General features: G+C 47.4%; 9 protein-coding genes across 16 annotated transcripts; 4 read left to right on the top strand and 5 right to left on the bottom strand.

Annotated features, from left to right (window-relative positions):
- The first annotated feature begins 154 nt into the window (after positions 1–154).
- On the top strand, positions 155–4,926 carry LOC122370901. Of its 3 annotated transcripts, XM_043346851.1 has the most exons (3): positions 155–4,275; positions 4,554–4,644; positions 4,846–4,926. In XM_043346851.1, exon 1 carries the CDS (start codon positions 169–171, stop codon positions 3,220–3,222), a length of 3,054 nt encoding a protein of 1,017 aa, XP_043202786.1. In that variant the 5' UTR covers positions 155–168; the 3' UTR covers positions 3,223–4,275; positions 4,554–4,644; positions 4,846–4,926. The 3 variants fall into 3 exon arrangements, with proteins under 3 accessions (XP_043202786.1, XP_043202785.1, XP_043202784.1); XM_043346850.1 differs by having other exon boundaries at positions 4,554–4,926; XM_043346849.1 differs by having other exon boundaries at positions 155–4,644.
- Positions 4,927–34,772: 29,846 nt separating this feature from the next.
- On the top strand, positions 34,773–135,866 carry LOC122370895. The gene is made up of 3 exons (XM_043346844.1): positions 34,773–36,277; positions 79,695–79,897; positions 135,817–135,866. The coding sequence occupies exons 1-3, from the start codon at positions 35,326–35,328 to the stop codon at positions 135,835–135,837; spliced, it is 1,176 nt and encodes a 391-aa protein (XP_043202779.1). The 5' UTR covers positions 34,773–35,325; the 3' UTR covers positions 135,838–135,866.
- On the bottom strand, positions 55,876–96,692 carry LOC122370894 (facilitated trehalose transporter Tret1-like). Of its 3 annotated transcripts, XR_006254636.1 has the most exons (4): positions 96,396–96,692; positions 92,213–92,322; positions 79,103–79,855; positions 74,745–76,468 (listed from the first exon to the last, which is right to left on the bottom strand). XR_006254636.1 is itself a non-coding variant. In XM_043346843.1 (3 exons), exons 2-3 carry the CDS (start codon positions 92,213–92,215, stop codon positions 56,037–56,039), a joined length of 1,374 nt encoding a protein of 457 aa, XP_043202778.1. In that variant the 5' UTR covers positions 92,216–92,322; positions 96,396–96,603; the 3' UTR covers positions 55,876–56,036. The 3 variants fall into 3 exon arrangements, 2 of the variants coding, with proteins under 2 accessions (XP_043202778.1, XP_043202777.1); XM_043346843.1 differs by lacking the exons at positions 74,745–76,468; positions 79,103–79,855 and adding an exon at positions 55,876–57,407 and having other exon boundaries at positions 96,396–96,603; XM_043346842.1 differs by lacking the exons at positions 74,745–76,468; positions 79,103–79,855; positions 92,213–92,322; positions 96,396–96,692 and adding exons at positions 55,877–57,407; positions 67,456–67,657.
- LOC122370897 lies at positions 98,639–100,459 on the top strand. Its single transcript, XM_043346845.1, has 2 exons — positions 98,639–98,786; positions 99,950–100,459. The coding sequence occupies exons 1-2, from the start codon at positions 98,729–98,731 to the stop codon at positions 100,240–100,242; spliced, it is 351 nt and encodes a 116-aa protein (XP_043202780.1). The 5' UTR covers positions 98,639–98,728; the 3' UTR covers positions 100,243–100,459.
- LOC122370892 lies at positions 110,581–126,887 on the bottom strand. 3 transcript variants are annotated; one of them, XM_043346838.1, is made up of 10 exons: positions 126,689–126,752; positions 120,392–122,760; positions 119,246–119,434; positions 117,932–118,048; positions 117,528–117,671; positions 116,369–116,459; positions 114,450–114,635; positions 112,366–112,479; positions 111,727–111,844; positions 110,581–111,220 (listed from the first exon to the last, which is right to left on the bottom strand). In XM_043346838.1, the coding sequence occupies exons 3-10, from the start codon at positions 119,296–119,298 to the stop codon at positions 110,916–110,918; spliced, it is 1,128 nt and encodes a 375-aa protein (XP_043202773.1). In that variant the 5' UTR covers positions 119,299–119,434; positions 120,392–122,760; positions 126,689–126,752; the 3' UTR covers positions 110,581–110,915. The 3 variants fall into 3 exon arrangements, with proteins under 3 accessions (XP_043202773.1, XP_043202774.1, XP_043202772.1); XM_043346839.1 differs by lacking the exon at positions 120,392–122,760 and having other exon boundaries at positions 126,689–126,783; XM_043346837.1 differs by lacking the exons at positions 110,581–111,220; positions 111,727–111,844; positions 112,366–112,479; ... (2 more) ...; positions 117,528–117,671; positions 117,932–118,048 and having other exon boundaries at positions 119,309–119,434; positions 126,689–126,887.
- On the bottom strand, positions 132,540–134,537 carry LOC122370893 (basic salivary proline-rich protein 1-like). Its single transcript, XM_043346841.1, has 2 exons — positions 134,423–134,537; positions 132,540–134,107 (listed from the first exon to the last, which is right to left on the bottom strand). Exons 1-2 carry the CDS (start codon positions 134,502–134,504, stop codon positions 132,579–132,581), a joined length of 1,611 nt encoding a protein of 536 aa, XP_043202776.1. The 5' UTR covers positions 134,505–134,537; the 3' UTR covers positions 132,540–132,578.
- A 2,772-nt stretch (positions 135,867–138,638) lies between the features above and the next one.
- LOC122370891 lies at positions 138,639–139,830 on the bottom strand. The gene is made up of 2 exons (XM_043346836.1): positions 139,668–139,830; positions 138,639–139,197 (listed from the first exon to the last, which is right to left on the bottom strand). The coding sequence occupies exons 1-2, from the start codon at positions 139,741–139,743 to the stop codon at positions 138,905–138,907; spliced, it is 369 nt and encodes a 122-aa protein (XP_043202771.1). The 5' UTR covers positions 139,744–139,830; the 3' UTR covers positions 138,639–138,904.
- Positions 139,831–174,704: 34,874 nt separating this feature from the next.
- LOC122370899 (serine protease 56-like) lies at positions 174,705–181,462 on the bottom strand. 2 transcript variants are annotated; one of them, XM_043346848.1, is made up of 9 exons: positions 181,249–181,462; positions 180,842–180,950; positions 179,056–179,243; positions 178,077–178,431; positions 177,562–177,698; positions 176,788–176,914; positions 176,067–176,161; positions 175,818–175,821; positions 174,705–174,886 (listed from the first exon to the last, which is right to left on the bottom strand). In XM_043346848.1, exons 1-7 carry the CDS (start codon positions 181,444–181,446, stop codon positions 176,106–176,108), a joined length of 1,170 nt encoding a protein of 389 aa, XP_043202783.1. In that variant the 5' UTR covers positions 181,447–181,462; the 3' UTR covers positions 174,705–174,886; positions 175,818–175,821; positions 176,067–176,105. The 2 variants fall into 2 exon arrangements, with proteins under 2 accessions (XP_043202783.1, XP_043202782.1); XM_043346847.1 differs by lacking the exon at positions 175,818–175,821 and having other exon boundaries at positions 174,705–174,889.
- A 24,666-nt stretch (positions 181,463–206,128) lies between these two features.
- LOC122370898 lies at positions 206,129–209,313 on the top strand. Its single transcript, XM_043346846.1, has 2 exons — positions 206,129–208,971; positions 209,268–209,313. Exons 1-2 carry the CDS (start codon positions 206,129–206,131, stop codon positions 209,311–209,313), a joined length of 2,889 nt encoding a protein of 962 aa, XP_043202781.1.
- The last annotated feature ends 11,923 nt before the right edge of the window (positions 209,314–221,236 follow it).

Raw genomic sequence — 221,236 nt, 5'->3', positions numbered from 1 at the left:
AGTAAGAAACATGTCTGCTCTCAAGAACGAACGTGCCATGAAGAAGGGTGCGCTGACACGAACAAGAAGAAGAGCGTTTGTACTGATCGACACTCGTGGTAGCAAAGAGAGCTGCATGCAGTGTTGAAGGAGCTGGACAATGCTCTACAAGATGTTCTCGAGAAGAACATGGAATACAAGATGACCTCTGAAGATGATGATCACCAGAAGAAGTGTGATGAATACGAGCAAGAGGCCACTGAGGAGCACAGGATTGCCCAGGAACGAGTGGCAAGTCACCTGCAAGAACGAGCGGGAGAAACTCCATCAGCAACAACTGACAGGTCATCTGCTGCTTCAAAGGCTCGGGTGCAGCATACCACCAGAATGGCAGAAGTTGAGGATAAGGTACGTGAGCTGGAGTTACAGCAGCTGCAACGTCGCCTCGAGAGAGAGGAGGAAGAACAGAAGATGCAGCGAGCAAGACAACTGCAAGAGAAACAAGATGCCCTGCAGGCTGCTCGTCTTAAGACAGAGTTAACCAAGGCAGCTGAAAGTGAGCTGACATGGGACAGGAAAGAAGACTTCAATGAAGAGAATGAGAGACGTCCAGAAGGAAACCAGAAGAGAGATGAAGAACACAGAACAGACCTTCCTTTACCTAATCCCAACCCTGATCCTGCCAGCCAACTGTTCCGACAGAGCCTGCCTCGTCTCAGGCTTCCCACTTTCAGCGGAGCAGTGGAGGAGTTTCCAAGATGGTACTCGATCTTCTCAACACTGGTGGAGCAGCAGAATCTGAGTGCCAATGAGAAGATGGCACATCTGCAGAATGCAGTCACTGGAGCAGCAAGAGCCATCATCGGAGGGATGGTGTGTGATGGAAGCTCCTTTGAAGATGCTCTCCAAGCACTCAAAGAAAGGTATGGCAGAGACATTGATGTAGTTCAGATGACCCTCAAGACTGTGTTTTCGTGTCCAGCTCCCAAGCCGTTCGATGCCAGATCTCTGGAGAGATATTATGGAGCAGTTCATGGTGCTACAACTACATTGAAGAGACTGGGATATGAGGGTGACCTGCAGTCTTGTGAGAACCTGCGTCGTCTCCTGAGCAAACTGCCAGTTGATATGCGGAAAGCGTGGGCTGAACACTCCCTGGGACTGGTGCGACCTACCCTGCTGGAGTTCGACCAGTGGCTCCGTCTGCAGCTGCGCATCCAGCTGAGCTGTGAGGCAGCTGCGCCTGCACCCAGTCAGCAGAAGAGGACAGCTGGGATGTTCCTCACCACGAAGACGGCAAGCACCTCAGGTGAGAAGAGATGTGTCCTCTGTGGTGAAAGTCATGGGCTGTGGGCTTGCGAGCAGTTCAAGGCACTGACTGCTGATGAGCGTGCGCGAGTTGTGGCTGAGCACCGACTGTGTTTCAGCTGCCTGCGGCCGGGCCATCGGAGCAGAGATTGCAGAACAGCTCGAGCCTGCGGCATCGATGGTTGCGTGCTTCGACACAGCCGGTATCTGCATGGGAGCAGGAGGATCAGGAGGCTGCAGCCTGGTTCGCCGCCCCCCTCAGGAACGGAGACGACGACCGGCGAGATCACCATAGCGTCGGTCCGACGGGAGGAACAAGATGCGTGTCATGTCCTGTTGCAGGTCGTACCTGTACGTGTCCATGGTCCCGCTGGGCGGTACAAGGACACACTGGCGCTTCTCGACCCTGGGGCACAGACGTCGCTCTGCAATGCGTCTGTCCTAGACGAGCTTCAAGTTGAAGGCGAGGTTCAGCCGGTTCGACTGAGCAACGTAGAAGCTGCGGGCCGTGAGAGGCTGTCCAGGCGGACGACTCTTGAACTGTCACCGCTGGCAAGCACTGAAGATCCGTCGAAGAGGATTCTAGTGCCAGAGATCTTCTCCGTGGACAGGGTCAACGTAAGAACTCCCACGATCCGAGGCAAGAACGTGTCGAAGTTCAAGCACCTGGAAGGACTGAAGATTCCAGACATCTCCAGTGGCACGGTCGAGGTGCTACTGGGAGCCAACGTGCTCGAAGCGGTACTCCAGCGCGAGGCGCGTGTCGGTGCACCAGGAGAGCCTGTGGCCATCCGAACGGCTTTTGGATGGTCCTTGACTGGTTCACTGACTGGTGTAGTGCCTGAGCATGTTCGGGAGGCTATGTTTGTGTCCACGCTTCGTGGTCAAGAACAGCATGACCTGTCGGACTGGTGGACTACAGAATCCTTCGGGACACGTGCCACCGAGCCCGCGCTGACACCCGATGAGAAGAGGGCGATGGACATCCTGGAGAAGACTACTCAACACCGAGGAGACAAGTATGAAGTTGGTCTGCTATGGCGAGACGAAGAGGCCGAGCTCCCGGACAACTACACGATGGCGCACAGCAGGCTCAGGTCTCTGGAGCGCAACCTGGCGAAGAACCCAGAGAGAGCGCAAGCGTACAGAGAAGTGCTTGAGGGCTACGTCCAACAAGGGTACGCGCGGAAGCTGACAGCTGAAGAGAGTCGAGTGAAGAAGAAAAAACGTTGGATTCTGCCTCACCACGCCGTGACACACCCAGAGAAGGTGAAGCCGCGCGTCGTGTTTGACGCGGCCGCCCAGTTTCAGGGTACCTCCCTGAACAGCGAGCTGTTGAAAGGTCCTGACCTCTTACAGAACCTGCATGGGGTCCTCTTGCGTTTCAGGCAGGAGCGGTACGCACTGGTGGCAGACGTCTTCCAGATGTTCCACCAGATTCAAGTGCGGACGACGGACCAGCCAGCTCTGTCGTTTCTTTGGCGTGAGATGCAGACGTCAAGGCCACCGGACATCTACCAGATGTTAGTGGTGATCTTCGGCGCGAAGTGTAGTCCGTGCATCGCCAACTACATCCTGCGTCGAACGCTCGTTGAGGACAAAGAAGCAGAGAGTCAGGGAGGTCATCCGACGCTGCTCGCCAACTTCTACGTCGACGACTTTCTCCGAGCGGAGGAAACCCCGGAAGCAGCTCTGGCAACGATGGAGAAAGTGACAGCGCTGATGTCTCGCGGAGGATTCCGACTAACGAAGTGGAGATCGAGTCACCCCGAACTTCTGGAGAGCATACCGGAAGATGATCGAGACGCATCACAGAAGCAGCTGGTGTCATGTGAAGGCGGAACACGGAAGGCGCTGGTGCGTACTGCCTCAGGATCATACAAGCGCCCATGTACCAAGATATGTCTCCTGGAGGGAGAGGCGCCTCTGAGCTGAAGGCCAAGAAGAGAACGGCAGTCGCCGATGTCCAGCAGATGAACGCTTTGCTGGAGAATGATGTTTATTCTGTTAATGTACTCGCCATGTTTTTATTTCATTTATTTGTGTTGATTTATTTTGTCCGTTTTTTCCTATTCTTAACCCTATGATCGTCTCTCCTCTGGTTGTCCTAGTGTCCTAACGTCGCAGCCATCGACGAGCGGCGGTGGCACCCCGAGGATGGACGACGACACGCCGCTGGGGGTACAGCGGCGTTCCGAGGGACGACACGCCGGTGGGGACAGCAGCGCTCTGATGACGACACGCCGCTGGGAGTACAGCGGCGCTCTGATGACGAGTCGTCGCTGGCAGTGCAGCGATTCCAGCGCGTGGACGCAAGATGCCGGCGGCGAGAGGCCCGCCGCTGCTGGTCGCGGCGGACTCAGCGCGCTGGCGGGGACTGACTCGCCGGTGGTCGCGACACACGAGCGCGGCTAGCCAGCAGCGAGAGCGGCGGGCGGCGCGCGCCTGAGGCATGCGGCCTCGGAGCGGTGCGCCGCGAGCGACTGCTCCTGGTCCGGCCGTTATTTGGAGCGGCCCGCGCCGTGCTGAGCGGCGTCTGGCAGCCCTGATAGTGATTCGTGTTGTGCGCGGTCCGCGTTGTTCGGCCCGCTCCGGACACTGAGTGTGGTCCGAGGTGACATAAAGACAACGTGCTCGGCTGTGAAGGTGATATTTTGGTTGCGCCGTGATTGTGAGGCGTTCTAAGCGATAGTTACTGCCATCGGTACGCGGGTTTGCTGCGCTGTTCGTACAGTTCGTACGGTGGATGATAGATACTGGTCTCCAGTGATACGTGCCTCAGGAAGTTCAGGGAGTTTTCCTCCGAAAACTGGGGGGAGGATGTTGTGACTTGTTTTGATTTAGTTGCGGCGATCGGACGAGTATCTCACAAAAATAGGCGTTTGCGGCGAACCCCGATGCGGTGATTGTATCAGCGACATTTTGCCACGAGGGAGTTGCCGAGAATGAGCCGGCACTGATCTATTTGTGTGAAATGGAAGGTGAAAGGTCAGTATTTTTGATAATTGTGCCACTGACAATGATGAGCAGTTGGCCGTGCATATTAAACTGATAAACTGTGGCTAGAAAACTGATATATCGTAGACATTATGTTCGTTGCGGCAATAGTGGCGCGAGTTCCACGTGCCATTGGGGCTGATATTGCTAATTTATATTATTTACTTTGTATTTGAGCCTTAGATCTAGCATATTGTAAAAACTGGTACATTTTCTCGTGCATTTGGGCAGTGGCAGGTGTGATAGGTTGTACTGTTGTGTGTCACCAGCTGAGCGTGATCCAGCTGAGGCACCAGACGGGAGCCAGTCGAGTGTGAGCCGACTGGCCACTTGTCTCACCGCTGCGCCAAAACACATCTGGTCAGTAATTACTATCTTTATTTGTAACAGAACAAATGCCAGTTGTACCTTGTCATTTCTGCTGATTGAATTTATTTGCATTCATTCTGGCAGATGTGCATTTGTATCCGCATTTCATACAATGTGTGAACTGTCCGCATCAATGTCCGCATTTGATCCTTGGTTATGTTGTATGTGTGATTATTGGTTGTTCTTTTGCAGAAAACCACTCTTTGGACTCTTTCTGCACACATATGCTCTGGCTTGCTATCATGTTCCACAATACCATGTCTTTCCTATGTACCTTTTTGTTTCTTTTATTTAGTTGTGCAGGCAAGAGTGCGTTGACAGAGTTTTGGCACGGCAGAGGTGGGCACAGGTGGTTTTAATCAATACGATTTCATCTTTTAAGTGTTTGGGTAAGAAGCATGCCAAATTCATTATATTTTAATTGCCCAAGCTTCTTTGGAATAAACAAACGATAAGACATATTCTCCTTGCTTCAATAACTCGGATCTGGATGTGAATTTTTATACGATTTCATCAATACTTAACAAGTTATTAACCTAAATGCCAAACAAAATTATTCCTTGTTCATTCTATTTAATCGAGCTGTGAAGCAGTAAATAAATCATGGTACAGGTATGAGGTACATGCCTTTATCTTTCAAAGCTGGTAAGTAATTGATGTGACGGAGCTCACTTAACTTGTTGATAAAATCAAAACCATGTTTAAAGTTTGCCCTCACTCATTTGCAATCCTGCTTCAAAGTCCCCATTTTTGTGCATAGCTAGGAAAAGTGCCACATGCTTTTCTAATGCAGTGTTAAAAGTTGCATACTATAGGTACCTAGGCTTTATTTAGACTTCATCCATTTGATGCACACATGACTTCGTCTTCCATCTTCATTCTGGCAGTGTCTATCTAACTTGTTTTTGAAATTATTTGTTTATTTTGGCCAATATTGCTTCCTCTGGTAACAGTCAATAATTTTTATATAAATTTAGTCCGAATGCTTTGAATGGTTGGATTTCTCTCATCTAAAACTAGTGATGGAAGCTAAAATAATTTCTGTCAGCTAAAATTCACTGTACAGTGTACTGTCAGCTAAAAAATATTAAAGTAGAAGCCTCAGCCTCTTTTTGCCGCTTTCAAAGACATATCCTTGCTTATAGAATCTTGCTTTGTCACAAAGAACTGATATGGCTGAATATTTAGCTTTCTAGTTATCAACTTGTTAGTGTTGATCATATGACATATCCACCTGCCTTGTCAGTGATGCACATATCCAACTGTTTCATTCACCCGTCGTATTACATGTCCTGTGTTCAAAAGGTCCTGAAAAGCACAATTCCACCCTTAAAAGGCCGAATTTGACATTATGCTATGACACATTGGGTGTGCTGCTTAACTGTGCTTCTTTAATAGTTTTTTTTTTTTTAGAAATTTTGTCCGAATGGATGAATGGGTGGCTATGGGCCCGGGTGCCCCGCTAAGCAGTGCTTGTTGCGAATGACACCACGGACCCACCACCCCACCTTGCCCGCGCCCGGTTCACCGGTGATAATGTCTATTACATTTTGCTTCATTGGCAAACGCACAATTGTTATGCTAAACACCAGTCCCTGTTTATTGAGTTTATCCCTGTTTACTGGGGCCGGCGCGCGGCCCGGCAGCGCCGCTGGGGCCCGTGCTCGGTCCGGCGCGCGCCGCTGGGGCCACGCCACTGGGGCCAGCGCGCGGCCTGGTAGCGCCGGCAGGGCCGGTGCTCGGTCCGGCACCCATCCCGTGGACCTCATCGCCGGAGCCCGAACGCGGAGACACCGACGCTCGGCGCTGATCGTTGTCCATGAGCAGGTCCTCTTCGGTGTCGCTGAGAGCATGCGATTCCTCGGCCACGCGACTGGGACCATCACGCGGCGCTTCTGCAACGCCGCTCCGGCCAGCGCGCGCTCTGAACGTCTCGCCGGGACCGGTAGCACCACTGGGGCGGGGGGGCGGCGCCCCGACAGCACCGCCTGGGCTTGGGCGCTGCGACACATCTAGTTCCCAGGAAAACTCCGTTTCCTCATCGCTGCCACTGGGGCTGGCGCGCGGCCCGGCAGCGCCACTACCACGGTGACTATAAATAGCCACTACGTATCCAGCCCGGACGATCTTGCACGCAAACTATCGCAGCCCAAGGCCAAACACCGCAACACGTGGACAGTATTGGGAAGAGATGAAAATTGAGAACACGATATGCTTGCCAATTTAACTAACCTGAAGGTATGAGGCACAATTTGCGATAAATTAATATAATTCACAAATATGTACACATCAAATAGCTGGAGCACCACTCAAGACACTGGTTTTAACACAGAATAAATAAAAGAAGACATCGAATTGCACCTCATCACAGCCACTACTGCCTTCCCGCAGCCTATTTGGGATATTTTATAGTAGACAATTTGGTACAACTGGATGAATACATTATTTAAGTTATTTTGGATTATTGACTTACAGCATGCTTCAACAACAATTTCCATTAAGTAATAGTGCATAATATTATGTATTTACCGCAAAACTGCCCTATAATTTCCAATATTTCGAATTATTATAGTTGAAACTAGACGCCTCCTCGTGTCTACTATACGCTCTCCTACCAAAGGTGGCTTAGTTAGCTACCTAGGTAGCTTATTAAGCTGCGTGCCTTAAGTGTCGTTGCGAACGCGGCTATTGCGGGCATTTCCCAGCGTCGGAAATCAACGTGTTTTTTTATTTGTTAACCCACGCCTCACTGGGGTATGTGCTCTAACGCGCCCCACAGCACGTTACAGCACGTTACAGTGGGGGGGGGGGGGGGGCTCCTAACTCCGAAACTACTGGGCCGATTGTCAAAATTCAAACGGCCCCTGGTAGCCCTGGAAATATTGTTGAGCGAAGCCTAATGTCATTGACCTCGAGGTCATCGATGACGTCACAGGTCAGGTCAAAGTAAAAATATCAGCGTCTTGGCACTCTGGGCGCCGGCCAACAAATCAGATCAGGCTCATTTTTTGTTTGCACACTCGTGAATATATGCGTAACATAACCTGAGGGTACCGAACTTGTACTTCGAATTTTTCAGGTCAAGGCCATCTCATCCCAGGTCACGAAAGCTTTATATCGTGCATCGGTGACGTGAGACATGTTTTATGGTTCATGTAGGCCATATATATCGAAATCAGTGTTGTATGTGTCAGTTTAGGCCATTTTAGCTGAATATAGCTGAGGTCAGGTCAGGTCACTTTAGGTCAAAAATGGTCAAATTTTGAAGTTGACATTTTTCAACAAAAAAGGTGTTTGTCAGATGAAGTTCACATATATTCAACGCATATGTGTTCAAACACATATAGACCCCGTTTCCATGGGCATCACTGATCCGGATCAGCAAACTTAAATCGTATTATATTTCTCGAACTCTTCGTTACATGATATAATTCCAAGTGGATTAGGCTTATATAATCAGTTAATCCCTTATTTTCATTTTCATATATTGTCTAACTATACTGGATTAGCTAATCCATTTTTACTGATCCGGATCAGTGATGCCCATGGAAACGTGGTCATATTCTGCTTTTTTTCATTCAGAAACGTATATGTAAAAAAATAAAAAATACAATTTCTGAGTTTTTATATTTATAATTTTCAAAATATTCAACATTTCGAAAGTCCGAAATCAGTTTGGTAGCCCTGTAGAGTCCACCCATGCAAAAAAAAGGATCTAGCTTAACCCTCAAGGCGGTGGGGGGGGGCATTTTTTGCATCCATCTTTAGTTTTTTTTTTCGATATATCTCCAGAACCGCTGCGCCGATCTTCACCAAACTTTCAGTACCCTTTTGCACATTGTGACCAAATTTTTTTCCCAAAGGCTATGATAAGTTGGCCGCTACGTCGGAGTGACGTCATTTCTGCCATTGTCGACCAAAAAAAAAGCTTCGCGGGAAGAGCTGTCAGGTCTATAAATTTGATTATGCATAAAAATGTTCAAGACATGAAATGTGTAGAATTACCAGGGCTACTATACTGTTCTCTCGATTTTGTTTTTGAAGTTGACCCCAAAAATAAAAAGAAATAGATATAATAGCCAAAAAATCCCAAAAGTTTTTCGATTTTCGAAACAAACGGAATATATGTAATAGCCACTATGGACTTCTATTCACATTCCAAGTATTAGATCGATAACTCCTTTTTGCCAAGTTATAACAAAAAAAAAACTGTTCAAAATTAATGACGTCAAATTTTCAAACTCGATTTTGGCAATTCTAGACCACAAAGCGCAAAACAAAGACCACCATTAGACTCGCCGTGACGAGTGGCATCGAATCAATACCAATTTTATGCGAAACTATCAACTTTGACCTGAAATTTGACCTTTTTGACCTGACATTGACCTGACCTCCACCAGAAAGTGACCAAAAAACCGTCCCTGATGGTCTTATAACCAACACCATTGAGGCGAATATGAAAAATTGGCCATAAAACATGCATCGCACAACCCTACTTAGTAAAGATAGGTTCATGTGCTGACCCTTGGTGATCGGACCTGGTATTATCAGTGACCTCCAATAGCAACATATGCTCGTATAATAGGCAACTCACGCCCTATCGCTGATTTTTGACAAAATGCCCTTTACTCGATGTTGCAGCGCATTCCTTAAAGGAAATAGTTCACTTTTAACATGGGGTTTGGAACTGGAATAGCAGTTTTGTTGCTTGCGCTGAGACTAGCACAAATCAGAAGCTTTAACGGCCCAACGATCACCCTAGACGAAGATATTCCATTTTTCGTTCCGAAAAGAGTGCCTTGCAGAGGAATGCGTGCCTTGCTGAGGAATGCAGTCACGTCATCGTCAGCCAATCAGAACGCTGCTTACAGCCGATGGGTTTGTCCTACGCAATATGATTGGTCAACGCGTAATAAGCTTCCGCGTCAAACATTATTTTATATAGAATATAGTTCTTCTTATACTAAAATATAGCAAATAATCCTTTTTACAAAAACGTTTTGTTTTATTTTCTGATCATTTTGAGCATAAAAAAACATGAATCCATAGCAAAATACTAATTTCAGGAAAGTGAACTATTTCCTTTAAAAGACCCGTGAACGGTGAAACATTTTATCTTTGACTTGGCCTGTGATGTCATCGGTGACCCCGAGGTCAATGAAATTGAAGTTCCCTCGACAAATTTAACAAGGCTATCGAACGCCATTTAAATTTTACCGATCCGTCATAGTAGCTTCGGAGATTCGGGGGGGGGGGTCAAAAATCCCCCCCCCCCTCCCACCGCGCGGAAGGTAGCCGGGAGGCCCACCGCTTGCCGGGTTAAAACTCAGATCTTGAGAGCGATTACCGTTGTTCAATGCTTTGCATCAAAATCGGCCGAACATGATGTCACTCTGGCGTCATTTCCGGCCGATCTATAGTAGCTACGAAAATTTTATTAGTGCACAAGGTGTCAAATAAATTGATGCAGCCGAAGGTCCTAAAAGCTTTGTTTTGATACGTCCAGCGGTTTTAAAGATATTGCGTAAACACGAGAGGGGCTATGAATAGCCCTCCCCACAGTAGGGTGGGGGTTAACCCTCGCCCGTATTGGTGTTTTTCCAGCCACGAACGTTTAAGGGGGGGGTCCGTTGAACCCCCTCCTTGCCGTTTCGCCCCTGATTGAGCTAGAGCTTCGCGGAAAAAAACGAGCGTGCTGCCCGTGACGAGAGAAAGCCGATGGTACCCAATTTTATCCTAGGTCGTCGGTCCTAGGTCATCGGTTGACCTTCCAGGTCAGGTCAATGACCCAAAAGTGGGGAAAACTGGGACCTGTTAGAACGTCGTAAAACGTGGCTGCTATTGGGTTTTTTAGGGAACTGATCACGAATATCATGTTAGCTATGATCATAGATGATGTCTTCATGCATTTAGGCCAGGTCGGGTCAGGTCAGGTCAGGTCAACCAGTAAGGGTTTTGCCGGGTATTCGTAGTAGGTGCACTAGGTGGCAACCGCCTCTGACAGCTTCGTAACATGTTACGAAGGCACCAAAACTACTTCGTAAATGTTCATATATGGTTGTTAAATTCGAAATCAGCTAAAAAAAACTAGCCTAGAAAGATGCTGATAAAACTCGAAAAAGTAAACCGAGGTCATCAAAGGTCAATGAACTGACCTGACCTTCTGGTGACCTTGACATCCACCCTAATGCATGGGAGCAGCATCATATCCCATGTTTGAACGCTTGAAACCACGAAAGGACTGCAAACGCGCGGCAAATGCGAGCCGACATACGCCGAATCGCGATTCCGGCCAAACATGGTCTCGAAAAGTAGGTCACAGGTCAAAGGTCATTAGTCAGGGCCATTACATTTTTTAGGGTAGGTGTAAAATTGATTATAACTCGAGGGTACTGAAAGCTTCGTTGCGGTCGGCCGCTTTTTACGCGAGGTATTCGCGAAAAACCGAGGGGGAGTCCGTTCGACCCCCCCCCCCCTATACGGGGGAGGGTTAACAAGCCAAAACGTTGCTAATTTTTATTTTGATCTGACCTGTGACGTCAACGGTGATCTCGAGGTCAATAAAATTAGGTTTTGCTCGACAGTTTTTCCAGGGCTATCAGACGCCGTTTCAGTTTTGACAATCGGCCCAGTAGTTTCGGAGTTGGAGCGGGGGGGGGGGGTTCTATAAATAGCCCCCGCCTCCCCCAGTGGAGTGCGTTACAGAACATACCCCAGTGGGGCGCTGGTTAAGAGTAGAATTTTTGAATTATTGCCAACACTCAACACTGCACCTCATGGCAATTAATTCATTATAGGGCATTTTACCTGAACCAGCCTCTGGCCTAATGTCCCAAATTTGCTAAATTCCTCACCCTACAAATCCCCTGTTCTATTAGATGCTGCCATTTTTTTAAAACAACTTATCTTAAATCCTTGTTTCATCAAACTGGGAGCTAGGTCACGGGACACTGCGAGTCAAGGTGGGAGGGGTAGGAGATAGAGTGTCACTGCAGCACACACAATCAATCTTTCCATTGGTTTATCTTATATCAATGCCTGCTCTTTTCCAGAGCTGGCTTTCGAAGTTCGAACCTTCGGTATATGGCTACCAATGCCCTTGGAGAAGGTGTTGCGTGATAAATCGCTGGAAGGGCGACATTCAACGATTGTGTGAAAAGAGACCGATTGCATTGTGATGATAAAGTGAACTGTAATAATTGTTGTTCATGCGCGTTGTTTGGTTATGTGCAGACGTAACTTTGTTTGTGGCCAAATGCTTTTTATGTGTGAAATATTTCATGTAGGTTACTAGGTAGATGCTTTGGAAAAGTGAAGAGCTGCTTTGTCGATTGCTAGGTAGATACTGTCATGCATGCTGTTGTGCATCAGTAAGTGGCTGTCGTAATGATAAACAAATTTGGCATGGATAGGCTAAAGCACAGCATATGAAGCATGCTGGTTGATGACTAGTAAGATCCTGTTAACCGACTGGTAATATCACAATAAATGTCACATAGTAAACTATTGTTTTACGATGGTTGGCCAGCAAAGCAAAGCTGGTATCCAGATGACAAAAGGATGGTTTTACCATGATAAGTCATTAGTAAGCATTACCAGGGAGTAGCTAACGATAGTAAAGTCCTAGTTTCGTGCTAGTATCACGTGGGTTTTTGGGCATGGTATGACGACATATAGTTACCGTGTTAATACCATGGTAATTTTTACTGGCATTGGTATTCACATGGTTTTACATTCATATTAGGCCTAGTATTTGGGTCGTAAGTTAGTTTACCATAGGTAAGAGGCTGTTCAAAATATGACCACCACTCGAAAACTAACTAGGGTGGTATTTTTCTTAGTAGGCGGTACCAGGATAATACTAGCGTTAGTAGAGCTTTGGTTTCTTATTAGTTATGCTTTAGTTTCAAGGTAGTATGATGAAAAAATATTACCGTACTAAGACCATGGTATTTTGATGAGCATTGGTAGTTGCATAGTATTCCTTTGATATTGGGCCTAGTATTTGGATCGTAAACTGGTTTACCATAAGTAAAAGGCTGTTCAAAATATGACCACCACCCAAAAACTAACTAGGGTGGTATTTTTTTCTTTCAGTGTAGGCGGAGGAACGAGGGGGCACCGGGGCACCGTACCCCCTTTAATTTTGGCATTTTAACATTAGTCCTTTGACCGTTGAATTGAATGGAATTGTTCCATTCAATAAAATTAATTAAATTCATTGAAATGTGTTCCACCGCCACTGGCAGGGGGAGGGGGCGGAGCGGGGAGCCGGGGGCGACCAGAGGTTTTGCACTGAGTACAGTGAGTATTACGTTAGTGAGTATTGACAACTCAGTTTACCTGAGTACTTTTTTCTTTCAGTGTATAAAACGTGCACTTATACGATCATTATATGAGCAGACTGGAAAGAAATTGTGATGACTCTTTAGGGAGATATAGCCAAAAAATGTGTTTTTGGAGTGATTTTTATGTTTTGTTGTCAGATTATGCATCATGGCGTTCTTTTATCGTCCTTATCACGTTAACGGTAGGTACTCTTATGTATTTTGAACAACTATTGTCTAACGCTTTTAATGCCGGGTTGGTTTGGTTCGAGTTAAATTATGTCTTCCTGGAGTGCAAGGCGTTGTTCTCTGACCGAACTACGTGATGGAGTAAAACGCCCCAGTAGGTCGCGGGGCAAAAAGCCCCATGGGGCGTTTTACCTCATGTGTTGTTCGGACTACCCACTTCCTAATGTTCGGTAGCTGGCGAACGGTATGTTTCTATGCATTTATACAGGGTGTCCGGAAAGTCCTGGCGCTTTCCAACATTTTTGAAAACAAATGCCTCTGGTTGATAGATACTCAACAAAAGATCAAAACAATTAGGTATCAGGGACACCAAACCATATACTTCTGCTAAGTGCTCATTCAATATCCTTCGCCCCAGTGGGGGGGGGGGGGGGGCATATGTTACCACCCTGTCGCGTTTTTCGCGTGTGAATAAAAAACCGCGGCGCGTAGCGCCGCGCCGCTTGGGGTAGCTTTTGGTACATCAATTTTGGACAATGTGTGAAATTTTTGACCCCATGTCATGTCAGGTCAGGTCACCAGGTCAAGTTAACTGACCAAGCCTTAAAAAAAGTTTGCAATCATGTCCAGCCTGCAGTGTTTGTCAGAAAGGTTTTAAACTTGGTGGATTGCATGCTGTTATGGGAGCCTACAATTTGTATATCTCAGATTTTTTATATCCGTGACCTAAGGTCAGGTCAGTGGCATGACCTTTCCATTACAAGTCAATGGAGAAAAATGAAAATGCCTCTAGATCCGTGTGTACGCATAGGAACAGTCCAAATATTTCAGAATCACAATGATTTAGTCCACTCGTGATGACCAAGGTGTCATTTTTGCTGATAGCCTCTAGAAAGGTCATCCGAGGTCATTTGAGGCTACAAATAGTTTTTTGCCAATAACTCGCGATTGGAAAGAGATAGAACGCTGGGGATGGTCTCATTGTGTTTGTCTTGTTGAGACGCATCGACTGATATGCAACATGACCTTTTCCGGTCAGGTCATGACCTTGACCTGAGGTCAAATTTTCAAGTTGACCTTTCAAGGTCAAAATATAGTTCATTCGACGCGTCTCGGTGAGGGAAACACGATTCTGGCAATAGAAATGTCGTGGCTTTTTGTAGTCGAAAGTTATTGTCGAAAAACACTTTTCGTAAAAACAGCTATTTTTGGAGTTTTTGCCCTCTGGAGGCTAAACCGTTGACCTGAGGACAATATTGATAATGATCTTTTCAAAAGAAGAGTTCAAAAGCTATCGATTGCTTTTCCATGCGTTTTTCTAGCTACCATAGTTCCTGAGATAGCGGCATGTTTTCTGAAAAACATAATGACAATTGGCAAATTTTGACCTTTGATGACCTCTGGTGACCCCAATATTGCTCTAAGGTGAAAAATGACCGAAATACTTTCAAACGTACGTATTAAGAGCTATCGACTGCTTTTTACCGCGTCTTTCTAGCCCTCTTAGTTTTTGAGTTAGAGGTGGGTGGTAACATATGCCCCCCCTCACTAGGGCGAAGTTGGCCGAGACCGCCACTGGGGCGCGGGATATAACCATCGTCGGCACCGACGACAGCCTCGACGCAAGGGCGGAAGCACCTGCGTGTTTTGACGATGTAGGACATTTCCAAGTCCTCCCATGCTGCCATGTAGCGAGTATTCAGCGACTCCAGGTTGGGATGACAGGTGGCCCAGAGCTTATTCTACAAAACGCGTAGCACGCCTTAGTCAAGCGGGTTAAGGTTAGGCGAATGAGGCGGCCTAATCTCATTTCGCCAAAGTGATCTGGCCCGCCGAGCTCCTCCGTCAGTAGGTATGGCTTGGGCGATAGCGGCATTGTTGGAGGGCGCTTCGTGCTGTCGAAAAGTGAAATGCGAAGTAACCCTTAGGGCAAGTCATCTTGACCCTCGGGCTGATATGCCTGTTCAGGATTTCCTCGTGGACCAGCCTGCGTTTTAATTTATCTAAAATTGACGAAGATATGGAACATTTTTGTCCATCACACCTCTGGATTTTCTTCGATTACCGCGGAAATGCCGCTAAATTCTCGGCACTTTTGACATAGCGCGGCCGTACCGGTCTGGGGGATATTTCTAAAGGAATTCCCGAGTCGGAATAAGCCTTCACCTGCTCAACCATGCGCCAAAAACCGCCGCATCGCGCTGTAACTCGCATATCGTTCAAGCCGCACCCGGCCGCCGCGCGCAGGCATTCCGCGACAAGGCGCATCTTCGCCCATCCACCCGTCACTAAAAACGATTTCAAGGCCATGTTAACCCTCGCATGTGTGCGGCGTTTTCCAGCTTCTAATGTGTAGGGGGGGGGGGGTCGGTTGGACCCCCCCCTTGCCGTTTGGCCCCTGATCGAGCTAGAGCTTCGCGGAAAAAACGAGCGTGTTGCCCGTGACGAGAGGAAGCCGATGATACCCAATTTTAAGGTCCTAGGTCATTGGTTGACCTTCCAGGTCAGGTCAATGACCCAAAGTCGGGAAAATCGGGACCTGTTAGAAAGTCGTAAAGTGTGGCTGCTAAGGGGTTTTTCGGGGTGCTGATCACGAATATCGTGTTAGTTTTGATCACAGATGATGTCTTGAAGCATTTAGACCAGGTCGGGTCAGGTCAGGTCAGGTCAACCAGTAGGTGTCGTGACGGGTATTCGTAGTACGTGTCAACCGCCTCTGACAGCTTCGTAACATGTTACGAAGTCACCAAAACTACTTCGTAAATGTTCAAATGGTTGCTAAATTCGAATTCAGCTCCAAAAACTAGCCTAGAAACATGTAAAACTCGAAAAAGTGACCCGAGGTCACCCGAGGTCACCAAAGGTCAATGACCTGACCTGACCTTCAGGTGACCTTGACACACACGGGAGTAACATCAAATCACATGTTTGAACGTTTGAAACCACGAAAAGCTTGCAAACACGCGGCTAGTGCGAGCCGACATACGCGAAATCGCGATTCCGGCCAAACATGGTCTCGGAAAAGAGGTCACAGGTCAAAGGTCATTTGGGTCAGGGTCATGAAATTTTCAGGGTAGGTGTAAAATTGATCAATGCGAGGGTACTGAAAGTTTCGTCGCGATCGGTCGCTTTTTACGCGAGTTATTCGCGAAAAACCATGGGGGGGGGTCCATCCGACCCCCCCCCTACACATGCGAGGGTTAACACGACCCCTGGCTAAGTGGCCAACAAGGGGTCATGTCTGTGGTGATTAGTTGAATGTTCAATAATCACAGCACGCGTTAGACGGCGTCCAATAGAAGCGCCGGGACTTTCCGGACACCCTGTATGTACTTTTCTCAGCAACTGGATGGCAAAGGAAGATTATGTTAACATTTGCATTGCAATAATTTATTATTTGGCCTTATGATGCAGGTGAAAAACCTGCTCATACAATAGTGTCGTAGCTGAACACCTGATAGGATGGAAGGTGCTAGCTTCTGCAGTACCGTGCCTCCCAAGGTCTAACGGACCTCTCATATAAGATTTAGTCACCTATAGCATGTTTCATCTTTAATCTAGAGTATGGGCCTTCTTGCCCTAGGCCGTGGGGCGTTTTGCCCTGGGGTTGGGGCAAAACGCCCTATTTGCAGTTGCTTCACAAACCACTTCCTAGCTGCGAGTCCGATCATAAGCGAATGAATTTGAGGGATGGAATTTGAAGTAAAATATCCAAAGAACGCATTGACCACAAATTTGGCCTTCCAGGAGATGTGGGACAAAAGTTATGTAGCAAAATAAATTATCTGGGGCGTCTTGCCCCAGGCTACCCTACTCGTAGGTACTTAGTACTTACCTATTACTGTGGTATCAAAACACAAACATGATAGAATGACGACACGAAGTGGATATCTCTAGTATTTTACGAATTGGAATGATTTGAACATTTTCCCGTAGGTATGCTTAACCCGCGCATAACTGGGGTATTTTCCATAACGCGAGTGACTGAGGGGAGCCCCCCCCCCTCCTATCTCCGAAACCACTGGGTCGATCGTCAAAATTCAAATGGCGTCTGATAGCCCTGGAAAAACTGTCGAACGAAACCTATTTTCATTGACCTCGATGACCGATGTCACCGATGACGTCACAGGTCAGGTCAAAGTAAAAATTATCGACATTTTTTATTGTTCACAATTTAGGCTCTGCCCGCCGGCTGATAAGTCCGAGCATGCTCATTTTTGGTTTACGCACTCCTTGATAGATGTCTTAGATACCCTGAGGGTACCGAACTTTGACTTCGAATTTTTCACACTTTCTCCGAGACTGCCTTGGTCGCATGCAGGGTATAGGTATAGAACAACGGGTACACCAACGACGCGGAAAGCGCCCATTTTACCTGGATGAGTTGCATGGTAGGTGATATATTTTTTGAATATGGAAAAAATAGAGTATTCTATTCTGACGAGTAAAGCCAAATTCATAAACAGTTATTTTTAAATTATATGTACCAGAAATAACATACTGACCATAGTTTAAAACTTAGTCTAAAGCTAGTTGAAAAGCGTATAGTTGATACTAAGATGGCAGGAATCACTGGAAGGCGGAAATGGCGCAGCTGTTTCATTCTTAAAATGTGTTCGCAAGCAGGATTTACGTGATGCTAGCGACATCTATTAACGTAATCGGGGACGCTGATTGGCTGACCGAGTCCGTGAGCAGTATCACTAATTTACGCTAGTACAGGATTGAGGCAATGTGCGCATGCGCAGGAACTTGTGCTCTCATGGAGGGGCTTTTGGTACCTCGGGCAGCGCCCAATGCTTTTTGGACCTGTTATGGCCTCCGCATCGAAAAACGCTAGATAAAAAGGTTGTAGAGGAAGCTTGAAGCTACCTTTCCCCACAATAATATTGGCACTTTATCTTTTACGTTACGTGTGAGGCTCGCTTGAAAAATGTCGATTTAACATGGAAACCCTATGGGGTAGTAGTTTTTGAGCGCCCATTTGGCCTAATGCTACCAACTGTTACTGGCTACCCCTGAGAACAACGGTCGCATGTGCCATCAACCCTGGGTCAGCTGCCCGCGCAGCAGAAAAACGCAAGATCCAGCGATACTCATCAATCTCTGAGCAGTACCTCTTCGTACCACTGGCAGTTCAAGTTGAGACGTCTGGAGTAGTCTGCCCAGCTGCTTGTCGATTTTTCAAGGAGCTTGGCAGACGTATGTCACAGTCAACTGGTGACCGAAGGGAAACAACTTGGTTGTGGCAACGAATATCGATGGCCATCATACGTGGAAACGCGGCGGCAATCATAGGATCGGCAACACACTTCTCCATAAGTTCCGACACCGTCCCACATCACGTACAACCACGAACCCCAGGATTACGACAAACACAAAAACAACAGACTCTCAATGACACATACAACAGTCATGCCGCCTCACATACCACCCATTTGCCAACACATTCAGCCAATAACGCCATCACTGACACAACACCACCATCCTTGGCACCCAACATGCATTCTGAGACTGACACATCACCATCACCCACCACTGTCATTAGCCATACTAATGACCATTATCCTCACCATTATCTCCAGCAGTCGACAATCCTATCATATCCGCTCGTCTAGAATTCTACCGTGAGCTGTTTACACAAATAAACACGGGCGTAGGAACGTCATGAAAAGTGGGTGGGCCACCCTGTCAAGGGGCCTCCTTTTCCAGGGGCCTCCTATTTTCAGGGGCCTCCAACTTTTGCCTCGTCCTGCTGGCTGCTTTCAAGTATGACATCCAAATCTAGCTTCTCAGATCGGGCAGATGTACCCAGGGGCGTAACCGCTTAAGCGAACAGTGCGGAAAGTCCGCACCATTTTTTAAAACCTATTCCCCCTCCGATTTTTTTTTTAGAATCTATTTGCCGCAAACGGCGCATGACCCCTGAAAACCCTTACACAAATGTCTTCCTCGTTTCCCAGGTGCCCCCAGTAGCTTCATAGGCGCCCTCTTTGGCATATAAGCGCCCTATGTATAGTCATCAGAGACATCCCTATATGTGCCACAGTCTCCCCGTTGTCGCATACAATGTGCGCTTATCATAGGCGTCTCTCTTTTATGGACACTTGAAGGCACCTCTCTTTGACATGCCGGCGCCCCTGTTTCTTATGAATGCACCCCCATGGCATTGATCAATTGCAGTCTGCAGACCTCTATTGCATGTGGACGCCCATATATGTAGGCCTCAGAGGCGCCCCTCTTTCGCATTGAGGCGCCCCTATGGGCTTCATAGGCGCCCCTCTATTGCACGTAGGTGCCCTACTGTCTCAGAACCGCTCCCCTTTGGCATGCAGACGCCCATCTTTCGTACGGAGGAGCCGCTGTGGTTCTTAAAGACGGCATGGTGCTCCCAGACGCAGATGGGGCTCTCGGAGTCGACAGTGTGGGACCTTCAGTCGCTGATGGGTGCCCGCCGGATGTGGACCCTTGGAGACGCCGGTATGGGGCCCTCAGAGATGCCGGTATGTGGCCCTTAGAGACACCGGTGTGGAACCCTCAGATACTTCAGTGTGAAGCCCTTACAATTACTGGTGTAGAGCTATGAATGCGCTGGCTTAACCCTCGCCGGCCGAGGGGGGGGGGGGGCGGGTGCCGCCCCCCCCCATAGGGTTTTTTCGCGATAGCTCCGAACACGCTGGCGATAGAGAGCTGAAACTTGGCATACCTGACCTTTGATCCAAGCCGGATCTTTTGACACCAACTGCATTTTTGGGTCAGGTCAGGTCACTGACCTATGACGTCATAAGTGAACCTCTGCACGGTCTTCAGATGTCGCAACTTCGCAACGCCCTCACTGCCAGAGGAGATGTCACAGGGAAATGAAACTTGCAGGATCTAGTATCCATTATGAGTCCCACAACTTGTATATCTCGGATTTTTCCTAAAGGTCATATGAGGTCAGGTCATTTTCGTGACCTCACCATTATAAGTCAATGGGGAAAAATGAAAACTGCTATTCTGGCGCCGGGAACGATCTCCAACTATCTCAAGCACACAGAATCGTGATTTGATGCATTCCTTGCAAGGTTAGATGCGTCACTTTTGCAATGTTGACCTTGCGTGACGTCATTTATGACGTCATCAAGGTCATATTAGTTTTTCGTCAATAACTCTTGATCAAATTGAGCTAGCGAGTCGGGAAAGCCACCAATGGACTCAGGAAGACCTGCCGAATCGAATGATATGCGACATGACCTCTTTCGACCAACTTCGTGACCTGGGGGTGCTGACCTGACCTTGACCTGAGGTCAACATCCCAAGTTGACCTGACCCGGACAAAAAGTATATCATTCGACGCGCCTGAGCGAGACGAACACGATGCTGCCAAAATCGGCGCTCTGCGGCCGTTTTTTGCGAAGTTATTCACCAAAAACTGAACCGTACCTTGGGGCACTTGACCTGACCTCAGAGGTCACCGGTTGACCTAGGACCTTAAAATCGGGTACCAATCTCTGCGTCTCGTAACGGCGCACACGCTCGTTTTTTCCGCGACGCGCTAGCTCCACCAGGGGCGAAACGGCGAGGGGGGGTCGTACCCGCCCCCCCCCCTCGGCCGGCGCGTATGTAGAAAACCAATAGGTCCGGCGAGGGTTAAATCCCTCAGAGGCCGGTACATGGACATTAGAGCTCAGTGAGAGCTTGTGTGGTGCCTTCAGTGGCCTTGTGGAGCCGTTAGACATCAACATGGTGCTCTCAGGAGCCGGTGAGTCCTCAGTCACCGGTGTGGGGCCTTCAGAGCTCCGAGATACTGGTGTGGGGCCCTCAGAGGTGTCGGTGTGGGTCCTTCAGATGTACCTATAGAGCCTTGAGATGCACAGGTGTGGTGGCCCACAGAGGCGCCGGGTGGGGTCCCCAGAGCCACCGATATAGGGCCCTAAGAGACACTAGTATGACCCTCAAAGGCGCCGCTGTGTGGCGCTCATAAACACTGGTGTGGAGCCATCACAGGCGGGTGGAGCCGTTAGAGGACGGAAAGGGCCCTTAGATGCCTACAAGGAGCCTTCAGAAGCCGGTGTGGCACCCTTATGGGGATAAGCGTGTCTACTTAGGAGCCCTTGAGGTGCTCTCATGAGCTCTGTGGGGCCCTACCGAGCCGAAATATGGCCACGGCCAGTTGCCGCGCATGGTTCTTCGGACTATCATTCTCAGGGGCCTCATCTGCCTAGTTTGAATAGAAGGGCCTCTCAGAGACCATCAGTCTCATGGGCCTCCTCTGGCTAGTATAAATAGAAGGGCCTGTTAGACCATCAATCCTAGGGGCCTCCTCTAGTTAGTATAAATAGAAAAGCCTCTCAGACCATTAATCTCAGGGGCTCCTGTGGACAGTATAAATAAAAGGGCCTCTCAGACCATCAGTCTCGGGGGCCTCCCTAGAAAAGTGTAAATGTGGATAGAGGGCCCCCCCCTCAGATTCATTAGGAATGGACCTCTCTGACTATCAGTCTCAGGGGCCTCTTGTGGCCAGTATGAATATAAGAGCCTCTCAGACCATCGGTCTCAGGGGCCTCCCTAGAAAAGTGTAAATGTGGATAGAGGCCCCCCCCTCTGATTCATTAGGAGTGGACCTCTCTGGCTATCAGTCTCAGGGGCCTCTTGTGGCCAGTATGAATATAAGAGCCTCTCAGATCATCGGTCTCAGGGGCCTCTTCTGACTAGTGACTAGTGTGTATAGAGGGCCCTCCCAGACCACCGGTTTCAGGGGCCTCCAGTGGCCAGTTATATGAACAGAAGGGCCTCACAGCCATCAGCCTCGGGGGCCTCTTCTGACTGGTGTGAATATGAGGGCCTCTCATACCATCAGTCGCAGGGGCCTCCCAGTCTCAGGGGACTCTTCTGACTGGTGCCGGATTGAGGAACCTCCCAGACCGAAAGTTTTGGGGGTCTCCTGTGGCCAGTATGAATAGAAGGGCCTCTCAGTCCATCAGTCTCATGGGCCTCTTCTGCCTGGTGTGATGATAAGGGCCTCTCAGGTCATCAGTCTCAGGGGCCTCCTCTGACTACAGTGTAGATGGATAGGCCTCCCAGACCATCAGTCTCAGGGGCCTCTTCTGACTATTGAGGATAGAGGGGCCTCCTCTGACTAGTGAGGGTAGGGGGCCTCGGCTAGACCGCCAGTGTCAGGGGCTTATTCTGACTAGTGTGGATGGAGGGGCCTCCCAGACCACCAGTCTCAGACCTCTGACTATAGTGTGGATAGAGGGGCCTCCCAGGCCGCCAGTGTCAGGGGCCTCCCCAGACCAGTATGGATATTGGGGCCTCCTCAGATCCACTAGGGCCTCTCAGGCCATCATTCTCAGGGGCTTCGACTGACAAGTATGAACAGAGGGCCAGTCCTTGGATCCATCACGGCCCCTTGGAGTCCGTGCGTGGGGATTCGTGGAACTTATTTTTACCGAGTTTGTTTATTCTGCAAGGCGACGACGTCCTCTCAAATCGAGACGAGGGGCCTCGCGTAAAAAGTGGGTGGGCCAAAACCAGGGATGCGGAGCCGTGGAAATTTCAGACGGCTCCGGCTCCGGCTCCGGCTCCGGAGAAAAAATCGGCTCCGGCTCCGGCTCCGGCTCCGGGTGAAATGTTGTGGCGGCTCCGGCTCCGGCTCCGGCTCCGAGTAAAATGGTCCGGCTCCGGCGGCTCCGGCTCCGGCGGCTCCGGCTCCGACTCAGTACATCCTCTATGCAATCAATTAAATACGGGTGGAAGAAAAATTGGATTGGTTATACGCGTTACTCTTTGCCATGACCGGCTCACCGCGTCCTCGCGCAAACGCACCTCGGAGAGAACTGGCAGAACAAAGGACTAGGAAGCGATGGCATTGGAAACGCAGTCGCCGCGAATTGGAGTTCACTGAACCATCGTAAGCTGACATCCGTCTCGGCTGCATTGGGGGGTGGGAGTGGGGGGGGGGGGGGGAGGGGAAGAGACGGTGCTGGGAGTCGCAGTCCACTGCACTGGCTTGAAAACAATGGCCGTCACCTGATGACCGGTCCTCATGTTCTGGGGATGCAGTAGACGTGGGGGGGGGGGGAGAGGAGCAGACAAGAAGTTGATTGCGTGCTGTGGGATACTGGGGATATTCGGCTTTTTTCATTCACTTGATGGCCCATGACGTAAGTAAAGTACCATATGTTTTACTGCCTTGTACTGTCAAACCGAACTAGGTCAATTATTTTTTTTCCTCTTCAAAAAATAAAAAGGAGCCGGAGTCGCCCCCTTTTTTGGCGGCTCCGGCTCCGGCTCCGGCTCCGGGCTATATTGTTTCACGGCTCCGGCTCCGGCTCCGGCTCCGGGCAAAATATGCCGGCTACGGCGGCTCCGGCTCCGACTCCGGCTCCGGCTCCGCATCCCTGGCCAAAACACATGGTTGGCCCCCCCACCTCGAAAAGTGGGTGGGCACTTGCCCACCTGGCCCCCCCTGTTCCTACGCCTATGCAAATAAAATCTGAATTCACGGCGCAAGGACTTGAGGTCGAGCCTAGCCGCGACATCATGGCCGATCCAGAGCTGGCTTATTACTTAACCCGCGACCTGGTGGGGGGCTATTTTTTGCCCCCCCCCCCTCCAGACTTTTCGATATATCTCCAGAACCGCTCAGCCGATCATCACCAAACTTTCAGTACCCTCCCGGACATCAATTTTACACATTGTGACCAAAAATTTTTCCAAAGGCTCTGATAGGTTGGCCGGAAATGACGTCAGAGTGACGTCATGTTCTGCCGTTTTCGACCCAAAAAAGGGTTTCGCGGGAAGAGCTGTCAGGCCTATAGCTTTGCGAATACAGAAAAATGATAAACCATAAAAGCTGTAGATTAGACAGGGCTACAAAACTGCTATCTCGGATTTGTGAAATTTTTGGATTTTGACCCCCAAAAATCAAAAACATAGATTTTTTGAATATAATAATCGAACAATCCAAAAAGTTTTTTTGAATTTCGCAAAAACCGGAATATATGTGATAGTCCTTACCGCCTTCCATCCATCTACCAAATTTGAGATTGATACCTCTTTTTTTGGCGAAGTTATAGCGAAAAAACTGTTCAAAATTGATGACGTCAAATTTTCAAACTCAATTTTTAGCAATGCTAGACCCCGTAGTGCAAAACAAAGACCACCATTAGACTCCCCGTGACCAGCTGCATCGAATCAATACCCATTTTATGCAAAACTATCAACTTTAACATTTGACCTTTTTTGGCCTGACCTTGACCTGACCTTGACCTGAACTTCACCAGAAAGTGACCTAAGCCGTACCTGATAGTCTTATAACCAACACCATTGAGTTGGAAATGAAAAATTGGCCATAAAACATGCATCACACAACCTTAGTAAAGTTGGGCTCATGTGACCTGATCTGTGACCCTTGGTGACCTGACCTGTGACCTGACCTGGTATTGCTAGTGACCTCTAATAGCAACATATCTACTAGGTAACTGACGCCCTACCGCTGATTCTCGACAAAATGCGTTTTCCTCGGTGTTATAGCGCATTCCCTAGAAGACCCGTGAACGGTGAAACATTTCATCTTTGACCTGACCTGTGACGTCATCGGTGACCCCGAGGTCAATGAAATTTTGTTTCCCTCGACAAATTTGACAGGCCTTTTGAACGCCGCTTAAATTTTGCGGATCCGTCCAGTAGTTTCGGAGATACGAGGGGGGGGGGCAAAAAATAGCCCCCCCCCCACCAGGTCGCGTTATAAACAGACCCCACCAGGGCGCGGGTTAACCCTCGCCGGACCTATTGGTTTTCTACATACGCGCCGGCCGAGGGGGGGGGGCGGGTACGACCCCCCCCCCCTCGCCGTTTCGCCCCTGGTGGAGCTAGCGCGTCGCGGAAAAAACGAGCGTGTGCGCCGTTACGAGACGCAGAGATTGGTACCCGATTTTAAGGTCCTAGGTCAACCGGTGACCTCTGAGGTCAGGTCAAGTGCCCCAAGGTACGGTTCAGTTTTTGGTGAATAACTTCGCAAAAAACGGCCGCAGAGCGCCGATTTTGGCAGCATCGTGTTCGTCTCGCTCAGGCGCGTCGAATGATATACTTTTTGTCCGGGTCAGGTCAACTTGGGGTGTTGACCTCAGGTCAAGGTCAGGTCAGCACCCCCAGGTCACGAAGTTGGTCGAAAGAGGTCATGTCGCATATCATTCGATTCGGCAGGTCTTCCTGAGTCCATTGGTGGCTTTCCCGACTCGCTAGCTCAATTTGATCAAGAGTTATTGACGAAAAACTAATATGACCTTGATGACGTCATAAATGACGTCACGCAAGGTCAACATTGCAAAAGTGACGCATCTAACCTTGCAAGGAGTGCATAAAATCACGATTCTGTGTGCTTGAGATAGTTGGAGATCGTTCCCGGCGCCAGAATAGCAGTTTTCATTTTTCCCCATTGACTTATAATGGTGAGGTCACGAAAATGACCTGACCTCATATGACCTTTAGGAAAAATCCGAGATATACAAGTTGTGGGACTCATAATGGATACTAGATCCTGCAAGTTTCATTTCCCTGTGACATCTCCTCTGGCAGTGAGGGCGTTGCGAAGTTGCGACATCTGAAGACCGTGCAGAGGTTCACTTATGACGTCATAGGTCAGTGACCTGACCTGACCCAAAAATGCGGTTGGTGTCAAAAGATGCGGCTTGGATCAAAGGTCAGGTATGCCAAGTTTCAGCTCGCTATCGCCAGCGTGTTCGGAGCTATCGCGAAAAAACCCTATGGGGGGGGCGGCACCCGCCCCCCCCCCCTCGGCCGGCGAGGGTTAACACGCAAGGCACACTGATCCTCCAACGTGCCTGCGCGCTGTATTAACCCTATTAGTGGCAGGCTCCTGGCTACCCCTATTAGTGGCAGGGGGGGGGCTGTTTACGACCCCCCCCCCCCTTGATATCTCGAGATCTAACGGGCCGATTTTCAAAATTCAAACGGCATTCGATTTCGCTGAACGTGATCTACATTTCTAAAACATAGAAATTAAAAAATCTCAATAGGGGGGGTAGAGGGGGTAAAAACGGGCAAATTGCAGATGCATTTTAGACTGTTTATCACGGCCAGGTTTCTGAACCAATCTTAACGCAACTTTTGCCGATCGATAGAGAATGAACCAGGAATTCACATGGATCCTAAAAATATGCATTTTCAAAAATCATAGGCGGATACAGATAATTGAGATTGGGGGTACACAAAAAGTACAGTAAATAAGGTTTTTGTTGGTACTGTTTCTAAAAAGGGTGGCAATGGTCTTGTTATGTTACAATTTTCTTATGAGAGAACGACTACAATTGTATTGGTCAATGGTCATGCATAGGCGGTGTCAGGGCACCTATGTTGGGAGGTAAAACATAACCCCCCTTTTTGGACGCCTGGATCCGCCTATTATAGCAAAAACGTGTCAAAAGAGGATGCACAATAACTTTGTATATGTTATCACATGATACCTTTCATTCACTGTTCGTAAAACTGGTGCAGCATCGTGATCTTCGCTCAAATGACTCGCTTCACGAATAGGACCCCCAATTCCCAGTGCTCTGGAGCCGCCCCTGGTAAAGTTATGAACTTGAAATTTTCAGGGAATGTGCCCAATTTCGTTTTAGGAAAAGTCAGAAAATTTCAGCATCGTAGCTTCAGCGGTTTCGGAGATATTCCCGAAAAACCTGAGGGGTGGATGAAAACAACCCCCCCCCCCCTGCCACTAATAGGGTTAACCCGTCAGTGTCTGTGCTTATTTAACCACATGTTTGTGTCCGATATCTTGTTGGTAACATAAGAGCTGTACCTATATACAGAAATCACGCATTGCTTTCAGCAGGGCACTTCGGCTGCAAACTTGAAACGGAACAGAGTATAGAACAGTTTATCAGTGTGTGTTCTATCACATATATGTATTTCGGTTTTTGCGACACATCAAAAACTTTTTGAAGAAAAAAAATCAAAAAAAAATTGCCACTCTGACGTCATTTCCGGCCAAACTGTGGTAGCTAGAAAGTTTAAATTGTATCACAAGGTGTCAAATAGGGTTGGGACCTATCTGCATGCTCTGTATGTTTTGGTAAAATAAAAAAGCTCAGAATTTTTAATGATTTAATTTAAAATCACTTTGTTAAAAAAATGCCTAGTTAGTTCAGAAATTAATTATTTGTGGTTGAAAACGACTTGCTTCTGATTGGTCGGGCTAATCATGACGTCACATGTAGGTATATAACTGTCTGTATATTTGGCGCAGTTGAGACATACATTTTCTATGTATTTTCCTATGGTAAATCGGAGTGATTGGTCGTGTTTTCAGTGTCTCTTTATTTTGCGCTGGTATTGCGTGGCTAAGAAGTTTTATCAAGAATGGCATATACTAAAATGTTCCTTTAATAATGGAGCTTCAATATCTGTGAGTTTTATTGGCAAGCAAAACTGATTTCGCTGTTATTTTATCTGGAAATTACTCATTTTTTTAGGTCAATATTCAAAATATTTTACGGGAACAAGTTGGCACTTTTCTTGATTTTTGCACTCAAATCGCGTGCGATTCAACTGTATTGGAACTTGCAAAGAAGCTTGGTGATTAATTAACTGTGTTGTTATGGCACTGTTTGCAAAGCATGGATAATGAAACTCTGCCAAAGACTTAGCTACATAGCAATGCCTCAAGTAATACGCAGGAGGGACAGAATTCAGAGTCCGATCGAGAAGAATCGGTGCAAATGCTACGAAGACCAGGCAGCTCTGATACAATAGCTATAGTCGTCTCACTACTCTCACTCCATTAGACCAGCTGATTCCTGACAGCACCGACTCGGATGCAAAGATGGAGCTCATCTTCCAAGCCAGAAACCAGTTCTTTGATGGAAGATGTGATGCCGCCTCTGTCTCTGCTTTGTTGGCCACTTTGGACGGGGCGGAGCTCCGCTCCTTGCGTGAGCGGTTATTCGCCTGTCATCCAGAAATAGTTCCTTCGTTTGCTGGCCGTTCCCTGATTAGGTGCAATACGGGGAGCTGTAATCAGGGAAGTAACTTTCCATATGAAAGGGGTGCAGGTGCACCCCCGTCCCCCATCCACTAGAAGTGCACCCCCATAGGCTAAGCGGCGCCCCACACGCCGCCCCACACGATTAGCTCTAGAGCAGATGGCGAGGGTGATTTCTCGGCTACATTCCATCTCGGCGTCGTGATGCTTGTGAGCTTGGAAAGCGTCCAGTCGTATGTAGGGTAGTGTAGGGGTAGGGTTGAGTTCAATAAGGTCCTTACATTTGAAAGGTTTGAACAACCCGCAATCAGCACAACATACCACAAGTTAAATAAAAAACTACCAAACTCCGCCCAACTAATATTAATAAACATTGCAGCCAAACTAATGGCCTAAATAAAAATATATCTCAAATCCTAACAGTTATCGCGGGTGATGGCGCCATGAGTTGCTATTATCCAAAACAGATGCAAATAAACATGTTTGTATGTCCTATGTATGTTTGTTTTAAAAACGTTGCAGCGGCGCTGGGAACTGCAGTCTTAGATCTGGGTATGTTTGGCATCTGCAACTCTTCATATACACATTAACCCTATTTGGGACGGGGAGACCTTTCAGGATTTCCTTGTACAATTGCCAAACGCCGCGAGACATTCAGCTCATATTTGGTGACTTTTCCTAAATGCTCATTGCGCACATCTCAGAAAAAAAATGCCGGGTCAGGTCAGGTCAGGTAACCAGAGCGGGTTTGTTGACCCCACCTCAGAAAAGTTTGCAAACACGTCAGAGCTTGAGTTTTTCACGAAGTTATTTCCTCTCATCAAGTCTTCAAAACAGTACCTGCAGTATGTGTCGTTTGTATATCTCAGAATTTTTGATCTGTGACCTGAGGTTAGGTCAGAGTCGTGACCTTTACATTGCAAGCCTATGGAAAAGTATTGAAATGCGACCTGCACCTCGAGTAAACGAGTCAAAACCACCCAATTCTTTAAGAATTATGACAAATTATCTTATCTGTAATGATCCAGGTGCCATTTACTGACAGGGACACCGGAGAGGGTTATCTGAGCCGAGATCATGTGAGGTGATATCTACCATACATCAATGCTCACAATACTTACAATATTGACAATGCTTTTGCTTACAACACTTACAATACTTACGATGAGACCAGCAAGCACTCTGCCGTTACAGTTCTAACTTCTGTTTCGAAAAACGACGTTACACACATTCGCTGCCAGCATAACATGTATTGTTTGACAGTAACAAAATACAATTGCCATCTGAACCCCAAACGGACCGCCATCCACTCAAATTTTATAAACCTGACCGGTCAGGGGGCGAATGGAGGTCATTTCCTGGGCATTACACTCAGCCCTTGCACAAAATATCTCACCTCACAGTGATCATTACAACAATAGCACCGACTTGATAGTGGATTTCAAAGTACTTGCATCAGCTCTTCCTGCTATTGCAGACGATCATCTCCTCAGGGTAATGTTGTTCGGGACATGAACGAAGATCGTTTTCGGAGTTTCATAAGTGCTACTGCAACAGCCTGGCACAAAACAGGACTTGTACGCTCTTCTCTGCACTTTGCCCTTCAGTATATCACAAAAGAATTGTTTAGAATCCATCTTACGCTTCTTTCACAGTCTCCCTTGCCACCGTAGGGCGTAGATAGATTGCTGTTGCTGGTAAGTTAAGGCACGGTAGATAGAAATTACCTCGGTTCTCAACGCCTTAAGTTATTTTCATAAAAAAGAACAAATAAATGATCAATAAGATGACAGGAATGTAAACATTTTAATCGTAAAGTAGTCCAAATATTGGAATGAGCTTTTGCTTTTCAGCATCCTCCGATTCATCATCTTTATCATTTGAAAATTCGAGGTACATAAAATGTTGTACCTCGAATTTACCTATAGTTGTACCTCGAAAACGCGCTCATGTTAAGTGGGAATATAGTACACGGCAGACACATCAATTTTTGACACTGAACATTTCATCCGTAAATGTTTTAACATAATTTAAAGTTAAAAACAGCGCGAATGGCAGAGTGAAGCAAACAACATCTTTCACCCATTGATATAACATGTAATCTGTGGTGCGCCAGATGCGCCATTATTTGTCAACCGCAGAAGGTGACATGTGACGTAACAGCATCAAGAGCATCTTTTTTCAAGAACTTTTCAAAACAAGTTTCCTATCTTTCTTCCCCCATTTCTCTCAGCTTATTGATTTTATGAGGCAATGGTATGCACCATAAATTCTGTGAAAATAGTTTGATCATTTTCATGCATTCTTAAAAAATCGAGTTCCCAACCCCATTGATGTCTCTGAAGGTACCGCAAGTTTCGTGTTGATCCGTCAAATAGTTTAGAAGATATTACCGTACATTTGAACAGCTTATCGGAATGCCATTGTCCGGTAAGGCATGCATAAAAGCAAACCGTCAACGTTTCGAAGCTCATAACGTTGGCCACGTTCGGTGGCCATATTGAGATAAATAGAAACGAACCTCGAATAGTTGTTTCCGGCTTAGCGGCCGGGTTCGTGGAGCTCCGCGGAGACGGGTGGCACGCCGCGGGCGCCTCTCCGCAACCGGTCAACATCCGGCTCAGTCGTCCTGGTGGCGCGCGCTGCGCAGCGAACCGGGGAGCGCAGTGGGTAGAGACAAATAGAGACGAGCATGGACGTCTGTACCCGGGAGGATATGGATGGCGGTGGCAGGGCCTGCAGTAACGCCGGTGCTGGCCTTGTGTAGTGTGCATTGAAATACATGTGACACGCAAAACGTTGCAATATGTGTGATGCAAATTTTTCTTTTTCAGCTTTAAATGTACATACAGGCAGTTGCTTCTGTACACGAACCCCAACTCTAGCCGTCTGTCCTGTCCAGTAACAACCGATAACATTGATATCGACTGCCGGTCCCTGTACAAGAGCAGCTGAGGTTTTCTGTGCGTGCCCTCTGACAGCTTATCGTTGTTCCCTGTGAGGGTGCTGGGACAATTTACTCAGGGTCGCTGTACAGTAGCAACTGCGGGTCCCCGTACCATAATGATCAGAGCAAGACGAGAAATGCATTTAGCTCTTTTCTTCGGATTAACATAATGCTGATTTCATGTCATTGTATCGGTTAGAACTCGAAAGCTTATCAATATATCAATATCAATATATATATATATATATATATATATATATATATATATATATATATATATATATATATATATATATATATATATATATATATATATATATATATATATATATATATATATATATATATATATATATATATATATATATGTTACAGGGAGTATGCGATTTCAGTTAGTTTGCAACGACCCTAGGGTGGTTGTAACCTCCCTGAACGAGCAGTTTGTTTGCAACGACCCTAGGGACGTTACAAAATAACTGCTCGTTCCGGGACGTTGTAACGAAACTAGGGTCGTTGCAACCTCCCTAGTTAGTATGCAACGAACCTAGGGTTGTTACAAAATAACTAGGGAGTTTAAGAAATCATCGAGTCTGGTTTCACAGGGGGCACATGGGGGGGGGGGGGTGGTTGCCACTCCCTCAGGTAGTCTTTCTGCTCTGCACTCAACATTTTTAGAGCTAGAAGCCTGATTTTTGGTATAACTGCTCCTCTATCCTTTCTTGATGTTCACTAAAAATTTCAAGTTTTTGTGGTTTGTGGTTTCGGAGATATGACCTTGTTTTTCAGGTCATGTCATGACCCAAATGGCCAATTCTCAACTTCTTGCGTTGGCTATGGGCCTTGTGAGCTTTTGACACCTTGATTTCGGCCTTTTTTTGCCAGTCTTACCTCCCACCTATCATGGAACATGTTTTTCGACGATGTACAGATGTCAAGGTCAGGGTCAAGGTCAACCTAGGTCATCTAAAATAATTGCGTTTTAGGCAAGCTGAATTTACTTTTCGTGAAGTGTTTTGACTGCATTCTTGGTGAAAGCTTCTCAGATCATGATTTCATGTAATATGGACATTGGACACATAAACAACCGGTACACACATCAGTATACACACAGACACACACAGACATACAAACACATATCATTGACCTTGACCTAACTTGACCTGAAATGACCTCAGCAGCAAAAATCTGGTCGGGTAGTGTGACAAAGAGCGCACTTATACAACGGTGACCCAAAACAGCAACATTTTTTAGCTTGAACTGACCTGGAAGGTCAATAACTGACCTGAAAAGGTAAAACTGGGTATCATTGGATTCGTTTCTTCCAAAAAATCTTTTTGGTCTTTACCGCGAAGCTCTATCTCCAACAGGAACGAAATGGCGCGGGGGGGGTAGCAACCCCCCATGTGCGTTCTAGGATGGGAAAATGGCATGTGCGGGCGAGGGTTAACCCGCGCGGGGCTGGGGGGGTAAATTTTACCCACCCTCGCGAATTTTTGCAATAACTCAAAAACGGCGGCGCCCAGCGCCGCCAAACTTTCAGGACCTTTTCTTACATCAATCAATTTGACACGTTCCCTGAAAATTTGAGCGAAATCCGTCGGAAATTTTTTGAGAAATTGACGTTTTAGTGACGTCATGTTCGCCATTTTCGCCTCAAAAACGGCAAAATTTCAAACGCCGTTAACATCTTCATTTTTAAAGGAACCAAGACTTAATAAAAAAAGGTTATACGTAATTCTACTTTGTCTATCAAATGGCTATCTCGGTTTTTTGAAAATTTTGGATTTTGGCTAAACTTTTTTCAAAAAACTTACTTTTTTGGAAAAATAATTATAAAATCCAAAATTTTAAGTATATCGAAAAAAAACGGAATATATGTCAGAGATGTGGTCTATGTGCGCCTACATACCAATTTTTAGAAGAATCGGCTCAAAAATGTGGGAGTTATTAAAAATTTCATGACGTCTAGACACACAAAAATTTTGAAAAGTGCATTTTTGGGACGTTCTAGACCTCGTACGGAAACAACAATAGCACCATTCGATTCGCCGTGAAAAACTGCATCAGATACACCTTTTTAGGCCTTAACAACCAACTTCAAAATTTGACCTGACCTTGACCTGACCTCGACCTGCAATTCATCCAGATGTGGTCCATATCACCTATTGAGTGTGCCTATTGAATTCTATGAATAAAATGACCCATAAAACATGTGTCGCACATGCCCTTTTCTATATTTTGTTTTTGGTGACCTGACCTGACCTGACCTGACCTTGACTTCTGAATGATATTGTATGCAGCGAATATTGTCTTGGTAGCCTAAGAACACGTTTTGGGCAATCAGTCTCAGTCCATTCTTCGGCAACTACGGTGCAAGGCCGATACTGTAGAAACTTGCAATTTGTACCCTTGACCTGACCTTGACCTTGACCTCAAGGCTCAAACTTTAAATTAAGTACATGTTTTTAGTTGTGCGGGATGAGATCTTTCGATTGGCGTTTGAATTTTCCAAATCGGACCATTAGTTCGGGAGATAACGGGGGGGGGGGGGGTAAAATTTACCCAACCCCAGCCCCGCGCGTTCGGCTGGAGACCCCAGCTCCGCGCGGGTTAACTCTCGCCCTTATTGGTGTTTTGCTAGCTGCAAACGCACATGGCGGGGCTAGGTTATTGGTTGACTTTCCAGGTCAGGTCAGTGACTCAGAAGTCGGGAAAATCGGGACCTGTTAAAACTTTGGAGTGTTAGCTTGTTACGAGGTTTTTCGGTGCGCTGATCACGAATTTCATGTTAGCTTTGATCACCGATGATGTCTTGATGTTTTTGGGTCAGGTCGGGTCAGGTCAGGTCAACCAGTAGGCGTCTTGCTAGCTGTCCATAATAGGTGTCAACCACCACTGACAGCCTCGTGACATGGTACAAAGGCGCCAGAATTACTTCTTAAATGTTCAAATGGGTGCTAAATTCGAAATCAGCTCCAAAAACTAGCCTAAAGAATATATGAACCCAGAAGAAGTGAACTAAGATCATCAAAGGTCAATGACCTTGACCTGACCTTCACGTGACCTTGACACCCACTATAATGCATGGGACCATCATCATTTCACATGTTTGAACGTTAACAATCACAAAAAGACTGGAAACGAGCGGATAATAACCGTTTTTACGAAGGGCTTCCTGGCAAATGCCCATCTAATTTGAACAAATCTGCACCAAATGTGCACCTAATCTGCACAAAATGTGTACTAGATGGCCGTCGTGAAATACTCCTGAGCTGAATGTTCAAATTGTGTTCTCCTTTTCTTTTTAAATGAACTATATTGAACAAGATTTTCAATGGACAAGATTGCTGACGGCCCTCATGTGAAACGAGACTCGATGAATTCTTAAACTCCCTAGTTATTTTGTAACAACCCTAGGTTCGTGGCATACTAACTAGGGAGGTTGCAACGACCCTAGTTTCGTTACAACGTCCCGGAACGAGCAGTTATTTTGTAACGTCCCTAGGGTCGTTGCAAACAAACTGCTCGTTCAGGGAGGTTACAACCACCCTAGGGTCGTTGCAAACTAACTGAAATCGCATACTCCCTGTAACATATATATATATATATATATATATATATATATATATATATATATATATATATATTGTCTCTGAGCAGACGTCTCACAATGCACCTGCAGGACGGAGCCCCCAAGAAACACTACACAGAACATCACAACACCGCACTCACACGTGACGATCTCGTGACCAACACATCCATCCTAGCACACTGTCAGGATCGTAGACGGCTCGTCACACTTGAAACAGTGTACATTCGCGACAAAAAGCCAATCATCAACATTCAGACAAAGCAGAACACATCTCTATCACTGTACGACAAAGTACTCGCGGCGGGTTGACTGATTTATCTGTCATATGCGCGTACGTATCTCGCTATGGTGTTTTTGATGTGACCTTCCTTCGCGGAGGATGAACGAATGTGTTTAGGGTTATAGCTCATGTACGAAAACAAAAGTGTGTTATTTTGTTTTGAATGCTGTGACTCATCGACTGAATAGTTTTAGTATCATATCCGTAATATTTGTTCCAAAAATGTAATTGAACCCATTTATCTCAAAGTATGACTTCTAAAACTGTGTGACTGTAATTTTCTTGAAAATGATCTCTGATAGATCGAAACGTCGAACAACAATATAGCTATGATATTTTGTATTTATGACATCTTTTGGTAATATTTTACATTCTCACGAACCCGAACCTCGACAGTGCATTCGCCGCCTCGAAAGTCTTAATAAGAAGAAGATAAGTGCCCATTATGCTGTTGTGTTTAACAAAACTTGCATAAAAGAGAACCTGCTTCCGAACTATTCGAATCTACGATTACACGATCGAGCAGTACAGCAGGAGGACTTTGTCTATAAGTTTAGACAGAGCTTGACGGGTGAACAGCTTAAAGCCAAAGAAGATCTTATTAATGACCTTGAGGTAAAGATCGAGGAAGAGAAGAAAAGATATGACACGTTCGTAATAAGCCAGGACTTACGAAAGAAGACAGATGAACTTTTGGACAACATCTTGATTGAATATGAACAAGTAGTGAAAACACGCATCCTTAAGAAGCTATCTCATCTCTACAAAGGCCCTATCGCTCTACCTGGTAACCCTGCGGGCTTCATCAATCTTTCCAGCGTCCAACTGACTTCTGATCAAGAAAAGTTCCTGAACCTAGGGTTGAATTGCCATTTTTACCCAAAGTTTGACCCCCACAAGAAGAAGACTGAAATAGCTCTACTCTTCGATGACCTCTGCAAACTGCATGATAAAGGTCAGATCACTCTTAAACCAGAAATTCAACCTCAACTCCAAGCCGAAGCGGCCAAGAGACGGATTAAGCCACAACACAGTGTTCTGACTCCAAATCTAAGAAAAGCCGCACAAGAGCTGCGCAATAATGATGACATTGTGATTAGACGTGCTGATAAGAGTTCGATCTTTGTGATTCTCGATAAGGAGGACTACTACAGCAAAGTGCGCTCTGTGCTACAAGACACTGCTAAGTTTAAGCGCATCACTAGAGACACTACCGCCGCGCTAAAGACACGGGTTAACAAACTGGTCGATGCTGCCAACGCTGTGGTTGATGGGGTTCACTTGCAAAAAGTCACAGGTGAGTGTAGCCCCGGTTACTTGTATGGGAATGTAAAGACGCACAAGCCAGGCCAGCCTATTCGCCCTATCATATCCCAGATCCCGACTCCCACTTACCAGATAGCTAAACAGCTGAATGCGATTATCTCGCCGTATATTCCGTCTGAGCACTCTGTTCAATCGACCGATGAATTTGTCGACATTCTTAGGTCCCAGAAACCAAAAGGTTCTCTAGCCTCTCTAGATGTGGAGAGTCTGTTCACTAATGTACCTGTTCAGCAGACTATTGAGATCATTCTTGAGTATGTCTACAATCATGAGACCCTTCCACCACCGAGACTACCCAAACGCATCCTGGAGCAGTTGCTGCTATCGTGCACAACGGAGGCGCCGTTCAGGTGCCCTGAAGGCAAACTCTATGTACAGGTGGACGGGGTCGCAATGGGATCCCCACTAGGCGTTCTGTTTGCCCAAGCCTACATGTCCTATGTCGAAAGGAAAGTGCTGCTCTGTGATGATGTCAAACCGTTCATGTACTATCGTTATGTAGATGACATTTTTGTTGACGTCGAAAATGCTGAAAAGTTAGACCTGCTGCGCATGAAACTAGACCAGGAATCAGTTTTAAATTTCACAGTTGACCATAGCGTAGGACAGAAGCTGCCATTTTTGGACGTCATGATTGATTGCAGCAGTGGTGAATTCGTCACAGATGTGTATCGGAAGCCAACTGACCTCGGCAGGTGCATGAATGGGGAGGGTGACATCACTGACTCGTACAAATCAGGTGTCATAAGGGCGTACATTAGACGGGCCATGAAACACTGCTCGACTTGGGATCTACTTCACACTGAACTTGAGAGGGTTCGTAAGATCCTAGTAGATAATGGGTACAGCAATTCCATGTTTGACGACGCTGTAAAAAACATGCTTGAGAACCATGTGACAAACAAGGAGCCAAAGACAAAGAAAAACGAGCTAAAAGTGTACTACCGCAGCACGATGTCTCCAACATGGAAGACGGATGAGCAGGTGATCCGCGGTATTGTTCGCCGTAACTGCCAACCTACGGATGGGGAACAGCGACTGGTAGTTCAGGTCTACTACACTAGCCCCAAGACATCCTCACTGGTGATGCAAAACAATCCCACACGCAGCACGGCAACACTCAAGCAGACCAATGTAGTATACCAGTTTAAATGTACAGCCGGGGACTGCGCGACCCGCGAAGTATACTACATTGGTCACACCACAACGTCTCTGAGCAGACGTCTCACAATGCACCTGCAGGACGGAGCCCCCAACACTGAGAAAACAGTGTCCCGATTTTCGGGCTCAGAGACCAGTTTTCGGGCTAATGTACCATATTCAAAACAGACAGCACATTTCGAGAATACTTTCTGAGCTAGCGCCACATGGGCTCATACGATCCCTTAAATCGGTATCATTGATCGCAGAAACAGAGCTCAGTCAGTACCCATTATCGGTGTCAAGCTCTAAAACTAGTCTCACTATGATACCAGTTTTCAGTCTGATCCCCATTTTCGAGCTCACCTGATTCCAGTTTGAGGGCTCAAATTGTGTGGTGAAGCCAATATTAGGGCTCACGTCATCGCTTTTCGGGGCTTTGGTAAAAGCTGGATTGCGTCAGCTGGCTGGCCAGCTGGCGACGCACGAAAGGTATTTAATTTTAGATATACCTAAGCGCGGTAGTAGGATGGACATAAATATTTCAAATGGCTTTAAATGAAAAATTGATTGGTAAATATTCATTCTTTTATATCTAGCATTGATATGTAAGAAGCTCTGCTAGCGCCACCATACGGCGCCAGCTGGCAAAAAATCCAGTTAATACCAGAGCCCGCTTTTCGTCCGATGCAGCCCCTCCTCCCCCCTCCCCCGTGTCCAGCAGCTGCGAATAAGACGAAGCCGCGGACAAACTTTTTTTTTTGCTCGGCCAGCCTAGCGCCAGTCTCGAGCGCTGGGACAGTTAACCGGCAATTTTGGCCGGGATGCAAAAGTTACGTTAAACCGGTTTATGTTAACCCGGGAGCAAATAACAACGTGGGAGCCTATCTTAGGTGTGGCAAAGCTAACGGATTACTTACTTGTTGCCGAGGTGCCCAAAGAAGGTACTGGAACCGAAAACACAACATTGGTTCATGTATTTATTAACATTCATACACACAGTCATACTTGTGCAAGGTGTCAGTGTTCGGTTGTGGGGTGTAATAGCCAGGGAAAAAGTTCTATGAACTGAAAAACCCGGCGCCTATTACTTCGCAACATGGTTGTGTATTCAACATGAACTGCAAGGAGTGCAGACGACATTGCCTGTGCTAACTTAACGTCTCACGGGCAGCGCCGCGCTCTGACACCTTGGTCCCAGAAGCGGCGGCGTTTCTGACCGCAAATCGCCGGAGAGCCGGTCGACGCCGTTGAGGGGACTGAGCAGGCCGCTGCCAGCTCCACCTTCACGTCCGCGCGGCGCAGCTCGGTGTGCGGCGGCGGCTCATCGCGCGGGCCGCACCCGTCCGTCCGCTGCACGAGCCGCTTTTCGATCCGACAGCGCAACACCGGCACGCCATTATGCTGGCTGAGCGGCGGCAGCGGCACGTAGGCAACAAAACAGTAGAAATCGATGGGCCTGGATCGGCGTTGCCAGCAACGCCGGCAGCGGCGCGGTGGGAGGCGCCAGTGCCGCCGTCGGGGACGTGTGCCCTTCGCTGCGCTCATTCGAGTTGGCCGGCCGGCCGCGCGGCGTAGTCCTTTTGACACGGTGCGAGAAGAGCCGGATGAAGGTGGACTTTTTATTGGCGTTGCTGGTGCTCACGCCGCCGGCGTCCAGTTTGGGCGGCAAGTCCGAGTACCAGGAGTCGGACAAGTCCCGCGCGAACGCCGCCAGCCGGTCGTCGTCACTGCTGGCGGCGGCCCGCCGACGGCGCTGCCTCAGAATCGGACGAGTCGGTGGTACTGAGCACCTCGCGGGACGGGTAGCTGGGAGTGGGCCGGCCGCGGCCCCTGCCAGGCCGCGCCACCTTCACCGGCGCAGCCGCCTTCAAACTGCCCTTGCTGGGCGGCGGGTTGGTCGGCGGAGGCGGCAGCGGTGCCTCGACGTCAGTCCGAGTCGCTGTCACTGGGCGGCCGCCGCGGAGACGGCTTCTGTTTGACCCGCAGCCGGCCTGGGCCGGCTCGGCGCCCTCGGCCGGCGGCGCGCGCCGTTTCGAGCGTTTCACCTTTTCACTGTTACTCTCGCCTGGTCCTCAGCGTCGAGCGGCTCGGCGCTGTTCGGTTTCATGTGGCCCATGCTGCTGGGAAACTCGGGTGGGGACAGCTTTCTGACTGGAGTGCCGTCGAAGATGGAGGAGACGGGGGTGCTCGCAGAGTCCTTGCCCAATGCCCATGATAGAGCCGAGGCTCCACTGGACGCCCAGCTTAATCGGGCTATCGCCGCCCTCCTTCTATGGTGGATTCTTCGGCCCCCTACAGCCACTAGGGCCATCATATACTCCCAGATGGCGGCACCTAGGGGATGAGGGTGGGGTGTCTGGGCCACTTGTCCACCTTGTGGCGTCGCCAGCGACGCCTGCGAGTCGGAGCAAATGATTATGGGGTCTTCCTCGAAGGACGGGTGCTTCAGGAGATGTTGCTTTGCCGTTTTGGGCGCCACCATCTCAGATCGGTAAATGGAGCAAATCCTCCCCGCCGCCTCCCGCAGTACCAATGTTGTACTGTCTGGGTGCTCGGTGAGGACCCCAGCGCCGCCTTCCTATTACTCCCCCGGTCGCAGACCCGTCGACCCAGGCCCACGTCGCACGCTGGGGGAGCGCTCCCAGTCACGCCTCCGCAGCACTCCTCCTCGCTGTCGCGGACGCCACACCGCTCCCCCGCGCTCTCTCCAGCCGGTCACTGACTTCAGTCACGGTTGGGGGGGGGGGGGCTTCCGCCACGACGCGGCGGGTCCTCCGACGGGAGGGAGAGCGCCTTCGGCAGTAGGCGCGATGCCAGCGCATCCCTCCTCATCTCTCCATCGGCACGACGCCCGCCTCGGCCCTCACGGCGAGTCTTGGAGCATGGAAATCGGGCAGCCAGTGATGACTCATGCCACCATCAGCATCTCCGCCTCCAGGACGCCAAGATGTGTGGCCGCAGCCGCAGGCAGCCACGCCGACCCCGCTGCCCGCATGCCCAAGTAGTCTCGAATCGCTGACACCTCTCCTGAAACAAGAGTGGTGTCGTAAACTTAAACCCCTTGCTGGAGCCCGCCAGCCGCGACAACACCGCCACACCAATTTTTGTGACCCCGGAACTTCCGTCCCGAGCCTTATTTCACGGCACGATGCTACAGTGCGCTACACGTATTGTGGTATTCAGCTTCCATGGAAACATCAACTACTTAATTTGGACGCTCAAACATGGGAGTCAGGAGTGGTTAAGGCCCAGAGCGTTCTGTCTGGTTTATAAAACCTTGGCCAGCAGATGTAAACGTGCTTTTTGTATGAGTGGCTTAATTTTGACGCAAAAGGGCACTAACCTTCGGCGCAAATAATGCAGAAATTTCAGCGCAAATTGCAAAATAGCTTGCGCCGAACTTCGGCGCATGACGGCTTCACGGGCGTCCGGCGTACCATATGGATGTTTTCCAGTTTGGGCTGCAGGTTTTAGCTCTAGGTTTTAGACTGTAGGTTTTGGGCTGGGTTGGGCTGGGCTGGGCTGGGCTGGGCTGGGCTGGGTTGGGCTGGGCTGGGCTGGTTGGGGTGGTTGGGTTGGGTTGGATTAGGTTAGGTAAGTTTAGGTTAGTTTAGTTTAGGATAGATATGAATACCTATTTTTTGTAAGTTGAATTATTTTTTTTCATTTTGTAGCATCATATGCCTTCCATCTTTGAACTGCCATATTCAAGCACCAGAATAAGTATGGACTTGAACCTTTTCCAGTCTGGATGCCTGTATGGAAGTTGTGCAAAATCATGCAGTTGAAGGTATTGTAACCACAAATAAGAGCTCATGACTCAAGTCTCAACTTGTCCATAATTGGTAATCTTGATGTATACTTGTAGACCCTTCCTCTTACTTGGCACACAGGCATGGTGTCACAGTGTTCTAAAATTGGATTTCAATTGGGTGTCCCAATAAAAAAAATCTGAAGACAAAATGAGATAGATTTAGTCTTTCCGCAAAACTGCATAATGCCATTTTTACCTCAGATTTTGTCAGAACCTTCACAGGATTTGAAATGAAATGATGTAGAGTAGATGCATCAACTGTCAAGTCATGCGTAACCTGGCAGCTGGCTGTTGAATCAAACTTTTGACATATTTTTTTTTAGCAAAGATGAAATAAAGCCACTTGTCATATTTTTAGGATGAAAACATTTTCCCCATCATGTGTGGTTATTCACCTAAAATTCTGAAACATGGAACACTGTCATACCAGCATTCCATCATGTCAACCAGCATTCCGCAGCATGTTAGCAGAAGCAGCAGCATGTTATAAGTATATGAAAGATCCAAATAGGTTGTAGGTTGGTAGGTATTGGTACTAAGTTTAACTTAATAGGTTAGTAGGCAAGGTTAGGATTAATTTTAGTTGAGCATCAAGATAACCATTACGAACAAGTAACAAAATCCTTACCTACCCTTGAAAGCATTGCTTCAATCACATCATCACGAAGAACCAGACAAAATGTTTGCACATTCTTACACTATTTGACATCCTGAATCCAGATATGATGCTTTCATGTGGCGCAAATACAAGAAAAACGAATAATCAAACCCGTGCGTATTCGTATCAACGGCGCCACAATTGTAGATCAGACCTTTTCTGAACAAATGCCACCACAATTTTAATTGATAAGGGATTAAAATGGCATGAGCATCAACATCTTGATTTTTTCTAAAAGATAGCGATAACTGATAACTAATAACTTACCATTCATTTTGAAATCACGGCGGTAGGTACACCAACACATGGCACTGAAAACAGCAAAAGACGGAATGGCGGAATGTCGTATGGAGCCCTAAAACGCAGCTCGAATTGAGCCCGAAAAGGAAGACGAACTGATGCCGCTTTCGGGGCTAATGTACTTTGAGCCCGAAAAGGGCGCCTAACTGATCCCGATTTTAAAATCATACAGATTTGAGCCCTGTTTTGGCACTCATATGAGCCCTTATTCAAAAATGTTCTCAAAGTGTTTTCTGAGTGAAGAAACACTACACAGAACATCACAACACCGCACTCACACGTGACGATCTCGTGACCAACACATCCATCCTAGCACACTGTCAGGATCGTAGACGGCTCGTCACACTTGAAACAGTGTACATTCGCGACAAAAAGCCAATCATCAACATTCAGACAAAGCAGAACACATCTCTATCACTGCACGACAAAGTACTCGCGGCGGGTTGACTGATTTATCTGTCATATGCGCGTACGTATCTCGCTATGGTGTTTTTGATGTGACCTTCCTTCGCGGAGGATGAACGAATGTGTTTAGGGTTATAGCTCATGTACGAAAACAAAAGTGTGTTATTTTGTTTTGAATGCTGTGACTCATCGACTGAATAGTTTTAGTATCATATCCGTAATATTTGTTCCAAAAATGTAATTGAACCCATTTATCTCAAAGTATGACTTCTAAAACTGTGTGACTGTAATTTTCTTGAAAATGATCTCTGATAGATCGAAACGTCGAACAACAATATAGCTATGATATTTTGTATTTATGACATCTTTTGGTAATATTTTACATTCTCACGAACCCGAACCTCGACAGTGCATTCGCCGCCTCGAAAGTCTTAATAAGAAGAAGATAAGTGCCCATTATGCTGTTGTGTTTAACAAAACTTGCATAAAAGAGAACCTGCTTCCGAACTATTCGAATATATATATATATATATATATATATATATATATATATATATATATATATATATATATATATATATATATATATATATATATATATATATGCGTTATGCGAACGGACAAAATATTGCTTGCATAAATGCAAGCGTTAATATGCCAAATGCCCATTGCTTCACAGGTCACACATTGAGCTCAGTCAGAGCCCTGAGGTGAAAGCAATGCACATACAGAGCCATAAAAAACAAATGATCCAGCCTTTTCTAACGGTTCCCTTCCCCAGTTCTCACCCATTGCCATGAAAACCTGTCTGCACGGTGCTTTCAGCCGGTTAATGATGGTATAATTAAACCATGCCAATGCAGCGTACATACGCTAAAACGACCAAGACCGCTTTACTGATAGCTTGCACACTTCCATGAAGTGCCATGTGGGTATGAATTTAATTTCTTTGCTGCAGTGTTCAAGCGCCAATAACAGTAAAGGCTGAAATAGACTCGTTCCGCAGTCAGGAAATCGCATGGCATGCGATTTCCTGACTGCGGAAAGAGTCTGTTTCAGCCTTAGCCTTCGCCGGCAAAGGCCATTTTGCGTCCTTCGACGGCACAAGGGGCGGGGGTACGACCCCCCTCGCGTTTGGCTCTGATCGAGCTAGAGTTTCGCGGAAAAACGAGTGTGTTGCCCGTCACGAGAGGAAGCCGATGATACCCAATTTTAAGGTCCTAGGTCATCGGTTGACCTTCCAGGTCAGGTCAATAACCCAAAATTTGGGAAAATCATGACCTGTTAGAACGTCGTGAAGTGTGGCTGCTAAGGTTTTTTTTTTCAAGGTGCTGATCACGAAGTATCATGTTAGTTTTTATCAAAAATGATGCCTTTATGCATTTAGGCCAGGTCGGGTCAGGTCAGGTCAGATCAACCAGTAGGGGTCGTGACGGGCAATCGTAGTGCGTGTCAACCACCTCTGACAGCTTCGTAACATCTTACGAAGGCACCGAAACTACTTCATAAATGTTCAAATGGTTGCTAAACTCGAATTCAACAAGAAACTAGCCTAAACGCAGATGATCGGTCATTGATGGTCGGTTTCGCTTCAAATATGTGTAAAGATTCTAAAATTCGTAAATTGAAGTTTGAGCGTTTTTGATCAATGATTTTGAAATCGTCTATACTGAAGGGGGTGTCACATGCCAAAGAATGATCCCGTACAGACGATGCTACTGGACTGGATAAGAGTTCGCCCGTTCTGTGTGACCTACCCTTGTGTTGACAAACTCTGCTGTGGAGCCTAACATAGGTAGAACCTATGTAAGATCCTTCACACGAAGGACAACTGAACTTATAAACTACAGCAGATCGACACATTTTAGGGATAGAGTCCTTGAACTTGAACAGAGATCCAATAGTAAAGTTGTTTCTGAGAATGAATCGCGGGCTTAGATATGGGTAGTACTTTTGTAGGAGAGCGCTTATTTGATTTTTGAGCTTAATTGAGCGTTTTCCGAAAAACGGCAAAGTGAAAAAGCTTTCGAGTTTTCCAACCTGTGGTTGATTTGTGATAGTAATGAACCTTCTGTTAAGAAACTTGGCAATGGCGGCATCTACCAACGACCTTGGGTAACCGTTATCCAAGAAAAAACCTTTCAGGGATCTTAGCTCTAGATCGAAGAGCTTGTAGCTCGAGCATAAACGGTAGGCGCGATAAATAAATGACTGGATGACTGCCCACTTGATGGAAAATGGGACGAAACTAAAGAAGCTCAATCCTAGTCCGGTAAAGGTAGGCTTGTGGAAAATGGAAGTCTCAATAGAAGAGCCAATACGTTTTATCTTGACATCCAAAAAGGGTAGCGTTTGGTTGGACTCTACTTCTTTGGTGAACTTAATCTTTGGATGCTGCTCGTTAAGGAAGGATAAAAACTTTTCTACATGAGTGACGTGTCGAAAGACCAGAAAACAATCATCAACATACCTCCTATACAGGACAGGACGAAATTCAGAAGGGCAGGTAGTAAGCCAATTCTTCTCATGAAAGCATAAGAAAATGTTGGCAAAGGTAGGGCCAAGTGGTAGGCCCATCCCTACGCCGTCAAGTTGTTGGTACAACTGTCCGTTGAAAAGGAAAAACGAGTTGGTTACTGACAAATCTAACATTGAGCGGAATAATTTCCGAGGGATGCCACTGACGCTGTCAGTCTGGCTGAAGAGAGAGTTGATTGCTATGTCAACCGTTTCACCTACAGGTATGTTAGTAAACAAACTTTCAATATCAAAACTGGCCATAACCATATCTTCGGAAAATGTGAAAGTTTTTAAATCCGTGACAAACTCGTAGCTGTTTTTAACGGTAAATTCATTCTCAGTAAGGGGAGCAAGAATTGGAACTAAGAACTTCGCGAGGGCGTAAGTAGCAGTGCCACAAGCCCTGAAAATGGGACGAAGAGGTAAGTTCGGTTTGTGGATCTTAGGTAGACCATATAGGATACCTGGCGAGGACCCAGACGCATACAGTTCGTTGTACGTATGTTCGGTAATAGCACATGCTTTTTTCAACTTGCTGAGCAGCCTATTAACTTTATCTTCTACACGTAATAACAGTTTGTGAAGTGGCTCATTCACAAGACAAAACTTAGTGCGATCTGACAGTATCTTTGTAATCTTTGCTAGATATTGAGCTTTATCTAAAATCACGACCCCCCTCCCCTTGTCAGGTCTAGTTACCACAATAGAAGAGTCAGATGCAAAATCCTTCAAAGTCTTGACATCATTTTTGGAAAATATTGGTGAAAACACTCTCGACGGACGAAACGTGTTGAAAAACTTGTAACTCACGGTACGAATCTGCTGCTTGACATCTTGAAAATCAAATCTTGAAGGGAGTGACAAAGACGATAACTTCTGGACGAGTGTCTCGAAATGAAGGAAATATCCATGAAAGCTGATCTTCCACACAGGTAGCTTGAATTCTAAGCCAAATGCAAGTAGGGTCTTGAGCCGAGTTGGTATAGGCTTCGATGAAAAGTTGAAAATGACTCTTTCGGGATCGCAAGGCCGTAGACTGTTGTCAATTCCGATTCTGTGTAGTTTCCGATGATGAACAGCCTCATGATTCTTCCGAAATGTAGCTACAATGTTTCGGGTAATGTTCAGAAGCCAGTAATACTTAAAGAGAGAAAGAGTCTTCCTGAGATCTCCACGCTGAGCATCACAGTCATGCTTCAACTTCTCAGCGCGTTTCCTTTTGAACTGTATTTCTTGGTCGAGTAATTTGTTTTGCCATGATTTGTAAAACGCTGAAGATTGTAGGGACTTCTTGTACAGTTTAAAGCGCAGAAACTTTGGGAAAATCTCGTACGTCTTACAGGTAAGTAGAAAATCTAGATCCAGGTCACACTTTTCTTTCTTCTTAAGAGTACTTGTGTGTAGAAAGACACGCTTGAGTACCGGTCTTCCATAGTCACGTTTGATGATATCGTACAAATGTTCTCGTGATGGTTTCAGGATCAATAGAAATCTGATAATATGACATAAAATTGCTTTATCCATTTTCAAACGTTTCGACTTTATTCAAAGTCATCTTCAGTGTTAAGATAGACAAGTTACTAACAAGTTACAACAAATTACTCGACCAAGAAATACAGTTCAAAAGGAAACGCGCTGAGAAGTTGAAGCATGACTGTGATGCTCAGCGTGGAGATCTCAGGAAGACTCTTTCTCTCTTTAAGTATTACTGGCTTCTGAACATTACCCGAAACATTGTAGCTACATTTCGGAAGAATCATGAGGCTGTTCATCATCGGAAACTACACAGAATCGGAATTGACAACAGTCTACGGCCTTGCGATCCCGAAAGAGTCATTTTCAACTTTTCATCGAAGCCTATACCAACTCGGCTCAAGACCCTACTTGCATTTGGCTTAGAATTCAAGCTACCTGTGTGGAAGATCAGCTTTCATGGATATTTCCTTCATTTCGAGACACTCGTCCAGAAGTTATCGTCTTTGTCACTCCCTTCAAGATTTGATTTTCAAGATGTCAAGCAGCAGATTCGTACCGTGAGTTACAAGTTTTTCAACACGTTTCGTCCGTCGAGAGTGTTTTCACCAATATTTTCCAAAAATGATGTCAAGACTTTGAAGGATTTTGCATCTGACTCTTCTATTGTGGTAACTAGACCTGACAAGGGGAGGGGGGTCGTGATTTTAGATAAAGCTCAATATCTAGCAAAGATTACAAAGATACTGTCAGATCGCACTAAGTTTTGTCTTGTGAATGAGCCACTTCACAAACTGTTATTACGTGTAGAAGATAAAGTTAATAGGCTGCTCAGCAAGTTGAAAAAAGCATGTGCTATTACCGAACATACGTACAACGAACTGTATGCGTCTGGGTCCTCGCCAGGTATCCTATATGGTCTACCTAAGATCCACAAACCGAACTTACCTCTTCGTCCCATTTTCAGGGCTTGTGGCACTGCTACTTACGCCCTCGCGAAGTTCTTAGTTCCAATTCTTGCACCCCTTACTGAGAATGAATTTACCGTTAAAAACAGCTACGAGTTTGTCACGGATTTAAAAACTTTCACATTTTCCGAAGATATGGTTATGGCCAGTTTTGATATTGAAAGTTTGTTTACTAACATACCTGTAGGTGAAACGGTTGACATAGCAATCAACTCTCTCTTCAGCCAGACTGACAGCGTCAGTGGCATCCCTCGGAAATTATTCCGCTCAATGTTAGATTTGTCAGTAACCAACTCGTTTTTCCTTTTCAACGGACAGTTGTACCAACAACTTGACGGCGTAGGGATGGGCCTACCACTTGGCCCTACCTTTGCCAACATTTTCTTATGCTTTCATGAGAAGAATTGGCTTACTACCTGCCCTTCTGAATTTCGTCCTGTCCTGTATAGGAGGTATGTTGATGATTGTTTTCTGGTCTTTCGACACGTCACTCATGTAGAAAAGTTTTTATCCTTCCTTAACGAGCAGCATCCAAAGATTAAGTTCACCAAAGAAGTAGAGTCCAACCAAACGCTACCCTTTTTGGATGTCAAGATAAAACGTATTGGCTCTTCTATTGAGACTTCCATTTTCCACAAGCCTACCTTTACCGGACTAGGATTGAGCTTCTTTAGTTTCGTCCCATTTTCCATCAAGTGGGCAGTCATCCAGTCATTTATTTATCGCGCCTACCGTTTATGCTCGAGCTACAAGCTCTTCGATCTAGAGCTAAGATCCCTGAAAGGTTTTTTCTTGGATAACGGTTACCCAAGGTCGTTGGTAGATGCCGCCATTGCCAAGTTTCTTAACAGAAGGTTCATTACTATCACAAATCAACCACAGGTTGGAAAACTCGAAAGCTTTTTCACTTTGCCGTTTTTCGGAAAACGCTCAATTAAGCTCAAAAATCAAATAAGCGCTCTCCTACAAAAGTACTACCCATATCTAAGCCCGCGATTCATTCTCAGAAACAACTTTACTATTGGATCTCTGTTCAAGTTCAAGGACTCTATCCCTAAAATGTGTCGATCTGCTGTAGTTTATAAGTTCAGTTGTCCTTCGTGTGAAGGATCTTACATAGGTTCTACCTATGTTAGGCTCCACAGCAGAGTTTGTCAACACAAGGGTAGGTCACACAGAACGGGCGAACTCTTATCCAGTCCAGTAGCATCGTCTGTACGGGATCATTCTTTGGCATGTGACACCCCCTTCAGTATAGACGATTTCAAAATCATTGATCAAAAACGCTCAAACTTCAATTTACGAATTTTAGAATCTTTACACATATTTGAAGCGAAACCGACCATCAATGACCGATCATCTGCGTTTAAACTAAGTATCGTTCTGTAGGAAGACGACCGAAACTAGCCTAGAAACGTGTAAAACTCGAAAAGTGGACCGAGTTAATCAAAGGTCAATGACCTGACCTGACCTTAAGGTGACCTTGACATCCACCCTAATGGATGGGAGCAACATCAAATCACATGTTTGAACGCTTGGAACCACGAAAAGACTGCAAACGCGCAAGGGCGGATCCAGGGGGGGGGGCCAACGGGGCCATGCCCCCCAAGACGGTCAAAGGGGGGGCCATACTATCTTTTGCCCCCCCCCCCCCAAGACATAAGTCAAGAAAACTAAAAAATAAACATTCTCAAAGTTCCTATGCTGAAAAACTGAAATATTGCTTTGATGATTGAGTGACCTTGGGGCAAACGTGAAAAACTCTGCCAACCAGAGTCAAAATGGCCTGTGCCGGCGAGGGTTAACATAACATAGGAGAAATCGACATGATAGGTATCACATTTTTATTCGCATTCATAGGCACGTGTTCTGTATTGTGTATTGGTTAGTTTTAATTGCAAATTTGTTGGAAAATAAGATTGTCATTATGGCACTTTTTTAAAGAAAAACGTATTTTTAACGTTTGCCATGGCCAAATGTGTGATTCTTGTCAGAAAACTGAGGAATGATCATAACAACACTGAGTATAATCAACTTCAGCTTGAGAGATTTCAGAAGCTTCTTAATAGCTGAAGCTTCTTCATAGGTCATTAGACTCATTAACACTATTGACCAGGAGCTTTCTTGTCTCATGCCTGAATGTATATGGATTTAAACCCCGCCCGTATTGGCGTTTTGTCAGCCGCGAACGTATGGGGGGGGGGGGGGTCCGTTGCCCCCATTGCCGTTTGGCCGCTGATCGAGCTAGAGCTTCGCGAAAAAAAAACGAGCGTGCTGCCCGTGACGAGAGGAAGACGATGATACCCAATTTAAGGTCCTAGGTCATCGGTTGACCTTCCAGGTCAGGTCCATGACCCAAAAATCGGGAATATCGGGACCTGTTAGAAAGTCGTAAAGCGTGGCTACTAAGGGATTTTCCGGTCCCGTAGCTCAGTTGGTTAGAGCGTTGGACTCCGCGTGGTGAGAGCACGCGTTCCCGGTTATAACAGTCCGGGTTCGAAGCGCGACGGGCGCTCGACATTTATGGGCATCCTGACAGGTATGGTTGCGGTTGGTGGCAGGCCGTAGCCAGGCGAATTCAGCGAGGGGACCGGCCGTGCACGGCTTTGTGCGCACGTTAAACTTTGGACTCTAAATTCTGCCATAGAATCGGAATTGCGCAATAGGAGGGTAGAGGGCAGGGTCATCGCAACAAGCTTCGCTTAGCGGTGGCTCTGTCCTTGTGAATCCTTCCCATTAAAAGGTTCGGACAAAATTTATTAAAAAAAAATTGGTTCATGGTTGACCTTCCAGGTCAGGTCAATGACCCAAAAGTCGGGAAAATTGGGACCTGTTAGAGCGTCGTAAGTGTGGCTGAGCTTTTTCGGGGTGCTGATCACGAATATCGTGTTAGTGTTGATCCCAGAAGATGTCTTCATGCATTTAGGCCAGGTCGGGTCAGGTCAACCAGTAGTGGTCCTGCCGGGTATTCGTAGTACGTGTCAACCGCCTCTGACAGCTTCGTAACATGTTACGAAGGTACCAAAAGTAGTTTGTAAATGTTCAAATGGTTGCTGAATTCGAGTTCAGCTCCAAAAACTAGCCTAGAAACATGTAAAACTCGAAAAAGTGAACTGAGGTCATCAAAGGTCAATGACCTGACCTGACCTTCAGGTGACCTTCACACCCATCCAAATGCATGGGTGTGAAACCACGAAAAGACTGCAAACGCGCGGCTAATGCGAGCCAACATACGCCGAATCGCGATCCCGGCCAAACATGGTCTCGAGAAATAGGTCACAGGTCAAAGCTCACTTGGGTCAGGGTAATTAAAGTTTTAGGGTAGATGCAAAATTGATTAACTCGAGGGTACTGAAAGTTTTGTCACGATTAGCCGTTTTTACGCGAGTTATTCGCGAATAACCGAGGGGGGTGGGGTCTGCTCGACCCCTCCCCCCTATACGATCGAGGGTTAACAGAGGAAGACACAATTTCCCCTTACCTATACTTGTTTTTGAAGTGTTTCAAGCGTCATTTTGAGAAGGTGCTTTATTCAGTTAGGGGGTGCATGTGCACCCCTAAAACCCCTAATGCTCCACCATATGTCTAACTAAACCCACTATTTGAAGTTATACTTAACCCTCGCCGGACCTATTGGTTTTCTACATACGCGCCGGCCGAGGGGGGGGGGGGCGGGTACGACCCCCCCCCCTCGCCGTTTCGCCCCTGGTGGAGCTAGCGCGTCGCGGAAAAAACGAGCGTGTGCGCCGTTACGAGACGCAGAGATTGGTACCCGATTTTAAGGTCCTAGGTCAACCGGTGACCTCTGAGGTCAGGTCAAGTGCCCCAAGGTACGGTTCAGTTTTTGGTGAATAACTTCGCAAAAAACGGCCGCAGAGCGCCGATTTTGGCAGCATCGTGTTCGCCTCGCTCAGGCGCGTCGAATGATATATTTTTGTCCGGGTCAGGTCAACTTGGGGTGTTGACCTCAGGTCAAGGTCAGGTCAGCACCCCCAGGTCACGAAGTTGGTCGGAAGAGGTCATGTCGCATATCATTCGATTCGGCAGGCCTTCCTGAGTCCATTGGTGACTTTCCCGACTCGCTAGCTCAATTTGATCAAGAGTTATTGACAAAAAACTAATATGACCTTGATGACGTCATAAATGACGTCACGCAAGTTCAACATTGCAAAAGTGACGCATCTAACCCTGCAAGGAGTGCACCAAATCACGATTCTGTGTGCTTGAGATAGTTAGAGATCGTTCCCGGCGCCAGAATAGCAGTTTTCATTTTCCCCATTGACTTATAATGGTGAGGTCACGAAAATGACCTGACCTCATATGACCTTTAGGAAAAATCTGAGATATACAAGTTGTGGGACTCATAATGGATACTAGATCCTGCAAGTTTCATTTCCTTGTGACATCTCCTCTGGCAGTGAGGGCGTTGCGAAGTTGCGACATCTGAAGACCGTGCAGAGGTTCACTTATGACGTCATAGGTCAGTGACCTGACCTGACCCAAAAATGCGGTTGGTGTCAAAAGATGCGGCTTTGATCAAAGGTCAGGTATGCCAAGTTTCAGCTCTCTATGGCCAGCGTGTTCGGAGCTATCGCGAAAAAACCCTATGGGGGGGGGGCGGCACCCGCCCCCCCCCCCTCGGCCGGCGAGGGTTAGGATATGTAAAATTATGTTTCGAACATATTTTGCTGCCAAACGCATGCTTATAAAACAGCTCTACGCCCGTTTCAAATGACCCCGATGCGAGGGTCAATTGAACCAGCCCATGGGGTCAATTGCACCTATCCTTAACAATGGGATGTTTTCCTCTTTAAGGCCACTTTCTTAAGGAGATATTTTGTCCGGTTTACTTTTCCAAATGCTACATTCAATAGGTCGTTGGAAAGCTAAAAGTGCAAAGTTCCTCGTAATAGGTGACATAAAGTACATAGACTATGGTAAAATGGGCGGATGAGGAAAATGAGAAATATCTCAGGCTATAGTGTGCTTTCAAGCAAAAGGCTGGAGAAAAGGGGTCAAAAATTGAGCTCTAATAAACTACTATTTCAGTTTAAAAGCTCATTTCAAAGGTGGACTATTTCCTTTAATGTTTACAGCCCCTGAACAATAACCATTGCAAAGGTCACCGGGGTCCATTGAAACGGCCTGTGGCCCTGTTTCAACTGACCCTCAGAGAAGCGTTTCAATTGACCCCATCCGCTCCCGCCATCTCGCACGCGCCGTAAAGCACATGTCAAACGAGCTGGAGGGACGGCATCATGCTGAATGAAGGGCCAAATAAGGTGTTATTCCGGAGCCAGGAGTTCTTCTTTCAGCAAACAAAGGTATATGAGATATCACAAAATATTCATAAAAACGATTTCTCCCAAACGCCCCTAAAAAACACAAAAACAAGTGTCAATCAAAATTACCATCCGTTTGCCGCCCAAACGCCGTTGACAAAGGAAGTGGTCGAGCGCGGATGCGCAGTGGTGTCGGCAACGCCATATGTTGCATACTGTTGAAAATAAAGCCATGTTTCATCTGACCCCGTGTTTCAACTGGCCCCGCTCTCCCCTAATGGTGAGGTCACGAAAATGACCTGACCTCATATGACCTTTAGGAAAAATCTGAGATATACAAGTTGTGGGACTCATAATGGATACTAGATCCTGCAAGTTTCATTTCCCTGTGCCATCTCCTCTGGCAGTGAGGGCGTTGCGAAGTTGCGACATCTGAAGACCGTGCAGAGGTTCACTTATGACGTCATAGGTCAGTGACCTGACCTGACCCAAAAATGCGGTTGGTGTCAAAAGATCCGGCTTGGATCAAAGGTCAGGTATGCCAAGTTTCAGCTCTCTATCGCCAGCGTGTTCGGAGCTATCGCGAAAAAACCCTATGGGGGGCGGCACCCGCCCCCCCCCCCTCGGCCGGCGAGGGTTAATGACACATGGGTAGTTTTCACTCAACATAGCATTAAATTAAACAATTAAGCATTAAATGCAAAATTAGAGCTTGAGATTGTCCGGCATTTAGTCCAACAGGATACCTCTTCAATCGTCCTAGCTGAACCCAGCATAAGCTCAGCTTGTCTGAACTCGGACACACCATCAACATTGCCGAGTCTGAATTTGGGCTCGACGCCGGGCCATGGGCCTGAACTTTGTGGTCATGGGCGCGGGAGCTGGGGGTCAGTGGGGGCAGCCTGCCCCCACAACTCTGGGGCCGTGGGGGCGCTGCCCCACAACTTCTCATAGGGCTAGGAACCGTCGGGGCAGCTTGCCCTCCCTGAATTAGCGGTTGTGGGTCACAAAGGAAAACTGAAGGGAAGAAAACATTTAAAAGAAAAAAATCCCCCTCTTTACCTGGCTTGACAGCTCATGTGGAAGATTTAAGCCTTTATTCTACGTTACCAAAAAGGTAGTTCCTTGACTCAGCTGAGACAAAATATCTCACGTTTTGCAAATGTTTTAGTTTCGTTTTTTTTTTTTCGATGAAAAGGCGAAGGGTGAAAAATAAGTGGCCTAAAACCGGTGAGAAAACTAGATTTGAGGGTACCCTAGGTTTGGCTAGTCCCAACCGGTTGCCCCCCCCCCCCCCAAGACGGCCGGCTGGATCCGCCCTTGCAAACGCGTGGCTAATGCGAGCCGCAATACGCAGAATCGCGATTTCGTCCAAACATGGTCTCAAAAAGTAGGTCACAGGTCAAAGGTCATTTGGGTCAGGGTCATGAAATTTGCAGGGTAGGTGTAAAATTGATAAACGCCAGGGTACTGAAAGTGTCGCCGCGATCGGTAGCTTTTTACGCAAGCTATTCTCGACTCCTTCCCTAAGCTATTTTAGGGAGGCTGCATCCACCCCCTTCGGTGCCGGCGAGGGTTAACCCGCGCCCTGGGGGTCTGTTTATAACGCGACCTGGTGGGGGAGTGCTATTCTTTGCCCCCTCCCCCTCGTATATCCGAAACTACTTGACGGAGCCGCAAAATTCAAACGGCGTTCGAAATCCCTGTCAAATTTCTCGAGGAAAATTCAATTTCATTGGCCTCGGGGTCACCGATGACGTCATAGGTCAGGTCAAAGATAAAATGCTTTGCCGTTCACGCGTCCTCTAGGGAATGCGCTAACATCGAGTAAAAAATTTAATCGAAAATCAGCGATAGAGCGTCAGTTGCCCAGTGCATAAATTGCTATTAATGTCACTGATAAAACCAGGTCAGGTCACAGGTCAGGTCACCAAGGATCAGCACATTAACCCAATTCTACTAGGGCTATGCGATGCGTGTTTTATGGCCAATTCTTAATTTCCAACTCAATTGTGTTGGTTATAAGACCAGGGACGGTTTAGGTCAGTTCCTGATGGAGGTCAGGTCAATGTCAGGTCAAAAATGTCAACTTTCAATGTTGATATTTTTGCATAAAATGGGTTCGATGCAACTCGTCACGAGTCTAATAGTTGTCTTTGTTTTGCGCTACGTGGTCCAGAATTGCTACAAATTGAGTTTAAAATTTGACGTCATCAACTTTTTAACAATCTTTTTTCGCTATAACGTGGCCAAAAAAGAGTTATCGATCTAAAATTTGGTATGTGAATAGAAGTCGGTATTATCTTTGACATGTATTCCGTTATTTCGAAAATCGGAAAACTTTTTGGATTTTTTGGCTTTTATATTCAAAAATATTTTGGGGGGATCAAAAATAAAATATTTCGAAATTTTGAGATAGCAGTTTTGTAGCCCTGGTGATTCTACATCTTTTGTGCTTCGAGGTTTTTCTGTATCTTCATAGCTATAGGCCTGACAGCTCTTCCGGTGAATTTCTTTAGGTCGAAAACGGCAGAACATGACGTCACTCTGACGTCACTTGCGGCCAGTCTATCATAGCCTTTGGAAAAATTTAGTCACAATGTGTAAAATTAATGCCCGGGAAGGTACTGAAAGTTTGGTGACGATCGGCGCAAGGGTTCTGGAGTTATAATGAAAAGTCGGGGGGGGGGGGATAGCCCGCCACCAGGGCGCGGGTTAATCGCAATAGCCCTTTACACAACGACTGGGCACCTTTTTGATACCTACGCAATGAATTTCAAAAGCAAAGAAGCACAGTAAGCGCATTTCATTCGAAATTTACTTTCATAGGGCCGAAAATAAACATTCTAGTAAACAACTGCTTAGATTTCGCAGATTATAGGTACCTACACAACTAATCAAAAAATGAATCAAATAGGTGTAGGCGCCAAATTTCCGTCGTGACAAGGGATAATATGATTTATCAATCTGTAGCAGTTTTACGTGCGGATTTATGTCAAAACAAAAATGTTTTTGTATTCTTTATTTCCGTATATGTACTTGTTCAAAAAAGACGTCTAAAATAAAGTAAAAGTCTCAAAAGCTGCGCTCCTTTTTAACGGCATATAATCCTTTTCATGTCATGCAGTAAGGTCCAGAGTTTAATTACGGTTTCACATAGTCTGACATTAATGTTCCACTGTCTTTGCACCGTCAGTCTCACCAGTACCAGTCTCAAACATACGCTGGATCTCCTCTATCGATTTGCCTTTTGATTCAGGCACGCAAAGTTTGGCAAAACAGAACATGAGAACATGTACGGCCGAGAAAAACCAAAACAGGCCGGCCATACCGAGACTGGAGGCAGTCAGGGGAAACAGATAGGCCACGACGAACTGCGTCAGGCCATTGTACAGCAGGCACAGTCCGCCCAGCTCGGCGCGCACCGCGTTCGGGACCAGCTCCGAGAGCAGCACGATGCCCATCGGCGCCACGCCCACACTCATACTGCACACCACACAGAGCACGGCCACCAGCGAGACCCACTCGAGCCCGGCCAGCTCGGCGCCGTAGTGGAAGAACGCGCCGGCCACCAGACAGGCGCCGGCGCCGGCCGCGCCGTTCAGCATCAGCAGGGTGCCGCGCTGCAACCTCTCCACTATCAGGCTGGAGATGACGGCGAACACCAGACGGACCACGCTCAGCAGGATGGAGCCGACGTACGGACTGTGGAAGCCCCCGACCTCAGTGAAGACCACAGGCGCATAGGAAGATATCACGAGACCGCCAGAGAAGGACAGGAAGGTGTACACTCCAAGAACTATCAAAATCGGCACTCGATACACTCTCAGCTTCAAAAGGCTTAGCACTTCAAGAAGAGAGGCATCGTTCTTGTGCTTTTCGCCAAGCGATTGACGAATTTCGTCAAGCTCCTTGGTAACATCGTGGCTTTGCCCGTGGTAAAAACGCAGCGATCTCTCAGCTTCTTGCGCTGGGTATCCTTTTGAAATAAGCCATTTGGCCGAACGAGGCATCATCGACATCACCACAAACAGCAGCACCATGGGGACGATTCCAACAACCAGACACGCTTTTCTCCAGCCTAGCAGCCACCCAGACAAGTACATACACAACATTCCTAGACACCCATTCACTAACATCAGCGTGGACAGCAGACCGCGTATCTCGATTGCGGCGATCTCTCCCAGGTGGATGATTGCCGGCCCGAAGGCGAGTCCGATGCCCAGCCCGTTCAGCGCCCTGCCGCAGACCAGACTCCAGAAGGTGTCGCCGAGCGCCAGCGCCAGCCAGCCGCCGGCCACCAGCGGCGCACACAACTGCATCACCCTCACGGCTCCCAGCCGGGGGTTCAGCAGGCTGGAGAGCACGTTGCCCACCAGGTTGCCGATGAAGAGGACGGCGATGACCCAGGCGATCTGCGACTGCGTCAGGGACTGGCGGCTGCCCACGGAAGACACCTGCTCGATGAAGACGCCTCCGAACGCCGCCGACCCGAGGATGTTGAACTGAATCATCGCCAGGGCCTCGGCTGTGATCACCTGTTGGCGCAGAAACGGCGAGGAAGCTAATGTGGGAAATGGTTATCCTCTATGTTATACAATAATTAATCTACGTTCAGTTTTAGCAATAGGTTATAAGAGGTCCATCGAGTGCTATTAAGCAAATGCAACTTATTCGACTGATGATGATTTTTCAACCAGACTTACCTGCAATCTCATGGCATAGGTGGGTGCTTATATTAGTGCGCAATGCTTTTTATCCGTTATTAGCATACATATATTAATTGACATATCAACATCAGTTCGCTATCAGAGCGGCTTAATATCTGCGATTCTAAATAGGTTAACCCTCGCCCGTATTGGCCTTTATACAGCGTCCAACGTAGACCTAAGCGAGTGGGGGTGTTTGAACACCCCCCCCCCCCCCGTCTAACTCGGCTCCTGGGTCATGTAGCGACACGCGGTAAGCAGCATTCAAAAGAGCGTAAAAAATAATAAAGAAAACAATTTCGTCAATGTTTAGGTCAGGTCAAAGGTCAGGTCGCCAGAGGTCAACAAAGGTCAAATTTGCCTATTTCAACAACTTTCGAAAACCCGGCGCATATCTTGGCAATATGTAGAGCTACAGCGCCACGGAATAGCGCATTCGATAGCTCTTTTAACGCTCTTTCGTCAATTTGCCCTCATATTTGATCCCAGGTCAACGGTTTAGCCTCCAGAGGGCAAAAACTCCATAACTAGCAGTTTTCTAAACGTTTTTTTTTTTGCAATAGCTTTTGACCTAAAAAAGTGACGACATTTATGTTGCCAGCATCGTGTTCAGCTTGTCGAGACGCGTCGAATGAACTATTATTTGACCTTGAAAGATCATTTGGAAAATTTGACCTCAGGTCAAGGTACCTGACCGGAAATGGTCGTGTTGCATATCAGTCGATCTGTATCGTCGAGCTGAACACAACTGAGGTGTTTTCATCGCTCTAGCATGTCTCTATCAAAATTCAAAACTTATTGTCCAAGAACTGCTTGGGACCTTTCATGAACTGATATGACCTTAGGAACGTAAGGAGAGGTCACGGGTGCCATTTTTTTATTCAGCTTGTCAAGTTTACCAGTAACCCGATGCTTGAGTGTTTGGAATGACGTTCGTCCAAAAGAGGCGATTTTAATTTTCTCCCATTGACTTATAATGGAGAGGTCGCAAAATTTACTTGACCTTAGGGCACCGATATCCAGGGGTAGCCAGTAACAGTTGGTAGCATTAGGCCAAATGGGCGCTCAAAAACTACTACCCCATAGGGTTTCCATGTTAAATCGACCTTTTTCAAGCGAGCCCCATACGTAAGCTAATAGATAAAGTGCCGATATTATTGTGGGGAAAGGTAGCCTCAACCTTCCTCTACAACCTTTCTATCTAGCGTTTTTCGATGCGGAGGCCATAACAGGTCCAAAAAGCATTGGGCGCTGCCCGAGGTACCAAAAGCCCCTCCATGAGAGCACAAGTTTCTGCGCATGCGCACAATGCCTCAACCCTGTACTAGCGTAAATTAGTCATACTGCTCACGGACTCGCTCAGCCAATCAGCATCCACGATTACATTCATAGATGTCGCTAGCATCACGTAAATCCTGCTTGCGAACACACTTCAAGAATGAAACAGCTGCGCCATTTCTGCCTTCCATTGATTCCTTCCATCTTAGTATCAACTATACGCTTTTCAACTAACTTTAGACTAAGTTTTAAACTATGGTTAGTATGTTATTTCTGGTACATATAATTTAAAAATAACTGCTTTATGAATTTGGCTTTACTCTTCAGAATGGAATACTCTATTTTTTCGATATGCAAAAAATATATCACCTACCCTGTTACTTGTCCAGGTAAAATGGGCGCTTTCCGCGTCGTTGGTGTACCCGTTGTTCTATATACCCTGCCGATATCAAAATTCCGAGATCATGGCATCTTGTATATATTGTTACTCTTATCAATTGCTGAGAGTTTCAAGAGTTTCAAGTCGGTGTAGGATTCTAACTTTTCTGAGGTGAGGTCAGATCACTTGACGTGACTGGTGCCTGGTGAGCTGACCTTGAGAGACCTTGGGGACCTGATTTTTTTATAACATGTGCGGAAAAGACCCTGAACAGGATCTGAACAAAAACATGCGGCCAAACATGATGTGCCAAAAACGGCGGCGGGGAGTGCCGCCGTTTTTGAAGTATCTGCGAAAAACCGCAAGGGGAGGGGTGTTCAAACACCCCCGACCCGGCGCAAGCTTAGTAACTATTAGCCTTTTCACGACGGCCATTTGGTGCACATTTGGTCAGATTTGGTGCAGATTTGGTCAAATCAGGTTCAGTGTGTTTCTTCGTAGCTATTGGCGCTAAAGGCGCTTATTGCTTACGTGCCTTCTGACAGATAACAGTATATACGTAACATATATAACCTATCAAAGAACACAAAAAACGTCATGTTTCGGCTATTTAACTTCAGCCGCTATTTCATTTCCAGCATAATCTTTTAGCTGCGTTTTTGAGCTAGCTTTACATGCATGCGATATTCTAAAAAGTCGACGTGTTTAGGCCACATGATCCCAAAGGGCACTTCATGTCACCTCATGTTGAAAAGTCATGGAGTTTCGTCAGCTTTTTTAAACATGTTGGACAGGTAGAAAAGCACTTAAAACACAGAGCTCTGATGACTCACGCGCGCCATATATGGTAAACATCGCTGCGCCACGTAAGTGCATGACGCAGTTTAGAGTTGAGCTGAGCACGGCCCGTCGTGAGCCTCGAAGCCCACTGTACGGAACGGAACTATAGGATTACGAGTAGGTCACGGAAGAATATTGCTCAGCAGTCAGTTTTAATGAAAAATTGTCATTATAAATCCATACTATACAACATATGTCCTTATTGTGACATTATGAATGAATACTGCTTCCGAACGTAAGTCTCATCACTTCTGCACCCGCTATACTGTCCAGCCGAACGCGCCCTGCTTGGTCGGTAAGGGGGGGGAGTGAGGGAGGGGGAGTTGGAGGCAGGCAGATTTTACCCCGTGCCCAACTTCCGAATGGGTGGTCGCAGCAAGACGGAGAAAACGGCAAGCAAAAGCTCTAAACAATACGGATCTTTTTAGCACAGTTTGCCAAAGACGGTCGTCAAGTTAGATGTAAGTGAATCCTAATCTATAATATAAGATTCGGAATCAGGTGAGCCCCTACGATTTGGACCAAACTTGGTCAGTGGATAGTACGTAATGTCCTGATTACGATGCACCCAAAATCTAAGCTCGGCCCGCCATATTTACGAAGTTACGGATGTTTCAATTTCAAGGTCATTCGGGAGAGCCCCTACGATTTCCGTCAAAATTTGTGTACGGACACTCTAGGTGCTCCTCATTACGAATATCACAAAAGTTCAGCTCGGCCCGCCATATTTACGAAGTTACGGATGTTTCAATTTCAAGGTCATTCGGGAGAGCCCCTACGATTTCCGTCAAAATTTGTGTACGGACACTCTAGGTGCTCCTCATTACGAATATCACCTAAGTTAAGCTCGGCCCGCCATATTTTTCAAGTTACGGAGTCACAAAGTTACGGAATTTCAAGGTCATTCGGAGAGCCCCTCCGATTTTCGTCAAAATTTGTATGCGGACACATTACATGCTCCTCATTACGAATATCGTAAAAGCTAAGCTCGGCCCGCACTATTTCAAAAGTTACTGAGGTTTGAAACCCACTGAAATTCAAACATCTGTAACTTTTGAAATAGTGCGGGCCGAGCTTAGCTTTTACGATATTCGTAATAAGGAGCATGTAATGTGTCCGCATACAAATTTTGACGACAATCGGAGGGGCTCTCCGAATGACCTTGAAATTCCGTAACTTCGTGACTCCGTAACTTGAAAAATATGGCGGGCCGAGCTTAACTTTTGTGATATTCGTAATGAGGAGCACCTAGAGTGTCCGTACACAAATTTTGACGGAAATCGTAGGGGCTCTCCTGAATGACCTTGAAATTGAAACATCCGTAACTTCGTAAATATGGCGGGCCGAGCTTAAATTTTGTGATATTCGTAATCAGGAGCATCTATAGTGTCCGCACACCAATTTTGACGGAAATCGCAGGGGCTCTCCCAAATGACCTTGAAATTCATACATCCGTAACTTCGTAAATATGGCGGGCCGAGCTTAGATTTTGGGTGCATCGTAATCAGGACGTTACGTACTATCAACTGACCAAGTTTGGTCCAAATCGTAGGGGCTCACCTGATTCCGAAACTTAGATTATAGATTAGGATTCACTTACATCTAACTTGACGACCGTTTGCCAAAGTAGGCCTCAGGTCAGATCATGTTCAGGTCAAGTGCAATGCTGCAAATCGTACATCACTGGCTGAGCCCATCAGGCGAAGTATGGATTGATATTGATAATCCAGAACGCGTTCGTAGGCTACCAAGACAAGATTCAGTACATCGGATGCTATATGAAGTTCAAGGTCAAGGTCAGGTCACCGATGGACATCATAAAACGATATGTTTAACCCGCGACCGGCTGGGGGTCCTGGATTTCCACGCCCTGCTGGGGGGGGGGGGTGTTTGAACACCCCCCCCCCCCCTTGTAACTCGGCTCCTAGGCCACGTAGCGATACGCGGAAGGCGGCGTTCGAAAGAGCGTCAAAAATGATGACGAAATCACTTCGGTCAATTTTTTGGTCAGGTCAAAGGTCAGGTCACCAGAGGTCATTGAAGGCAAAATTTCGCCGATTTCCAGGTCGAATATCGAAAATTTCCAAGAAGCCAACGCATAACTCGGGAACCAATAGAGCTACAGCGCCGCGGAAAAGCGCATTCGATAGCCCTATTAACGCCCTTTCTGAATAATTCTCTCAGATTTGACCTAACGTCAACGGTTTTGCCTGCAGGGGGCAAAAACTGCAAAAATAACCGATTTTTTCGGAAACAGTTTTTCGGCAATAACTTTTGACCCAAGCCTTGTACGAGCTTACTTTTACCGGCATCGTGTTCCTCTCGTCAAGACGCATCGAATGAACTATAACTTGACCTTGAAAGGTCAACTTGAAAATTTGACCTCAGGTCAAGGTCATGACCTGACCGGAAAGGGTCATGTTGCATATCAGTCGATCCGTATCGTCGAGCTGAACACATCCAAGGCGTTTTCATCGCTCTAGCATGCCTCTATCAAAAAATATTTGCGAAAAACTGTTAGATACAATTCGTGACCTAAGATGACCTCAGGGCATAAACAAGGGTCACGGACACCATTTTCATGTTCAGTGTGTCTAAACCACTTGTAATTCAGTGTTTGGGAGTGTTTATAATGTCTTTCGTCCAAAAGAGGCGCATTTCAATTTTCTCCCATTGACTTATAATGGGGAGGTCGCAAAATTGACCTGACCTTAGGTCACCGATATCAAAATTCCGAGATATACATTTTATAGATACTGTTACTCTTATCAATCGCTGAAAGTTTCAAAGCGATCGGTCACTCGGTGTAGCTATGACAGACATTGAAACTTTTTATGAGGTGAGGTCACTTCAAGTGACCTGGTGACCTGACCTTGAATGACCTTGGTCTGAAATTTTCACAACATGTGTAGAATTGATGTATGATAAGGTATACCAAAAACGGCGGCGCTCCGCGCCGCCGTTTTTGAGATATTCGCGAAAAACCACAAGGGGGGGGGGGTGTTCAAACACCCCCCCCAGCAGGGCGCGGGTTAATAGGATATATGTGCGACATATGTTTAATGAGACATTTTATGCTTCGATTCTTCTAAAACTGGCATGCAGATGCACAGGCCGTTCTTTTCTAGCATGTATTGTTCATTTCATAAACTAGAAATTTTTGATATAAAAATACCTAAAAACCTGTTGTTTTTTAAAATATTTGGATGAATCTCCAAAAATTTCAAACAACCGTAATAGCAGTTCAAATAACAACACATACATTTGAATGTCTTTCATTAGGTCTTGACTTCCTTAAAACTGAAAATGATAGAAGCATCTAATCTTGAATTTTTTTTAGCAAAAATGGCGCGAGATATCACCAAAACACACTTTTCTCAAACAGCTTTCGATGGATTTTATTCAAATTTTCAAGGAACACGTCGAATTGGGATACAATACGGTACCGTAAACTTGTGACGTATTTGGCGTTATGCATTTAGAAGCTATTTGTACTAAAAAAAAAAAACTGGAACGGGGCAGAATGTTAAAAATCAATTAGTGGTGTTTTTGAATAACATCGAATTCTTGCCACTAACATTACCTATCTTCTTACAGATGAAAGAACTGGGAGTGCATTATAGGATCATCATGCAACAAACTATCCACCTTCATGTGCAAAATGAGATAATCCTTGGGCTGAGCATTAGGCATTTGGCATGCCGTACATGTTATGTTATAGAGTACCTAATTGGGATGGGCGGGATGAGTCCTTTGAAGTCCAATTTGTAAATTGATCGGACGCGTGCCTCGTTTCATAAAAGGAATTACTTACGGCGTTCCGTCAATTATGCCAGATTTGGCGTATTTGATGCCAATTCGGTTTCATAAAGCCGGAGACCGGAGTAATTCACGCCATCGAAAGTACGGAGCTTCATTTACGGCAAATGCTCGATTCCGGACCAATTGATGCCAATTGGGTTTCATAAAAAAACGACGTAATTAACGCCAAATATTTTATCAAGCTCTTGATATCAGTGGTGTAAACTACGCACAAAAATGTTGCGTGATTTTGAATTAATGTGAAGATTCGAAGCTAATTTTTAATATATTTTATAATGTTGAGCCCGGTGAGGAAGAAAGAACAGCCAAAATGAGAAAAAGAAACTGCAAATCTTCTGTACCAGTCGCTTTTTGTGGCCACTGTCGGAATTTTGTTTATTCGCCGCGCCGCACCACTTTCGTAGTTAGGCACTTCTGCTTAGCTGGCTTTCTGCTGTTTTTAATATATTGTTTTAATAAAAGATGGTCATCAATATCAATTTTGTTTTTTCATAAATAATTTTTAAGATTTAAATTCAACATAATTGTTTTATAATTTCTCGTAAAAAAATAAGTGTTGCCATAAAATTGTAATTTGTAGGACGCTTGATAAATTACGGTAACTACGCAAATGTGCTTAGTTACGGAGGTGTAAACAATTCCAGTCGTGGCTTTGTGAAACGGCTTCATTTGCGCTCCGTAGTTTGAAAGGGTGTGAATTACGGAAAGGTGTAAGTTACGGCAGAGCTTTATGAAACGAGGGAGGCTGCGCCTGCATCTATTCATATTCAGAACGGCTGGGCTGATTGTGCTCAAATTTGGTACAACGTTAGGGGCCGGCTAGAAAATTGTCCCACGTAAGCCAGCTGGGGTTTGACTTATCACGTGCGCACGTGCACGTTGCCGCTTCTTAACCCTCGCGGGCCCGGGGGGGGCGTTTTCGCCCCCCCTGGCGAATATTTGCGATAGCTCCCGAACGCTTAGGGATAGAAAAGCGGAACTTTCAGTTTCTTTTCTTCCATCAAATTGACATCCGCTGAAGTAAAAAAATTGGACCTAGCCCCCTTGATGACGTCACAAGATCCATTTTTCTACACCCCTGCACGGCAAACTTCGGCGTCACAGACGCAAATTTCAAATAGCTGCTAAACAATAGAGTTATAGAGATAAAGACAAATTACGAGCACGGTTGTGTAGCGTTTGACCTAGAGAAAAATAGAAAAATAGTTTTGGTGACCTGAGGTCAGAGGTCAGGTCAACGACCCCGAAATGTGGTTTTAGTTTTTCGCAAATAACTTCGACAAAAATGGTCCTAGAGCTACGGCATGGGTACCATCGCATTGGTCTTGTCAAGCCGCGTCGAATGATATATATCTTGTTCGGAAAAGGTCAAGTTTTATGTTGACCTCATTTGACCTCGAATGACCTCTGGTTGACCTTGACACATGAAAGGTCGTTTATGATGGATTTGTAGCCGCTGATCACGAATCTGGCATCTATTTTCCTCTACGCCTTCATTTAGAGCTTCCGGATGGAAACATTGTCTTATTTATTATTACTAACTTGAATCAGTGAAATAGCCTCTAGCAGGGATACTCTTCTGTGACCTTGACCTTTGAGCAGCCTTGTATCGTAAGATGAACCGCAAATAGGGAACTGATAAGCCTCAAAACATTTCAAACATCTTGGAAGTTAGCACGCAAGATGTGTGAAAAAGTGCCAAGTTTGAGGTCAACTTTGAGCGTGACCTTGACCTTGACCTTTAATTTTGAGCACATTTTCGGAATTCTTAGATTCTCTTCTTTCGTTTGACACCCAATTTTGCCGGTTTGATGCAGCCTGCCGTCCTCTACAAGGCTTACTTTGAGATCACTACACCTGTGCCGGTTTTTGCCTTTGACCTTGACCTCTGACCTTGAAAATTGACCTGAGGTCAAAAATTTTAGGTGCTTTAGAATCGTCTCGTAAGGACCTTTCGTTTGGTATCGCTTTTGTTTCCGTAGCTCCCTTATTTACGGAGTTAGACAGGGGGGCGAAAAACGCCCCCCCCCCGGGCTGCGGTGGTTAGGATTACCCCCCGGGCCCGGCCGGGTTAAAAAATGGCCACCGGTTGTGCTCCACTTTGGTAGACACACCGTTAGGTTAAAGAAGTTTAAAATAGCTTAGCTTAAAATAGAATCATAGCCCAGGTAATTATTGGAGCCTCGCTTTACACAATGTTTATCGCTAAGTTTTGTTTTTAGCGCACGAGAAAAAAGATTAAACATCGGAGCACTCAAACACGTTAACCCGCGCATGACTGGGGTATTTTCCATAACGCGAGTGACTGAGTTGGGCTCTCCAGAAGCCCCCCTCCTATTTCCGAAACTACTGGACCGATCGTCAAAATTCAAACAAGAGTCTGATAGCCCTGGAAAAACTGTCGAGCGAAACCTATTTTCATTGACCTCAAGATCACCGATGACGTCAAAGGTAAGGCAAAAAAGAATTATCAGCATTTTTGTTTGTTCACAATTTAGGCTCTGGCCACCGGCTGACAAGTCCGATCAGGCTCATTTTTGGTTTATGCACTCCTTGATATATGCCTTAGATACCCTGAGGGTATCGAAATTTTACTTCACTTTTTCAGGTCAAGGCCAGGCCAGGTCGGTCACGTGACGCATGTTTTATGGTCTATTTTACTCGCAGGTTTCGAAAACAATGTCGCTATTTTGTTAGGTTATTTTTTATTATTTATTTTATTTTTATTATTTTATTTAGGTTATCTGAGGTCATTTTTGGCTGAATTTACCGGAGGTCAGGTCACTTTCAGGTCTGAAAAAGTCAAGTTTAGAAAAGGATTTTTTTTCAACAAAAAAGGTGCCTGTCAGATGCATGAACACGATGGTGCCAAATTTATATTTCTGTACGATGTCAAAAACGTACTGAAAAATGGTTTTGAAAAAATATAGAATTGTAAAATTTTGACAATAATGCAAATGAATTGGCTATATTTTTGAAGATATTGGGCTCAAACTTGCTAGAGTATTTTATCAGTAATTGTTCTATCACATATATTCCTTTTTATGCGAAAAAATAAAAACTTTTTGCAAAAATAAAAAATACATTTTCTGTAATTGTAAATCCATATTTTCAAAATTTTCAAAATTTCGAAAATTCGAGATGACAGTTTGATAGCTACGTGTATAGCTACGTGTCCACTCATGCAAAGAAATTGGCTCTCGCTTTAAAACTGAGCTCTTGAGAGCGCTTGCCATAATTCAATATTTTACATCAAAATCGGCCGACATGACGTCATTCTGACGTCATTTCCGGCCAAACTATGGCAGCTAGAAAGTCGAAATTTTAACACGATGTGCCAAATTTATGCCGCTGAAAGTGCTGCAATTTATGTATTGATCCGTCAAACGCTTTAGAAGATATTACCGAAAAAAGAGAGGGGGCTCCCTCCCCCAGTCATGCGCGGGTTAATAAATAAAGCATGCACAATTTGAAATAATTATTCGTTAATTCAGCGACATAAAAGGACAACACATGTAAATGGAAAAACTATTGCAACGCTTTTTTTCCTTAGTTTACCTGCATCAAAATATGCCTTTTACTCAAACATATTGCTCTGCAAAACCGCAACATCTTCGTCTTGCCCAGCTCTCTGTTTCACTCTCCAGGTCTCCCCGATACACACAGTAACGGCCCGTGGTCGGGCCTAGCGAATAATCACACACCACTGTGCAACTCCAGACAACACAGCCATTCCCGAGGATCCACAAAACCTGCCGCTGGCGCCACCTGGAGCAAACACAGCTGTAGGACATCGGTATAGATAGCAGAACCAAGGTCATCCGATTCGCGATCCGCAGCGGATCCAATCAGGATGCCGTTTTGCCCCTCGCGGTAAGGCGCTTTTCCAGACATTGGTCTGAAAAGCGTCTCTGGCTCAATTGGTCTCATTGGTTCATTGGTCTGAAATGAGGCGTACCTATTTTAGTACCTTCTTTGGCTTACAGGTGGGTTAATATCTACTGATATTCGGATATTATATATAAATATATATATATATATATATATATATATATATATATATATATATATATATATATATATATATATATATATATATATATATATATATATATATAATATCAAAACATATATACAATATGTTACAGGCAATGTGTTGAATCAGGCATTCTATAGAATGCCTAAGTATTTTGATTGTCCGAATTCCGAAACAACACTTCGAAATTTAGGGGTCAGTGGCAGTAATGCTATTTGTTAACCTAATTTTCTTTGTTAGCCTAGGCCGGTCGCCACCTCACACTATTTCAGTGCAATGAGATGAGAGGTAGCGAGGGAAACATTGGGCTATGCCGAACACCAAATGGTGCGCCGCAAGCAGCAACTGATCCAATTCCGTTGGCACGGGAGAGCCACGGGCCAAGGGACAGGCCAACCAGTCGCTTAAACGGTTACCCTCGGAGGATTATACTGCTACAGATACGAAGCGAGGTGGGTGGACTGTAGGCTTGAATCGAAAGTGATTGCTTATGACGATGGCTTTGTTCTGGTGTTAGAAATTGAGATGAAGAATATGGCAAAAGGTCCCATATTATGTCGTCATAAGCACTTCGGGTAATGACTCTCAATATACATGGACAGCTCAACCTACACTGTAATGTCAGGGAACAACCTGAATAAATGGTTCGTTATTCCACGCCCGGGCGGAAGCCCGGCCGTAACAAGAGCCGGATTACCTAAGTGTTGTTCGATCTCCCCTTCTAGCTTGACTTCTGGGCCATGCGGTGTTCGAAAGGTCGTCAAAATTATGAAATTTTACTATGCTTTGGCAATGTTCGAAAGGGTGCCAAATCTAAAACGAACAGCTAAGCCATTTTTAGGTCGTTACAATTTTTGGTCATTTTTTGCTCGCAGTTGTTTTCTCCAGTTTTACCTTAAATCGATTTCTTAGAGGGCAAACACCTCCAAAAGTGGACGATTCATCAAACCTTTTTTCTGTGCATTTTTTTTTTACCAAAGGCGTTTCCGATATTGACATTACCACCATCGTTTTCTAGCGTTAAGATAAATACTCTGTTCTCTCAGGATGAAAACCTGAAAGATAATGTACGAGGTCAGGTCACTGACCTTGACTGTATGACTGACATATGATCTCTGCACGGTCTTTAGGTGTCGCAACTTCGCAGCGCCCTCAGTGCCAGAAGAGCTTTCACAGGGAGATGAAACCTGCAGGATGTAGTATCCTCCAGAGGTCTCACAGCTTGCATATCTCTGATTTTTCCTAAATGTCACATGAGGTCAGGCCGGCCAAATGACCTCACAATATACGTCAATGGGGAAAAATGAACACTGGTATTTTAGCGCCGGGAACGGGCTCAAACTATCTCAAGCAAACGAAATCGTCATTTCTTGCACTCCTTGTAAGGTCCAATGCTTTACTTTTGCATTGTTTATCTTGCGTAACGTCATTCATGACGTCACTTGGGTCAAAGGAGTTTTTCGTTAATAGCTCCCGATCAAATTAAATTAGCGAGTCGGGAAAGCCACCAATGGACTCAGAAAGACCTGTTGAATCTAATGATGTGCAATAGGTACGACCTCTTTTGAACAAGTTCGTGACCTGGGGTTTTTGACCTGACCTTGACCGGGGTCAACACCTCAAGTTGACCTCACCCAAACAAAAAGTGTACCATTCTGTGCGCCTCAGCGAGGCGAACACGATAATGCCCAAACGCGGCTCTGAGACCATTTTTGGCGAAGTTATTTATTAAAAACTGAACCTGTACCTTGGGTCACTTGACCTGAACTCAGAGGTCACCGGTTGACCTGAGACCTTAGAACCCCCAGCGGGCCGCGGGTTAAAACCCACAGTCGTGATAGGCTGTTAACATATTTTAGAAGTGAGATCATTTTTCGTGACGTGTGACCTTCCCTGTGAAATTTCTGCTCAATTGTTTTTTCAGTGTACAGTTATTAAAAATAAATGATCCTTAACCCGCGCCCCACTTGTTCAATTTGACCTTCCTGTGACGTCATAGGTCCAAGAAAAATGGTCAAGGAGGTTTCGGTGGATGCATATATATGACATGTCTTCATAAATGCTCGAATACCTATTCACAATTTAACATGTCTTTCCTTACGATTCACCAAAGTGTTTTCTGATTGGTCGAGGCTGACCCCTGTTGTGACGTCACAGGTCATCATCCACTCAGGTGACTATCCACATGCCAGATCTATTATATACATCATATTCAGACTAATTTTGAAAACTTAGATTTCATTTTTATGACCGACTTCTCGTCATTGCAAATTTGACTGATTTGACCTTATTTGACCTCCCTGTGACGTCACAGCTCAAATATCAAAATCATTGATATCCTATCTTGTGCATCTCGATGAGCTCTTTCGATTGCCGTTTGAATTTTTCCGATCCGGCTATTGGTTCCGGAGATACGACGCGGGGCCTTTGCCCCCCCCCCCCCCCAACAGGACGCATGGAACCTGCCAGACCTCAACGAGGCGCGGGTTAAGACTTAAGTTGAACTTAAGATGTGCTTAACTTTTTTAAGTACACTTAAGAAGCAAGCAACAAAGTATATCACTCGACGCGCCTTGACGTGCTGAGTTCACTGGTGCCTTCCTTGCTGCTGTATCTTAATTAGATCAAAAGTTATAAGCGAAAAACGTTTGACCTGTTTTTAGCGAATTTTTTCATTCATACCCCCGAAACCCCCATAAATATTGACCAAGAGCAACCAAATTTGCACAGGGGCGATAACTCCATAAGGTCCACCTACCTACCAAATTTAGTGTTTCTAGGTACCATAGGAGCCAATCGCGAGGGGGGGGGTGCATCGACCCCCCCCCCCCCCGCCAGGCCGTGTTATGAAAAATGCTCTGACAGGGCGACGGTTAAACTCACTATTCCTCGTATAAATTGGAGATGCATGCTCCTTGGAAAGAAAGTTACATGAAAAACGGCGCACCAACTCCTATTTAATTCTTCCCATATTCCAGGAAAACATTGAAAAATGACGAGACCTCCACCCAAATGTTTGGCAAAAGCCTTAAAATTTGAAATCAACCACGCAATGTGCTAATAAATACAGAAAACAGCAATAAATACATGTTTTACTCGCCACTACCCTCCCGGGGTCGACGCACACCCTCGCAACAATTCCGCACTGTTAACAAAGTCGGCGGCAAGTCGGCGGTATCAAACAAGCACAGGGCCGCGGGAACTACTTTCAGACTAGGGGGGGGGGGGCACACCATAACACGCGCAGTGGAAGGGTTGCGAGTACTACGCCCAGTGGAAGGGGGGATGTCGCCCCCCTAAGATCTCAGCTCCCACTGGAGCTAGAAAAACAAAATTTGGAGGGTAGGTGGGGGCCATGGGAAACTCTGTTGTGTGTGAATTTCATGACCCTAGGTCAATATCTTCAAGGTCAAATGAGGTCAAATGTGGTCAAATCTGCCATATTAGCGACGTTTTTGCGTTTACACGCCGATAACTCAAAAAGTTACCAGCCGATTTTTTTTAATCTTTCACTATACGAAAGAACAAACATTTGTGAGTATTTATGTTGAATTTCTAGATAATCCAACAATAAATATGGCAGTTAGAAGCCTGCTAAGGGTAAGATGTCGCCGGCTGAAGCGGCATCGGCCGACGCGGGAAACGCGGCAATCACAATTTTGTGTTTACACACTCATAAGTCATAACTCAAGTTGTTACCGGCCGATTTTCAAAATTCTTGGACCATATGATTGCCTGTACATTTCTCAGTCTTCTCACCGAATTTGACGCGAATCTAATATAATCAGCGGTAAGGAGCGCGACGTAAAGACGGAACCGTCCCGCCCCGGCACAGTCTACAATTCAGGCGGCGCGTAACGGCTAGCGCCGGCCGCCGCGCCGCGGCGCCGCCGCGGCGGCAGGATGTTTGCCTTTACACCGCTATTACTAGAAAAGTGGTGAACCGATTTTCTTACTTCTTGCACGAGAAGATCTGCAATTCAATTCTGGACAGGTAGCCGAAATTTCACATTGATATTATGCTTGCGGCGCGAGTTATTGGCGAAAAACAGGAGGGGTGGGCGAAATCCGCCCCCCCTTCCACTGCGCGTGATAATAGAGATCAACCTAGGGTACCCCCAAATGTAGTTTTCTCACCGGTTTTAGACCACTTATTTTTCATCCCTTGGGTTTTTCAACAAAAAAGAAAACATTTGCAAAAATAGTGTGGTATTCCGTCTCAAAGCTGTGGGGGCACCGCCCCCACGGCCCTAGAGTTGGGGGGGGGGCAAGCTGCCCCTCTGCCCCCCCCCCCCTCCGGCTCCCGCGCCTATGAACAAGCATGGCCCGTCACTAAAGTCTTTTAAGAATATTTACTTTTCGTTTTTGATGCTGTTTGCTAACAAAATGTTTGATGAGGTCTAATAAAACGATCGTTTGTCGAAACGATCGTCAATATTCCACGACTCAAAACTTTGAAAAAATCACATAAAATACATCCACGCTAGGATTTAGATATCCACGCTAGATCATGGACACTTCACTATGACGAATTGAAAGCGACCAGGGGCGATAGTCGCCTTTGCCTCCAGTTCGGCGGAAATCGGTAAGTCCCAACATATGCGCAACATGTTCTACATATATTTGGGTACGATTACGTCATTAGCGTACCCATTTTTGGAAGATGCGTACCCATATATGGAAAATCCTTCCAGAAATGGAAGGCTTCCAGAAATGGAAGATTTGACCACAGTTTCCCCGACTGGTTAGGGTGGCCGCTTTGCCCCACTCTCCCCTGATGGACAAGAATCTCTGCGAGGTGAGCTGCGGCCGCTGACGGTGCAGTCCGCTGACGGGGCAGTCAGCTGACGGGGCAGTCCGCTGACGGGGCAGTCCGCTGTCACGGTGCGGTCCGCTGACGGGGCAGTCTGCTGTCACGGTGCGGTCCGCTGTCACGGTGCGGTCCGCTGTCACGGTGCGGTCCGCTGTCACGGTGCGGTCCGCTGGCGGGGCAGTCTGCTGTAACGGTGCAGTCCGCTGGCGGGGCGGTCCGGGCTGTAACGGTGCCTGTCTCGCAGGAGCGCCTCCACTGAACTCTACAATGTTTGTTTTCTTGGTGGAGTTCAGTGTTGCGCAGACCAGGAAGCGGCCGCCGCCTGTGTTGGGGAATAGGGAATTCGGGACCTCGATTTACGTTTGCGGCCGCTGCATCCGTTACGTTCAAGCTATGTAGACACGGAACCCGGCATCCTACGCAGCATTGAGTGGAAAATAAGATGACATCTTAAGAAATCCTCAACTACAGGGAACTTATACGTTAAACCCTTATAAGTCAATGGGAATATATGGAAATTGCTATTTTGGCGCTGGAAATGAACTAAAACTATATCAAGCATATAGAGTCGTGACTTTATGCACTCCTTGCAACTGCAAGGTCCAATGCTTCACATTTGCATTGTTGCCCTTGCGTGACGTAATCTGTGACGTCACAAGGGTCATAAACTTTTCTTCAATAACTCTTGATCAAATTGAGCTAGCGAATCGGGAAGGCCACAACTGGACTCAGAAACGCCTGCCGAATTGAATGATATGCAACATGACTTTACTCGACCAGCTTCGTGACCTGAGAGCTCTGACCTGACCTTGTCACGAGGTCAATGCCGTAAATTGACCTCACCCGAACAAAAAGTATATCACTCGATGCGCCTGAGCTAGGTGAACACGATGATGCCAAAATCGCGGTTCTACGGCCATTTTTGGCGAAGTTATTTACCAAAAACCGAGCCCGTGCCTTAGGTCACTTGACCTGACCTCAGAGGTCACCGGTTGACCTGAGACCTTTAAAGCGGATTCCTACGGTTTGTGATAAATAACTTCACAAAAAACGGTCGCAGCGCCGCGAATTTGGCAGTTTCGTGTTTTCCCCGCTCATGCGCGCCGAATGGTATACTTTTTGTTCGGGTGAGGTCAGCTTGAAGTCTTGACCTCGGGTCATAGTCAGGTCAGAGCCCCAGGTCACGAAATTGGTTGAAGGAGGTCATATTGCATATCATTAATTCAGCACGTCGTCCTGAGTCCAAGTGACTTCCCCGACTCGCTAGTTCAATTTGATTGGGATTTATTGACGAAATTTTTTTATGACCTTAGCGAAGTCATAAATGACTTCACGCTAGGTCAACAATGCAAAAGTGAAGCATTGGACCTTGTAAAGAGTGCATGAAATCACGATTCTGTGTGCTTGAGATAGTTTGTGATCGTTCCCGGTGCCAAAATAGCAGTTTTCGTTTTTCCCCATTATCTGATAATAGTGAGGTCACGTGACCGACCTGACCTCATGTGACCCTCAGGAAAAATCCGAGATACCAAAGTTGTGAGACCCCAGTGAGGGTACTACGTCCTGTAAGTTTCATCTCCCTGTGAAAGTTCCTGTGGCACTGAGGGCGTTGAGAAATTGCGACAACTGATGACCGTGCAGAGATTCACTTATGACGTCATAGGTAATGACCTGACCTGACCTGAATATGTGGTTGGTGTCAAAAGTTCCGACTTGAAACAAAAGTCAGGTATGCTAAGTTTCAGCTTTCTATCGCCGGTGTGCTCGGAGCTATCGCGAAAAAAAAGCATATGGAGGGAGGGCGGCACTCGCCCCCTCGGCCCGCGCGGGTTAAACAATAATGTTGAGCGCCGCGTGCGTGGATATTGCAGTGTCAGCTCGCATCACTCAACGGCATTCTTCGTCGAGCGTGAAAAGGTGATAAATTACGACTCAAGTGATGACATTATGAAGTCCATTCATGCACTTAGTGAACATGACTCAGCAAACAGGCGTGACTGACTCGCAGCATTATTAATATATTAACACATCATCACACCAGCGCGCGCAGTGACTGTTCACTTTGGACCGGCGCAGCATCGCGTGGCTGATGTCAATTGTGAACCAAAAGCGTCGCAAAAAGTCCCGAACAGCCAGGTTCAAGTATCAGCCAATCAGCAGTGCATTGATCTGATGCCTCTGATGCTTGCTGGAAAGAATGGTTTTTGAATTTTTAGTGAGTTTTCACCTTAATTTGCACAAACCATATTGCATATCATTATTGCAGCCTATTAAAATTAACACAGAATTATGTGACTTTTGCGAGTGCAAATTGCAACGAATTTGCAACGAACATTGCAACGTTTTAAGTACGGTCTCACGGTGAGGATACGGTTCTGATGGTTTCGGCATGGTGTTCTGAGTATTCAATGAACGGAGCCCGTGTGTCTGATAGGTAAAGAGTATAAGCGCAATGTAGCAACATTTTGCTTTAAACATTGTCTCTTTCAGCATAATCCTTAAAAAGCTCCAATCCAGTATCTTCATTCCCTCCAATATCCGTGTCTGGCTTCGAAGGGCACGTTAAACTTTGGCATCTAACTTCTAACGTTACCCGGAATTGCGCGTTCACATGGTAGGGGTTAGGGGGTCTACGCAACAAGCTCTGCTTAACGTGGGTTCCGGCTCTGTCAATCCATCCATTCAAACATTTGAGCTAAATCTATGTGAAAAAAAACTGTAAAAATATTACATTATTTTTTTCACATTGCACACCAAGGCCTTGCGACACATACTATTTGAAATATGCTATACTACCTGACCACATACACATATACACACATATACACATACACATACTATATTCTATTTGAAAGCAATTGAATCCAATTCACCCTTCAGTTCAGGAGACTCGCATGCACAATACAAAGAAAACACGGCAAATCAACGAAAGCATATATCACAGCGGGGACTGGGGGGTCCTTTCAAAAATCGCCCAGCTATTGTGCTGATGCCGGTGTCAGACACTGTTGACACCAGAGGTGCCCCGCCGGTGTCAGACACTGTTGACAGCAGAGGTGCCCCGCCAGTTCTAGACACCCTAGTGACAGCAGTGTCTGGCCGGTGTCAGACACTAGTGACAGCAGTGTCTGGCCGGTGTCACACGCTCTGGTGACAGCAGTGTCCCGCCGGTGTGTCAGACACCAGTGACAGCAGTGTCCCGCCGGTGTGTCAGACACCAGTGACAGCAGTGTCCCGCCGGTGTCACACGCTCTGGTGACAGCAGTGTCCCGCCGGTGTCAGACGCTCTGGTGACAGCAGTGTCCCGCCGGTGTCACACGCTCTGGTGACAGCAGTGTCCCGCCAGTGTCAGACACTAGTGACAGCAGTGTCCCGCCGGTGTGTCAGACACTAGTGACAGCGGTGTCTGGCCGGTGTCAGACACTAGTGACAGCAGTGTCCCGCCGGTGTCAGACGCTCTAGTGACAGCAGTGTCCCGCCGGTTGCACGCTCTGGTGACAGCAGTGTCCGGCCGGGTGGCGCTCCACATCCCGGCACAGGTAGCGCAGGATCGCCCCAGCCGCCGACAGCCGCACCGTGTCACCAACGTGGTTTTCGTCCAAACATTCATGTCGGTTTTTCACTCTGAGAGGTCTCTGAAAGGCCGACAGGAAGCGACATACGGAGTGCTCGAACCGTATCGTCTCAGCCAGCGAGGCTGTCCATATGTGAAGTCGCGGTACCTGTCGACACGACAGTGGGCCGTCACGCAAGGGAAAGAACAGCTGGCTTGCTAGCTTGCTAGCTATAAAATGCAGGTGCATTACTACTCTAAGAGAACTTTGTAAACTGCATCCGCCTGTTATTTTTTCTAATAAATTCCATAGATTGCGTTTGCCGGAGTATGCTCCAGGTGAATTAACCCTCGCCCCGTGGGGGGGGGGTCAATACCCCCCCCCCTGTAGCGTTTCCTGAATAGCAAGAAAACGGCGACGGGCAGCGCCGCCAAATTTTGATTACCTTACCGGGTATCAATTTGACACATCCACACAAAATTTCAAGTCTTAGGTCACCTTAGGTCAGGAATTATTGAGGTCAAACTGAGGTCATGTTCGAGCAAAAATGAGCAAAAAACATGAGATCTCGAAACGCTCACAAAAGCTACAATTACTAAGTAATTTCAAAGTTCTTTATATGATCATGTGGAAAAAATGGCGCCACAAAACCGCTGTCTCGGATTTTCAAAATTTTGGGATTTTGACCCGCCAAAATAAAAAAGTTTTTTTTAGAAAAACGCAAAAAACCATAGAGTTTTGAATTTCAAAAAACCGGAATATATATGATAGTCCCGGCGCGCTTCTATCTACATACCAATTTCACATTTTTGAGCTCCATTTTTGGCAATTCTTGAGCACGTAGGTCGCAAAACAAAGACCACCATTGAACTCCCCGTGACGAGCTGCATCGAATCGATACCCATTTTATGCAAAATATGAACTTTGAGATTTGACCTTATTTGACCTGACATTGACCTGACCTTGACCTTCCCTTCACCAAAACATAATCTAAACTGACCCCAAAGGCTGCCTGACCCACATAATCGCATTTGGCATATAAAATGGACCATAAAACATGCATCACATATTTTCATATCGTGACCCTCAGTGACCTGACCTCTGTGACCTGACCTGGTATCAGTGACATCAAATAGCCAAAATATGTGTTTTCGAACAATACCCCATCGATGATTTTCAATGAAATGCATTTTACTCGATTTTACAACGCATTTTTTGAAATGTCTGTAAACGGTGAAAATTTGACATTTGACCTGACCTGTGACATCATCGGTTAGACCTAGATCAATTAAATTGGGTCATAAGGTACGTCCCTGTTAGGGCTATCCAACACAGTTTGCTGCTTGTCGCTATCTTGCGTTGTTCTCGAGATCTTAGGGGGAGGGGGGCAAATTGCCCCCCCCCCAATAGGGCGCGGGTTAATGACATTGGTATTAGTGACATTAATGACAGGTATATTGAATGACATTGGTTGCATTAAAAACAATCAATCAACGTGGCATGGCAGTGATGAACCAAATATACGACTGAATACATATTAAAGTTTTTCTCGCCCTTTTATCCACGTTGGTTGAAAATTTGGAAATTTATTTCTAAACCTGTGTAGTAGTTACGGAGCGAGCGAAGCGAGCGGAGTCTTACGTAGAATAACGGAAATTTCTGAGTATGAGCGGCCGGCCGGCCGGCCGGCCGGCCGGCCGTGCGGCCGGCCGTGCGGACGCTTTTGCGAGGCTTATATCTCAGCAACCACTTGACCGATTTACATGCGGTAATTTTTGTAGGGTAGCTTCATTCCTTCCACCAAGTATTGGACTATTCCCGATGCATGTGGGTGACCCCTTATGCACGTGCCACGTGCAAAACGAAGAGGTGTCCCTTTTGTAATTGTTGCAATATCTCGGTAACTACTTGGCCGATTGCGCTGAAAGTTGGCATGTAGGTAGGCACCCACTAGGCACTGTATATCCATGTGCCAAAGTTGGGGTGCCGCTGCACGTGCGCACGTGCAGGGGTCGTTTCCAGATCTCGAGAACGGCTCGACCGATTGCGCTCAAATTTGGTACACAGTTAGGGACCGGTTAGTAGGGTGCCGTGCACAAGTCAGTTGGGACCCATTTTGCACGTGCGCACGTGCAGGGTGCCGCTTCCAGATCTCGAGAACGGCTGGGCCGATTGTGCCCAAATTTGGCACATCGCTAGAGACCGGTTAGTAGGGTGCCGTGCACAAGTCAGTTGGAGGTACCCCCTCGCAATTTCGCACGTGCAAGGCCCACCCTCTCGCTCGCTCCGTTAGTCGCCCCAAAAGGCGTTATACTGGTTGAGTATGCGAGTTATCGACAAGCGTGCGAAATTTGAAAATCAGTTTATAAGATCTCGCGATCTACGCTCCCCCTTTCCTCTGAACTAAAATGGGCATCCATGGGCCATGAGAGGCATGTTAGAATTTAGAACATGAGCAATGCCCGCTATATGTCGGAAGATATGGTCAAGTTTAGTGTCTTTGCCAGATAACCTGCCGTGAAAACGGCAATTATAGTCGTATTCTTCCTTTCAATTGCGCTTATTTGAAAGAAGGTACCTACTGACAAAAGCTACTGACCTGATGACTTGATAAAGCAAGCTGACATTTTCTACGCAGATACTATAACTTTCTAATAACTAACTTTCTACTTTCTACGCAGATGCTATTCATGACACTGTGCAGCAAAGCCCCTGGCGTATTCTGCGATGACTTTCTAACCAAAGTTTGGAGTGTCCACTCGTCAGATGCCGAGATGCTGCCGGCCGCGCGCGCAAACTCACCTTGTGTCTAAGTGTTTCGGTGACTGTCGCCGTCACCGCCAGGAGGGCGTCGTTGAATGGCGACTTAACTCCACTGCTGTCTTGGAAATGGGGTCCGTCGACACGGTACACAATCTGAATACGCTGGGAGAGTCTTTGTAACACAGGCAACAGGCCATCCAATTCGTCCCTGAGAAGCAGCACACTGCCCAAAAGGACAGCCGACCGTTTTCTTGGCATACCACAGTCCAAGCGTCATGACGATAAGGTCCGGGCATACTGTCCCGTCCAAGCAATCTTGCTCTAGCACTGCCAAGCGATCTGCAAACCCAGCGCTCAGGAACGGAGTCCAGTGAAATGTGGCACGCACCAAGTCACTTGTGTATTCCATGTAGCATGTGTAATTTAGAAAAACGTTACGGAAAGTATGAAGGCAGGGCACTCGCTGGCCATGCTCGAGAAAAGTCGCCTCTTCGGCCGTTTCGAAGTAGTCGTGCACAACAGGTTGTTTCCTCACATGTTCTAGAGCATCGTGAAGCTTTGTAAAAATAACACGTGCTCGAGAGTCGCCGATGAACTTGATGAACGTAGGCCGACCACGTCGCTCTCGCAGGCTCGTCAGGCACGGCGCCGACTGGCTCGGGGGGAGGCCGGAACCGTAGCAAGAGGTTGGCGAGTATGGCGTTGGCTTCTCCCAGAACATCCGAGACTCGGAGAGTGAGAACAGACGCAGACAGCCATCTCCACTGGTCGGCCGGTCCGCAGTCACAGGGGCTGGAAGACGGACAAAAAAAAAACGCTGCATCAGCTGACACGGTAGGTGGACAGCTGCAACAGTGAGCAGACGCCGCACTTCAACACTCAACCGAGTGAGAGCATAGACAATTATCAACACACGCACCTGCGACGATCCGGACCAGCTTGGCGCCTAAAGGGGTGGGGCGGCTACACTGAAAGAAAAACTACACCTGAAATTGGAATATTATTACGGTACACAAATCTCCACCCCTTTTAACTTCATTTTATGCCAGAGTAAAAGATGTTTGCATGGACAATGGGAGATTAATTCTGCCACCCGGTAGTAAGTAATATATCCTCGTAAGCTTAGAACTACACCCGTTGCGGAATAAAAGTACGGTACACAAATCTCCACCCCAAATCAATTCATTTTACACCCCTAGGTAAAGGGTGTAAAGGGGCGTTAGGAAGAATTAAGCATGTAATTTACGATAATAATTTTACGCCACAGTGCAATTTAAGCCAAAACAATTTCTACGCCTTGCGACATGGTGTAGAAATACCAGCGGGCTGCGAAGCTGAACGTGTACAATTTAAGTCAAGATGTAAAAATAGCAAAAGTAAACGATAATAATTGTATGTTCTTTTCCAGAGGGAGTAAAAATACGACTGGGTAAATATACATCGCCAGCCATAACTATCCCCCAGCGTGATTGTATCAACTGTCGTCTTCTGAGCACTTTCGATAAAGTCAACTATGGTGCATCTCTCCAACGTGTTTTTTATTTAACACGCGCAGTGGAAGGGGGGGGGCGGATTTCGCCCACCCCTCCTGTTTTTTGCCAATAACTCGCGCCGCAAGCATAATATCAATGTGAAATTTCGGCTACCTGTCCAGAATTGAATTGCGGATCTTCTCGTGCAAGAAGTAAGAAAATCGGTTCACAACTTTTCTAGTAATAGCGGTGTAAAGTGCGCGGCGGCGCGGCGGCCGGCGCTAGCCGTTACGCGCCGCCTGAATTGTAGACTGTGCCGGGGCGGGACGGTTCCGTCTTTACATCGCGCTCCTTACCGCTGATTATATTAGATTCGCGTCAAATTCGGTGACAAGACTGAGAAATGTACAGGCAATCATATGGTCAAATAATTTTGAAAATCGGCCGGTAACAACTTGAGTTATGAGTGTGTAAACACAAAATTGTGATTGCCGCGTTTCCCGCGTCGGCCGCTGCCGCTTCAGCCGGCGACATCTTACCCTTAGCAGGCTTCTAACTGCCATATTTATTGTTGGATTATCTAGAAATTCACCATACATACTCACAAATGTTTGCTCTTTTGTATAGTGAAGTTTTAAAAAAATCGGCCGGTAACTTTTTGAGTTATCGGCGTGTAAACGCAAAAAAGCCGCTAATATGGCAGATTTGACCACATTTGACCTCATTTGACCTTGAAGATATTGACCTAGGGTCATGAAATTCACACACAACAGAGTTCCCCATGGCCCCCACCTACCCTCCAAATTTCGTCTTTCTAGCTCCAGTGGAAGCTGAGATCTTAGGGGGGGGCGACATCCGCCCCCCCCCTTCCACTGGGCGTAGTACTCGCAACCCTTCCACTGCGCGTGTTAAAATAACTTGAAACGACAGATCACAGGTTGCTACAGATTGGTTCCTCCCAACACTGACTTCCCTGAGGATATCACAAGCTGCACAAATCACATTTTATTCACAGCACAGGTCATCAGGTCACTAAGTCACGTTTCATCACGTACTTTAAAAACAACTGAGCATTTATTCGTGTAACGAGTATCGACACCAAACGTACGGTCTCTGAAATCAAAGCACAGGTGTACGAAATAGGAAAGCACTGATAACAAAAACTCCGTAAAAAAAAACTGACTGAGGCATTCTCAACTCACATCATCTTCAGTGCCTATAGGTACTGAAGATGTTTCACGGCACGACACTACAGTGCGTTACGTGTATCGTGGTGCTGAGTTCCTATTGGAAACATCCACATAGTCGAACGCTCTCAATGTTGGAGCGTCCAAGTTTGTAGATGCTTCTAAGTTCTATGGAAACTCAATACCGCGATACTAGTAGCGCACAGTAGTGCCGTGCCGTGAAACAGGGCCCTGCTCGGTCACCCGACCACTGTCCACTGCACTGGTGCCTCTGAATCGGCAACAGTGGATTATACGAAGGATGGCATTCTCGGCCGCACTGAGAGGAATCGCGAACTTCATTACCCGTGCATATATGACCTCAAAAAGGATCATGCTGGGCCCTCTAAAAGGCAAATATAGCACAGCGTGCGCCGCAGCGAAGGCAGCCAGCATCTTCATCTCACTGTTTGGGAGACGATATTTCACATCGCTGACCAGGCACTGGGTTTCTGGGTGAACGGACACAGCGTTGCGCCCATCCTGCAGCTCCGAAATCGTCGTGCCGCCACCGATCACCAAGGTGGCCGCCAGGTCGTCATCTACCAAGATTGAAAGATAAAAAGAACTATTAACCACTGCAATCTTTAAGTTAAGAACGACTTTGTATGTCAGGCCGTCCATCCGTCCGTCCATCCACCCATCAATGTAAATTGAAGGATGTAAAGAAATATTAAGCACTGTAATCTTTAAGAAAATAGCAATTTTGAATGTCGATCCTTAAAAATTGACAGATGAATCTATTAACCCGCGCACCGAAGGGGTTCTGAGCCAACTTAGAAGCGACGAGAGGGTGGATGACCGCCCCCCAAAGATCTCAAGAACTAAGTAACTTCGCGAGAAGCGGCAAACGACATTCGAAAGCTCGTAAGAAGGTCTATGAAAAAAGTACTTCGGTCATTTTTCGCTAGGGTTCAAAATGACGTCATCAGAGGTCATCGAAGGTCAAATTATGCGAGTAACCGTAAAAAGACCGACAACATTCAACAAACGACTCCGTAGCTCATAAACAGAAGAGATAAAAAGTCGTATAAAAAGGAATCTGATGGAAATAAGAATGACTTGAAATTTATTCCATTGACTTATAATGGGCAGGTAAAAAATTACCTATTCGTAGGTCATCGATATGCAATTCTGAGATATACGAGTTGTAGGTGCTCATTACCAAAATTATTTCTGTGAGTTTCAAGATCTGCTTTCAACAACGAGATAGCAAACTTCGAAGATTGTGTTTCGAGGTGAGGTCACTAACGTGGCCTGGTGGCCTGACTTTTTTAAGATATTAGCTAAAAATTTCCAGAGGGTGTGCGAAATGGATGTATCAACAGTCGTGCCAAATATCCTTTTTTATGCTATCTGACAAAACCTGAGGGGGGGGGGGGCTCCCCCGTCGGTGCGCGGGTTAAGCACTGTAATCATAAGGCAAAGAACGATATTGTATGTCTGTCCGTGAAAACTGAAAGACAGGGGCGTAACCACTCCTTAAAAAATGGGCTGGAAATAACGCCCTCCGGGGGGCGGCATTAAATGCCAAGGGAAGGGCGGCACTTATGTTTTGGGAGTCATGGAGGTGAGTGCTTGAGGGCCTTTACCGTGTCACTGTTGTGTATCAAGTACTTCCGCTTTGGGAAAGAAGAACAATAATCAGCATTCATCAGCTGACTACACGTTGTAAGGGGCACACGCAGAGAACACGCCACAACTCTGATCTTTGAGATTTGTTACTTCATGCGGTAGATATGCATGCGTAAGATGGGTGGTCAGCCCGTTGCTAGCACTTAGCACTTTGGCTTTGCTACTACGCACGTCGCACCAGATTGATAAATGACAGGCACACTCAATAGTTCACTTCATTCAGGTGACTTCAATTGCAATGGGATCAGAGTCTGACCATGGGCGTCGAAAGCGAGGGGGCCTCAACGGTCTCTAAGGGCCATTATTGGCCACAGGGCCCTTACCGGCCTCAGGGTCCTTACCGGCCAGATCGCCCTAACCAGCCTGAGGGGCCTTACCAGCCCATTAGGGGCCACCTCTAGCCGGGGCCCCACATCCGACTGTGATGTTCCCACTCCAATTTCTCTGAGGGCCCCGTCATGGCAACTGATAGCCCTCACCGGCGCCTCTGAGGGCCCAAACCGGTCTCGAAGGTCCCCCACACGGGCACGAGGGGCCCTGTGGCGCCAATGGGCCGCTGGGGTTTAACTGGCCATATTTCTGGTCATATTTCGACTCAGAAGTGCCCCACAGGGCTCGTAAGGACATCTCATGGGCCCCTAAGTAGCCACAAAGTTCCCCATAAAAGCCCTACACCGGCTTCTTAGTGCCCCTTGCTGGTCTCTGAGGGCCCTTACCGGCCTATTACGGCCACCTCTAGTGGCCTCAAACCCGTCTGTGATAGCCCCACACAAGTTTCTCTGAGGGCTCCCATAACGGCGACTCTGAGGGCCCACACGGGCGCCTACGAGGTCCCAAACCGGCGTATCTGAGGGTCCCACGCCCCCCAACTCTGAGGGCCTACACCAGTATCTCTAAAGGCCCTGTATCGGCGGTCCTGAGGGCCCCACATCAGTGCCTCGGACGACCCCACGCTGGTGACTCTGAGGGTCCCAGCGGCGTCTGAGAAAACCACGCCGGTGTTTAAGGACCCCAAAGGGCTCCTCAACGCACCATCGACTTCTGAGATCCCCTTGTCGGCTTATGAGGAGTCCACCACAGTAGCTCTAAGGGCCCCATGCGCGCCTCTGATGGCCCTGTGTCTCTGAGGAACTCCATATTGGCGCCTGTAAAGGGCCTCACCGGCGACTGTGCAGGTCCCACACCGGCGCCTCTGAGTGCCCCACACTGGCACCCCTGAGGGCCCCACACCAGTGCCTCATAAGGACCTAAATCAGCAGCTCTGAGGGCCCAACATCGGCGCCTCTGAGGGCCCCACACCAGCGCATCTGACGGCCACCCACCGGTGACTTTTGAGTGCCCTACATCGGCGACTCTCGAGTACCCCAACGGCGTCTGAAAGTATTATACCGGTCTCTAAGGACCCCACAGGGCTTCTGAAGGTAGCGCCGGCCTATGAGGACCCTTTGCTGGTCTGAGGACCCCTTGCTGGTCTCTGAGAGCCCCCTGCTGGCTTGTAAAGGGTTCAGACCAGCAGCTCAAGCCTCTAAGGGCCCCACATTCGTCTGTGACGGCCCCACACCAGTGTCTCTGAGGGCCCACAACGGCGCCTTTGAGGACCCTCACTAGCGTCTCTCAGGGCCTCACACTAGCACTTCTGAGGGTATACACCGGCACCTTTTTGGCCTCAGTCAGCAATAATACCTCTGAGGGCCCCACACCAATGCTTCCAAAGGCTCCTTGCCGGTGGCTCTGAAGGTCCTACACCGGTACTTCTGAGGGTCCTACCGAAGGCACCACACAAGTCCTTTATCACCTCGCTAAGCTTTAATCCCATACCGGCCTTCTGAGGGCGCCACGCCAGTGCACCCATTGCATCACACGGGCAACTTTAAAGGCTTCACACTGACCTCTCTTGAGAGTCTCACACCGGTGCCTTCCTCTGAGGGTCCCATACCGGCTCATTGCCCACGGTCCGGCCACTCACCGGTGACGCTGAGAGTCCTCAACGGTGACTCTGAGCCCTAAGGGTCCTACGCTGAAGACTCTGGACGCCCCCACCAGCTTCTAACAGCACCACGCCGGCCTCTGAGGGTATCACGCCAAAACCTCAACGGATCACACACTCGCCTGTGAGAGCCCCACACCGACGCCTCTGAGAACCTCAAAGGGCTTGACCGGTGCATCTCTGAGGGCGTGACACTGGCATTCTAAGGCACCACGCTGGTCTTTTGGTGCCCAACGCACAGGCCTTCTGAAAGCAGTACGCAACTTTTAAGCAGCCACGCTTAACTCTCAGAGCCCCACACCGGCCTCTGATGGCCCCTAAGCTTTCGAGCCTGCTTGAATAGGACCCATTCCAGGCGTGAGCCTGCAGGACGGGATCCAGCCAAAGACCTCACCCACTCAAGGGCCCCACAGTAGACCGAGGACTCTTTCAAGTGCTCAGCTTCAGATGACTCTGAGTCTCGCTGCGCGCTCAGGACACTACTCGTTGGCCCGGAAGGCTCACATCAAGCGATCACACAGGGCCATTTCGCGGCTTCGATGGTTGTTTGCGATCAGAGCGTCTCACCTGACGCTCTCATGGGCTGAATTCGCTAGGCGAGTCCCTTTGAGTTATCGAGCCCAAAATGTAACACTTTGTGTTGGGCAGCATACAGAGCCTGCCAAAACGTGCGCACGTCCTTCACTTGCGCACGTTCAGAGGAGCAACCAAACTGTGATACCTAGCCATGGAATTATGAATCCCCCGGTCTGCACGATGTTCACCTATATCGGACACGTTTCATCGCAATTCGCCAAGTCAATGCGTAGTTAGTATATGTAAACAGCAGCAATTTTTAAGCACCCCTGACTGAGCTATCGCAAATATTTGCCAGGGGGAGGCGCGACCCCCCCCCCCGGGCCGAGAGCGGCACAGATGTCGATGGAGCGTTATAGGGAGGGGCGAATCATTAAACGTTTCGACGCGTTCTGAGAAGGGGAGGCACGTAAGGGCCAGACTTGTGATCAGCTCAGTTGAGCCGGCTCAAAAATCAGCTCAGCTCATGAGCCGGCTCAACATTTTGCCAAATTGTTGAGCTGTGAGCTGAGCCGGCTCAGTAATGCATTGAGCTGAGCTGCTGTCTGAGCTGAGCTGAATGAGCTTGAGCTGAGCTGAGCTGAATGAGCTTGAGCTGAGCTGAGCTGAGCTGATTGAGCTGAGCTGAGCTGAGCTGAGCGAGCTGAGCTGAGCTGAGCTGAGCGAGCTGAGCTGAGCTGAGCTGATTGAGCTGAGCTGAGCGAGCTGAGCTGATTGAGCTGAGCTTAGCTGAGCTGAGCTGAGCTGATTGAGCTGAGCTGAGCTGAGCTGAGCTGAGCTGAGCGAGCTGAGCTGAGCTGAGCTGAGCGAGCTGAGCTGAGCTGATTGAGCTGAGCTGATTTAGCTGAGCTGAGCTGATCCAGTTCTAATTCTTTTCAGTTCATGCTTGGAAATTAACTCAGGCTTTGATGCTTCAGCTATGAGCTAGCTATGGAGTGAGCAATTACACTGCCTTTGTGATCGCACTTAAAAATATCAAAACTCTAAAGAAATCAATAGTAATCACTAATCAAGCTTAATTTCTTTCACCCATATTGCATGGAAATTGGAAGACCAGGGTCTTGGCCAATTTACAGGCTAATACAGCCAGTCTCAAGTTTCAAGTCTTGAAAGTCAAGTCTATTTCGTAGATTAGTTAGTGCATGAAAAAAAGTCTGACTGGAAGATGAATACCTATTGTCAGGCTTTGATGCTTCGCCTTGACACTCTGCTCCGCAATGTACAATTCAGCATTCTTCACTTTGTTATTTAAGCAGTTATTTAAATTAATTTTATCAATAAGGGTTCTTACCTCTGCATAAAGTATTTACAATTAGGAATTAGCAAATAAAGTTCCTCTTCGTTGGTTGAATGTGGGCTAAGCAACCATATCCTATTGAAAGTGGGGTGGGGCAGAGGCGCTAACTGGAACTCTCACCTTCAGATGTCCATTACATGGGAAAAGCTCCCTTATTCACACGCCGACTATGAATTCTAATAGTGTTGACATTGCCTTGGTTGAGATCAGGGTGGTGTTATAGGTTTCACTGATAACAGCACGCTGCTATCACACGTGTCAAATGGGGTTTCCATGGAGATATAAACAAACTTATCTCCAAGTTCCAACACTACCCCAAAATGTAACGTCAGCTCCTGGCATGGTGCCAAGAGCGGATGGCGGCGTGGGCGTGCTGCTCTCGGCCGTGAAACACCGCCTAGTTGAGATGATTCCATGACGTTTTTTTTCGTCTAGAAGATTTTCGTCAGACAATTTTTCGTCCGCAGATTTTCGTCCGACTTTTTTCGTCTCACATTTTTTTCGTCTGTACATTTTTTCGTCGGTAAATTTTTTCTGAGCGGAAACTGAGGCCTGAGCTGAGCTGAATTGAGCGGAAACTGAGCTGAGCTGAACGGGAACTGAGCTGAGCTGAGCTGAGCTGAGCGGAAACTGAGCTGAGCTGAGCTGAGCTGAGCTTAGCTGAGCTGAGCGGAAACTGAGCTGAGCGGAAACTGAGCTGAGCGGAAACTGAGCTGAGCTGAGCTGAGCGGAAACTGAGGTGAGCTGAGCTGAGCGGAAACTGAGCTGAGCTGAGCTGAGCGGAAACTGAGCTGAGCTGAGCTGAGCGGAAACTGAGCTGAGCTGAGCTGAGCGTGAGCGGAGCGCAGCCGGTTTGAGCGGAACGTGAGCTGAGCTGAGCCGCGTTAAACTGAGCGGGAGCTGAGCGGGAGCGGATAAGACGGAGTTGAGCTGAGCGAGCTCACTTTTTTCTTGAGCTGTCACAAGTCTGGTAAGGGCAGAGAGGCGTCTGGGGAGGGGCGGCAGGTAGCGGCGGCAAAGTGCCTTGGGAGGGCGGCGCTACTGCGATAGAACATTTTGGAGAGGGGCGGCGTGTTGAGGGCGGTGGGTTGTTGTGGCGAGGGGCGTCACATAGTGGGTGCCGAGGTACTGTGGGGAGGGCGGCAAGGCGTCTATGGAGGGCGGCACAGACGGTGGTAAAGCGTTGTGGGGAGGGGCGACGCATTGAGAGCGGCGGGGTTTTGTGGTGAGGGGCGGCACATAGAGGGCGCCGAGGCACTTCGGGGGGGAACACATATGGCGATAGAGCATTGTGGGGAGGGGCGGCTTATTGAGGGCGGCGGGAAGTTGTGGCGAGGGCAGCACATAGAGAGCGCCGAGGTACTCTGGGGAGGGGCGGCAAGTCATCTGGGAAGGGCGGCACAGCGGCGATAGAGCATTATGCGGAGGGGCGGCACATTGAGGGCGACGGGGTTCTGTGAGGGGCGGCACATAGAGAGCTCCGAGGAACTTGAGGGGGAGTCGGTGCGGGGGGCGGAAGGACATCTGGGAGGGGCGGCGTGTAAAGGGCACGAGTAGTGAGGAGCGGTACGTTGAGGTCAGGCGTATAGTGGACCGAGCAGTGCCGTTTCTTTTGCTCATCGTTTTGAAGTCCGCGAGTCCCGCAATTGTAGACTTCCTCTACCGGGGGCGGCATTTCAGCATCCCAAAAATGGGCTGGAATTTCCAGCGTTCCAGCCCGGTGGTTACGCCCATGCTGAAAGATATAACTAGTAAGCACTGTAACATTTAAGTACAGAGCGATATTGTATGTCACGGACGGACGGACCGACAGACGAGACAGACGAAACAGACAAATGTAAAATATTGGGGGACACGTCCCCCCGGTGGCGGAGCCCATGAATGAGACAGGCGAGACGGACGGACGGACGGACGGACGGACAGACGGACGGACGGACAGACGGACAGACGGACAGACGGACAGACGGACAATTGTCGTCAGTCATCATTAATGGTAGTTTAAAACTCACCTTCAACGGGTGTGGCGCCCTCCGGAGGCAGGAGTTGTGCGGTGTAGCACGCCTGTCGCGTCATTGAGGTGACTTTGTCCTAATGCCATTCTCGCCGGCGTGACCCACGACGAGAGCCAGGTCACCCCAAACCTGAAAGTAATACACAAAATAAATTAGCAACTTTTTCAGGCCAAGATTCTAGTACTTTTGTAAAACGTAGAGAAATAAAATTACTAAACATACCTAAACATATATTGATCAATCGACACATTGAACATTTGATGAAGTTACAGTTAACAACCTCAGTAGGTACTTAACTGATTTCTCAATTTGCCCTTGAGAACAAACTGAGAGGGTCAATTTGAGCTTCTGGAATCACTAATCAGAATGCCACGTATTGACACAAACAGCTAAGTGAGTGACGTTCATACAGACAGCAGCAAATCAATTTCATCAACTGCTACATCGAAACATTATCAAGTCAACTTACCCTCAAAGTTATTCGGAAATGGGTCCAGCACTAGTCAGTCATCACCACACCGAACGAACGCACCAGCACACTCGCACCTATCTCACTGTTTCAACCGCCAGAAGATCACTTGCAAGCGCCAGAAGTCTCCGTGGCTCCGGTCAGGAGCAGACACAAAAATAAAAATGGCGGAAACGGAAGGCTCGCGCGCCGCACGTGGACGCTATCGTAAAATAATGAGCATATGGGTGCAGAACTATCATGTTTAGGGTATTTTAAATCCTTGTCATAAAATAACACCATCCTCATCGAAACACACTTTACCAAGGATGCATATTTACACCATGATGAGGGTTGAATTATCAGGTGACAAATCAGAGTGCAAATTTATGCTATCAGATGGGTATTCTTATCCCACTTGAAGAAAATACACTATAGTAGTAATTTTACCATCCATCAATTAGAGGGGTAAATGTCTCAAAAGTTAGAATTGCACTATGAGTGTTAAACTGGATTGAATTAACCCCCAAGAATACGCTCGTGATAGAGTACATTCGCACCGGAGCATTATTTTATTCTCCATATGCGTCGAACAAGGGTATAAATATTCTTGATTTCGGTGTAATGGCGGTGTATAATAATCAAATTCAACTTACCAAGGTGTACTTTTCTTTCAGTGTACCCACCCCGCTGATACCCGCCCTGCTGATACCCGCCCTGCTGATACCCGCCCTGCTGATACCCGCCCCGCTGATACCCGCCCCACTGAGATCTCGGAAACGAGAAAGGCGACAAGCTGTAAACGTATACGGACGGACCAGGGCTACATTTTTTTAAAAAATATTTTTGGTGCCCGACCCGGGCTTTTTGTCGTTAGTAGCACACATTCATACTGGGTTAGTACACTATATACACGGCAGTGGTACGAATCGTTTTCGGCACCCGCTACGCGGGACAGCCTTGACCGCACGCTTCCTGTCACGCACCCCAGGTGGCACCGCACTGGTGCGCACGCTGGGGCTATCCCGATTTCTCGGGCCCGGCAGGTCAGAGGGCTGCTCCGGGACATGAAGCGAGGCCGTGCCCTCGGGACATGTCACCGGACCGAAGGATCTGTTTAAAAAGGCGGATCAGGCCCGTGTACCTGCGGCCGGGGGCGCTGGCTGGCACGGCGGTAATCCCCACGACCGAGCGAACACTCCCCAGCTACTGCCATCTCCTGGGTAGGAGCCGGCCGGGGAAAACGCTGCCAGAGGTCAGCTTTGATCCAAGGACCTCCCACGCCAAACGTGAGGGCTACAATTTAAACAGAGGTCATTCTCAGGTCAGGTTAAAAAATGGCGTCACAGGGATCCAAATAATCAAACTAGCGGCTTACGGGGCCAAAATATTTTTTTTGCAAATGAAGCTATCGCAAAACTCATAGTACAATCGAGATAGAATCGTCAATCCACGTCGAAATATATAACGTTTGACCTCGAAAGGTCAAGGTCAAAAGCAGACATGCGCACGGATCCTAGACAATCAGACACAAAAATCGAGATGGCCATCAGTATGGAATTGTGGAAATATTTGCTTATAAAGGCCTCCCAACGAACTAACTTCTTTGCATTCCTTCAGAGTTGACAGTTCTCAGAAAATCCAACGACACCCATCTCGGATCCATGATCCGGGATCATGCTACGGGATCATGGATCCCAGATAGATCTCGTGGGATTTTCTAAGAACTGTCAACTTTGAACAAGTGCAAGAATGTTAGGTCATCTGGGGGCCTTCATAAGCAATGTTTTCCACAATAATTCCACGCTTGAAGACCAATAAATTAATAGTCATCTCAATTTTCGTGTTCGGTTGTCTGGGATCCGTGCACGTCTGGAGTTGACCTCGGGTCACGTGAGCTCAAGGTCAACATGCATATTATTCAACGCGTCCTTGCTGCACTTATACTGAAAGTGAGCAAGACTTGTATCAAACAAACTAGCATGGGACTGCCTTTTAGCTTATATGAAGTAATCATCTACATCGAGGTCCTAAAACATACAAGGCCAAAAACAAATAAATTCATGATATGAAGATATTTGTTATAAAAGAGATTAGGTGCAGATTTGTTCAAATTAGGTGCATCCCTAGAAAGCCCGTCGTGAAAACGGCTAATACATGCAGCATTGAATATACAAGTTGTGCTCAGTTTGTCTTGCAGTCGCCGTCAAATATCGCATGCTTCAAGGGGTCAATGTCACGGGGGCAGTGACCCCTTGACGTCACGCAGGGGAAACGTGACGTCAGCCGTGGGGTTGCCAGTCTAGTAGGAACTAGACCTCGAGTCCCCCCCCCCTGATCTCGATATCATAATTCTAAGACTTCTCAGAGGCAAAATAAAAGGGTCTGTTTTTATGGGAACTTCCAATAAAAGTATCCTTTCCTCAAAAAAAAAAAAATCAAAGATAGAGCTATAGCAGCTAGTTTATTTGATACACCGTTCTAACGAATACTTACCATAGACGGTGTTATTGTTGCTGTTATAAATTCTCCTTCTCATTGGCTCGATGTCGCTGAGATGCACTAAGTAGACTATGCATGTAACTGATGCAGCTGCCACCAGAAGCCTGTGAATATTTAAAATACATCTTACAATGCAAGTACTTTGAAACTATAAGGGAAAAAGCGAACATTTGGCAGTTCATATAGAATTAGGATATTAAAATCGGTAGTACTTTGCTCGATAGCTCCAAACACGTGTTCAATGAAACTGAAGAACTGAAAATATTGTTTCAGTCGATCGAGTTAGAGCTTCGTGAAAAAAACGAGCGTATTGCTCGCGACGAGAAAAAAAATGGTACCAAATACCTTGACCTAAGTCATTGAATGACCTTTCTGACCAGGCAAATAACACAAATGCCAGAAAAGTCGGCATTTGTTAGAAATTTATAAAGTGAGGATTTCTCGGGTATTTTGGGAGCTTACTACGAATTAGACATTTGGTTTGCTAAAAAAAATGATGTAATTGTGCATTTTGGGTAGGGCAGGTCAGGAGACCTTCCTCTGGATCGAACAGGTGTGTACCAATGTACCACCACCGACATGCTCGACACTATGTAGGCTCAAAAAAGTTCGCAATTTCTTTACTGAATGCTGACCGAATAGTCAGCTAAAAAACTACCCTAAAGTATGTACTGTAGTAACACAAAAAGTCAGCCGAGGTCCACGAAGGTTAATGCATATTAAACCGCGAGTAGGTAGAACAAATCTTTTAAACGTCGAGCCGATAGGCGAGGCGTTTAAAAGATTTTTCTACCTTCGAGCGGTTTAATGATTTTATCCCGTACCGCCGGTATCTTTCGGGCACTTCAAGGTAAAAAATACATTTTATGTAAAAAATGCGACATATTTCAGACTAGACGAAATGTTTTCCTACTAGACGTTTAACCCGGCAGGCGGTGGGCCTCGCGGCCGGGTTCCGGACAAAAAGTCAAATGATAAAAGGTAAAAGGATGATTAGTCAACAGACATTACGTCAAAAGCAAGAAGTCAAAAATCTTAAAAGTCAATAGGTAAAAGGTCAACAAAGAGGAAAGTCAAAAGGCAAAAAGTCAAAAAGGATAAAACGTCAAAAGATAAAAAGTGAAATTGCCAAAAATTCAATGAACAAAAAGTCAACTAGCATAGAAGTCATAAGACAAAAAGTCAAATGGACATAAGGTCAAAAGACAAAAAGTAAAAACGGCAAAAAGTCAAATTGCCAAAAAGTAAAAATGACAAAAGTCGAAAGACAAAAAGTGAACAGGACATAAAGTCAAAATCCAAAAAACCAAAAGGACAGAAAGTCAAAAGGACAAAAAGTAAAAAAAAAGTCAACCGGGCATGAAGTCAAAATAAAAAGTCAAAAGGTCAAAAAGTCAAAAAGACATATAGTCAAAGTCCAAAAAGTCAAAAGGACAAAAAAATCAAAGGGACAAAAAAAGTCAAAAGGACAAAAAGTGAAGAGGACAAAGGTCAAAAGACGAAAAGTCAACAGGACATAAAGTCAAATTACGAAAAATCCAAAGGAAAAAAGCCAAAATCCAAAAACTCAAAAGGACAAGTCAAAGAGACAAAGTCAATGACACCTGGATCATCAGTCATTACATACATGAGATAACATTTACAAACAGCTGTACACAATTAAGCAGGACGCTGCACAATATAACCTGCATCATTGGACATTGAAGCGAGACTGCCTCCATTGCGCGACGGATGGGGATTCCCATGGCCCGCAACCGCGACTCAGCTGGTCACACGGGCACGCTTGGCTGAAATCTGACACACATCCGTTGACACTTACGTGCTAGGTGGGAGCTCGCTCGCATCGTAAGGTTGTCATGAGGCAGCGTTACATGATCCTTTGAGACAACTAGCTGTCCCAGGCGCAGTTTACTGGAATCATTTCAACAAATATAGTAGGTAACCCGGAATGTTATCGATACGAAAGGTTCGCTTGTTCAAAATTCCTATATTGTGTAGGGAGACGTTTCTCATCAATTGATTCCGTCACGGGTTCTATTAGCGATTTCAGACTTTTATTATAGTTCAAGCGTATTGTATGGTACAATTGGTACAATAGTAAAGCGCGTCGTTTCTTTTAGATAGGTGGAAGTTGGAACGAGAGGCAATTGTGTGATTGTCGGATTGTCCTGCCTTGAAAGGAACGCTCATATCAGCATCAACAGACAACAACCTAAATATTCACGGACTGCATACAATTAAGGTGACCAATTTTCATCGAAAGGTACGGACTGCATACAATTAACCCGCGCCCCGTTGGGCTCTGCCGAGCAACGCGCCCCGTTGGGGGGGGGCATTTTGGCCCCCCCCCCCTAAGATCTCGAGAACCACGCAACCTAGCGACAAGCGGCAAACGGTGTTGGATAGCCCTATCAGGGAACTACCTTGTGACCCAATTTTATTGACCTAGGTCAAACCGATGACGTCACAGGTCAGGTCAAAGGTCCAATTTTCACCGTTTACAGGCATTTCAAGAAATGCGTTGTAACTTGTACAATCGAGTAAAATGCATTTCATTGAAAATCATCGATGGGGAAATGTTCTTCAAACACATATTTTGCTATTTGAGGTCATTGATACCAGGTCAGGTCACAGAGGTCAGGTCACGGGGGGTCACAATATGAAAGTGTCGTCTGATACATGTTTTATGGTCCATTTTACATGACATATGCGATTATGTGGGTCAGGCAGCCTTTGGGGCCAGCTTAGGTCACGTTTTGGTCAAGGTCAGGTCAAGGTCAGGTCAAGGTCAGGTCAAATAAGGTCAAATTTCAAAGTTGATATTTTGCATAAAAAGGGTATCGAATCGATGCAGTCCTTTGACTTTTTATCCGTTTACTTTTAACGTTTTGACTTTTCATCCGGGAATCCTCGCGGCCACCTTCCGCGCGGTGGGAGGGGGGATTTTTTTGCCCCCTGTATCTCCGAAACTACTGGACGGATCCGTAAAATTCAAACGGCGTTCGATAGACCTGTCAAATTTGTTGAAGAAAACCAAATTTCATTGACCTTGGGGTTACCGATGACGTCACAGGGCAGGTCAAAGATAAGATGTTTCACCGTTCACGGGTCTTGTAGGGAATGCGCCATAAGTTAACACCGAGTAAAACGTATTTTGGCGAAAACCAGCGATAGGGCGTCAGTTGCCTAGTACATATGATGCTATAAGAGGTCACTGATAATACCAGGTCAGGTCACAGGTCAGGTCACCAAGGGTCATCACATGAACCCAACTTTACTAAGGTTGTGCGATGCATGTTTTATGGCCAATTTTTCATTTCCAACTCAATGGTGTTGGTTATAAAACCATCAGGTACGGTTTAGGTCACTTTCTGGTGGAGGTCAGGTCAAGGTCCCGTAGCTCAGTTGGTAGAGCATTGGACTCCCGGTAGTGAGAGCCCGGGTTCGAGACGCTCCGGCGCTCGATATTTGAGACTCCTGACGGGGATGGTCTGCGGTTGGTGGGAGCAGCCGCAGCCAGTTGAAGTCAGTTGAGTGGGACAGGCCGTGTCCGGCTTTGAAGGGCACGTTAAACTTTGGCATCTAAATTCTCCCGTTACCCGGAATTGCGCGATCGGACGGTAGGGGTCGGGGTCTACGCAACAAGCTCTGCTTAGCGTGGGCTTCGGCTCTGTCAATCCGTCCATTCAAACATTCGAGCTAAATTTATAAAAAAAAGTCAGGTCAAAAAAGGTCAAATTTCAAAGTTCATAGTTTTGCATAACGTGGGTATCAATTCGATGCAGCTCGTCACGGGGAGGGTAATGGTGGTCTTTGTTTTACGCTACGAGGTATAAAATTGCCCAAAATTGAGTTTGAAAATTTGACGTCATCAATTTTGAACAGTTTTTTTTTTGCTATAGCTTGGCCAAAAAAAGAGGCATCGATCTAAAATTTGGTATGTGGATAGAAGGCGGTACCTAGGGCCTATCACATGTATTCCGTTTTTCGAAATTCGAAAAAAATTATTGCACTAAATGAAAGAAAATAAATGTGTTTTCTGAAAGACTAAACAATAAAAAAGAAGAATAAAGCATAAAGAATGCGTTAAAATACACCAAATCAGGAGACATCGATGTGCCGCGTATGTCTATTTTCGCGTATGTACATTTTCTAGATTTCGGCCTCTCGCACGTACCTGAATGTGAATATCCGATGATTAAGTGAGGATCGCTTGTCGGACCACCTCATAGCTCACCCAACTCCTCACACACAAATTAAGCCGGCTGCACAACAGTCACAAACGCCGCTTCCTTGTAAGCACGGCCTGCTGTGCACCGGCTTTGTAAAGCGCCCCGCACTATCATTCCGATCGGTGCTTCGCCCGAGTACGGCTGGAGTCGACTGAGTCAACGGTCTGGCGTTTACAGAGGGCGCTCGTCGCCCTCTCTCTCTCTCTCTCTCTCTCTCTCTCTCTCTCTCTCTCTCTCTCTCTCTCTCTCTCTCTCTCTCTCTCTCCCTCTCTTCTATCCATGTGCCTAGCGGCCTCTTCACTAACGGTCCACACACTTTCCCTCCACAGTCGAGTGCCGCCGAACAGCTCCCATCACAGTATCGCCCGGCCCCGAACATGGCGGTGACAGAACGAGAAGGCGTGGCATTATTTTAGACGATGCACTCCTAAAACATGTTTCCAACTACAATTATGCTTATTTGACCTATCTTCAAATAAACTAACTTTTTAAGACTTGAAATATTCTGTAAAAAATGTTTCAAAACAATGCTCCATATTTATAGTGGTATGCCACATTTGGCTGCGCTACGCGCCACCATCTTACGCTATCTACCAAAAACCTTATGGGGAGCTGAAAAATCAGCCCCCTGACCGAGTGAGGGTCAAAATGATGTACTACGTAGAAGTCAGAGGTCAAAGGTCATTTGGGTCAGGGTCATCAAATAACCGAGGGGGTTCATCCTACCCCTCCCTAAATAATTCCGATGGTGAAATGGCAAAAACATACGCCTCTGTATTTTATGTGGGCCGCCACTTTCGTGGCAGGTATTCCCCGAGCGTTGTGACGGTGATAGGGGGACCGGATAGACGCCACCGCTGTCGTCACTGCTGTCATCGAGCTGAATGTCAAACTCATGTTGCAGCCCAGCCCCAAAGAATCGTCGCATCACGCCGCGCCCCAAAGTTCACAAAACCACTGACGAGCTTACACCACACCTATTCGAGTGATTTATTTAAATAAACTGCACGTATAACGGTAATACTGAATTCAATAAATGCCCAAAGTTATGATTAAAATTTGGTGGCGCTACGTACCACGGCTCTCACGCTATAAAAGGAACCCTCCCACCTTAAAAAAGTTCATCAATTGGCATAAAAGTGGTGTCGCATGGATCAGAGTGAGCAAAAATGAATATCTAACAAATTTAATTGAAAAATATTTGAAACGTTTTTTTTTTAATATTAGACAATTATTTCTGTTTATTTTTCGGAGCCTTCGCTGTTCCTAGGACGTCACTTGGGAGAAATAATTTGCACCTTTAAAATGCGGCAGATGTTGCTCGCAAACAGCATATACCATCGCTGCTTCATAAAGATGCTAACATAAGATTTTAAAATCGCTAGATCTACGCTGACGTCACAAATTCAGAGGGGGCATTCAAATGCATTAGACCCTCTAAATCCAAAGCGCTGCAACTTTGAGATTAAATATCTCCGAATTAAAGCCTTTCTCGATGTTGTGAATGCCCTAACCGGTAAGTGCAAGCCAGGGACCCCAATTCGGCTACATTAACTAAAAACTAATGTTAAGGTGGGATAGCCACTTTAACGAAAAACTATGTCAGACTCATTCCGTTGCCGCAAAACAAGTCCAATTTTAACCTGAACTTGTACCAGCTTTTGTGACCTAGTGACCTGACCTGCAAGGACTGAGTCCAGAAATTTTCAGGAAAGGTGTCAAAAGGTTGCACCAGAGGGTATGCCTAATTTGGTGGCGCTACGAGCCGCCGTTTTAAAGCTTTTTACGAAAAACCTTAGGTGGGTACATCACTCCCCCCCCCATCGCCGGGCGAGGGTTATGAAATTGAAAAAAAGATATTGAAGGTCTGATAAAAAAGCCATTTTAAGCTGCTCATTACATTTATATCGCTACGACTTATATGTAGTCTAACTCATGTTCAAAAGAAGTAGTCACGATCATATATAAGCTTGTTACCATCAATGCTTAAGGACAAAGAACACTTCACAACTGTGAAGTGTTAAAAAAAAAGAAACAAAACACGGTTGCACTGGTGCAACCGTATTTTGTTTCTTTTTTCACAGAAAGTTTGACGCAGTACGAAGCTGAGTAGCACTGGTGTTGTGTGACCTATGTCGTCACCCTCCACCTAGCGCTGTGACCGACTGCGACAGGCTGTCAGTGTCAGCCCCCGCGAGGTGGGCGGCAATCGGTATAAAATGAGACCATTTTAGCTGTGCAAAACAGAAGAGCTCGCTCCGTCCACCCAACAAACGCCATGAAGACTGTCGTGGTCGTGCTGCTGTTGGCGTCCGCGGTATCGGCCGCCAACGAGTGTAAGTTGCAGCACAGCAAGCTCTGGCTAACTTTACCTCACATGATGAGCAATATCTCTGAAAGGACTAGGACCTTGATATTGAAAATCCACATGAGCATTGTTCCCAATACACGTAACAGGGTTTTTGGGTTAAATTGGTCAGTTTTCAATCATCTCTCATTTCTAATCCACTTGGAAAACCTATTAGCCGTTTTCACGACGAGCTATCTGGCGAATGCACCAAATTTGACCAAGTTTACACCAAGTGTCTTTCTCAACAAATACCTTCAATTCATAAGCTTATCTAGCCCGTGACCCGTTGGGGGCCCAAAGGCACAGGTAGTGTGCCTTTGTCCTATGGTTTTTCGCAGATAACTCAGAAACGGCTGCGAATTTCGACTTGAAACTTTCAGTACCTACCTCTCCGGACATCAATTTTACACAACTCCTGAAAAAATAGGTCCCAGCATATCAAGGTCATCGATATGCTATCTTGTGCACCTCGCTGAGCTCTTTCAAATGCCGCTTGAATTTTTCCGATCCGGCTATTGGTTCCGGAGATACGACGGGGGCCCCTTTGCCCCCCCCCCCTCCCCAACAGGACGTGGAATCTGCCAGACCTCAACGGGGCGCGGGTTAAGGGCGATATTCGGCACAGTGTGTTGTTTGCTATTGCCAAAAAGGTATAATTGAGTCTATAAATAGTAGAAAATGTAAAAACATGACCTTTTTTCCTCGATAATTATACCAAAACTAATGCTGTACAAATATATACATATTTGTACTTTATTTGAAAGAATGTAATATTTCGACCAAAGGTCTTTTTCGAACGGTTTCAAATTAGAAAAGACAAGCACAAGCACTAACCTCATTATAATTGAGTCTGGTTAATTGAAAGTAAACAGAATCTTGGAGGAGATTGTCATTCGTCATGATTGGCCGCGCTGGTTTTCCTGTTTGTCTGCTGATAAATGCGCCTGATGTGATTTTAACTTACTTATTACTCACTTGCTACCTACATAAATACATGTGTCTGGTGTCATCAACCCGTTCATGTATTCATGGCGTTTCCAAACGACTTGGGTAATGCATACAAAAATAGACTGCGGTGCACCATTAAAAAAAAATATTCCTATAAACCGTCATGTTATCTGGAAAGTTCACAAACCTCTCCCTCGGCAGGGTGTAACCGACAGTGTTGCACGGGTTATCGGAAGGGTACCTGTCCCGCGGACGTGAAGGTTGTACTTCCTCAACCATCATCCAGAGCAGCAGCGGCAACAGCTCAGCGTGAGGAAAAATGCGAGAGCCACTGCCGCGATGACACCCACTGTGCGTGCGGTATGAAATGCTGCAAGATTGGTTGTGCGCGCCGCTGCATGCCTGTCTGCACGTTCGGCTGCTGGAAGGGCGAGAGGTGCGTCCTCGAAATCGACGGACTGCGGCCCTACCAGGAGCGCGCCCAGTGCAACTGAAACAACCCAACTGGCTGACAAAAGGATAGCTGGAAGGCAGAACGAGATGAGCTACGGCGCTCAGTTGATTGATTTTGCTGGTATTCATAACACTAAAAAGTGACAAAAGTAAAATTTTTCCGAAGATGTTTGCAACATGAAATCAGCAGTGTTGGCGTTGCTGAATAAAGATCACGATTATACGACAAATATGCTTGTCATATGCTTATCGGCTAAATCGTGTATTTTTGGGATGGATTACTTACCCAGTAACCCAATGAATATTACACCTACTTCACAACGGCAAGCACCCATCAGATCGTTAGGCCACTCTATGTACATGTATGTACATATTTACATGAACCTTTGATTGTAGACTTGTCTGGTTTCGGTAGCCGTCAGCCGTATAGCCGAGATACAATGCACATTATGCACAAAGCACTTTATATTGTGTCGCGGAACAAAACACTCGAATTCGGTTTACGGGCTGCCAAATACTCGCGCCAAGCGAAACCGCCCAGGGCTGCCGCTCACATCAGAATCCTGGCGAGGGGCTCCGAACGCCCCTCGCCGGGCCAGGTCAGGTCACGAGTGCAGTCATTACTTGAGGGGAAAGTGTGTCACTTGGTTCTTTTTTGCGTAAGGAGAGTAGCTGAATGAACTTGGCAGTGTGTTTCACCATCGACACTCGACAGGCTCTTGTCGATGACGACTCCCAGAATTTTTAGTTGGCTGGTGGGCCGCACCGGCAGCCTGCGGCAGTTCTGCTTGAAAAATCTAACGTGACGCAAGGACGGTGGTCAAAGCCAGTGAACGAACGAGGTTTGGGGGTGGGGATAGGGGGTGGATATCTGCACTCCAGATGATATCGTAAACTGAGCAGCGGATATAAGCAGCGCGCACGATGGGGAGGTTCGCAAACAGGTCTCTTGAAGGTACTTTGATCGTTGTTCGCTAAGGTCAAAAACATCACGTGAGGTCATCGAAGGTCAAACTTTGCGATACCACGATTATATATCATTGTGGTTGTGTTGAGCGGTTATTTTGTGCCCGGTTGAGGTGCACCTGTAGGGGGGTTGGTAGGTGCACCCCCCCCTGAGGTTTTTCTTAGCTACACGCCGAACCGTTTAAGATAGCCTGCTCAAATTTTCAGTACCCTCTGGGGCATCCTTTGCGCAACTTTTGGTATTTTTTTGTCAAGGTCATGTCAGGTCACGGAGTTATGACGTCATAAAGGGAACAACCTCCGGCCAGATTTACGCTAAATTGGAGATTGCTTCACATTGGTATAAATGCCGACTGACCTGACACACTGATGGATTGTTTTAGAATCACAACTGGCTGATTTGACATTGGCACAATGTCCGTTGACATTTTGAAGGTTACTAAAGGTCAAGGTAAGGTCAGTGACCTCGGTTGACCTGTAATGACTTCTTACACTTGTATGCCTTTTCGGGGTATTTTGATGCCCTGAATTCGAATTTGCTATCCATTTCAGGCATCGTCGGTTGTTTCTTGTAGTTCATTTTGGGTCAGGGTCAGGTCAGTGACGTCACACGCCTGACGTGACCCAATGCACAAATGACCTTGCAGACTTCCGATGCTCCCAACGCATCATTTTTAGAGTTATGACATCGAAATACACACCAAACGATAGAGAATTGATCAAGGATCACGATAGTGAAGGTTTTAAGTCGATATCTCTTACCGTTTTGCCGCAATCTGCGCGGAAATCTGAAAAAGTTAGATTTTTCCGAAAATTTGACCTTTGACCGGTCATAAGTAGGTCAAATGTTGACCTAGGACCAAAAAATATACCACCAATCGCGAGATCTTGTTGAGAGCAATCCGTTGGTCTTTTCCGCTAAGCTCTACGATGCTCTGTTTTCAAACGCCAGGGGGGGGGGGTCGCACCAACCCCCCTGCATGGGCGATGGTGGCAAAACACCGTTTACGGGCGAGGGTTAACGCAAACCCATATTCTGATCTCGGACCATGAGCGAAAATTCAAAAGGCATGTGTGAAAAGACGCATGATAAGATATGTCAAAAAGACGACGCTCTGATCTCAGCATTTATGATATTCCCAAAAAAAACTTACCCGACTTTGAGCTGGAACCAAAATCCCAATGCCTCATTTGGGCCATGATTAACGGGACACGTTAAGAAGGGTGCCACCTTTTGGACACAACGCAGTTTTTACAAGATTAGCCTCACATGAACCTAAAAACCGGCTTCACTTACCTATGCTCGAGACGGTCAGCATTGAATCCGCACGTGAAGTTATCATTTGCGAGTTTTGCTGCCAGCATTCGGGCAGGCAAAAATCTTCAGCACTATTTCCTCGTCGTGTTAAGGGTATTTTATAAAACATGAAATCAGGAAAGGTATGCATAAAAGTTATACTTTTGAAGCATGTTTTATCATTTTGAAAGGGTATATTTTTCTTTATGGTATACACTTAAGTTTTAAAATTTTAATTGGGAAGTTTTTCTAGTAAGTTGCATGAAGGGTGAAGGGTTCCATAGATCTCTTAAGCATTGTAAAGGAAAAACCTTTACTCGACTTATTTGATGTTCTTTTGACGTATCTCCGCGTAACATGTGTATGGCCAACAGTTACCTACTTGGTTACCTACAACTTAGTTCAAATCATGTTATCTTCTTCCTTTTTATTTGTTCATCTTTTTGTCTCAGTTGCGCCATCAATGCAAATGGCAGAATGATATGTTGCCATGACAACAGGATATGCCAGCCGTCCTAGCTGCCACATCAAACGACCTTGAGTTGTAGTGGTGATATAAACAACTATCTTTTTTTTGGCCAATGTATTAAATGCAATGTTTCGGTTTTTTGTATATTGTGGACGCGCTAACCACGTCTAAAAATTCAAATAAGTAAAATAGATTCATAGAACAAAAATTTCGGAAGGTGGCACCCTTCCTTTAAAGATAAAACCATAGTGTAATAAATAACACTATGGTTATTTATTAAACTATGATAAAACCTACGACAAACCGGGCTGTTCTGATGTTTCTTGTTTACTCAATCGCCCATCAGAACACCCATTTGGAACATCCAACACCCAACCAGTTTTGGCCTGACCTGACCTTGACCTCCTCCTTGACTGAAGAACGAGGAAATGTCAGGTGTCGCTGGTATCACCTCACAAAGAATGTCGCCTCACCTCTTTTTTTTTTCTAACTACACCGCCACCCATTAATAGGTGACCAGGAGTGCCCCCTCCCTCAGCCCAGCGACTCACAGAACCTTACTTTACCACCAGAGAAAACATAAAAATGGCAAAGTCGCGGCACTCCCTGCTAAGAAACGGAAAACAACTCAAAGTAAGCAACCAGTCGGTAAGAGGAAGTATGGTTAGTTAGAAGAAAAAAAAAACGGCAAAAGATGTCCCCGCTGAAAGCAGCGGGAGACTAAATCACTACTTCCAATACCATGTTTTATGATGTAAAAGAACACTCATTCAGGGTTAGTAAAGGGACACCTACATACACACAAAGCACAGGTTCTGGTCAGTATTCTGCAAAAGGTCATGTGTGACCGGATGAACCCTTCCAGCTAAGCAGAGCTTGTTGCTGGTCGGGGTCACCGGTCACAACGCCGTAAGGGTGGGCTCGGTGTAAGCCACAGTCACTATGGCTGACAGGCTACGCTATACGAGTAGGTGTTTGGAGGAGTTGAATAAAAAACTACAACGTGATACAACGCATGCATATTATTCTATTTGAAAGTACCTTATTTATTTGCATATTTTACTATTGATTATTGAACTTATGTAAACAAAAGCTACACAGGGTGTTCTAGGAAATACTCCTTACTTATTTTCTTTACTTGCAATTTAGACATGTTGATAATGCATTGAGCGTTAAATTGAGTTGCCATAATTTCATTCCAGATGCGAGGCCCAAGCCATGTTACATTACGAGTGCAGTATAATCTTTTTATAAATGGTTCAATGAACTGTTGACGATTTCTGGTCCTTGAATCGCTAGGGTCACTAAGGGTAAATAATCCACCAACAGATGATGGGAGAGAAAAAGAAAGTTTTCTGTGCAATAAGATAATAGCCTGCTGTTTTGCTATATTATGAACTTTGAGAAGCTTAAGGCTTTTGAAAATTTCCTCTGTGTGTGCTAAACGATGTTGATGAGTAATAATACGAATGGCTCGCTTCTGAAGCAACTCAATTTTGTTTAAGTAAGAAGGAAATGTGAATCCCCACACCACACAACAATAATTGATATATGGTAAGACCAGTGAATTGTACAAAAGAGTTAGCAAATGAGTATCAAGGAAAAATTTTGCTCTGCTCATTACCCCAATGTTACGACTGATAACTGTTGTTAAGTGGTCAATATGGAGATTCCATTTAAGGTTCGGATCTATAATCATTCCTAAGTACTTGACTGATTGAACAGCCTCAATAGGATCACCATTTAATGTTACATTAAGTTCTGCTGGATTGAGTGTATTATTGTAGATTTGATACACTGTTTTCTTTGTGTTGAGGCTAAGTTTATTTGCTTGCAACCACGTGCATATAATGGGCAATTCAACGTCAATCATATTTTGAAGCTGGAACGCTGTTCCACCTTCAAAAATGAAGACTGTATCATCTGCATACAGTAAACATTGTGCTGTTTTACAAATATTTGGAAGATCATTTACATAAAGTAAGAAAAGCAAAGGACCAAGAATGGAGCCCTGGGGTACACCAATGTTTACATTTTCTATTGAAGATCTTGCACTGTTATATTCTACGCATTGTTTTCTATTAGTAAGGTAAGATTCTATCAGGCTAAGTGCTTGCTCAACAATGCCATATTTGCTACATTTTCTTATTAGTATGTCATGATCTACAGTATCAAATGCTTTTTTTAAATCGATGTACAGAGCTATGGCAATGTTGCCTTTTTCAAATACTTTCATTATTGTATCCTGCAGGAGAAGTATGGGCATATATGTTGAAAGTGACTTTTGAAAGCCAAATTGGCTAGCAGACAATATATTATGTTGCAGGAGATATTCCATGAGTCTTTTGTGAATTATCTTTTCAACAAGTTTTGAGATATAAGGCAAAATACTTATTGGTCTATAGTTACACATGCTGCTTTTGTTGCCAGCTTTGTAAATAGGTTTGACAACTGCAATTTTCATGTTTTCTGGGAAGATACCTTTTTTCCAAGCAGAGATTAACCAAGTGCACAAGTTCAGGTATTATTGTAGAGTAGGTAGACTTGAATATCTTTGCATTTATACCATCTATACCTGAGCCAACATTTTTCATGGCTTTGATGATCGAGTTTAGCTCAGCTGAATTAGTAGGCTCAAATTTGGATATATGCTCAGCATGATCACTTATTATATAACTTAAAGGGTCAGTGTTGCTTGGAGGAATTTCATTTTTCAGTTTTTCACATATTGAAATGAAATATTTGTTAAATGAAGCAGCTATGTCATTTTCATCATCCAGTTGTGTACCATTTTCATTGACAAAGCTACTGGGCAAGGACTGCCTACTGCATCCTCCCATGGCACATTTTTTCAAAAGCTCCCACATTTTCTTGGAGTTAGATTTATTTTCTTGAAATTGATTTTGGAAATAATTTTTCTTTGCTACTTTTATGATAATGTTAAGGCAGTTCCTATGCCTATTGTAGGCAAGCTTATTCTCTGTGGTTGGGTTTTTATTTTTTTCTTTGTACAAAAGCACTCTCCTATTGATAGATGTTAGTATTGCTGGAGTTATCCAGGGTTTTATAGCTTTACTTTTTCTTGTGCATTTTATTTCAGTGCTAAACATCTTTATTCCTGAGGAGTATGCATCTATGAGAATGTTTGAGGCAATGTTTGGATCTGTAGTTTGTGAGAAATTTTGCAGATGCTCAGTAATATAGTCTTTGAGATTGTCCATTCTGTTTTCATTGAAGATGAGCTTATAAGTGTCATGTCTTTTGGCATCTTTGTGAGGGTAAGAGCAGGTAAAGATAGGAAAGTGATCAGAGAGATCTTCATATATAATCCCAGAGCAGGAGACCAGTTCAATATTGTTGCAAAAAATATTATCAAGCAGAGAACCCCTTTAATCAGAGATTCTTGTTGTTTTAAAGATAGTTGGCCAGAAGCCATGAAAAGCAAGTGTATTGAAGAATTCTAATGTTTTGTTATTATTTGCAATATTGAAGAGGTCATGGTTAAAGTCACCTGCCAGGAAGGTTGTCTTATTCTCATGATTTATATTCTCAAGCAACGATTCAAGTTCACAACAAAAAATGTCACTGTCCAAGTCTGGAGGTTTGTATATAGCTCCAACAACGCATGTTGGATAACTATCGACTTGGCATTCTATGATAACTGATTGAGTACATTGTAGGGTTTTAATTTTAGATCTGAGTGAATGTTTAACTGATTCAGTATTTACATAAATTGCCACCCCACCTCCTATTTTGCCATTCCTGTTCTCAAAATAACCTGTATATCCAGGAAGTTGTCTATTAGAAATTTGGTCGTCCGATAACCATATTTCAGTGATGCAAATGATATGCCAAACACAATGAATTCTGGTAAAAAACAACTGAAGTTCTTCAAATTTATCATTTGAGCAAATAGACCTGGCATTTATATGAATGATATTCAAAAAATAGTGTGATGATTTATTTGTATCAAACATTGACGGAAGGGAGAAATAGCCACAAGAGGATTGTAGGGTTTTAAAGCTGTTGTCATCAACCTGCAGTTCAGGTGAGGTGATATTGGCAAAGGGATTAAATTGTTGGCTATTTAGAGGTTCTGGGATATCAGAACACTCTACGAGGTTCATGACAAATGACTAGGTATACTGTAATTTAGGTACTATACCTTGTTTTACGGATTTTCTGATAGGACAGACCAAGAGACCAAAAAAAAGCCGGCACTCTCGGTACTCGGGGAAGCCCAGTTCAAGCGTTTTGTCAGAGGGGCCAGATAAAAGAAGAACTTTAGTAGTGGGATTTATTTTTACACTAATTTCAAGCTAATTTTTACTATAAACTGCAATACTTTGTAATGCTTGAAATGTTGAAACTACAAATGGAAACAAAATGGCTCAAACTCGAGCAGTGAGTTCTAACTTATTTTTATAAATTAGTCTTCTAAACACACTTTTATTTGGAATGAGAAGATATGTATGTCACGTGACATATGCAACAGAGGCACAATTAATCCAACCTTGAATTGCTGCTACCGCCTCTATTGAGGAGTAAAGACAGGGATAATGTTAAACCCACCCCCTACTCCACCAGTTTGTCACAATCAGCGGCAGACTCAGTCGCTGTGCCAGCTAAATAACCTTCTTAGATTAGGTAGTCGATCCATCCCCCAAAAGTACTTTCGATCTGCGACAGCGCTCATAAAACCATGGCAGCTATGGACGGCCCTCCAGGTATTAAGTGGTTGGTTGCCAACATCACAATAAGCGATCTGCATTGATGAATACGTCTAATGGCTGTGAAAACCATTGCCGAAGTGTGTGCACGAACCCTCTTCTCATTTCTATTGAGCCATTTTACAGGAGTGCCTCAGTTATTCAAAGTTAATGCACCAAAAACACATAGGTTAACCAGCCACTCTTTTGCTGGAGGCCGGACCTGGGTGTATTTCGTTGGGCACGAACGCCGATCTAACACGAGGTACGGCGGTTCGAGCTCTGTCTGGAAGCGCACGCGCCGTGCGCGTCACAACGCGGAAGTAGGCCGCCTGCCCAGCGGCCCGGCGCCGGCCAGGCGTTCGGCATCAGATGGCTCCGGGTGAGTCGTAACGGTCGCACGGCCCGCGAGAGCGGCGATGTGTATTGACCCTATTCCGGGCCAGTGGCGGATCCAGGGGGGGGGGGCAAAATGGGCATTTGCCCCCCCCCCCCAAACGGCATAATTTTAACATTACGCCTATGGACGAGGCATGGAAAGAATCGATAAATTGTCATGGTTTGCCTCCCCCCCCCAAAAAAAAACTCTGAGCTGGATCCGCCTCTGTTCCGGGCAGGCTCTGACCGGTTCGATTCTGGGCGGGGGGAACCTTTTCGGCCCCCTTCAGATCTCAAAAACCACACATCGGAGCGACAAGCGGCAAGCGGCGTTTGATAGTTCGTTTAAGGTCAGTGACCGCGGGCCTGTCGCCGGAGAGTACCGTTCCGTTGATGCACAGCGGTGGCGCCGACTGTAACAGCGGCCATCGTTGGCCAACGGGTCGGCATTTGTGTTGTTCTTGTTTTGCATTGTTGGGCTGGGCCGTTTCGGTCTAGTAAGCGTGTTAGTGACAACGATCGCCGTGGGATATTACAGAGGCATTTATGTAGGTATGTAGTATGGTGTAGTATGTACTACCATAGCTGTCATACACCATAGGTGTATCATAAGGCATATGCCATACTACAGAGGCATAGTTGTCCACTTAAACCGCACCGTTCATGATTGCTAATTGGGTGTATCAGTGTTGCGTTTTCTGGCTAAACTAGTAGTAGACTGTATTCAAACCACCGAGATTATTTTTCACATGGGGGACTTGCGTCCAACCCCCCATTGTCCGCTTCAGCTTAAGGGGGGGGGGGGCACTGTCGACTTTTGGTCCCATTCTTTCCATGCAACGCCCATAGGGCTAATATTAAAATGCCAAAATCAAAGGGGGCACGGTGCCCCGGTGTCCTCCCCGTTCCGCCACCTATGACGTGTTTGGTCGAAAAAGATCAATTTGAAAAATACATGCATCATGGTCGTGAAGAAGTCATGAGAAATCGCCAATATTCAGTTCAAGATTTAGGAAAATGTAGAACAATAACCAGAAATCAAAGATAGCTATGTGATTGTTCATTGTATGTATTGGCAGCCTAATGGCGTTTACGGCATGTCTCTATCGTCTATTCTGTGATTTTATATGATTTTTAACATATGCCATTTTTTGTCGAAAACTCGGAAATCATGACGTAAAAAGCTTCGATATTTAACAAGTTTTACGACGTTTTTTCTTTCAATTTCGTCACAGCAAACTTCAATCAATTCCCTACAGGTATTATCAATCCCCTCAATGGATTGTCAATTGCTCTAGGGTTTGATTGAAGTTTGCTCCAACGAAATCTATAAAGAACATGGAAAAGCTTTTGAGACATCGAGGTTTTAGTTGCGTCATGATTTCATACACATCCAGCAAGCATAACATAGGTGTAAAACTAAATGTCGCAGTAACACAGCCCGAGCATAGCAGGCTTCGAGTCATTAAAAAAAAAATGTCAAAAGACGGATGAATGAGTAAAAATGCGTGAAAAGCACGCGGCAGCCGAGGAAAGAGCGCAGAGATCGATGCAGTTACTCTGTCGGGCGGCACAAATCAGGCCTCTGGGCTACGGGTCGCGCGGGCCGGCACGCGCAACGAAAACTGATCAAGAAGCAGCGAACTTTCTATCTTTCCCTATAAAAACGGCACACATAAATGAGAGATCTAAGGCAGCACGGCGATTCTCAGGTAGAACGATTTTATAAAACATACACAGCCCCTCAATAACCGTGTTTACATAGGGTTCCCTTAATCTTCCCCTATTTGTCTCTTAAATGTCCCTTATAAAGGAATCCTCTGTCTCCTTTACCTCGCTTCACTACAAATATGGCGCAACTAAGTCATTCTAGAAGCAGTTTGCAATTGTTACTTACCTTTCATGTCAAAAGATCGCGTCTCGTGCCCGCCAAAAATGCCAAGAACTTGTGTTGAATGCGCTCTAGTCTTTCTAAAAGCGGGCGTGCTGCTCCGGCCCAAATCACACTTCCGTACTCTAGGACCGATCGGACATTAGCACAATACGCTGCGATAACTCCTCTCTTACAACAGCCGCATCGTACGCCCTGCAGACTCCTTACACTGAAAACATTTTTACACCTGTCCCGAGTGTAAACCCGCGGAACAGGTGTCGTTGATCAGGTTCCATTTTTAAGCATCTGAACAGGTGTCAACTAACCCTTCATCAAGGCGTCATCGAACACCTGCATCAGGTATCAACACCCAATGTTTACACGCGCATCGAGTATCAACGCTCGATGTTTACACCCGCATTAAGTATTAACACCCACTGTTTACACCCCCATCGAGTATCAACGCCCACTGCTTACACCCCCATCGAGTATCAACGCCCACTGTTTACACCCGCATCGAGTATCAACACCTACTGTCTACACCGGCATCGAATTTAAGCACCTACTGTCTACACCTGCGTTGTGGGTTACACCTGCGCTTAAACACCTCTCCCGCGGGTACTTTTCAACACCCGTCCCACGGCTCCCCGCGTAATGAGTGTAACTGCACACCCTTGAGAAAACAACTGTTTTTGGCGAACGACTTTATTTAAAAAAAAAAAACAACACGACACAAACCGAAATGACAGCACACCTGTTGTCATTTCGTGTCAACAGAAGTGTGAACAGAAGTGTGTCAACAGAAGTGTGCGTTCTGCCGCAACCGCAGAGCCACCCCTCAGCTACCCAGGATGGCTGACCTGCCAGAGGCGAGAGTCGACATGAGACGACCTTTCAACACACGACTATCTCGGCCCACTGACAGTGAAAAAGTTCCGCAAGACGGAAAAAGGTAAGTCTTACCCGACTCAGTCGGGCCTCAGATGGACAGTCAGGCGACACGAATCTACTGAGCTTGACGCTTACTGAGTGATACGCTCCAGGCCTTTCGGGGGCTTCAGCACGTCTGTTTGGAGAACCATAACGGTTGCCAGGTATGCGGAGCACCGCGTGCTTTTCTTGGTCGGCTTTTGAGCGAACACCGAGAACGCAGCACCCCATGTGAGGAATTGGTCGATCTTGTTGAGAAGTATCTCAAAATCAGCTACCTTCTCTCCCTCGACCCAGAGGGCATCACGCCATATAACCATTGGACCTCCGGCCGTCGGTGCCGTGTAAAGAGCGTCTTCCTCGCGAAGTTCGATGAGGAGATGCTCCAGCGCAGCTTCTAAAACACACAGACACACGTAGACACGCATGTCAGTTACCAATGCAACACTGTCATGCCGTAAAATACAAACTGCACACACAATAGCTCGTTTTTTTTTCAAAAGACAATCCGACGTTTCGTTTATATTTTTCATTATCCTACCACAAACTAAAAACTGGTAAGAACATTATCATGCAATGAGGGAGCCAAAGCGCCACCAACCACCATCCAATCTTTATAGATACCCCAAATATGGCTAACGTAGATCCGTTAATAAACTTTGTCCGATTGTCTTTCCAGTGGGCTCTGACTGCGTTAATAGGTGCGGGAGAAAAAGGGGAAATGGACAAACGACCATGTAGGTACCTCTTGGGCAAGTCTTTGTATAAGCCTAGAGTCAAACGTCAAATTTGAAGTACGGCGATGGAAGAGGAAAGTAGCCGAACTAGAAGAACACTGGCACTAAAATGCACTTTTGACTCGAGATCCACGAAATTGTTAACCGTAAATTCACAATAACGTACCATTCGTTTCACAGACTTGGAACTTTGTGAGCACCTTGGAAAGGTTCTCACGCGCCCTCTCCAGCTCATTCTCCTTGGTCGATCCACCGCCCCTGATTCGGGCAAGCTCCGCCCAGATCTGCAACAAATAAATACGTCTTTATTATATGACATGGAAATAAAATCTAGAGTTACCAATGAAATAAGTCGACACCATCTAAGAAACGAGGAAGTGAAAATAGCAAACGTTTATGGGTAGCCCGTGGATAACTATCAATTAGCATGCTACATACTTTGTTTCATTATATGACTTTGATTCATTATCAACTTTGATACTCGCAGAATAAAACTTGTCATTCTTTACAGTAGAACTTTTTGACGGAACAAAACTTCCAAGTTCGGAAAAAAATAGAAAGGGATCACTTTTCTGACACTGGACTCAACTCCGACTCGACTCATTTGAGTTAGAGTCGAGTCAAATTTGACTCGACTCATGGGTGGGTGGAGCAAAACCCTGGTAGGAAGTTTCACTCCCAACATCTAAGAGATGATAAAACCATAAATTTCATGAACACTACAAAACAAAGCGTGGCACGATGTAGCATAAGCACAACCACTACCAAGTGAGCGAGAATGAGAGCGAGAGGGCGAGAGACATACCTCCATTTCCTGAAAGAGGGCAGGGTAGAGCTTCTTCAGCTTGGGTACGGATAGCCTCTTCGTCACCACCAGGATCCTTCTGTCCGCAAACGTCTTCGACATCGCTTCATCAAGCTGTGGGAGTAAAAAGACCCATTTCACCAATATAAACCAGTGATCGCCAGCTTACCTTTCTGTCACAGGAAAACGCTTTGCAAGAATGCACGAAGTAGTTTTGTGACAGCCTTTGTGGATTGCAGGAGATGGATGCGGACTGGGAGGGTATCGTCAGAAAACAAGTTTGTGATTTCAAAATCAAAGTTAACTGTTCGGTACCACTGGATCTTGGTTTTGGAATAATTATTTTATTAGTGGCGTGTTTGTGTTTTGCTATTTTGATAGAAAGACGCAATTTCGGCCAAAATGTAGGCCATTTCAGCACTGTAGGGTACATACTAGGTGTCGTTCCATATCCAACATACGGTAGACATAGAATACCTCCGACAGCTGCATTTGTTTCACCACAATGATTGAGACGACGATAAATTTATAAGGATCGAGGAGACAGATAGACAGTTCGAGGAGACAGTGCGGTTAACCCTATTCCTGGCGGGGGGGGGGGCTGAGAATCCCCCCCCCAGGTTTTTGTGTGCCATGGCCAAACGCCTGGAGATATCGAGTTGAAACTTGATTTTCTTATGGAACCATTGCGCACATGATGGATATTTGTTTTTTTTTTCTAATTCGTTGACAATTTTTTAGATAAAGCCAATTTCCGACGTCATGTTGCTCGATTTTTAGACGAAATCCGGCATTTGTTTGAGAGTCTCTCAAAGTCACATTTAGAAATGGAATTGCAAACGAAAAATAGCGTAAATGTAGAATTGCTAGCCCTACAACATGGCTACCTCCGATTTTTTACTTTTTTATTTTGTCCCCCCCCCCAAAAAAAGAAGAAAATGCCAATAAAATCCAAAAAATTCAGGAATCGGAATATATGTTATACACCTCTATTGTGTCAAACATCAAATTTCAAATCGATAGCTCTATATCTGATCCCCAAATGACCCGTTTTAATCTCCAAAATCATACTAAAATATGACGTCAGATTTTCAAATGCAATTTTGGGGACTTCTAGGGGTCGAATGGAAAAATAAATGGCACCAGTGGATTTCTGAGCAAAAACTGGTGAAGAAAGACACCTGTTTTGTCCAGATTGTTTTTTTTTTGTATTTTCCAACATTTTCGAAATTAAGTGGCCGAAATCCGAGGAGAAACTTAATTTAGGGGGTAGGTGGGTTTATTTCCCCCCCCCCCCCAACCTAAAAAGTCTGGCAACGCCTATGTATCTTATGTTCCAATCTTCCAGAAAGAACTACCATGGCCTCATGTTTCATGCCGCCTGGCCCGGCCCAACGGTGCCGTAAGGGCGGCCGGCCGGCCGATCGTCAGCTGATAGTCGCCTTTTGCCGAGCGGGTGATAGTCGCCTTTTGCCGAGCGGGCGGTGGACGCCGGCGCTGCACCGTAAATACGTTTTTGCATTGACTGCACCGGTTGGTGGGAGTGCCACCGGGGTGAGGGGGCAGGGGGAAGGGAGTTGTCTCATACTGCCAGACAATGACGGAAAGTATCAGTTTTTCCCGATAATTCATGGTAGGCTCCCTTTGGCCGGATTATGCGTGGTTCCCTTGACGATTGAGGACGCTTTCTTTCCGATGCCAGGCTCTTTAGGATCGATACATATCACTTTTGGTCTATTTGTGAGGCCCTCTAGTAATAAAGTGAACGAAATTCGACAATGAATTTAAATTTCAGCTGACGGTCGGCCGGCCGGCCGCCCTTCCGGCACCGTCGGGCCGGGCCAGGCGGCATGAAACATGATAAGTCATTTGTAGCCATGGTAGTTCTTTCTGGAAGATCGGAAAATAAGATGTGTTGGAAAGTTTCTTAGAAGTGTCTGAAGTTAACATCCCCAGATGGATGCTTTTCAAATCGAAATAGTCTATCTAATCACCCCCTCTCATTACGGGGCTAAACCGCATGGCGCAGTTGATGGCACTGAACTTATAACTAAAATTAGAACCATCATAGTATGAATTCTTACCTCAGCTCCACGCAGCATGCCTTGCCGGAGTTTGTAGCGCAGGTCACCGCATCCCTCGTCCTCCTTGTCCGCTGGCAGATAGTTCAGTACACCGGAGCGCCGCCGTTTTCTGTCGGTGACCTCTTTGGAGTCGTCTCCACGTCGTTTGTTCTTAAATTTATTGATGATCAGTTGACGGGTAGCGTTCTGCGAAAGACAAAAATAGCATGCCAATGGTTGGTGTTCCACCTGGTCACATAAACTGCAATCAGTTGTGTATTCTTTAAAAAAAAAAACGTTAATATAAATATAAAGCGTAGGTGATTAGTTACATGGGATTTTCTTCCATCAATCCATATGACTAGATATTTGTAGCAGAAGAATGACTATAATGTAACTTCATGACCTTGTGTTGCTTATGGAATTTCTCTCGGACCTATGGAAAACAAAATAATGCAAAGTCTATTTCAATCTATCAGCATGTCTCGTTAAACAATGCGCATGTGAAGGTCTACAAGATCATACGTTTTAAGACACCTGTTAGGCTTCTATTTGACCCCTCCCCCCATTCCAGAGAGCGCTGAGACTGGCTGTTCGGTGTTACATCATTACATGTTGTACTGCAACGTTTTTTTTTTTGCACCTGAAATATGCGCCTTGCCTTGTTTTCACCAATACAATATAATGATGCACTAGGTAGCCCTATTGAAGGTCAGGATGAAGAATACACGTTACGTTAGCGGAAACGACACACCTTTATAATGAAAACGAAACTGAGACAGCAGGTTTGTAGCCAAGGTATGAAAACCCCTAAATATCACGGCTATTTGTCTACGAGAAGCCCCGATCCGAAATCACAATGGTATAACCAGCGGAAATGGATGTTATCGGTCCTAGTAGCAGGGCTGCGGAGTCGGAGTCGGAGTCGGAGTCGGCCGGAGTCGGTAGTTTTGACCGGAGTCGGAATCGGTAAATTTTCATTGACTCCGACTCCGGGCCGGAGTCGGAGTTGGTTACAGCACTTTTTCAACGTTTCATTATTTTCCTGCTAGTAAAGATGGAAATAGAGATGTAAAAGAACATTACGTGCTGACTGCAGACAGCCGAATGGTTTGCGATGTATACAGTGCTCTTATCGCTTGGGTTGCGTTTGTTTCCGGGCGAATTAGTTTTCAACCATACAAATCGCGAAGTCGGGTCAATAATAATAATCGGTGATGTCGCACTTGCTTTGGGGTCGTTACTTGGTCTTGTCTGATATATTTTGGCGGAGCAACAGGCTGTAATAATCCTTGAAGCACAGTGATGTTTTGTGCAGTAAATGTTATTGATCGAGAGGGGCGGGGGACACGGTACGTTGTTTTCAACATACATTTGGATTTAACCAGTGCAGTGGCAAAGTTCGGTCACTCAGGTTCAGTGCGGGGAAGTTGTCCACCCAATTTACAAGTTAATACGAGGTCGTGGCAAACTATTACTTATGTTTGTTGTCCAGTTTGCAACAATAACTATTTTGCACCAAAGACATGGCAAATGAGGTAGGTATTATTGTTTAAAACATTGCCCTTCGACATGTGGAAAAGAGACTGATGTGGGTCGGAGTCGGAGTTGGAGTCGGAGTCGATTTTTCCAAGCCGGAGTCGGAGTCGCTGAAATTTGGTCGGCTCCGCAGCCCTGCCTTGTAGGATGCAGCTAGATAACGACTTAGCGAATTCGCCAAAGCTGATTGCCTGATGCAGTCGTGACGTAGGCGAGAAAAAAAATATGAAAAGTCCTTCTTTTGACAAATATGCATGGATTCTACTTAGTTTCACTTTATATGAATGTCATACCCTTCTTCGCCGATCAGCGTCCCATGCACTGAATCTTAAAAGGTGACACGTTTCTTTTAACAATAACAAGGTATGGCAGTTAGATATTTTACAGTGCGGGGAACTTACCAGTCGTTCATGGAGATGCATGCCACGGAACAATCCAGGGAACTGCTCCACGATGTCACCTGCAAGGCTATCGACGTTGTCCTTGAGATACCTGCAAATAATGAACTAAAGTAAATGAACGTCGTGAACTTAAAGTAAACATGAGGTTCTAAATCATTGCAGCAATAGAAGTATACCTCCTTCAGACTCGTGGAAGGTTAGAATACCATATCGACGAGCCGATAAGGACCATTGCGGGTGAGGGGCGGCGGCAATGACCCTTATCCGCTCGCCGATAAGGCTCTCTATCCGGTCACGGTACCTGAAGGAGACGTACTTTTGGTGTGCTCTGAAATGCAAGTGATTCGGACTCCAAATAAATTTACGTTTTTATAACGGATACAGAATATCAACGCAATATACACTATACAGGTACGTTCGGTCGGCCGGCCCCACCCTGTCTGACGGTGACACAGACACTTAGCCGCCTGAGCGGCGCCGGTGCAAAATAGCATGCAGGGTGAGAAGGATCAGTACCGCCCTGACGATAATCACCGCCAGTCCTGGTGTATGATAATATTGTATATTATAGTGTAGCAGTAGTATAGTATTGTATTGACGTAATGACATGATGTGGAGATGAAATGATATTGCTGGAATACTAGGACTTACTCCACAAGGAGATCGAATGGGTCGGAGCGCTTTCAATATGTATTATACATATCGTCGTCAGCGAATCAATAACAGGGGTCGAATCGAGTCGGATATCGAAGAGTTGTACCTCGAAGAGTTGTAAGAGCTTCGGGTATCGAAGAGTTGTAAGAGCTTTGGGCAGGCTCTTCGATACCCGACTCGATTCGACCCCTGTTATTGATTCGCTGACGACGATATGTGTATTGAAAGCGCTCCGACCCATTCGATCTCTTTGTGGAGTAAGTCCTAGTATTCCAGCAATAGTATTGTATACTGTAGGAAATTATAGTGTAGCCATCTTGCTGGTTTTCGCTGTCACCACACCAGTTAGATGCATGCAATCGCCGCAGTTAGTCCCTCTGTCCTTCAGTCCCACACAGCCTCACTCCTTATACACAATGCAAGACACTCAATTGCATAGTCTCTCTATAGGAGTCACCCAGTTCGCTGCTGCACCCTCTCCCTCCCCTAAATGTAAAATACTTACTTCGATTGGAACTTTTCCACGTAACGCTCATAGATTATATCCAGAAGGCGCGTTCGGTCCGCTTTGGACAGCTCTCTCCCCTCGTTGATACTTCGCAGCAGCTGTCCATCGAAGCCTCGGTTAAGGTCGAGACGGAACATCTCCCTGAAGTAAAATATACAGTCGTTAGTGATAAGTGAAACCTTCATCAGTTGGGTTACGTCAAGAGGTCACACTTCGGTATGTTTGTGAAATTGGCATTATGAATGTTCATTCATCGCCAAAACCATCAAAACGCACCTTGCTGAGATGAAATGACACTTCAATAATATCTTAATTGATGGAAACAACTAAAAAAATGAGATAATCTAAATGAGGCAAAACAAAAATCGTTCTCATAAATCCCTGACCCTGAGAATATTTACCTGTGCCGCGTATCAGGTTCAGTCGGATCGTCAACATCGCTGCTCAGATCATCGCCTGCTCCCCGGCTGCTGGTAGCAGCAGGCTGCTCAACCGCAAGCGAGACAGCCGACTCGCCGCTGGAATGACAGAACGCGATTTTTATTAATAGATAGTTTCATATGTGATACAGTAAGCTAATGGCACCGATAACGTACCATATGCACTTGCAGGTGGAACTGTCCTCTGCCAGATTTCGGCACAGCACAAACACTGCCATTACGATCACTACGCCTATTCTGCGTTTTGTCGTGCCAACCTGGATGAATTTGATTTTGTTCTGGCAACACGAAAATGCATTGAAAGACCATTGCATTGCATTGGAATTACCTAGTGACTTACACAGTTGTTAACTTGTTACACATGTTTTGTTATAGCATGACATTATCTCTCTGCTATGAAAATTTTCAAATATTTTATATAGGAAAGAAGCATGCTGATTGCACACTGATCGCGAGACCTCGTCGAGAGCAGTCATACCTCGAGACCTCGCCATATCTCTTTGACCTGACCTGAACCGGTCTTTTTTGCCAAAAATTGCGCAAGGTTTGCCCCACGGGGTATTCGAAAACCCGGCGGCGCTACGCGCCGCCGTTTTTCGCGATTCCCGAAAAAAACCTCAGAGGGGTGGCACCCCCCCCCCTTCCACTGGCGAGAGCTAACTTTCGGTCTAAATTCCTACCAGTGAGCCGGGCGCGGGCAGTGCGGTCGAATGGTGGGTCCGTGGCGTCACGAAACAAGTTTAGCGGGCACCCCGGCCAAAAGCCACCTATTCAACCGTTCGGACAAAATTTCTGAATTTTTATTGGAAAACTTACCGCCAATGTCCCAAAATTTGTCTATTTGGTAGGGAAATGACATCCAAATGAAATTCATTTTCCACTCTCACCACCATTTTTAAGAACAATTTTCCACTCCCAAGTCCCAACCAAGAAAACATAGATTTTTTACCTATAGAAAGACAGTTGTGTGGATGCCCAGTTAGCATCAAACATTCTACACCCTAGAATAAAATGCATGCTTTTTGTCATTTCTCACTCCTTTTTTATCTAATCGAATCAGCTGCCCTCTTTTTGGTGGGTAATTTTCCCCTCTGACACCCAAGACAAAACTCAATTTTGGGACACTGCTTACCGCGGTGATGATCCCACAGAAGGAACGAGGACGGACGGAGGTTCGATGCTTCCATCGTCAGTTGGCTGGATCGTCAGGACGGGAACCGTACTTGCCGTGGAGATGGAGTCAAACAGGACAGTCATCGGCTGAACGAGCCTGACCTTGCCACCCGCTGGAAGCTCTTCAGCAGTTTCCGGGCGGACGTATTCTTCATACTCTTTGCAGTAGTACTCGATGGCACATGTCCCTGAGAGGCCAAACGCAGCCGCCGCCTTCGCCTGCAGTTCGCTTTTCCGTGAGACGCGTATCATCTTGTGCACGGACTCGAACGACACCAGGTATGCCATGGCCTGGGAAGAGATACAAACAAGCATACGCGAAGGCATATGTAAGTAGGACTTAGGAGATAAACAGCCATGAAGTGTGTGAAGAAATACACTGCCCGCCGTGCTGGAGGCGTCTCACAACATTTATTATCACATAGACTGAAATAAACTGAAAAATATAAATAGATCAACCCTCGCCGGCACAGGTGGCATGGGATGCAGCCCATCCCTTCGCTTTTCCGAAGAAAACTCGTGTTTCGTTTGGCAACGCACAACGTATTTGTGAAGAAAAAAATTAAACAAATGACCAAACAGCATTGACTCTTTTATCTTGTGACCATTGATCTTTGCAATAAAAGGCCATTGAAGCAATAGAAGCAGTGTATAGTCACTGCTGGTGCTTGCCGAGACACATTTTGTCATTACTGGCACAAACGCTGAACGAAAAATTGCAAATTGTTCAAAGGTCAACTACCTGGCTCTATGGGCCATCTATTGAATTTAGACAATACAATTGCCTGCTATTGTCAATATCATCCTTTCGCCACGTTCAAAACGCTCTATTTTACCAGCTCTAACACAATTCGGGGCCAAACGCGAAGAGACGCCAAACCCCTACCCTTCTGTGCCGTTAAGGACCGACAAACAACCTGTGCTGGCGAGGGCTAGATCAGCATAAAACAACAATGGAATTGAACGTTGTCTAAATTGCCGGACACAAAAATAGCAGTGTTCCTCGTAAATGTGTGGCCGAATGCCTGCAATCGTGTTCTCACTTAGCAATGCAATAGCACTAATTACAATATAAATCCAATATAAATACGCTTAGTCACTTCATTCCAGCCACTATGTAGCAATGTAGTGGCTGAATTATAGCATCCCAACACGCCTAAGGCCCAGTGTTGGGTTGAAATTCAGGCCTAGCGCCGCGTCAGATGAATAATTGTCAAATGAAGCACACTGGTTTAACTAAGTATTCACCTTTAGGTCATGCCAGTATTTCGTAGAACATGGCGCGGGACAGCGAACATGCAGCCACAGACTTCATAAAGCCCCAGAGGGCTTCGACCACTCAGGGCTCTGATGCTTTTCACTCCGTAGTTTGACGTACGTGACACCCGAAAAGCACCAACTGATCTGTCATATGACCATACGATGCGTCTCACGAGAAGTGAGTCCGAATCCTGCTTGCTGCAGATGGAGAGGACTTCAGCTAGTCCATCGGGAAGGACCACAGCTTCACCTGCATGGTATACCACTCCATCAACTTTCGCCTTCCTGTACAGACGTGTTCCCTCCTGAATCAGGTTTTTGCACTCCTCGGGAACCTGACCTCTGTATCTCAGCCTTTCGCTTGGAGAAGAACTACACATTTCTAGCTGTCTGGCAGTCACATGAACTCGTTGCCTGAGAGCTATGGAGCGACACAGATTCTTGCGGTTTCGAGAGTTGGAAATGGAGCGCTTCAGGATTTGGTGGAATGACTCAAAACGCATCGCCCAGAGGTGGCGTAATGGACCATGTTTCATTATTTGAGCGGGATAATGGATGAGGTAGTGGTGTTTGGGTGTGAGTTTGAGATTGGGAAAGCACTGCAGCAGCTGTGACAGGAACAGATGTATTTCATGGCGGAGGATTTCGATCTCACGAATTGACAGGGAAAACGACATGAGAATCTGCATGATGAAGATCAGCCGCAGAATCAGACCGAATCCTGCATTCTGTCCAAGCGAGGTCGCGGATGCGCCAGCATGAAGCAGCATCAATGGGAAGAGGCGTAAGAGCACCCACGCCTCGTTTGCGGTGGGCTTGGTGCGCTTCACATGAGGCCTCTTCCCTTGTCCTCCAACACTGACGAGTTTCCCGGGGTGGTTGGTATCCACAGCCGCGTACGGGAATGTGCGCATTGTTTCGTTCAGCGCCTGCCCAGAGACTATGCTGTGGGATAGCAAGTCTTCAAGCACCAGAGAGACCGTTGATGGTACCACCCCCTCCAGTATATCGTGCATAACGTCAGGTGGGAGAGAATCCATTGGATGAAACGACACCAAACCTTTGAACGGGCATGGCCCTCGAATCCCCAGAGATTTGCAGAGAGTTGCGTCATAGCCTTCCTCTTCCAGACGACGGATTCCAGACTCGTAACCATCGCGGGATCGAAGTTGGAAATCGCTTTCGTTTGTTTTGGTTCGTATATCGTCTCTTGTGCCATGGCAGTGGCGGCACATCATAGCACCGCCTGAAAAGCATTTCGTGAATCCTGCGATCGTGTGGACACCAAGATTGTCTCCAGTAACCACTGCCAGACGAATATGGAACGCATGTTCTCCTACAGCGATTCCACTTGCTTCCAGAACTAACAACTCTTGTACGAGAGGATTTAGAATCTCAGTCCACGTGTATTTCTCAAGAAGTTGTTCCTCGAACAGAAGCACACAAAAAATGTCATCCAATTTCCCTTGGGATCGAACGTTTCCAATGCTACAATAAATACCTCCGAGTGTCTGTTCTTTCGCCTTGTTCCCTAGGGGATTTCCTGCCTGGAATCCATCATAATACAGAACGAGGGAGAGCGTGTCATTCTCTACAGTGCGATGAGCTGTCCCATCTTGCAGCCCCTTCAGCTCATCTGGATCATCGGAGGGCGATAGAACATCTTCAGATGAAAGAGTTCTGATGCGGGAACTCAGCTGATCCTTCAGTGATATGAACTGATAAGAGTGTTCTTTGCCCTTCTCATCTTTGCCAAGAACAATGGTCTCCGGTTCAACAATATCAAATTCTTTCAGAGCTGTCGCTTCAAGATGATCATTACCCAACAGCTTCGCGCAGTTCTTCAGGCATGGTACGTCAGGTTCTGAGCATCCACTGCTTCCACGTTCTTCATGTTCTGTGCCTTTTCCCTCTTCATACTCTTTGATTGCACTAGTAGTAAATGAATGGACAAAATCTAGCACATCCCGGCATGAGCTTTCAATAACATTTTTGGCCCTCAGGCGAACAATCAAGGAAGCCAGCTCCTTACGGGAGTCATAAATTGGGCCTGTCTCACTCTCAGCTGCACTAGGATGCCTTGTATTATCTTCGTCAACAGACTCACTAGTCCTGGAGTCTGTGTCCACCACGTGTGATCTCGATGTCTCGGTATCTTCTGGAATATTATGGGTTTTCAAGTGCCTACTCCAGCCCGGAACAGATGTAAAAAAACGTTTGCAGAATGGACATACTATGCGAAAATAGGGATTTCCAGAATGTTGCCTCGCATGTTTTGAAGCGTCACGTTGAGTACCAAAATACAGAGAGCAATGGCAACAAGAGAATCTTATTTGGTCTTGTCTTGATGTACAGCCCTGAAAAAAACATTACAAATGAACAGAAGTTGGGCAAATAGGGCAGAGAATACGTACAGGATTTATTTGAAGAGGTCTGCACGGCTACACTTTCCTTCGGCCGTTCCGGCCCATATCCGTGGAGCCAATGTGTAGCCGCCCGGCCCGACAGCCATGCCTAAATCCGAACAGCCGCCTGCTGCCTGGCAGGGTTGTTACGAGCAGAAACCCAACCCACTGGTGTGTGTGTTTTTTTTTTTTTTTTTTTGGTGGGTAAGTAATTGAAAGCAAAAACCCAAGGTGGGTTTTTGCCCTAATTCGGCTCAGCTTCTAGGCAACGTAGCGAGACGTGCAAGGTGGCATTCAAAAGCTCGTTAAAAATCATTACGAAAGTACTTAAGTCATCTTTAGGTCAGGTCAAAACGAGGTTACCAGAGGTCACCGAAGAAAACAATGACCGTTTTGACTTTCTGAATTAACTTTTGTTCCAGAAAAGATCCAGGAACGATTCACACACCATTGTGCTTAGCTCGTCAAGGCACATCGAATGATATATAATATGACATTAAAAAGTCAAGTAAAAAGTTGGCCTTAGGTCAAGGTCATGACCTGATCCAAATAGGTCATGTTGCATATCAGTCGATCTGCATTGACGAGACAAAAACACTGGACGCTGTTTGGAGCTTCTATCTCTACCCAAACGAAAGTTATTGCAGAAAAACCGCTGATGACCTCAGGTGACCTCAGATGACGTAAGGAGCATCTTCCAAATGACAGGGGTGATTTGTTTCGGCGGAATCACCGACAGGGACCTGTAACACCATGCTTCTGGGCATTTTGAAGACATTGGATGACACTCAGAGGAAGTTGGATGTTTCCGCCGTTTTCTGGCAATCCGAAAAAAACGCAAGGTGTGTTCAAACCCCCTCCCCCCGGAACAGGGCGCGGGTTAATAAGCTCATTCACTCGATGTCAATGATGCTGTTAAGCATTTTTATATCAACAATTGATTGCTAGAACTGCTCGACAGTGCCATCGACGTTGGCAAAATGACCGGTGCAGCGCCATGGAAGTACTGCACTCGAGCGAGAGAATATATGTATATTGTGTAAATACATAGTGCGTAATAGGTACTACCTGTTTGAGGTTCACTCTAGAAACTAATGAAACAAACATCACAGTTCAAAGAAGTAAAGAATGAAAAAAAAATCAAAAACCCACCAATGCTAAAAAAAATACCCATCAAAAAGGTCCTGGATGACGCATCAATATTTTGACGTGAAGTGGGCGGGGCTGTCATAGGTACCATGGTTAACGATCAAAAGTGACTCACTTTTTTGAAGTACAAGCTCCAAGACACACTTCATTTTGTTTTTTTTTTCTTCAATTTTTCGGTCTCCAAAAACTACCAGAGCCATTGTCAAACATGGAGCCGGAGGACTCCATGGCAAATGAAAGCAAAAAAAAAAAAAAAACACAGAATCAGTAACTCAAAAACGGGAAAAATTGTGAAACAAAACAAAAACATGATAAATCAAAAACCGAAAACTCCAAAGTTGACCCAAAAGTTTGGATCAAGAAAATTGTGTGGAGTGGACGATTGCGCGTTGAATGGTAATATTGGAGTTGTCAACCAGGAAGCTTCTGTGGCACCCATCTACCTGAAATACAAAGCTGTCTGAAAAGTGAGTCAATATTTTGATCCTTAAAGGGACCTCCCACCTAAACATGGGGTTTGAGTTGGGATAGCCAAGTTGAGGACAATCTGGCAAAAAGGCAGAAAAAATTGTCTTGAACTCCCACAGTTCCATAGTTTAGGAGAAAACTCCATCTGATGCTTCAAAAAAAGACCTTAGCTAAGGTCCTATCTTCAACACGGAGCGACCGTTAGTGTGACGTCACCTCATTTAGTCATTCTGATTTAGATGGGCTTGTTCGTGGAAAATCAATTAAAACTTGGTCTGAGCTTTGCTGTGGTGCCTACAGATTAAAAAGAATCAGCTTTATGACAGTAATGTGGCCTGGGGAAGGGAGAATTTTAGGCTGTGACTCACATATTTGAAAGTTTGTGTTTGGAATATGGGAAGCCTGAGATGTTTAATGAAAAATAAATGCCAGAACCATGTTCCTGGGCATCCAATCTATAAAGTCGGGCACAATTTAACTGGTTTTAATAACATTTTAGAAGGTGGGAGGGTCCCTTTAACCAAGATGCCTATGACAAGCCCCCCCCCCCCCCACTTTGCATCAAAATATTGATTTGTCATCCAGGACCTTGGATGCATAAAAAATGACCATTTGCTCCCAGTGCCAGACAGCCAATTGAAAGTTGGCTGTCTGGATTTTGGCTGTGTCTGTGGGTGTTCCTGATTTTGCAATCAGGTACCCGAAGCCCTCAAACTCAAGCTTCTTACAGATATAGATTGTTACTCACTAGCGGATCCAGGGGGCAACGGGCCAAAATCCAGCAGTGGCGGGGCCAAAGTGGGATTTGACCCCTCCCTTTGCAAACCGAACCCAATGCTTTAGGTATATTGCTACATGTATAAGGCCCCTACTTTGGCCCGTTTTGGCCCCTCCCTTAGTCACTAGCTAGATCCGCCAATGTTGTTACTGGATATATTTCTTTGGCTCACCTAAACTCCTCATTAGGTACCCCACCAAATTACTTTAGCTGCTTTAGATGAGAAGGGAGTACGTACCTAATTTAGATTAACTTAGTAGGATTTTAGGTAAACAATGAGTAATAACTAACAAACCTGCTCTAGGTCAGGACACCTGCTCTACGACCTGCTGGTTCAGGGGCGTAGGAACTTGCTTTCAGCTGTGGGGGCAAAATTCGGTCTGCTAGTGCGCCAGTGATGAGAAAAGGTGTCCTACCTGCCCAAAAGGCTCCTTCATTAGACGGAAATGTGCTTTACTGAACGTAGGGACGCTGGCTCGCATCGCAAGGTGCAATGCCATGCCATTTTTGTCTCGAAATGCATCTTTTTACCGTGAAGTTATGGGGGCAATGCCCCACGGCTCTGCGGTTGGGGGGGGGCACGTGCCCCCCCCCCCTGTGGCTCCTACGCCCCTGTGCTGGTTGCTGAGATCCTGACAAGGCACGACTCGACAAGAACGAGAGGGCACAAGTGGAAGTTCAAGAAACGCAGGGTGCGGACACTCGTTCAGTGGAACATGCTGAGTGTGTGAGTAGTCAACAACTGGATCACACTCCCAGACTGAGACCATGTGTGTGCCGAAACCCTCAACCAGTTCAAGGCCCGACTAGACCGCCACTGGAAGACGGTCATGTACAACACTCCCTATCCCTTAGAGCCACACTAGTCCAACCAGCTAAGAGCTCGGTGAGAATAGGTCCACCAGGCCAAGTGGCCTTTGTTATCCCGATAACCATCCTGAATGCAGAAAATTATACATTCAAACAAGAAATGCACCCCCAACAATTCTCCGCCCTTGAAGGTAGGTATGAACATTCTGCACGTCTCACCTCAAATAATCCAAATCCATGTACTGATAAATTGAAATCTAAAATCCAATCCATACGTAGGCACATGAATTGGATTCAGTCAATTATAACCATTAAAATGGCTATTTAACTATTTCCTTCTGTGCTTTATCGTCCCTCATTGTCATTCACAACCATGAGGCATCACATTATCAATGGTGCACACAAAGCATTTGTGATGCGGAACTCTAGGATAGGCACATTAAACCATGCATTATGCAAATATTGTAATTATAAAATAGCAAGGAAAAGAACGGAGTAACATAGGAAATAAAATGGATAATTCACCAGTTATCATTATGACAGCGCCACATATGCCGACAGAAGCAGACAGCAGGACGTCTTGCTGCGTTTCTACCTTCCTCCACATCCTTATTCGCCTTCCGTAACTGCAAATGGCCAAATGCTTATTGTAAAGATGTATGCCTATCACCTTACCTCAGCCCTCTTCGAATCCATGCTGATGCAGCCCAGAACCGGCAATACCACGCGTCCGCCGCAACACACAAAATGCAGCAAAGATGGCGACAAGGCCAAATGTTTGTAATTTCTTACACCCGAGTAAAGTGACAAACAACCCGCCGCCGGCGGACGCGCGGGAAAATGATACGCGTTTCGCGAGCTGCATGATCAGCCCAAGGCGGTCGCGCGGGAAAAAATAACACGCATTCCAAGGTCCTACCATTTTATTGATGCCTGCCCTGATGATCAATTTGTGGGGGACTCGAAACCGGTGTTGATCATCTATAACGAGGTTCATGATGACACCCGGAGCACGTATTTTTCGTGGACCACAGTGTTAAGGCAAAGTGTATTATCCCAAACACTTACGTTTACCCATGCATAGTTGATCAGACTTAACAGATGATTCGTGATTCGGGTGTCATTTGATTCTTCACACTTAGGACAGGAGTTATTTTTCGGGAACAGGTGTAAAAATGTTTTCAGTGTATAAGGAGAGCTGACGCCCGATTACCACGTTTCACAACAGAGTCAATCATGTGATCGAAGAAGCTCAGCTTGCCGTCAATGATGACGTGTATATGTAGGTCTTTCACGCTAGTTACGGAGCGAGCGAAGCGAGCGGAGTCTTTCCTTAGATTAATGGAAATTTCTGAGTATGAGCGGCCGCCGGGCCGTGCGGACGCTTTTGCGAGGCTTATATCTCAGCAACCACTTGACCGATTTACACGCGGTAATTTTTGTAGGGTAGCTTCATTCCTTCTACCAAGTATTAGACTATTCACGATGCACGTGGGTGACCCCTTATGCACGTGCCACGTGCAAAGCGAAGAGGTGTCAGTTTTGTAACAGTTGCACCACAGGTCAGGTCAAGTCAAAGACGAAATGTTTCACCGTTCACGGGTCTTCTAGGGAATGCGCTATAACACCGAGGAAAACGCATTTTGTCGAGAATCAGCGATAGGGCGTCAGTTGCCTAGTACATATGTTGCTATTAGAGGTCACTGACAATACCAGGTCAGGTCACAGGTCAGGTCAACAAGTGTCAGCACATGAACCAAACTTTACTAAGGTTGTGCGATGCATGTTTTATGGCCAATTTTTCATTTCCAACTCAATGGTGTTGGTCATAAAACCATCAGGTACGGCTTAGGTCACTTTCTGAAGAAGTCCAGGTCAAGGTCAGGTCAAAAAAGGACAAATTTTAAAGTTGATAGTTTTGCATAAAATGGGTATAGATTCGATGCAGCTCGTCACGGGGAGTCTAATGGTGGCCTTTGTTTTGCGCTACGTGGTCTGGAATTGCTAGAAATTGAGTTTGAAAATTTGACGTCATCAATTTTGAACAGTTGTTTTCGCTATAACCCTCGTCCTGGCAGGGGGTGGGGGGTCGATGCGACCCCCCGTAAGGTTTTTCGAAGATAGCGTAAAAACGACGGCGCGCAGCACCGCCAAATTTGGCACAGCCTATGGGGCAACCTTTTTACATATGACCTGAAAATTTCAGGTCCCAAGGTCAGAAAAACCGGTCATGCTCAAATTTCAATTTTCTTTTTGCACCTGTCCAACTCACAGTTTTTGACTGATTTCCTTCAAACTTTCAGGGTGTGCTAATTTCACCGAGTTGTATAACATATAGTTCGGTTTTTTATGTCACTGACGTGAGGTCAGTTAGAGGTCATTACGTCGTAATGTTAAGCCTATGGGAAAATAATAAATTCGGAAAATACTGGAGATATGCGCTTCGTTCTATCACTTTTATGCTTTGCAATCACAGTACTTAACAGCAGGTTACTTGGTGCTTCTTTGTTTGGTGCACTTATCGATGGGTCAGGTCAAATGAGGTCAACTGAGGTCAAATGACGTTTTTGCCAATATCTTGGCACATAATGACGCTAGAGCTTAAAAAATTGTGTCATTGTGTTCCTTGTGATCAGCCAAATCGAATGATATGCGATATGATGCAATTTGGTTAATTTGAACTTAATTAATTAATTAAAGTTTACTTAACATTTAAGAAAACTTTAAGTACACTTAAGCAAGCTAAAAAGTATACCATTCGACGCGCCTTGACGTGTTGAGTTCACTGATGCTTTTCTTTTTGCTCTATCTTAATTAGATCAAAAGTTATAAGCGAAAAACATTTGACCCGTTTTTAGCGAAATTTTTACATTTATACCCCCAAAAACCCCCCTAAATATTGACCTAGAGCAACCAAATTTGCAAAGGGGCGAGAACTCCAGGGAGCGCCCACCTACCTACCAAATTTGGTGTTTCTAGGTGCCATAGGAGCCAATCGCGAGGGGGGTCGCATCGACCCCCCTGCCGTCGATGCCGTCCGGAAGAGAGTGTTATGAAAAATGTCCTGCCAGGGCGAGGGATAACTTGGCCAAAAAGAGAGATATCGATCTAAAATTTGGCATGTGAATAGAAGTCGGTAAGGACTTTCACAAATATTCCATTTTTTTTCGAATATCAAAAGACTTTTTGGATTTTTCGGCTATTATATTCAAAAAATCTATTTTTTGTTTTTTGGGGTCCAAATCTAGAAATGTCAAAAAATCCGAGATAGCAGTTTTGTAGCCCTGTCAATTCTACAGCTTTAATGTCTTATCATTTTTCTGTATTTCCAAAGCTATAGGCCTGACAGCTCTCCCCGCGAAACCCTTTTTTGGGTCGAAAACGGCAGAACATAACGTCACTCTGACGTCATTTCCGGCCAACCTATCATAGCCTTTGGAAGTTTTTGGTCACAATGTGTAACATGGATGTCCGGAAGAGTACTGAAAGTTTGGTGACGATCGGCGCAGCGGTTCTGGAGATATATCGAAAAGTATGGGGGGGGGCAAAGAATAGCCCCCCCCCCCCCCACCAGGGCGTGGGTTTAAGTCCAATTTCAGGTGTTTGACCTGATCTTGACCCGACTCCTGCGCTCTCTAAATTCGGCTTTAAAGTACTTATTCGACGTGTCTCGTAGCGTTCTTTCCTTTGCCGCCTCGCGCGTTGCGCTGCGCCTATTGGTTATGAAGTTATCGGCTGGGGCGTTTAACGCCCCCTCCCCCAGCAACCGGTGGGTAGCGAAATAGGGTAGGGTGGGGTAATTTGAACATGTGGGGCAATTTGAACATAGTGTGAATAACACGAAATTACGGAAAATCCATAACTGGCATGACAATAAGACCAATGAGAGAAATTATCGTAACTAAAAGGGCTATCATATGAACGGGGTTTAAAGTTTCAGGGAATGAAGATGTTGACACACAGTATAAAAAATCAATTTCGCAAGGAAAAACGCCTAACAACACATTATTGCAACTTCATTGCAGGGCAAAATCTTGCATTGCTAGCGCCTAACACGCAACGGCTTTTGTTGAACAATGACCTAATCAGTGCCTTCAATCCAAGAAATTTGCTTTTAAACCCTGTTTTCAAAAATGGCAAAATAACTTTTAGCGTGGGGTAATTTGAACATAGTGTGAGAATTTCAATGAAGACAGGGATAGCTCCGAAAAAAACAACGCTCCCAGTTTTTTTTTTTTGCCAATATTTTCGACCCAAAGCAGTAGCAGATAAGTGATGCCAGTTTTAGAATATTTACGTCTAATATCCGTCTAATGTCCGGCATTTTCGTTGATTTTCCGTCCAAAAATGTTAAAGTCAACTATTTGTCCAAATATATCCGAACATTATGCAGCTATCAACACTCAAAACCGTCATTTATATTGCTTATCATGTAATTTTACCAGCCGTAAAGTGTTCATTATATTGAGAGCTTAAAAAGCTTTCCATTCGCCAATCAATGCTACGCACGATTACTTGATAAAAATGCTTAAAGGTAGTGTGCCACCTTTGAAAGATTTCCCATTTTATTTTTCCTAGGATAAGAAGCTTCTGTTTTTACCTAATATCGCAAAAAAAATCAAAAATGGGCCTGGAATAGTGCCTTTTTCGCCTAAAAGTTTATCGGTTTTTAGATATGTATAACAACTGTAGTGGGCTCACCTGCAAACAGGCGTCGGGCAACAATCGCGAATGCGGCGCACTTGTGACAATAAGCAAAGGTCATTATAGTGTTACGACCATACGACGTACGGGAATGAGTTATCAGCTGTCTAATCGTAGACAACACAATGTCGAGCCTTAAACTGTAAGCCCGTATTGGTATTATTTCTTTTATTTGGCTGTCGAACATTATTTATGGTTTGAAATATGATATTATGTAAAATAATTGATATGAAAAAGCCGTCTTATAAGTTATGACCCCATTTCATCACACGCAAGTGGCAGAAATGACAATGATCAGCTGACGCATTTTTCTTGGCCGAAGTCAGAGCGCGCGGCCCGACGCACCACGCGTATTTGGAAATTCCGACCTCGACGAGCATCAGAAGCCACCTAACAGGCGTGTTCGAAACCGCAGGAGATGATGATGAACGGGTTTATCGAAACTTGATTGGATGAGCATATCGGTAATAGCGATTTCAGTGTGTGCATTTATTGTTCATAGTGGTGTGAAATGTGGTTGGGGTACGACCGACAACCCGTCGGGGCGAATTTCGCACTGGGGTACTCAAAATTTGAAGAATTTAAGACGTTTCCATGAGTTTTGAAGGTATGGATAAGTTCTAAAAATCCGGTTCTCTTTATCTGGGCCATTAACTCCATACGGTCCAAGAAAGCTGGCACACTACCTTTAAGTGTGGCGGGCCATCGTCCAATGTTGTCCAGATTACTATACCTTTGTGCAATCAATTCCGAATTGGACATTATAAAGAATCGGAAATCCGAATGTCCAGGTTCCGATTGGCACCACTATAACAGATGAAGTAAGGTTTGGTAGAGTTTTTATCGAACGGAGATGATAAACGTTCTGTTAATTGAAGAGAGGCGAATTCTGTCAACTGACCGGTGTGCAGCGTGCAGATATTGATACTCTGCAACTGTTATTTTTGTTGTTGTGTTGATTTTTCAAATGAAGGTATGTTTAGAATTGCTCTGCCTATTCGTTTATGGGTCAAACAACATCGGTGCTGGCGAGACTATCGTTTTTATGGCAGGTAAAGGCAATATGTTCAAATTACCCCACGGTGGGGCAATTTGAACACACCGTGACTTGGTGGAGAAGTGATGCTATGCTATTCAAGGTATGCTCGGCTCGTCCAAAAATGAGGTTTGCATGGTGAAAGTAAGTGATACATGCGCTACTGAAACAGTTTTTCTTCATCCAGGGTTGAGCTGGAATTTGGTACAATGGAGAAGACGTAAAAATATGTTCAAATTACCCCACACTACCCTACCCAAGCAACTGCCGGGTTTAGATGGAGAGAAACACATCTAACTACACATAGTTGTGTTTCATGCTGCACACAAACGACGTAGAAAAACATAGCTCTACAATTCTACATCAGTCTTCACGGATTGGTATGTAACTCCACACCACCAAAATCATATTGCACACATCGCACGATACAATTCTACTGTAGCGATCTAGCAATACTCCACCTTTGCAACACGAGTCCACGACAATACCTTTATGACAACTTCCTCATTCTATCTTTCTCCCTCTCCCTCCTCTCTCTCTCTCTCTCTCTCTCTCTCTCTCTCTCTCTCTCTCTCTCTCTCTCTCTCTCTCTCTCTCTCTCTCTCTCTCTCTCCCTCTTGCTCTCTCTCTTCCTCTCCCTCTCACTCTCTCTCTTTCTCTCCCTCTCTCTCTCTCTCTCTCTCTCTCTCTCTCTCTCTCTCTCTCTCTCTCTCTCTCTCTCTCTTTCACCCTTTCTCAAGCCACAACAATCGAAAACCTCTTTCTACGCACATTAAGCGCATCAAATTATTCGCATGTCATGTATTATGATTCACCAGGTATCCGTCACTTACAAAAGACAGTAGGATTGCAGGGACTAGTAACACAGAGCACATCCAACTCCACACACCGCTTCGGATGAGGACAGGTGGTAGTGGCGCAGCTGGGGCCCTTTTGTCTGCGGACTGGCGGCGGCCTCTGCGTCTGTGCTCCCAGGTTCTGCAGTGGAGTTTGTGCCTGAGCCGCTAGATTCTGCAAGGGAGTTTGTGGCTGAGCCGCCAGACTCTGCGATGGCGTTTGTCTTTGAGCTGCTAGATTCTGCGATGGCGTTTGGCTTTGAGCCGCTAGATTCTGCGAGGGAAATTGGCTCTGAGCCGCTAGATTCTGCGATGGCGTTTGTGGCTGAGCCGCCAGACTCTGAGAGGGAAATTGGCTCTGAGCCGCTAGATTCTGCGATGGCGTTTGGCTTTGAGCCGCTAGATTCTGCGATGGCGTTTGTGGCTGAGCCGCCAGACTCTGAGAGGGAAATTGGCTCTGAGCCGCTAGATTCTGCGAGGGATTTTGGCTTTGAGCCGCCAATCCTGGAGGAAGCTCCTGCAGTCGAGCTGAGAGAGCTGGTGTCTGTCCACCATGCTGAGCTGGCAGAGACGACTGTGATCTCAGCGGATGATTCAGCAGGGATGGCTGTGATCCCTGTGGATTATTCAGCAGGGATACCTGTGGATTATTCAGCACGGGCGACTGTGATCCCTGTGGATGATTCAGCAGGGACGGCTGTGATCCCTGTGGATTATTCAGCAGGGATGGCTGTGATCCCTGCTGATTATTCAGCACGGGCGACTGTGCTCCCTGTGGATTATTCAGCAGAGACGACTGTGATCCCTGTGGATTATTCAGCAGGGACGGCTGTGATCCCTGTGGATGATTCAGCAGGGATGGCTGTGATCCCTGTGGATTATTCAGAGCGGGTGACTGTGATCCCTGTGGATTATTCAGCAGGGACGGCTGTGATCCCTGTGGATTATTCAGAACGGGTGACTGTGATCCCTGTGGATTATTCAGCAGAGACGACTGTGATCCCTGCAGTTGGCCCACGGTGGACTGCTGTGGGCCCTGCAGTTGATTAGAGGGAGACAACTGGGGCTCCCGTAATTGATTAAGAGGTGGTTGTTGGCCTTGAAGTTGATTTAGTTGGAGTCCCTGCTGTTGACTCGACGGAGACAGCTGGTTTCCGTGCAGTTGATTAAACAGTTGAGGCTCCTGTATTTGGTTCAGTTGGTTCAGTTGGTTCAGCTGCGACCCATGCAGTTGATTCAAGAGAGACTGTTGGCCTTGCAGTTGATTCAGCTGATGTCCGTGCAGTTGATTCAGAAGGGACTGCTGAGATTGCTGCAGACGATTCAGCAGTGTCAGCTGCGAGCCCTGCCAGTCGTTGATCAGGGACTGCAGGTGGCCGCGGAGCTGGCTGGGCAGGGCGGCCGGGGTCAGGTGGGAGTGTTCGCAGGCGGGCCGCCACAGACGGAGCCGACACCGGCCCGGTGGGGCGCACAGTTGTCCGCCGCACAGCAGGCCGCCACCCGGCGCCACCGGCACACCTGCGGCGGTGACCAGACGGTCAGGGGTGGTCTGCCACTGACCACAGCGCTACAGGGAGGTCAAAGAGCACGGAAAATGGAGGGTTGATTAAACAAATGCGAAGTTAATTTTTTCAAACTGATGTCAGAATCTCGACACACTAGGTCGAATGCACACAAAAATATATAATTCATACATTTACGGTATATTTGTATGAGTACCAACAACATGTAGGTTTCATATTAGCTTTAAATGACTTCTACAAAATATTTTTGGAAGTGTTTACCAGCATAAAAGCAATGTCAATCACACACAGCAATGTTCCTGCAGTTCACCTTGTCCCAGCGTGTTCCTGAGGCAGAGTGCCAGCGCCAGCGCCAGCAGCAGCTGCGTGCGCACAGCGAGGGTGAGCGCCATGGTGGCCACTGGCGGTGACTCCACACGTTCCAGCCTTAAATACGTCCAGCACTGGATGACAATGGGACCACATGTATACCATGTGGCAACGTCATTCGGCTACAAGGCGAAGATATGTAAACTCCAGCCTGTCCAATATCCTGCGGGGAAGCCCCACTTGGTCCCGAAGGACCTTACACTGCGTCCAACCCCTTACTCAGCAGTGTGCAATTCAGGAAGCAGTTTGTGATGTTCGCAGAACATGTAACGCCACTACATCACGGTGTATATAATGATGTATTTAATTTTCATGTTAACAAGCGCCTACATACAATTGTCTTGGACTTGAGTTTTAATTGAGAGAGCTCTTCATATTTCTTTCCTGCATGCATGCAAAGAGAAAAAATAATAGTGGATGATGGAGAAGGATAAGGGCATCGGTGGATCCAGCTCCGTGGTATTAGGCGCTGTATGGAGAAGTAGAGGAGAGTGGGGCTATGCGTTACACTTTTTGGTTTTCTGCACTTAGCAGCCAAGCTATTCAATGACTAACTGTACCAAATTTGGTTACACGCTAGCTGAATGAATTTGAAAAGCAAATGCAAACCTTTACGACTATTCACTTTTATGTAATGCCTGGTTCCGACTACGGTCACTTCTGGCCCAATCAGGCCAGATCAGGCCCAATCATCCCCAAAAAGGCCGGAAAAGGCGTTCGGCCTGACAGCATGCAAGTGCGAACCGGAGCGCCTGATCCGGCCTGATCCGGCGTGATCGACCTTCAGGCCGGATCAGGCCGAAGTTAACTTTATGCTGATTTGGCCTGACGCTGCGCCCGCCATTTTGAATTCGCATTGGCGCATTTGCGACGTCGCACTGCGTGGTATTCGAAATCGTGCCCCCTTTGACACTCTGCAAAATAAAAAACCGATTTATATAAATGCAAAAAAACAGACCCAGTATGAATTAAGCACTAGACGTTCCGCATGATTCGTTTTTAGTTGATTTTTATGGTAGCCTTATTTGTGTGATTTCAGACATTGAAGGATGAAAAAGTCCCATTTGCATTGTTACAATTCGTTTAAACTTTGATCTCGAAAAGTCTCACATTATTTCAACCAAATTAGCGTTTTTGTAAAATTAATTCCAATATAGCAGCAATTGATGACAATAATGTGCTACTGATCAATATTGCCGCAAGATAACCATTCCGGCTTACGAGAAATCAATGGGGCTATGGTAAAAGACCCAGGTTCAACTCAGCCTTTACAGCCGCCTGACCTGTCGAGCATAAGAAATCCAGCTCGTCCACCTTCCCCGTCTGGGCCCACAGGCCTGGAGACCGAGTTTATAGCAGCAACAGATGGCCACACCTGATATGAGGCATGAGCCGCTCCAGCAAACATCAGGGATGGATGAAACTTGAAAGTAAACTTCTGGAAGTTTTGCTCGAGGACACCCGATTTCCGTCTCCCTCGATGCCACAAACCTCTGCCGAGCTGTTGCGGTGTCTTCTAGTGGTAACTAAAGTCATCGTCGCCATCACCGAACAGGCTCCCGCTACCGCTACCAAATTCGACACTAGCCGTTTTCACGACGGGCTTTCCGGCGAATGCACCTAATTTGACCAAATCTCCACCTAATTTTTTACCGCAAATATACCCCACGTTCCGCCGCCTATACGGTACCTTGACGTTCAATAACTACAGAAGTTATGAAAGGCATGACCGAGCGATGCGTTTTGTGCGTTCTTTATGTCAATGAGTTTTCTGAGCCCTTCGTCTTTCATGGAGGGTTTTTTGAAGCTATTAGAACAAGACAACCAGTACAGCAACGGCTATGCACTTGTTGCGCCCTGCCACCTCCTTGTATGCCATGTGAAGGACACCCCGTAGCACTAACCAGTATAGCGCCTTTTGGGGCGACTAACGGAGCGAGCGAGGGGGTGAGTCTTGCACGTGCGAAATTTCGAGGGGGTACCTCCAACTGACTTGTGCACGGCACCCTACTGACCGGTTTCTAGCGATGTGCCAAATTTGAGCACAATCGGCCCAGCCGTTCTCAAGATCTGGGAGCGGCACCCTGCACGTGCGCACGTGCTAAATGGGTCCCAACTGACTTGTGCACGGCACCCTACTAACTGGTCCCTAACCGTGTACCAAATTTGAGCGCCATCGGTCCAGCCGTTCTCGAGATCTGGAAACGACCCCTGCACGTGCGCACGTGCAGCAGCACCCCAACTCTGGCACATGGACATGTATTGCCTAGTGGGTGCCTACCTACATGCCAACTTTCAGCGCAATCGGCCAAGTAGTTACCGAGATATTGCAACAATTGCAAAAGTGACACCTCTTCGTTTTGCACGTGGCACGTGCATAAGGGGTCACCCACATGCATCGGGAATAGTCCAATACTTGGTAGAAGGAATGAAGCTACCCTACAAAAATTACCGCGTGTAAATCGGTCAAGTGGTTGCTGAGATATAAGCGTCGCAAAACCGTGACCACGGGCGGCCGGCCGGCCGGCCGCTCATACTCAGAAATTTCCGTTAATCTAAGGAAAGACTCCGCTCGCTTCGCTCGCTCCGTAATTAAGTGCCCATCTGGTGCAGCCTATGCCTTAGTAGGTAAAACGCATCGACCGTCACCCGACGGAGGGCTGCCAGAGCTGTGACGGAACACCGACTGCTCCGCCGGAGCTACTCGTGTGCTACCGCATTATGTGGAGCGTAGGGGACATCCCGCACCACTGCTCAAGTGCCTAAAGTGCTTATTAACCCGCGCCCCGCTGGGCTATTCAGCCATACGCGCCCTGCTGGGGGGAGGGGGGCAGATTCTGCCCCCCCCCCCTGTCTAACTTCCGAACCGATGGTCGTAGAAAGACGGGGAAAACGGCAATCGAAAGCTCTCAACAAGGCGGATCTTAAGAGCCCAAATTTCTTTGCTTAAGTAGGTCAGAGGTCAGGTCAAGGTCAGGTCAAGGGTACAAAATGCAAGTTTCTACAGTATCGGCCTTGCACCGTAGTTGCCGAAGAATGGACTGAAACTGATTGCCCAAAACGTGTTCTTAGACTACCAAGACAATATTCGTTGCACACAATGTCATTCAAAGGTCAAGGTCAAGGTCAGGTCAGGTCAGGTGAGGTCACCAAAAACAAAATATAGAAAAGGGCATGTGCGACACATGCTTTATGGGTCATTTTACTCATAGAATTCAATAGGCACACTCAATAAGTGATATGGACCACCTCTGGATGAATTTCAGGTCGAGGTCAGGTCAAGGTCAGGTCAAGTGAGGTCAAATTTTGAAGTTGGTTGTTAAGGCCTAAAAAGGTGTCTATCCGATGCAGTTTTTCACGGCGAATCGAATGGTGCTATTTTTGTTTCCGTACGAGGTCTAGAACTTCCAAAAAAAATCATTTTTCAAAAAAATTGTGTGTCGTGACGTAATAAAATTTTGAATAACTCCCACATTTTTGAACCGATTCTTCTAAAAATTGGTATGTAGGTGCACATAGACCACTTCTTTGACATATATTCCGGTTTTTTCGATAAACTCAAAAATTTGGATTTATAAATATTTTCCCAAAAAAGTCAGTTTTTTTTGAAAAAATTTTGGCCAAAATCCAAAATTTTCAAAAAACCGAGATAGCCATTTGATAGACAAAGTAGAATCACGTATAACCTTTTTTGTTACGTCTTGATTCCTTTAAAAATGAAGATGTTAGCGGCGTTTGAAATTTTGCCGTTTTTGAGGCGAAAATGGCGAACATGACGTCACTAAAACGTCAATTTCTCAAAAATTTTCCGACGGATTTCGCTCAAATTTTCAGGGAACGTGTCAAATTGATGTATGATAAGGTACTGAAAGTTTGACGTCGCTGGCGTAACGCGTTTAGAAGTTATTGGCGAAAAACGGGAGGGGGGGCAGATTCTGCCCCCCCAGCGGGGCGCGGGTTAAGTGCTCATTTGGGCGTGCATCATCGATCAGGCCCTGGACGACAACGGCGTCATACGGCGTACACAGGTCTATGATCAGGTCAAAGCAAAATTGCCAACACTTAGGCAATCATGCTCACACTTTGGGCTCAGGACGTCGCTTGAAAAGTCACGTCGAGCTCATTTTCGGTTCACAGACTCAAATCAGACTCAAATATGCATGTTACTTGGTATATTTGGGGTCAAAGCTAAGTCAGGCTAGGTCGCAAATGGCGAGAGAAATTTTAAGACACTATGTAGGTCACGTGATGCATGTTGTATGGCTCATTTCAGCGTTTATATTTCAATGGGCGAGAGGACATCTGTAACCGCCATACACTAATTATCGCGATAAGTTACAATTACACATTCTGAGCTCTTGTATCGGTTCTTTCCAGGGCTGCTGCACGTCACACACTGCGTACGTCAGAACGGAAGGTGCAGCTATGTAGAAACACAGCGTGCTGCAGGTGGGCAGGGCGCTCTAATGCAGAGCCTCGTAGTCTCCACACAGCGGCTAGGGAACGGACAGCTGATAGCGGCACAGCCGGCTCCCTGCGGCGGGAACTGCGGTGGCTGCGACGGGAACTGCGGCGGCTGCGACGGGAACGTCGGAAACGAAGGCGGCCTCGCACGCTCGCAGACGTGCCGGCCCAGGCGGAAGACGCACTGGCTGTTCGGTGGGCACTGCCGGCCACCGCAGAAGACCCCACTGCCCGGGAAGCCAGTACTTGCTCCTGTGGTGACGGAACAGAAAGTGAGCACTTGTTGGGGGGGGGGGGGGGGCGGCAATATCGCGAGATTTGCCATGTGAGCGGGCCCTGTGCAACGTTCAACTGTGTTTAGTGAGTAAAACGGGCCTCTATAATTTTTCTAAGCAACTATCTTGGAGTTTAAAAACATTATTATATTCGCGCAAGATAAATCAAAAGCGATAAAACAATTCGTCAAAATTAAAGTCAGTTAGATAACATTCTGGGATCTCGACAGAAGACTTATGAAATTATAGGCATTGAGTTGAGCGTTATCCGGAAAATCGCGTGAACTCTGAGCCAAAACAACCCAAATGCTGCTGTAGTATTCGTATTACCAGTTTCACACGTTTTATCCAACAATGAATAACAGGGACCAGCTCACACAATATGCACATCGCACACTTTATTTATTTTTTAGAAGAACTGGTAAAATTCTAAACAGCGTGACCCACCTTGGCCTGTGACGACACAGACGCAGGCCGTCAGCAGCAGTAATAGCGGACACATTAGGGTGAAACAGGACGCCATGGTGGCAACTGAAAACCAGTCTGCACACGCTGAGATTAAATACGCGCTGCGGCTAGACAGGTGGATATTGTGGCGCAGGGAACAAGATGCTGCTCGCACGTAGCTCCGTGGAAAAGAGGCGTCAACTCTGGAATTTCCATCGCTGCAAGCGCTGGGAAAGCCCATCCGCAGTATGCTGGAACCACAACTGCGCACCTACTTCGCAGCGAGCCGCCAGCTCAGTTTTGTATGTGGTGCAGGTATGGTGTGATGTTCGTGTGTCAGCTCTTGTAGCCTCTTTATAGCCTACCCTTTTTAAGCTGTATCGTTTCGTTTGGTAATGTATCATCAAAATACTGCGGCAACAATCGGAGGGTCTATGAGAAAAATGGTTCAGGAGACCTGCGAAAGACTCACTTGCACTGTAACAAACAGAAGTTTACAGTTGCCCTTGCCGGCTCTGAGTTCTTACCCTACCTGCCTACCTTCTGTCAGATCGCTGTTACTCCATTTATATAGATCTAGCATTGTACAGCATTCAGGAATATAGCATATGGTCACACCAGGTCTCGTCATACTGCGCCATTCTGTGTCACTGTGCTATAGGACTGAGTCATGGTGGCGCCTTCAGGATAACTTTGGAGGTCGTGATTCATGTTAAATCAGGAAATGCGAGCAACTGTATTACAACTAGGTACGAAGTTTGCATCAAATCACGCACGAAAACATACAAAATAAACATATAGCGCAGTAGACGACAGCCCTTTAGTGTGGCAGACTCGCATTTTTAACTGTTTTTTTTTTTTTATTTAACCCGCGCATGACTGGAGGGGGGGGGGGCTCTACAAAGCCCCCTCCCATTTTTCTGCAATGTCTCCTAAATCACTTGATTTATTAACACGAAACTTGCAGTACCTTCACAGGCATCAATTTGACACCCTGTATTCACATTACAACAATCTAGCTACCACAGGTCGGCCGGAAATGAAGTCAGAGTGACGTCGTGTCGGCCGATTTTGATGTAAAACATTGAGCTACAGTAATCGCTCTCAAAAGCTCAGTTTTTTAAGCTAGATCCAATTTCTTTACATGAGTAGACTGAGAATACACGTGGCTATCAAACGGCGATCTTGATTTTTTTTCAAACCTTTGAAGATTTCGAAAAATATTTATATTCAATTACAAAAATATATTTTTTTTCACAAGTATCTTTGACTTCTAAAAAACGGAACATATCTTATAGCACACCTACAGATGAACTACTCAAGAAAGTTTCAGTCCAATATCTTCAAAAATGGTTGAGTTATACGCATTATCCCGCGACCTGGTGGGGGGGCTATTTTTTGCCCCCCCTCCAGACTTTTCGATATATCTCCAGAACCGCTGCGCCGATCGTCACCAAACTTTCAGTACCCTCCCGGACATCAATTTTACATATTGTGACCAAAAATTTTTCCAAAGGCTATGATAGGTTGGCCGGAAATGACGTCAGAGTGACGTCATGTTCTGCCGTTTTCGACCCAAAAAAGGGTTTCGCGGGAAGAGCTGTCAGGCCTATAGCTTTGCAAATACAGAAAAATGATAAAGACATAAAAGCTGTAGATTGAAAAGGGCTACAAAACTGCTATCTCGGATTTTTGAAATTTTTGGATTTTGACCCCCAAAAATCAAAAAATAGATTTTTTGGATATAATTATCGAAAAATCCAAAAAGTTTTTCGAATTTCGCAAAAACCGGAATATATGTAATAGTACTTACCGCCTTCCATCCACATACCAAATTTGAGATTAATACCTCTTTTTTTGGCGAAGTTATAGCGTAAAAACTGTTCAAAATTGATGACGTCAAATTTTCAAACTCAATTTTTAGCAATTCTAGACCCCGTAGCGCAAAACAAAGACCACCATTAGACTCCCCGTGACGAGCTGCATCGAATCAATACCCATTTTATGCAAAACTATCAACTTTAAAATTTGACCATTTTTGGCCTGACCTTGACCTGACCTTGACGTGAACTTCACCAGAAAGTGACCTAAGCCGTACCTGATAGTCTTATAACCAACACCATGGAGTTGGGAATGAAAAATTGGCCATAAAACATGCATCACACAACCTTAGTAAAGTTGGGCTCATGTGACCTGACCTGTGACCCTTGGTGACCTGACCTGTGACCTGACCTGGTATTGCCAGTGACCTCTAATAGCAACATATCTACTAGGCAACTGACGCCCTACCGCTGATTCTCGACAAAATGTGTTTTCCTCGGTGTTATAGCGCATTCCCTAGAAGACCCGTGAACGGTGAAACATTTCATCTTTGACCTGACCTGTGACGTCATCGGTGACCCTGAGGTCAATGAAATTTGGTTTCCTTCGACAAATTTGACAGGCCTTTCGAACGCCGTTTGAATTTTGCGGATCCGTCCAGTAGTTTCGGAGATACGAGGGGGGGGGCAAAAAATAGCCCCCCCCCCACCAGGTCGCGTTATAAACAGACCCCACCAGGGCGCGGGTTATAGGTAGTCAAAATTTCACAACTCAAGATTTTTTAAAGCCCATTTTCAGTACGTTTATGACATTGTAGAGTAATATAAATGGCACCATCGTGTTCCTGAGCTCAAACCGCCTCTCATAAACACCTTTTTTTAATTTCATCTTCAAAATTTGATTTTTTTACCGTGACCTGACCTTGAAGCTAAATGCATCTGAAAGTGACCTCAAATAACTCAGACGATACTGTTTTCGAAATCTATGAGTGAAATAAACCATAAAACATATGTCACGCGACCGATACATGATATACAATTTTTTCGTGACCTAGGATGACCTGGCCTTGACCTGAAAAATTCAAAGTAAAAGTTTGATACCCTCAGGGTATCTAAGGCATATATCAAGGAGTGCCTAAACCAAACATAAGCCTGATCGGACTTGTAAGCCGGCGGCCAGAGCCTGAATTGTGAACAAACCAAAATGCTGATGATTGTTTAATTTGACCTGGCCTGTGACGTCATCGGTGACCTTGAGATAAACAAAATTAGGTTTCACCCGACATTTTTTGCAGGGCTATCAGACGCCGTTTGAGTATTGACGATCGGCCCAGTACTTTCGGAGATAGGAGGGGGCCCCTCAGTCACTCGCGTTATGGAAAATACCGTGTTCGGCGCGTGCTCGATCCCGGTGCAATATTTCGGTATCCGGAGCCCAAGGGGCAACGGGAAACCACCATTGTGTAGAATTTTGAGTAGGCTATGGAATGAAAAATTTTATTACGAATTCACAATGGTGATTGAAAAGCGAATGAACAATTACACAATCAGCCAGCAGAGAAGAAACGCACATTAACATTGCTTTAGTGGTCTCACAGCATGATAGCGGGATAATCAATTCGCGACACTACGAATGTCCGACAACGTGACATAAAAAAAATCCACACTGGCAACGCACAAAGTATCTAACACACAACAGAGATCCAAAAATGCTCACACCTAAACCACACCTAATTCTCCTCCCCAGCGGCCTCAAATGCACAACTCAAATGCACAACGAAGCCCCAATTAAAGGGACACTCCCACCTTAACATTAGTTTTGAGTTGAGATAGCCAAATTGGTGGCCATGGCCTGCAAATACCGGTTTGGGCACTCACAACATCGACAAATGCTTTAATTCGGAGATATGGAATTTCAAACTTGCAGTTTTCGGATTCTAAGGGGCTAGTGCATTGGTATGCCCCCTTAGAATTTGTGACGTCAGCGGAGATCTAACGATTTTTAAATCTTTTACTAAAACGTTTGGTAGCACGCGGTGGTATATGCTGCTTTGCGCGCAACAAATGCCGCACTTTCAAATAAAGTCGCTAGGAACAGCGGAGATTCCAAAAAGTAAACAAAAGTAAAAGTCTAATATCTTGAAAACCGGTGAATATTTTTCGATGAAATTTGGTAGATATTCGTTTTCGCTCTTTCTGAACCGAGCGACATCACTTTCGTGCCAATTCATTAACTTTTTTGAAGGTGGGAGGGTCCCTTTAACAACTCTCGTAAGGATATCAATCCCAGATGCACATTGCACATGTGATCAGCAGGTCGACCGCCACACAGCCAAGACATCAATCCGTCCCAGAGTGCTCCTACACGAAAAGCGCTGAGGATTTGATGATGAACTCATCTAACTGCGAATCACGGTAAATTGAGGCGATTTTCCTCATGGCGTGTTCACCGTCCTCGACAATAGAACAACACGTGTGCCAACGGTCGTGTGATTCTACTTGTACACGACCCTCTTGTCATCGTAACCATGAAACTTTGGGAGCTGATTATCATCCACATTCTGGATGGAAACGTTACAAACATAACAAGCAGGCACCATTATCAACACTTCAAGCAAGCAAGAAACAAGCACCCTTGTCGCACTCTTTCTATCACTCACAGAAAACGGTGGGGTTGCAAGGACTAGTGACGCAGAGGACCTCCAACTCTACACAGCGCTTCGGGTACGGGCAGGTGGTCGTCGCACAGCTGGGCCCTTTCGGCATTTCTGTTGTTTCCGTCGAAGGCTTTCGTGTCGTAGTCGTCTGATCTGCCGATGGCCTTCGCGTTGTAGTGGTCAGATCTCGCGAGGGCCTTCCCGTTGTAGTGGTCAGATCTCGCGAGGGCCTTCGCGTTGTAGTGGTCTTATCTAGCCGTCGCCTTCGCGTCGTAGTCGTATGATTTGGCGATGGTCTTTGCGTCGTCGTCGTGCGATCTAAAAAGGGCCTTCGTGTCTGGGTCGAAATGTTTTGCGGGCCTCTACCCTGCTGTTTCCTATCCAGAGGGGAAAGCGCAGGCCTTTGCGAACGATTTGGAAGGGAAGATGTGGGTCTTTGTGACCGATCTTGAATGGATTGCAATAGGCTTTTTGATTGATCTAGCGTAGAAGACAGCGGTCTTTGTATCTGAGATGGTAGGGATGGCAGAGGCCTCTTTGATGCGGCGCTCTGTGAGAGGGGCCTCTGAGCCCGATCTGGTAGAGAAGACAGGGACTTTTGTGCCCGACTTGGCAAAGAAAGTGAGGGCCTTTGTGACTGAAGGGACTTTTGTGATCGACTTGGCAAAGAAAGTGAGGGCCTTTGTGACTGAACTGAAAGAGACGATGGCGATGCTATTGCCCTATCTGACGTAGACGAAAGGGGTCTTTGGGAGTGTGAGCTCAGGGGCAATGGGAGCCTCTCTGACTGTGGCTTCTGCAAGAGGGGCCTTTGTGATTGTTCTGACGAGGATGCTAGGGACTCTCTTGACAGCACTGGCAGGGACTGAGGGGAGCCTCTTGATGAGCCGGACGAAGACGATAAAGCCGCTTCTGGTCCGTGAGACACGAACGACGAGGGCTGGCAGGGACGAACACGACAATTCCGATCTGGCGAGGACAAAGAGGGACTTTCCAACCGATGTGACGGGGATGATGAGGGATTCTGCGATACGGACCTATGCGTCTGTACCGGAGCTGGTGACAGTGTTCTATGAGATCGTGCAGGCTGAGACAAAAAATGTTTCTGTGATCCTTGTGACACGGGACCTTTTAACACCTCTGTGAGGGTTGGAGAGGGCCTTGCTAGTCGATCTGGCAGAGATGATGTAAGTCCCTGTGACCGGTCCGGTAGGGATGATGGTCTCTCTAGTCTATGTGAGAATCCTTTCGATTTGTCTGGTAGGTCAGACGCGGGCCTTTCCAGCCGATCAAAGGGTCCTTTGGATTGATGTTGGAAGGAAGTCGAGGGCCTTTCCAGTCGGTCTTGCAGGAACGATAGGGATCTTTGTGATGAATCTGGTAAGGACGGTTTGATCTCTTGTGACTGGGTTAGTGGGTTAAGAGCGACGGCGCGGACCCTCTTGAGAATGTCGGCAGAGTCGAAGAGGGCCTTTCCAGTCTATCTGGAAGGGGCGATGTGAAACCTTGGGTCCGGTCAGGCAGGGACGACCGATGTCTTTGCGACTGGTCTGGCAGGGATGACAGGAGATCTCTTGACGCTTGTGGAAGTGTAGAAGGGGGCTTTTCTTGCCGCTTTGTCGATGACAACAAAGGCCTTTGCGACGGAGGTCTCTGCGTCTGTGTTGGAACTGGTGACAATGATCGAGTCGGCAGAGAAGAAAAGGGCCCCTGTGAGCTTTGTGACACTGAGCCTCTTGACGATGCCACGGGTGAAGAGGGTCTTTCAAGTCGATCTGGTAGAGATGATGTAGTCCCCCGAGCCCGGTCTGGTAGGGACGATGGCCTTTCCAGACTAGACGAAGAACTAAAGACTTTTGACTTGTCTGGCAGGCCTGACGATGGTTTTTCCAACCGGTCTTGCAGGGTAGCCGTAGATCTTAGCGGAGAAGCTGACAAGGACGGTATGATCCCCTGTGACCGGCCTGAGACCGACGGCAGGGGCCCTCTTGACGATGCTGACACAGTTGAGGAGGGCCGCTCTAGCCGATCTGGCTGGGACGGCAAAGAATCTTTTGCGTGGGACGTGGGCAGGGACGACAGAAGTTCTTGTGCCCGCGATGGCCTTCCCTGTCGGTCTGGCAATGACAACAGATGCTCTTTTGACGACTCTGACAGGGTCGAAAAAGGCCTTTCCTGTCGATTTGGCAAGATCGACGATGGTTCCTGTGTCAGGGTCCTTTGTGTCTGTTTTAGAACTGGAGACAGGGACTTTTGTGACTGAACTGATAGGGACAAGAAAGGCGTTTCTGATCGGCCTGACACAGACGACAACGACGTTGCTGACAGTCCTGGTAAGGTCGAAGATGGATTTTCTAATCGATCTGACGGGAATGTTGAGAGACCCTGTGAGCTGACTGGCAAGGATGACTGGAACCCCTTGGACCTGATGGACGATAAGGAACTTTTTGACTGTTCTGGCGGCGGAGTGGGCAAGTGTTCCTTTGGCAGTTCCGGAAGGGCCGACGAGGGCCTTTCCAGTCTACCTGGCTGGGATGACAAGGACCCATGTGAAAACGAACGTTTTGATTGATCTGACAGGAATGACGACAGCCCTTGGGACCTTTCTGGCAGGAGCGACTGTGACCCTTCTGACAGGGCGAACGAGGGTCTTTCGGACCGGACTGGCGGGGATGATAAGGGTCTCTGTGAGAGAAACTCTTGTGAGCGATCTGGCAGTGATGGGGTTGGCTGTGGTCTTCCTAGTCGATCTTGCTGAGAGGATCCTTGCACAGGCCGTTGTGTCAAAAGTTGTCGTGATGCGTCTGGCGCTGAAAACAATGTCCTTTCTTGCTGACCTGGCAATGATGACAGTGGTAGTTTGGACTGGCTCAGTACGGGCGCCGATAGGCTACCTTTTGACTGGCCTGACGAAGACGAAAGATGTCCTTTTGAACGGCCTGATAAGGTCGACGCAGGCCCACTTGACAGCTTAGACAGGAAAGAAGAGGGTATTTCTTGTCGATCCGGCAGCGACGATATGTGTTTCCGCGTCCGACGGGTTTGTGTGCGGCCTGGCACAGATGACAGAAGCCCTGTTGTCCTGCCTGACGGGGGAAGTAGGGTCCTCTGCGGCCGCTCTTGTAGAGACGAGCTAGACACTCGAGTACGAGATGGTAGAAGCGACAGGGGCTCCTCTGAGCCAATTTGCAGTCGGGGCACGGGCTCGCACACGTGCCGACCCCGGCGGTAGTTGCACTGGCCGGGAGGCGGGCACAACTGGCCCCCGCAGAGGACACCATTTCCCGGGCGGGAGCCCAAAACCGTGCCTGTGGAAATAAGTGCAATAAGAAGATAGGCAAACAGAAACTGGAACTTCACTGAAGGTGCAATGCAAGTCTTTTAGACGTTACCTGACAATGACTTTGCAGTCACGAAATGCGACTGGATGGCAAACTTATGCAGCTTTCGAAAGTTCCGTTATTTGTGGGATGGTAACTTCAAAAAATTATATGTACTTTTGCACACGTCACCAATGAATTATGAATTTGCTTGGTGTTGGATAAAACAATAGCACACACGTCTGTTTTCATTGTTTATCAGAACGAAACAATGCATCCGGCAAGGCCGTTTATAATGCTTTTTCAATACTTCATCAGCTGATTCTTAGATATTGACAAAATAAAACTCACCTTGTGCCGCGGCAGAGCGGCCGGACGCCGCCAGAAATACCAGCCACCACAGCTGAGTGAAGATGCGCTCCATGATTCAAACTGATGGCGGCTTCGTCATTGCTGACATTAAATACGCACAGCACTGGGTGACCATTGTATAAACCAAAACCGGTCGCCGTCGACACAGTAAGCCCGAGGAAGGTAAGGACGGCGAGTTAGTTTTCCATCACTTCATGATTCGGGGAAGACCCGCTAGGTCCCGACAGAGTCTCACTCAACGGCACCCTGGCTTCGCACTTGCAGGGCGCAAAACAGGATGATTATATAAGTATGTTTATGATGTTCAAATACACACATACCAGGGCGTCAAACTATATTCCATTTGATGATGTTTGTCACTTTTTTACCTATCTTTCCATTGTCATTGTGTCGCAGTTTGAAATAAAAGATGCAGGTCCGGCTGTTTTTCCTGTCGAAGACAATAGGTACAGACGTCAGCAGGAATTACGCAGACCTACTCGGCTCGTCTTGTATTATATTTGTCGCACGTTCACCTTGACATACAGTGCGTGAGACATTTCCTGACCAGCTCAGAAAAATTCGCCATAAACAAATAAAAGGGTACCCACTAAGCAGGGTTGCACGCCAGCAGTCCTTGTCTCATTTCATGGCAGCTATAATATTAGCCACAATCTTGTCTGATTATAGTAGCCAAAATCTTATTTAGGCCATCCGAGAATGCCCGAAGACGTATGTATATGTTACGGGTCATATGCTAACTTGGGCAGTATGCAAACTGCCCGGGCAGTATGCATACTACCCAACAGCCCGGGCAGTATGCATACCGCCCGGGTAGTATGCATACTACCCGACCCCTTGGGCAGTATGCATACCGCCCGGGCAGTATGCATACCTCCCGGGTAGTATGCATACCACCCACCTTTCTTCTCACGGGCAAGATGTTTACTCGGGCAGTATGTTGACTACGCTTCGTGAGGCTTGTTAATGCAATAACTCGCGTATATATGTGAATGACAAACGTTTTAACCTTCCGGGTGGTGGGGGGGGGGGGCATTTTTGTCCCCCCTTAGTTTTTTTCGATATACCTCCAGAATTCCGCTGCGCCGATTGCAACCAAACTTTCAGTACCTTCCCGGGATCGTAGCTATTATACCGGGTGGCCCAAAAAAAACGTTCCGAACTTTGGAGGCCTATATCTCAAATTCGAGTGCAAATAACGAGCCAAAATTTTCATCGAGCTTGCGTCACTTCTTTGCGCATTGGTATGCCAAATTATAACACTGTACCATCATTTTCAAGCCAGCAATCTTATGTTGAATGAAGTAAGACGTTTTTGTTTTTTTTTTTGCCGTTGTTGAACGGAAGTAATGATTGGCTTAGACGTACAATGTTAGAAAAAATACAAAAAATAGAACGGCTTGAGTGATACCAGCACGTGTGTTGCTATTTTATATTTTTTGTCACACTTATGTGCTAAATATTCAAATACTAAGCCAACGTTGTGTTAATGGATACCATTCGTTTCAACACACGTTCTGTTTCAAGGCGAAGGAGTGGCACGGTGCATGGGTTATTGTTGATCGCCCTCCCTTCAAGAAGATCAAATAGTAAATCGACCGAATAAGGAAAAAAGTTAGAGGGAATGTGTCACCCTGAGGCCTGAACCACCAATGAGACTAGTTGCCAGTAGCAGTCATGGCTGTAGGCCGTGGTGGCGAGATGGAAGTGGCCCGTTCACTCACATTTTTGGTAAACATCAGAGCAAAAACGTGATTTTTACATGGCATGCTAGAAACACGAACCGTTTAAAAAGTAATTGACCGAATAACATAAAAATCACACCATTTACTGAAAATGTGTGCCGCATTGACTATTCGAAGTTTCAATGTTGTATCGTTATCAATTTCTGAGAAATATTGATTTAAAGTTGGGAACGTTTTTTCTGGGCCACCCGGTACATTGTGACCAAAATTTTCCAAAGGCTATGATAGGTTGGCCGCTAATGACGTCGGAGTGACGTCATTTCTGCCATTTTCGACCCAAAAAAGGTTTCGCGGGAAGAGCTGTCAGGCCTACAGCTTTATAGATACAGAAAGTGTTTAACCCGCGCCCCAGTGGCGGTCTCGGCCAACTTCGCCCTAGTGGGGGGGAGGGGGGGGGCATATGTTACCACCCACCTCTAACTCAAAAACTAAGAGGGCTAGAAAGACGCGGTAAAAAGCAGTCGATAGCTCTTAACCCGCGAGTTGCTGGGGGGGGGGGCGTTAAACGCCCCCACTTTTTTCGCCGGGCCATAGCATAAAAACGGCGCGCCGCAGGCGCGCCAAGTTTTGAGTACCTGTAGGGAATTGATTGAAGCTTATTGTGACAAAGTTTCAAAAAAATCAGCCGGAAAATTTTTGAGATATCGAGGTTTTAGTGACGTCATGATTTCTGAGTTTTCGACCAAAAACGGCATATGTTCAAAAAATCATATAAAATCACAGAATAGACATAGACCACGTTTCCATGGGCACACTGATCCGGATCAGTAAAAATGGATTAGCTAATCCAGTATAGTAAGACAGTATATGAAAATGAAAGTAAGGGATTAACTGGTTGTATAAGCCTAATCCACTTCGAATTATATCCTGTAACGAATAGTTCGAGAAATATAATACGATTTAAGTTTGCTGATCCGGATCAGTGATGCCCATGGAAACGGGGTCATACAGACATGCCGTAAACGTCATTAGACTGCCAATACCATGAACAATCAAATGGCTATCTTCGATTATTGATTATCGTTCCGCATTTTCCAAAATCTTGAACTGAATCTTGGCAATTTCTCGTGACTACTTCACGACCATGATACATGCATTTCTTAAATTGAACTTTTTTAGCCAAACACGTACACATATGATAAAATGAATGCCACCAGCGTGTTCTACGCCCAAAATTACCCATAAAACATGTGTCACAGGCTGCGAATATCAGTTTTGATTTTCGGGGATATGTGCCTGCCCGGTTGACCTGACCTTGACCCTGACCTATGCTTGACTGACCCATACATGGAGCTGACACTCTTGTAGGCCTTATATGATGGATTGTGCACCGTTTTGACAGAGTTTATGACGAGAGGCGCCCATTGCGAAGTCCTGAAGTCTATGCTACTGAAAGCCCGATTTCAGGTGTTTGACCTGACCTTGACCCGACCTGTGACCTCAAAATTCAACTTTAAAGTACTCATCTGAAGCGTCTCGTCGCGTTCTTTCGTTTGCCGCCTCGTGCGTTTCGCTGCGCCTATTGGTTCTCGAGTTATCGGCTGGGGTCGTTTAACGCCCCCCCCCCCCCCCCCAGCAAACGGTGGGTGGCGAAATACCCCAGCAACTGCCGGGTTAATGCGTATGTTTGAAAGTATTTCGGTCATTTTTCACCTTAGAGCAATATTGGGGTCACCAGAGGTCATCAAAGGTCAAAATATGCCAATTGTCATTATATTTTTCAGAAAACATGCCGCTATCTCATGAACTATGGTAGCTAGAAAACGCATGGAAGAGCAATCGATAGCTTTTGAACTCTTCTTTTGAAAAGGTCATTATCAATATTGACCTCAGGTCAACGGTTTAGCCTCCAGAGGGCAAAAACTCCAAAAATAGCTGTTTTTACGAAAAGTGTTTTTCGACAATTACTTTCGACTACAAAAAGCCACAACATTTCTATTGCCAGAATCGTGTTCCCCTCGCCGAGACGCGTCGAATGAACCATAATTTGATCTTGAAAGGTCAACTTGAAAATTTGACCTCAGGTCAAGGTCATGACCTTACCGGAAAAGGTCATGTTGCATAACAGTCGATGCGTCTCAACAAGACAAACACAATGAGACCATCCCCAGCGTTCTATCTCTTTCCAATCGCGAGTTATTGGCAAACAACTGTTTGTAGCCTCAAGTGACCTCGGATGACCTGTCTAGAGGCTATCAGCAAAAATGACACCTTGGTCATCACGAGTGGACTAAATCATTGTGATTCTGAAATATTTGGACTGTTCCGATGCGTACACACGGATCTAGAGGCATTTTCATTTTTCTCCATTGACTTGCAATGGAAAGGTCACGCCACTGACCTCACCTTAGGTCACTGATATAAAAAATCCGAGATATACAAATTGTAGGCGCCCATAACAGCATGCAATCCACTAAGTTTGAAACCTTTCTGACAAACACTGTAGGCTGGACATGATTGGAAACTTTTTTTAGGCTTGGTCAGTTAACTTGACCTGGTGACCTGACCTGACATGACCTGGGGTCAAAAATTTTACACATTATCCAAAATTGATGTACCAAAAGCTACCCCAGGCGGCGCGGCGCTTCGCGCCGCGGTTTTTTATTCACACGCAAAAAACGCGACAGGGTGGTAACATATGCCCCCCCCCCCCACTGGGGCGAAGGTTAAGAATAGGTATAAAAGGTGTCGAATTAGAGGGCTACAAAACTGCTATTTCGGATTTTTGAACTTTTTGATTTTGACCCCCCAAGATCAAAAAAGTAATTTTCTTAATATAATAGGCAAGAAATCCAAAAAAGTTGTTTTCTGAATTTCGAAAAAAAACGGAAAATATGTGATAGTCCCTACCGCCTTCTATCCACATACCAAATTTGATATTGATTCCTCTTTTTTGGCAAAGTTATAGCGAAAAAAGAACTGTTCAAAGTTGATGACGTCAAATTTTGTCGTCGTCGTTTCATTTTACTCAGTTCACGCTTCACAATGACAATGACTTGTTGGCCACTGGTTATTCAACAATGGATTTGGGAAAAAGTAATTTCAACACTTTATTCCAATCCTCATTCCATCTTATGATCGATCAATCACGTTGGACGACAAAAATTCTTCTCGGTCGATCTATGTATTGTTATCTAGAGAGCCATTTATATTCTTAATGTGGACATGGATTACACAACTTTAAGTCGGACAGCGGGCAGTATGCAAACTGCCCAAGCTTTTGGGCGGTATGCATACTGCCCAAGGGGTCGGGTAGTATGCATACTACCCGGGCGGTATGCATACTGCCCGGGCTGTTGGGTAGTATGCATACTGCCCGGGTAGTTTGCATACTGCCCAAGTTAGCATATGACCCGTAACATATATATGTAATCAGTCATTTGCAGATAATTATACATGAATGCAAAATTTCGTTTATTGCTGCAAAACTAGATGAGAATGCGATAACTAGTCTGATACCGACTTTTCCTTGTTCATTTTTGGGGCATTCCACGTCAAATCAAACACCGAAATCCGTCATCCCCTTCGATTTTTCTGAAAATTTGTAGGCAGACTGGGCATGGTTCAAAACTGAGTTACGTATAATATTTTCGAAATTTGATAACGTATCGCTGAGATATAGGTCATCGAATATAGCCAAAAATGTCACACATCAATTTTTTAAATGTCTATAACTCTGGTTCCTCCTCTGGTATCAAAATGATATTAACAGGGTCTTGTAGGCAATTGATAAGGCTTTGATTTTTAATTATAAAATTAAATTGAAGTGACCTTGAAATGCATTTGACCTTGAATTAAAACAGAAAAATTTAAATAGCAAAAAACACGCCACCTTCGATTTGGGTAATTTTTACATATTATGTCCGTCACAATGTTCCTAACCATCTGTGAAAAAATTGGAGTGGGCCATTCATAACTTTTGCGGCAAACGCCGTTTTCATGCATCAACATCACGCAACCGCGCGTGACCTTGAAAGACAGAGTCAAGACATGCTTGCTTGTGTACACTTTCTGAAATGAATGATTGCTGATTAGTGATATCCCAAACTCTGCGAGAATGGAAATGCATAGTCATCGTAGTCAAGCATTCACGTTCCATAGTAAAAGTGTCTCAGGCAAACGGTATTTTGCGTTGAATTTTGAGCCGTGTGGAAATGCATCATGAAGTAAATTAAACGAAAGCATTATCACACAACGATATCTTCGCGTCTTTTTAGCTTCACTATACGAAAGAACATACATTTTTGAGTATGTATGGTGAATTTCTAGTTAATCCAATAATAAATATGGCAGTTAGAGGCCTGCTAAGAGTAAGATGTCGCCGGCTGAGGCGGGATCGGCCGACGCGGCAAACGCAGCAATCACAATTTTGTGTTTACACGTTCATATTTCAAATGTTTACCAACCGATTAAAAAAAAAATAACCATAAGATTGCCGGTACATTTCTTAGTCTTCTCACAAAATTTGACGCGAATCGAATGTAATCAGCGGTAAGGAGCGCGATGTAAAGACGGAACCGTTTCGTTCCGTCCCGGCACAGTCCCGGCGCCGGCTGCCGAGTCGCCGCGTCGCCGCGGCGACAGGATATTCACTTTACACCGCTATTACTAGAACAGTTGTGAACCGATTTTCTTATTGCTTGCACGATGAGATGTGCAATTCAATTCTGGACAGGTAGCCATAATTAATTTCGCATTAATATTATGAGATATTGGCGAAAAACAGGAGGGGTGGGGCGAAATTCGCTCTTCCCCCTCCACTGCGCGTGCTAACATACGTTTGCATATGTGCCATTTTCTTCAAAATTTATGAATGGCCCACTCTAATTTTTTCACAGGTTGTTAAGAATAAGTTAGGCAATAAAATATGTGAAAATGAGCCAAATCAAAGGTGGCGTGTTTTTTGCTATTTCAATTTTTGTGCTTAAGAACAGAGTTAAGCAAATTTCAAGGTCATATATTTAAGTATGTGCAATTCTAAACAAATGCTTAAGAAATTACCTAAACAGTAAGGTTTCTTTCATTCAAATCAAACAAGTACAACCAAAGTTATGGTCGTTCAAAAATATAAAGATGCAAAGTTTTGTAAAAATTTGATGCCCTTTATTTAGAAGACCTGTGGTCAGAATGTGCAAAAAACATCATTGTAATGTCCGGGGCGACACAGGAACTCGCTCACAAATTTATAATGAAATCGCTGATGGTAAGGTGCAAAACAGCCGATTTTTGTTCGATTTGACGTGGAATGCCCCTTTTCTTGAATATTAGATAGACCCTTTCAGTCTGGACCATTTCAGGACCGGAGGATAATTCGAAGAGAGTAAAAGGCATGCTAAAACGTTCAAGAAATTGATTTTAGAGTCGTTGATGGAGCATTGCTTGTCCTTTATATTTTGCTGAGGTCACTGATATCAGGTCAGGTAACAGAGTTCAAGGTCACGATAGCTGTTTTCACGACGGCCATCTGGTACACATTTGGTGCAGATTAAGTGCAGATTTGGTGCAGATTTGGTTAAATTAGGTTCAGTGTGTTTCTTCATTGTATTTTCTTCACATGGCTGCTCACCAGGGTGCCTGTCCAGACAAATGTCTCCCCCTTATTCCTATTATCCTCCTGGCTCTGGCTCTGCAATGATCTCATTTAACCGAAAAAGCCTAACCCAATAAAACATCCCGTGCAGTGGTTTATCCCCTGGGAACGTCTATACCCGCTAGGTGACGCTAAGTTCGCTAGCTAGGTGGCACCATATAACACCTCTGACCATACGTCAGCACCAGAGGGCAGGAGGTCTCTAGTTCAGATGTCGCCACAATCGCGGGTCTCCGCACACCAACCCCACTGTCCGGGTGCGACACGATTTCGGCGCATTCTCACGGTATAATCACCCGGCCAGCTACCACCCTGACGAGCGCGCTAGTCCACGGATGGAGCGCGGACACGCCATGTTTGAAGAACGGTCAGCAGACCCGACCAGCCAGGTACGCGGCAGAGAAGCAATGGCGTCAGAGAAACTCTCGAAAGAAGATAAGAAATGCTATCAGCTACAGCATGATGCGTTTGTGTAATATCTAGGAAGTATGATCTCACCAGTCCGTCGTTTCCATCTTCAGGATGTTCAAATCCTTCTCCTCCACGTCGCAAACCTTGCTCCGGCCTGGACAGGCAGCTTTATCTCATGCGGGCTGCTCCCTTGAAGCGGCACCGCGGGAGCACACCCATTGCCGGGTGCAGTGAATGCTTAGGGGCTGATCGGCTTGTCCTAAGGGATGGGCTCAGCCCCAGCGACTCACTCGGGTGTCTGCCCAGACCAATGTCTCGCCCCAATTCCTATCATCCTCCCGGCTCTGCTATGGTCACATGGGACCGAAAAAGCCTAACCCAACAAATCAAAAACAAACAAGAATCCTCCCTTCCGTCACTTCCATCCCAAGGACAGTCAAATCCTTCTCCTCCACACCTCCAACTCGTTCCGGGCTGGACGGGCAGCTTTATCCCACGCAGGAACTGGGAAGCTCCCATAGGAGCACGCCTGTAGCCGGGTGAGGTGAGTGTTTACAATTTTGGGGGCTGGGTGTATTTGGACGTCACCTCACGTTATAACAACCGTCAATTGATTTAATACTATTTAGCTATTGTAATATCATTTTGCGAATAGATTGTTACATGTTCACGAAAATATGTATGATTTCGTTTTATTTAGGAGGTACCCGACTACTCTGACCTTGTTCTCAGAAATACGTGCTATTTATTTCAAACGATTGATGTTTTGCTCGTTTTCTTGTTCCTTGTTTCACACAACGGCGCTGAAGAAGTCAATAGACGAAACCGGTACGCCTTTAATGTAACTGTTTTAATAGTTTGATTTGTGGAGCCTGGAGGTTCATATACTCTCGATACCATACCCTTACAAATTATATGCCTATAATGGTTTATGCTGTTACCAAAGAATGATAAATATGCATTTGCGGAAGAAAACGATACAAACATTTGGACGCCATTTAATTGCGTCCCAGAAAAGCTATTTCTGGCACCTAAAAGCTGATTCGCCCCAAAATTGGTCCTCAGCACCTATTTGGTGGATACCAGCACCAATCATGGAAAATGACCTTAATTAGCTGTTTCTGGCACCTATTCATCGGTACGCCTTACTCTTTTTTTCTGAATCTGGCACCTAAATGCTGAGCGTAGCACCAATCTAGTAGAAAAATGAACTACTGGCTGGTAGAATCATGTTGTACTGGTATAATGACCCCTGGAGTCTAGCCTAAAGGTTGCCAGTGCAGCTACACTCTAAGACAGCCCCGTAGTGATCTTAGCATTGTATATAACGTTTAAGTAAGCAAATAATATTGATTTGTTTGAAAAAAACAATGTCATTTAAATATTTAAAAGTATTTATTTGTAATGCTTAAAGGGAAACATTTTTTGTGAGTAATTGTCTCGATTTTGACCATTTAAACGGGTATTGTATTTTTTGACGTCATCAAATAGCTCCAAAAAAGAAATGTAATGTTTTCATTCCGTTCAAGGCCGCTGAAGAAACGCGAGATCTTGCGTGGGACATTGTCCGTTGTTTGCCGCGCAGAGTTGTGCCGTGGTTGTGCCTTTTTCATCCGTTTCTTACTTATGTCATATGTGTGCATGAAGCTTTGATTTTGTTTTTGGTTATTGTGTGGCCGGTTAGTCAAACGCCCCTGTAGAAACCGGATGCTGCGTTTGATCGAGATGGAGTCACTCAGTCAGACGATGATTGCAGAAAGCTAATAATATTGAAAAGAGGGCCGGTTGCGTGGCATGTTTGTTCAGAGTTGACCTTTTGCTTTACTCCAGTTTATGACCTGAGAGCCTGGCTGGAAGTGACGGATCCAAACTTTTCACGTTAAAATGGCTGAGGGTGCAATAATCTCTAGTCTCTACATAGCGGGCTGGTATAGGAGCGTCTTGCTATGCTGCACCATAGCTGGCTAGTGATTCTCTTTTGGCTAGAAATGGCATTAATCATTATCTCCACTGGCGAAAATGGCACTTGACATCACCGGATGCAACGTTCATGTTGTTAGGTTACATAAAATCAGGAAGATTACGCGAATTGGGTAGGCAAACGTGGAATAAAATAGGTGCTGGATGTTTTGGTTTTGGTGCTGAATCAGCAAACAGCAAATACGGAGTTCAACTAGACGATCTGGCAACTTTAGGCTGTGTGGAAGCAATTAGGTGCCAGATTCAGATATTAGGGTCGAATAAGCATTTTGGGGCTGATCAGCAATTAGGTGCCCGAAACAGCTTTTTAGGGACCAGAAACAAATATTCCCCCAAACATTTTATGTGAATAACCATTTCGTTTGTCTAATCGCACCAATCTAAATAAAATAAGTGTGATATCAACCCTTCATAAAATTATCGCGAAACCTTGGGCTTTTTCAGGCCCGGCAGAATATTCTGCCGGGTGTGACATCACACATCTGGTGAGGTCGCATACCTCGGGTGGCATCATATTTCATGTCATCTTAGGATGGCAGGGCACAAGATTAGTCGCTCAGTTACTCTCTTATGTAATTTTGCAGTCTCTCAGCCTTATTCGAGCGATTCGTGGTGTTGCCTGATTGTATGTAGTTACAGTCTTCTTGAAAAGGGAAATATTCTTACATGATTTTAACAAAGTTTCTGGGATGTCCAAGGAGTTAAGAGAGCCTACTGTAACGGTCGGATGCAGTGAATTTTAGAATGAATAACCGTACACAGCATGCGCCTGCACCGCAAATGCGACGACGCGGAGACTGCGATGCTGCATCACATGCTATCATCAAACGTGGTCGCGCTTGAAAACAAAATTCATCGTCGTTAGGTGCGTTTAATAAATGAATATAAATACGCATAGTAAACATATTTCTTTGTTGTGTGTAATTTCACTTACTTCTCGAATTCCTTCACTCGCCGTCTATTCTCCCCGAGTTCCCGAGTCTCCATGACAAGGATGTTGAACCGGCCCGAGGGCACCTCCTCCTCGCCTGTTTCGTCGGACCCAGACATCTCAATTGGTCAGTGTCTCCTCTGTTCTCCTCGTCCGACCCACCGTAGAGCATCATTAGCGCGTGAGTGGACGCGCAGGCTATACGTCGGGTGGCCGTTGGGCTCGGAACGCCACTTATTCTCGACGTCGGGAGGTAGATAAACGCGACGTTGTAGGTCATTATCGCTTCCTCGGTGAGAGAGGAGCATCCACGTTACCAATGGCACGCAGCTGCTCGTTGTCGGTCACGTGACCTATCGGCGTCGTGACGGACCTCAACAGGTCTCGTGAGAGGATACGCGTTCGCCGTTCCCGTCCCTGGAGCGTCATTTGTGTCGCATCAGTTCGCAGCGCGGCGCAGACACTCCGAGCTCCCTATAGCACCTGACGATGAGGCGCTCAGGAGTCTCCTGATCGGCCCATTTCCTCAGAGATAACGCACTCAGTGAGAGGTCATTAGACAGCTACCGAGGCGCCCCGATTTGAAAGGCACCGGGAGATACCATCTGAGCAGTGAGCACGAGCATTGAGCGGGCCGAGACGGCTCTTTGTCGGGGCGCTCCTGTATCCGATACGGGTGGCATTCACTATTCAGCCGAGGATGTTACAGAAGGCCTGAATAGTGTCCCTCTTGTCGGGTGTTCAGTGAGAGGGTGAATGTAACAGTGGTGCTGTCCTTTGAGCAGGGTGCTAAAACCGATGGTCCTTATTCCGATTTATACGTGATTGTACGCCACCCAATATGTGGAGCTGCTATATTTACCAGCAAAAATAGCTTGCTCGAAGAAGTATGATAAGGAAACATCCAGTCTCTGCTCTTCGCTGCGGTTATTTTGGGTAATTCAGCCGACAGTTATTACTCCGGGGGGCTCAAATGTGCATTCCAAAACTGTTGTACCACAACAGATGCTCGACGGAGCGCGTAATCAAGATGTTAGGAGGAAGACGCACTGCCAAAACAGGTCATTAATTCGCGGTCTGATGTAAACAGGACTGAAACAAATTGCGTAAATGCGGCAGCGCTTGCGTTTCTGCGGGATATTATTACCGCAACCTTGACAACTTCTGGCAGCTGTGCAGCTGAAACTCTCCTTCAGTTGGCCCGCGCACCCCAAGTAAGACGCGTCTGAGACGAATAACGATATCCGCTAGACCGCAGCAAAACCGGCGCTGTCCATCTGGCGATGTCATCTATACCCCGGCACCCACGTGCCGACAATCGACCACCTGACGCCTCAGGCACGCGCTCAAAATGAAAAACATGGCTATGATAACCGGGCATGACGTAATGTCGCGCCGACTCCCTCCCAAAACCGTCCACCAATTAACCTTAGTTAATTTGACGTATGGCCGGTCGACAGGAGGCGGGCCTGACTCGAGGCCTATTTACCGATTCCATAGTGACCCTTCGATGGCCGAATCTCTCCACAACGGGTGGTTATCAGCGTCCGTTAATATGCATGGCGAGTGGGCGCGATATATGTCGGCTCGGAGGCGACGTGAAGGGGATAAAGCGTCTGTCACCGATGATATAATGGATTGGGACGTGCCGCGGTGACCGGCGCGCCGCCGAGACGCGTGCCGTCGGTGGCTCGTTACGCCCAGTTACCTCAGCGGTCGGTAAAAACAGCCCCAACGGACGCACGCACTGCACGCGCCGCGTCACGCAGCGTGACGCAATCGGTCAGCGCGATGTCGCCGGCGTGACGGCGTGTGACCAGGTCACACCCACGGACTGCTCGGGTCACCGGTGGGTCACGCCGGGTCAGCAGAGAGGGGCGCGCCGAACTCTCTCGGACCAGTGCTGGGCACCAGGGCGGGTTTGGTGGACGGACTACCAACTCGTCCAGCGCGCTATACCAGAGCCCAGCATCTCTCATCGCCCCCGCAGGCCATCCCACGGGCGGTCTGTTCAGATCTTCACACTCTCTCTGTGACCTTTGACCGGTGACCTGACCTCTGACCCTGACCCGGTGGTCGTCCACAGGGTAGCAATAGTAGCGGTCCACCTAACGACCCTTTGTAGCCGCTCTGTGAGGCCCGAATGGGCTGCTTGACGCTGCCGTTTTACGTCAGCTCACAATGCGTTGTGAACGGATGGGGCGGGTCAGATGCAGTGAGGAGAGATCAGCCCGGCCGGCGGCTGTGTGGTCAGAGTTGTGTGAGGATAACCTGGGTGGACCCTGCCGCGTTCTGACCAGCCCGGTCACTGGAAGAGAGGAGCGTGAGTGAGGCGAGAGCACTTCGGACGCACGTGCGGAGCTCGCGTCGTTAATTTATGAACGCAGCGCTGTTGTGCCACCAATGCATCATTAAACTCCGTGACAGCCCGGCTTGAGGCTGGGGACAAAGGACGACGGACTCACTGCAAGAAGGATCGTCTTGCAGCCTGGACAATGGCCATACACCACCGAACTGAGTGCACTACAGGGTGCAGAAATTCTATACCACCGCAACCGGCGCCGACTTACAAAAGCCGCTGCTTGCAGCTCAGCAGACCTGGCACTGAATCCCCGGTCAGATGCTTTGAATCATTCTCATTTGAACGTTGAATACGACTGACTCCTTCGGTTTCACAGTGAGGACACCTTGGTTCCGCCCTTGGTCCACCGTCTATCCGCACTCATGGCACGTGCAGACAGTGACCCGTGTCTCCAGACAGGCCGCTGTCTGCCGCAGGTCACCGCCCCTCCCCTCCCCTCCCCTCCCTCCGTCCCCGCCCGGGCCGAGGCCGGATTTTAAAACCGTTGTGGCCGGCGGGCGGGCGGTTTAAATTCGAATTTCGGCCGGGTGGGGAGCGACTTGGACGAGTGCCAGGTACGGCGGCCGGTGGGTGACACACCAATGTCAAAGCGCTATTGATGGAGGATACGGCGATTCAGAGGAGATGTGTTGAGGGGGTGACTTGTGGAAGCGCGCGTGTCAAACGAATAAACGTCAGTGTGCAAACAGGTCAATTGACGCGCTCAAATGAGCTAGTTCAATGGCCGTGGTCGTGACGAAAGCAGGTGTTCAGGCCATGGGGGACCAACACGTGACAGCAAAATCTCATGAAACAGATAGAATACGGCACAATACGATAGATAAGCAGGTATTAGATAGTGTCGTGCGTAGCAAGGAAATATGAAAGAACTATTGAATATTTATTCATTTACACTGTTGCATGGTCCTATTCAAGTCTAAAAACAAATTCATCAGCACAATATAAATATAAATATGTAGGTGGGTGCGTGGTCGGAGACTTCCATCGTGAAGCCGGCGCCTCTTGATGCTTCTATTTAGTTTATCTGGTGCCAGCTGAATGTGACTACGTCAGCTGAAGTAAACTGTTATCGCCCAATCGCTGTCGTTACTAAGCTCCAGTAAATAACAGTGCACCGCCTCGCTGTCAGTTCCCATCTAAGCCGCTCTCGGAGTTCCCATCTAAGCCGCTCTCGGTTTGGGGCGCCGGCCGGCGGGCTCACGTCCAACTCACGTGTAATGTTCGATAACTCACCTGTGACCGATCTCTGCCAGAAGGGTGGATCCTGACGGGGCGGTTAAATTTGGGGCCGGCCGCCGCACCCCATTCACCGGACAGCGTGGGCCGAGCTGCCGCTAAGATAGGAGTGATTACCATGTGCTGTAACCTGGAGACACCCCCAGACAAGGGAGAGAGTAAGACAAGCCTCTGGTTGCATCGGGATGCGTCGGGCTGGGTCGCGGATGGGCCTTGCCGGATGAGAGTCAAACGACTCGCATACAAAGTAGGCCATTAATTGCCAATTAATATGTTAATTGTGATGAACGGGTGTGCGGTGCTCGATAATCAGCTGGTGATAAATCAATACCGGGCCGCGGCACGCCCGCAGATACGTGCTGAGTTGCAGGCGGTGTCACGGAGAGCTCCTCCGCTCTGCAGATAAAGGTGCGAGTGTTGACAGAAAGAGTAAGCTGCGTAGCGAGATGCGTGGTGGGGAAGGTGGCAGGACCTCGCGCTGCTGGTGTATGGAGGAGCAATGAAATGGCGGTCTGGGCTGGATACAACCATGCTGAGTTGTAAAGACTTCACTCACAGTGGAACGAGAATAATAATCAGATTGGTGACTGACTTGCGCAGAAAGGTGTGTCTGGTTGTAGGTACTGAAAACAATTTGATGCGAATGATTCGCCAAAAAAGCGAACGATGCTGATTATAGAAGAAATAACAACAATAATAAACAGCATTTCTCTTTGATTCAATCACGATACGTTGAACAATTTTTTTTTTTTTACTTACAGTGTAAAACCATGACCATATATTTACAAACGGTAAGTGTGGGCTATACCTAACACAAACCGCCATCATGGCACTTCCCAAGAAAAAGCAGCCCATCTTTCACAGCTGCACAACAGCTGCTTTTTGTGACATTTTCCATCACAAAAAAGCTGAGGGCAGCTGCCGGTAACCCCTATCATCACTCCCCCTCCCCTATGAATCACATCCCCGGTCGGAGGAGTTCGTCATATCCGGTCGTCTGCCCCGCGGTCGCCGCTCCAACCACCGTCGTCGCCGCCGCCCCCGCCCCGTGCGGGCGGCGGCGGTTAGTGGCGGTCCCCGCAGGTGCGAGGCTTCCGGCGCAGAGAAGAGAAGATGGCCTGGGAAACTAATGGAACAAGCGGCTCAGACTGAGCTACAGGTGCATGGGGTGGTGGTCGGGCTCGGGGTGGCTGGGGATTAACAGTGTCCGCCCGGTGTTCGAAACTGTTCTGGGTGCTGTTCTGACAACGGCCTTGTTGTGGTTTTCATCAGTCATTATTTTGCTTAGGATAGGCAAATCTGCAGTTAAAAATCGGCGATTTTATTACTTGATTAATGATAGATGCATGAATCGGCCCTGATAAGTCCCTCAATGTGTAGGAAATGTTAGAATAGCACGAAAGATATGCTGAGAGATACACCTTGGTAACGGTGCACGTCAGCCCTGCATGTCGTCTGGCATAGCGTGAATCATCGTCTCCAGCACCTCGGGCGCGGGCGACGAAAGATGACGCCAGATCGACCGCTAAGCCGGCGGAATATCCATGTTTCTAACACCAAACCAGCGCTGTCCGCATAACCCACATATCAAATAGAGGATAAAAACAGGTTTCGGCGAATGAGGGCGCCGAGAGAAAATATACTTGACAGTCCATAAATCAAAGAAAGATTGGAAGGAATTCGAGTAGCGATAGAAATAAAAATATTATTTGATAAGCCCACTTTGACGCCGCCACTGGTAGAGTGGTTGGTCGTGATTACACAGCTCAACCACCGTATCTGGGTCCTTTATCTACCGCGCCGCGGTCATGGAACCTCTTTGATCGGCCGTTATACATCCTTCCACTCGTAACGGCCGCGTCTCCACCAATTAGGGGCCATCATTTATATCTAACGTGGAGCCTCTAATCGAAAAAAAAAAAACTGTGAACATCTTCAGCCATCAAAACAGACGCGCAAATTAAAAATTTTGATTCTTTGGGACAGCTACAGAAAACGAAAATCAACAAGTCACTCAACAGTCCCCCTAGATTAGCTGACCTGACGTCTTCCTCCTCCAAGACATGAAACGGTCTATTCGGCCGAAATACCCAAAACCAAACAAAGTTCAAAGTTCTACCTCCTCCAATCGCCTCCCAACCCCTTCCCGTGACGTCACCACTCTTCGTCCTGTGTGACGTCACCACTGCTCTCCCGCGCGGTGTAAATAGACCTCCGACAGCGCGCGCCGCTGGTCTCTGTAAGAAGCCGCCACCGCCGCCCCGGAAACTGCAGTACAAAGCGCGACGGAAAAACAATGTGCCAGTTACGCGCTAAGAGGCACCAATGCACCTCAGAGGAAGCAGTCCATTAGCCGAGGAGAGCGCATTAGCATAGTGTTTGCTGCTGGCCGCTCGGTGGGCCCCGTATGCCGTCAAGTGGTAACGCCCCGCAGGTCGCGAGCAAAGGTCAGAAGACCGCGGGCACGCGCGGGAGACACACACCTGCATAGGACTGGAGCGGCGCCGTGCGGTGTAGGTGGTGCAACAGTGCAATGACGGACTGCCTCTGTCTTCCAATAAACATGTGACTGAAGAGCTTATTGGCAATGCTCATGATGACAATAAAGCTACGCAAGGAATGTTCTTGTCATGCCCATAAGCAAAACTATTTATAGTGTCTAGATATGATGCACTTGACACCATTTAAATTTACTTTTTACCATTTTAGCACATTATAGCGTATATTACAACGGTCCTCTAATTAAATTGTCTCTCACTTTATGTGTTTTAGCACTAACACTTCTTGTCAATCTACAGCACATCTACCCACGACTGAAGCATTCGGTCAGAAGTTCAAAATTAACGGAGAGCTGATGCTAGGCAGAGCAGGGAGCAGTGCTTGGGCAGAGCAGAGGGAGGTGTTGTCACGTCCGGGGCCGGGTCAATTAACCTCTGCGTGGCCCGTGACTAAGGCGTCCGGCGCCCTCTCCGTCTTCTAGCAGCGGCCTCCCCTCTGGGAAGACCTGAGGCGGCCTCTGCTGGGTCTGAGACGGCCTGGGCCCCGGGGGTGGGGAGCAGAACGGTGTGGGACGGAGAGGAGAGGAGTGTCGAGTTTCCGGGAACGAATCAAAAGGTAATGGGAGACAGGAGTGTCCATTACGGTTGAATCATAGAAAAGGGACGTGCCAGGCTAAGTTCTTTCGGCGACATCACCGCAAATTTCTGCGACCGATACCTTCTTTCTTGGTCCCCATAAAACGCCTCATTTTTATTGTTATACATATGGAAGTGCGTGACAAGAAACAGTTTCGACACTCTGTCTCATTTGAAGCTTGCAATGTCGTCCAATATACGCAACTTTCCAAGCAGCTAATGCGTCGCTTGGCCGTGGGTGGGATGGTCGTCAAAGGAAACCTCGTCTGCCAGCGGTAATCACCTGCTTCTAACAGAGCTGCGGACGGGTCACGTCTACCTGTGTGTGCCTTGTTCACGAACACCTGGACAGTCACGACATGAACAGTCTCCGATCTGCTGGCATAATTGTCCCATGAACACCACTCTCAACGCTCAGACAGATAAAATCGGCCGGAGACTCTCACGCCGGGCCGTTTTCGGATTTCTTTCTCGGGTTGGCGGCCTCATTAGTCGTTTTGTGGCCTGTCGCCGCCGTCCTCCTCACGATTGTGGCCTTGAACCCCGACCCGGGCCCGGCGGTGTGACATCGTGAAGGTCCCACGCAGCCAAACGGCAAATTAGCGCTTCGAGTGGGCCAGGACTTGGCTAAAAATGAAGACCCTTCGGCATAGTTCAGGGCTGTCTCCTGCCGCCTGTGATGATTTAGAATCATGAATAGCATTTCTGGATAATAATTCATAGTCTGCCCCCGGCAGAACCGGCGTCGATATTCGCCAAGGCCACGTCACGTCTCAGACGAATCGCCGACAGGATCGGCTCCGACATCGGCCGTCACGGGGGCTGACACCGCCTGACAAACAGCCCTGTCCGCGTCCTCCATCCCCCTCCCAACGACCGCGCGCCGCTTTCGTGCGTCCGGCCTGCCCACTCAATCAATCGACCTTCCCCGCCCGATGAAGACGCCCGTTCAATTCGTGATGGCAGGGCCAGCAGCGACGGACAGTGTCCGATCTCGGCGGGCGCCCGGCACGATGTTGGACGCGGCGTTTCGCGCCCGGTCGGCAGATCCATCACCATCAGGCCGACCCCGGGCGCGGCCGAGAGACGCGCGCGCCCGGGGCGCCGTCTTGGGCGCGGGCAGACGTGCGGTCAGCGCCCCGGCAATTACCTGGGCTCGCAGGGCCGCTCCGAGGAGCGTTCGGGCCTGGCCGCCGGCAGTTTTGGGCCGCGCGCGGGGATGGGGTTAATTAGAAAATAGGGCACAAACAGGCTCCGCGGCGCGGCCGACCGGCCACTTGGGGACGTGTTTTGCGACCGAGAGCCGAGATGGCCACGGCAGATAGGAGTCCGAGAGGCGAGGGGAGCGAGCGGCTCCCGCGGGATCGAGAGACGGAGCCTCCGCGGACAGGAAGGAGCCAGACAGCGCAGGGAGGGGATGGACGGCCACCGGACGGGTCGCACGAGATGCGGAGAGAGATGGACGCGGGACCGAGACCGACCACAGTGGTCCGCGGTCCCACACAATGGACCACAGCGGTCTTTGGTCCCACACAGTGGACTCTGCCGCAATAACTGCAGGACTTACCGTTCGGTGTCGCCATCTGCGGACCATATACGAATTTAGAGGCAGGGTTACTACTAGAGTTGCAAAATTTCCCTACCGCACTACCGGCATGCCGGTAATTTTTCACTACCGCAGGTTTTTTCGTGGTATTTGGCATATCCTGCCGGTAGCATGCCGGTATTTTTGATTTTGCACAAAAAAAAATATCAGCATATGATTCAAACTTTGGACACTAAGAGGCTATTGAATTGTAATAACAGCAATATTAGCCACTGCAAAATACATTTTGTGGTAGAAGTTCCATTGCTAGGGGTAATTGTACACATGAACCTCAGCATTTCACAGGTTTGACTCTAATAAGAATTGTCAAGATTAAGAAATAAGAATCTACTGTGGTCTATCAAAGGAAGAATACTCATTCATGTTGCAAAAGCACAACCAATTATAGTCCGTTTTTCTTAAGTTTGCCCCTCACTGTAAACGTCTCTTTGAACACAGCACGAGAATTGCAAGCTGAATTACTGAGAAAACTGGTAAGCGCACATTGTATTGTAGATATGAATAATATTTTCAAAAATAAGTTTTGAACATCGACGAATTAACGTTATGTTAAGCGCCCTGCAATTTATTTATTAGTTCAGACATAATTCCTGAGAAGTCGTCTATCCCTGTGAGGCTGTAGGTATTGGCAGATACGATTTACGAGTCTGTGAAATAGTAAATAAATTTGATGAAATTGATCGTCTGTGAAATCTGGTTAAATCAGTGTGCGCCAACCAGTTTTCTCAGTAATTCAGCTAGCAATTCTCGTGCTTTGTTCAAAAAGACGTTTACAGTAAGGGTCAAACTTAAAAAAAACGAACTATGGTAGGTAATTACGGAGCGAGCGAAGCGAGCGGAGTCTTACGTAGAATAACGGAAATTTCTGAGTATGAGCGGCCGGCCGGCCGGCCGGCCGGCCGGCCGGCCGGCCGTGCGGACGCTTTTGCGAGGCTTATATCTCAGCAACCACTTGACCGATTTACACGCGGTAATTTTTATAGGGTAGCTTCATTCCTTCTACCAAGTATTGGACTATTCCCGATGCATGTGGGTGACCCCTTATGCACGTGCCACGTGCAAAACGAAGAGGTGTCAGTTTTGCAATTGTTGCAATATTTCGGTAACTACTTGGCCGATTGCGCTGAAAGTTGGCATGTAGGTAGGCACCCACTAGGCACTGCATATCCATGTGCCAGAGTTGGGGTGCTGCTGCACGTGCGCACGTGCAGGGGTCGTTTCCAGATCTCGAGAACGGCTGGACCGATTGCGCTCAAATTTGGTACACAGTTAGGGACCGGTTAGTAGGGTGCCGTGCAAAAGCCAGTCGGGACCCATTTTGCACGTGCGCACGTGCAGGGTGCCGCTCCCAGATCTCGAGAACGGCTGGGCCGATTGTGCTCAAATTTGGCACATCGCTAGAAACCGGTCAGTAGGGTGCCGTGCACAAGTCAGTTGGAGGTACCCCCTCGAAATTTCGCACGTGCAAGGCTCACCCTCTCGCTCGCTCCGTTAGTCGCCCCAAAAGGCGCTATACTGGTAGGTATAATACAATAAAACAAATTAATGTTAATGGCAACATTCCCTAAGCAAAAGGCAGAATCAAAACAACACAAAACACATTGTTTGGAAACTGGCCTTGAGTCCTGAGATGTGGTCTGAGATACTCTACAAAGAATTTGACACTGAAAATCCAGCTGAAAAGGCAGGTGTTAGGAAGCCCTGAGCCTAACTTCGGTCCCAAAATGAAATGAAAATGAATTAAACTGGCATTTTGTCTTATCTTTACAAGAAAACACAACATGCAGACCAAATGAATACAAAGTGGCGCAATATGATCAGCTGATCAAGCAACCAAGGATTGACTTTTAAGATCCTCTGTCCCCTAAAAAAAAGGATGTAAGCTGATGACGTATATTCATATGCCCTTTTGGTTGAATTACTCAAGAGAAGTGGATCTTCTTGTAGTGAATAACACTCACACTGGTGTTGATTTTATTGGATTTTAATATCGTGTTGGATGATTTTTTATAGAAAAAATCATTCACGAGGCAGTAGTTTGCAGTCCTAAAACTTTTTTGCAGTGTTTTAATCAGCTGGTTAAAAACTGTGTTATGGCGCATCTGTTTCGATCCTTAATAACCTTGTGTTTGTTCCCGCGTTTGAGATGGGAGAGGATATTATATCGTTTTTATACATATTATTTGAAGACTTCTCAGGACAAGTGAGTTATTAACACATATTTTTACATGATTCGTATCTTACTCACGAGCCAACAAGCCATGGCGGATGGGAAAAAGCAGATGTTGATCTCGCTTCCTCAGTTAGGAACATGGCCAAATCTGTAGTTTTTTATATTGTGATTTATGACTAGCTATAGTTCATTTTAGGGTAATGTGGAAAATAAGAACGCTTGTGGTAAATGTGATTGCTGCTCACTGTGCAGTCTTCAGGAACACATTTCAGTAATTCAAGTTCTTTTTGACCTTGCTTTTTTGATGAATGTGTGTAGGGTTTTTGTAGGCAATACCTCTTTGATCACAGTTGATATTTGAACAGCTGTAAACTGGAATTGAGTTTTAAAATTGTGGTATTTGTGGGGCCAACTCAGCCAAAATCAGGCTGCTGGAGTTTTGGTTGGACAATGGGTGGCTGCTGGGTGGGGCGGTAACTGAAATTGCCAAAATGTGGCATCTCATGTAGGGGTAAGCCAAGTGGAGAATGCAGGTTTTTTAGCATGCCGGTAATTTGGCGGTGTTTTTGCTTGGGGCGTGGTAGCATGCCGGTATCCCAGAAAATTTTTTGTGGGGCGGGGCGGTGCCGGTAGCAGCCCATAGGGAAAACTTTGCAACTCTAGTTACTACCGAGTTCCCCTGGCGTGGTCTGACAATTACTGATATACTGTTGCCGGTAAAACGTCAGATATCTTTTTATGATGGCCGCTTTAGTATGACCTTTTATACATTCTGATTCATATCAGAATAAAACTAGCATAAAGCCTGCTATTTATCTACATGGTGTACCCTGTGTATTCTCCGTTGTAGTATAAGGAAAGTTTATAGGGGTGCAACATAAATAGCTGTTTTCATATGCAACACCCGAAGACTACCATAATATGCATACTTACCTACAAAACACGAGATATTTTATCATATTTTATCAACAGTTTGGATGAGAAAAATCGTAAAGAATAAAGGAACTGTAATTTCAAATGTCCATTTGTTCATGTACTCTTAATAAAACACAGGTACTTAAAGAATATAGGAATTGTTATTTCAAATGTCCATTTGTTCATGCCCTCTTAATAAAACACAGGTACTTCACTTCGCACTAATTTCATCATTTTGCAAGAGATCCATCAACATCAGCCGGCTAAGGCTTACCTCCGAGGCTTCTCAAGAGCAATAGGCACTTCATATGCAGGATAGCACATAGCACGATCTATAGCAACCAGTACCCCAGAATTACCCGCAATTTGAACGCTGCAAATCACCGAACTAAACCTCGGAAGGCAAGCGCTACTGAGCTAAAGCGCCGCCAGCCACCGGCGTTCTGCACGTGTGTATCCGTGGCCACAAGCCGGTCGCGCACGCTCCCAGATATTACCAGCTCGTAAAGCATCTCATTCCCTCCAAACCACTTCACACAAAATGGATGTGAGAGCGTTCCATGAACCCTAATCAGAACACACGTGCAGCGCTGAAGCGGCACTCTTACAGGAAGCGCCGACCCGGCGGCCATCCCTCGTTGGGCCGCCGGCAGCAGCAGTGGCCTCCCCCACCGCGGGCGAGTCCATTCATCACTCTGTGTGACCTGCACAGACGGCATTTGCACGGCCGCCTCCGCTAGCGGACTGGGTGGCAGCTAATGGCAGACCCAGCCAGTAATGACCCATATCAGCGCGATTTCCTCAGAACTAATGGCTTTCCGATCGTTTCAGACGAGACCTGTTCGTCGAAGGCCAAGGACGACCCGTCAGCGCCGCTTGGAGAAATGATGGCCGCTCAGACGAGGCGTACTCGGCGCAGTGCGCCGCGCCACTCGACGCTTATTGATTTTTGATCACCGCCCTGAAGGTTTTTCGCCGGATTCCCTTTGTTTTTACGCGGCGCCTGGTCTCGCGGCGATCGCCAGGCGATGGTTTAATGAGAATGGGGCTGGCAGGTGGACGGTTAGCAGCCAGCGCCGCCCCTGCACTAACCCTCCGCCATGACGCCCCGCCTCTGTCGGACCAGAGCCGATACGGTTTTATTTATTCCATCATCGCCCGTAGATGGAGCGCACGCGACCGGATTCACCACGCGATCTACATCGCAATGGGGATCGGCTGACGGCATCAGCATATCGCAGTTTTTGCGCGGGCCGACCGTCTACAGTGCTTGTTTATTGTAGCCGACAAAGTGCAGGCTATGGTTATCACGAAAAGCGTAACTTTTTGCGGGGCTGTTGAATACGGCTCATGTACTTTTATCCTTTTTGTAGCTTTCAGTCCATTATTGCACGCGAACCTGTTCATGAATCCACGTATTGGACTGTTTCATCGGTAGTATAAAATATTCAAATGACAAGGCACACACGCACAAAGCTCTCGCCGCTTGTAGTTATCCAAGGGCAAAATACAAAGGTCACAGCTGATGGATTCCGCTTTACTTGTAGTCCTTCCCTAGCCACAAATGAACTGAATTCGCCCATTTCTTATATGTACATTTCAAAAATCAAACCCATTTGCGTAGAGTCCAGCATGTTCCAAAAGTAACAAAAGTTAATATGAGAAGCCCATGGCTAGATTATGATAAATTATCGATCCTAAAGTGAACCACGCAAGATCAGTCAACCTCGACCAGCTCCTGGCATGGTTCGCCCTCAATTGACGGGTGTCGAGAGCAGGGCACTGTTATAAATGATCCAACTAACACCTCCTGAGTCCTTCTAATGGTTGTATCGGACTTCCAAATGATCCGTGCTTTCGCTGGGAATAACGAGAGTCAGCGGGGTACAAATCACGCCCCCGATATGAGCCCTAATGGCTCTAATGCCGCAACTAGACGCCCTAACAGTCTGTCTATACGGCAATTGTTACCAAATTACTGGCTATTAGGCAAGCGTGGGAATGGCCAGAGGTTCCGCGAAGGTTATTTATTCAGATGTGTCATTTTTCAAACGAACTCGACGAGTTTCGTATTCCTTTCTTTTTGGATCATAACAATTTTTCCTCCCAAAATATTACCGAAATATTGTTATCTCTAGAAAGCGACATTGTTAAGGCGATAACCATGTCCAGAGACCATGACTGGCGTTCTACTAATGGTTCCTCAGACATCCATTAACCCGTCCTCTCTGCTGGATACAGCTACCGAAAGATTACAGCCTTCCCACCCGTCCTTCCTATTTTGGCTCGGCTCAAGGAGAGTGACGAGTCTATTCTCCATATGGGCCGTCGAAAGAATGCAAGTTTTCGAAATTACCAAAATCATGGGAATATTTGAATTAGCACCGAACCAATAATGATGTAAAAATCAAAGAATGCAATAACTACAGGTTCGTTTGTCTTTTTTGAATCTTCATTCAAATATTTTCAATTACGCCTTTTTTTGCCATGTTAATAAGGTAATTTTGTGACACTCATTTATTCCCATTTTATCATCATCAGCGAAGAAATAGGTAATTATCTTCCAATGCAAATGAGTACGTAATAGCATCACACTAATTCGTCGTTCATTTTTCAGCTTCAGGCAAATGCCGCCCTTTTCGCCCAACTTGTCAAATACAATAAATCCGTCATATTTCACTGGGAAGGACTGCGTCTTTTAGTCGCCGCTGGCGGAGGCGCCGGGAGCCGGTGACCCGCTCAGCCATTGTATGCTAATTGTCGATGATGCGGGAAATCGATCCATCTAGGTGACAGTCGTCAGCCGCTGGAATTAACGATCGCCGTGGGATGGCCATGACAGATCTGGATCACGTATCGAGGTGTCCAGGTCTACAGGAGGACCCCCCCCCCTGGAGGACCCCCCCCCTTATTTTGGTGCAACCCCCCCCCCCTGAGGTTTTTCTTAGCTACACGCCGAACCGTTTCAGATAGCCTGCTCAAATTTTCAGTACCCTCTGGGGCATCCTTTGCGCAACTTTTGGTATTTTTTTTGTCAAGGTCATGTCAGGTCACGGAGTTATGACGTCATAAAGGGAACAACCTCCGGCCAGATTTACGCTAAATTGGAGATTGCTTCACATTGGTATAGATGCCGACTGACCTGACACACTGATGGATTGTTTTAGAATCACAACTGGCTGATTTGACATTGGCACAATGTCCGTTGACATTTTGAAGGTTACTAAAGGTCAAGGTAAGGTCAGTGACCTCGGTTGACCTGTAATGACTTCTAGCACTTGTATGCCTTTTCGGGGTATTTTGATGCCCTGAATTCGAATTTGCTATCTATTTCAGGCATCGTCGGTTGTTTCTTGTAGTTCATTTTGGGTCAGGGTCAGGTCAGTGACGTCACACGCCTGACGTGACCCAATGCACAAATGACCTTGCAGACTTCCGATGCTCCCAACGCATCATTTTTAGAGTTATGACATCGAAATACACACTAAACGATAGAGAATTGATCAAGGATCACGATAGTTAAGGTTTCAAGTCGATATCTCTTACCGTTTTGCGGCAATCGGCGCGGAAATCTGAAAAAGTTAGATTTTTTCCGAAAATTTGACCTTTGACCGGTCATAAGTAGGTCAAATGTTGACCTAGGACCAAAACATATACCACCAATCGCGAGATCTCGTTGAGAGCAATCCGTTTGTCTTTTCCGCTAAGCTCTACGACACTCCGTTTTCAAACGCCAGGGGGGGGGGGGTCGCACCAACCTCCCCCCTGCATGGGCGAAGGTGGCAAAACACCGTTTACGGGCGAGGGTTAAAATAAGCTCTTGCCGGTTAAAAGTGCATCGAATTTGTTCCTCTTTCCAGCAGTGAAAACATGACATTTCTTAGCAATCTGAAAGGAAAGTAGAAACGTGAGTGCTCGAACGCATCCGTACTTTTTGGTTGGTTGGTGGTGGGTTGATGGTTCGATCCACCCCCGTTCTTACGCCCTGCGTAACCGTCCTCAGTCCTCACACACCCTGTGACCGTCCTCACACACCCTGTGACCGTCCTTACACCCTGTGTGACCGTTCGGACACCCCGTGTGACCGTCCCTACACCCCGTGTGACCATCCTTACACTCTGTGACCGTCCTCACACACCCTGTGTAACCGTCCGGACACCCGCTGACCGCGTCCTGTACCACCGCGGACTGTGCGCGATTTATGAAGTGACCGCTGCTACCGCGCGGTGGATTTATCGTCTACACGGCTGAGTCGGGCGTAACTGATGAAATGAATACTCCTATCGGGACTATCCGACACGGTGACATAAATAGTGACGACGGGCTCAGTGCAGCCGTGAGAGCGCGGTGCACTGTAGCGTGGAGAGAGAGAGAGAGAGAGAGAGAGAGAGAGAGAGAGAGAGAGAGAGAGAGGGGGAGAGAGAGAGGGAGAGAGAGAGAGAGAGAGAGAGAGAGAGAGAGAGAGAGAGAGAGAGAGAGAGAGAGAGAGAGTCGTGAGAGCGGCAGTGCACTACCGGAAGATCGAAGAAAGACAGGAGCTTCAAAAATGGCATCATATCAGTTCGAATTTTTAGAACTGTTCAGTTGTCTGTATCCTCCGGTGCATCAGTGGCCACTCGATGATTTTACGATGTCCATGAGTGCCTTTCAGCATTTTGAATAGCGCGACATGGCATGTTGTAAAGGTTGCAATTACTTAGTTCATTGCACAAGCAAACACGGACCTCCCTATTTCGAAGCGCACCATCAGAGCAAACGCAGCCGCCGCAGCTTCGTATAAAAAAGCACAAATGCCTGTATTCCAGCAAACGTAACATCAAACAACACAAAGCAAGCTCCAACCGTCACAAAACAGCATAACATTGGACCTCAATTCCTTCAGCCCTGAGAAATCAACAACATAACAACATCAACAATGTAAAACAGAGTCACTTCATATCCATTCAAATGACGCGATATTCCTTTTTAACCCGCGCGGGGCTGGGGGGGGGGTAAATTTTACCCCCCCTCGCGAATTTTTGCGATATCTCAAAAACAGCGGCGCGCAGCGCCGCCAAACTTTCAGTACCTTTTCTTACATCAATTTGACACGTTCCCTGAAAATTTGAGCGAAATCCGTCGGAAAATTTTTGAGAAATTGACGTTTTAGTGACGTCATGTTCGCCATTTTTGCCTCAAAAACGGCAAAAGTTCAAACGCCGCTAACATCTTCATTTTTAAAGGAATCAAGACGTAACAAAAAAGGGTATACGTAATTTTACTTTGTCTATAAAATGGCTATCTCGGTTTTTTGAAAATTTTGGATTTTGGCCTAAATTTTTTCAAAAAACTGACTTTTTGGGGAAAATCATTATAAAATCCAAAATTTTGAGTCTATCGAAAAAACCGGAATATATGTCAGAGAAGTGGTCTATGTGCACCTACATACCAAATTTTAGAAGAATCGGTTCAAAAATGTGGGAGTTATTCAAAATTTTATGACGTCACGACACACAAAATTTTTGAAAAATGACTTTTTTGGAAGTTCTAGAACTTGTACGGAAACAAAAATAGCACCATTCGATTCGCCGTGAAAAACTGCATCAGATAGACACCTTTTTAGGCCTTAACAACCAACTTCAAAATTTGACCTCACTTGACCTGACCTTGACCTGACCTCGACCTGAAATTCATCCAGAGGTGGTCCATATCACTTATTGAGTGTGCCTATTGAATTATATGAGTAAAATGACCCATAAAACATGTGTCGCACATGCCCTTTTCTATATTTTGTTTTTTGATGACCTGACCTGACCTGACCTGACCTTGACCTTGACCTCTGAATGATATTGTATGCAACGAATATTGTCTTGGTAGCCTAAGAACACGTTTTGGGCGATCAGTCTCAGCCCATGACTCCATTCTTCGGCAACTACGGTGCAAGGCCGATACTGTAGAAACTTGCAATTTGTACCCTTGACCTGACCTTGACCTTGACCTCAAACTTTAAATTAAGTACATGTTGTTAGTAGTTCGTGATGAGAGCTTTCGATTGGCGTTTGAATTTTCCAAATCGGACCATTAGTTCGGGAGATAACAGGGGGGTAAAATTTACCCCCCCCCAGCCCCGCGCGTTCGGCTGGAGACCCCAGCCCCGCGCGGGTTAACTCATAAGGCGTAGCCAAAGATCATCATGTGCCGTCGTTTTTAAGCGCCGCAGAAACGGGAACCCGCGGTGGTAGTTTGGATCCACCGCACAACATCTGAAACATGACACGTATACCATCAGCATAAATCAGAACAACGCGAAAACAATAATTACGCCTTGGTGACGTTCTCTGCTTCCTGAAATATATCCAGCTTTTTATATCCAGAAAACGCTTTAGGACTACAAAAGAATCGGAAGAACATTTATTGCCATCCCATACCAAACGGCATGCACTTCTGGGGACTTGCCTTTCACTTGATTTATGCAAGTTCACTTTCCTTATTGAGGAGGCTCAGTTAATATTTTGTTTAATGTTCAAAAATTAAGCTTGCAAACAATAGACAATGGACGTTATTTTAGTTGGCAATCGACCGGAACGTAAGACTTCAGTCACTTGCATCACCGTAATTCCATAAGAAGAAATAAACATCCTCTTTTCATAGTACTTTTTACTCATACATAATACTAGCTGTAGTTATCAAATATGGTCAAGACTGATAAGCATCTTGGGGATTGTATACTCGTACTCATAAGTACGTTTGAAGTAGGTAATACTTCGAGGACGTTACAGCACAATCTTTTAAGTTATTTTCTCGGAAAGTGGTGATGCTCTTCCATGTCCGCGAATCGGGCAGCAATGTGCTATTCTCCACAATCTCTCACTCACTCACTCTCACTCACCGTGTGTTATAGCCGCGAACACACTCGGGTGGCCCAGTGTCGTGCAGGCCCTCGCCCAGCTGCTAACACCAGCGATCTGGTATCGCCCGTCCGCGTTCAGGGTCATCAGAGAGCCACCGTCGTCCCGCTGCAGGTCACAGCAGGTCAAAGTAAGCGATCAGAAGGACTGAGGTCACAGGTCAGCGGGTACAGGTCACTGGTCACAGGTCACCGCGATCACGGGTCAGGTGTCACAGGTCAGCGGTCAGAAGGACTGATGGCACACATCAATTGCCACAGGTCACATATAAAAGGTCACAGATAGGCGGTCACAGATCAGCGGGTACAGGTCAGTGGTCAGGAGGACTGAGGTCACAGGCCAATTACCACAGGTCACAGGTAGGCGGTCACAGATAGGCGGACACAGGTCAGCGGGTACAGGTCAGTGGTCAGGAGGACTGAGGTCACAGATTGGTCAGTCATCACAGGTCACAGGTAACTGTTACAGGTCACCTATCCCAAGTCACAGGTCAGACGGACTGATGTCGCCGGTTACAGGTTATCGAGGACCTTGTCAGGGCCATAAAAAGAGCCAGTGTCTTCCGAGTTGATTCATGTGCTACAATGTCACAGGTCAGCACTCAGCAGCCAGCAAAACTTAGGTTATAAGGTCATAGTTCTGGAGAGAAAAGGTGGATTTGGAAGTAGGATGACGCATAGAGTGAAGTTCTCCAAATATCATGCAACACAAGCTTATAAAGGTTAGGCACCATCGCTCAGAGTTCTCAAACTCACATAGCAGGTGCCCGAGAAGCGGTCTCCTCCCGCACAGATCATGGATCCGTCCACCTGTCCGGGCAGGGTGTCGTTACACTCGCTGCGAGAGATGATCGGAAGCGTCACCTTCCTCAGACGCGAGGCCGGCGGCGAGCCTGAAACACGGATTAGAGCAAAAGTTACAACTGGGCGCACAGCTAGGGGCACTGTCAGGGTTACAAATAGAGACGCGACTGGAGTTACAGCTGAGGACAAAACTAGGAGCGGAGACAGGGTTAAGCCCAGAGTCACAAAAGGACTCATATTTGGGGAAACAACAACTAGGGTCACAGATGAAGTCACTTGGTCAAAGTCCAACTACATTACATATTTGGGCCAAGGCATAATCGATATCATATCACAATCACACAGTGAGGTTTCAGTGCTGTTATTTCTGAAAATGAGATTCGCACGGGCACCAATATAAGCTAAGATTTATATTTCTTCAGACCATCACTCTCTCCACGAACCCTCTTCCCATGTTCCACACTCACCGAAGAAGACGGCTCCCCATCCTGTAGCCACCCCCTCGTCCGACTCTGCGTCCAGTTCCGGCAGGCAGATGGGTGCCACCGCTCCCCCGAGCCTCTCCAGGGGCAGCGGCAGGTAGAGCTCCACCAGTGCCAGGTCGTGGCCGTAAGTCGACCCGTCAAACTCGGGGTGTATCACGATGTTGGTGGCAGGTAGCCGGAGCGCCCGTGGGTTCAGCGGAGAGAAGGATCGCAGCAGCACCACGGTGCGCGAGGCGGCGCGTCGCTCCACGCAGTGTGCGGCGGTTAGCACCCAGCGGTCCGAGATCAGACTGCCGCCACAGAACGGCATCACACCCAGCGGGGAAACCAGACCCACCTGGGGAGAAAGAGGAGGCGGTTCAACAGGACATCACACCCAGCGGGGAGACCAGACCCACCTGAGGGAGAAAGAGGGGATGGTTCAAAGGGACATCACACCCAGCGGAGAGACCAGACCCACCTGGGGAGAAAGAGGGGATGGTTCAACAGGACATCACACCCAGCGGAGAGACCAGACCCACCTGAAGGAGATAAACAAAAGGGACGCTCCGTCAGGGTCCCACAAGGGAGGACTCGAACCATCTGAGACAACCGGAAGGAATTGGGCTTAGCACTACATAGGCGTAACCACCAGGTCCTTCAAGAAGACATCATTTCAGGTTCTCGCATACACTCCGATTTACACCTGTTTCCTAAAGGCTGCATTGAAAGCAATACAATACGAGTACTATGTGCGGTAGGTGTCGCTACAGCTTGCGCCCGCGGGCAGAGAAAAGCTTTGCTGCTCGCCACCGTTGGTCGCGCGCAGCGCAGCAAATACATTTTTTGCAACGATTCCAGTGATGTAGCCCCTACTAACGTGCACGAACGTTGCAATGAACCGCTTGAGTACATTTAACACAGGAGAACTCTCACTAAGAAAAACAGTCCCCACCGACACTCCTTCCCCCTCCGAACTCACGTGCCACGGGAACTCATATCGCTTGGAGAGCGATCCTCCGACCACCCTGCCCTCTCCGCTGTCGTCGTACAGGCCAAACGTTCCCAGGTCGTAATCCAGTTCCAGCGCGCCCAGCGCCGACCCGGGCTCCGTCAGAAGTTCTTCGTCGTCAGGATTCTCCTCAGGCTCCGTCTTTGAAAACCCGCACTCTCCGCGGACCAAACCGTCAGTGGAGAGGACTCGAACACGAGAGCTGTTGTCTTTGTGTGTCGACGTTTATCGAAGTAGATTGAAAAAAAATGTTTTAGAGGAAAACTGATAATTTCGTATTTCTTTTTATCACAGTGTCACTTAACCCGCGCCCTGGTGGGGTCTGTTTATAACGCGACCTGGTGGGGGGGGGGGGGCTATTTTTTGCCCCCCCCCCCCTCGTATCTCCGAAACTACTGGACGGATCCGCAAAATTCAAACGGCGTTCGAAAGGCCTGTCAAATTTGTCGAAGGAAACCAAATTTCATTGACCTCGGGGTCACCGATGACGTCACAGGTCAGGTCAAATATGAAATGTTTCACCGTTCACGGGTCTGCTAGGGAATGCGCTATAACACCGAGGAAAACGCATTTTGTCGATAATCAGCGATAGGGCGTCAGCTGCCTAGTAGATATGTTGCTATTAGAGGTCACTGACAATACCAGGTCAGGTCACAGGTCAGGTCACCAAGGGTCACAGGTCAGGTCACATGAACTTAACTTTACTAAGGTTGTGTGATGCATGTTTTATGGCCAATTTTTCATTTCCAACTCAATGGTGTTGGTTATAAGACTATCAAGTACGGCTTAGGTCACTTTCTGGTGAAGTTCAGGTCAAGGTCAGGTCAAGGTCAGGCCAAAAAAGGTCAAATTTTAAAGTTGATAGTTTTGCATAAAATGGGTATTGATTCGATGCAGCTCGTCACGGGGAGTCTAATGGTGGTCTTTGTTTTGCGCTACGGGGTCTAGAATTGCTAAAAATTGAGTTTGAAAATTTTACGTCATCAATTTTGAACAGTTTTTTCGCTATACCTTCGCCAAAAAAAGAGGTATCAATCTCAAATTTGGTATGTGGATGGAAGGCGGTAAGGACTATCACATATATTCCGGTTTTTGCGAAATTCAAAAAACTTTTTGGATTTTTCCATTATTATATCCAATTTTTTTTTTTTATTTTTGGGGGTCCAAATCCAAAAATTTCAAAAATCCGAGATACCAGTTTTGTAGCCCTGTTGATTCTACAGCTTTTATGTCTTCATCATTTTTCTGTATTTGCAAAGCTATAGGCCTGGCAGCTCTTCCCGCGAAACCCTTTTTTGGGTCGAAAACGGCAGAACATGACGTCACTCTGACGTCATTTCCGGCCAACCTATCATAGCCTTTGGAAAAATTTTTGGTCACAATGTGTAAAATTGATGTCCGGGAGGGTACTGAAAGTTTGGTGACGATCGGCGCAGCGGTTCTGGAGATATATTGAAAAGTCTGGAGGGGGGCAAAAAATAGCCCCCCCCCCCCCACCAGGTCGCGGGTTAACGACTAGCGTTATTGAGAAAATTCATTAATTGCAAAGATAAAGTTAGAATGATAAACAATGTTGTGTGATAACGTTTCAAATAATCATAAACAAACGAGCAAAAGTGGCAAACATCTCATGCTTTAACAAAGCTGACCAGTAAAACAGGACCAAATGTTTAGCTTTTTATTTTCCCTGAGAGCACAAAACATCCCTACATTGCACGGTATAGTGCCGTTCAACAACGCGATCGCTGCTGCTTACTGCATGGCGAAGACGTGTTGCCATCAGTGAAGAGGTTGATGAACCGGGTGAGGGCGCCGGTGAACCTCTCCTGAAACACGCCCCTGGCCTCCAGTGGCACGGGCAGCGTCTGGAACCAATGTAAGGTCCAATGTGAGAGGGGTTGGCTGATCCAAAATGGTGGTCCAATTAGAGAGGTTGGTTGTTCTGGACATAAGGTGGATCTAAAAAGCTCGTACCTATTGGATGCTTAAGATGGACATTCTCTTCCAAAAGGGGTTTCAACCTTCCCCAAACTCTTTGGATTTCGGTTCTTAAAAGTTGGTCGATTGGTATACCCAAACGGTAACAGCACACAAACCCGCTCCTATCGCCTAACTTGGTATCCTCGGGACCCACTTCCCTCCCCAAACTGACGGCCAACTCACCCGCGTGGTACAGGAGGTGCCGAGCAGCGTACAGAGCCAGCTCACCACCACCAGCAAGTTGACCTGGTGCATCTTCTGCGCACACACCCTGTGACCCGACCAGTGACCACGGACCGACTGACCTGCACCGGTCCCCGAACCGCGCCAAAAGCACCCGGCCAGCAACGAAAGTGGAGCCGGAAGCACACACAAAAACATGCCGAGCGCCAACCGGAAGCCGTTTCAAGGCATGGACCGGCGGTTGATAGAAGTGAAGAAGGAAAGCTGTAGCAGTGAAAGAAAAGTGAAAACGCTTGGAATGAAAGTGAACGTTTTCTGTTTGCCATTGGCTTGTGGTTACTGGTGTCCCTATACATCAAAAAACATAACATTAGAAACCCAAAAAAGTCATCCCATATGCTTTTGCAGCGTTTCGATAGCTCGAAATATTAAAAAACGAATCAACTTTTCATATGCGTATTTACGTTCAACTCATGAAAAAAACTCATGGTAATAGGAGCAACCGCCAACCCACACTGTTGGCTGGGCCAAGGCCCAGCTGCCTGGCAGTCCAGCGGTCTGGAGTCGCCAATGTGCGGGTGGTCTGCGCACGTGCTCCCACCTGTGAAGGGGGTCGGTGAGGTAGGTGCTTCTGGTTACGGGATTCGGCCGATAATTGGGTGTTTTGGGATGTTTTGAGCGAGGCCCGTGCTCCACCCCCAAAATATACACACCCTGCGTCATAGCAATGCATTCCGTAACATTCTTCTCCCCAAGAAATGCCAGTTTAACCACGCACCCTTCGCAAACTTACGCTCCTTCAGAGCGAAGCGAATCCGGCCTAATTTCCAGTTCGTAAACCTGGGTGGCGGATGAACTTGAACTGAAGACTCAAACATCCATTACTGAGCTACGCCCGGTGCATGGGCGGCGCCACCGGGGGGGACGGGGGGGACAGGTCCCCCGCTATCGAAAGTTAGGGGGGTACAGTACCCCCCTATCGGCGAGGCCCGTTCAATAGTTGATAACAATGCATTATAGAGCTATCCGTCGCATTTAATGCATCGTTGGTTAATCAAGGCAGGTTCTGAATAAAGATTGCTGTTGGGATGCATCGCAGGGGGTCCTGGCCATCTGCAAAAGGTGTGGAGCTGTGATGCCTGTAGTTATAAGGTGATCGGCAGGGCCTCGGGGATCGTGCCCCCTTTTTGGGGCGCCAGGCAGGGTTATTACCTACTTATTACCTCCCCACCCCACTGCCAGACCCCATTGCCGATAATACCAAGTTCACTGAAATTCCATAGATTTCCGTTACTATATGAAAATTTTCCATTCCTAATTAGTCAAATTCAAGCATGGCAGTTCTACCACAGGAACCATTTGAAATCTATGCCATTTAACCCCAGCACTTGTGGGAAAAAGTGTTCGGATAGATCACAGGCAGGACCAAAAAAGCACGCAGTAGCCCAAGACCTTATAATTGGATATAGCATCGGCTCCCCCAGGGTGAAACAGACCAGTCAAGAAACCTGTTCCATAAGAAGAGCCACTAATGCTAAAGAGATGTGGGATGAGGTTTCCAGAGACCTTCATTACCTTCCAAAGGGGGTGCCCCGCCATTTGCCAATCCCTGCTGTAGTTGTTACGATTGGAGGGTGAATATGAGAACGATGCAGGTCGTGCCAGCTCGATCATGACGAACACAATGGTGCCGACATCACAGCTCTACTGCCATTTTTGACGAAGTTAATCAACAAGGACCGGAATCCTACCCTGGGGCATTTCACCTGCAGAGGTCGCCGGACCTGAGACCCTTTCACTCAATTTTTTCAACGGTGCATGCGCTCGTTTTTCCCGCGAAGCTCTTGGCAAGTAAAATCCATCAGAAAGTGTGATCAAATAACGGCTGGTGACCTTCCATGACCTAGCATGGCCTTTTGAGTGACCACCGATGACATGACCACTGACGGCTAGCCATTAGCTGCACCCTGCCCGTTGCATATGGATCAGGTGGTGATGTCATGATTCTGAAATTATATTGCGGTTTTGGCGCACTTGTCAGAGCAGAAGACATTCCCACTTTTCCTCCATGACTATATGATGGTGAAGCCCTGAAGCTGACCAGACGTAAGATCGAAAATTTGAAAGTACGAAACGTAAGAATAGCTGGCACTGCTACTCATACCTAAGCAATTCGCAGCTTGTAGGAAACCAGCTTTGAGTTGGCAAGACTGCAAATTTTGATTTAGAGGCAAGGATGCTTGAAAAGGTGATCGATCTTAGGTGTCCTAGGATAAGTTTGGAAGCGGGATGCACCATTCGATGTGTTTTGGGCCTTGCCAAGTTTCGCGGCGTTACGTGCCTCGTTTTTTTTTTTGCATACACGATCAGTATCTACTTTTGGGATTTTCGATTTTCGGTCCCCGTCCCCCCCTATCGAAAACCCGTGGCGCCGCCCCTGGCCCGGTGCCTCAATAATTTGCTGGGAACGGTCCAAATATCGCATCAATCATTTCTCACGCACCGGCCGGCTACGCTCTCCCCGCGTGACCCCAGGGGGAGGGGCAGGGATGCGGAAGGTCGCCGAGGTCAATGTCACGAGTTCAGGTCGGCGGTGGTGGTGGCTGATCGCAGCTTCCATCTCTATTGTTCCCGGTCGGATACCTGTCCGATGGGACTTACATATTTGTTAGCTGTTGTCTACCGCTGCATCGGCCTTCGAGCTTGATGAATTTGAATTTCTTCTTCTTTGGGGAGCATTTACTATTCTGATGATATGCTTTTTTCGATAGTGATTGTGTGTGTGTGGCAGTGTTCGGATCAATTTTAGGACATATTCTTCCCATGTTTGTTTGTGGCTGAGAGTAAACCTCATTATCTTTCCAATATGCATCGAGATAATGCCTTTTCACTGGCATTTTTCACACAGCACATCTCACTTTGTGCTAGCCGAAAGAAATCTAAGTCGACTTTTGATTGCTGGTTGGCACGATCGACCCGGGTCTCTTCTGCACAAAACATATCGCTCGATATTCATCCCACCCGACTACCGTGATTTCGCCGATCACTCGAAGATACGAGTAGAATGTCGCTGCTCATTACCATGAAAGAGTTCTCGAAAAATCGAAAAAATGTACGTCTGTAATAAGTGGGTATATGTTGCCTCTGGATGACTGCAGTACTGAAATTCCGAAGCAATTAAGTCATTTTCACGTCTTAAAATTGTCCTTAGCGTCCATGTGCAACAATAAATGATACGTTGCCTTTCTTAAAGTCCTCCAAAGCAATTTCCTCAGATCTCTCTTTGAATTAATTTGCTCTCAGGCCAGGTGAGACACCCCTCTCCCTCGCCCTCCCAATCTACCCCCGGCCTGGAGCGGCTGCCGCCACCGCCGCCCGAACCCAGAGACAGCCCATAACCGGCGAGAGCCGGTGTTTATCGCTGCCGGGAGCTGCCGACAGAGCCATTCGGACGTGCTCCCGCCGCTCCCGGTGCCACTGCTCCGCGCCGGGTGAGGAGCTGCAAACACGGGCCACGAGCGGCTGCTAACGACCCCCTCCGGGCCGGTGTCTGTTAACAGTCCCCCTCCGGCCACCGGCGAAGGCCAAGGTTCGACGGAGCAGGCACAAGCCACACTCGGGTTTGGCTTCGAGAGGAGAGCTTAGGCACTGTGACGTTTACGGAATACTGACGAAAATTCTCCAACCAAAGACATCTTTCTCGTTGATCCTCGATTCTATATAACGGGACTTTCGTTTTACCTTTCAATAATAGCTCGTTGCGGTGACAAAGCTATGTAAATCAGAGGCTCATAGCACCTTCTGATCAAAATAATGACGTTTCTGGTATGTACAGCGGGATAATGAATACAAACGAGTGGCCTGAACTTGTGCAACTGCAGAGGACGATGTTCGGTGCTATACGAGCCACGTGCGTCATAACAGCGGCACGGATAACGGTGCAGTTTGCGTTCCTGGTTCTGAATCCGGAACCTTGTTAACACACTATTATCAGGCCGATAGCTGAGACTTGCGTCACGTTACTGCTCATAGCGGTCCAAAACATGCTAGTTTACAGTGATATTTTTATTGGTTTCGAGCCTAAAACATTGCCAAAACAGAGGACGTTGGTAAAAGTTTGGATCACTGTCACTGCTAAAGAATAGGCTCCTGACACATGAAAACCTGGTTATATTGTACTTAACTGAATAAAATGACATAAAACAAGGATAAGCTGGTATTGCACAAAATATACGAAGAGCAACAAGCACCAACCAGTGACAAGCAAATGACGATCGGAATCGCTGTCGATTCCGAGCCCGAAAGTGATGGCTTTGGTGGCATATATCTCTAAGGAGGCGGCTGTTACAAGCTATCAACCTTGCTTAACATGAAAGTTTCAATCCCCTACCAAAGTATCAAATCTATCTTACAACCCTAATGCATTGCTCTCCCCTTCCTTGACCAGCTCGCCCTATCACAATGGGTCGGCCTTGTGCAAACACCCCGATCAACGACGGTCTCACTTTCTCACTCACCCCGTCTGCCGTGATGACCTCTGCGTGACTCCGTGAGGTGATGGCGGTGCCCTGACCCGGCCACCCCGAGATGGAAAGTGCAAACTGACCGTCCGGCGGGCCAGATTGGTTTTCGCTGACCTGACAGTTGACCTAGGAGAGAGGGAGAGTCTTACGGGTGGGTGTTCAGACGGGCATGAGACGGGAAGGGTGCAGATTTCAGCGGTGTGAAACTAAGAACCAGCTGACTGAATGTCTGCCGCTTTTAGCACTGCATTCAAAATGGCGAAAACGGCAAAATGTACTTACGTAGAGGGCATATGTATTCTTCCATTATAAGGGATTCAAAGGTAGATTATTAGGTAGCGCAAGCAATTTCAGACTTATAAAAAAAACATTAGGCATCTGAGTTGCAAGCTATTCTTTATATTCCCTTCGGCGTGTACGCAGTATTCTAATGCACTTAGCCCGTGCGAATAAATCAGGGCACTAACAGCTACAACATAAAACAGCGCGATCTAACAAGCTCCCACACTATTTCTTTCGACTGGGAACGTCCTAACGAACCGACTGAAGACTTAGCACCGTCGGCACCATCCTCAGCCATGTTTGTCGGCACCGTTCTTGGGCTTAATTACCGCGCTCATAATAGCCGGTAATCCATGACCGAAGGTTTGTGGACCGGTTAATTGGTCCTCATCCACTCCCTCCGACCGAACTCCCGTCTGAACCGATAATAGTCCGGCTAATTGAGGGCTACCGAGTGGCTATATTTATGGATTAACCCTTCGGTAGCCGGGGATGGACCCATCCGATGGACCCAAGTTCCAAGGACTCCGTCCCGATTTGTCTTCAGGACATGGCCCCCGGCGCTTCATGGGAAATGGCCAGTGGTGGACGGCAATATAAAAGGAATAAAAGTTTCTAAAGGCATACTTTGGAATTGGTTAACTCAAACAGCGTTTACATTTTCCGGCATAGGAAAAGCAGGTTGAACTAGGCACATGATGAAGTAGTCTCGAATGAACAGATAAATGAAATAGAAAATTGATAGGGTGATGAGGAGAGTAAAATCAGATCAGGGCGAGAGAGAGAGAGAGAGAGAGAGAGAGAGAGAGAGAGAGAGAGAGAGAGAGAGAGAGAGAGAGAGAGAGAGAGAGAGAGAGAGAGGGAGGGACTCCAGGGGCGGATCCAAGGGGGGGGGGGGGTCACATGGGTCATGGCCCCCCCCCCCCCCTTGAGGCCCGGGGGCCCAAAGACCCGCCAGGGGCACCACCGGCCTATCAGGGGTATCACAGTCCTGACAGGGGCACCACAGGACCGCCAGGGGCACCACAGGCCTAGCAGGGACACCACGGGCCTGGTGTCCCTGGGCCCTGACAGGACTGTAACGCCCCTGACAAGCCTGAAGTGTCCCCGGCAGACACGTGGTGCCCCTGACAGGCCTGAGGCGCCCCTGCAAGGCCGGTGGTGCCCCTGGCAGGCCTGTGGTGTCCATGGCAGGCCTGTGGTGCCCTTGCTAGGCCTCTGGTGCCCCTGACAGGCTTGTAATGCCCCTGGAAGGACTGTGGTGCCCCTGGGCCCTGACAAGCCTGAGGTGCCCCTGACAGGCCAGTAGTGCCCTTGCTAGGCCTGTGGTGCCCCTGGCAGGCCTCTGGTGCCCCTGACAGGCTTGCGGTGCCCTTGGAAGGACTGTGGTGTCCCTGGGCCCTGACAAGCCTGAGGTGCCCCTGACAGGCCCGTGGTGCCCTTGTTAGGCCTGTGGTGCCCCTGACAGGCCTCTGGTGCCCTTGCTAGGCCGCTGGTGCCCCTGGCAGGCCTCTGGTGCCCTTGCTAGTCCGCTGGTACCCCTGCGCCCGCAGAGGACTGGTGCCCCTGAAAAGTCTGAAGTGCCCCTCGGCAGGCCCGTGGTGCCCCTGACAGGCCCAAGGTGCCCCTGCGAGGCCGGTGGTGCCCCTGGCAGACCTCTGGTGCCCCTGGCAGGTCTGTGGTGTCCCTGGCAGGTCTGTGGCGCCCCTGGCAGACCTGTGTTGACTGGTGCCCCTGCTAGGTCGCTTGTGCCCCTCACAGACCTGTGGTGCCCCTGGGCCTTGACAAGCCTGGCTATGACAGGCTCGTGGTGCCCCTGATAGACCAGTGGTGCCCTTGCTAGGCCTGTAGTGCCCCTGGCAGGCCTCTGGTGCCCCTGCTACCCCTGCGTCCGGAGAGGACCATGGTGCCCCTGAAAAGCCTGAAGTGCCTCTCGACAGGCCCGTGGTGCCCCTGGGCCCTGACAGGCCCAAGTTACCCCTGCGAGGTCGGTGGTGCTCCTGGCAGGCCTCTGGTGCCCCTGGCAGGCCTGTGTTGACTGGTGCCCCTGCTAGGCCGCTGGTGCCCCTCACAGGCCTGCGGTGCCCCTGGAAGGACTGTGGTGCCCCTGCCCCTAGGGGTGCTCATGGGCCCAACAGGCCCGTTGTGCCCCTGACAGGCCTGTCGTGTATACTTGCTAGACCTGTGGTGCCCCTGCTTCCTGGCAGGCCTGTGGTGCCCCTGGCGGGTCTGTGGCGCCCCTACAAGGCCGTAGGTGCCCCTGACAGGTTTGTGGTGTCCCTGGAAGGACTTGGTGCCCCTGACAAGCCTGAAGTGTCGAGGACAGACGCTTTAGACGCCAGGGTCAAGTTCGTCGGACTGACAACGATTTGCTTACCTGATAACGTTCCTGGTAAGTACTCACTACTCAGCGTCCACAACATATATACACATAGCACACTCATATAAACTTGCTTACAATTGGTAAATGTGGTTGTGGCTAAGAGTTAAGATACTGACTAAAAATAAAAAAAATAAAAATAAAAAACTGAAAATGGGGGCACCACCAAAATGAAGTGGACGAAATCCGTTGAGTTTTTAATTTTGGGTATAGGTAGGGGCACCACTTCGATTCATGACCCTCCCCTTGGAGTTTTCCTGGATCCGCCCCTGAGGGACTCGCTCAGCCGTCAGTCGCCGGTCCGGGTGGCAGTAGCCCGACCGACCACCGCCAGTCCGTCCGTCGTGTTTTTGTCCTGCTGTGCTGTGCGCGCCGCCTTTCTCCGCTGATCAGATTCCGGTCCGATCGGTCCGGACTGATCCCGTCCGACAGAGTTTTTCTGACGGACAACGCACGGAGCTGCAGTGGACAGTAGACAGAGGGGGAGGGAGGGAGGGGTGGAGTGAGAGAGAGGGAGGGAGGGAGAAAGGAAGGGCTACTGAAGGAGACATTGGATTGAAGGCTACACGTCACAGGTGGAGGGAGAGGCTGTCGAAAAGGGCACTATAGATCTACTCAGCAACGCACCGGCGTTTATTGCTTTTGATCTTGCATAAACTTATAAATGCGAACTATTTTCGTGCATTAGCCATTTTTTCCTGAAGTAAAATACCAACACTTGGGCGAAATCGCGGTTGAAGTACCTATAGCACCAACATATCGCACGGTGTCGCTTTTCAACCCGCCAGCCATCAATCAGCGCCACGACTTTACAGGCATGTTCTAGCCTACAAGATACTTAGGGGAGAGTGGGGCAAAGCGGCCACCTTAACGCTTGTCACGATGCCAACGCTTGATTTCTAAACTTGGAAAGATTATTTCTATACCATTGTGATCCCTATTAAGTTGCCTTTGATTTCAACTGCGTTTTATTTCCAAAGGCGTCCACATATGAAAGATATTGACAAAACTTTAAACCTATGCATATTGGCCACTTTGCCCCATACCCTGGGGCAAAGCGGCCACCGGCGTCTTCTCAAGTCCCGATATGAGAAACAAAATAGTTGCCTCGTGTACGACTAGGGTATTTGATGGTGACAAGGTTAAGCGAGGATGGATGTTTACTTTATCATCTTCCACCTGTAGGTAAACAGAGAAAAGATTTTCATGAAAAAAAAAAACATTTAATGGCATTATTTGGTAACTCATGCAACTGAAAAGTGTCCAAGATGAATGCATGACGACACATTTGAATATAAATAATGTTTTTTATCCAGATGGAAACAACTTATGGCCAATTGGGGGGTGGCCACTTTGCCCCGGCCACTTTGCCCCGCGCATACCGTCCGAGACAAAAATATTCCAGCTTAGCTATTAGTGGGGTAAAAAACATTAAAATTGGTAGAATACATGTACGATAACCATGCAATGCATGGACAAGAACGCTTATAAAAATTCCAAACGGTTATGGAATAACATAACATTAAAAAATTGTAAACATAGTTGGTAACCTGGCAAGAAATGCTTTTCCGTGTTTCACAGAACAATGGTGATGGGCCTGAAACCCCGGTCTGGCTCATTCGAACGACCGTGAAGAGAAGTATAATTGGAAACCATAAATTGGAACTGATGCCAGCTATGAAGGGCTAAAACGATGGGTGGCCGCTTTGCCCCGGGTGGCCGCTTTGCCCCACTCTCCCCTACAAATGTAAGACACATCGACCAATCGAAAAAATAAGTACGATTCACCCTTATATGAGACATCCGCTCAGGAGCACTCCGTCCTAGCCCGCACCCCACAGTGTGTTCTGTTCTTTTTTTCACAGCTAACACCGCCGCACGATTTCCGTGAAAGGTGCGATGACAGCGCGTTCCCGCCAGGAGACACCACCTCAAATAGCACGTGAGCCCGGTCAAATTATCACCGCCGATCGCAGTGCTCGTGCAGACACGGCAACGCGTGTCAGGAGCCCCAGACTGGTCCACTGTGATAATGTAGCGCTGCACCCGAAACTAAGGGCACGCAGCAGTGTGACACGACATCCGACACCATTTCTCCACAATTTATCAAAACTCGAAGAGGGAAGAGGAAAACTCATGAGCATGTTGATTCGAGACATACTTGCCTCAGTCAAGCCTAAAATATGTTGTCGAGGCCATTGTGCGAGTATTTGTCCGATGTCTTACAACCCTGATGACATTCTCAAGGCCATCTCCTGAGCAAAATATCCGTTTTTTATTTGGACCAGACTTTCATTCTGTAGCGGCCATTCCGTGACCCGAAGGACCTATGTACGTATGTACTTCTTCAGAACTGAACAAAACAGAAGTAGGTAGCACTAGGAAATGAGACAGCATTAAAATTAATAATTTAGATTTTAGAAGATAGCTTTCATTCAATAAATGTTGGAGGTGGCATTTTAAATAGAAAATAAAGTTTAGAAAATCAGCCTTAATGTAGAAAATCACGGTCAAAATGAGTAGCGTCAACATTGAGCAGCATGTTTATTACAAGAAGTAAATGCTTGAATGGCATGCACCTACTACTCAGAACTCAAGATTTTCGTGCACTTAAATCCAGCTTGTTAACCTCTTTTTGATAATTCACGGATTTACCTTATTCGTTCAGTCGAAATCATGATTTACGCGGCGAGGTGCCTACAACCATACGTCTCTTCATTGGCCTTCATAGTAAAAAGATCACATCCCCCATTACCACCAATATATGCAGTATGCACACATAATGGCGTGTAGTGGATAGCACAGCAAGACGAAAAACGCGGAAATTTGTTTGCAAAACCTGAGCGATAGCGTCCCCGCAACTTGGTCGCAACCCGTCGGCCAATGTCTCCTTTAGCTGGATGATATTTCTGTGATTTGGCTGTTGTGCAATCAAAGCTTATGCTGGCAATATTAGCAATATTGTATCATAGGTGTTGACGTTTGTCCAGTTTTAACGTATCTGGTCAAGGTAAGGAGATAATCAATGGTTCGTTTCTCGTTGGAATCTTGACGTGCCCATATATTGGGAAGAAGTGAATCAAGTCCCAGTCGTTATATACTTTGTATCTAGGTAATATCGTTACTCAATCATTTATGCTATTTTCAACGACATTCTGTTTCCCTGTAAAACTGCTGAGCACCGGAAAGAAAATTATGCGAATCGCTGCTCACATTATACTCGTATAAATGATCTTACTAAATATTTTCTTCATTTTTCTCATATGCTATTGGAATGATTGGTAGTCTACCTTCCTTTTCAGTCACAGTTACAATGCGATGCAAAACTGCAATCACCCCATCTACCATGCAATGATGCATGGCCGCTAATTATTGCCTTCTGCAATACTCATCGAAAATGTGTTTCAGTTCATTGGTCACATGTCCTTTAGTCGACCAGCTCCACAACTCACGCACAAACACCCTTAGCCTCGAGGCAGAGGGCGGTCCAACGGACCACAAGTCCCCGTCCTCCGCGAACCTGCCTGCCCGGGGCAGTATTTCCCGACCAAAGATTGACACAGGTGGTCATTTGACCCGAGACGCCGGAACGCGGCCACGCCACAGCGCAAACAGTCCCAACGACTGTTTGATCTACGCCGAACCACGTGCCGGGTCGGGACCGGCTCCTCGGGTCTCGAGATTCGACTTAATTGTCGGCGGCTGTGACAGTGCCGGCGCCTGCGGCCACGTCGGCCCGTTAGCTGTTCACCAGCGTGCTATTAGGCGTGTTTGCTTGAGAGGCGGTGTGGACGCGTGACAGTGGTTCGAACGTGACCTGGCCGCACGTGCTGAGCTCTGCTGAAGACTTGCTGCTTCCGGGATGGACGAGAAAGTAGCTAGAGGGAATCTGAACATGAGGTATGAACTAGACAGCTGTGGAGACGCCTTTCGAAAACTTACATGCAAGTACCTGAGGGTGCGTGGTAGCGTCATCGTGATTGGCGTCATCTGATGGTAGCGTGTCTGAGGACGCTGCCGCTGCTGCTCTAAATCCGGTACTGTCCGATGACAGGCATGAACGGTGGAATAGCGTGCCTTGTCCATTTAAACCTCCGCTCGCCACCAAATCAGATCAGGAAATCTGCACATCGTCCGCCACCGAGCGGATGGCGTGCCCACAGCAGTAAGCAAGTTAAGCCGCCGTTGAATCTGGTGATGTATCGACAATGAGCACAGCGACTGTAGGATCATAACTAGACATCTTTGTCCCGCCGCTGGGTCACAATTGGACAATGAGAAATGCCTTGTTGGCGTTAATTCTTATGGCAGTAGCAAATGGCCGCCGACTGACAGAAATAATCACTGCCTAATGTGAAACACGGTCTGAACGGGGGTTGAATAGAAAATCAGGATGGCACTTAGCAAACAAGATAAGTAATTCTGAGAGCCCATTCACTGGGCCTCGTTACGGCGTAGTGGCGGCGTCCAGCCCCCGCGTCCGATGAATGCAGATATCAACCCGGTGACCTGGGTGACCTCAGTGACCCGTGGAACCACTGCACGGTGACCCCGGGAGCAGCGTGACCTGGTAGAGAGACATCTCTTCGCCGCCGGCGTATACGGCGCTCAATGGGAGAGTTCGTCTGAAGGGAACGCGGCTCTTCTTTTGAAAACGTGCAACGCATCCAGACGCAGTGCTGGGTGGAGAGAGCCATCGCGTTGGGTTAGCCTCTTTGCAGCCGTGCGTCCATGCTGTCACTAAGAGGACAGACATGTTGACATATAAGAGAGATGCGGTTCGTGCATGATGCAAGCGTGGATTGATTTGACAAGCGTGGACATAATTTCATGAGATTCACTTGGCTTGGTGAATGGTTCTTGAGATGCCTATCCTGCATCAATATTCACCAATATTATTTCAGTGAGTGCGAATGCTCAAAGTTCAAACTAACATAGGACCCCACCGGCACCGCAGTTCCTTTCCAGCAGATGGACGTCGTATAACTTGCTGAAAAGAGTAGCAGAGCTAGAGATGCCACAAATTTGCAATTTCATTACCCGCCCCGCCCCGCAGCTACCCCTTGCCCAACCACAACTACCCGCAAGCTGCTTTTGGCTGAGCCGAACCCGCAAAAAACCCGCAATTTTAAAAACCTGCTATTGCAAGAAAAAAAATACAGCTGGGTCAATACTTGAGCTATATAAACCTTACTTGCTTCATTGCTGTGCAGAAAAAGACAGCCAAACAAATAGTAATGACTTGAAATTGCTATGCTAAGTCCTCAGGAAGTGCACACTGGATAGTGGACAATGAATAATGCATCAATACATTTGAAATTCCTTTCTGAAAAGAGTTCAGTAAAATCTTTCTCTCACCTTACCCTTCAGCATTGGCTGAGGATCAAAATTTCACTCTGGCTCCCTCTCAATGTTAGGCTTCTTTGTTATCAAAATGAATGTTGATATAAAAAGATATGCGATTTCCAGTTAAAAATAAATAGTGACACGGTGAATAATGAGTATCCAGTCGATCTACACATAAAACAAATGCAAAATCCCAGCAAAATCCAACTAACCACCAATGAAACCACGCATTTCTGGAAACATGCGTCAGAAGCGTCACCAACAGCTGATTGCAAGGAATGTTACAGCGAAATTATTGCGGCCGTAGTTAGTGCGAAATTGTTGCGAAAACACTGTTGTATAATGCATTTTCATGTGCCATTCTGATAAAATTATTTTACACAACAGGTAAAGTTTTACAATTCAGAGGTTAATCACCGGTTGAGAAATGAAGAGAGTAGACAGTAAATACTAAACTAAATGTAATAATTTTATAGATGGTCTTGCTTGGTAATGCCCTCCGGCTGGTCCTCTCTCGGCATACAAATGATAAGGGCCCTGTTTCACCGGCGATAGCAGCAAGCTGCTATCACGTTTCGCGAGCTGACGTCATGTCGTGACGCCATACTGTTGTCGTAATGGGTAGTTCCGGCGCACGATTGCCGCGACCTTTGCGGCGGCATTAAGTGACGTATGAGCCTAAAAGTTAAGAGTTTACGCAGTCATGATAGTATATATATTTTTGATATATATTTTTTCAATATGATGTATTTAAAAGAAGTTGGGTTTAGGAAAAATTTGGACATTAACTTCGAACATTTAGCTGATGACGTAAAACAATATTGCGGCAATCGTGCGCCAGAATTGCCCCTTACGTCAGCAGTATGACGTCATCACATTACGTCAGCTCGCGCAATTTGATAGCAGCGTGCTGCTATCACCGGTGAAACAGGGCCAAGGACGTAAAAAGACAAAAGAAATAAATGCGACCAGCTACGTGGTTTCTGCTATTTTGAGGTATTCAAAAACCAAGAAAGAAAAATTGATTGTAAAATTATTGCGTCATCAATGACAGCTTTCCTTCGCCTCAGAGACCAAAATTGTCGCAGTCAAATGCCAATCCTTGTCAGAATGTCGGAAGTGCGCCGGTATTGTATTGCGTGGTATTGCGTTATGTTTGGGCCGCATGCCAGTCAATATTTTGATTTTTTGTAAGGGTAATTGGTGTGTTATTTTCGTAATATAGGGTGGAACAGAACATAGAGTAGGATAGGTACCTAGAATCAATGAATTTGCATCAAATTTTGTTTAGCTGATAGCTCTTTTTCATGCCGACCAGACGCAAATAAAGTAACATGTGGCATTTGCTCTGATTTTCAACATCTCATTTAAGTCTGGGTTCTTCCATAATGTATATCTAGTGCACACTGCACATAGACTTCAGTTCAGCTTCCTATAAGTTTCCTTTCAGGTTCTTCTATGTTTTATGGAATGCTTTCATCAGCATTTATTTATGCTTTGTAGTTTGTTTCTTGTACCCTGGTTTGGTCATTGCTAGGCTGTGGATGCTATTGCTGGTTGTTTTCAGTTTTGCATTTGAAATGTGCTTCCTTGATATATTTTTATATTTGGTTCTGTTTTAAAAGCTGTTTTGATGAATATTGTATTGTTAACCTGAGCAAATGCACTTGGCATTGTGTTTTGCATCTAAAAAAATCAAAAAATAAAATTTATAGGCTCTTAAGTCTGACCGCCAAATACCCGCCACACGACAAGTTTTGCTTCTCGAACCCGCCAAAAACCCTGCGGGTTTTGAAAACCCGCAGAAAGCGGGTTCGCGGGTTCAAAAGTGGCATCCCTATAGCAGACGCCAGACACCAAGAAGACAGGATAGTTCTGTCGCGTGACTGGTGTTAAACCTCTTCACGGCCAGACAAATGGACAAAAACGGTCCGACGAGAGCACATTCTTCTGAATAACATTGGACCCTTCCGCTCCTCAAGTCACGTGTCCTTCACTCTTTGATGATGTTCTTGTTTGATGCCAGGAAAAACACAGACGGAGGAAAAACTCCGAAGACAAAAAGTGGAGGCGGTGTCGCGATATGAAGAATCCAGAGCATGGCTTGATGCTGCTGTATAGTGAAGATCATTAATTTACCCTTTCACGAGGCATGTAATTTCGGAAGACAAAATGAGGTTCACAAAAAGAAGACTGAGACTGAAAAGAAGACAAAAAGAAGACTGAGAAAAGAAGTATACTGAGACAAAAGTTTCTTTGTCCTAACTCATCGGTCGCAGGACTAGCACAACAATGACACTGGAAAATGGACACTGGACATACGGTTGCCTTGAGCTGGACGCTGAGGACCGCAAGTACGAATAAAAGCCAATCCCACCACAACGCGTGAGGGGGACTTCAAGCAATAGGACTCTCCCGTAGACCCAATTAATAATACGATGCTTGCGCAGAGAACTATTTAGTTTACTACAGGTAACTGCCCGCTCTGATACATAGCCCATAACCGTTTTCTCAAGGAAGTATCTCTCTCTCTCTCTCTCTCTCTCTCTCTCTCTCTCTCTCTCTCTCTCTCTCTCTCTCTCTCTCTCTCTCTCTCTCTCTCTCTCTCTCTCTCTCTCTCTCTCTCTCTCTCTCTCTCTCTCTCTCTCTCTCTCTCTCTCTCTCTCTCTCTCTCTCTCTCTCTCTCTCCCTCCCTCTCTCTCTCTCCCTCTCTCTTCCTCCATCGCTCTAACATTTTCAGCACTATGATCCAATATGAATACCTATTACCTACTGACCTATTGCAAACCCGGTAAACTTAGCCCCTTCCACGAATCCGTTATTTTACTCGAATTCCTTTTCTCATCTTTATAGGCAATCCGTTTTTTTTCTCAAATAAGTAGGTACCTAATAAGGTATCTACGTAAATATATTTATCTGATGTCTATTGCCCAATAGCGTGCTATTAAGAAAAGAGATGTTTGAAAAATATGGCAAGTAAAACAAAACAGCCAGCTTTCAATAACACCAGTCACAATAATTCGCCAGACGTCCATCAGCCCGCCGCGCTCGGGCGGGCGCCTCGGAGCCTCCGTCTTGCAGATCGTGCATGCAGCGTGCAGAAGCGACGCCGCCCGGGCGGGGAGCGGCCAGCGTCGCCCCCTCCCCGCTGTGCAGCACGCGAACATCCCCAAAACCGGTCCGGCCCCCAGCCGAAGACCAGCGCCGTAAAAACAAAACCGTAAATTCGCTGTCGGCCGCTGCCGGCTGGCCCGCGGCCGGCCGGACAGGTGCTGCTGCCTACCGGTGGTCGGTGGAGTTAGGAGGCCCGAGGCCGGTGAGGTGAGCTGAGGGGAGGGGGAGGGGGGAAGACGGTGGACGGCCATGGGGGAGTAATTATGGTGTGTGAGTGGTGATTGAAGACGGACAGTCGACGCAGCTGAGCCGAGCATCTGTCAGAGGGGAACGCCAGGTGTGGAAGAAGGGGCCGTGATTTGAGGAGTCTTTAGGAAAAAAATTGTTTGGTGATGATGGCGGATGGCAATGTATGTAGATCTCCAATAACCGACGGATTACAAATCATCATACCGTGCGTAGATACCTACAGATACACAAAATATGAACTTATTGTGTAAAAATAATAATTGTCCACACTTGCGGAGCATCCTCATTGTTCTGTGATGTTTCGTGGCACACAATCACCAGCAGGCAAAGCTGTTAGACCAACAAGCATAGCGGCTTTCAAAACAAGTCTGCACATTTCACTTGAGTATTTTTAGGAAAAAACATCAATTTAAAAGACATCAGAACCTCAATCCGCCGATATTTCGTGCCGCACAAAGAGGCCATACCGTCGGCGGCTCAGTCCACCGGCTCGCCTTGGCAATACCATTTTTCCGTGCGGGCCGAGACCCGACTGATGGTCCGCAGTGGACAGGTGCACAGCGTTCCCCGAAAACGGCGCACGAGCACCTGTTGACGGGGTCGGGCCTAATGTATACGCCACGGGCCGGATAGTGACACAGAGTCAGCAGTGTCACGCCAGGCAGTTAGACACGCTCTGGATACAGAGTATCATGACATTTGGTCATGGGCGAGCTCCCCTAACTGTCCACAATGTGGGCACAAATGGACATTAAACAAACATTGCCTGTGTTGACATTCCATGGCTGTAAATCAGCAAGGTAAGCTCAAGGCCGGTGCGTGTGATTGCTCACAGCCTGAATACCGCATAAACAAAGGCCTAACTGTCATAAAACCAGCGACAATGCCAGGATATAGCGCTGCCTGAATATGTGAGAGCTAACGCATCGACAAGAATGGCTCAGAATTAAACTGCAAGGCTGACTATCAAGGGCGCTGCAAGCTCATGTAGATGATCACACGATCTTATCGGAAGGAACTGTTGCAACGCGAACCCATAATATGACAATGCGCACCGCGCAGTCTATGGCCACTGGCCACACTGGAGAAAACAGGACAAATCATTGGCGCGGCCTGTTATTTAACTGCATTGTCGAGGAAGTGTTGAACAGATGTACGTTTATTTTTTAGATTGACGATTTGGAGCAATATTTTAGATTCCCAAATAGCTGACGACTTCCCATATATTCAGCTTTGTGCGAACCCAATTAGAGAATTTCATCCTATCAAGGGCATCGATTTCTGCTGCACTGATGTTAAACACGTCAAGATTAATGAGAGTGATGTGTGAAAGACTACCTATCAGATTAGCTTCTGGAGCTACAACAAAGCTGGTAGCCTGAACAGCAAGTTCAAATGCGTTGTTTCTCGAATAGATTCTGACAGCTGCATCCGCGATCTAGGGACCAGTTTCCGCGTTGGACGGCAGGATTTCATCAGAACCGGCTTCGTTTCGGCACGACTGGTCAGTTGTGGTTCTTAGGAAGCCGGCTTAGTTGCGCTGAGCTGCGTCCCTCGGCATGCGTGACCGATTCCCTGTCTGCTAAATACTCGCTGAGCGTGAACTGGTAAACACCGTGCCTAGTGTACGAGTATACCTAAGCAGTTCAACAAACTTGCTACAGAAGCTTTTGGCTTTTTAGGCACATACATAAGAAAAAAAAATATCTTCTCATCTGAAAAATCTACCTAAACATCAATAGGTACAATTTAGCAATACCTCTGCTACTTTTTTCAGCTAAAAACTGCTAAGTGCAATAAGTCGGACAGGTATTCAATAGTCTCAATAAGCCACCTGCACCGTTCACCACTATACTGCCATAATGCCACAGTGCACTCAGCCAAACAGTGCACAGCTACAGTACTAGTCACAGTGCCAGTCACAGTGCCAGTCACAGTGCCAGTCACGCCGTTTCCAGCACTCGTGCCGTGCAGTACTGATAAAACGGCTGACCTCAGCTACCAGGATGTTCCTACCGGCATCCTACGGCTCGTGCAGGTCAACATCCGGGAACAGGACAAACGGTATTGCAATATTCACGGCAATGTGAAGAAGTCAAATGAGTAACACAATTCGCTTTACTGGGAGATACGTCAACTTCATCCAAAGCTTTAGGTGTGAAATAACGAGTGGAAATGTGCACCCGCATTATGCATAATGTGAGACAAGCATATAGTTTCTCTGACAGTTTCTGACGGTTTAGGTGGATGTGGTAGCCCTCAAGGCTCAAGACCAGAGGCATAGACCAGAGAATATGAAGGCACGCTAATGGAAATGGAATCGCGACTATGTAGGAATGCTGCCGTCATCCAATGTTGCATGTAATGCCTGCGCATTGCATATGCAATGTAGACGATGCTATATCCGGGAGAGGCAGCCGAACACTAACGAGCGCCGCCGGTGTCCAATTAATGCCTAAACGGACATGCAAAACCGTCTAATGGGACACACCTGGACTGCAGCTAGAAATATTGGATTCCTTATATGCAGAGTTATGTAAATTCTACACCATCCAAGCTAATTGAACTCGTTGAACCGGACAGCAGGCAAAAAAGCTTGGTCTTATGGCATTTGCATCAGAAATGAAGCGCCTTCTATAATGCGATTTTAAGCTCCCTTTCCATAGCCCGTTATATGTTTCTCTAAACTCCCTTCCCTTCACCTGCGGCGGAGTACCTACGAAGGCTCCTATCAACAGGCCGCTCCTCTCCATTTATGACGGTGTCCAGACTGACCGACGGAGGACCTGGCGACAACACGGGGAGTGGTGGCGGGCGGCGGCGGCGGCGGGGGCGGGGGCGGGGGCGGGGGCGGCCGCCGGCGACTCTACCGGACAGTAATGCGATACCCGTGTTCCAAGCCGACGGCGCCATTAAGATACCATCACAAATCAACGCCCCGAGGCCCACGGGCGAGACGATGTCGTTTGACGTGTGCCTGAGTGCCGGGGAGGAGGGGACGGGAGAGGGGAAAGGCACGACCATCGCACGAGGCACTCGCCGCCGCAATCTGCGAGACATTCCGCTGAGACAGCGGCGCCCTGCGAGGAAATGACTCGGAAAATGATTATCCGGAATGACCCTAAATGACCTTTATCGCACGGGATCGCAGCTTGGTCTCGTTACCGCAGATTGAGTCCGAGAGGGTCGTTTCTCAGGACGCAGGCTGGAAGGAGCAGTAGGTATATCACGAAACATAGAAGGATAGATATGAGCTCGGATTGTTGACTGGTGGTGTAGCTTCCCTTCAAATCAACAACCTCGACAGTGTTTCTAAGAACACCAGCTAGCCCGATATCCTATATCGAGTTCACAAAGTTCAGGACACAGTCATATCCTGTTTGTTCTTCGATACATCATCTTCACCGGTAATACCTGTAGTCGCGGCATCCCTCAGCCTCGGGTGCTCCCCTCTGGTGCTGTGAGCACGGCCATCCCTGCCCTAGACGCCATCCGTCAGCGTTCCGGCGCCGTCTCTGGCGCGCTGTGTTATTGTCCCCCCATTAGGCCCCGCCCCCGGGCACTCACAGCCAGCTGATGATAGGTGCCCGACCGCGGCTGGCCAGCCAATACCGCCCCAGGCGTGTCCGCCGGCTCAGCCAATGACAGGGTTCTAACGATGACCCGCTGTCCCCGACGCTTGGCGCAGGGCTCTGTCATTAGGGAGGGACGGGCAAAGGCACTGCGGGAAGCACAGACTGCGAGTGAGGGGTGATGTTGGCATTTGTGGGTGGAATGGAAGTGGGTCTTGCTCTGTCCTGAGAGGAAAACATAGTACTAGATGTAGCATGCTATTTTTGTATTTTGGTGTTAATAAGATTACGCCAACAAGAATGGACCAACCTTATCTCGAGCGTAGGATTTATCGACGAAGTGCTATCCTCGATGAAGACGTTAATGCGGCCACGATTCAAATCATTCCATTTGGTATGATAATCTGCTTATCGATCACACCGAATACCATCTACAAAACATGAGGTGTGTCAGCTTAATTTCACTGTAACGGCCACAACCAATATCAAGTTCCAATGAATTACGTTTTTCATCCATGTCGCCTGTTCCAAATATGTTCACAATTCCGACCCCCGTCAAACAAAGACCAAAAACTCAAATACGAGACAATCCCATCGGCCATCAGTAATTCGCCATGCAGAGGCGACCCCGAGCCGCGAGTAATTACTCGACCGAAGTGATGTTATCACGGTTAGTTGGCACTCAATTACGCGGGCCCCGGAACCCCCAACTATGTCCGCCACCCGGGGGCAAAAGGTCAACGGCTCACCAGCTAAGCAGTTCGCAGGGACCGAGAAACTCCCACAGGCGGAGTTAGCGAATACCGGCCGACCCTTGCTTCGTCAGAATAATATCCTCAGTCCCACGCTACACATTTAACTTCATCACACTTACCCCTCTAAGGTAGACACTTCCCCATCCCATTGTTTCCAGAGCCACCTCCTTGCCCATGCTAGATTGGATACCTGAAAGCCTCTGAAGTGTGCTTCAGGACTGATAAGTCTGACAGGTTCGTGCGCCTGTATCTCTGCGGTCGCCAGCCAAAGGTCCCGCTAACTGATAAAGAACATATCTCTGTCCGTCAGGTAAGACGGTAAGCCGTCAGAGAAGGTCATGCATCTTGTGATACAGCTTATGAATGTTTGTTCAAGCTAATGGTAAGCAGTCCACAACGGAATTTTATCCTCATCTTATCTTAGGTTGTAAATAACCCAAAAAGCCTGTTTTGTTCCATACGCTCCAATGCCAAGGCTCGAATTTGGGCCATTTCCTTCAGCTACTTGGAGAGCCTGAAATCATGTCAAATTTGTGCTTGGTCGCTGCATTCGCGTATCAGCAGTCAGCACTGTATCGGCCACATCGAGTATCCTGAATCCCACCGACCCCACCCCTCCGTCACGCTCCGCCAAGGAACCTCGTGTGCTTTCCCCGCGCCCCAGGCGGCTTCACCGGGCCCAATGTGGTCCCTCAGGGTCCCACGTGGTTCCACCGGGCCCCGTGCAGCCGGCGGCGCGCCCGGAGCGCTGCTATTGCCGCCGCTGCGCCGCTCCGAGGTGCCGATTGTTGAGCCCGCCGATCGGGGTGCGCCGCATTGTTATGCATGACGCTGCATCTCGCCTCAGGCCCGCTAGCACCCGGCACCTGGTGAAAAAATTAACAACAACTGGTGCCGATTATCTCTGACGGCGCGTAATTCCAATATTGCTAGCGAGAAATAGCACTTCTTCATAACAATAGAGTCAGAAGGCCCCTCGGACTCACAATCTTTCAACTTAATATCTGTTAGGTAAAACATTAAGGTAAACATTAGACTTGCACAATTTAGAATCAGTCTTTGCCACTCTCAGGTCAGCTTCTGTTATTTTTTTCTCTCCGTGCTGCACCTGCCCGCCTGACGGCTGTCAGAGGCAGTTCTGATCCGCACGTCAACACGCAAAGACACCCCTGCGGCCTCCCTATCCCTCCCTCCCTCCCTCTCCCCGGTCGGCCTGCCCCCGACGGCGGAGCCCCGGGGACGGGTTAGCCGTCCGACACCTCTCCGACAAACAGGCGCGCTCCCGTACAGGCGTACAAACACGCGCCCGGCAGGCCGCCCCGACATTAATCACCGCATCATTTCAGCGATCGCCGCCCGATTGTGCGCCGCCAGTGCGCGCCAATCGCCGCGAAATGGCGCGAACTGGCGCGGGGCTCGCGCGCCCCGTGAATGCACGCGCCGTGTCGGCAGTCAGTCGGCGTCATCGGGCGCTTTCAGACGTCATCCGGACGGCATTCAGCGTCATCCGAGCACGAAGTCGGCGTCAGCTGCGAATGTCAGAGGCTGGGAGCTGGCTGGGGATCGTAGCGCGGTGCGGCGGCTCGCTCAGAGCTAAGGGCATTGAGATCGGGCGGGCAGGGCGAGAGCGGAGCCAACCGGAAGCTCAAAGTCTTGGGTATTAGCCGATGATGATGGAGGACGCTGTCGGCGATGGGCAATCCTTCGTCCAAGATGAGTGACTCAGATATTCTATGTAGAAATCATTCAAACGGAAAATACAGTAAAAATCATTCAGCCAGTCCAAGCCACAACTTGTTGATCCATCATCATTTTGAGGAACTTACATATTGGTATAGGTGCGTCGCGTCATGAAAGCAATGGAGCTTTCATTCAATTCATTCACATTGTATCACAATTTTTATTCAAAAAAAAAACATGTAAAAGATCACTTAGCACTGTCTCAAAAATTGGCGAAATTCTTTGAAAAAATTGAATTTTTGCAAAAAAAAAATGTGATTGGTGGAAAATATCGTCCTAAAAAACATCAAGTAATGCTTCCCCTTACAGCAAAGGATTTGGTCTCCCTGTATTGGACGGGCTCCCCAGCGACGGCTGTTCTCAGGCGCGATCCCACTACTGCCCGACACGGGTACTTTTGGCTGCTCGGTCGCCCGCCTGGCCCGGTACGCACCTCCTTAGTCAACCTGGCGACCCCGGACTCCTCCGGGGGCCCCATATTGATGCCGGGCTTAGTGCGGACACCCGATCGACACAGACCGCCGCTGGGGAGGACTCCCGCCCTCAAGAGATCCACAAATCCACGCCTCCGGGTAGCCGGATTACAGGAGCGCGCCACCGCTCCCAGCGACAGAGGGCGCTGTGGAACTCCGTCAGTAGCGGCGTGTGCCAGGAGCAACCGGTTTGGCAGGGCGGCCGGCCTCTTTGGCTCATGTGCCCGTTGCTCAGGCCTCGCTTGACCGATGTAGCCAAAGTGCGTTGGTTGCGAACACACGTGACAGTAGGTGGACACGGTCGGAATGGTTTGCTGTCAGGGGCCTTCCCACAGGCAAAGCCGAGTGACACATTTGACCCCAGTAAGGCACCTTCATATCCTACCCCCCCCCCCCCCCTCCGTTCGTCCCACGCAGCGCAGTGTGGAAAGTGCGCCCGTTTTTACCGCCATTGCCGCGGCATTTATCTCACTCTGTCATCGCGAGGATGGCGGCTTCATTACAATGATAACGAGCCAGTCGACTGCATGACGCTGCTAACGCGGAGCTAACGCACGAGTCGCGCTCACAGCATGGACCGCTCCGCGTCACAACAGTGACTGGCGCCGCCCGCCTCTCTCTCTCTCTCTCTCTCTCTCTCTCTCTCTCTCTCTCTCTCTCTCTCTCTCTCTCTCTCTCTCTCTCTCTCTCTCTCTCTCTCTCTCTCTCTCTCTCTCTCTCTCTCTCTCTCTCTCTATCACTTCCTCTTTCATTTCTTTCTTCCCTGTCTCCATCCAGCATCCATATCAGGCCGAATGATTTCTGGTGACTATTCAAGAAATAAAGACTCGGCGTCCGTCGTGAAAAAGCTGAGCTTCTTTACATGCCTTGATTAGTAACAGTTAGTGATGAAGCCATATAAAAGCATATGCAAATATAGAACATTTGCTATCGTGAGCCATGAAAACAAGTATGAGATTTTTGGAATTACACACCATATCCCAGAACAGTTTTAGAGATAATATTACGAGATATTCGCGTTTATAAGATCAAGGCAGAAAGATGCACAATTAGCTTTAGTTCCCAGCCTAAGATATCGCTTGGATGTCTAAAGTCTTCTCTGAATTGTCGGGTGTAATCGAGCCGTTTGACCATATGCTCATTGGAGTTCGTCGTCGTAAGTGAATAGCTCGCTGAAGGGGCACCTTGAACGCTTAAAAACACTTAATAAGGAAGGACCCGCGATGTGATCCCAGATAGGTTAGAAGGCCGACGATTAAATGAGGCCCACAAGACATTTTGTAATTATACGAGCTGATTGATGGCATTTCTCCCCGAACGCTTGGAGCCATATCTGCGAAAACGCGCGTATAACCCCTGCATCATCCTCCGCACACACACATACTCACATCCCGTGAGAGGTTACCCGTATCGGCAAGGACACGGGATCCCACGGGCGCTTATTCAAATGTCAACCGCGATATTGCGTGAGGCGGCGTAATAAATGAGCAGCCCGAGGGGCGCCGTCTAATTGGCCGGCTGGACGGGCCGGCCTAACGAACCTCTGACGTCACTATACACTTTGAGGCTCCAGCGGACCCCTCCCCTCCCCCAGGTCTTGGAGTACAACTCGCCCAGTCTGCTGGTATTCGAGGCACGTCGGGGTGGCTGGGGTCGACAGCTCAGGTGTCGCGAGAGCCGGGACCCTTCCAACTGAGGTGTGCTGAAAGGTTTCAAAGGAGAGGGATAGATCAGCGCGAGGCATTGAGGCGTGTAAGGAATGGGGTGGATGAGCAGGGGAGCACACCATTGGGACGTTACGAAGGGGCAGTGGACTCGGTGGCTGCCGCGGCTCAATTTCATCCACATTGAGGCCACAGGCTGTGGTATGAATAATCTTGATCATTTCAAAAGGGATTGCATGATTTTTGAATAAAAATACATATGTTCGAGAGAAAACGTACCGTGCCGCACAGCGACGGCAGCGCGCGGCGGGCACGGCCGAGCCCCGCCGTCCACGTGGTCCTCTACAGGGCCTGGGGGGGTCATCTGGAGCACATATGTGTGCTGACCGGCCCCAGTGCGCCGGGCCGGCCGCCGCCGGCCGGCTCAGCAGTTCGCGACACGACGACGACGGCGACGCGGCTCCGCCGGCGCAACGGCGCCGGCGTCGTACGATTCGATTGAGGTGCAGTGTGTGACGAGTAATCCAGAAATAGACATTCATCTAAGAACTCTTTTGGTCCTCCGGTTAATGAAACGATTCGATCAGATACGCAATTATTAGTGAACTGGACGATTACATGAACACTTTGGTCTGCCGTGCTGGATCAGAGTAAACGACCACGAATCACACGAACATTTTGGTCCTCCGGGCCGGATGTATGTGAACTAGTGAGTGAATGGACGTACAGTCCGACGCAAGTGCAGTGAACGAGTGATGTCGGAAGCGAAGTCCGACGCAGTGATGTCGGAAGCGAAGTCCGACGCGAAATCGACCGCAAAGGCGGTCGCACGGTGTGACGCTAAATCTACGCGCAGCTCGCAGGCATGTCATACCCGCAGCGAGACCTTCGGCAGCGCAGCGTCGTCCACCATCAGCGCAGCCCGCCGCCGAGCCGCGCTAAGCAAGCTCGCAGCGGAGCAAGGCCAGCGCGCGGCCGCGGCAGAGGCAGAACTGGCACGACAGCGGGCAGCTCTCGAAGCTCAACAGCTCGCCGACGAAGCTGAACGCCGTCAGCTGGAGCTGGAGCTGCTCGAGGAGGAGGAGTATGACCACCAGTCATCTGCCGTCGACCGTCAGGCTCTAGCTCGGCCTGCTGCCGCAGCTCCAAGTGAGCCAGCTGCCCAGCTGCGTGAGCCGCTGCTGCCGGGTGACAGGTCCTCACGCACCCGGGACTGGGTGGAGCAGTCCTCCCAGTACGGACAACTGGTGAGCGCGCGGCCATACGACGACCGTCACCAGCAGGAACCGCGACGCCCGCTACAGCCCGTGAGACAGCAAACGACTCCACAGCTGCCTCGAGTGACCCTGGATAAGTTCAGCGGCTCCGCTCTGGAATGGCCGAGATGGATCGCGCTGTTCAGGGCTCTAGTGCACGACCGAGACGACCTGACTGACGTCGAGCGCCTGACATATCTCCAGGCTCATCTCACCGGGCCGGCCAAGGAATCAGTGCGCGGTATGTTGTGCGACTCTTCTCTGTACGGTGAGGCTCTGCGTGAGCTAGAGGAGGAGTTCGGTGACCCGGCGCGGGTCATTCACGCGACGATGAAAAAACTGCTCGATTCGCGGCCGGTGAAAGATGGTGATATGTCGGCTGTGACAGAGCTGTCACGTGACCTTCGCACCGCAGTCCGTGTGCTACAGTGCCTTCACTACGACGCGGACATCTCGGCTGCCACCAATGTAACAGCCGTGATCTCGAAGCTTCCCGCTGCGCTGGCGCTGAAGTGGGGCGAGCACGCTGTACACAGCGGTCTCGTCCGCCCAACTCTCGCTGACCTGGACAGCTGGCTGCGCCGCTACGTGGCCGCTGGGCGCGCGTCCCTGACCCTGACGGGCCACCAGCAATCCAAGGCCGAGGTCAACAGTGGGGAGAGCCGGCAGCGGCGTGTTTATGCGACTGCGCTAGCGCCGGCCGCGCCCCGAGAGGTCGTAAAACCGAAAATTAGTGCAATAAAGGCAGCGCCGGTCGCGAGTGAGGACGCATGTGTAGTCTGTCAGGGGGCACATGACGTAGAGCGCTGTGACAGGTTTCTGGAGCTGACAGCGAGCGAGAGAGCTGAAGTGGCCGGTCGAAACGGGCTCTGCTTCAACTGTCTCGTGCGAGGCCACATCAGCGCCGCGTGCACGTCTAGCGCAAAATGTGGTCACGAGAACTGTGGAAAACGTCACCACACGCTTCTGCACAACGGAGAGCGTGTGTTTCCACGGCGCAATGCTGCCGGCAGCGCGCCGTCACCAGTGAAACATGTTGGCACTGCGGTGGTCGAGCCACCCTGTGAGGTGCTGCTGCAGACACTGCCGATAACGGTGCATGGTCCTGCTGGGCGCTGCACAACCCACGCGCTTCTCGACCTCGGGAGCCAGGTAACGCTGGTGACCGAAGGCCTGAGCGACCGTCTCGGCATCTCTGGACCCATTGACAGTTTGGTCCTGAGTACCCTAAACGGAAGTGAACGACTCAGATCACGCCGTGTGTCCTTCGTGATCGAGCCTGTCAGCAGCGGTGGCACACGTCACGAAATACGGAACGCCCAAACGACGCCGACGCTGAGTGTGTCAAATCACGCCATGGACTGGTCACGGGAGAAGGGCAAATGGCCTCATCTCGCTGACCTGGATCTGCCGAGTACGACTCGAGGTCCAGTAGAAGTACTTCTGGGCGCTGACGTCATAGAACTGATCGTGGCACGTCAGGTGATCGACGGACCACCGGGTGCGCCGTGCGCCGTGAGAACACTGCTCGGCTGGACGGTCACCGGCCGCGCGCCGGATCGAAACCTGCCAGTCAACAAGGACGTGCATCATATCCGTGTCAGCGAGGAAACCCAGGACGCTTCGGAAGTGACTCGATGGCAACACGCGCCAGGGTCACTGAACTCATCGAACATAGGCAGCCGAGGCCGCTCGGTGGCTGAGGTGGCACCGAGCGGAGAGTGGGGCCAAGGTCGCGCCGTCCTGTCGCGCCGTCCCCAGGACCGGCCCGCCGCGCCGCCCCGCCCGACAGAGCGCCCGAGAGACGAGGAAACGGCCGAAATGAGAGCACCAGCCTGCGTCACCAGGGGAGCGGAGCCGACCATAAACCCCAGCCGGTTCTCATCATGGCTCAGGCTGCTGCGTGTGACAGCGTGGGCGCGCAGATTCGCTCACAACAGCCGCAGCCGAGCAGCAGCTGATCGGCGGACGGGACCGCTGACTGCTGAAGAGCTGAGAGAAGCTGAGCGTGTCTGGCTGCTCAGCACACAGGCCGAGCAGTTCGGCGATGAAATCGAAGCTCTCCAGCACGGAAGGCGGCTTCCCTCGAACAGCCAGATGTACCGGCTTAACCCCTTCCTGGACCCGAACGGCCTTCTAAGAGTCGGGGGCCAGCTGCGCCACGCCCAGCTCGACTTCAAGGTCAAGCACCGGGTGATTCTACCTGCTCGCGGAGACATCACTCGGCTGATCGTCACCGACCGACACAAGAAGCTCGCCCATTCTGGCGCAGAGCACGTTCTGGCTCGCCTGCGGCACCACTTCTGGGTCATCAGTGACAGGGCCGCTGTGAAGCGGTACACGCCTGCCTGCATGCCGTGCCGGAAACGGTCAGCCCAGCCAGCGCCGCCGCTAACGGGTGACCTACAGCCTTCCAAGTGGGCGAGCCGGCCCCGAGCCGCACCTCCGGACGCTCATCACACGGATGAAGTGACGCGCAGACCCGGCAGACGTGCAGCTCGACGAATTAGCGCCGGTGACAAAAGACAATCTGCCTCGCGGGCACTGGCCTGTGGGGCGCGTGGTGAACGTGTTCCCTGGCGCCGACGGCCGAGGGCGGGTGGTCGAAATGGCCACTGCCACTAGTCGCTCTAGGCGGCCGATCTCTCGTCTCTGCCGTCTCCAGTGCGATGGTGACGGGCAGTAAATGGACTCAGACGGATAATGTGTGAGCGAGTGGGGCGACTAGTGAGCCTTTTACGACCACCGTGTGCCGCTGCCGAGCAGCGTCGGAGTCTGAACATTTGTGAGTGTTAACTGCGTCCGTCATTCGTGTTAGGTTGACGTGTGCGTGTGTGAGAATGAGCCGCTCATTCTGTGCGCTGTCGCTTGTGTCAATTGTCATTTGTTTGGTGATTAGCCATTAGCTAACAGCTGTGAGCCGTTCGACAGTGCTACGCGTTCACACTGTCATAGTGCCCCTCCCGGGTCATTCGGCCGGTCGGTCTGTGCGATTAGCAGTTTAGGGCCTTAGAGTGTAGCAGCCTTAGATTGGGACCGACGCGCGGCGCAACCGATGTAGTTTACAGCCTTAGCTTTAGCGTTCGTTTATTGCTGTACGATACGGACGGAGACGCTGCTTGCGAGCAGCTGTTTGTTGTTTCGTTAATGTTTTCTCTCTTACGTTTAGAATTTCCGCGAGCGACGCGAAAATTCGGGCCGGCCATGTTCGAGAGAAAACGTACCGTGCCGCACAGCGACGGCAGCGCGCGGCGGGCACGGCCGAGCCCCGCCGTCCACGTGGTCCTCTACAGGGCCTGGGGGGGTCATCTGGAGCACATATGTGTGCTGACCGGCCCCAGTGCGCCGGGCCGGCCGCCGCCGGCCGGCTCAGCAGTTCGCGACACGACGACGACGGCGACGCGGCTCCGCCGGCGCAACGGCGCCGGCGTCGTACGATTCGATTGAGGTGCAGTGTGTGACGAGTAATCCAGAAATAGACATTCATCTAAGAACTCTTTTGGTCCTCCGGTTAATGAAACGATTCGATCAGATACGCAATTATTAGTGAACTGGACGATTACATGAACACTTTGGTCTGCCGTGCTGGATCAGAGTAAACGACCACGAATCACACGAACAACATAGATTGGCATCAAAGATTCCGTATACTTCAGCTATGTTTCGGGGATACGAAGGCATGCGCTGCGAAGAGATACGAAGGCATGAGCTACATTCGAACAAAACATGAAACGTTAGGTTTTTGCAACGACTGCAACATTACATATTCTCTAGAAAGAGCCAGAAATATGCTTACGAGAAAATGGATGAATTAATTTCGGAGAATGATGATGCAGAGTAAAGCCTTAAAAGATTCGATGCAGGCCTTCATGATACCATTTTTACATACAGTAAGCAGGATCATCACCAGGAATTCATTGCGAGATACATTTGATCTTTGTAGCCAAGATCAAGGTCACGCCTGTCGTTTCACATTATGTATGGTGCATACTTTGATCGTGTCTGCAAGATACCATATCTGTTTGACAGTGCAAATTCGCTGCGTTAATCGGATATACGAGTGTCATATGTTAAATCTGATAGGTGTTTTACGGCATGCCGACAGGTACACATGGAGTGATATGTCCCTATCACGTGGCTGCGAAACGCGCATGCATTATGCGCGAGTTTAAACAGTTTTATTAAGCTTGTCACATCCGGACCATCAAATCCATGCATCAGCCGACCCCCGGGCAGCCAAACTAGTCCAATAAACGGAGACCGACTCGGCTGTCGCGTATAAAACCCGTAGCCAGCTGCAGTGGCTGTTTATGAACTCACAAATGGGACTATCAAATGACACGGCTGGGACGGGTGGCGGCTTCCTCCCGACCCAGATTCCGTTTACGACGGTCTCCGATCGGACGCGTGCGTCTCGCAGTCACCAAGTCAGGCTCGTTTGGGCGTCTGATAACGGCTCTCCGCCTGGCAGGCCCAGTCACCAGCCTGTGAGCCGCTGTATTTACGCTGGTATAAATTGGAGTAACGGTATACGGGTCTCCAGTCTGCCGCATCCCGTAGGCCAATTAGACGGGTCCAACAGCTCGGCCGTCACATTAGGCGTCTCCGGCGGTTCTTTGGTGCGTTTATTTCGGTCACGGAGAGTCGCCGGCTCGTTGTCTGGATGGCGGTCCTGCTGGCACGAGGAAGGAACGGGTCGCGGCGCTGAGGGTCGCGCGCCGCCGGCACGGGGACAATGCCGAAGTGTGACGACTGATTGGTGCCCGCCCCTCGGTCAGGAGGACGAGGATTTAGGGGCCCGTCGCTGTAACGTGAGGACAATGAGCGAGGAATGGGGAAGAGCATGAAATACGGCCGCGCCAGAGGTGTGCCACGTGCGCGTTGTGACCCAGAACTGCCGCGACGGTCTTGAATGTTTGGTGCCAGTCCTGAATGTTTGGTGCCGCTTCAGTGTGTAACGGAATGCCACAAAGCACGTCATTGGTATGCGATGGAAGTCAATTCAAGGCATTGCTTGTATATGTTGTGATGGTAGAAGGATAATAACACAAAACGCATCTTTTTGGCAAAAAAATGACAAGCTCAATAAATTTGAACTGCATTGAGTGCATATACAAGACGCCGAACCATGTGATACAGACGAAATACATATTCAAATTCGCATTCTACGTTCAAGAACTAGATTTGCTCTCATGATCTAAGAATATTGAAGTTTGGTATTCAGAGTCAAAACAGTGGTGCTGTGGGCAACACACTGCATTCGACTGACCATGGAATACAAATGTTGTTTTTGTTTGCCGCTCTAAGGCCAGAAAATAGATCGTAAGATCAGCATAAGTATACACTGCCTCCGCAGCACTCAATTACAAATCCATGAGTCGTCTCCTGTGTGCTATTTTAGCATCCTTTTCAGTCTCTCCCAATGACTGTTATGGCCGACGTACACATTATCAGTAAAAACTCTCCTATAATTGGCAGTATACCTGCACGTGAGACCTGTTCGGGTCGGTCGAGTAGGTATCGTACGCACGTCACGCTAGACAAAAGCAAGTCGACAGGGCCAGCTTTATAAATGTCACTAAGCGCGTGCCTCCTTAGCCTCAGGGCACATTCTGTCAAGACGCATTTCTTCTTCGAACCAGGCCGTGATTTGTTCCCGCTGACAGCAGCCATTACGGCGTAACTGGATAGTTAGTGTTGAGCTGTCGGTTTGTTGCCAGTCATTGTTTTAACGGAGAACGCATCTACGCGCAGGTATGCTGCGAGCATGCGTCTAAACATATTACATATTGATAGTCATCAGTATAAGGTGTATGAAGGGCTTCCTTATGGTGTAATTATTCAAATGCTCACTTGTCTGGACGAAGTTTCGGCCCATTTGTAACAGTTAAACCTACATTTTGTCTTGGTCACAGCAGTAACTCACCATTGCCATAGTTTTACCGCCGTGCAACTGGTTCCAATATTCCCACGGCATCGCTCCGTTTACCCGAAGCTGCTCCACTGCCGTGAGACTCCTAGCGAGCAGACCCGCTATCCGTCTGTCCGAATGTACCCTCAGGCGTCGCCTGGGGCTATTTCCGACCGGTCAGTCCGGCGCACAGTCAGGGTGCCGCCGAAAATGGGTCAGTGGCGGCGGGGACAGCTCCAGTTTCGGCGGAGCAGCCGTGTGACCGCGGCCGGCGGTCATTTCACGGTCGTTTGTATTCAGCTTCCAGCGGGCAGCGGTCGCGGGATCCTGGAGGCGGACTGGGGCTGTCTGCGCCGGGCACGGGGAGGGTTTGCAGGAACAGCAGAGCTGCATCAGGAGGCAGATGGGTCACCAGTTGATATTCTGAACTCAAGGCTGCGAGGTCGGCTTCTGGCCACTGAACGAGGCTTTGTTTCTATCTGACCTTAACCCACGGGTCTGAGTCGAGCTCTGAGGTGGCGACTGTTGCGTCAAAGTTGACGGCCGAGCGAACAGAGCATGCATTAGGAATTCAGGTCTGGGCAACGCAACAGTAGCTCTGGGTCATTACGTGAACGTGCGGGGAATCGGTGGAGAACGGCTGACAATAGACTATACAATTAGCTGAGCTTGCAATAGAGGTCCTGAGGTGGTATCGTAACCCAGTTCTGGTAAGCCGAGGTTGAGAGGAGATATGAGGGGCGTGGAATTGATTGAACTCAAATGCACAACTGTTGTGAGCACCCACCGCTGTTTTCTGCATTGAATCGAAATAATCGAAATGCTAGCATAAATGCTAGCATAGCATCCGTTTTGATCACAGATGCTGTTGGTGTTAACTCACAGAATTGAATAGGTACCAAGATAGACTGCAGCAGCTAAGAGTCATTTGTATTGAGTTCGGAATCTCTTCGCAGCCAATTTAGCCCGATAGTTTCAGACGCAAGCGACTGTGTTTGTTCAAGGTCAAGCGAATCGCGAACAGACACTTTAGCCTGTCTGGCAGCGCACGAACAGCGAACATAATTGAGCGTAATGATCCAAATCGACACCGAAGGAATGCAAATTGGCAAGGGCCAAGATGACTTTTCGATTGGTCGCCCCCAGCGATGCAGGCATCACATGCGTAGAGAGGGTTCAGTTCGGTGGTTTTGCAGCCGAATTCCGCATACCGGGCAATGTTAGCTCGGTCTGTCATAAAACAGGACCTCATGCGATCCCACGTCAGCCCACATTCTTCTGCTGCCGCTCAGGGTTGTCGCGGCCAGCGGGGCCTACCCCCATGCCACCGCCGCCGGATCCGTGCGTGCCTGCTGGTGTTACCCTTCTGTTCCCGGCTGCAGTCTCCGGGAGACTGCAGTGCACCAGTGCAGAGTAGCACCGCCGGCGGAATCGGCCTGCAGCGACCAGCCGCCTCAGCATCCTCCCATCGCTCCGGTGTGCCACGATCATTGAATGGCTTTGCGCTCATTAGCCTTCGTTGTAATGGAATTTGTGCTCTTTTTCAGCATGATACTTACCCAACACGCTATGAGATTCTCTAGAAAAGCGAGCAACGATTCCTATAAAATGATAACTTTAGGGCACGGTACAGTGACTTACATCCACCATAACACAAGCATTCTAAGAACAATTCATTGTTGTAGCAATAATGCATTTTCTTATAACGACATCTTGTGTTTTACGACTGAACTAAAATATAACAAAATAATTTCACAATTCTATCCTTTAATAGTTTATGCTTGTTTCAGTCACATGCACTGCTAGGCCAGCATTATCCGCACATCGGACATGGGTGTGACATACGTAATGCTGACTTTTTAGTTCAAGGCACTCGCCTGCTTTTGCAAAATACAATGAAAAACATGATGGGCGACTTAGCTTCAGCATCCATTATAATTCACCCCGACAATCGAATGTGCTTTCATTTCTGAGCAAACCTGATGCCACCGGATGTATGCACCGCCCATGTTATCAACCTATAATCATTTGCTTCTCTGTAGTCTGGGGAAAATCCTCCACCCCTGCCGCCTATCACCCTTTCAATCTCTCCGAACCAGCACCGTGACCTCACGTGCCTTCCTCGCGGCTTACGGCTTCCAGTAGCGAATGCCTGTGTCCATCACCCTTCCATCGACCCTGCGGGGCATGAGGGTGAGGTGCGCCGTACTGCTCACCGGCTCCGCCCTCTCTCTCTCTCTCCCTCCCTCTCTCTCTCTCATTCTCTCTCTCGGTCTTCCTCATCCACCTCTCACTCACTCTCTCTATCTATCTAGAGAGATATCTATCACTCACTCTCTCTCTCTCTCTCTCTCTCTCTCTCTCTCTCTCTCTCTCTCTCTCTCTCTCTCTCTCTCTCTTTCTTTCTTTCTTTCTCTCTCTCTGTCTCCCTGTCTCTGTCTCTGTCTCTGTCTCTGTCTCTGTCTCTGTCTCTGTCTCTGACTCTGTCTCTCTCTCTCTCTCTCTCTCTCTCTCTCTCTCTCTCTCTCTCTCTCTCTCTCTCTCTCTCTCTCTCTCTCTCTCTCTCTCTCTCTCTCTCTCTCTCTATCTTTCCATACCTTCCACAGCCGCCGTGGATGGTTTTTATCCCGGCTGGCTGACGACTCGACCCTGCAAGCCCCCATTGCTATTCAGCCTTCCGGCACGTCAAACTGACTCTACTCTGTGAAAACTGGATGCACTATGTGGCATAGAAATTAGCAGCAGCATCCCCCACCACCACCACCACCACCAACAACAACAACAACATCAGCAGCAGCGGCGGCAGCAGCAGTGGCATCACTGGATCACTGGTAGTGGTGACGGCCGCGGTAAGCGGGTCAATATCTGAATTTGATACCGATCACCATTTCAGATTATGAACCACGGCAGGTTCGGTCGAGATCCGGCTGCGGTGTTTGAAATAACGATGTGTGGAGAAAAGCATCGCCCAAGCCAAGTCAATTTTTAGTTCTCAGCATCGCATTCAGCAGTGTTGTACATCTGTCCATGTCACCAAAGGCGACAAGTCACCGATACAACGAAGGGCTGATCATCTGCTCCATGAGACTGCGATCGTTCAAATTACGTCATAGGACTTCTGCAACGGTCGCTAGGCGATTAAAGTGCACTTATAGATGTACCCAGCAGCAATGTGCACCCTTAGATAGCTGCCGTCAGATCCATGCAAAATGTCTCTGTGACATTGACGGATGAGACGGACTTGATTGCAGGCGAAGAAAACAACGATAAATGAGCATGGACTGAAGTTGAGCGGCATCAATATCTGTGCTTATACCCTGTTTTTATTACCTATAGTGAAAGGATAGAGAGATGTCATGGTAAAGCTATTGAAGTAATATATGTCATTAAAAAACATTTGAACAATTATTTTTTAGACGCATTAAAATTAGATAAATTGGTGCGACAGAACAGCAGAAAAAAAAACAAATACACAGGCACACGATGCTTGATAGCACAGTCTGTCGACCAACGTGTGTACTCGTACCTGCTATTCATCGTGCACTTTCATGCAAGTACGCATTCCAATATTCGAAAGTACTTTACATGAAAAACATCTGCCATCATACAAGACAGAAGATTTTCCGTGCTGTTGTCAGAAACAGCGGGCTCAAGTCCAGCCGCTGTGTTGTTCCGTCTTTTTCTGACGAGTCCACAATGGAGAAGCTCCATCCACCGAGGTCAACAATGAGCCATTGTAACGATAGTAACTGCGCCGATCTGACGCAACATAGCCCGAACAAAAGTGTGGTCTGAGAACTGTCATGACGAAAGAAAGAAGCCACAAGGTGTAAATTTGTTGTCAAAGGTGACTCAGGAAAAAGTAACACGGGATGAAACAAGCATACAAAGGTAATTCTTATGAAATATATAGACCCACCATTCAATTACAAAATATGTTTGCAGTGGCTTGATAACCATGCTGAAGATAGACTCACTAAAGTAACGAGTTCAGGCATTTCCATTTACATTCGCGCCCTTGCATGCACCTCGCAGTGCGGATCAAATAACGCTGCTTGAAATCTCGTAACAACAGCTCCAGTAATTTCACGGTTCATCAACTCATCCGTACTAGGGGTCTGGGTCACCCCATGTCTGCACGATTTGGCGATAAATGTCGATTAAAAGATGCCTGTTTGCGACTGAAAAGCGATTAAAATGCAATAAAGTCAAATTGAATCGGAAGTCGAACTGCTGCCTCACTCCGGATTCAAACTGCATGGGTTAGAATTGCATGTTGGTCCGACATTATTGACTCCCTAAGACGTGTTTTTTTACGTTTTTCTTTATTGTAGGGTAAGGGCGGGTAAGAGTACGCGGGAGATAAGAGTACGCATCAGCTGTTTCGGTTACTTAGCAACGCGGGTTTGTCGAGTTCATGAAGTGACATGAAGCCGCCAGTGCGTGCTTGTCACCAACGGAACGTGGGCGTTGAGCGGCGACGCTGTTGAGTTTAAGACGATGAATATTATTTTCGAGCGTTATGATATTATTATGGTATGGTACAATAATTTTGATACTTGGCAGTTGAGATAAGGTACATTTCCGTGATTGTTGTGGGAAACTTGTGAGGTTATCTGGGGAAATACTGTGCAGTGCAATATTCTGTTTGCGAAGTTTTGCACAACGTTTCGGGGTTGTTTTGTGCGCGAATTGCATGTACGGTAAGAGGACGCACTGTTCAGGAGGGTAAGAGTACGCAGAATTATACATTAAATCGAATATACAGAAAAATAAAATTATTAATCTATCGCTCAATGACGTTTGTTTTGTAGGTATATCATCAATGGGGCACTGTGATACAGATGCGTACCTGAAATTCTTCCAAATACGAGTTATTCTCCCTTTTGATTGTGCATTTTTTTTAAGAAACACACGACATGATTATTTCCTGATTTATAGACTTGAAAGATTTATTTTATGTTTTTCTTTTTGGATACTAGAATTAACTTAAATGCCTTCTGAGTTTGAAGTTAAGCATTTGGACAGTACAAGCTGCATACGTGTGTGTTCATATGCTTGCGTACTCCACCCGCCTGGCGTGCGTACTCTTACACATATATGGTAAGAGTACGCAACTGCAGCGGTTCAGAAAATGTCAGTTTTAGACCACTTCCATTTACGCTGAAGGATCGTTGCCCCATGGGTTGATGGCTAATTCAATGAACTTTAATATTCCCTATTTGCAATTTCTTTCTTTCAAATATTAAATAAATGAGAGCAAGAAATCCACTAAGTGCGTACTCTTATCGACTTCACCCTACCTGAAAATATTCATCGAACATCGGTCAAAACTGAAATATATAAAGGTGCCCAGGGGATGAAAGCTGCCTGTGTCGCTCGCTCAGGGTCTTCTGTGACGTCACTCACAGGAGTTCGGCCGTGATCGGCACGGTTAAACGTGACCTGAACTTAGACGCCACTGCGAGATGTGAGGGGCGTGAGTTCACTAGCGCCTGCTATGAAAGGCTCAGACGCCAGTTGTAAGGGGCACTAGCTGCGCGAGGGGCTATATCAGTGAAAGACACCAGCTGTGAGGGACGCTGGTGCCGACTGTGAGAGACGACGGCTGTGAGGGACGCCGGCTGTGAGGGACACTAGCTGTGAGGGACACTAGCTGTGAGGAACGCCAGCTGTGAGGGACGCTAGCTGTGAGGGACACTAGTTGTGAGGGACCCAAGCGCCGGCTGTGAGGGCTGTGAGAGGCGCCGACTGTGAAGGGCGCCCACTGTGATAAGCTCCGGCTGTGAAGGGCACCGGCTGTGAGGGGCGCTGGCTGTGAGGGACGCAGGCGCCGACTGTGAGGGGCGCCGGCTGTGAGGGGCGCTGGTTGTGGGGTACGCAGGCGCCCACTGTAAAGGGCGCCCACTGTGATAGGCTCCGCCTGTGACGGGCGCCGGCTGTGAGGGGCGCTGGCTGTGAGGGACGCAGGCGCCGACTGTGAGGGGCTCCGGCTGTGACTGATGACCCGTTACGATATAAGGACGGCCATGTAGTCGGCAGCTCCGCGCCCACACAGCCGCCAGCCGACGCGTGAGATGCGTGGTGACGAGCCATAAACCGTGCCAGCCGGATTGTTTACCGAGCGCCGTGCAACGCCTCCGCTCGGCCCGTCAATGGCTACGACCTGCGGCTGTTTATAGTTAGCCGCCTGTGCAGCGTCGTTTATTGCAGCTGGAACTGCAGCGGCCGCCAGACACGGCGTCGACAGAGACAGCACAGAGCACGGCCATTCCAAAATTAACTGCTCGAGAATTACAGCACGTACTGTATGTCTTGCAGCGCTGCACTGTAGCAGTCTTAGCGTCATCAATATTCAGCTCGGCGGTATTCTTTAGAAACATTGCAAAACATCGCAACAACATCCATCAGTCGCTCGGGCACGCTTCTTCTGTTTGCCAATCAACTCCATCAGATATTTATCTCGGACGGGGCGGGCACTAATCCGGTGCGTGCGCTACGCACAGTAATCCGTCTGTCCGCCGCGGCACCGGTCAGTCAACTTTTCGACTTATGTCAGCGCCAGGCCTGAGGACGGGGATAGAGGCGACGGAAGCCTCCTCAACCATCGCCTGTCGCCTCGGGACGGCGTCCCGTCCTCCCCGGACCTTCCAAGCGACAAGAGACGACCTTTTTGCGGTGAGCGTTCCTAATTGAACGGCCGTGCCCGGCGCGGCGAGGAGACAAAAACGACTGGCTTCTGTGAAATCACGCTGCGCCCATCCTGCGGCCGGGTGGCAAAAACGCTCACCCGTCCAACCGACCGTCAGGTGCGGGGACCGCGAACGACTCTGTAGAGGTCCCGGGTCGCAGAGGGTCATACCGCAGAGTTTGTTTCTAAAATGGTGGTGGAAATGGCAAAAAAATATGACATGGTGAATAACGCTCATTCAGGCTGCTGTAGTAACAACTGTAGTGACTTTCTTTCATTTGCCTTATTTTTGTTGTAGCATGATCAAGAAAAGTATCTTGCCTTTCCAACTGTATGCAACGTCACAAGCTCCGGAAAAATTGCCCATATTCTAGCATTTTCAAATATCGATCCGTGCGTATAAGCTTTACTCCAAGTTGCGATTTAACTTAAGTGTGAAATATTCCAGAGTACAAACTTCAATTCGTCGTGGTGGACGGATAAGGAAGGTCGCACTATCGCCAAGGTTATATCGTGATTTACAAACTGTTTTCCTGTCTTGTTATTCACGTCAACTGCAGCCGAGAGTCATCCAATTCAAAAACACTTCCTGCATCGACAGAATCGTGACGGCCTGAGCTGTAAATACAAAGTCACGTCATTAACTGGCGAGAAACATCACACTGCGTGGCAGCTGGTAATTAAAACCCAGAAAATGAATGGTGCATCGGTAATACGGTATCCAGCGCGCTGCACTGGGCCTTCGCCGCCTTTCTCCAAACGTGGCATATGAAACGGGTCACAATCGCAGGCGACCCGGTCAAAGGAAAACTGCACGACTTCTCTCGGCGCTGTGACGTAAGACCGTCGTGATCTCCACGGTTCCAATTAACAATATTACCGGCCGTTTTCACCTATCAAAGCCTCTAAACACGGCTATTCATTTGCATTATGGACTCTGCTAACTGCCCTTTGCCCTGGCTCGTACACCTAATGTATTTTCTACATGTTCAGTTTGCCACGTCAACGGCTCGCGTGACCGAAAGGTGACCGGCCTTTCGTCGGGGAGGTTTCGGAGTGGGTAAGGTTCGATTAGGGGAGGTTCGGGGAGGGGAGGACAGCGGACACCACGTTCGCCGTCCTGTTCGGCCCGCCCCCTTCATTATACCCCCACGGAGGCTGTCTGCAGACATGACCGGCCGACTGAGGAGGGTGAAGGGGAGGAGGTGCAGTAGAAAAACCGGGGTGCGCGGGCCGGCGGCGGTGCCCGGGGCGGCCGGAGGAGCCGTCCGAGCGGCGGTCGTAATGCCGCCTGATTGCCGGGTGGCGGGGATGGCGGAGGGCCGAGGAGGGCTGGGGAGGGCTGGGGAGGGCTGACGAGAGGTGAGGGGAGCGGTAGGACAGGCCGGCAGAGCGAAGAGAGCTCTCCGCGGAGCGAGGAGTGGCCGATCATAAGAGGGCCGGCTCAGACCGGAGTTCGATCGGACGTCACGCGATGTTCCGATCGTTGCCGAGGTTATTGACTTGCACTGGAGCTGAACTGCCTCGGCAGGCAGCGTGGTAACTCGTCCCAGTGTAGTTTCACATAACAAATGTTCATTGTTCTGAGAAGTGCATTGTTCTGGCACGGAATATTGAAACAAATGTGACATTTGAATCTGTTTTGTTTTCTGTATCGCTAAAATAGACCACAGTTAACCTTAGCTGCATCGTCTCGCCAAACAAAATAATAATTAGCACTAAGTCTTCGGAAACAAACCAAACTCCGTCGGTGCCCAAAAACGTCCATTCCTATTGTCCGTGCTGCTCAAGCCACAAAAAACCGGTTCACTCTCTGGGACCAGCTTTATCACAGGCGTGACGGCTATATCCGCGCTATCTTCGTTGGATCCGTCTGAAAGCAGGCAAATGCATTATGCAGGGACAAAGCCTCTCTGCCAGGCAGACACACATTGGCGGTAAGGCACGGCAAAGCCAGCCGAACATTGAACAGTAGCTTTGAAGGCCACCGGTGAATAGCACAGCTGCCGGTTATGTAAGAGCGCCATCTCAA

This window comes from Amphibalanus amphitrite, unplaced genomic scaffold (genome assembly GCF_019059575.1).
Source record: "Amphibalanus amphitrite isolate SeventyFive unplaced genomic scaffold, NRLGWU_Aamphi_draft 001182F_arrow, whole genome shotgun sequence".
Taxonomy (NCBI): domain Eukaryota; kingdom Metazoa; phylum Arthropoda; class Thecostraca; order Balanomorpha; family Balanidae; genus Amphibalanus; species Amphibalanus amphitrite.
The sequence above is the reverse complement of the archived record's forward strand: the minus strand, read 5'-3'. Positions and strand labels throughout refer to the sequence as shown.

What these genes read in the sequence shown, in the direction of transcription:
- LOC122370901 (XM_043346851.1), top strand. Translation starts at nt 169, where the DNA reads ATGGAATACAAGATGACCTCTGAAGATGATGATCACCAGAAGAAGTGT.
- LOC122370895 (XM_043346844.1), top strand. Translation starts at nt 35,326, where the DNA reads ATGACATCTTTTGGTAATATTTTACATTCTCACGAACCCGAACCTCGA. An exon ending in TCACTTGCAAAAAGTCACAG is followed by an intron (nt 36,278 to 79,694) that starts GTGAGTGTAGCC and finishes TCGCTCTCGCAG; the next exon opens with GCTCGTCAGGCACGGCGCCG. An exon ending in ACGCTGCATCAGCTGACACG is followed by an intron (nt 79,898 to 135,816) that starts GTAGGTGGACAG and finishes CTGGGCCCACAG; the next exon opens with GCCTGGAGACCGAGTTTATA.
- LOC122370894 (XM_043346842.1), bottom strand. Translation starts at nt 67,509, where the DNA reads ATGTTGCGGTTTTGCAGAGCAATATGTTTGAGTAAAAGGCATATTTTG. An exon ending in AAAGGCATATTTTGATGCAG is followed by an intron (nt 57,408 to 67,455) that starts GTAAACTAAGGA and finishes CTGCGCCAACAG; the next exon opens with GTGATCACAGCCGAGGCCCT.
- LOC122370897 (XM_043346845.1), top strand. Translation starts at nt 98,729, where the DNA reads ATGAAGACTGTCGTGGTCGTGCTGCTGTTGGCGTCCGCGGTATCGGCC. An exon ending in GGTATCGGCCGCCAACGAGT is followed by an intron (nt 98,787 to 99,949) that starts GTAAGTTGCAGC and finishes CTCCCTCGGCAG; the next exon opens with GGTGTAACCGACAGTGTTGC.
- LOC122370892 (XM_043346837.1), bottom strand. Translation starts at nt 126,709, where the DNA reads ATGGATTCGAAGAGGGCTGAG. An exon ending in TGGATTCGAAGAGGGCTGAG is followed by an intron (nt 122,761 to 126,688) that starts GTAAGGTGATAG and finishes TGTTTTTTTCAG; the next exon opens with GGCTGTACATCAAGACAAGA.
- LOC122370893 (XM_043346841.1), bottom strand. Translation starts at nt 134,504, where the DNA reads ATGGCGCTCACCCTCGCTGTGCGCACGCAGCTGCTGCTGGCGCTGGCG. An exon ending in CAGGAACACGCTGGGACAAG is followed by an intron (nt 134,108 to 134,422) that starts GTGAACTGCAGG and finishes TCACCGCCGCAG; the next exon opens with GTGTGCCGGTGGCGCCGGGT.
- LOC122370891 (XM_043346836.1), bottom strand. Translation starts at nt 139,743, where the DNA reads ATGGCGTCCTGTTTCACCCTAATGTGTCCGCTATTACTGCTGCTGACG. An exon ending in CTGTGTCGTCACAGGCCAAG is followed by an intron (nt 139,198 to 139,667) that starts GTGGGTCACGCT and finishes CCGTCACCACAG; the next exon opens with GAGCAAGTACTGGCTTCCCG.
- LOC122370899 (XM_043346848.1), bottom strand. Translation starts at nt 181,446, where the DNA reads ATGTTTTTGTGTGTGCTTCCGGCTCCACTTTCGTTGCTGGCCGGGTGC. An exon ending in GCACCTCCTGTACCACGCGG is followed by an intron (nt 180,951 to 181,248) that starts GTGAGTTGGCCG and finishes CATTGGTTCCAG; the next exon opens with ACGCTGCCCGTGCCACTGGA. An exon ending in CAACACGTCTTCGCCATGCA is followed by an intron (nt 179,244 to 180,841) that starts GTAAGCAGCAGC and finishes TGGTCCGCGGAG; the next exon opens with AGTGCGGGTTTTCAAAGACG.
- LOC122370898 (XM_043346846.1), top strand. Translation starts at nt 206,129, where the DNA reads ATGTCGGAAGCGAAGTCCGACGCGAAATCGACCGCAAAGGCGGTCGCA. An exon ending in TGCATGCCGTGCCGGAAACG is followed by an intron (nt 208,972 to 209,267) that starts GTCAGCCCAGCC and finishes TGCCGTCTCCAG; the next exon opens with TGCGATGGTGACGGGCAGTA.